This window comes from Misgurnus anguillicaudatus, chromosome 24 (genome assembly GCF_027580225.2).
Source record: "Misgurnus anguillicaudatus chromosome 24, ASM2758022v2, whole genome shotgun sequence".
NCBI lineage: Eukaryota > Metazoa > Chordata > Actinopteri > Cypriniformes > Cobitidae > Misgurnus > Misgurnus anguillicaudatus.
Window position 1 is genome coordinate 46,984,405 of NC_073360.2, and position 211,922 is coordinate 47,196,326.

At 38.6% G+C, this 211,922-nt stretch overlaps 1 protein-coding gene and 3 long non-coding RNA genes across 5 annotated transcripts; 2 read left to right on the forward strand and 2 right to left on the reverse strand.

The window, feature by feature from the left end:
- The first annotated feature begins 312 nt into the window (after positions 1 to 312).
- Positions 313 to 211,583, forward strand: LOC129437206 (protein NLRC3-like). The gene is made up of 8 exons (XM_073863418.1): positions 313 to 374; positions 2,615 to 2,722; positions 22,330 to 22,443; positions 153,372 to 153,464; positions 153,657 to 155,435; positions 166,439 to 166,615; positions 178,712 to 178,885; positions 211,403 to 211,583. The coding sequence occupies exons 1-8, from the start codon at positions 313 to 315 to the stop codon at positions 211,581 to 211,583; spliced, it is 2,688 nt and encodes an 895-aa protein (XP_073719519.1).
- Positions 87,937 to 89,156, reverse strand: LOC141361381 (uncharacterized). The gene is made up of 3 exons (XR_012367436.1): positions 88,911 to 89,156; positions 88,777 to 88,831; positions 87,937 to 88,258 (listed from the first exon to the last, which is right to left on the reverse strand). It is a non-coding gene; the product is annotated as an uncharacterized lncRNA (long non-coding RNA).
- On the forward strand, positions 104,271 to 106,493 carry LOC129438787 (uncharacterized). The gene is made up of 4 exons (XR_012367430.1): positions 104,271 to 104,854; positions 105,092 to 105,142; positions 105,474 to 105,579; positions 105,716 to 106,493. It is a non-coding gene; the product is annotated as an uncharacterized lncRNA (long non-coding RNA).
- On the reverse strand, positions 107,918 to 110,500 carry LOC129438782 (uncharacterized). 2 transcript variants are annotated; one of them, XR_012367428.1, is made up of 6 exons: positions 110,097 to 110,500; positions 109,775 to 109,877; positions 109,169 to 109,370; positions 108,884 to 108,934; positions 108,449 to 108,554; positions 107,918 to 108,322 (listed from the first exon to the last, which is right to left on the reverse strand). It is a non-coding gene; the product is annotated as an uncharacterized lncRNA (long non-coding RNA). The 2 variants fall into 2 exon arrangements; XR_012367429.1 differs by having other exon boundaries at positions 110,086 to 110,500.
- Positions 211,584 to 211,922: the final 339 nt, after the last annotated feature.

Below are 211,922 nucleotides of genomic sequence, written 5' to 3' on the forward strand. Positions count from 1 at the left end.
TATCAGCTCAACTGAAGAAGTCTTTTCATGCAGCTTCCTCACACTATGATAAATACATGAATGTTAATGTAAAACACAAAAATAATGAAAAATCACTTACATTATAACAAACCCATATGACTTTACTGCTTTAGTGGAAGAAAAGAGGAGAAATTTAGATTTCAGTTTAATCATTGTTGATGTTGATGTGTTTTGTTTCATGAGTGAAAGTAAACACACAAATGTTAAAGCAATACATTAATGATTTCTCCTCGTTTATAAGTTAAATCTGTTAAATTAGTTGTAATAATGTTTGTATAATGTTACGCTGTAATGCTCGTTTACTACCAGCAGATGGAGAAAAACATCAAGCGATTGATCTTCTTGTCGGTGATGTACCATTTGGAATAAGAAAAAGGATCAGAAACAAATCAATATTTTTGAAAACTGGTTTGAAAAGAGAATTGTTTTGGTTAAAACAGCTGATCAAAGAAGATGGTGTTTTATACAATTATACGAATTTGCTCATATGCAAACTTTTTAGTCAATCCTATCTAATATTGTTTGGTTTTACAGGCAATTAAGGAACTTTTGAGGCTATTAGAAGGAAGTAATAATTATTCTTTACAATCAGTTGAAGAATTTGCTTCTTTATTATGTTGCAGGGCAAGGATTTCATACGTTTTGGATATAATAATCTAAAAGTCTTCAATCTAAACTTGCTGTTAATACTCGTTGGAATTCTTTAGCCTATTAAAAAATTTCTTGATTGGAGTAAAATTTGGATGACACCACATGCATCACAAATAAAGTGAAAGAAGTTACATATAACATTTTTCATTAGGTTTACTTAATTCACTTATGGTACAGCGTTTTAAAGTGAATATAGAAGATATTTGTGTCTTTTGTAAAATTTCCCCATATCATTTATTTTGGGGGTGTCAAACCTTTTTTTGGAAAGAGCGTATATTTACTCACAAAGAAAAGTTATGAAGCCTGTTAGCTTTGAAGAAATTGATATTATGCTAAAATGTTTTTCGTTTAATGATGATACTAATATTCTGTTTATGCTTGATTTGATTATAATTGCCCGTTATTATATTCATAAAGTCAAATGGAATGAAAATAAATGCCAATATTTGAAGAATTTAAAATAGAAATTAAAATATATTTAGAGACAATATCAAAAAGCTAAAACTTGAAATGAAAGACTATACGGTTGTTTAAAAAAATGTTTTCATGTAAATTGCCTTTCCTTTTTATTTGTATTTTTCTCTTCCTCCCTTGTTTTTTATTTTGTTTTCATATTACCCCTGAAATATAGCCTATGGTTATATGTACTCCTGTTTGTAAACTATATTGTGTTCTTGTTAATATTCAATAAAAAGTATTGTCGGTGACGTCATAGGTTTAAAGTGAAAGTAAAAAGTTTCGCGTTTAACTTTTCCATTCTCCATCTTATAGGGATGGGCTGATTGGATTCCTCACCACACCGATCATCTAACGGATTACCAGTTATTGTCTCTTGCGTAGTTGATGTTAAAGTTGGAGGATTTATGAGAATGTGAATTCAGTCAGATTGTAAGTTCAGTTGTCACGAGACGCTTTTCACTTATTCCTTTTCAGTTTCTAGATTTATTATTTATTTGACAATTTTCATAAATGTATAACACATCTTAATATTAGCGTTGTTTATTGAATGTTTTGCGCTGTTCGTGACTCTTAACTTAACTTGTGTTAATATTTTGTTAATGTGAGGTAATGTTGTGTAGTTGTGTTTAAGACGAGGTGGGCATCAAAATCTATTTCGCTACAAACTATATACTGCTGGCGCATGAAATGTAACAAAATAAAATACAAAATACTGAGGTGAAAAATGTATTTAAATAAAATACAGTAATTCGTATTTTGAAAATACAAAAATACTCTCACAATAATCTTAAGACTGTTTTTATTACTGAAAGGTCAATAACACAAATATGAGAAATGTGTAGGCTACATTCAAAATGGCGAAGTAGCTAAATAAAAAAGCATGGGAATTACCCTAAATCTCTACAGGGCCTGAAATAGCTTCTTACGTAAATGGCATGTTTATCTAAGTTCACATCAGTTGTGTGATAGGCTGCCAAAACGTGGCATCGTATCACTGTTACTCTTCTCGTGCCTTAAAGGCTTAAATAAACATAGAGAGACATTTCCTCACAAATGGCTTTAAGAGAAGCAGCGCCACTTCTTCTCTTGTGTTTACTTCTTGGGGGGAGCTCGGTCAACAGGGTGTCACGTGATTTTCATGCATCTAACATGGACATTGCCAACGTCAGACCGAAAGTATGGCAAAATCATTTACTATGGTGATAAGCATGATGATTTTTCTTAAATATTTAAGTTTTTGAAATACTCTAAATATACTCCCTCAAAATATGTCACAAACTACATTTTATTTTTTTCCACACCTGCAAAATCCACTAAAGTAATTAAATACATATTTAAAATACATTTAATTGAAATACTGTCCATGTCTGTTGATGATGCAGTTGTTTCTTCAACACTCAGGATTCATTTATCTGAATTATAATGTCTGTTTATTCACTTTGATTTTAAGTTTATTTTGTGTCTGAATGTTATTTTCATTCAGTATCAGTTGTGGAGATCAGATTGATCAGATTGATCAGATTCACCTCTGCAGCTCCATAATGGATCAAACACAAACATCAACACATGAAGATTTTTCTCCAGGATGCAGGTACTTTATAGAAACACTTTATTACACAACATTTATATTATAGAAAAATACTTAAGTGCTATTTTTAATTATGATCATCTTCAAAACATATTAGTAATGTAAATTAAAGTATTAAATATGTTGTGTGTTATAGTTCAGATCCTCCGAAGAGATCAGATTCAGAGTTCAGTTGTGTGTCTATGAAGAGTGATGCGTCTATGAATCCACCAATTCACTTTAAGAATGGATCAACATCTCCTGCTGTCAGGTATAAAACACTCTGAAACATGTGATTATGGCTTTTATATGATGATGTGTTTTGTTAAAGAGATGATAAATTATTCTTGTGATTGTGTTTAGTAAATGTTTTCTTCATTATTATACAGCACATGTTCACATAGAGAGACACATCTGTACAAACACTCAGTTACAGTCTTTATATTAAAATAGTGTAAATGAAAAAGTCATATGAAAGTTTTATTAACAAATGAGTTTTATAAATATGCATATTAGGCCTGTTTATCAGCAAGAATCTGTCGATACGGTATATATCCTGATGAATGGTTATGATAGGATAAGATCATCTGTGATACTGTAAGCGGGGTGATATTTCTTATTTTGGGAATAGAATAGGATATAACTTTAGGAAAACTGTCATCAAGAACATACCGCCATATGCAAACCTTAGCAAACAATATTTAAAGGTCATGGTTTTTTTTTGTGTTTTTAAAAGCTATTATTGTGTTTTTGGTGTGCAATATAACATTTGTTCATGTTTTACGTGTGATAAAATGTGGTATAAAATGGTGTTTTTTACACAATTTACTGATCTCTATAGCGCTGTTTTCACTGTCCTAAAAACAGGCTGATGTCTTCCTTGTTCTATGAAGTCCCTCCTTCAGAAATACATCATGAGTTCTGATTGTGTAGCTTGTTTAGTGTGTTGAGAATGACTTATTCCTGTGGGCGGAGTTTAGTCAAAAACTGTTCTAGTGACGTCATTAAAGCAGGAAGTAGAGGATTGTAGTCCAAACCGGCCGAAAGAGGAATTCTGTTAAAGAAAATATATCACCTGTTAGTGAACTTTGAGCTTTATCATTTTACAGATATTATTTATACACTAAGAGCAACATTACACACTAACTAAAGTTTGAAAAACAGGATCAGAAAGAATGTGACCTTTAACTTGTTGTGTTAATTTGCTCCAGAGTGAGTTAACAACCAGCTCAAACCCGTATAATACTGAACAGTTTGACCAGGACCCGTGCAGAACCAAAAATGCCAGAAATGTTATTCCCAAACCCTAGCTGGATCAAATCGGCACATTTTCCACAACACATTGCTATCAAAGCAATAAAACAAGTTGTAAAAATAAAACATTGTCTTATCAGAGACACAGCTACTGATATGTTTGTCTTGAACAATCCATTAAAATCATGAAAATGACTTGACATCCATGCATATAAATGAAGTTTATGGCTTTATATGGACATTGGGATTTAACTTAATACATGTCAGGAGTGTGAAAACCAACAAAATTTAAAATAGAGGATGTCAAGAAAGCCTTGAGAGAATTTGGCAAAGAAAATTGATGGAATGGCTGAAAATGTGGGCAAGATAATGTGAAGAAATTAAACAATCTACTCGCACAGAAGGATGAGAAAATTGGAGAGTTGGAAAAAAGAGTTGATGACTTGGAGCAATATATAAGAAAAGAAGATGTGGTCATCAGTGGCTTAAAAACAACCCACCGTACCTACTCCAATGTCATCCAAGAGGAAAGCAGCGAAGTTGATCTAACAGAGGGAGAAATATACACGTTGGAGGAGCAGGTGATTAAGTTCTTTAACAGCAGGGACATCTCTATTCACAAGGACAGTATCGCTGCTTGCTATACCCTCCCCAAAAGAAACAGACAAATGGAAAGATCCATCATTTTGAGATTTGCAAATAGAAAACAGAAAATAGAACTTTTGAAACAAGGAAAAAAGCTAAAGGATATGCAGGTGTATGTGAATGAACATCTCACAAAAAGGAATGTTAACTAGCTAAATGTGGCGTTACAAAAAGGGGGGGGGGTTAGTTTTAAAGAGAACATACCCCCAAAACACTGACTACGCCACCCTGGGACTTACACCCATACACATAAGGACACCCAGGTACGTATACAATTAAGCCAGAGACAAAGTTCAATTTAAAAATAGACAACACTTTATTTCAGTTATAAAACGCAATTTAAAACACATTCATACTTAGGAAGGGGGCAAATTATAATGGCTGCTGAGGCTTACCGGTGGAGGAAAAAGGAGTCACAAGGGCTTAGGGAAATAAAAAAAATAAAAAATAAAAATCACCCAGGTGATATAATTGAAATACAATAAATCACAGAAAAGAAACTAATAAAGCAAAAAAAAAAAAAAACTATAAATGGAAATACACTTAAATTACTTTGTACTGGCACAGAAGAAAAAAAAAAATCCCAACAATAAAGACAAAACACTTCACTAACCAAATTATAACAGGAAGCAAACCCCTTCAGCTGTATACAAACAGTTAAAATATTAGCCCACATAAAACAGGGAGCTCGCCTATTCAAACGTATGGCCGCAAATGGACCACTGGCCGTAGAGGCTGGAAAGCAGTAAGGTTGGTGACACAATGTTCAAAATATGTTCATCGCTAAACAGCAGCAATCCAACTGGCATGTAGTACTCGAATAGAATAACTGAGGTGACAGCAAGACATGCACGTCACACCCAGTACTCCAAAGCGGTTGTTTTGCGATTAAATGGAGTAATTAGTATAATGTTCTCAGCATGCACGTACATGAGCAACAGTCCAGGGCAGGCGTGCAGATTGAATAAAGTGTCTAGTGAAATGTTCTCAGCACGCACGTGCACGAGCAGCAATCCAGGGGGAGCGTGCGACAGCCACGTAAGGTGGTTAGTAAAATGTTTCAAGGACGCATGTTTACGCAACCAGTCATCCGGGACAAACGTACAACCATCGAACAGCACAGCTAACACTAAGGTTGTTATAACAAAGTATACAGCAGCTAGTGAATGAATGCTCTGCAGCTGAAGTCAGTCTCTAGTTGAACCAGCCCGGTCTCTGTTATTTACAAAAAAAATTATTAACCCCAATTCAACCATAAATAAAGCTGGCACCAAGTGCCTACATACCGATCAGGCATCGTTTTGTATCACATAGGAGAAGCCAGCTCAAAGGGTACAAACAGTACAGGTAGCCTTCAGTAACATCCGCTTTTGAATGCGTTGAGCGACCGTGTAGAGGATTAGCCGGAGATCTATGAACGTTCAGTACATAGTAAACGATAACGATAGCTGGTAACAGCGAGATACACAGAGACAGCAGAGCCGCTAACCTACCTGTTGTGCAGCAGCAAAACGCACTTCCTTCACCAGTGAGCAAGACAGCAGTCCAAAGGACCACGACGTGTATTTATGGAGAGAGCCAGGGGCAGCGATTGGCCACAAAAATGTAAAGTAATTACAAGTTTAACTTGTACTGCCACATAAACATGCAAGGGCACTGAAGAAACATAGGAAAATCAATTCAACATGGACAAGGGATTGTAAAATTTGGATACGAACAAATGCTTCATCTGGTGAGGAGATGAAGGTCCTCCTAATCCCGGACCTCAAAGACTTGGAGAAATATGGCATTGTTTAGCCAACAAGAACATTCTCTTGAGACCCAGATCTATCTGATACAGGTTTGTTTCACAGATAAAGAGTCCAATTTGGTTGTGGTGAGCAGATCCACATTTACTTGGAACAACCTCATGATAAAGGGACTCACTAGATCACGTGACCTGTTGACAGAGATGGCCGCTTGAGTCTTGAGCTCCTCTCTTCGGCGTTTTAAATCATCCGGCTACGCTGTAATTTTGACACAAAACGGACGTCTTTGTTTACAGTATCTAACTTTTAACGGGCAATGGCTAAACGTCAACTCTTACCATCGTCCCCAGAGAAAAAACGGCTGAAAGACCCGGACGACGAGAAACTGCGCAACATGGTGGCTGACGAGCTAAAACTACAGCTCGGCGTTGTTCGAGAAATTTTTAGGGAGGAGATCCAACCGATGGTAGAAAGAATCGGCTCTCTCGAAAAAGAGATGAACGCGATTAGCAACAATTTTGATAACATCCAATCCGCGGTAAGAAAAGTGAAACAAGACTCGATCGAAGTCAAACAGTCCGTGGTTACGCTACAAGACAAGATGGCGAGGCTGGAGGATAAGAGCAGACAGAGTAACCTGCGTCTTGTCGGCCTTAAAGAGGGGGAAGAAGGAGACGATCCTGTGGGTTATCTACAAGCTCAGCTGCCAAGATGGATTCCGGCTCTTCAAAACAGCAGGATGGAAATAGAAAGAGCACATCGAATCTACACCGGCGATAGCAAAAGAAAGGGCCCGCGAACACTGATTTTCAAATTGCTACGATTCCAAGACAGAAACGCCATCCTTAAAGGAGCTCGCGCCGCAGGCCAAATTTCTCATAAAGGCAACCTGCTTTACTTCTACCCGGATTATAGTAATCAAACCGTTCTTGGAACGTCAATGGTTTAAATGGTGCAATCAAAAGGACAAAGTGCTTAGATTATTTAAGATCTAAAAAGGTGTCAGTTGCATTGATACAGGAATCTCATTTAAAAGCAGGTGACGTTAACAGATTTCAAAACAGGCATTATAAATTAATTTCCTCTTCCTCCTCCATTAATAAAACAAAGGGGGTGATGATACTTATAGCCCGTCATCTCCCTTTCTCACTAGACGCGGAGAAGGCCTTCGATAGAATCGAATGGGGATTCTTATGGGCGGTCCTTGAACACCTAGAAGTCGGTCAGGAATTCATTAATATGGTCAAAACCCTTTATAATAACTGCTCAGCCAGTGTGCTAACTGGCTCCATAATTTCCCACCCCTTTACTTTGGGTCGTGGTTCCCGTCAAGGTTGTCCTCTATCGCCCATTCTTTTTACACTTTCAGTAGAGCCGCTAGCACAAGCAGTGCGCCAGTCCTCGATTATTCGTCCCATTATTTGTGTAAATATCTCACACAAAATTTCTCTCTACGCGGATGACATTCTGCTCTATGTATCTGATATATCATCCTCAGTTCCTGAATGTTTAAACCTTTTTAAAATATTTGGTGCTCTATCCGGTTACAAAATTAATTGGAATAAATCCGCTTTAATGCCACTCAATGATGCAGCAAAACGAGAATGTCTCAATCTACCATCTCAGATTCCCATAGTCCAACAATTTACATATCTGGGCATCACCATCTCATCCCCAATTTCCCAAATTTCTAAGAATAATTATCAAACTCTGCTGAGCAAGATTAAAGAAGATCTAATCAGATGGTCCCCCTTATGTTTGGCTCTTCATGGAAGAATATCCACCATCAAAATGAACGTACTTCCAAGGGTTAATTTTTTATTCTCCACAATACCAATTGCACCACCTGCATGCTTTCTTAAAGAACTTAAAACGGCCATTAGTAAATTTATATGGAATAAGAAAAGACCCAGAATTAGACTTAAAACAATGCAACGTAAAAAACCTGACGGAGGTTTATCCTTTCCTGATTTTAAACTATATAAGATGGCTTTTCAGATGAGACCAATTAAAATATGGGTTAACCCTGATTCCTTAGTTACATGGCGCAGTATAGAAGCAAACATTGTCCATCCGATTCGCTTACAAGATCCACCATTTTCTGCCATAACTAAAGATTTTAAGAAAAAGCTTGGACCTATCATTGAATATTCTTTAGAAACTTTTAAAAACATTGAAAAAATCAAGGGAGGTCCCTTCTTATATACAAAATCTACACCTATATGGCACAATGTCAATATACAGACTGGACATTTGTATTCAAAGCCTGGTCTGATTCCGGTATTTATACTTTAAATGACATTTATAACAACAAAGGCCTTGAGTTGTTCCAAGATTTAAGCATAGAGTTTTCTATACCTGGATTTTCTTTTTTTTATATTTAAGATTGAGATCAGCCCTTAAAGCATATGGTGTCCCCTGGTCCTCAGAGTTACGGATACACCCCTTATGGGATTGGCTAGACCTTAAGATCCCTACCAGTGGCTTAGTATCCAAAGTCTACGACTCAATTCTTTGTTCTCAATATTCATCTATCTTACCCACATATTCTTGGGAACGTGAAGACATAGCCAAACCCGACTGGGACAATGTATGGGGAAATTGTTTCACTGCCTCTAAGAATTTGGCACACCAGATGATCCACTACAAATCTATTAATAAGGCCTATCTTACCCCAAGTGTTCTGTACAAGATGAAGTTTAGAAATGATCCCTATTGTCATTGTAAGAAAGGTTGCATGAATGTTCACGGATGCGCATCCCTGGCGCATAGTGACGCGCTCCAACGCAGCCTAAGCGCTTATTAGAGAAGGGAATAGCGCTCAGTTATGTGCGGCTCTGATCGAGACGGAGAGATAAGTGCGTGACAGGGATTGTGTTGCGACGAGATTTCCTGCTGTTTGCATAGTTTCTGTGCTTTATTGTGTGCGTCAGTGCCGAATAGTAAGTTTTCTTATTTGTCTTTAAATTAGTAGCAAAGATTATCGCGTCTTTTATGTTATATTGTCAGTTATCATTCATATGTAAATGAAGCTGTTAGAGAGCGCGAATCTTCTCATTAATCGTCATGGTATCCAGTTGATATTTGTGTTAGTTTACCTTGTACATATTTATTCAGTATTATTTCTTTATATTTGAGATTGTATAGTTTTAATACTTATTCGGTTATTTAACAATTCTACTTTACTGTATATTCAATGTTATCTGATACATGTGCATTATTGCTAGTCACGTTTTAGAACATGTGACGCCATTTCACGGTGTCTTGTATACTTTTGCAGATTTAAACTTAATTACAGCTGTTAATGCTGGTTATTCAAACAAATGTATAATAATGTTCTTTTATAATGCTTTTATTCTTGTTTATTATTTGTTGTTGCACAACCACACAAACACAGATATAAGTGCATATTAATCGAAGGTCCATGCCTACTGCAACTGTGAATTAAACACCCATAATCTAATTATTCATCTGGTTCTTGTGTTCTGGCCGACACCCGGGAGGGATTATCACATAACAATAGGCCCAGCAATACATTAAAATACAGTCCTTTTAAGTCTCTTCAATATTGTGGTACTTCGAGCCGGATGGGTGGTATTCTCTCTCAAAAAGATGGAAGATAGAGCTTCAACCAGACCTAAGCGGCGGACTTACCCACCACGGCATTATGAGGCATACGAGATGGGGTACGTGCTGCCACAAAGACAATCTTCTGAATCAAGGATCAGTAGGCATGGGCTGGAAGATGATTTATATTCTCATAAGGAGGCAGCTGCTGAGATAACTCGCTTTCCCGGTCATCAGCCGTTAATAGATGTTAGTTATGAAGAGGAGGACACGTATGCTGAAACGAAACAGAGTAAATACAGACCTGTTCCTAAGAGTCAGCTATATGATCAGTGCCCAGAAGTGATACCTACCGAGAGAAGTAGAGATTTCACTCCACAAATATGGTCTACAACAGAGCGACGTTTACCTCCAGCCATACATACAGACCTTATGGGAAGCAAAGAAGATGATTTGAGTGCTGCCTTAACAGAGCTCAGAGAGGCTAGATCGGAGTTGAAGTTACTCACTGAGACATTGCGCAGGCTTAAGCAGACCACTCCACCAGATACAACACGCTATACGTCCAGTGCATATGACTCGCGTGCGCCTGTTCAATTTTCTATATCTCCTTTAGATTATGGATGTGTTCCTCCTCCAAGTGCAGAATTCATCAGCGGTGAAGAAGCTGGTGAAGAAGATGAGGTAGACTGGCCCGACCCTCCTCCATGGCCAGATCAAGAGGGTTCAGAGACACGGCCACAGCCCACAGAACCCGTTGTTACTATCTTAGAGAGGATGATGAGTGAACTGGAAGTCTTAAAGCAAGCTGCCACCTGCCAGAAAAGACCGACCACAGCCCTACCAGACAGCCATCCTGTTAGAGACTCCTATGCAGGCAGGGTGCTTCTGGGTCATTCGAGTCAACAACGAAGTCTTTATCATCAGACTCCTCTCAGACCTTGTTCAGTGCATAACTCGGAGCAGTATGAGAGTTTCCTCCAAGGTGTGCATGCAACCACATCACAGCCATATCTACCGAGGGCCCATCCTAGAACCTCAACTGATATTCGACATCAGATTGCTTCACCATCTGAATCAACATACAGAGGTCCAATGCCGACGATCCCATATTTCAGTAGGAGAGACCCCACGAGTTTGCTAGATTAAAGATATCATTGTGCAACTTACTACCCTCAAATGGAACAGAGCTGTTTAAATACCAAATACTAGTGGATCACCTGAAACTGGAAGAGGCAAGGCTAATAGCAGATTCATACCTGAACTCTCCCACACCTTACAGTGACACAATGGCAGCTCTGAATCAGAAGTTTGGCCAGCCCCATCAGATGGTATTGAACAAAATAGCCAGTGTTATGGATTCACCTGACATACGACGGGGTGATCAAGCTGCCTTTGAGAAGTTCGCCCTGCAGATTCAGGCTCTAGTGGGCATGCTTAAATCCCTCGGCCCCACAGGAGAAATAGAGCTACAGTGTGGGTCTCACGTGGCACGTTTACTGAGCAAGTTACCGACAGAGATGAGAGCCGAGTTTAGACGCAGCAAGCTCCATCTTCCAGGAACCACCTACACGCTTAGTGATCTGTCCGACTGGTTGCAATATGAGTCATGGTGCCAGGAATACGATGGTTCATCACAAGGTAGGATCACCAAGGAGAAACAGGGGACTAGGAATGAGCCTCGCCAGAAGAGGTGGACTGCTACTGTGTTACATGGATCCCGAGAGGCTATGGTTACTGAAGTATCCCCAGCTCGTGTGAATCCCACCTCAAAGAATACCGTTAAGACATACTGTCCCTTCTGTACTAACTCGGACCACTTCTTAAGCCAATGCACAGAGGTTGTAAAACTGAACAGAGACCAGTTATCAGAGTGGATCCGTACCAATAGAAGATGCTGGCGATGTGCTAGAGCTCACCTTTCTTCACAGTGCAACCTGCGGAAGCCCTGCAGCATTTGTCAAGGGAAACACTTGTCAGTTCTGCACGAAGTGAACTACAGGACACCTAAGGCGGAGGTCAAGTCAACTAAGGAAGAAAGTTGTCTGGTGAATACACCCTCTGAAGTGCTGTATGTGGACAGACCAGTAGATGGCAGCCGTGTGCTATTAAAGGTTATCAAAGTCCTGCTCCGCCATGGTAAGCGCACTCTGGACACATATGCCATCTTAGACGATGGATCAGAACGGACAATGCTCTTACCCGCCGCGGCACGCTACTTGGGCCTCCAAGGGGAGCCAGAAGACCTTGCTCTGCGGACTATAAGACAGGACATTCAAGTTCTTAATGGATCCATGGTATCATTTCGCATTTCCTCAGCTGATAAGCCCCAACACAGCTTCCTTATTACTGGTGCCTTTACAGCAGAACGGCTTGGGCTTGCACTTCACTCATACCCCATTGACAAGCTACAGAGAAAGTACAAGCACCTCGTAGGTCTCCCAATACAAGGATTCGAGCAGGCACAGCCCTTACTCCTCATTGGAGCGGACCATCCTCACTTAATTACTCCCATTAAGCCAGTAAGGTTGGGACCACCAGGGGGACCGGCAGCCCTTAAGACACGATTAGGATGGACATTACAGGGCCCCACTAGATTGGTTGAGCAGTCCATTCACGCACAACAGTGTTTATTGACCTTTACCATTCCCCAAGTATCTGAGCTCTTCAGAAATGTAGAGAAACTGTGGCAAGTAGATGTCCTTCCCTTAAGAAATGAGAAAGAGGTCACAAGGTCTCGTCAAGACCAGGAGGCTCTTCATATACTGGAAACAAAGACCACCCGAGTTGAAGTGGATGGAGTCTTACGATACGCCACCCCCCTGCTTAGGCGCAAAGACATACCACGTTTCGAAGCTCCAAAGGAAATGGTAATGCCCAGTCTCCGAAACACTGAACGGTCCCTCTCTAAAGACCCTGAGCGAGCCAAGGCGTACAACGCTGAGATCCAGAAATTGGTACAGGCAGGAACGGTGAAGAAATTGAGTCCTCAGGTGGTGACACAGCCGGGTGAATCGTGGTATATACCCCACCACATGGTGACTCACAACAATAAGAACCGGATTGTGTTCAATTGTTCTTATCGGTACCGAGGTCTGAACCTGAATGAGTGGCTGTTACCTGGACCCACTTTGGGACCCTCACTACTAGGAGTGCTGTTACGGTTCAGAGAACACGCTGTGGCCATAAGTGGTGACGTGAAAGCCATGTTTCACCAGGTCCGTCTGCTCTCTGAGGATCGTTCTCTTCTGAGATTTGTCTGGCGAGACATGGAAGTAGACCGAACTCCATCAGTCTTTGAGTGGCAGGTCCTGCCATTCGGTACTACATGTAGTCCGTGCTGTGCTACCTATGCCATGCAGCACCATGTTATCAGTCACAGCCAGCCAGAAGACAATGTGAGGTTTTCCATCGAGAGATGCTTTTACGTTGATAATTGTCTGCAAAGCCTCTCCTCACCTGACCAAGCTAAAACACTGGTAGATAAGTTAAGGAAGACTCTAGCCTCTGGTGGGTTTGAACTACGTCAGTGGGCCAGCAATAGGCCAGAGGTCATCAACCATCTGCCCGAAGAAGCCCGATCAGAAAATTTGGAACTCTGGCTCTCTCACAATCGAGAAGATAATGCTGAATCCGCCCTGGGCCTTAGCTGGCACTGTTCAACGGACACCATGAGGTACAAACATCGTCCAGTGAAGTATGATACTCCTACCATGAGGAACATCTACAAGGTATTGGCCAGCCAATACGACCCCCTCGGCTTTATCCTGCCCTACACTACCCGTGCCAAAATACTGGTAAGACAGCTGTGGGACAAGCATCGAGATTGGGACGATCCTCTACTTCCTCGTGATCTCTTACAAGCCTGGAGAGACTGGGAGGCAGAGTTACAAGTTCTGCCAAGAATCACTTTCCCCCGAGCATACTTACCTCCTGCCATGGATGAGAAAAGCTGTACTCGTGATATGCATGTGTTCTGCGATGCTTCGGAGCAAGCATATGGAGCTGTCGTTTACCTAAGGACAACAGACAGTCAAGGTCAGCCTTACCTCTCCTTTGTTGCAGCTCGGTCCAGAATTGCACCTAAACGACTGCTCTCAATACCCAGATTAGAGCTCTGTGCTGCCCACACAGGAGCTCAACTTACCAGATTGCTTAAACAGGAGTTAACTCTGCCAATCAGCAAGACTATTCTATGGACAGACTCAACCACTGTCCTGTCCTGGTTACATTCTGAGTCATGTCGTTTTAAGGTGTTCGTTGGCACACGGGTGGCTGAGATTCAGGAGCTCACTGATCGTAACAATCCTGCTGATGACCTTACCAGAGGTAAGAAGTTAAAGGAGCTGGTCATGGACCACCCTTTCTTCTGCAAAGCCCCGACAACTGGCCAACCTTACCATCACAAGCAGCAGACGAGTGTCATTCGGAACTTAGAAAGTCTGTATTCTGCGGAGTCACGACAATCATACCGGATAATGACCCACATATCCCGGATGCACTGCAGTACACTACCTGGAGGGAGCTAGTAGAGGCAACTGTGCAGATGCTTAATGGGGCGGCAAGTCAGAGCAAGACACCTAACGCTGACGACTACCGTAATGCTGAGATTCTCATTCTGAAAGGGGCACAACAAAATAGCTTTCCAGAGGAGCTTAAACTCCTACAGAATGAGAAACCAGTTCAACGAAGCAGTCGTTTACTCAAATTGTCTCCAGAACTGGACAAGATGACGGGACTCATTGGGGTAGGTGGTAGATTACGCCAGGCTGAAGATTTAGACCTGTCCACTGTGCATCCCGTCATATTGGATCAGCGTCATCCCACCACTAAGCTACTGATTAAAGATTATGATTCTCAACTCTGCCACCCCGGGCCTGAGAGAGTGTTTGCGGAGATCCGCCGTAAATTTTGGATCTTACGAGGTAGAGAAGCAATTCGCCGATACCAACATACCTGCTCAGATTGTTGGCGATGGAAAGCAAGCCCTCAGGTCCCTAAGATGGCAGACCTACCTAGAGCACGCCTGCGCCTCTATAATCCAGCATTCTATTCAACCGGGATGGACTGTTTCGGGCACTTTCAAGTAAAAGTGGGCAGGCGTACAGAAAAAAGGTGGGGAATCATTTTCAAATGTCTCACGACCAGATGCGTGCATCTGGAGATCCTCACTAACCTGGATACTGATTCCTTCTTAATGGCCTTGAGAAGGTTCATTGCCAGACGAGGAACACCAGCCCAGTTGTTTTCCGACCAAGGAACAAATTTCCGTGGAGGAGAAAGGGAGATACGAGAAGCCTTTGCAGCCTTGTCACCAGACCTCCAACTTCAACTGGCCAAGCAGAAAATTGAGTTTCACTTCAACCCACCTAGTGCACCCCACTTTGGCGGGGTTTGGGAAAGGGAAATCCGTTCAGTGAAGACTGCTCTGTACAGGATTGTAGGTACTCAAGCGGTTACAGAAGAAGTGCTACATACTGTTCTTCTGGAAGTTGAGGGTATGTTGAATTCCAAGCCACTGGGATATGTATCCTCAGACCCTAGTGATCTTGATCCAGTGACACCCAATGTTCTTTTGATGGGGCGGCGGGATGGATCCCTTCCCCAGGTGGTTTACCCTAAATCCGAACTCCTGAGCAGACGCCGCTGGAGGCATTCCCAGATTTTAGCAGACCAGTTCTGGTCTAGTTTCATTAAGAACTATCTCCCGAGCATGCAGTCCCGCCAGAAATGGCATGCCACCCCTGAAGATATTTGCCCAGGATCAGTGGTACTGATGATGGATTCTCAATTGCCCAGAGCATGCTGGCCTATTGGTCAGGTCACCAAAGTTTACCCCAGTGCTGATGGATATGTAAGAACAGTGGAAGTAATGATCAACAAGAAACTCTATATTAGACCTGTAGCCAAGCTAATTGTTCTCAAAGAGATTCCAGATGAAGCAGAGAACTAAGCTCCTTACTTGTCCCCAGTACTGGACTAAGCTTTAGTCAGGAGCAAATGTGTTATACACATTTGGGGGCGGCTGTAAGAAAGGTTGCATGAATGTTCACGGATGCGCATCCCTGGCGCATAGTGACGCGCTCCAACGCAGCCTAAGCGCTTATTAGAGAAGGGAATAGCGCTCAGTTATGTGCGGCTCTGATCGAGACGGAGAGATAAGTGCGTGACAGGGGTTGTGTTGCGAAGAGATTTCCTGCTGTTTGCATAGTTTCTGTGCTTTATTGTGTGCGTCAGTGCCGAATAGTAAGTTTTCTTATTTGTCTTTAAATTAGTAGCAAAGATTATCGCGTCTTTTATGTTATATTGTCAGTTATCATTCATATGTAAATGAAGCTGTTAGAGAGCGCGAATCTTCTCATTAATCGTAATGGTATCCAGTTTATATTTGTGTTAGTTTACCTTGTACATATTTATTCAGTATTATTTCCTTATATTTGAGATTGTATAGTTTTAATACTTATTCGGTTATTTAACAATTCTAAATAGATACTGTTATTTACTGTATATTCAATGTTATCTGATACATGTGCATTATTGCTAGTCACGTTTTAGAACATGTGACGCCATTTCACGGTGTCTTGTATACTTTTGCAGATTTAAACTTAATTACAGCTGTTAATGCTGGTTATTCAAACAAATGTATAATAATGTTCTTTTATAATGCTTTTATTCTTGTTTATTATTTGTTGTTGCACAACCACACAAACACAGATATAAGTGCATATTAATCGAAGGTCCATGCCTACTGCAACTGTGAATTAAACACCCATAATCTAATTATTCATCTGGTTCTTGTGTTCTGGCCGACACCCGGGAGGGATTATCACATAACAATAGGCCCATCAATACATTAAAATACAGTCCTTTTAAGTCTCTTCAATAGTCATATTTGTAATAACTCCATTATAGGTTCATATATACACATGTTTTGGGAATGTCCTAGTATACTTTCCCTATGGACCTATGTATCCTCCACTCTCTCGGACCTTTGGTATATGGACATACCCAAGGACCCACTACTTCTCCTGTTATTAGACGACTCTACTCTTAAGTTAAATACTAATCAAAAAAGGATACTCTTGGCGGCCAGTACGGCTGCCAAAAAGACTATTCTGAAACTATGGTTTGAACCATCCATCTCTCCAAACTTCATCTGGCTATCTTTCTTCAGAGACATTGTTCTATTAGAATGCACCACGGCCAAACTCAATGGTGCAAAGGATCGGACTATCGAAAGCTGGGAAGAAATGGCAGAAATCCTATTGGACAAATTGAAACGCTGATATCATTTTTAATGACTGTGAGGGCATTGATCTTAATTTCCTACTCTATATTGTTTTATACGATTTTCATCTTTGTACTACTTAACCCGTACTTTTGTCTATTTCTGGACGTTACATGTACACACTATGTGTGGCAGTAATCATGGCATCTGTTGTATATAGTTTGGATACATTTCCTTAAAAAAATAAAAAAATATTAATCCCAAAATAAAGGGACTCACTTTGAATTAGAAGGTTATCACTTACATTTTGTGAATAGAGTGAACAAGAGGGATGGGGGAGTTGCAATGTTTGTGGATAGTAGGTTAAAGTATATGATATATGACGACTGTTATTGATGACATCTGTGAGTGTATAACGATTGAAATTGATATGGGTAAAATGAAGAATGTTACTGTTAGCTGTGTTTATAGAGCACCCAACTCTGGCATTGAAAGTTTTAAAGAAGTGTTTGTGGCCATGGTTTTGAATGCCAAGCAGAAGGTTGTTTATTTTTGTGGGGATTATAATATAGATTTCTTTAATCACCCGCAAGAGAAGAGTTTATAGATGCAATATATAGTACAGGCCTATATCCATGTATAACCAAACCGATCAGAATTACCACCCACTCGGCAACAGTAATAGATAATATTTTAACAAATAAAATTAGTAGTAATTTAGAAAGTGGATTGTTAATAAATGATATTACTGACCATCTGCCAATATTTGTTATTCCATGAATGTAAACACAATAATTTAGATACCAGCAAAATAAATATAACAGAGGAGATTAAGAACAGATCACTCCCTGAATCAATTAAAAAATGACTTGCTAGCTCAAGACTGGAAGCATGTTTATGAAGAAGGGGACGTTGACTTAGCCTATAACTCATTTCTAAATACCGTTTTGACTTTGTATTATAAAAATTATCCAATCCAGCAATCAGAGATAACATCTAAACATCCACATAAACCCTGGGTTACAAGGGGTCTGATGAATTCCTGCAAAAAAAGAATACTTTATATAAAGACTTTGTTAAGTACAAAACTGAAGAGAAAGAAATTAAATATAAAACATATAAAAACAAATTAACAGTTATCTTAAGAAAATGTCAAAAAGATTATTATAGTAGATTGCTGGAAACCAATAAAAATAATATAAAGGGTACGTGGAACATTTTAAATCCTATTATCAGAAGGAAAAAAACAAGTATTGGATTTCCAAATGAAATTATTGATAAGGGTAACACAACTAAAAACATGGATGAGGTCGTGGCTGGCTTCAATGAATTCTTTGTAAACGTAGGCCCTAATCTGGCTAACGAGATAATCCCACCGCAAGAGGGTGATGTCTCACAATTTGTTGAAGAAAGAAATCCAACAACTATTTTTTTGAGAGACACTGATAAAACTGAAGTACTTGATATTGTCAATAACTTTAAAAATAAAACATCAAGAGACAGTAATGATATTGATATGTTTTTAATTAAACAATTAATTGTAGCAATAGTAGATCCCATAGTATACATTTGAAGAGTTTCGTTGCAAAACGAGATAACCACCGTTTTTTTAATTGTTCAGAAATCTTATTTTTTGATTGTGCATTCCAATTAATTTCAATGCAACTGCAGTTGGTTTGTTTTGTTTTAAACCTTCATAACTTAAAAAATACAGCTAAGTAGCACCATAAAACAAAATAATAACATGATAACATAATAATAAACATGTTTTGACAAAAATGTAAAAAAATGGATTTATCTCGTTTTGCAACGAAACTCTTCATTTCCAATCTCTCTCTGAAATTGGGTTTTTTCCCACAAAGATGAAAATAGCTAAAGTCGTTCCTATTTTTAAAGCTGGTGAACAGAATCTTTATACTAACTATAGGCCAATTTCATTGCTTCCCCAATTTTCTAAAATTCTGGAGAAGATATTTTCCACCAGATTGGACAGTTTTATTGATAAATATGAGATCTTTACTGATAGTCAATATGGTTTTAGATCAAATCGTTCTACATCTCTGGCTCTAATTGACCTGGTGGAAGAATTAACAACTAGTATTGATGACAAGAAGTTTGCTGTAGGTGTATTCATTGACCTTAAAAAGGCCTTTGATACAATAGATCATCACATATTGTTTAAAAAATTGGAAATGTATGGAATTAGGGGAATAGGACTAAATTGGATAAAAAGCCATTTAGAACATAGACAACAATTTGTGCAGATGGGAGAAGTAAAGTCAAAGCTCCAAAATACATTATATGGTGTACCACAAGGTTCAATCCTAGGACCAAAAATATTTATATTATACATAAATGATATTGTCAAAACTTCTGATTTGTTGAAATTTTTGGGAAACGAAGAATTCCTGAAGATTTAACAATTGAAGTACTGTGTGATAATACCAGATTAGAAAGAGTTTTTGAAAATTCCTTTCTGGGAGTAATAATCGACCATAAGCTCAGCTGAAAACCACAACTGGAAGTAGCTAACATTATTAAGTCTATGAAACCTTCAAAGGCCAAAGACGCGTATGGCCTTGATACACATTTTTTAAAAATACATAAGGATGTGCTGGTTTGCCCTATAACACATCTGATTAATTTATCAATTAAAATGGGAGTTGTTCCATCAGGATGGAAGGTAGCTTTGGTCTCACCAATTTTTAAATCAGGAGATAAAACAAACATTTTAAACTATCGCCCCATCAGTATCCTCCCTGTTGTATCTAAGGTTGCAGAAAAGTGGATTGCCAAGCTGTTGAATAAACATCTCAGCCATGGCCATTCTCTTCTGCATCCAATGCAATTTGGGTTTCGCCAATATCACTCTACCGAGACAGCAAACTGTGTTCTTATTGAAACAGTAAAATCCTTGCTTGATAAAACCACCTGTGTTGGTGCAGTCTTTTTGGATCTAAAGAAGGCGTTCGATACAGTAGATCATCGAGCCCTTCTGTCTAAACTGACTCACTTTAATTTCGATGAAAATGCGCTAGTTTGGTTTCAATCTTATTTGTCCAATAGAAAACAATCTGTGACCGTTAGTGGCATTAAGTCATCTTACCTTGAATGTTCGGCAGGGGTCCCACAAGGCTCTATTTTGGGACCAGTATTGTTCTCTGTCTATATAAATGATTTGCCAAATGTCTGTCAAAAAGTCCATTTTCAAATGTATGCTGATGATGCGGTTATTTTTACACCTGCTAAAAGCACACACGAAGCATCATCTACCCTTACATCAGAACTGGAGAATATACAGCATTGGCTGTCTAAATCTTGCCTATTATTGAACAAAAAGAAAACTGTAGTTATGATTTTCAGTAAAAATCCCATAAAACTGGAGCGGTCCAATGTGTTCCTGGGGGGAATGGAACTTGACATTGTGGAGGAGTTCAAGTACCTCGGTGTCACACTGGACCAAACACTCTCATGTAAAAAACACATTAAACTTACAGCGAACAGAATCAAATTCAATTTACAAAACTTTAAACAAATTAGACCATCGATGACTGTTTCTTCTGGTAAAATGTTTTTACATTCAATGATATTTTCACATATAGATTACTGCATTACAACCTGGTCACTCACTGGAAATACAAATTTAAAACCCATAGAAATGTTATTTAAACAATCTATAAAAATATTTGATCAAAAACCTCTATCATTTCATCAGTGTAATATTCTCGAAAAATACAATATGCTTAATTTTGAAAATGTTATTCATTTTAAAAATAGTTGTTTAATTTTTAAAGTTTTTCATGGACTTGCTCCACCATCACTCTCTACATACATTAAACCAAGGTCTGACCGAGGTTATTGTACCAGAGCTGTACTCAGAGGAGATATAGAAATCCCCCATAGAAAAACTACCTTTGGACAAACTGTACTGTCTATCAGAGGAGGTCAATTTTGGAACAGTATCCCAACAAACATTAGAGAATGTCCAACCTATTGTACTTTTAAAAACCATCTTAAACAATTTCTTAAAAGTTCCCAGCTCTGTCATCATTTTAACTAGTCTTTTTGAAGTAATATAATCTGTCTGAATGTGTGTTAATGTGATTCTTGTTTGATTGTATATTGTTATATTCTTACGTGATGCACTATTTTGTATGTTGTTGTTTTCCTGCCTCGGGACTACAGGTGCAAATTAGCATTTAAGCTATAACCTGGCTCATTTACAGTCTTTACAGTAATGTCAGACTGTTCATTAATGTGCATTGTCCCGACTAAATAAACAAATAAATAAATAAATAAAAAATTATATTGCGCCCTTTTTCTTCCTTATTTGTACTATTGTACGGAGGTGTGGGGCAATACCTATAAAACCACCCTAAAGACGATATGCACTATGCAGAAAAAGTTAATGAGAATAGTTTCTAAGAGCTTAATCCACTCATTATTCCAGATTATAACATCTACTGTATGTGCTGTCACTGTGACGGGTGACTTTTATCTTGACTCAGTTTATGTTAAATGGACTGTTTGACTGTAATGATTGCTCGTTCAGTGCAATGGGCTTGACATTAGCATTGTTTATTTGCTAACATCTCTGTGCTGTCTAAGCAAACATTTTTATATACGGTTCATTCATAAAAAATGGGATAAGGAAAGTGTAGAGTGTGATTGTGACATTCAAAACAAGAGACTGTTGTCATAGAAACTGAAGGAGCGCATGAGTCTGGACATCAGTTAATGCTGACTGATTCTGATCACGGCTGGGTGTTCTCAGATCGACACACAGCGTTAATCAGACCCAGAACCTGAAGTAATTAAACTAGGACTGACCTGGACCCAACTGATTATTTTAAACAGGTCCTGTACGGGTCCCGGGTCCTCCGTCAAGATCTTTACTTCTGGTCACTCTTGAAGTTTAGAGATAAGAAGACTGCTATGTATTGGTGGGGATGTAAACTGAAAATGAAACAACTGCCATAAATCTGATATGATAAAAATAAAAGAAAAAAATCTGTACTGCATTTTTGAGAATCTATACAGTATCAGCAAACTAAATATATATAATATACACGTGTATCGATATTTTCTTACACACCTAATGCATACTACAGATAAAAAAAATTCATTTAGCCTTAGTTGTTTTTTACAGCAGTTCAGAGGATTCACTGTAATCTGTTTATGTGTTATAGTTCAGATCATCAGAAGAGATCAGATCCAGAGTTCAGTTGTGTGTCTATGAAGAGTGATGCGTCTATGCCTCATCCATTGAACTTTAAGAATGAATCAACATCTCCTGCTGTCAGGTATAAAACACTCTGAAACATGATTATAGCTTTTATATGATGATGTGTTTTGTTAAAGAGATGATAAATTATTCTTGTGATTGTGTTTAGTTAATGTTATCTTCATTATTATACAGCACATGTTCACATAGAGACACATCTGTACAAACACTCAGTTACAGTCTTTATATTAAAATAGTCATATGAAAGTTTTATTAGTAGGTTACATTCACAGTAGGGATGGGCATTTTACAGTAATATAATATTTGAATATTTAAATGAAGTTTTTGAAGTTTTATGTTTTTTTTATTTCACGATTTCATAGAAGGCTTATAATTCGGAAAAATCCACAACAAGATAAGCTTATATTCTGTATATATTTGTTGAAAACATTGTTTTCATTTTTTTTAAATTGCCTGCAGAAAAATGTCATTAAAACCCCACGCAGAGCGAAGGCTGAGTGAAATCCTTGGTGTTTCAAGTCAGTCGTTAGTATGAATTCAGTTCTGTTTGATCTTACAGAAATCATATCAGACCTGCCAACCTTTACGCATTTTGCGTAACAGTTACGCATTTCGACACCAAACTACGCTGTTACGATTTGTCACTTCAAAATATGCGAAAAGCCATTGATGGCTTTGAGTTCAACTGTCAGTGCATTCGCGCACTAGGCAACTTGTCTATTGCCGTAAACGCATTAGGCAGCAACCTGTTGGGAAAAGAAAACATCGACCAATCATAGCACTAGTTTTCACTCTCAAACTCTTCAAAGCTTAGCGGAGAGCAGGGAGCCGTCAAAACGAATAACGAAAATAACGAATGTTTTACATCTCGGTCCATCTTTATACTGTCACTTGTTTTACAAGGGAGGATGGTTCTAAACACCGTTTTAAAGCAACACTATGTAGTTTTTTACTTTAAATAAAATTATTTCAGTGATAGAACAACTCTTAACTGGACAAATTGTACTGTTGCTGCAACCTGAGCTGCCTCCTAGCTGCTACAAGCACACTCTGAAAGTGGCGGTGGAGGGTAGAGCACACAGCCCCGCCCCTCCCCCTGCCTGCAGAAGAGTGTCTGATACCAGGCACTGTTGCGCTTTTCAACCACATGGGGGAGCTGTAAGTCATTTTTACATGGAAACTACATAGTGTTGCTTTAAATGTAAATGGGCAGGGTATGGGAATTGTGAATTGCATCCATTTTAATAAGCCTGCCAACCAGGGCGTCTAGACCCCTTTTACTGCTGCACGTGCCCCAGTGTAAATCTGTTGTACCCAGCATCCTATGTTGTGCTTCAAGTTGAAGTATATTCATTTACATTGCTAATCGCGGCAAAAAAACTGAGCTATATGAAAATTAATTCACGCTTGTAAACACGTTGCAGTCACACATTAACGGAAAAGACAAACTGGCGCGAGCACACAGAAATTGATGTCCGCGAGTGGAGCGTCTGTGTTTACTTTTTGTAGCACTCAGCCGCCGCTCACTCAGAAGAGCACGCGAGAAAACATGACAAAACAAAAGTAAGTTTCTAAATAATATCAATCTTATTCTTACTCGATTGTTTCTGGCTCCTGTCGATGTACATCTGATTTTTTTGTGCAGAGCAGAAAGTATAAATGATGAGGGAGGTAAAACGAACTATATGCTCAGCCAGTCAAAACCAAGTATAGAGGTTTGCATTATTGCTGAAAAAAATCAACACATGTTTGTGTACTCTTCTGTATTGTCAGATATGAAATTACTGTTTAGCACTAGATCTACTTTAACACTACATAAACAGTTGGCATCACTGGTGCTCATCAGTATACCAGCACCAGCAAGACCAGCATATGTTGTGTTTTGGTGACCACCAGCTAAACCAGCACCATACCAGCATGGGAATTATGCTGTTTTATGCAGTTTTTTCAGCAGGTTTAAACACTATGCAGATAATATACACAGAACAATCATGCACATATGATTTATTGTAGTAGCAGCTAAGTAATGTTATTGTAAATTTGTGTAAAAGACTCATTATCATCAGTACTGTAGAATGCAAATCTGCTAACATGCCATTTATGCATTAAAACATATTAATAGTGTTCATGTTAGGTATGTTATATAAAAAGTAGTGGGAGGCCTGCTGTGCCCCAGTAGAGCTTCATGTCAATGGGCCTGCTGGAAAATAAAGCAAGGATATAGCATGCTATTTGTTGATTCTTATTATTTATAATGTCCCACCATGTATTTAAGACACATGCCATAGGCCAATACAATTTTCAATTATGTTTAAGTTTTGTTTAAGAGGCATATTTTTTGGGATTGCCTTTTCATTAAAAGAGTTCTTCATAGCTTACTTGTATGTTGAAAAACTAGATATGGTGGCGAGTGGGAACTTAGTAATTAGTTGTGATAAGTGATCATGTGAACTCAATCACTACTGATCAGCAAATGTGTCTGACCTCGCGCCGTGCGGTTGCTACTCAAAAATTTTCCAAGGTTGGCAGGTCTGTGATATTATATCAATTATTATACTTCAACCCCAAGCGAAGTTCAAAGTTTGAGGACTTGACATAAAGTACACTATCATCATTTAAACAGACTCCAAACTCATTTTATCAGAGGGGTGCTGGGCTCAATGTTGTAGGGCTGCGGTGGTGGATTTTTGACAACATCCCAATAATAAACAGCCCAAACAAACAACACTCACTTACAGACTACCATGCAAATGAATGAGGACATAGTTATGTGTGAACACTAAGAGCTTATGATTACGTAAAAGTTTAAAACATCTAAAATAGTTAACTGCTGCACAGTTACTGATAGAATAGACCAATGCCATGCCATGGTTTCAGGAAAGATTTGGTTGTGTTATATTTACCTTCTGTGCGGTCGAAAGAGCTGTCCGGTGGTGGCCCGTCTGCCACGTGTCAGCTTTTCGGCCGCTTTTCTTGTACTGTAATGAGGAAAGAGTCAGGTTCAGTTCAACAGCCTTGAACACGAAGTGCTGTGAAAATGCTGATCTCCGGGAAGCACAGAGACGATTCTAGCATTCTGGAACACGCAGACGCAATACGGTGGTCAGTGCAGAAAGTCCTTAACAAATCTGGAACACGCAGATAAAGGCCTCTTGAAGTGTAGGTTTGCTCTCCTGAGCTTCACCTTGTTGCAGACGTAGGTTATTGCCTTTCTGGACGTGAAGCTCAAAACATAGTGTGATCTGCTCAGTCTCTGGACGCACGGGCCAGAGACTCAGAACTTGTGGTCGATTTGATTCAGTCTCTGTTGTCGAACTCAGAGCTGTAAAATCTCAAAGAGACATTCACAAACTTGGTTGGTTTTTCGATGATCTGTTATTGTCTCTCTCAGCAGGAGACAAGAAGTTGGGTGCTCTGTTACAACTCAGGGCTTGAAGTTTTGGGAATACTCTGTTAATGTCTCTCTTTTCAGCGGTGAGACTCAGCTTTGAGGTGTTTGTTGTGTCCTGTTTCAGTCTCTTGCACACAGCTGGGAGACTCAAGGAATGTCTGGAAAAAAGGAACTTTTATAACTTTAGATAAGGAGGAGTTTGCATTTTGGCGCTTTCCTGATGCAGAACCGTGATTGGCCGTTGAAGTCCACAGAAGGTGGTCCACCTCTCTTCACTGTGAGGAACTCATGTGCATTCAGGGCTTGACATTAACTTTTTTGCTCACCAGCCAAAGTGGCTAGTTGTTTTTCAAAGTTAATAGCCACTGGCCACAATTTTGTTGCTGGTAAAATAAATTTTATATGATTAAACTTGACTTTGGCATTCTAAAATGACTTTAATTCGAGCAAATTAACTTGGTTTAGCTAAATTAGATGCAGATTGAATTTCAAATGCAGTCTGACCACCCAAATTAAGACAACACTTATTAGCTGGTATATAGCAGGTATATCAGTATAGAACATATCATATATTTAGGTGCATGAAAAACATGCTAGTAAGTCATAAATAGATTAACTTTGAATGAATATATTAAAAGTGGAGCAGGGGTGTAGAAGATTAACTAAAAAGATAAACACAAAACCCATCGACAACAAACGGCCTCGGAGCGTTGCGCTCGGTGCAGGGAGTGCTCATGGGAGTTGTAGTTTCCCAGTGTCGCATTGTGCATTGTTTATCATTTCGCAAAACTTTTATGAAAACTACAATAAAAAAAATTATATTCAACCTGCCAAAGTGGCTAGTGGGATTGGCTGTCTTACCCGCCACAGCCGAAATCTACCCGCATTCGGTCGGCCATAAAAGATGTTAGTCAGTTGTCTTATCTGATCGACTGGACACTTTATGTTAACCCACCAAAATCCGATCCAAATGTAGCACTTAGGGAGGGGTCTGGAATGCTTTGTTGTATGCTGCTCACTATGGTAAACATAATTGTACACATTTTGCTTCTAAAACCGCACAGAAAACGTGACTGCAGCGTCTTTCAAAGCACCTTCCATAGATTTCCATAGATTTAGAAATGCATCTCCATGCATTATTCTTCTTTTAGTGATCTCTTTACAATGAGTCAAGTGACTGTTTTCTGCCTTTCCAGATTAAAATTCATTTTTCTAATAAATATTTTTTGCTTCATGCATTTATTTTTAGTTGTAAATGCGACTTGTAAAATTAAATAAACGCACTCAACTGAGTAATTTTATATAGCTACACATTATGGTATGAAAATCAAACAATCATCTAAAGCAGGGGTTTTCAAACTGGGAGGCGGGGCCCCCGGGGGGGGGGGGGGGGGGGGGGGGGATGGGGTGTGCGAGATGGTGCCAGAGGGGCCCCAGTTTTATGACATTTTATAAAAAACATTAATTTATCATGAATTCTGTGTAATTAAACATAAAAAAATAAGGCTACTAACCAAAAGCACTACTTTTTTGTAGGGGTGACCTCGACTAAGGATTTACATATTCGAATCAGAATTGTCGAATCTTTCCATAGTCGACCGATAGTCGAATCATCTATGTGTGTGCATGGGTTGGGGTCAGACCAGGTACAAATTGGTAACTTTTATTTTCTTTCACAAGCAGCACACATAAACAACTTTCTGATAAAGTGACCAAAACTGTATTTGAAGAGATGAACGAAGACAAAACTGACGATGCATTTATATATTTTTGAGGTAAAATGTAAGGCAACATTTGTTTAATTATTCATAACATTTTAAAGCAACGATCTACAGAACATCACACAAAAAAACATTTTGTTAACTAAACCTAAAAATATACCGCAAAGGTAATCCTGCCTTGGAAACCCCGGCTACAATTCAGTGTTTTTATTTAATTTGGAGATTTAGCGCGTCAAAGCAGTCATGACAAAAAAAACGACAAATGAGAAATGACAAATAATTTGTAATTGCTGCTGCAAATTATAAAAACTAAGCTTTATATACAATTCATTCAACGTTAATTTATAACAAGAAAAACACTGAAATGAATGATTATAGACACTACGCGTATTATTTAACACAGAAATACCTGCTTGCTTGCTTTGACTTTAATCATCTCTGTATTCACTTTAAATACAAAAAAGACCTGATGATATTATTTATTTCAGGAATCTCTTTGCTATCATTTTAAAGTGAACACCGACCATAATATTAAATCACAAGAAAGACGTGTCAGGCATAAATATAGGTTCGGTGCAGATATTTTCCGTTTCATCACCAAAATTTAAAGAAACGGCTTACCTGTTTTGTAGTTTATTTTTTGACAAGATAACCATATGCTTTAAATACATTTTAAAAACCTATACCCATCGAAAAACATCCGTTTTTTAGTTTGATGAACTCCTAAATATGAGACGCAGATCACCTAGCGCGTTCGCCTAAATTGCATGCGCATTGCACAAGCATGGCCAACACGCAATAGCGCAACATTGATCAACGAAAAGCAATCCAAAATGTACAGACTTAAATTAGATCAGAATTTACGTTTATAATAAATAATTTTTTTAAATAAAATAAGGTCAGAAGTAACAAAGTGCAGAACAAATGTGCAAAATGCCTCAAGTGCACGAAAACAAAACACAAGCCAAATAGATAAATCAGATAACCTAGAGTGATTTATAAATAAAATAAAATAAAGAAATTATTAAAAGAACGAAAGTATAGCCAGAATTGCCAGCTTTTTCTTTTAAATGTAGAAACAAAAAGGCAATGGTTTATCAACATAGGAACCTCTTTTTGGACGTGTAGCCGTGTCATAGGGATGGTTGGATTTATTAACGCATTTTAAAAATATTTATCGAAAGCTGCTACTTCACATATTATTTGCAGGATTATAATAATATGCTGTATATTAATATATTGGGAGAAAGCTGTTATATGTGAAATCAGATTTGTGCACAGTGCACCCATATACGGACAAAATTAAAGGATCCTCATTTCATAACACATCTGCGACGATTCGACTGTGAGATTGGTAGTCGAATCAGGCTTCTCCTATCGATGCATCGAATCTTCGACTATTCGGGGTCAACCCTACTTTTTTGTATAATTTAATATGTGTTTTAGTAAAATGCTGAGTTTAGAACAGTTTTTTGTCACAAATTTTCTTTGGGGTGCCGCGAAGGAATGCACCATACACAAGGGGGGCCGCACGCTTAAAAAGTTTTCGAACCACTGATCTAAAGGAAGGGGCCCCAAAATTTTGTCTCGCATACCCCCTTGAAACTGTTCATTGCGCCCCTACTTTTACTCCACAGACGCTTCTGTGAAGCAAACAAAACAAGTACCTCTCTTCCACGGGACCATTCACCACACAAACGTCCATATCCTGATCTGATGCAAATATTTCGTACAGAAGGCAAACAGCGAGAGTACTGGTACTACTAGTCCGTCCAAGCTTGTGCCAGTCCGGGCTCCTCTACGCAGCAGAGGCAGAGGCTGCGGGCCCCTCCCAGGCTTCTTGCCGCAGCTCTTCGCTGTATTGTATTGTATTGAAGTCTGGCTCGCTCACCATCATCTGTTAGCTTAGTTTAGCATAAAGATGGGGCTGATCATTTCTTTCCGTCTGTGTTCGCATATTTTCGTAAGTCCCACCCACTGATCTGTAATCCCACCCATAGCTCCCACCTTGGAAAAATGAGGAATGAATGTTTGTAGTCTTACACCCTCGACAAAGATACAGCAGTTCCTTCATTCACTGACGCAAAATTACGATTTTTACATTATTGAAAGAAGGAAGTGCAACACTGAAATCTGTATTTCTCCTGTCTCAGGGGAAACTGAGGGAATGATGCACGACCATAAAAACATGACTGGGGTTCTAATGATACAAAGCTTAATGCAAATCGGTGAAGTGTCCCTTTTAATTATAATTTTTTTCACAATTTCATAGAAGGCTTATAATTAGGAAATATCCACAACAAGATAAGCTTATAATTTGAATATATGTGTTTTTAATAATGTTAAAACCCTACATGGAGCGAATGCTGAGTCAAATCCTTGGTGTTTCAAGTCGGTTGTTAGTAGGAATTCAGTTCTGTTTGATCTTACAGAAACCCCAAGCAAAGTTCAAAGTTTAAGAACTTGACATAAAGTACACTATCATCATTTAAATGGACTCCAAACACAAAATAAGAGCCTGGGGTGAATGAAAAACATAACAGACTGCATAGTCAGCATATGAATATCTTCTTTATTTAGTTTGACATGTTTTTGTGAAGAAAGACAGCCATATTTAGGCGACATGCTCCGGTGAAAGTTTACTTATTCTACAATAATGTGAGCTGCAGGGAAAACTTTGCTTTGTGAGAACAGACATTTCTAACAAGAATATATAAAATTAACATTATTTTACAAATAACCAGGGCTGGGTTCCCCGAAACCACCTTAGCTTTACATCGTTCTTAAGTTGTAACTTAAGCTGTACCTTATCGTTAATACGTGTTTCCCAAAACGTTCTTAGTTACATATTCCTTCTGCTAGGGGCCGTCACTTAGACTGCTATGTACACAAGCTTTTATCTATTTAATTTAATATCTGTAAAAAAACAATAGCCTACACTCCATGTACAATAAGGCACATTTATTTTTATTTAAAGAATAAACATTCACATAATTAGACATCTTTACACTGATGGTTGTTAGCTTTTTAATTATATTTTCCAAAAGAACATCAGCTGCGCAAACTATGAAATGCTACAGGCTAAAGAGACCGGCACTTCCGGGTAACCCCTAGCAACGGCAATCGGGGCGAAATACACACCAGGTGTGTGCGATGACGCAGCGAAAGCTCATTGGACTAAACGAGCCAGCTAGAAGGTTAAAAGCAGCATCAGGAAACCAGGAAGCTGTGGGTTGTGTTTGATGATGGACGTGTAAATATGCAGCGAGGCGGCGTGTGGACAAAGAAGCGGCATTGTGGATGAAGACGGTCGGGACAGACTGAACACAAAGTAAAGATAAGTGGATTATTAAGAAGAGCGGCGTTTCGCCTGAGGATTTCCCTAACGAGGTACTGATCGTATGACATTAACCAGCCTTGCCTGAAGTTGGTGTTTGGTGAATGCTGCCAGTACGTCATACATTGCTAACCCAGAAGCAAAGAGCTGTGAGGAGAGAGACCAAGAACAAAGTCGTGAGTACCCATATTGTTGTTGCAAAGTGAACTATTGAAGTGAAAACTAAGGAAACTAGGAAGCGGCTGGCAGAACAAGACCAGGGGGCAGACGAATTACATCCCACTCACCGTGACGGGCTCGAACGGCATTCTCCCGATGCTTTTCCTTACTACAGCTCCAGGTGAAGTACTGTGTGAGTAGGCTTGCGAAGCGGTGGTACCATCGTGGATCCCCCTATTATCCCCCCTGGTCTGTGTGTATTTTGCCGCTAAGGAAGAACCGTGAGTACGGTAAATAAAGTGTTACACTGGTATTGCATTGAGTGATAAACAATCTAGATGAAAAACCCAAAGTCATACTTACCTAACCCGTGCCGTTGTGTGTTGGAGGAGCGATTGCTGTTCATTGTGAAGCAGGTACATCTTGGACTCTCCTTGGACAAGGCGGAGAGCGAGTATACACCCAGCCGCCCATTCTGGTCCTTGGGCCAGGTGGTGTATCGTTTCCTTCTTTACTCCTCCACGCTGTGAAAGAAGGCCAGTTGGAGAACCGAAAGTAAAGTTAAAGAGTTACGTTTACCTGTTACGTCTGAAAGTCCCACGTAGTGTGCCTGCCTGTTGGAGAACTGAAAGTAAAGTTAAAGAGTTACACTTACCTGTTGCGTCCGAAAGTCCCACGTAGTGTGCTTGCCTGTTGGAGAACTGAAAGTAAAGTTAAAGAGTTACACCTACCTGTTGCGTCCGAAAGTCCCACGTAGTGTGCTTGCCTGTTGGAGAACTGAAAGTAAAGTTAAAGAGTTACACTAACCTGTTGCGTCCGAAACTCCCACGTGTGTGCTTGCCTGTTGGAGAACTGAAAGTAAAGTTAAGAGTTACGTTTATCTGTTACGTCCGAAAGTCCCACGTAGTGTGCCTGCCTGTTGAAGAACTGAAAGTAAAGTTAAGAGTTACGTTTATCTGTTACATCTAGGGTGACCAGATGAGATTGGCTGAAATTCGGGACGGGGGTCTGACGTGATGGGGGGGTATTCATTTAATAATAGTTTAATTTATTTATTTTATTTAATAATAAAAGATAATGAATTTCAAACAGAACCAATCATATTATTTTAAGTACCTATGCATAAATAAATTGATATAGTATGTATAGAACTAGTTTATACTTCATAGTTTTCTTTGTTTTACTTAATAATAAAAGATAATGAATTTTAAACTGAAGTTACTGAACCAATCATTTTTTATTAATATAAGTACATACATTTATATAATACGTATAGAAGTATTTTTTTAACACAGTGAGTGCCTCGCCACCAACCTGACTCCTTCACGCGACTGACTGTCACTGCCAGCACTTTCAACTGTCCTCGCGGTTGCTGCAACTTTCGATCTACTCTATAAAACAAAAAGGCGACAAAAAAGTCCTATTGTCTTTATGATTAAGAGGGGATGGACACACCAAAACTTTTAAACGCGGCTGAAAAAGCCTTGAGAACGCCGAATGCCAGCTGTTTTTCAGCTGAGCGCTTTGGTAGCTGTGATACTTCAGCTGTGAGCCGGTTGGTTGCTGTGGTAATGTTCCGCCCCTCCTCCACTGTAATTGGACGGCCCTGTGAGAACTGACATTGACGAGCGGACTCGGAGCGTTTCACTCAAAGTTTATTATTTTGAACCCCTCTAGCTGCTTGCTTATTTGAAAAACGCTGAGTTTCCATTGGAATCAATTGAAAACATGCACCGGCCGCAGGCATAAAAGCTTTGGTGTGTCCAGCCCCAGCTTCAGGTTAATTTTCGGGACAATTAGAGCAGGATTCGGGATTCGGGACAGCAGCTTAGATTTCAGGACTGTCCCGAATTTTTCGGGACTTCTGGTCACCCTAGTTACGTCCGAAAGTCCCACGTAGTGTGCCCGCCTGTTGGAGAACTGAAAGTAAAGTTGAAGAGTTACGTTTACCTGTTACGTCCGAAAGTCTCCCGTAGTGTGCCCGCCTGTTGGAGAACTGAAAGTCAAGTTAAAGAGTTACGTTTACCTGTTACGTCCGAAAGCCCCACGTAGTGTGTTCGCCAGTTGGAGGTCTGAAAGAGAAATCGAGAGTCATACTTACCTGTTACGACTGAGAGTCCCCCCTCCCCCTCACTGCACCTGTAAACCACCCTTGCAGTATACCTGCGTCACCTGGAGAGAGAACCAGGCCCCAAAAATTCTCTAACTGTTTGTGATCACTGGAGGCAGCGAAGGGGAGTACCTTTGAGGAACAAGAGAAAGGATTTACCTCTCACGGCGAGGCGCGGCCTTGGCCCCGTTCCATAGTTCACCACCAGGCTTCGCCAAGGAAGGAGAAACGGAGGAAGTCACGACCCGTACACACTAGAAGAAACCATATGTACTGGTCCCTCCCCCTACAGCGATACACAACGGAGATTATTTTAATTCCCTTTCCCCATCCCCATTCTGCTTTTAAATAATTTAAATAAAGTTGTTCAAATTTTACTGATTTGGTTCGTGTCTGGTCATTGGTGGTGCTTTTGGGGACCTCCTCGAGGTGAAACGTCCGGAGGGGCATTAGAGGCCCGCTCCGGTAGGTGACACCTACCTTTATTGGTTCTCTTTTTATCACCTCTCAAATATGGGTATGTTTCTTTAAAAACACCAGATTTTGAGAAAAAAGCAGAGATATTTGCGTTTTTTTTGAAGGACTTTTGATAGATATCAGATGCAGAGCGATCTTTAAAACATACACAGAGTTCTTTCTCTTTCATGTGAGGCGCTACTTCCGGGTGTGTAAGTTGCGGAAGTGCCACCTGGTGGATAATAGCGGTATTGCGGAAAGCCGGAGTTATCTCGTCAATGGCGGCGAAAGAGTTAAATAGTAATATAAAGAAAAAACACATTAATTTCATTTTGTTTCAGTATTTTGTTTAATGTCTTGTCATATTAATTCCAATACCTATTATAATAGTCCTACCCGATTATTTCAAAATCATAAAATCTTGTTGCTTTCCCTAATTATGATTATTAATGTTAATTCGACTTTATGAAGTGTTTTATTGTTTTATAACTTTGAGGCAACTGAATGCCATATTCTTCATAAACATTTAAAAGAAACTGCTCCACTTGATTACTGCTTGTATAGTCTCTAGTAAGGTCAAAAAAAATTTCACATTAAACTAATCAAATATAAAATCTAAAGCATTATATATATATATATATATATATATATATATATATTACACTCCCTGACAAAAGTCTTGTCACTTATCTATTTTGGCCAACACCGATCTTTGCCACATACTGGAAGGGATCAGAGGCACAGCCATGAAAAAGTTGGAAAGAATGGGCGATCTTATCTATGCCTACGGGGTGGAACGATTTGGATTGGTTGAAGACAAACAAGCTACTCGTACAATCCCCACCAAGGCCAGACGGCAGACAGAGATAGATTGTCTAATCAAGGAGAGGAGGCAGTTGAAGAAGCAATGGAGAAAGGCCATAGAGGAGGAGAAGGATGGTATAAACGTGTTGCAGAAAGAGATTCAGGGCAGGCTTGCGACACTGAGGAGAACTGAAAACCTCCTGAGGAAGCGCAGAAGGAAGGAGTAAACAAGATCACGCTTCTAGAAAGATCCCTTCAAATTTGTGAAGAGTCTCTTTACAAAGGAGAAGAGCAGAAGTCTCTCAGTGTCAAAGGCCGACCTGGAAGAACATCTGAAAAACTCCTGCACAGATGACAGACACCAGGAAGAAGTTACACTCCCACATGACATGCCACCAGTCAACGCACCAGAGCATGAGCTGGATATCAGTCCACCCAGGTGGAGTGAGGTAGAACAAACCATGCATAGAGCAAGGGCAGCATCGGCTCCAGGTCCCAATGGAGTTCCATACAGGCTCTACAAAAACACTCCAGCTGTCCTGCGATTCCTCTGGAAACTGATGAGAGTTGTGTGGCAAAAGAAGGAACCAACATCCTGGCGGAGAGCTAGAGGGATCCTGATTCCCAAGGAAAATTACTTGGACACGGGCAGTTCCGACAGATCAGCCTTTTAAATGTGTAGGGAAAAATCTTCTTCAGCATGGTCGCTCACAGGCTGGCAGGATACCTGCAAAGAAAAACACGTCAATCCAGAAAGCAGGCATCTCAGGCTTCTCAGGTTGTGTAGAACACGCTAGTGTCATCTGGCATCAGATCCAGGTCGCCAAAAAGGAGGGAACAGATCTTCACGTGGTGTTCCTGGATCTTGCAAATGCCTTTGGCTCAGTCCCTCATAACCTCCAGTGGACAGCCTTTGATTACTTTAGAGTCCCAGCAGCTCTCACAACCCTTGTCAAGGCCTATTTCAAGGACGTCCAACTCTGTGTGACAACAGCAGAGTACACCACAGCTTGGCAACACCTGGAAGTGGGAATCATGGCCAGCTGCGCCATATCCCCACTGGCCTTTACCCTGGCAATGGAGGTCATCATCCAGGCCTCTAGATGGACGGTTGGCGGACAGCGAATAATTCAATTCAATTTTATTTATATATAGCGCTTTTGTTAATTGTTGCAAAGCAGCTTTACATGAGTAGATATAAAGGAGAACACAGAAAATCAATAGATAATATAAGCAGTAGAACATAGCGGCTAAGGTTAAACCGTACAAGCAAGCGTATTAATAATGTTACATATACAGTAAAGTGCTAAGCTAAGCCAAAGTTGGCTGACTCTCCCTGGGACTAAAACCCACCCTAGGAAAAAACCTGGTGGGAAAAACTCCTCGAAGAACAAAACCCTTGGGAGAAATTAATATATGTATATATATATACATATAGATACTAGGGGTGTGTCGAGACACTTAATCCACGAGACGAGACACGATATTGGGTTCACGAGAACAAGACGAGACGATATTTTTACACTTTTTAAGAAACCCTCAATGATAAAATAAATGAATAAGAAACTGAAATCATGTTATTTTTAAATGTTTTAACTAATCAAGGACTGCCCTAACAATTATTTTACTAACTGATAATGAAGTAATTTGTTATTTTTGGGTAATAAAAATAGACCCAAGTGAGCAGTAGCCTTTAAAATTACATAATAACGAAGATGCAATAATAATTGGTTCAAATAAAGTATTAAAACCAAGTTACATTAAACAACATTACATTTACAAACACATTACATTTGTGGTCTATAAATAAAAAGCATTATGTATATATTATAACAAATGCCTGCAGGGGGAGATAGTTGACTCGTCTCGCGGACGCTATCTTCACTTTCACTTTAGACGGAGAGAAACGCTTATTTTTTAGCCAAACAATGTTTAAATCCATTTGAAAATTTAATATACGTCCATTTCTTTACAATAGAAATGAACATGCAGACATTAAATCATGTAAACTCTGTGATGGTTTAATCTGCGGAGACTTCACATCTGACACTGATCATCAGACAAACACAATACGTCTCAGACTTCATACGAGCTCCCAAACGAACATTATTGGAAACCCAAACAAAAAAGCAAATGCAGTAAAAGACAGAATATAATGCATGCACTGTAAGAGGCAATTACACCAACCATGCTTTAAACGCTTGGAAACGCAAGGCGCAACACACTGCCTTTTTTAAAAAAGAGCAGTGCGAGTCAACGCAGCTTTTAATATTGCTAGGCAACCACCTAGTCAGATCTTGTCAATCAAATATTGAAGCGTGAGCGCTCTTTTGCTGTTAACTGTCATATTAGCAGAAACTGTAAAAAGATGACGCTTGCTCTGACCTTGTTTGAGGGTGAGAGGTGCACAAACACGCAGGAGAGAGTGAGCGAGTGGAGTCCGGTTCTTCAAAGCAACTGTAAACTTCCCTCATTCGAGTGGACAATGGAAAGACGCAAATGACGTCGGGCTTCTCTGCTCTCAGCATTCCTTCAAAGGCGCGTGCTGCGGCCGCCGGCAAAAACCGCAAGGCGCTCAGCGCGCATAAACAGTGCGCAAACGCTCCATGCCCATAGAATATCATTTAAAAAAGGCGCCTGCAACTGCCATAAACGCTTTTGGTGTAACTGGCCCCTAAAAGGGTCAAACAGAAATCTGCATCCTCCGGAGGTCGCATATGCAGGCTGCATACATCATTAAGGTTTATTTCAGATCATTAACTGAGCATTACATTCGCAAGTCGTGAGCATATTACAACAATTTGCGATTAACTCAATTATTAGTAAACTTTATAATTGTTAGTAGTCTCTAATAAGACAGTCTTTATGAAGTAAATGCAGTTTAAAAATGCAACCTCCGAAGGATGCAGTCTTTTATTTGAGAAACGGCCAAAATTTCACCTACACAAGAAATCTCGCGAGACACACTTAATCTCGCGATACATATTTAATCTCGTGAGATCTCGTCGCACGAGATCTCGTCACACCCCTAATAGAGACGGTAGGGATAGGAAGCGGGTAAGCGGATTAAACTGGTTCAGCCGGTGGTCGTTGGTCGCGCATTGGCTAGGCATCACGTTGAAGGACAGCCAGTAGATCAGTGGTGCGATGACCTTCACAGCAACAGGAACTGGGTCTGTTTGTCTCATTGTCCTCGGGGTCGAGGACAAGACAGGGAGACAAAAACACAGTTCTATTAGCGTAGGGGCCGTTCGCATGTAATGCAAGTGTCATACATTATAGTTGTTTAAGTCAGCTCAGTTCCAGAGAGGCTAACTATTGCGGCAATAGTGTATTACCCATATGAGGTATGTGAGTGCTTTGTTCTAGACAAAATAACTACTGCTGGAAGAGTACATTTACTGGACATAGTTTATGTGAATGCTTTGTTAAAGAAGAATGTCTTAAGTTTAGATTTAAATTGATCGACTGTCTGATACTCGAAGATTATTTGGTAAATCATTCCAGAGCTTAGGGGCCAAGTAGGAAAAGGATCTACCACCTTTAGACACTTTTGATATTCTAGGGATAATTAAGTGACCCGAATTTTGTGATCGCAGTTTACGTGGTGGATTGTATTCTGATAGTAGTTCTTTAATATACGAGGGCGCTAGGCTATTTAAGGCTTTGTTGGTGGTTAGTAATATTTTAAATTGTATGCGATATTTAACTGGTAGCCAGTGTAAAGAAGCCAGAATCGGACTGATGTGGTCATACTTTTTAGATCGAGTAAGCACTCTTGCGGCGGCGTTTTGAACCAGCTGTAGCTTGTTTACCTGATTTGCATGGCATCCCCCGAGTAGCGAGTTACAATAGTCTATTCTAAAGGTCATAAAAGCATGGATAAGCTTTTTCTGCATCTGTTGCAGACAGCATATGGCGTATTTTTGAGATATTTCTAAGATGGAAGAATGCTGTGCGGCAGACGTTGGAGATATGACTATCCTAGATAGATTGCTGTCGAACATTACACCTAAATTCTTAACCGTGGAAGATGGCACCACCGTGCAGCCATCTATGGACAACTTGTAATCTGACATACTATGTTTGTAGCGATTTGGTTCAATAATAAGTATCTCACTCTTATTGGAGTTTAGCATAAGAAAGTTATGTGCCATCCAGTCCCTAATATCATTAACTCATTCATCGCCAGCCTTTTAGAAAAAAAGTTGCCCACCTGCATTTTTGTGATTTTAACAAAAGTTTCACAAAATTCCTTGCAGGAAAAATTATTTTCTATAAATATATAAACATACAAATTATATCAAATTAAAGAACACACCCTCTGCTTTCAAACAAGCAATAAACAAACAAACAAACAAACAAAATGGGGAAAAAACGTTTCATTATATATTAACTTTTTCCACTTAATATAACCACTGAAATATGGATATTTCTCTTCAAAAATACAACATTTTGAGCAAAAAGCTTAAAAAATGGGTTTTTGTAAAGAAATTTATGTTAGAGATCAGACTCAGAATGACTATCAAACATAAAGAGAGTTAAAATAAAACGTTATATTATTTTTAACTTCCGTTTTTGATAAATTCATTTTGGCGGTATTACACTTTCACTTTGAAATTCGTCCAGAAAGGCATACTTATTAGTTAAATATGAACTCATAAATGACGAGATAACTCGTCAATGGCGGTGAATGAGTTAATGTAGTCTGTTAGCTTAGCAATCTGGTGGGTTTCGCTAGGATGTGACGAGATGTAAAGCTGGGTATCATCCGCATAGCAGTGAAAACTTATGTTATGTTTCCTGATAATGTCTCCTAGAGGTAACATATATAACGAGAATAGGATAGGGCCTAAAACTGATCCCTGTGGTATGCCGTATTTAACCAGGGAGTGATATGACTCTTCCTCATTTACATAAACAAAGTCATAGCGATTGGTAAGATACGATCTAAACCAGGCTAACGCCTGACCACTGATGCCAACATAGTTTTCTAGTCTACTGAGTAAGATTCTGTGATCTATTGTGTCAAAGGCTGCACTAAGGTCTAGTAATATAAGGATTGAGATTTCACCACGATCGGATGTTAATAGGAGGTCATTTGTAACTCTAAGCAGCGCTGTCTCTGTGCTATGGTGGGGCCTGAATCCTGATTGGAACTTTTCATATGTATTATTATTCGCTATGAATGTGCGTAGCTGGCTTGCCACTACTTTTTCTAATATTTTAGAAAGAAAAGGTAGATTTGAGATTTCCCTGGTCAAGGTTTGGTTTTTTAATGAGCGCTCTAATAACTGCTAGTTTGAAAGCTGTTGGAACGTATCCTAATTCTAGAGATGAGTTAAAGATATTTAGTACCGTGTCTGACACTACATGAAATACCTCTTTTAGTAATTTTGTGGGAATGGGGTCTAGTATACAGGACGATGACTTGGATGACATTACTAATTTAGAGAGCTCTTCTATTGTAGTAGGTTTAAATGACTCAAGGTGTTCGTATGGTAATCTAGTGGTAAATGTACTATTGGGTATATTGGTGGCTGCTTGCGTAGTTTCTATGTTTTCCCTAATAAACATAATTTTGTTAGTAAAGAAGTTCATGAGGTCATTACTATTGTGTTGTAGTTTACTATTGGTTTCTGTTTGTTCTTTGTTTCTAGTCAGTTTCGCAACTGTGCTAAATAGGAAACGAGGGTTGTTATGATTTTCTTTAATAAGCGTACTGAGATAGGTAGATCTGGCGGTTTTAATAGCTTTAATAGCCTGTCTGTACTCTCTTTCCATGCTGAACGTCATACCTCTAACTTTGTGCTTCTGTAGTTTCTTTCCATTTTTCTGGCTACTTTTTTAAGGGTTGCAGTATGATGATCATACCATGGAGCTGCCGTTTTTTCTTTGATTCTCTTTTTTTTGCGAATGGGAGCAACGGCATCCAATGTGCTAGTGCAAACGTTGTTCAGGTTTTCTATTATAATATCCAGATCTTCACCGTTATCTGCTACATGTTTCATTTGAGACAGGTCTGGAAGAGTGCTAATAAAGCTATCTTTAGTGGTGGAAATAATTGTTCTGGCTAATCTGTAGCATGTTGTAGACTGAGCGGTCCTATCTAGAAGTACAGTGGGGCAAAAAAGTATTCAGTCAGCCACCAATTGTTCAAGCCCTCACACCCAAAAAGATGAGAGAGGCCTGCAATTCCCGTCAAAGGCACACGTCAACTATGAGAGACAAAATGAGAAAAAAAAATCCAGAAAATCACACCGTCTGACTTTCCAAGAATTCACCTGCAAATTATGGTGAAAAATAAGTATTTGGTCAATAACAAAAGTTTATGTCAATACTTTGTTATATACCCTTTGTTGGCAATGACAGAGATCAAACGTTTTCTGTAAGTCTCCACAAGGTTTTTACATATTGTTGCTGGTAGTTTGGCCCATTCCTCCATGCAGATCTCCTCTAGAGCAGTGATGTTTTGGGGCTGTCGCTGGGCAACACGGAATTTCAACTCCCTCCAAAGATTTTCTATGGGGTTGAGATCTGGAGACTGGCTAGGCCACTCCAGGACCTTGAAATTATTCTTACGAAACCACTCCTTCTTTGCCCGGGCGGTATGTTTGGGATCACTGCCATACTGAAAGATCCAGCCACATTTCATCTTCAATGCCCTTGCTGACGAAAGGAGGTTTTGAGTCAAAATCTCACGATACATGGCCCCATTCATTCTTTCCTTAACTCGGATCAGTTGTCCTGGTCCCTTTGCAAAAAAACAGACCCAAAGCATGAGGTTTCCACCCCCATGCTTCACAGTAGGTATGGTGTTCTTTGAATGCAACTCAGCATCTTTCTCCTCCAAACACAAGAAGTTGAGTTTCTACCTAAAAGTTATGTTTTGGTTTCATCTGACCATATGACATTCTCCCACTCTTCTTCTGGATCATCCAAATGCTCTCTAGCAAACTTCAGACGGGTCCGGAGATGTACTGGCTTAAGCAGGTGGACACATCTGGCACTGCAGGAATTGAGTCCCTGGCTGCATAGTGTGTTACTGATGGTAGCCTTTGTTACTTTGGTCCCAGCTCTCTGCAGGTCATTCACTAGGTTCCCCCATGTGGTTCTGGGATTTTTGCTCACCATTCTGGTGATAATTTTTACCCTACGGGATGAGATCTTGCGTGGAGCCCCAGATCGAGGGACATTATCAGTGTTCTTGTATGTCTTTCATTTTCTAATAATTGCTCTCACAGTTGATTTCTTCACACCAAGCTGCTTACCTATTGCAGATTCAGTCTTCCCAGCCTGGTGCAGGTCTACAATTTTGTTTCTGGTGTCCTTTGACAGCTCTTTGGTCTTGGCCATAGTTGAGTTTGCATTCTGACTGTTTTAGGTTGTGGACAGGTGTCTTTTATACTGCTAACAAGTTCAAACAGGTGCCATTAATACAGGTAACAAGTGGAGGACAGCAGATCCTCTTAAAGAAGAAGTTACAAGTCTGTGAGAGAAAGAAATCTTGCTTTTTTGTTGTTGACCAAATACTTATTTTCCACCATGGATTGCAAATGGATTCTTGGGGGGTCTGACAATGTGATTTTCTGGATTTTTTTTCCTCATTTTGTCTCTCATAGTTGAGGTGTGCCTGTGATGAAGATTGCAGGCCTCTCTCATCTTTTTGAGTGGGAGAACTTGCACAGTTGGTGGTTGACTGGATACTTTTTTGCCCCACTGTATTGTGTATGACACAAGGTAATGGTCTGAAATGGCATCGCTCTGGGGTGATATTTCGATGTCATTATTATTGAGTCCGAGTGACAGAATTAAGTCTAATGTGTGCTTACGAGTATGCGTTGGCCCTGACACGTTTTGTTTAATACCGAGAGAATTAAGAACATCCATAAACGCACGTCCTAATGCATCTTTTGGGTTATCCACATGAATATTAAAATCACCAACAATAAGAGCTTTATCTACAGTGACTGTGAGTTCAGATAGGAAGTCTGCTATTTCTTTAAGAAAATCTATGTGGTGGCCTGGAGGCCTATATATGGTAGCTAAAATGAACGAAAGCTGTTTGTTGTTACGATCAGTTATTTCCATATTTAACAGTATTATTTCAAACGAATAAAATTTTAGTTCGGATTTATGGTTTACTTTGAATATTTTGTTGTATATTGTAGCTACACCACCCCCTCGCCCTTTTAGACGAGGAACGTGTTTATAGTAATAGTCTTGTGGGGTGGATTCGTTTAAACTGATGTAATCATCTGCTTTAAGCCAGGTCTCTGTTAAACAGAGTGCATCTAAGTTTTGGTCAGTAATTATTTCATTGATAATAGGTTCTTTATTGGTGAGCGATCTAATGTTAAGAAGGCCGAATTTTAACATTTGAGTTTCATCTGTTAATGTATTGTGTTCTAATTTTATATTAATTTTTGTATTAAAATCTCTCCACTAGCTGTAATTGTTTACATTGAAATGTATAAATATGCTGCTATAACTGGCTATAACCTGCAGATATCCTCAACACCCACAGTGCCATTTCAAATGTGCGTGCACTTTAGATTCAAGTAGATTTGATTGGCTGTCATTGGTTTATCGTTCATCGGTTAGAAAAAAATCGCTCCGCAAGTGATCACAACGATACTTTTACTTGTATCGTTATAGTTGTGGTGTGAACTGCACTATTCTCTTTATAATCAAAGGATTTTTAAAACTATATTTTTTATAGTTATAGTTATAATGGGAACCGCCCTTTAAGTGATTCTTCATTTTCATTCTTGCCATCCAGACGAATTATAACAGAACCCGACTGTAAGGGAAGGAAGATTGATCAATTTGGGAATAAACTACAAGACTTCAATAAAAACATGAGTCCTCATTTCAGGTAAATAATAGGATTTTAATTTATTTTTAGAGACTAAAAAAGGTTGACCACATGATACTTAAAAAAAACATTTTCCATTCATATTTATATGTCCCGTGTTTTGTGATGCAAAAACAACATTTTGCTCTGTACCTTTTAACTCAAACTTGTGTTCTTATCTAATATATTACTTTTAATTTACAGTCATGACTCTGAACTTACTGAAGTCCTGAAGACATTCAGATCAAATCTGAAGAAGAAGTTTGAGTGTTTGTATGAGGTAACATCAAATAAGAGAAACCCAACACTACTGAATGAGATCTACACAGAGCTCTACATCACAGAGAGTGAAAGTGGAGAGATCAGTAATGAACATGAGGTGAGACAGATTGAGACACAATCCAGAAGAACAACAACAAAGGAGACACCAATCAAATGTAATGACATCTTTAAACCTTTACCTGAACAAGACAAACACATCAGAAGTGTGCTGACAAAGGGAGTCGCTGGCATTGGAAAAACAGTCTCTGTACAGAAGTTCATTCTGGACTGGGCTGAAGAGAAAGAGAATCAGGACGTCCACCTCATATTTCCACTTCCTTTCAGAGAGATCAATTTGATGAAGAACAAAACACTCAGTCTTTTAGATCTTCTTCATCTTTTCTTCCCACAAACAAAAGAAATGGAAATCTTCAGTGATGAATATAAAGTGTTGTTCATCTTTGATGGTTTGGATGAGTGTCGTCTGTCTCTGGATTTTCACAGCAGTGTGAGGTTGTGTGATGTAAATGAATCAACCTCAGTGGACGTGATGCTGACAAACCTCATCAAGGGGAATCTGTTTCCCTCTGCTCTCATCTGGATCACCTCCAGACCAGCAGCAGCTGATCTCATCCCCTCTGAGTGTGTTGATCGAGTCACAGAGGTACGAGGCTTCACTGATCCACAGAAGGAGGAATACTTCAGGAAGAGAATCAGTGATGAGAGTCTGTCTGATCAAATCATCTCACACCTGAAGTCATCCAGGAGTCTCTACATCATGTGTCACATCCCAGTCTTCTGCTGGATTTCAGTCACTGTTCTAGAGAGAATGTTGAGTAAAGCAAAGAAAAGAAGAGAGATCCCCAAGACTCTCACTCAAATGTACACACACTTCCTGATCATTCAGACAAACATCAAACATCAGAAGGACTATGAGAAGAAAGATGAAGACATGATCTTCAAACTGGGTAAACTGGCTTTTGAGCAGCTTGTGAAAGGCAATCTGATCTTCTATGATGAAGACCTGAGAGAGTGTGGCATTGATGTAGCAGAAGCATCAGTGTACTCAGGATTGTGTACTCAGATCTTCAGAGAGGAGTTTGGTTTGTATCAGGGGAAAGTTTACTGCTTTGTTCATCTCAGCATCCAGGAACATCTAGCAGCTCTTTATGCTCACATCTCCTTCACAAACAACAACAGATATGTGTTTGATCAAAGTACTAAACCAGGTCATTTTTCAGAATTTCCGCACAAATTGAAATGGTTATCATCAGAACAGGATTCGTTATCTGAGTTACATCATCGAGCTGTAGATGAATCTTTAAAGAGTAAGAATGGACATCTGGATCTTTTCCTGCGTTTTCTTCTGGGTCTTTCACTGGAGTCCAATCAGATTCTCTTACAGGATCTACTGACACAGATGAGAAGATGCTCCTACAAGAAAGAGAAAACTGTTGAGTACATTAAACAGAAGATGAATGAGAATCTGTCTACAGAGAAATCCATCAATCTGATTCACTGTCTGAATGAACTGGGTGATGATTCACTGCTGCAGGAGATTCAACGTTATGTGAGATCTTCATCAGTAGGAAAGACCAAACTCTCCTCTTCACAGTGGGCAGCTTTAGTTTTTGTGTTGTTGATGTCTGAGCAGCATTTGGATGAACTTAATGTAAAATCATTTATTGGAGATAAAAATACAGCAGATGAAGTTCTTGTGAGACTGCAGCTTGTGATTAAAGAAACCAAAAAACTGAAGTAAGTAAACTAACAACAATCACATGACTGTTTACATATTAAAGCAACACTATGTAGTTTTTCATGTAAGATTAGCTTACGGCTCCCCCATGAGGTTGAAAAGCGAAACAGTGCAATTGTGTTGCTTTAAAGGAATAGTCTACCCTTTTGCCATATTAAACTATGTTATTACCTCAACTTAGACGAATTAATACATATTTATCTTTTTTCGATGCGTGCACTGTGCAGCGCGTGGTGGCTGTGTTGGCATTTAGCCTAGACCCATTCATTCCTATGGTACCAAACAGGGAAGCCACCAAACACTTCCGTGTTTTCCCTATTTAAAGACTGTTACATGTTGAGTTATACCAGTAAGTATGGTGCCACAAAATAAAACTTTTTTTTGGTACCATAGGAATGAATGGGGCTGGGCTGGGTGGTAGCACATTCGCGGCGCGATGTGCAGTGCACGCATTGAGGAAAGATGGGTATGTGTTCATTCGTCTGGGTTGAGGTAATAACATAGTTTAATATGGCAAAAGTGTAGACTATTCTTTTAATACAATTAATTTAATTATTTTATGATTTTATTTTGAACTCTTACTTTGGAAGAATCTTTTCTAACAAAAGTCATTTTCTTAAAGGACAAGTTCGGTACTTTACACTTAAAGCCCTGCTCTCAGACCGTTCACGATGAAATAGAACGGCCCTGACCGAAACTTCGACACCTGCGGGTGCCCCGAGAATCCCTGGGTGCCCGTGCCTCAGCTCCCACCTCCACAATGGGCCCAATGGTGCACTGGAACAATCCCTTCCAAAATGCATTAAACTTTCGTCTACAAAGACGTGACACCCATCGAGTGGCCAGGGGTATTCAATGACATGCTCACACAAAAACCGCGTTAAAAGACGCCTTCCAACAGCTGTTTTAGCATTCGTTGTTAACTTGTGGACCTATTTTTCCAAACGCCCCACACCCGTACATTCTTCCGCTTAGAGCTTAAATAATAGTCACTCCAGCCCAGTTGGTGGCGCTAACCCGCCATTGCCAATTGCAAGAATAGAAACAAAGTTCCCGGCGCGGAGTAATACCGTACCTCACAGTACAACTAATACAAGTCAATGGAGTTGGCAAAAACTACGATAAAACCTGTTGGAATGTGTATTTTGCAGCGATTTTTGTGTGAGCATACCAGTGAACACCCCTGACCACTTGGTGAGTTTCACGTCTTTGTAAACGAAAGTTTAATGCATTTTAGGAAGGATTGTTCCAGTGCACCATTAAACCCATTGTAAAGGTAGGAGCTGAAACACAAGCACCCAAAAATTCTCTGGGCAGCCGCATATGTCGAAATTTCAGTCAAAACCGCTCTATTTCATCATAAACAATCTGAAAACAGGACTTTAAGTGTAAAATACCGAACTTGTCCTTTAATGTTCAGCAGTCAATCTCAAAAAAGTTCCCAACATTCTGCCAATATAAAAAGTGTCCAGTTTTCTTGACATTATAAGAACGTTTCTGTGTTGTCTGAGCGTTAGATGAATGTTACATTCTACCATTTTCAAACGTTATGACAATTTCATGTTTTAATTTTCACACAATGTTTAAAACAACAACTTATCTACCAACTGCTACAGAATTACACTAACTTTACATTATCATAACAAATGTGTTTTACATACACAAAGTTAACACAACCAGGGAAGAACTAGTAAACAAAAAGTCAAGGGTCAAGAGTCCAACTAAAACAAACACTAATCACAATAATGGTGACTTTAAATGAAACAAATCATCAACATCTAAACCTAATAAGTGAATTGTGTTTTCTACAGCAATATTTTTACAGAACATTCAGAAATAATGTTTTATGGGGTGGTTTCCCAAATATGGATTAGCTTAAACCAGGACTAGGCCTTAGTTTAATTATGAAATATAAATTGTTTTAACAAACACACCTTACTAAAAACATTACTTGTGTGCATTTTAAGGCAAAACAAATGGCATTGATGTATTTTAAAATATGTCAGTGCAAGTTGTTTTCAGTTTGGACAGCTATTATATTTACTTTAGTCTAGGACTAGTCTAATCCCTGTCTGGGAAACCACCCCTATAAAATTTAAAATAATAAAATGCAATGTTTCTCTATCATATGGCTGGACGATATGGCCAAAAAATTTATTACGATATACTTCTTCATTTCGGCCGGTACGGTATAAATCCAATGACGGTATGCATATTAAAAAGCCTCGGGAAAAACTGCCAAGAATGCTTACGCCTTTCATCTACACTACATCACCGTTTTCGACCCTCATAAACGGATTCGTTCGCAAACGCTGAAGACCCTGTTTTAGTTTGAGAACTCAGACGTTGCTCTGAGTGTAAATGAACGTAGACGGAGTCTTATGTAAACGAACAGCTGATGTTAACGTGACAGCGCATCATTTTCAAAGTAAATAATATTATATTCATGTAAATGTTGGTTTGCAACGGAGGTTTTGCCAAAAATAGTAAACATCTACCAACCAGCTATTGTAAACGCTATATCGGATTGTTTTAACATGTATCCTTATAGATAATGTTTTATATTAATGTTTGAGTATTGTTGGGTTTGAGTATTGTTGTAATGTGTTTATGTTTTGTTTAAATTTAGTTAGCTTACGAAAGATAGACTGTAATTTTAAACGCCAAATAGGCGTTGTAAAGGCCAATATGAAGGGAGAATTGTAATGGGTCAGACATTATTTTCCAGTTTAATGTAAGTTTTGTTTGCTACTTTAAAATGAATTTCGTTTCAGATAATTTGTCTCTTAATTTTAATCGATGTTTTGTTGATAAGTTTTGTGAATATAAATTAATAAAAACAATAAACTCAACTTCATTAATATTTAATGCTCGTTTAGCCGCTTGCGCTTTTAGCTATTTCTGTGTTGCTAGCGGAGGACGTGCAAGGACCTCGCACACTTTTCAAAATGAATGCAATAAGCATTTCTGGTAGACTAAAGCAATACTTCACCTCTTACTATGTTTGATTAAAGTTTGCATTTGCTGAAATTTATTTTTGCTTCAAGTTCGCTACTGTTTAGTACTGTTCACTTGAATGCTTTCTTTTTAAATCATAAAGACCTTTCTGTTTAGTTATAAAATCAAAATTAACCTATTAATCATCATAATATGTTGTAGGGGGGAGCTAGAACAGTATAAGACTTTCCCAAACACATTTTGCATGGGTTCAAAAATAGTGTCTGTTATACAAGGCCGCCTTAATGCACGGGCTTACCTGGGCTGAAGCCCAGGGGCCTCCCAAGTTCAAGGGCCTCCCAAGTTTGCGTTCATGACGAGCTGAAAATGTCATATTGTTTTGTAACTTGTCGGGTTTTCTGTCAATCACTCTAATTGCACGTTACATGGCTGCTGATTGGTCCGTTGTCAGACGTAACATATTTTTTTATTCCGCGTAATGTAATTAAGTGCGCGTTGTCAACTTGATATTTCTGCACGTTAGACTGAGTGTGACAGAGAAATGGGAAATAATCCACCAACAAATGAAAGAGTAATTTTTGAAATTTCTTAATAAGCACTAGTGAGGTGCAGGTCTCTCTCTCTTTCGTGCGCGCGCTCGCTCGTTCGCTCGCTCTCTGTGCTCGTTCAGCTGAGTCTCTGGCATGCAGAAGTCTCTCCCACCGTGCACAAGAAACTGTGCCGCTAAATTAAGAAAGGAGTTCCCGCACATAATGCTGTTAGTTGTTATAAAGTTTAAGTTTACTCGCGTTTATATCAGTGACGCGTGCGCAGATGGAGCGAAGAAGTTTGACGCGACGTCAGCTCATAGTACACACATCTGTTGGTAGAAAGACGAGAAAGAGACGCAACGGTAAAGGTGCATGTAACTGTCACTGTTATTTATAATTTTTTGTGCTTTTGTTTGTAATTTATGTTGATATATATTTGGTAAGCCGGAAGAGACTTTTATTTTGAAACCTCCGCTAGGCTGCTAAAATGCGAGTGAAACAGAGAACAAGCCAGAAGCATGCAAGCATGGCATGCATTGCTGATGAGTTTAAGGTCACGCTTTAAGTGATTTAAAGTGAACAGTTAAAGAAATGTTGAAGATAAGAAGGCATCAAGATAATTTCCTTTCATAGCATGCAGCCAACGAGGTAATTATTCTGTCTGTATTTTATTGTCTATCTGTGTTATTTCACTGTTGTGTATGTTAAGTTAACATGGGATTATGTGTTTTATTAGTTTTCACGGTTTGACTTGGAGAAGATTTCATTAAAACCAGTAAAAGGAAACCACTTGTGTCTGCCTGTGCTTGAGAGGGAATTATAGTGAAAACTCGGACTGTTCATCGACGTGAGTGGATGATGTAGCAAACTGAAGGACTAGCGAGCTAAGCTTAACCACTTGGAAAACTTGTGTCTGCCTGTGCTTGAGAGGGAATTATAGTGCAAGTCTAAGAAAGTAAAGAGCGACAAAACCATCTCAAATGATCATCCCCTGATAGCACCATTATAATCTCATTATCTAAAGATCTTATATACAGGTATGTTCCCTGTCTGTCTTGTGCATATTCATACTTGGTCGTTTTAAATGCTTATGTATGCATAAATACTAAATACAATGCATACTATATCTTCAGTAGCCTACAAAACAAATAACTGATTAAAAAACAAGATTCTGTCTATAAAGGCTTATCTTTTGTTATCATTAATGCATTTTCACTTTAAAACTAACTTTAAGTTATTATATTTTTAAAACTGTGGTGAGCATTTAGTTATGAGTGGCAATTTTCTGCAAATTTGTATATTCCAAAAACTATATAAACATAAAGCTTATAAACATATAAACTTTCACACATTTTGGTTTTATTATCACCACATGTTGCTGTGTGTGGTTGTTAAATAAAGTGTCTTGTGTTTATGCTCAAGTGGGCTCAGTGATATTAATAACAATATTATGGTGTTTTCTGGCTCAAAGAGGGAAAACTCACTGTTGTATGTCTCGAAAGAAACTAATGCATTTTGTGATGTAGATTACCTAGATATTACACTTAAAAAAGAGACTATAAATCGAGGGGAAGGGGGGCCTACAAAACCTCTTAGCCCCAGGGCCTCACATTAGGTTAAGGCGGCCCTGCTGTTATAGTTGCCAGCAAAGGACCCAGGTATGACTTTCTGTCAATATCGCACACCCCTAGGCTGCATAAACTAAGCTATTATTAGAGTAATAAGTTATTTTACACTTTTATGCGCATGCCCAGTTACATGATTGGGCATGTTTCATGCATTTATGGTGGTGTATAGTGTGGATGAAGATTCTTTTTAAAATGCCAGTATAAACGAGGATCGTTTTCATTTTAAAATGCCGTTTTAAAACGCAAATGCTCTAATATAAACAGGGCCATACAGGAGCTTGAGTGATCTTGAAGCATGCAGAAGAGCTGAAGGTTTGAAAATGGGGTCCTCAGGAATGCAGTTGACCATGTAGTTGTCTGATTTTATTGCTTTTTTTAAAAATATCTGACGGTGGTGACGAATATGTGGGACACATTTTGAGCAATGACAAAATAATAGTAAATATTGTTATAAACTCACTGTTTGTAGTTTTAATACATATTACAATGTACCCTTTCATGTGGTAAATATTTTATTTAATTCAATTATTACTTTTGGCTTTTTTAATCAAGTTAAAATGATTATCTCTAAACCGAGGACAGCTGATTTTATAGGCAATGGGCCAGCATATAATCATTAAATTAATAAAAATAAACCTATAAAAGAACCTTACATATGTGCAAAGACCCCCTGATTATAACATTGATTCTTTTTCTTCATGAAAATAATATTAATTTCCAACAGAATTAGCACTTTTCTTAGTGGGACATGTTTTTGCCAAAGTTTCAAGAATCATTGATTTGATACTAGACATTTAATTATATTATACATATTACGCATAACCAGATGACACAGTAGCATACATACTTGTATCTTTTCTCCTCATCTTTATTCTTTTCTAACCTTGGCACCTTATGGCTTAAGCCTATTTTTTCTCACCAGTAATTTAGTTTGTTTATTACATCTTCTGTTCTCCCTCTATATATGATGTCGTCATTGGAAGCTGTGACTTGATGCAAACTAACCCCAAACCTCCTTCTCGTACTTTTGAGTGACTGACAGCTCTTCTCTGAGCAAACACTCCAAAGTCCCGAATAGATTAATTGATCGCATGGTGGTGACAATGATATGATTTGGTGCGAGGTACAGATGAGCGAATTGAAATCCGCAATCTATTTGCTTGTCGTCCCGGAGATTGCGGCTCATGGTTGCTTAAAGGACAAGTTTGGTATTTTACACTTAAAGCCCTGTTTCAGATTGTTTATGATGAAATAGAGCGGTTTTGACTGACATTTCGGCACATGATACTGGCCCAAGGATTTTCGGGTGTTTCTTGTATCACCTCCCACCTTTACAATGGGTGTATAGGTGCACAGGAACAATCCTTCCTAAAATGCATTAAACTTTCGTTTACAAAGATGTGAAACTCACCGAGTGGTCAGGGGTGTTCACTGATATGCTCACACAAAAATCGCTGCAAAAGATGCTTTCCAACAGCTGTTTTATCGTAGTTATTGTCCAACTCCATTGACTTGTATTAGTTGTGCTGTGAGGTACGGTATTACTCCACTGACGGGAACTTTGTTTCTATTCTTGCTATTGGCAAAGGTGGATTATCGCCACCAACTGGGCTGGAGTGTCTATTATTCAAGCTCTAAGCGGAAGAATGTACGGGTGTGGAGCGTTTGGAAAAATAGGTCCACAAGTTTACAACGAATGCTAAAACACCTGTTGGAAAGCATCTTTTGCAGCGATTTTTGTGTGAGCATATCAGTGAACACCCCTGACCACTCGCTGAGTTTCACGTCTTTGTAAACGAAAGTTTAATGCATTTTAGGAAGGATTGTTCCAGTGCACCTATACAGTCATTGTAGAGGTGGGGGGTAATACAATAAACACCCGAAAGTTTTCGGGCCAGCATCATATGTCAAAATTTCTGTCAAAACCGTTCTATTTCATCATAAACAATCTGAAAACAGGCCTTTAAGTGTAAAATACTGATCTTGTCCTTTAACTACAAGACACCACACGTTTAATAGGGAAGTAGCCCCTTGACCTGTGTTTAACATGCGTTTTTATATGAGACATGTGAACGGCCACAGGACGCCGTAATGTATCGAAATATCGGAAATGTGTTTAGAAACCATATCTCTGTTATCGAAAAATATTATACTGCAAGATATATTGATATTGAATTATTGTCCAGTCCTACTCTATCATTTACATAACAAGCAAATACATCTATGAAACAGTTGTTGTTTTAAATATTTTGTGAACATTAAAACATGACATTGACAACGTTTGAAAATGGTAGAATCTAACATTCATCTAATGTTCAGACAGCACAGAAACATTCTTAGAACATTAAGAAAACTGAACACTTTATGTTGGCAGAACGTTTTTGGGAACTTTCAGGGAATGTCCTTAGAACTTTTCTCTGTTAGCTGAGAGTCAGAACACAAACACTTGAGGAAATAAGATCAAGTATTCAGTGTGAGCCATGAACTCAATACAGATTTATGAAGAAATGTTCATGTGGTTTAGGACATCTAACACTAATAGTCAGCTGTGTGATGGATTTATTTGACATTTAAACACACAGTGTCTCAGTTACTGAGGGATTGAAAGAGGAACATTACATGAAGAGATGGAGGTTAGAGACTTGTGTTTTTAGTTTTGGATAATTCACATAAAGTCTCTGTTCTCTACAGGTTGTGGAGGTGTGATATCACAGATGAAGGTTGTGTTGCTCTGACTTCAGCTCTGAGATCAAACCCATCACACCTGACACATCTGGATCTGTCTCATAATAAACTCACAGATTCAGGAGTGAAGCTGATCTCTGATGTACTGAAGAATCCTGACTGTAAACTGAAGATACTGTGGTAAGATTGTGATCTGATGTTCAGACAGAAATTACATATAGACAGTGTTGTGTGTAACGCGTTACAAAGTAACGTATTACAGTAACGTAACTACTTTTTTGGGTAAAAAGTAGTGTAACGCGTTACTACTGAAAATTTGATAACGTAACGTAGTTCATTTTCCAATTCAGCGCAACGTTACTTTTGGTTAGATTTAACAGCGACACTGCCATCTGCGCACTTGCGCAATAGTCACAAGGTCCACAAACATGACAGAGGCTCGTATCAGTCTGCAAAGAAATCATGGCAAGCAAGAAGCAGCTGACGCTAACTTTTGAGGGATGGAGGCATCTTAATTTTAATCAATGTTTTATCAACCAATGGCCTGATTTTAATAAAGAAATAAATTAAAGAAAACGATTCAGTTTCATATTTATGTTTAAATGAAATAATTTTTTTAAACATAAATATAAAACTAAATCGTTTTCTTTTATTTATTTCTTATTTATTAAATTCAAGCAATTGGTTGATAAAACATTGATTGAAATTAAAGATAAAATTAATACAAAACGAAATTCACTTTAGAGAAAGGTTTCTACGAAAACAAACTTAATAAAGTGGTCAAAATCATGTCTACCCACTCCGTTTGTCTCCGAAAATATTGCGCAACATTATGATCCTATGCATGATCCTCACCCCTCATACAATGAACATAGATGAAATACATTTTGTATTTATTTTATGTTGATTTTATGAAAAGTGAAAAGCATGCATAAGACCATAATTCTGCGCAATATATCCGGTGACAAACGGAGTGGGTAAACATGATTTTGACCACTTTATTAAGTTTGTTTTTGTAGAAACCTTTCTCTAAAGTAATTTTGGTTTTGTATTAATTGTATCTTAATTTAAATCAATGTTTTATTAACCGATTGCTTGAATTTAATAAATAAGAAATAAATAAAAGAAAACGATTTAGTTTTATATTTATGTTTAAAAAAAATTTTTCATTTAAACATAAATATGAAACTGAATCGTTTTTTTTATTTTATTTCTTATTTATTAAAATCAGGCAATGAGACAAAGCAGCGCCAATGAGAAGGACTTTTTTCTTTTGATGAGGAGGAGGAGGATGATGCAATGGCCTTTAGTGCAGACTCGGAGGTACTAACTTGAGTACATGAAATCGGGCTTAGAGTTAGAAGTTCTCAACCGTTTCCCCCAAGTGAAAGCTGTGTTCATGAAATACAACACTGCCACACTAGGGCTGCACGATCACAGGAAAAATGATGATCACGATTGTTTTGCTCAAACTTTTGATCATGATTAAAAATACGATCATTCTTTTAGTGAAGAACTTCTATTTACTTCAGCATTTTTATTACACTTTACAGCCATGTATATAATATTATATACATTTTATAGGCCTATATTATAAAATATTTTATTGTTTTGTAATATCCACAGTTCCCATTCTCTTAGATCTTTTTAAAACATTTAAAATAATTCCTCAAAATTCCGCATAGATTTTGCAAAAGAAATCCGCAGAAATAACAAAAATAACTCCTTACACAGATTCCTTACAGCTGTACGACTATTGCAGCAATTAAAACAGTTCAGTTTTAACTGTCAAAATTATAAAATATCTTTTATTTATTTTAGAGCCTTTTTTGTTTGTTAAATTAAGGTTTTTGATAATGAACAAGCGGTTAGCGGCCGACAGCTAACGTCATGTGACGACTTGTTTGATCAAATGAGCCTCTCAAATCAACAATTCACTTGCCTACAATAACGTATATATAATATATATTTTTTCAGCATATAACAATGCTAGTTTAAATGTTTATTATCAACACATTATTTTTTAAAAAGCGGAGGGGGGCTGCTTTGTTGCTCGCAGACGGCGGGGTGCAGAAAAATAATGAATCAAAACAAAACGAAATAAACATGAAACGAAATAAACATGCAGGTTGCCTTACCTTACACATTCGCTATGCATCAATTAAAATTCAAGGCTTTACACCGCATTTTTTACATGACTACCGAAAGAAATCTTTTATAGATTATGCACAGTATTTAAGATTTTTATTCAGTTCTCCATATTCCCCGATGCGTTGAGGTCCTGCTGCTGGCGGAGACGCTAAACACCGTTGCAACAGGTGCATTGTAAATGTACGTGGTGGACTCGTGCGATAGGTTAAACGTCTTTCTTTTACAATTTATCAATGTCTCAACGTTCCTTTTAATTAAATTATTATATATATATAAAGGTGGAGAAGCCTAAAAATCCAGAGGCCTGGCCGCATATCAACTGTGATGTTAAAATTGGTCCGAAACCCGACCCAATGGGCGTAAAAAGGTTGAAATGCAGGGCTCTAATATATATTTCTTTTCAGACTTTCAGATAAATCTATTTTGAGACATATGCCTCATTTTGAGGTTACCTTGTTGTTCCTAAGGAACTTATTGATACTTTTTTATAATAAAGAGCACAAAAGAAATACCTGTTATGTCCCCCATAGTATAACTTTATTTAGGCCTACACATTTAGAAACAGATATTGGGTTCTGCCCAAAGTCAGGCAACATAAAAGTAACGTAAAAGTAACGAGTAACGTAAAAAGTTACTTTCCAAAGGCGGTAACTAAGTAAAGTAATGGATTACTTTTTTTAAAAGTAACGAGCAAACACTACTTTTTTAAGTAACTTCCCCAACACTGCATATAGATTTTAGTGAGACTATATAGCGATCATAACATCTGTAATGGATTTATAGACACTAGTCAACATTGAAAGTGGATCATAAAGGTTAATCTTAGGGTGTTTTCAGACCTGTAGATTGATTGATTTGTTTTGAAACTGGGGGTTAAATGGCTACAATGTTGGTTCAGTTCTCATACACAAGACAATATTTCCAAATGAAGCAGACTTTGTTAATACAAGTCATGTGTGTGTAAACTTTCCTTTAATTGCTCAGACTGCATCTGTTTATTTTCTGTGATTCTGCTTAAATTGTCTGTCAGGATTAGAGCCCGAAGCCATTTGTTTTGAGAATAATGGCTGGCTGATGAAGTTATTGGCTGGCTAGCCGGCTCAGCCAAAACCTAAATGACTGCAGCCGCCAAACTTTTCATAGCTGCAAATGACTGAAGCTGCCACTACATGTCTACAGATGTATATGTTATACTGATTAACTAGATCTCAATCTTTCCAGGTAATGAGAAAATGAGACTGAGAAAAACTGTAATATAAACACACACTGTTATCAGTATTATTTTGGACAAAGTTTTGCACATTTCACTTCAATGTACACTGAATCATGCGTTGTGTATATCAGTGCTAAAAATCTCTCCGTTCCAGAATATTTGGTTCATAACATCAATCTTTGATTCAGGTTTGTGCAAGTGTGCCCTGAAGATTTAACAAAAGTCTGGGTAGGTCTAAGTTAAAAAAAAGTAAGTAGGAATTAGGAAAGTATGTGAGAAGTGAGATCAAAATTACCTTGCTTGCTTCTTTCCGCCATTTAGATCAGTGTGAGAAAAAACTGCATCGCTTCTTCTGTAGCAATTTTAATTGGTCGTCATCACTGTGAGTCTCTGGCCGTTTCTCAATCCAAAGACTGCAGCTTCCGGAGGTCGCATTTTTACGCTGCATATGTACTGTCATGACTCCTGGGTGATTTGCGGTGTGTGTGCGTTTGTTTATTACCTGTTGGTGACGGTTCCTCACGTGTGCACTTGCCCCTCCCGCTCGTTTCTGTAATCATCCGCCAGCTGTGTCTTGTTTCCTATTTCTATTTATTGTCATTTGATCTGTCTCCCGTTATGCGCTCATTGTCATGGTTTTTCATAGTCACGCGTCCAGCCAAGTCTGTTTTGTAGTTCCTGTCGCTCTTGCTCTTGTCTCAGGTCCAGTCGCCGACATTCGGATGCCTGCATCTGCCCGGGATTCAGCCGGTGTGTGACTGTGTTGTTGTCGTCAACTGAACTCTGTCCTGTTCTCCGGTACAGCTGGGTTGCCTCGCCTTTGGGCAGTTCACCAGCCTTTCTGGTTCTCTGAGACTTTCGTACAGCTTTGTGTGGATTACCTTTTGCTTTGGATTTCCTGTCGTTGGTGAGGATTACATCGCTGGACGCCGCGTGTGGTCTCTTTCTTCTCCAGTTGACTGAGGATTTATGGTGTTCGTCTTCCCTGTCTTTCTCCTCTCTCTTCTAAATAAATATTCCCATTATTTCGCATGAGACTCGACTCTGAGTTTTTCCTGACACATACGTCATCAAGACTGTCTTATTTCAAAATAGTTGATCGTAAATTGTTGTAATATGCGTATGGCTTGCGAATGTAATGCTCAGTTAACTTAAATGAGCCAGACTTGATGACGTATGCGGCCTGCATGTGCGACCTCCGCAGACTGCAACCTTTGGATTGAGAAACGGTTTCTGTGTATCATAGCAACAAGTGAGCACAAGACTGTGCTGGTATGAAACCAGTCGGAAAATAGATCTCGTGTATTGGTTTATATATTTTGTGTGTGTATGTCTCTATGTGATAGAATTATTATTTGATGCAAATAATTCAAGCCGGCTCAGCCAAACTTTATCAGCTCAATTTGGCTTAGGAAATTATTGGCTGGCGGCAGCTGAACTTCTAAATGGTGGAAATGGCGGCGCCTGGCGGCGGCTTCAGAGTCTAGTCAGGTTGGACAAAGAGCAGCTTTACGGGATTATTGTGTGGCTTTTTTTGTAAGTGTGGTTATATTACTTCATTTGTTTAAGTAGGAATCAAAACTTGGGTGGGACAACATTCTTACCATGAACCTATGCGGAGAAAAGCAATTAAAAGCAGTTTTTAATAGGAACAGGTGCACTTTGGTGTTAAATGGCGTTGACGTGCTCACCAGAATTCATCTACAAAAAGCTATCAGGTATGTTCATGGTAAATTAAGCAATCAATGGGTACCAAAGACGTCACTTCCGCCATGCCCACCGCCATATTTGTGTCCATCTTGGCAGTGAACACATATCTAATGCACTAAATGGTCACATTTATTAGTTTAATTGAGGACTACAGAAACAAAATACTGATTTTACAATCTGGAGTTAGATGTCGGCTGTCAGTCAGTCACTACAGTTGTTCGCAATTGCAGCAGAGCGCAAAATCAACAAAATGTGATTCTGCATTATTGTTCATATTCTGTATTAAATATTTCCAGAAATTAAAAATGTCCCATAAAAATAACTAAAATATAATATCTGTCATTATAAATAGAGTAGACAACTTGGTGAATATTTTTGGCTTTAATTTACTAACGTGAATAAACAATCCCTCTCATAGCACGCTGTATCCTGTTACCATAACAGTCCTGCACCCCACAGTTAACAGTGAATCACATCTTCTGAGTACACATAAAACCATTATCTCTACTAGATTTCTGAAGTTTAATGGTAAGATATAGTGCATTATTTTCATTACGATACACACATGAAAGTCCTCGTGAAGCCTGCTTGGCACACCTGCTTTGTCATATGCAAGGATCTGGTGAAGCAATATCAAAATGTATTACAATGTATTGTTTTGTAGTCCTTAAAATAAGCAGTGGTGTATTAAGACCTTGTGGTGCCCCCGACCCACCTCACAAATGATCATGCAAGAATCCACTTAATAATTTATAAGATTTTGTAAGAATTAGCAATTATTACATTTCACAAGAAAACTATCAATATAAACATGTCACTTTTGTAAAATTGAACACAAAAAACAACTCTTTAATCTAACATATAACAACATCTGTAGTTAATGTGCAACTACTCAGTGGTGTAATGCTACATTGCTTGTACTGAACAACACAAACAAAACAATTGCAGTAATATTATGCACAAATTCTCAAACTATTTACAATTGCACTTTTCTGGATTTTGACCAAGCAAACTGGAATATGATGTCTTCAAAATCTATGTCCCTAACCAGTTCAGATTCAATGGCAAGCAGGGAAAGTGCAGAAACACGTTTCGGTGTCATTGTTGTACTAAGTTCATTTTTCACTCTCTTTAGAGTAGATAAAGACCTCTCTCCTTCACAGTTAGATAATGACAAAGTTAAATACAGTATAAGTGCAACAAAAATATTAGGAAATGTTGTCTTTAGTCCATTCTGATCAATAATTTGCAGCAGCTCTGCAGGTGAGGTCTTGTCTTTGATAAAATGTTTGAACTGAATCAGTTCATCAGTCAAAGTTTTATTTAGGTCCACTGGATAAGTGATGACAGTTTATCAGCCCTTATGCACAATTCACTTTCTGTACAGTCCTTGAAAAAGAAAACACCAAAAATATCATAGACCTCTTTGTAAGCATCAATACGTTTGGCCAGGCATGATTTTAGTCTGTCCAAAATTACATAATATACCTCGACCTTAAATCTCTGACTTGCATCAGTAAATAATACTTCATCTTCATCAGATGAGTCATACACAAACTGCTTTCTCTTTCGTTTGTGGTTAACGTCATATTAATAAGTCTGAGTAACACACCGAAAAGCATGAGCAGATTCATCTACCTCAACAAACTGCTCTCGTAGTGCCAACATAAAAGTGTAATGACTGCAATAGTTCAACAGCAGTGGATAAGTCCATGTTGCCTTTTTGCAGATGAACGCTTGTTGCCTTAAATCTGCTTAGCACCCGGTTCCACAGTGTAGTCATTATCATCGTTTCCAGATTATTTATCTTACCAATGTCAACTGATCAACATGGGAGAGGTCTGGTCTTTGCCTCAATATTTGTTTTGCTCTGTTTATTTAAGCAAGCATGTTACGTCGGTGATCCGCACTCATGGTCAGATATCCTCTCAAGATGTTTCCAGTCACAGAAGCCTGTAATAAATGTATGATTTTGTGAGGAGAAAAGTTTGCATGAATAGCAATAAACCAATCCAGTTGACGGGGAGTACAGTAGCTATTCCTTATGAACAATTAAGTTGTTTTGGAGACGAGACTGTAATAATTCATTTGTAAGAGAACGTGTTCTTCCCCCATTCCACAATCTCGTACAGATGTTGAATATTTGGCAGCCTGATTCTGATAGACTGCATCTCTATGTTGTAAACTCTTCCCTCACTTTTTCTGTGATGAACCCCCACAAGACCAGATCACCAGGAACAGCAAACCGTCGATTGTCCGTTTCATCATCCACCTCAGCGTTGGTGTAGGAGCTTAAGTCTAGCTGTTGGTCGATTATTTCTGGATGCTTCGTCTCATCAGGTGCACTTCTGTTTATTTGATCAGTGGTGTCTCTGTCACTAATTGATTGATCAACAGAGCATAAATTTGCATCATCTTTAGTGCTGCTAACAGACTACTCGGCACCAGCGTGAAAAAAAATGCATATTTGTTGGATTTTGTGTAAAGTGGCTAAATGGACTTTTTTTTGGCTATGCCACTTAGCTGCTGCCGATCATTTTCCAAAAAGCTGTTGTGCACGTCACGCTTACTTAGTAGATGCACAAATTACATCTTAAAGAGCAAGTACTTTTGTAATTTTATAAAATATTTTTTTTATTGCTGGTTTCAGTTGGTGCCCCTAGAAATGCTAGCGGTTACACACTCCAATGTTTTGTAACGCAATATGCCAAGGAAGGATTTTTAGGCAGTCGAGAATCGAGTTGATTGTGATAAAACAGAAATGCAACAAAGGCTGAACTAGTCCATTAATATATATTAAAGTTTCTCACCTTGCAACAGCTTTAAGAAATCAATCTGTCGTAATCTGTTATAGTTGTTGTAGTTTGTTAGAGAGATGGCAACGTTTATCTACAGTTGTCCTTCATTTCATTTTAGAGTCCTGTTGATTAATAAACAGTCTGAAGAATCATTTACGTTAAGAATATAGCTGTTTTCTTGAGTTCACGTTAATGATCTGTTGTTATTTTTGCTTTAGTGTAGCTGCTGGTGTGTGAAACCTGTTCTTTACCTTATAAATAATGCTAATAATTATAATACAAGCTTTGGTCAACCATTTGGCCCGACCTCATATTCTTTCATAGGTCCCAAAATTGCTAGCGGCACCCCTGCCGCCAACAGCACAACATATCCCGGCCTGTAATCTTGTTGTGAACCTCCTGGGAGTGTTTTATTGATCTTCATCTGGTAGTTGTGGCTGCTGTGACCATAGACTAAAGCAGTCTGCCCCTGCCGTGTTCACATATGCCTAAACAAACTGAACCAAAGAGAAAAAGCAGCAGGTTCTGAAACATAGACTCGGGTCTGAAAACACCCTAAGATGTCCTCAGACAAGTATTGTTCAAAATCCAAAGACAACATTTATAAAAAGTTTAGGTCCACTTTAAATGTTGAAAAGTTTATTTTAATTTTATCTCAGTAATGTATTTGATAACTGAAGCTGATTTTATTCAACATTCATCACAACACTTTAACTCTTACTGAAAGTCACAAACATAAAACATTAAAATTGAATTATGTTGAAACAAAAAGTAAAAAACAAAAATCATCCAGAAATAAAATCGTAAGTGAAAATTTAGTGATGTCTGATGAGAGAAATCTGATTTCATTACTGTATAAAAAATAAATCACACAGTTAATATAAACATAAACTGATGAAGTTAATTTCCTTGTAAATCTCACTGATGTGTTTCAATAAAACACAAGCACACATAAATAAAACTAAAATGAAAATGTCCATAAACACTAAATGATGACAGGAAGAGAAACAAATTCAACTCACTGTAGATTTGATCTGTGTGTGAACAAACTGTGTGTCTCTGTTCTCTACAGGTTGAGATGGTGTAATATCACAGATGAAGGTTGTGTTGCTCTGACTTCAGCTCTGAGATCAAACCCATCACACCTGAGAGATCTGGATCTGTCTAATAATAAACTCACAGATTCAGGAGTGAAGCTGATCTCTGATGTACTGAAGAATCCTGACTGTAAACTGAAGATACTGAAGTAAGATCATCTCTCTGATAGTCACACATGTGCTGAGGTTTAGTTAAACATAAACTGTATGAAAAATAAACACACTAAACTGTAAAGGATCTGGGCCGGGTTCCCCGATAACGTTCACTCTTAGCGCGCTAAGAAGACTCAAAAAGATATATCTTACCAAAGTTGTTTATGTTCCTAAGTGTGTTCCCCGAAGTGTCTCTTAGGAAGCTTCTTAACACGCTGCCTCTAAGTTCGGCGTAACAATGTCGCTGTCCCAAGTGAAGGTGCTGAATTATTTGCGATCGATCACTCAGGGATCGATTTTCCACTTCACGCAAAGGTGCATTACAATGTTTAGAAAGACAACACGTTATATACAAATGGAACATTACTCAAACTATTCCAGTAACATTTATTTTAACATGGTTTAAGTTATCCGTAAAATAGACTATTAATTAAGTTATCAAATTGTCAGTAATATAGACTAAGCGGGTATCCCTCGCTAATCATCCACCCTCATTATCCCGTTGTGCCACTTGTGCCGCTTCTTGACATGGGTTTAACGACTTTAAAAAATTATGATATACACTTTTATACTAATGGTAAGGTACTTAACAATCAGAATTGATTGGCAAGCAGCTGCAGTTACTTCTGTTTAACTCTTTCACCACCAGCATTTTTAAAAAAAAGTTGCCAGCCAGCGGCAGCGTTTTTCATGATTTTCACCAAAGTTTAATGCCTTCCAGAAAATGTTCTTCTTCAGATATATAAACATACAATATACCAAATGAAAGAACAGACCCTCTGCTTTCAAAAAAAAAAAAAAAACGTTTCATCCTACCTTGAGTAGTTCTTTTGTAATCAGCTTTTGAATATGGGTAGGTTTCTGCAAAAACACCACATTTTGAGCAAAAAGCAGAGATAATTCCATTTTTGTGACGGACTTTTCATAGAGATCCCATTCAGAGCGATCTTTAAAACTTACACGGACATGCAGCCGCTTGCCATAGGGCAATACTTCCGGGTTTAAAAAGTTGCGGAATCTCTTCATGGGCGGGGAAGCGTTTTCTCTTAGTTGACGAGATATCTCGTCAATGGCGGGGAAAGAGTTAATGCGTTATTGCTTACCATTAATGTTTTCAATAAAAAGCAACCTAGTTAGATAGAGAATATGGTCTGAGAAGATCCAGCAGCTCCATAATGAGTTTTCTTGGGAGGCAATTTTTTTTTAAATTTAGCCATGTCAGGCAAAATGTCAAAAGGTTTAAGGGTTGCCGAATAAAACAAATTGTTTCGAAGTTACCGGTGTTGTGTGGAAGTCTGTTCCCTATGTTTCCCTTTAGTGTAGTGTTTTTATAGCGTTTTTATCACATTATACGTTTATTCTTTATATACATTGAAAGTTTTAATGGCTACTGAGATGTATATGTGTGCATTTATGTAATTTATCTTGACTGTTTTTGATTGTAAGTCAATTATTTTTACAGTATGAATCATATTATATGTATAATATATATTTATTATGTATGGAAACATAACAGTTTTAAAACAAACAATAGAGAAAAAAGAGCTACAGTCTTGTTCAAAATAATAGCAGTACAATGTGACTAACCAGAATAATCAAGGTTTTTAGTATATTTTTTATTGCTACGTGGCAAACAAGTTACCAGTAGGTTCAGTAGATTCTCAGAAAACAAACAAGACCCAGCATTCATGATATGCACGCTCTTAAGGCTGTGCAATTGGGCAATTAGTTGAAAGGGGTGTGTTCAAAAAATAGCAGTGTCTACCTTTGACTGTACAAACTCAAAACTATTTTGTACAAACATTTTTTTTTTCCTGGGATTTAGCAATCCTGTGAATCACTAAACTAATATTTAGTTGTATGACCACAGTTTTTTAAAACTGCTTGACATCTGTGTGGCATGGAGTCAACCAACTTGTGGCACCTCTCAGTTGTTATTCCACTCCATGATTCTTTAACAACATTCCACAATTCATTCACATTTCTTGGTTTTGCTTCAGAAACAGCATTTTTGATATCACCCCACAAGTTCTCAATTGGATTAAGGTCTGGAGATTGGGCTGGCCACTCCATAACATTAATTTTGTTGGTTTGGAACCAAGACTTTGCCCGTTTACTAGTGTGTTTTGGGTCATTGTCTTGTTGAAACAACCATTTCAAGGGCATATCCTCTTCAGCATAGGGCAACATGACCTCTTCAAGTATTTTAACATATGCAAACTGATCCATGATCCCTGGTATGCGATAAATAGGCCCAACACCATAGTAGGAGAAACATGCCCATATCATGATGCTTGCACCTCCATGCTTCACTGTCTTCACTGTGTACTGTGGCTTGAATTCAGAGTTTGGGGGTCGTCTCACAAACTGCCTGTGGCCCTTGGACCCAAAAAGAACAATTTTACTCTCAGCAGTCCACAAAATGTTCCTCCATTTCTCTTTAGGCCAGTTGATGTGTTCTTTGGCAAATTGTAACCTCTTCTGCACATGCCTTTTTTTTAACAGAGGGACTTTGCGGGGGATTCTTGAAAATAGATTAGCTTCACACAGACGTCTTCTAACTGTCACAGTACTTACAGGTAACTCCAGACTGTCTTTCATCATCCTGGAGGTGATCATTGGCTGAGCCTTTGCCATTCTGGTTATTCTTCTATCCATTTTGATGGTTGTCTTCCGTTTTCTTCCACGTCTCTCTGGTTTTGCTCTCCATTTTAAGGCATTGGAGATCATTTTAGCTGAACAGCCTATCATTTTTTGCACCTCTTTATAGGTTTTCCCCTCTCCAATCAACTTTTTAATCAAAGTACGCTGTTCTTCTGAACAATGTCTTGAACGACCCATTTTCCTCAGCTTTTAAATGCATGTTCAACAAGTGTTGGCTTCATCCTTAAATAGGGGCCACCTGATTCACACCTGTTTCTTCACAAAATTGATGACCTCAGTGATTGAATGCCACACTGCTGTTTTTTTGAGCGCACCCCTTTCGGCTAATTCAACTACTTGCCCAATTGCACAGCCTTAAGAGCGTGCATATCATGAATGCTGGGTCTCATTTGTTTTCTGAGAATCTACTGAACCTACTGGTAACTTGTTTGCCACGTAGCAATAAAAAAATATACTAAAAACCTTGATTATTCTGGTTAGTCACATTGTACTGCTATTATTTTGAACAAGACTGTATATGTTAAAAGGCATAAAACTGTCAAATATTAAATATTTAATAAATTGTGTAATAGAATACATGATATTATTGCTTTTTAGTATAACCAATTGAAATCTTTAATCTTTCTAAATAAATTATAAATGTAACATGATGAAAACGCTATAAACATAGAGGGAACAGACTTCAATGAGGAACAAACACCGGCGCCGTTTTTGATTCATTAGTTCTGATACCCAATAAAGTCAACTGCATAAATAGTCCTGTATCCATTGCAAACATATTTTATTATAAGTCTTAAAATGTCCATAACATAAAATCATTGTCAGCATACCATAGTTTGACTTGTACTGCGCTGTGCTGATTTCTAAAGACTGCTGCACAGTGGCGGCGATAGCGTTTTGCGCTCAAACAACGCTAAGAGAGAGCTTATGAATGGTCCAGACCAACCTTACTAAAGTGTGACTTACAGAAGATATACTTAGCGGACGAACGTTTTGGGAATCATGCCATAGAGTTAAGAGAGAGGTTAAGAAATAGGTTAAGAACTACTTAGCGATAAGAACGTTTTGGGGAACTGGGCCCTGATCAGTAAGCAGATACATCAGCAGTCTCATGAATAATTATGATGTTGTGTTGTTAGATTTCCCCTACACACCTGACTGACTTAAGTTACATAACCGTGTAGACAACACACACAAGACATTTATCCTCACCGGGTGTCCACAGAAGACAAACACCAAAGAGTCACACAACATTTTGTCCATTATATGAAAAAAATGAAAAACTATGGAAAAAAAATGTATTCTTTGATGCATCATGATGTGGACGAGTCCTAATCAATTCACAAATGTCTAGAATTGATTCTTAAAAGTTATTTTACAAAATAATAACGTGACGTTATCAGAACCAGAAGGCGTAACTCAACTGCGGGAGGGGTGCTGCACACGGACAGCTTGAGAGAGCGCACCGCACGAGCACCCACAGCGGAGCTTACACGAGCAGTAGAGAAAGAAAAAACAGATACATCTAGCCCTATTTGACTAATTCTAAACTGCAAGAAAATAAAATACATGTTGGGATGATCTTCATCTGCCTTTTCTCTGTTCAGTGAGCGTCAGGAAGAAACAGCGCCTTTCATTTACAGACTCATCTGATGTGCTAATAGCGTTTCCAAAAACCTGCTGTTAAATATTTAGATATAGATAAGAACATGAATATACTTCTGTAAAAATATGCACATCATTTGTTATTCAGACGGAGGCGCTGGGTGCGCTGCATCAGATAAATACAGTAATACTGCCAAAATCACTGTGTATAATGATGATTATTAGATGATATGTCAGTTACAATTACATATCGATATGCCGGTTAACATATTAATTATATATGTCGAATCTGAATCCATTCATGAGGGTCCAAACGATTCCCACCCCTAAAGAACACAAATACTTGAGGAAATAAGATCATATGTTCAACCTGACAGACTCCAATCAATTTAGAAAAAAGAAGAAAAAGGAATGCTTCTCTGGGTCAAAAAAATATAAATAATGTATAAACAATCCAGGGTGCTCTTCAAAAATGGGCCTATAATATAATAACATTAAGAGAAAAGAAAAATGAGGCACTCCTGACAAATGTACAAAAAGCCCTCAATCAAACAATGGCCACATGCCTACGCGTTTCAACTACACAGTTTCATCAGGTTTTCATCAGACTCCAATCAATGTCTTTGAATATGATTTAATCACGAATGAATCCTCCTCATCAGAAAGAATACAAGAGTTTATATAGGATAGATACAGGACAAAGCAGAGCTGGCCCTAGACCCTTGGGGGCCCTAAGCAAAATTTGGTCGGGGGCCTCTTTGACCGTTTTAAGTAAGGCCTAAAGAAAAGCAATGACTACCTTATGACTATACTGCACATATTATATCTACTGTGTTATTTTTTTATGTGTCTATTAAATTATGTTTTAATTATTCTATGTATATTGTATGTTAATGATATTTTTTACATTGCTGGTCCTGAGTACGTATTTCGTTCTTATGTGGCAACATGTAGCCGACAGAATGACAATAAAAGACCTTGGGTGGTCCCGGACAGGGAATATCTTAAGACAGGAATCGGCCTTAATTTAATTAGAAAACATAACTAATTTTAACAAAAATGCCTTACTAAAAAAAAATTGTGTGGATTTTGAGGCAAAACAAAGGGCACTGGTGTATTTTAAGATAATGTCAGTGCAAGCTTTTTTCAGTTTGGACAGCACTTAGCCTACTATTTTTTTTTAGTCTAGGACTAGTTTAATTCCTGTCAGGGAAACTGCCCCCTTGAGTTCTTGATTTGAGTTACATGTTTGATGTCTAACAGGAAAAATGTGATACCACTGAACTGAATGGCAGTGCAACGAACACACACTGATGGACTTGCTGAATAAAAAGACTGATAAAGTGATTTTCACTTACCATCAAAGAAACATTTTTAATTGACACCAGAGTTTAAGAGGCACAAACAACAGCCTATATATAATTTAAGTGAAATAACAATAAGTTAATAGGCTTGGTTGAGATGAGCTAAATCTGACACTAACATAGGTTTGTGGATAATAACAATTAACTTTGCATTCATAACATTAATTTAAACAAAGCTGGCTACTGTATGTCATATGCATTGCTATAGTTTAAATATTAAACACTAAACAGTGACATTATACACTTTTGCAAAGGCTAGCTGGTGGTTTAACAACGGTGCGCTGGCTGGACATCTACCACGCATATGCACATGAGTTTGTTTACTCCTACACATAAAACTGTAAAGAACACAGGAAAACAGATTCCAAAGCAGAGGTGTGTTTATTAAATATCACAACAAGTCTCTTAGTCACCAAAGTCACTTTAGGGAATCCAGGGCTGGGAAACAGAGCACGTAGATAATCTCTGGCTATTTAGGCACAGAGTGAAGACAGGGGAACCCCGATACGGTGCGGGACACGTAGGTCACTCCCGTGTGCGCCGCATCACAGGAGTACAGGAAGAGGGGAATTTAATTCTCTGTGGAATTACTCGACGAAACGAACCACGGCACAACCCAAAAGGGACAGCCCGTCAATCTGCAACAGTCCAGAGCTGTAATATAGTGGCGAAATGCATCAGAAGCACCTCTATTACATTCAATTACAGACTCACAAAGACTGAGGGGAACAAGAGAGTTATATACTACTGCCAATTGGGGATCAAACAAGCTTCAGGTGATGATGACGTCAGTGAGGAAATCACAGCAATCGAAAATACCTGTGAAAGACGCGCACATGGATCAGTGAGACATACATGACAACACAGGGAAACAGGAACACAACAAACTGGTAAGACTGAAATCATGACATTACTCCCCCCCACGGCCGCCACCTGGCGGGCCATCGGGAGGCTCACCTCGTCGCCGACGGAACTCCCTTATCAAGCCAGGATCCAGGATGTCCCGGGCCGGTACCCAAGACCTCTCCTCCGGACCGTAACCCTCCCAGGCACATCTAAAATGGACTTAACAGTATACGCCGAGATACCATCAATAAGACGAGGGGTGGGAGGGGCGGGAACAGACGGGACATGATTAAGGGGAGAGAAAAATACCGATTTAAGCTTTGACACATGGAAAACCGGATGGACCCAACCGAGAGAGGGTGGCAATCTGAGCTTGAATGTCACCGGATTAATGACCTTAACAATAGTAAATGGCCCAAGGAAACGGGGTGCCAGCTTACGAGAGGGCTCCCGGAGAGGCAGATCCTTGGATGACAGCCATACTTTCTGCCCACAAATAAATCGAGAAGCTGGTCGACGGTGACGGTCAGCCGCGGCTTTGGTTCGTCTGGAGGCTTTGAGAAGGAGATTTCTAGCCCTTCTCCAGGTGCGCTTGCAACGTTGGACGAAGGCTAATGCAGACGGAACCGCTGCATCGGGCTCTTGGGATGGAAATAGTGGAGGCTGGAACCCCATGGACGCCTCAAACGGGAACATATCAAGGGAAGTCGTCGGAAGGGAGTTGTGCGCATACTCTACCCAGGGTAACTGTTGGCACCAGGAACTTGGGTACTGAGATGTCAGACAGCGGAGCGCTCTACCTAGATCCTGATTAGCCCGTTCACATTGCCCATTGGTCTGAGGGTGATAGCCTGAAGACAAGCTGGCAGTGCAACCGATCTGTCTACCGATGAGATAAACTGGGGACCCCTATCAGAAACCACGTCAGTAGGCAGACCATGTAAGCGCAAGACGTGTTTGATCATAGCATTAGCAGTTTCCTTGGCAAAAGGGAGTTTGGGCAACAGAATGAAATGAACCGCTTTGGAAAAACGGTAGAGTTGGGGTACTCGAACATGGACTCGGACTCGGGTCCGGACTCGAGTCCAACTTTGAATGAACTCGGACTTGTCACGCACTCGGGTGAATTTGTACTCGGACTTGACACGAACTTGGACATTATGGACTCGGAAAATATCCTGAGTACAGTCGAGTCCGCGTCATGTGTAACAACAAAACCAGCATAAACTTGAGATGAGAAATTAATTAATGTCTCAGTGTCTCCTACACACTGCAAACTTTCAGGAGTGACAACCGCATTTAAATGCGGGAGTGAATCCCCTAAATGTTCGTTTCATGTCTGTACGGAACAAGACTCACTCCTGAAAATGTGATGATTGACACAGAAATAACCATAGCAACGTTCTGCCGTCTCGCATGCTTATCACTCACAGCTTTGACCAAAATAATCTAACAGCATTGTGTTTTGCAATAAACCTCCGTCTTGCCGTTGTGTTTGTATGTTTTTTTTTGAGGCTGCTTCACAGCGCGCAGTCTTGCAGTGTTGCCAGGTCCTCGGCTTTTTGTATGTACCGTTTTGGCGCTTAACCGTTTATGGCTTTTGGCTCATGGAGCGATCAAGTTTTTGGTGTAAATAAAGTGTGAAGGTGCCATCCCAATATTTTGATCTAGAAGTAAAGCATTTAGATTTATTTCGGTTTATTATTGGATTTTTCTTGTTCGCTGTTTTTTTTAGTGCAAGATCAGGCAACACTAGTCAGCAAACCTCGTGCCTCTGTCATTTTCTGAACCGCATATACAGAAGACTTTTTCCCCTTCTAGGAGTTTATTTTTTCAGAAGAGAGACCTGTCCTGTTAATGATGCACGTTTAAACACTTGATTAACTACTAGATACAGTCCTGTTATTTTAGTGCAACACACTGGCAGGCAGCAGCCAGTCGCATCATATGTGCAGATAAACACACACATCACACACATCAACGTCTGACTAGCACGTCCTTAAAGTCAGCAATAATTTGTTTTGCTTACGAAAATCATAGAGAATTTATTTGCAAGACATCTGGTAAAAAGAAGATACCTCTCCCTTTCTTTTCTTTGAAATCATTTTTGATAGGAAACTAGTTGACATAAAATAAAAATGTTCAATGGCAATGACAAGATGCAATAGAGGTATTTTTATTACATTTTTATATTGCCATTGGTTTAATGGGTTGAAAGTAACAATTTACAATACAAATTTTGTATCTTTTTTATATTTAATTACTTTCTGGACTCGGGCGGACTCGACTTGGACTCGACCTTTAAGAACTCGGACTTAAGTCCGACTCGGACCCTTTTGGACTCGGACTTGGACTTGATGTTTAATGACTTGGTCTTGACTCGTACTCGACAAAGGTGGACTCGGACCCAACTCTAAAAAACGGTCTACTACTGTTAACACTACAGTGTTACCTTCAGAACTGGGTAAGTTGGTAACAAAATCAATGGCAATATCAGACCAGGGACGAGATGGAACAGGAAGAGGCATAAGTATGGCGTTTAATCAGACCCAAAAGTCGCGCGCACAAAAACCACGAGCGAGCGCGAGACACAAGCGCGCAGAACACCACTCCCGCGCGGACAAGCGTCCCCGCGAGCGCGCAGAACACTATCCGCGCGTTGGAAAAGCGTCCCCGCGAGAGCGCACCTCCGCTCAGCGCGCACAAATGCAGTCACGCGAGCAAAGGCTTGGATGAGCGCTCGCTCGACTCTCTCTATGCTCACAGCTGCACCACACGCGCTCGCTCGATCAAGATGACTTTTGGGACTTTGGGGGCGGGACATTGACTGATGTCTCCGCTTCTGTGATTGGTTGTTTGATTTGATTAGTGACACGCATGGTCTCTTGTTTCACTATCCGTATCCAGTCAATCTAGGCAGAGAAAACATGTTTTAATATGACCATTATGTCGGAGTACGTAATTTATGTTAGAACATTAGTCTTGTTTAAACCATGCAATAAGCTCCCCTTACAAAAATGAACCATGGTTTTACTACAGTTAAACCCAAAAAAACATGATTACTGTAGTAAAACCATGGTAACCACAAAATAACCATGGTTTTGATAACCATGGTTTTTAAAAACCATAATTAAACCATGGTAAGTGTAGTAAAACCATGGGGTTGCTGATAGTAATCAACACACCAAAAAAACATGGTTACTACACTTTTACCACAATAAAACCATGGTTAATGTTATTAAGGGTCCAAACATAACAAAACAATAATACTTATTTTAAGGTATTCATTTTGTTTGTTGTTTAATATGTAGATAATTTAACAACCATATTATGGCAAATGAAACTCATTGGGAAACTCAAATACAACAACAATGTAAAATTAAATGCTATTTTGACCCTGAAAAGATACAGAATAAACTATATTAAAAAAACTAGTATCTATTTTTTTAGTTTTTTTATATATACATATACACATACACATTTATACACACCAACACAGCAGTCCATAATTTCTTTATAGTGAGTTGGTGTTTGTATGTATCATTTCTGGTAATCTTTGTTTACACAATATACTTTACACTATACTATTTTGTTTACACCATATACTTTTTCACTATACTATAACACAATTCGCGCGCGGAAAAGCGTCCTTGCGAGAGCGCACCTCCGCTCAGCGCGCACAAATGCAGTCACGCGAGCAAAGGCTTGGATGAGCGCTCGCTCGACTCTCTCTATTATGATGCTCTCTCCGCTCAGCGCGCACAAATGCAGTCACGCGAGCAATGTTCTCCGAATTCCTGGATGACAAACTAACTTGGATTCATGACACCACCGGATAACCTCAGAGCGTAACACGTCCGGAACCCATAACCGTCCCGCTGGGCAGTCGACTGGCACTTCACCCTCTCGACCAGCCTGCTCCACTCTCTGTTTGATTCCCCAACGCAGTGAACCCACCACCCACCCCTCCGGGAGGATGGTTTCGTCTCTGGTGGGTTGAGGACCCTCGAACACACGGGATAGAGCATCGGGTTTTATATTTTTGGAACCAGGCCGGTACGAGAGGGTAAAGTTAAATCGGTCAAAGAAGAGCGCCCAGCGGGCCTGGCGAGATGTTAATCTCCTGGCTGAACGGATATACTCTAAATTCTTATGATCCGTCCAGACCAGGAAAGGCTCTGAGGTCCCCTCCAACCAGTGACGCCATTCCTCCAAAGTCAACTTGACCGCCAGCAGTTCCCGATTACCTATGTCGTAATTTCGTTCCGCTGGGTTAAGCTTATGTGAGAAATAGGCGCATGGATGCACCTTGCCATCCTTAGAAGACCTCTGAGATAAGACAGCGCCGACCCCGACATCAGAAGCATCAACCTCAACAATAAATTGGGCAGCCGGATCTGGAATAGAGAGAACAGGAGCAGAGATAAACCGGAGCTTTAAATTATCAAAGGCTTCCTGAGCTGCTTTATTCCAAGCAAACCTCGTCTTAGTTGAGGTGAGCGCCGTAAGCGGCTGAGCAACCTGACTATAGTTACGGATAAATCGCCGATAAAAATTGGCGAAACCCAGAAACCTTAATAGCTCCTTATGGGATGCGGGGACGGGCCATTCAGCGACTGCCTTGACCTTGGCGGGATTAGGACATATCTCACCAGCTGCTATGACAAAACCCAGGAACGAAACTGACTTCTGGTGGAACTCGCACTTCTCTGCCTTCACATACAGCTGGTTTTCTAACAGACGTCTAAGAACTCTGCGAACGTGTTGAGTGTGTTCCTGCATAGAGGGAGAAAAGATGAGAATATCATCCAAATACACAAAGACAAACTTATTAATCATGTCTCCCAACACGTCAGTGATCAGAGCCTGGAAGATGGACGGAGCGTTGCAAAGCCCGAAAGGCAGAACGCAGTACTCAAAGTGTCCAATAGGGGTGTTAAACGCCGTCTTCCATTCATCCCCCTCTCTTATGCGTACCAGATGATAAGCATTGCGCAAATCAAGTTTGGTAAATACCTGGGCTCCCTGTAGAAGCTCAAAAGCAGATGACATTAAAGGAAGAGGGTACTGATTCTTAACAGTAACGTCACTTAATCCTCTGTAATCAATACAGGGATGCAGAGAGCCGTCCTTCTTCTTAACAAAGAAAAACCCCACCCCTGCGGGTGAGGTGGAGGGTTGGATGAGACCAGCACGAAGGGCATCATTGATATATTTGTCCATAGCCTCCCTCTCTGGACCAGATAATGAATAAAGTCTACCTTTGGGCGGCATCGTGCCTGGGAGGAGATCGATAGCACAATCATATGACCGGTGAGGAGGCAGGGAAGTGGCCCCGGCTTTAATGAAGACCTGGCTGATGTCGGCATATTCCGCCGGGACTCCGGTCAAATCGGCCGCTGGCACCTGCGGAGGAGAAGACACAACAGCAGAAACAGCGGGACCCAAACAAGACATATGACAAGACTGAGACCAAGACAAAATGACACCTCTCTGCCAATCCACGTGAGGATTATGCTGTACAAACCACCCATGCCCCAAAATGATGGGAGTTAAAGCTGCACGAAGTAGGTACAGCACAATCTTCTCACGGTGATTACCAGAGATACTAAGACTTACAGAAGTGGTGCAGTGAGAAATCTGTGCCATCTGCTGGCCACGCAGAGAGATGACATCCAGTGGAACCTTGAGTGGAACAATGGAGAGACCCCAGGATCGGGGTACTTCTTGATCGATGAAACTACCCTCTGCTCCTGTGTCCAGCAGAGCAACCGTGGAAATATCCCGCCCGGCGAAGGATATCGTGACTGGCATGGTAGTAGAGGAAGGAGGGGAGACTTTAAGTGAAGAAGCGCCCATCATTGCTCCCGACTTCAATGATGGGTGGGGCCTTTTAACGGACAGTCCTTGGCTATGTGACCTGGCTTGCCACAGTACAGACACAAAGCATTCCGAAGTTGCTGTTCCTTCTCTTGAACTGATAACCGAAACTTTCCAATCTCCATCGGCACTGTTTCAGATGAGGGGGAATTAGACGAGAGCATAGACAGACCTGAAGACAGGACTGCTCTGGGTTGTCGCAGTGTTCGACGCTGTGCACGCAGCGCTCGACGAGCTTCAATGCGGAAAGCTAAATCAATAATAGCTTCCAGTGACTCTGGCAGTTCGTGCGTGGAAATCTCATCCTGAATCTCATCGATCAGACCATCAACAAAACGCGCCCGAAGCGCTACCTGATTCCACTGGCAAGTGGCAGTGAGAGTCTTAAACTGGATCGCATAGTCCGTTACGGATAGTCGAGACTGGGTAAAACGAGTCAGACGGGCAGCAGCAGCGTCACCACGAGCCGATCGATCAAATAATCTCTCCATCTCATCCTTAAATTCCGTGAAAGAGTGACAACAAGGATCATGAGAGTCCCAAACAGCGGTGGCCCAGTCCCGGGGTTTGCCGACTAGACGAGTGATGACATATGCCACTTTAGTACGTTCAGCAACATACCGGCGGGGTTGCAAAGCAAAGATGAGGGAGCACTGAGACAGAAAGGCCCGGCATGCGGCTGGATCTCCATTGTAAGGAGGCAGAACAGTGACGTGAGGTTCTCTCTCGGGTGGCGATGCTAAATGTTCCCATTGCATACGGTCCAAACGAGCAGTGAGATCAGCGACTTGAGCAGTAAGGTCGTCAACCACCCGATTGGTGGTAGTCAACTGGGCAGTGTGTTGACCCAACCAGGAGCCTTGCTGTGCTAATGCTGATCTTACGGAATCGGCCTCCGCGGAATCCATGTTGGCGAGTCCCTTCTGTAAAGAACACAGGAAAACAGATTCCAAAGCAGAGGTGTGTTTATTAAATATCACAACAAGTCTCTCAGTCACCAAAGTCACTTTAGGGCATCCAGGGCTGGGAAACAAGAGCACGTAGATAATCTCTGGCTATTTAGGCACAGAGTGAAGACAGGGGAACCCCGATACGGGGCAGGACACGTAAGCCACTCCCGTGAGCGTCGCGTCATGGGAGTACAGGGAAAGGGGAATTAATTCTCCGTGGAATTACTCGAATGAACGAACCACGGCACAACCCTAAAGGGACAGCTCGTCAATCTGCAACAGTCCAGAGCTGTAATATAGAGGAGAGACAAAGTTAGTGATGGTAAACAATCTCAGCGCTAAAAGCGCAACTAACTGTTCAGTTCGCTGGATATGATCAGTGACAGAGCTCTGGTGACGGTGGTAACAGTCCAGTGACAGAGAGAGACAAATCAGCTGTGTGTAGCAGAAGAGCTGTTAACTGAGACTCGAAGTAATCCAATCTCTCCACAACGAAAACGATCTAGTTCATGCGGTGACAGTTTGTAGAACTGAAGACTGAGAGACGGCTGGAAGTCTGCAAGAACGAGACAGCAAATAACACAGACTAATACTTGAATTAAACTGGGAACATAACACAACATGACAGGACAAGACGGCGAAATGCATCAGAAGCACCTCTAGTACATTCAATGACGGACTCACAAAGACTGAGGGGAACAAGAGAATTATATACTACTGCCGATTGGGGATCAAACAAGCTTCAGGTGATGATGACGTCAGTGAGGAAGCAACCGAAAACACATGTGAAAGACGCGCACATGGATCAGTGAGACATACATGACAACACAGGGAAACAGGAACACAACAAACCGGTAAGACCGAAATCATGACAAAAACACTTTAAATTCAGACGTTTAACAATATAATTACACTAATGACATAAATATGTAGAAATGACAATGGCATACGTGAAATATAAGCGTAACAGAATTAATTTACCACGTTAAACCGTTTAAATATTAATTATTAAGCTTAATAAACCAATTCACGTTATGATGGCAAATATAAGAAAGAGAAGTCAAACAGAACACAGGTTTGGTCATTACCGAAGTCAAATAAGATCCACTTACTTCTCATTTACGCACAAACACACATAACATTAAAGAAATTGTCCTTAAAGCAACAGCAAAAGTTTGCGTCTGTATCAGTGATCCGGCTCAGCTCAACTTGCGTTCTGTGGGCGGGATGCTCGCCTGCACATAGATCGCGGGCACTGATTGGCTGCTGCGCTGGATGCTGTGTGTCAATCAATCTCGGCAAGAAAGAGATATTTTTAGCGAACTTTCATAATAACTATAATAACAAGTAACAGCCTTTTTAACATTGCCATAATAATAAATAATTAATATTTATATTTATTTTATGTTACTTTTGATGAATGATTTTTTCAACCACTAGCTAAGTGACTTTCGGGGGCCCTCTGCTGGCCACGAGGCCCTTTGCAATTGCAAGTGTCGTTAAGTGGCTGGGCCGGCTCTGTGACAAAGTCACACCATTTATCTCTAATATGATTTATTCTTCATATCTGCAATTCAGAAACTCCTCTCTGTTACCATGCAGACAAAAGCAATTTAACTTTTTTGATGACCTCAGCTTTAACAAGTCATTGGGTTTAAATTGAAATCATTTAACCACACGTACTTCCTCTATTTCAACACATTTTGTTGTCAAAAGCATACAGTACAAATGTTCAAACCTGTAAGGAAAAGACATGTTAGTTATAATTAGTTATGATTCATTTCAATTTCCTTCACAACGTGCAACAAAACTCCTCTGTTAAAATGTCATAAAATGTAGTTTGGTGTTTCTTTGATGAAATCTTTACTGATATTATTGTCTATGAAGAGTTTTTCTCCTCGTTGTGTTGTTTTTATAAAGATGATTAACAACATCGATCCATCATTGACACTGACACACACATTAATAATGTTTTTATAGATTGAGTGAAATTGATCTTTAAACACTGTAACATCTTTAAATGTAAGATCAGAGTTATGTTATCTCCAGCTGATATTCCTCCTGTAATAGAGGAAGATTTTTACATCAAATACCTGATGAGAATTACAAGTGTGAGTCATGAACTCAATACAGATTTATGAAGAAATGTTCATGTGGTTTAGGACATCTAACACTAATAGTCAGCTGTGTGATGGATTTATTTGACATTTAAACACACAGTGTCTCAGTTACTGAGGGATTGAAAGAGGAACATTACATGAAGAGATGGAGGTTAGAGATTTGTGGACAAACTTTGTAGTTTAGCATAATTCACATAAAGTCTCTGTTCTCTACAGGTTGAGGAGTTGTAATATCACAGATGAAGGTTGTGTTGCTCTGACTTCAGCTCTGAGATCAAACCCATCACACATGAGAGAACTGTGTCTGTATCAGAATAATCTTACAGATTCAGGAGTGAAGATGATCTCTGATCTAAAATATGATCCACATTATAAACTACATACAGTACTGTGAGTAGAGCTCATTTAAATAAATGTTTAAGTAAACTCATGCAGTGTAATTTAAATCCTAGATGATAAATATTAGAAATAAATGTAAATTGATCTGCTGCTGTTATATGCTGTGTATCATTTAAACCCAACAAACAGAAAATATGAAGTGTACATGAACAACACTTGATGCTTTGTCACTCCAGGATTTAATACTGTGATCTTACTCTTCTTACACATTATTTATGATGTTTGTTAATGGGGTTTGTTTGATAGGCCGACACCTCTATAGTTATGGACACTTGACTAGATGTTCATCTTAAACTCTTTTCATAACAACTTGGTTTTTATTTCATGTTTTAAGCATTATTTATCAAATCATCAGAATACAGACAGAAATAACAACACAAACACAATATATACACAACAGATAAACACAAAGTACAGATGATAAATGATACAGATGAAGATTAGAAAAAAGAAGAGAAAGTCAACTCTTAAAATCTGATGGACACTTCACACAACTCTCTGTCGAGCTTTGACATTGATGCTGTTTCTCTTTATTTACACGACTGTCAACCTCCAGGACTTTTAAAATAAAGCATCACCTTCATTTTCTTACTGTTTGTGTGTGAACGGATGAAACCCTCGTTCCCTGAAGGAGGGAACGGAGACATCACGTCGTGACCGAAGAATTGGGAACTCGCTTAGAGAGACCAATCTGCTTCGAATACTACTAAAACGCCAATGAACTTGGCATTGAGATATTTGCATAATGCTGGCGCCGCGCCGCCAGGTGCTATATAAGCAGCAAGTGCAAATATGGAAAATTTGCTTCTTTTCGCTGAGAAAGCCGGGAGAATATGACCGGCCGACAGCAGGGAGCAGCACCTGTGGCGACGGGACGTGACGTCTCCGTTCCCTCCTTCAGAGAACGAGGGTTACATCCGTAACTGAGACGTTCCCTTTCAGTCGGTCACTATGACGTCACGTCGTGACTGACGAATTGGGAATCCCTACCAAAACGCCACTAGGGGCTGACCTCTTCCAGTGTCTGCAAAAACCCCCTCCAAATCCCCTTAAGGAAATGGAGAAATAGAAAAAAGGCAGAAAGGCCGGGCACTAGATGTTCCTTTAACCCCACAGAAGTGCCAGCGACTGGGAAGCACCCTAACAGAGCGGGATAGGAACACTGCGGAAGCCACCGCTCCTCTTAAGGGCTAATGGTGGACTAAAGTAAAACAGTAATAAAGGACAGCCGTGGCTGTGTAAGCAAAGCAGTGATCTGCTAAGGGAAACGTGGGCTAAACCCCACGGAAAATACTCACAAAGGAACCCGATGGGACACAATGTGGAGCCCGAGCCAAACACATAGGTCCGCAAGGATACAGCTAGTGAAAGGCTGACAGCCAATGCTCCGCAACAAAGGCTGCCAAGGCAGCGGAGGAAGAGCAATTCAAACCATTACGCATTTTTGCTCTGATGGCCTTCTATACGGAAACTCAATTTGGAGCACCAGTCGGAGGCTGCAAGCCGACTTGCGAGTCTGCTCTCCGTGCTCTCCCTGTTGAGGAAAAAACACAAGAGGATACAGGCTCGATATGAACACTGTAAAATCTAATGAACGTATTAGGTATCGCCCAACCAGCAGCTCTGCAGATGTCTGTTAGCGAGGAACCACGAGCGATAGCCCAAAATGAGGCAACACTCCGTGTGGAGTGCGCTCTCAAATTAAAGGGGCAGGAAATACCCTGTAGATTATAAGCCAGGGCGATAGTAACAACTATCCAATGAGACATCCTCTGCTTAGTGACAGCTTCTCTCTCTGCTGACCACCGTAACAAACAAAGAGCTGGTCTGAGGTCCTGAGGCTTTGCGTGCGAGCCACGTAGAGTCGCAGTGCGCGTACGGGGCACAACAAAGCCATGGTTGGGTCTGCCTTCTCCGGGGGCAGCGCTTGCAAGCTCACCACCTGATCTCTGAAGGGAGTGGTGGGAACTTTGGGCACGTAGCCTGGTCTGGGTCTCAGTGAGACAGCAGGACCAAACTAAAGGCATGAATCGTCAACAGAGAATGCATGTAAATCCCTTACCCGCCTCACGGAGGCCAATGCTAGCAGGGTCAGAGTTTTCATTGATAAAAAACTTCAGACTCGCAGACTGCAAAGGCTCAAATGGGAGACCTGAAGGCTTCAGCACCATGGACAGGTCTCAGGAGGAAAGAGGGAGGGCGCGAGGGGTTTAGCCTGCGAACGCCTCTTAAATGTAATAACCAAATCATGCTGGCCACTGATCTGCCGTTGATAAGTGAGTGATGAGCAGAAATAGCGGCGATATCAACTTTAATGGCGGAGGGACAGCCTACCATCTAACCTATATAAAGATATAAAAGCACAATGTTAATGGGCATTCTTTGGGGTCCTTGCGTTGCGAAGAGCACCAAGTGACGAAAAAGGTTTCATTAAGCGCGTAAGCCCGTCTTGTAGACGGTACTCGAACCGTGTCGATGGTGTTAGATACCGCTTGCGATAAATCACCTAAACCTTGCGCGCGCTCAACGACCATACATGGAGATCCCACAGGTCGGGGCGCGAGTGCCAAATGTGCCCCTTCCTTGAGAAAGAAAGTCCTTCCTCAGGGGAATCCGCCAGGGAGGGCTGTCGCGAGGAGCATTAACTATGAAAACCAATTCCTAGTCGTCCAGTACGGACGATTAATAAAAGGCTCTCCTCGTCCTGCCTGACTTTGCACAGTGTCTGTGCAATTAAGCTCACTGGAAGAAATGCGTATTTGCGCATCCCCCGCGGCCAGCTGTGTGCCAACGCATCCACGCCGAGGCTACCCTCGGTTAGTGAATAAAACAGGCGACAGTGGGTATCGTCCACCGACGCAAACAGATCTATCTACGCACGACCGAACTTCTTCCAAATTAGCTGGACCGTCTGGGGGTGGAGTCGCCATTCGCCGGGGCGCGCAGCTCAGGAAAGCGCGTCTGCCGCTGTATTGAGCGAACCCGGGATGTAGATGGCACGAAAGGACCTCAGATGTTTCTGACTCCAAAGGAGGAGATGACGAGCGAGATGTGACAGGTGACGAGAGCGCAAAACCGCCTTAACGGTAAATAACGCAACAGTCGCAATGTTGTCGGTGTCGGCTAATACATCCTTCCCTCGCATCTCCATAGCAGAGCGTACAAGTCCCAGATATACAGCGTTGGGGTGCTATGCACACCCCTGAGACTGCAAGCCCGTCATACGTGACTGATCATCCCGTGCTGAGGGCATCGCATGCTACAGAATGCCAGGAAACCCCTCAGGGGCATATCTTGCTATCAGAAATGCTGGGTCTACTACGGGTAAAATTGAAATGACACGCAGGTGTAATGTTTACACGGTGTATGCCGGTGCGCCACGCTCTCCTCAAGACTCGATCGTAAAGCCAACGCTGAAGCGGTCTCATATGACGCAGCTCGAGCAGTGTCACAGACACAGCTGCTGCCATATGTCCAGGAGCTTCTGAAATTGTTTCAGAGGACCGCATACTTCCCTCGAATTAAACCGAGGGCTGGTTGCACGCTCTTGTAAAACACGCCAATTAGTCGATCGAGTCTATTTCCATACTGAGAAAAAGGATCCTCTGCACGGGGCAAAGTTGCTCTTTCCCAGTCGACCTGATGACTAAAATGAGCGAGATGCTGAAGCATTAACTCTGTGTTCGCGCACGTCTGCCAAGAACTGGCTATTATAAGTCGACGTAAATAAAAGCAGAATGCGAACAACGCTCTCTCTCTGAGATTTTAATGCCGTGACTAGCACTTTCATGGAGACACGGGGAGAGAGAGACAGCGCGAATGGTGTACTTAGTATTAATATGCCCACCCCACGACGCAGAGCGAAAAAACGGTCTAAGGCGAGGGGAGATGGACACATAAAGTACATGTCTACAGGTCTAAGGCTGCAACCGATCTGAATATTGAAATACGAGCCTCTGCGTTATCATCCGTTATCATACCCGCCGCGTATTTTGGGTACTATGAGATAAGGACTGGAAAAACCCTATCATCATATCGGTAAGAGGGACCGGTTCGATACATCCTTCGTCAGCAGGATATCAATTTTTGCACGCAGTACATGTGCATCGGACGCTTTCACTATAGTGAAACGAAAGCCCGAGAATTTTGGGGTTGTGCCGGTAATTGTATTTCGTAACCGAGGCGGATCGTGCGTAAAACCCAACGAAACGGGCTGGAAACTAAAGCCACGCACCCAGGCACCGTACGAGGAGAATAAACGACACTACCGAAGTACCCGCGGTGGGGCAGCGAAGCGAGACAGGTGGGACTGCCAGTGCGTCTGCTGTGACAGCATAAACATCTACAGTATGTGTGTGTGTGTGACACTGACCTGAACCCGCTGAGGGTGATGGTTGTCTGGTCTCCTCTGCGGAGAGCGCAGACTCTGATGAGGGTGCTGGTGGTCCGGTCTCCTCAGCGAAGAGCTCTGACTCCTCAGGACACCCGCTGGCGATAGAGGAGAGGTAGGGTGAGCTGGTGTGTGCCCGCTCACGGCTCTCTCGATCCTCCGGAGACCTGGAGAGGGAAGAGGAATGCACATGTGTGGTTAAGTGGGTACCGACTGAACAGCCGGTGGAACACATGCAAACCAAGGATTTTCCACCCGACCCTCTACCGGGGGAAGGAGCGAATCACCGTCTCCTAAAGAGTGATCCTCTGCCAATCCGGGTCGCCCGTCACTGGCCATCTAAACTCCCGATCTTCACGGGAAGCGGCTAAGCGGGCGGGGCGAGCTGCTGATGACTGGTTCCCCTGAGCTGCCAAGATGGGGTCCGAGGAGGGGAACGGAGGTGGCCGCCGCAGGACGCCGACGGCAAGAGGCAGACTGAGGAGCCGGCGTTGGTGGACCAAGGGCAGCTCTCTTCCACCGGGGCACGACCTAGGAGATCGCCTCAGTCTGCGCAGCGGAGCTGTACTACTCCCCAAGCTCGCCGAAGAGGCCGGTCTGTGAGACAGGAGCATTCAGGAAGTTGTTCTCGTCTGCGTCCATCATGTCAGCCAGACATGGCCAAAGGTGGCGATCTTGAACCCTGTGGTGAACATCGCACGACTGAAGGTCGCGGCCTCCGTCGTAAATCTCTAAAGCCTTCGCCTGCAGCAACGTTATTGAATGCAGGGCTGAAGCCGCCTCTCCGTATGCCTGATGGGCAGCGCCCGTAACCGGACGACTGTCTACAAACAGGGGAGGGAAGGGTTGGGTGGTCCCTCCAGGAACGCAGTTGCATTGCAACCCCCCCGCTCTACTGAAGGGGTCCCCGCCCTTAGCGGCTCCGTTGGTGAGGGAGGTGAGGGGTGAAAGCTGAACGGCCCAAACGGACGCAATTCACGTCAGCTCTTCGTGCCGCCGGGAAAGAAAGGCACAGGAGATGAGGACAGAGAGGCCCGAACAGCTCTGAAGTCCCAATCATGTGGTTCGGGCGGAGAGGGGTTAACCTCTCCAACTCTACCGTTTCCGCCGCTCGAGCGGGCACGACTCCGCCTCGGAGGGAAAAATGGACACCCCTCTGATGCTGCAGAAGTGACAGGACCAGAAGGAGGTCCAATGGATTCGGCAGAAATCGTAGAACATGACTCTGCAGTCTCCACCGGAGCCTCAATCGGCGAGGATGAGAAGGCCGGTAGGTGGAGGACGCATCCTCCGTCCTACTCAGCGTAGTGATGCGAAGAGCGTCCTGCGAGCGCTTGACAGACACACCATGGTGGCGTCAGCACTGCAAAGGCGCGGACAGCGTTCCCGTAGAAACGACAGTCGTCTCTGCAATCCAAGAGGGTTATGCTCTCACAGAGAGAACAAAAACTCTCCACAAACGCAGTCTCTGAGTGCTTGATGCCTAAGCACGAAGACAGCGCTCCTGACCGTCACTGGAGCCATTATACTTCTCGCATCTAAGATCGCATGGACGAAAACAATCCTGAAAAGGACGCTGATCTCCGAATATACGAGAGAGTGGCTGTCTTTAAAAAGACACAGAGCTCTCATGTATCACTCTTTTAGGGAAATCACTCTTTAGGTGCTCAGCTGATGATTGCGCACAGGGAAAGGCAACGCACACACTAAACTCAAAACAAAAAATATGCAGAGCAGTGGAATACTGCGAGCATCCGCTGTGTTAGTACTGCTTGTCAATCAACTTCAGCAACCGTTCCCAGAAGAGCAGAGAGTAGCTTCTCAGTAGCAGATAATGCCGGCTTTCGAAGCGAAAAAGCTAATTTTACATATTTGCACCTGCTGCTTATATAGCACCTGGCGGGGCGGTGCCAGCATTATGCAAATATCTCAATGCCAAGTTCATTGGCGTTTTAGTAGTACTCGAAGCAGATTGGTCTCTCTAAGCGAGTTCCCAATTCGTCGGTCACGACGTGGCGTTGTAGTGACCGACTGAAAGGGAACTCATAAAACTGTCAGTGTCATTATATTATACTACATACATATCAATACATTAATCTCTTACATTGACATCAAATATTCAGAGGAAATAGATGAAATGTGTTTTTGTATTGTTGTAGCTCATGTGTATGTGATAAACAGATTGATGTTTATTATGTTGAAGATTTCATTTCTATCTCTGACTGACAGCACTAATAGTTTGTTTTTCTATCTCTTCATCTGACACTGATGATGATCTCATATCTGATTGACTTTCTCTTTCATTTTTAGGATTTACAGACGATGATTAAAGATGTAAAGATGTCTGTCTGATCTTCAGTATGATCTGATGGTGAATAAGAAGACACAATAGTGACATCACTTCCTCTTAACCGTATGAGTTGATTATTCAGTACAGGATCTGATCTGTGACTTTATTCAAATCTGACTTTGAAGTGTTGGAGGTAAATCCTCATCCTAACTCAGCTTCTGTCTACACATTTCCTATAAGAGCGATTTATCAGTCAGTGTAAGAGGAGCAAGAAATCTCATAGGATCATAAACTGAAGTAAATACTGACAAGATTCCTCTTCTTCTACACTGTTGGGGTTTTTAACTTCATCTTAAACTGAAATGTGTTCAAGTTCAGCACAACATTGAAGACTCACAGCTCATTTATCTCTAAATCCAAATATTGGACGTCTTTGTTTTTGTGTTCTTCAGGATCGGACTGCAGGACTTTTTCATGATTATGTCATCAATAACAAAAAAGTTGAAACACTCAATGAAATGTAAATAAAATCACAATGCAATCATTTTTAAATCTTAAAACAAATCAAATGTTTCATCTGAGGAAATGAAACTTTATATTTGATGTCATAAAGACGTGTGAATAAAGTTGTGACAGGGTCATGTTTATCTCCTCTTCTTTTAACAACAGTCTGTATACATCTGGGAACTGAGGAGAGCCGTTGATGAACTTTTAGGAGAGGAATGTTGTCCCATTCATGTCTGATACTGGATTCTAGCTGTTCTGAGTTTTCTTTGTTGTATTTTTCACTTCAAATGTTTGTCAGATGGTTTTCAGATCTGGACTGTGTTCAGGACTCTTCTACTATAAACTCATGCTGTTGTAATAGATGCAGTATGAAGTTTATCAATGTCTTACTGAAATAGACAAAGACAGATGAAAGCAGATGTTGCTCTTTCAGTATTGATGAGGTCTTTCCAGATGTGAAAGCTGCTCATTTAGACACTAATCCTCCTCCATACCAACAGAGATGAAGACTTTTGATGTGAGCACTGATACAAATACAGATGATCTCTCCTCTTTAGTTTCCAAACTTTGATTTGTCTGATCACAGAACAGTTTTGTCTCAGTCCATTTGAAATCAGACAGAAGAGGATTTCTGGATCTTGTTTCCATTGGGCTTCTTCTTTGCATGATAAAGCTTTAAGCAGCATTTGTGGATGATAAAGTGAATTGTGTTAAAGGAATACTTCACCAATTTAGCATTCAGCTTTGTATCAGTAAAAACGTGGCAGTATTTCTGAATGACCGTGTTTCCCTACCTCATGTCCCTGTGAGAGGAGAGATATCTGTATTCTGGTTGTGCAAAAAAGTCCTCCGATGACGCAAAATGACGATTTTTGTGTCATCGGAGGAGATTTTGGCCAGAGGCAAAGACTACAGCCAGTATTAGGAGCTACTTCCGCATGTTTTTTTCCCCGCCCATAGGGGTTGGACTGCGAGTCCATTCGGAAAAGCCCGAATCAAAACGAGAGTCAGCCATCTTTAATCTTCGCTAAGCTAAGCTAGCCTGGATCATCCTTTGTTGCTCAGGATGACCTGTTGCTCGAATCTGATGGTCGTGGTTACCTGTACGAGCCGCAATACAACGAGGAGCAGAACGGATGATCGAGGAACAAGAGGCTGGCACCGCGGCTGCTGTAGCCGAGGTGGGGCCGGTCTGGTGGTTTTACGTGCTCTCGCTGTGCGCCTCGCTGTTGCTTGAATCTGATGGTCGTGGTACCTGTACGAGCCGCAATACAACGAGGAACAGTTACGGATGATTGAGGAACAAGAGGCTGCCACCGCGGCTGCTGTAGCCGAGGTGGTGCCGGTGTTGTGTCGAAGTCTGTTCCCCCTATGTTCCCCCTATTTTTCCCTTCAGTGTAGTGTTTTAATGGCGTTTTTATCACGTTATAGGTTTTATTATTTATATATTTAAAGTTTTAATGGCTACTGAGATGTATATGTGTGCATTTCTGTAATGTATCTGTATTGTTCTTAATGGTAAGTCAATTATTTTTACAGTATGAATCATATTATATGTATAATATTTATTTAATTATGTATGCAAACATTACATTTTTAAAACAACCAGTAAAGGGAAAAAAAGAAAAAGACAGGCTATATTTTAAAAGAAATACCCTAATAGAAAACTGTCAAATGTATGAAATATTTAATTAATTGTATTATAAAATACATGATATTATGCCTTTTTAGTATAACCAATTCAAATCTTTAATCTTTCTAAATGTAACGTGATGAAAACGCTATAAAAGCACTACACTAAAGGGAAACATAGGGGGAACTGAGTTCGACACAACACCGGTCTGGTGGTGTGAGCGCTCTCGCTGTGCGCCTATGGACACCGAAAGAGAATCATATTGCTGTCGCGAATTTCAGCGATGGCATTTTCTTCTTGAACCCCACAAGGAGAAACGGAGGCATGAGTATAAAGTGAGAATTTTGTTTTTCATGTCCGTCAGCTGAGCTATGGTTGTTATATTTACACCTATGTTGGCCTATTGTATGTGAAAATAGCTTGCATTGCTAACGTCATGCTTGCTGTTTTTAGACAATCGACTTACATCCTATCGTCATTTCTTGGAATGAGTTTTGCAAGGCGAAAGACTGGGGAAAGGACATAGACTTGTTTTACCTGCCTGTGTTTGTTGTCCAGGACATCAGACGTAGATATCCAGCTCCTCACGGACATTATAGCAACTATAAATAAACGGATGAAGCTCTGGATGAGCTATAAGTGTGAATTGTTTATGTTTTTTAATAAAAAGTTAAAACTCACATTGATTGTGGTTCGTGTTATAGTCCTTATTGCTGCTACATTAGAGTGACTGCAATTTGAGGAAAGCATTCTTGCCTTTTTTTTAAAGTTTAAGTCTAAATTGTGTAACAAACATAATATTTGGCTTTATTTTTAACCCAAATGACTTTGTAAAGTAAGTAATGACAGCTAAATCACAGTAACAGTAATCATTGCGCCTCTACAAGTCTATAATGTATAAATTTGGTGTACAAAAGACAGAGTTAGATGAAGATATTTATTTTCTATTATTCACAAAGGAAAAATATTGTGTCACCAGTGAAAAGAAACCATTAAAATAAACAATGACATAATTTACATCTAAAATGTCCTGCACAAAATAAAAACAAAGCAAAAATATATACTAAAACATTGTGTATATACACACAGTGTATAATAATATAAATATAAAGAGTGATGGCAGAATCTGATTAAACACAGCAATAGGACACAGGGAAGAGGTGATTATTATTATTATTAGAAAGTGTCAGTCTCAGAAGCGACTTTTGAAAGAAGTCGTGGCAGCCTCCTTTGATGGTTTAGGCACTGGTGCAATGTTGGGTGGCAGCGCAGGCTGTGGCAGGGCAAGTGAGGACGTTGGCACTTTGAACACAATGTTTGGATTGAGTCTTGTCAATGGCCTTCTGGATGAGTTTGTCTACAAACTGTGTGGTGTGTGGTATGAAGCTTTTCTTCAAGACCCACTGCATGGATTTCTTGCAGAACATTTGGTTGAACCGTGCTTCTCCTGTAAAGGGTAGGAAGTTAGATTAGATTCAACGTTACTGTCATTATGCGGAGTACAAGTACAAAAAAAAAAGTGTAATTTGTTTCAACCAGAACTGCAAAAAAAAATATATAGTGCAGTATAGACAGTAGTAAACTGTTTGTTTACAGAAGGTGGTTAGAGTAATATAAACAAAATATAAATGTGTGCAGTTTATTAGCTGTTACCTTGTAAGAGCAGAATAAATATGGATTTGTAATATGAAGCATGTATGAACAACATGTACAGATATGTGCGATTTAGTAGCAGTAACCTAATAGTAGTATAAATAATATTGATGTAGTGTATAAACAGAATATATTATAAGAAAAACACAATAAATATTCATATTCAGCAAGAACCATATAGATAAGATATGTACAGCTATGGGCAGTGTGGTACCATTGTAGTGCAGGAACTAACATTATAAGAGTAGTAATAAAAGTCTAGAAAAATCTTTTTTCCTAAAAAAAGAAACAAATCAGAATCAAATGTCTTACCTCGACGTCCCCCTTACTGGTTGCACAGGAAAACCACATTTGATTTATGACAGACCTATGAAAGATATTACAATTAGTAACTTTGAACCTTGCAAACCAATGTAAAGTCTCCCACATTACAAACCAACACTGACCTGGTCCATGCAAGGAGGATTTCATTGTTCTTTTTTCCCTTCTTCTGCATCTTCTTCTGGGAACCTGTGAGTAAATGCAGAACAATACTTTTGCATTACTTTCACCAAAATAACAGCAGAAGTTTGACTTTGCATGTAGTTTTTGAATTTATCAACACCACCTTATCAATAAAGTCTGAATAAGAATATGGTACGTGTAGCAAGCATAAATATTATTTAATTAATAATGTACATCTCGCAAATGTATCTGCAGTTATCTCAAATAACTTTACCACGCAAGCCTGTTGCTGTAAAGTAAAACTCTAGAAGTAGCTCGGTAGCTAACAGTTGTTTTATGTTGATAACAGCCAACTTATATGTCATTGTCTATCTAGCGTTACTTTGCTAACTTTACTGCTTACAACTGTATCACTATGTAAAGGCTACTGTGTGATCAGAAACAAGTATTAGCAAAAGTCTTACCTCTAACGTAGACGAATGCGTTTGATGCCAGATGGCTCCGGCTGTTCGTCGTGTCTGTGAAGGTACATATAGACGGAATCGCAGTGTCCTTTAGCGTGTTTCGCTTCATTCCGAGTACATTGGGTTCGATATCTTCCAGCTTGAAATGGAGACCGCAAACCCTCAGGTATTTCAATTTTACCGCATCGTTGTCTTCTCTGAACTTTGCGTGGTTGATAGCCCGCAGCCATTGTTTACACCGCGGCAAATTATGAAAACTTACTGCTTGTCCTTTCCCGGTTTTGGTTGAACATCCCGTTACAACGCAACGTATCATCATTTCAATGTGGAAAAGGTAGTATTTATAATAATATATCAACTAAATCGTTGCAGACGTGTCTGTAAAAGTTGTATTTAGCCGAGTTGAATCTCCCTCCCTCCCTCCTGCCGTCTCGAACCTGTAGGCGTGACTAGGGAGTGGCCTCGTAGAGCAGCGAAGCAGTGCATTCTGGGACTTGATGTTTTACATCCACATGAGCAAAAAAACACATTTTCTGACTTTTCTCGGCCTAGAAGGCACCAATTTCTAAAATAACTCCACAGTTCTACTACATAGGTGACACAATTTAATAATATATTCAAATTTCAATTGGATGAAGAATTCCTTTAAACAATGAGATGACTTAATTATATGAATTATATCACTACCAACAGGCCTAATATTCAATCGGATGAGAGCAACTTTATCAATAAAATATTTTAAAAAACTGTCACACAGGTCCCTAGACGGGGTCGGGAAAATATTACAAGACGGCCTCAGTACCTTATCTATGGTTGAAAATAATACCTTTGGATTGTGTGCATTATGTGCTATAATTCGTGCAAAATATGAAGATCTAGCGGCTTTAACAGCGTTTTGATAATTAGATAGAGACTCTCTAAGAATATCATAAGATACTTGCAATTTATCTTTCAGCCACTTACGCTCTGCATGCCGACAAATCCGCCTCAGATTCCGCGTCACATCATTTAACCACGGTTCTTTTTTAACTTTTTTACTTCTCTTATTAAAAGGTGCAACATTATCCAAGATCTCTGAACAAACACGATTAAAAGAATTGACCAATTCATCAGGCCCCACAATGGGCAAAGATGTAGGCTCAATTTGAAAGGCCAAATCAGAAAAAGCAGTAGAGAATGCACTGGGTGTAGAAGTAGTAATAACCCTGGACATAATTGATGAAGATGGATTACATGATCCATTTGTTGCAGAAGTAAGATATTTCGCCCAACAAACAAAGAAAGCGGAAGTCAGACGTAGAGTAATGGAGAAGAAGAAGTGTTAGACACTCAAGACTGACATCTAGTGTTAGAACTAGGTAGTACGCTTTAAACTGACAAAGATTCGCTTCTATACAGTAATTACATCGGCGGCCGCTGCGTTGCTAAGACGACGGATGTAATTTGCTCGTGTTCAGCCGGTGCCTCTTTTGGGCTTAACGTTACCGGGACACGCAATAAACAAGAGTCCAACGTGCTTTATCATACGTTGTGACTATAAATACTTGATCAAGTTTTCATCTCCTTTAACAGTTAAAATTGAAAAGTCTTACCCTCGGTGCTTACAATTTTAAAAATCCACGTACGTGAATAAAATGGAAAAATACAATAGACAGCTTCTCTAATTGTAAATCATTTCCTGGAGATTTAACAAAAAGGCCTTATCAGATGGGAGTACTCACTCGACCACCGCTTCGCTCTAAATAAAGGAATTCTACTCTTTATTAGGCGGAATCAGACGGTAATGCAGCGTATCAAAGGGTTTTTAATACGGTTACCTTAAAGACTGCAGTTAACTATACATAACAGGGGCGCGAGTCTGTTACGTCCTGAAAATGATACAGGAAAATACATTTTCATTCATACAAATAAAGAACGAAATCAGTTAAAGCTGATAGTTCTTTTTCATTCACACAATGCAAAAACACATTTGATTTGTAACTGGTTTGCTCAGAAAATAATGTTTAAATCTGCCCGCGCGTTCTCCACCATTATATGTAGCGAATTTGCGGGAGGAGGGAAATAACGTTATTTGAAACACTATGAACCTCCGACCGAAACACTACGGGGATTCCCAAGGGAATCTTAGATTTTAGCTCAAAAGGGAATATTATGTATAATTAACTGTAATTAATTATACAAGTTTATCAGGTTTTACCTGGCGTAGCAGAATTAATAATAACAATTAATTAATATGTTCGTCCACCGAAGACATATATCCATAATCGTATATTAACGTCTAAGAAATGTTAATTTCATGGCCTTTAAAATTAACCTTCTCACTGATATACAGTGCTACTCGCAGCGTGTAGCTGGATCAAAAGGCAGAAATAGTGACTTTAATTTCATGAGCATTGAACACAGAAACAATTCAATTGTGAAAATGCAAACCGGTTTATTAACTATAAAATGAAGTACATATAACGACTAACTAAACATACACACATACAATAACATAAAACATAGATGAGAAAGAAAAGATTGAAAAAGCTAGAGAGAGAGAGTAAAAGATTGGCAAAGCACTATTGCTTAACATCTGCACAAACCATCGGATAATCTCTAAGGATCGCCTTAATTTTCATAAGGGGTAAAGCTTTGAACATCAGCGAGTAAAACAAGTTTATACTTGCATTTGGCTCTTTATGTTGCGTTGCGAAGTTTCTGCTGCACGCGGTGCGAGCAAGTAGAGAGAGAGAGAGAGTCCAGATGTGTTCGTAAGATGTAGTCCGTTAAGTTGTTTCGTAGGGCAGATTGGTCCGCGTGGTTTTCCGAACTCTAGCGCAAAGCCAGGAAAGACTGTCCCGAAGAGTAGGACAGGGCTCAGAGAAAGATGATAAATCCAAGGGACTCTGGTCGAGTCTCAGCGAGTTTTCAAACTGCTCCGATGGGTTACCTGAGTAACTGAGCGAACTGAGCGATTGAGCGAATTGAGCGATTCAGCGATAGACAGATTGAGCGAACTGAGCTATTGAGCTAATGATCAAATGAGCAACGAGCAATGATGGCTTGGGCGATAGGCCGTTTTGACCTTTCACATGCCCAGCCCATTTTGGGTGTATGGCCAATGTGTGAAGTGTTCGATCGCGCGGGGAAACAAGCCTTTGTTCTTTCAGACATCTCATTTGCGTAATTGCATAATGATAAAAGTTTGTTTCCATAACTCTTCAAATCGATATTAAATGACATTGATGCGGCTTATGGTAATATGATAAATAGAAATGATTGGGAAATAAAGAGTAGATTAATTTGATACTAGACAAGACATGGGTTTAAGATCACGTTGAATAATAATTTCATACCTAAGATATGAACCATGCTACAGTGAACAAAATCAAACTAAAGTGTTAACACACAGTTACATCACACATACATGATCATGCAGTAAAGGGATATAACATATATATATACATTTAAACAGCTCATTGTGATTTTTAAATGTGGTTTCATCACAGACATATAGTCTGTGCCCCCAGCTGTGTCTCTGGCGATCGTCGAACGAACGGCTCTCAGGTTTCTCTGGTGGGATTCCTTTGAAGACTGCATTTGTTTTAATTGTCGCCCACTTTACAGCCTTGATAGGTGGTAGATATCTGGGTGATTGTGTTATCAGGACACAGGGTTATCTAAAGTCACAATTTTAGGGCTGTTTACGATCCAGACGCCAAATGGCCTCAATCTGACTTCGAGCCATTTGCTACAGTATATTTGAAGCACTATCATTGGGTTCAATTTCACTGGGAGCACGTCCACATTCCTCATGTGGCATATCCAACCATTCATTTACCACACCATTAAACTGTTCAGCCCATAACATCTTGGCTTTGAACCATGTTTCGTGCTTATCCTTCTCATCATCAGGCAATAAAGCAATTATAGACTCATGTGCTTCTCTTGCTTCCTCACATTGTAATATAAACCTTTCAAGCATCTTCTTGACCACATCTTCAAATTCCTTATTTCCAAAACACTCTTGAATTGACTTTTTTAACTTAGAGGCTGTGTTAAACTTTGATTTTCTTAATTTCTGCAAAGTATCGAGTTTTGCCATTAACCCTTTTTCAGTAAGTTTAACATCTCTCTTTCGAACAACATTTTCAGCCTCTGCTTTCTGTGTTTGAGACTCAAGCTCAATTTTATCTGCCATTTTGAAATATTTAAATACTCACACAGCATATTTTAAACCCATAAGCATTACCTTACAACACTTTGTAAACATGGGTAAGCTAAACAAGCATTTAAAGAAAATACAAACAAATAAGTACTCTTTTTTTTTAAAACCCCTTTTACCACCAATGCGCATTGGATTTGTGTTTGTTCGTTTCGTGTGTACACAGTTTATGGCCATTCAAGTTCAAGAGAAAGCGCTTTCATTCCTCAGTACCAGGCTGAAGACTCTCGAGTGTTCGTGTACGCTGTGCCCTTTTACAGCTTCATAGTCCTTTGAAATCCGCGAACAAAGAGAGCAATAATCCACAGAAGATCCGATAAAACGAAACAGTCCCGAATGAACATCATCCGACTCCAGATCAGCTGCTGACTTTTACTGTCCCAGCCAACATTGCAAGGTGGGGCCCATGTGGGCCCCATATGGGCTTCCTATGTGGGCCCTATATGGGTTTGTCCATGGGTTCCACTATGGCCCCACGTGGGTTGCCCACATGAATTTGATATAGAAACTGAGTGGGGCTTATGTGGGGCCCAGCGGGGCAACACACATGGGGCCCATGTGGGCCCTATATGGGCCCCATATGGGCTTCCAATGTGGGCTGTACATGGGTTTGTCCATGGGTTCCACTGTGGCCCCACCTGGGTTGCCCACATGAATTTGATATAGAAACTGAGTGGGGCCTATGTGGGGCCCACGTGGGCAACACACATAGGGCCCATATTGCACCCACATATCAGGGCCCAGAATGGATTTTTAATGGGTACTGGACTGGTCCCTTATTATGAAATAATTATACTTTTAATGCTTAATTGTAATTTACTTAAATAATATATTTGTTTTAAATTGAAAACCGATAAAAGCAAATCATTTCAGTTCGGTAAATATCAGATTTCAGCATAAATATTCAACAGTTCATTCATCTGTAACATCACAAAACATGAAGTAGGTGCAATATGAGAAATCAAATTAAAAAACTGTAAAGGTTCAATATATCAAAATACTTTATTGTCAATTTATAACAATACAATGCTAAAATAATCATGAACATTTCAAAACTGCTAAGGCAGGTAATGACTAACAATTTAACATAACACTTAAAATAAGCATTGAAAGAAGTCAAACTCTTAAAATACTTCGAACTCAAAAAAAAAAAAAAACATTGCTCACTCTTCTGGAGATGGTCTTCTGATCATCAATTAATCTTTGCTCAAACGTTTTATGAAGAACTTCCAAAGCATCCACAGCAAAACTCATTAAATGTCCTTGCACGTTTGCTTTGATTCATCCCTGTGCAGTCTGTAAACTTGTACCGTAGTATTACATTTTCTAAAAACACAACTCAGGATAAATTACAAGTGTAACAGTTGTGAGAGACTCCTGCTGCTCCGATAGAAACCGTATCCTTGCGCCTGAGCGGAAATTCTTGTAGTTTAAATGTTTATCATCTTTATAGTTGTAATTTTAAAAGTCTGCCTATTTTAGCAAAGATTATTTAAAATATGATATTATATTATGTGAAAAAAATCACAATTAAAAACATTTGAAGGAGGACTACTTTGTCAAGCGTAATGTGTCGTAGCAGTGAGCAGATCGTAATGAGGTCTCCTTATATGAAACACCTGACTCCACTAATTAGACTCCTTTCAGAATGTTTGAAACATTTCTTTAATTAACAGACTTATCAAACTGATTAACTTTCTGACATTTCTTATTTTCACTCATGCTCAGCTGTGCAAATTAAAATTAATAATTGGCAGGTAAACATTACAAATATCACAAATAAATGTTAACAATAATGCATTTTTATTTAAAATGTTTTATACTGATCATATCCTATCTGTGATATTATTTGCTCTTTGTATAAAAGTGACTATAAACCAAAAGTAATAATTTTAAGAGTTTAAATGTATATAAAATGTATTTTAAGCATAATTTTTTTTGCCCACATAGGTGCCATGAGGGCCCCACGTTATTATCCCACATGGGCAAACCTATATGGGGCCCACGTAGGGAAACCCACATGGGACCCACATAGTCAACCCACAAGGGACCCATATATATTGCCCATGTTAAGCCCATGGCCACATGAAACCCATGTTGCCCATATGGGACCCATGTGGGGCCCACATATCAATGTTAATTAAATGTAAAAAATAATGCATTTTTATTTAAAATGTTTTATAAGGATCAAATCATATCTGTTATATTATTTGCTATTTGTTTAAAAGTGACAATCAACCAAAAGTTATTATTTTAAGATTGTAAATGTATAAAGATGTATTTCAAGCATAAAAATGTTTTGCCCACATAGGTGCCATGAGGGGCCCACATTATTATCCCACATGGGCAAACCCATATGGGGCCCACATAGGAAACCCACATGGGACCAGAGATGTATAGTAACGAAGTAGAACTACTTCACTACTGTACTTAAGTACTAAAAGACAGTATCTGTACTCTACTGAAGTATTATTTTTTTCTCATACTTCCACTTTTACTTCAGTACATATTTTCAACGAGTTTAATACTTTTACTCCGATAAATTTTTTATGTGCTGCATAGTTACTCGTTACACTCAAATGTTATGAATCATTCCAAACCCACATTATCACTGCCGGAGCGGTGATACACATTAGAAACACACACAGATCGTGGTCTAAACCAATCGGAGAAAGTGAAGGGCGGACCCCTCCTTCCCTCTCACTCACAAATATGAGCCGGGGTTGTGGACAAATGTTAAGCGAAGAGAGAACCAAAGTGCGCGAGAGAGACAGAGAGAGAGAGAATGCGCGAGAGAGGGCGAGTGTGCGCGAAAGAAGGAAACCTAAATACATTGAAACATCTTTTACCTTTACCTATTACCATTATATCGACTAATATTTCATTGATTCTGAATTCTCTAACTCCATATCAGTTAAATTAATCTAAATTATCTGAACATTCATGTCCTTGTACTCCTGCTACAGCCAAAGGAATTGTGAGTGTCCTTTAGCTTAAACATTTGAAATAATATAAACAATATTATATTCAAACTTTTGACTGTTTTCTTTAATAACATTACACAATACTTGTACTTTTACTTTCAGTACTTGAGTAGTATATTTTTAAAAAAACTACTTGCAATACTTAAGTACAAAACATGTTTAATACTTAAGTACTTCCACTTAAGTGCTGTGCCTAAAGAGCACTTCAACTTCTACTCAAGTCACTTTTTTGATAGAGCACTTGTACTTTTACTCAAGTCTGGGTCCCTAGTACTTTATACATCTCTGCATGGGACCCACATATATTGCCCATGTGAAGCCCATGCCCACATGTAACCCATGCTGCCCAGATGGGACCCACGTGGGGCCCACATGTCAATGTTGGCTGGGGTAGTCTCCCAAACGATCGGATTCAAATGCCAAAGTTAATAAAACTGATATTCAGGCTCCTTTGGTCAAACTTTTTTTGACTAAACATGTAACGACGGGGAAGGAGTTATGGATCCTGAATTGACGCGTGCATTAGCCTTGCTAAAAACAAAGAAATGTATTGTCCATATCTTAGGATGAAGTTGAATATGCCAGTCCATTTATTATCATGGCACATAAATAAAATAAAGACAAATAAAATACTTTACAAAACTTCAACCTTCATAACAAATAAACAAAATACGAACGTAACATTAGCACAACCGATTCACACGGTCAAAAAAGTTTGTTTGACCGTCAATTCCTTGCCACCTGTGGCTCATTAACACAAACTTAAATACATCACAAAGGCTAATGGCGCCATCTAGTGTCAAATAAAGAAACTCAATATATAATGGCTCCAACAACCACCCTGCAACGTTATGGGAACGTTATTTTATGGTTCCAAAAAAATAACCAAAAAATAACGTTCTGTATAAGTTATTTTTAGGTTATTTAAAAATAACCACCCTACAACGTTATGGGAACGTTATTTTATGGTTGCAAAAAATAAAACCTAAAAATAACGTTCCCAGAACGTTATTTTTTGGTTCCCAAAAAAATAACCAAAATATAACCAAAAACTAACGTTAGGGGAACGTTCTGTGTTTGCTGGGATATGCCTTGTTCATATGTACAATTGTTTACATTATGCTTTGTATGTGCGTTTTGTAAGAACACTTTTTCATGGCTAAACAATATCGGTTTTGCTACATTTATAATGCTAAACACCAGGCCAGCTGACAGTCTTGCCTGGGCCCGGGACAAGATAATCTTAGAGCCCCCCCCCCCCCCCCCCCTTACTTTTTACTGGTAACAAGACATTTGGCTTTATCAGATTCAGGACCCACGAATATTGCATATTATACATTGTATAAAACATTTATATAGTAGTTAAATGTAGTACTGACACTGTATACTGACACAAAATATCATATATTGAATTATGAACAGACTATTGGAAAATCAGTAAAACAACTTCAGCTAATATTATGCCGTGTTTGGACTAAAAATTGATTAAATATTACTCCTCTCTTTAGAAATTTGAAGTAAACATATAAAATCAATCAATATTTCTCCAAACATGCACGCCTTTGAACCAAAAGCCCCGAGGGATATTATTTTGTAAAGAGCTTTCATGATGAGCATTAGATTTTTCTCAATGAATGCTACTCAGGGTAGATCCCTGCATTTCAGCCCAAGTCCGAGGAGACCCGACCTTTTTACACCCCTCGGGTCGTGTTTCGGGACAATTTTAACGTCACAGTTGATACGCGGGCGGACCTCGGGCTTATTAGGCTTCTCCTTCTTTTTATATTTTTCAATTTAATTAAAAGAACCTTTTGACAGACAATAATTGCAAAACAAACGTAGTAAGACTTTTATAGCACGAGTCCGCTATAAGCGCAGCCAGCAGCCACACATTTACAATGCAGCTGTTGCATATAACAGCAGGACCTTCAGCGCACAGGGAAAAATTATTAATGTTGGACTAGATTAAATCCTTGGATACTGCGCATAATCTATGCAAACAGCATCCAAGACATAATCTATATATGCATAGCGAAGTTGTAAGATAAGGCAGGTTGCATGTTTATTCTGTTTCATGTTTATTTGGTTTCGTTTTGTAGCTATAGCCCTTTTTATTTTTTTATTTCTGCAACCGTTGCAGCTGCGAGCAGCAGAGCAACCTGCCTCGGCTTTTTAAAATTAGTGTGTGTTGATAATAAACGTTTAAACTAACATTGTGATATGCTGAAAATATATATTTTATATAGTTGTTATTATAGACAAGTGAAGTGTTGATTTGAGAGTTCAATTCATCAAACATGTCGTCAACTTGCTGTCGGCTGCTAACCGCTTGTTGGTTATCATAAAAAAACTTTAACAAACAAAAATACTCTAAAATGTAAATAAAAAAAGAAATATAACTATTTTGCCATTTAAAACAAATCTGAACTGCTTTAATTGCTGCAAGAGTAGTACAGCTGTATAAGGAATCTATAAGGAGTTATTTTTTGCTATTTCTGCGGATTTCTTTTGCAAAATCTATGCGGAATTTTGCAGAATAATTAAAAATGTTTTAAAACGATCTGAGAAAATGTGCGCTGTGAATATTACAAAACAATAAAATATTTTATAATTACATTTTATTAAAGGATTACCCTGAATTAAACTGGACCAACATGAACCAACAGATAAAGAACAATGTGCTATCACGACCATAGAGTTTTATATAAAATACATATATTACTTTCTACAGTGTAACAGTAAAAAGAAAAGGCTTCTCATAATGAATGTAGCCTATATCAAGATAATTTAATCTGTTTAACAACACAATGTATATTTATCTTGTAAACGGATTTGAAATAATAAATAATTGTTGCGTCACTTAGCAATAGAGACGATCGAGCTCTCATTATCTTCTCCGCGGTAACTTTTATTTTAAATTCAAGTTTTACATATTATATATTAAATAGTTTTTTCTTTCTCTCATAAAAACCTCACAGCAAACAGCACAGACTTCTAAACACACGCGATGCAGTGACTATATCTGCGGTCACAGATTCCTAATGGGGAGAATTAGGAATTCTATTTTCCTCTATAAGGCCTATATTTTCTCCTTTTCTTTTTTTCTGAGCACCGGACTTGTGCTGAGTCTGACCGGACCTTTTGAGCGTACTGAACTTCAAATTAAATGAATCAAATATTTTCTTTATTTCTTTAACAATTATTCCATAGGTTCTATTTCTGGGCCCCCCTCTGGGCCCACCCCCACCCTGGGCCCGGGACAACAGACCCGTTTGTCCCCCCCTGTCGGCGGGCGTGCTAAACACTACAGCACGAATCAAGCACATATTTCTCCTCGTTGTTTTTGTTGTATCTTGTCCATAGTTAATGTTTTGTTTTGTGGTGTATTTTGCTGCATTTATTGCATGCACATGCACTGCAATAAAACTCAAATCCTACTGAAAACAATAGCGACCATTACGCAATCTGTAATGGTTTTAAAAGTTTTAATAGTTAATGGTTTGTAATGGTTTTGTAATGAAAACCCTTATAATTTCTGAATCAGGGTATCTTCCGTCCATTCCATATCCGTTTTAAAAGCAAAAACGGAAAACGAAATAAACAAATCGTATTTACATTTATCGTTTCCTTTAATAAAATGAAAAATATTGAAAGCTGCTTTAAAAAGAATGAATTGATACATTTTTCTATATTTAGTTTTTCAGTCTTACTTCTTAAAACTAAATTGTAAAAAAATGAAATAAAGAAAATATTAAAATGCTTTATTTCCAATTTTCAACCAAGGAGCTACCTTTTCTCCCCAGCATTTACAAACGTTACCGCTGGGGGGAGCAAATACACGAAAGTTGCACCTTTAGCAGGGCACGCAGATGTAATCATTAAAATTTTTAATGATCATATGAATTATAATTGTTTGCACGCCTTTTAATGGGCGTACAAAAATGCTCTGCAATGAATGTTTGTAGGTTTTGCAGAGAACACAGCATGAAAAGTCACTGCCACATAAATTATGACATCCAATGTGCCAGTGGCTTGGAATTCATGATCAGTATAAAAGATAACCCACCTCATCACCCCCCAAGATCCAGCCATGGACACAATCATCATCAGTAATAACAATTTATAAAAAATATAATTCCCAGTTGGTCCCAAATTGCTCATGTTAAAGCATTGCTTGGTGGAGCATTGCAAATGTCATGAGTCATGAACCCAGGGAACACAAATATTGATAAAATGCCTTATAATGCACTTTGAGGCGTCTACCAAATGCATAATTGTAAAAGTTTATTAGTCATAGGATTATTAATCATGTTAATGATTAAATCTGCGTGCCATGCTAATAGTCATTGGAAGTCTTCGCTTCCCTCGTCTCAATAAAGGGCCATTCACATTATAACTATAAAAATATTGTTTAAAAAATATTTTATATTAAAGAGAATAGCAGAGTTCACACCACAACTATAACGACAAAGTTACAATGAACGATGGGATCACTTTCTGAGCGATTTTCCTCCAACTGATTAAACGATAAACCATTGACAGCCAATTATATCTATTTGAACTTCAAGTGCACGCGCATTTGAATGACAGATGCCACTATGAAGAAGCTAAGGTCCATTACATAAAATTACATCAGGTATCCAGCACTGATGCAGTTACTGTGAAATTGACTACCTAATGCTTTTTACTTTACTACATTGACTACGCCAAATAGTAAGATATTAGATTAAACAAACTACTATTTACTGTTACGTAAAACGCAGCGTGTGGAGGGCCTCTGCTGGTTACTCGATGTGTAAACGCAACAAGAACAATAGCTATACACATTCAATGACATGTAAACAATTGAAAAAGTTTTTATTACACTAAATATGCAATATGCCTTTGAAGGTTAGTGATTTGCATTCATTTGTCGTTATCGTCCGGTGGTGGACGCTAATATATTCATTGTTAAAATTAACGTCTGTTACAATGTGAATATAATTAACGTTATAGTCAACACAGTCTCAAGGCAAGTCGTGTTATAGTAACGAATTTTTTTATAAATTTATTCGTGAGAACGGCCCTCAAGAATTTTCTTAGTAAAACTGAGAAGCTAACTAGAAAAATGTATCAATTCTTATTTTTCTTTTTTCTTTTTATAAATGGAAACGATAAATGAAAATTCGATTTGTTTTTTTCGTTTTTCGTTTTTGATTGTAAAACGGATATGGAATGGACGGAAGATACCCTGATTTTTCTGTAATGGTTTCTATTGTTTTTTTTCGGCAGGGATATGGCTAACTGCATCTATAAATAAAAAAAAAAAATTAATGTTCTCTGGTGTTATTTTGTTTCCTTTTTGAGTTGGACTTTATAGTGCCTTAACGAAAAGAGTATTGCAATCATTCAAAGGACATGATGCATGATTACTCTATTACAGCAGGATTCCTGTAAATAAAAATGGCCTAAAAATTTTTTAAAGGTTATTTACCTAATTGCAAGACCAACATTGTTCAGACCAGCTTAAATATGTTTATGAGTGTTTTCCTGTGTTACTAAAAGGCAAAAATGGAAGAGAGACCAAAATGGGATCTCTGGATAATCCGTAATTCGTTTGTAATTATAAAACGAAAATACCGGTTTTCTGTTTTTTGTTTCAAAACGAAAAACCAAATAACTGTTTGGTGTCAGAATCAAAAAACGAAAAACCAATTAAAAACGTCCCGTTTTTCGTTTTTTGGCGATCATTTTATCGTTATTCCTTTTTGAATAAAAAATGAAGAATGTCTTTGAACTTCAGTCGATTCGTTTTTCGTTTATTGCAAGTGGTGCCCGCTGCAGAGCTAAATGGGCGGAGCTGGAGCTCTAGCGAGGCGTGGCACCCTCGCTGGATCTAGTGGGCGTGGCAGCATCAAGTGCGCAGGCGCAGATAGAGTTCGTTTAAACTTCCTGTACAGCCTGTATCAAGTACTCCGGAGTATTGCACGGTAAGAAAACGGTCATTTAAAGATAAACTGAGTTTTAATATGTATATAAAATCTTAATCTTACAATTATCGCTGTCTCGACGTGATTTTCGGGAGTACACTCGATAGCTAATGTGCTAACATTCTCCAGTCCACCACAAGTGGTACGTAGTGTTTTTATTGTAGTTTTTATTTTTTGTATTTAAATATTTGTTTAACCTGCACAGGTGCACCAGACAATACTTTAGCGAGGACAGGATCTTCTGCTGTCTATATCACTGTTCCTACTGTAAATAAACATTTACACGAGCTCTGGGGCCCGTTTCAGAAAGGTGGTTAAGTGCAAACTCTGAGTTTGTTAACCCTGAAATAAGGGAAACTCTGAGTTTCCGTTTCAAAAAGGGAGGTAGGTTAAACCTGAGACAGCGGGGTAAGTCAAGCCTGTTTCAGAAGGAGAGGTAACTTATACTCAGAGTCTGTTTCCGGAGTAACATACTCTCTGAACCTAACCTGGTCGGGAGCAGGTTTTATCCTGTAAACTCTGAGTTTCTTGTGGTCTCCTCCCCATTTTTAAAGGAGTAGCGGTGTTTAATCTTGTTAGTTGCTTTAGTACATTCATTCATTGTGCACATTTTTATCATGTACACTGTAAAATATTTTTTACCTGTCTTTAAGTTATAATTAAATTGCCAGTGCAAACCATTTTAACTTACGACTTTATATTTTTATATATTACACTAAACTTTCAACAACAAAAAAAATTAAAACCGTAAATTGAAATGACTTGTAAAGCTAATATGATATACTTAGGTGCATAGATCGTCTTAGTGACTAAAATGTCATGTACTTTTATAGAGAATCTTGTAGATGATGATGTTGCATTCATTTGTAGGAAGTTAAATTTATGTCCCGAGAGGATTTTGAGACCCCGAGTGTTTTTTGTCATATCCGCTTACATTTATGTGAGCGAAATTATTATTTTTTGCAGTCAATTTAGATATATAAATATCATTATATGACTATCGCTGGTCTAGTGGGTAGTGCTGTGTGTAATAGTTCGGCCATACGTACCATCGGCGATCGGAGTTCGAATCCCAGCTGGGCGAATTTTTGTTTTATTCATGACAAACATTTGTAAAGTTCGTAGCCTTATATGACAAAGTATTATGCTTAATTTTATTTTAGCTGAGCTGCTGTCATCTTTTTGTCCATGGGATTGCATGTGCATGTAAATGAATATAATAACGTACAGTCCTCAGTTTATTTAGTCCTGATATTTTAAGTGTGATGAAAAATTAAATGTACGCATTTACTAGAGTAGCAATTTACAAAAACAACTCTTTTCTTTAAAATATATGCTCGTAGTTGCTGTACACTTGAGTAACACTTTCAGTTTTAGTAGTAAAAATGATTAAGACCTCTTTGTCACGTGCTGTTGTCATGGTAAATCGTAATATCTGAGCTCCATTGATGATGGCTTTTCATTTCGGCTGTGCACGCGCTTAACTCAGAGTCAACCTACTCAGAGTCGATTGAACTTACTCAGATCAGCTTTTCTGTAACCGAAAACTCAGAATTTACTATCTCAGAGTAAATCAACTCAGAGTTCACTTGTAAACTCAGAGTTGGTTGAACCTCCTTATTGAAACGGGCCCCTGAAATCATACAGTTCAACAAAAAGGTGTGTGTGTGTGTGTGTGTGTGTCTGTGTGTGTGTGTGTGTGTGTGTGTGTGTGTGTGTGTGTGTGTGTGTGTGTGTCTGTGTGTGTCTGTGAATTAAATATTTTAATTATACTGTGTGTGATAAACATCATGTTTGTTGAACCTTTCTGTTTGTACATGTCATAGTGATTTCTTCCTTGCATTTAAAACTAAAAACATATTGTTCATTTAATATTTTCTTGTGTTGTGAAACCTTTGGGATGTCTGAATTTAAACTACTTTATTTCAGTTGTTATAATAGTTTTTCTACGTAACATTACTTATGACAAGTTAAAAACATATATAAATACAAGTATATAAATACTCTTTATGTTGTGCTCTTGAGCAAGGTGATTCATCACAAAAGCTGTTTATATGCAATGCACTGTACAAAACATGTAAACAAGACAATGATGCTAATTTATTCTTTCTATGTTTTAGATTTAATCATCATCAAGCATGGTCTCAAGTGCAGACGATCCCACACTTTCACTGCTGTTACTGTACATCAACATTTTAAAATGTGTAAAAATCCAGTCTCTGGACAACCTACCATTGGCTGCAGCACCACCTTCATCCCCAGCATCAGCATCCCCGTCTTTATTTCCCCTCGACATTGGAACATGTCTGTACTGATTTTGAGGTACAGCTTTTTAACTTCTTGCTTGTAAACTTTTTTAAATATCTTTAGTGGAGTATTAAGAAAGAACAAAGTACACAGTTGTCACAAATAACCCACTGAGGGTCAGTTAAGTAAACCAAGTACACGTTTTTAACAAAACTTTAAACAAACAGAAAAATGTAACTTCCACAACCACTAGATGTGACAGCTATATACTGTATTAATTGTATATCTAATTGTGTTGTCTATAATTAACAGGGTGCCCCTCAACAGCTAGGAGGAATTGATTGTGGGGTATTTATGTTGATGGTAAGTGGTCTTTTATTTGCTGTACACCTGTCTCTGTGTACTAATCAAAGCATTTGTTAATATTGTTTTGTTTTTTGTATGCACTCTATGTTATGACTGTGAGTAAACATAAAAAAAGAACGATTAAGATTGTCGATTGCTATCTTTTGCCAGTCTGACACACCAATAATGATGAAGTGGTGGTGCTCAGTTAATTTAGACATTTCCTCTGACAAAGTATGATATTGATAACTATACTTATGATAAAACCTCCATTCTGTGCATTTCCAGAATATATATAAATAAAGCAATGCATGCCTAAAAACATTCTAATGTTTGTCTCTTCTTACAGTCAAGTCCCACAACTACTCACCCAGAAAGTAACATATGCAGATAACATGAAATTCACTCCACCTGAGTCAGATGTCATGGAGATCATCCAGACACCAGAAGTAGATGTATGTAGCGGGAATGTTTATGTACTGATTTACTTGTTTAACTTGTTAATGTGTGTATTAACCTTTCCTGTTTCATGAATTTGTTTATGAGCAGTACATCATTTTTAATTATATTATTATTGGATTTCTTATATAGCACACAGGACTCAGCGGTGATGAGAAACATTCAGCTGACCTGTGAGTGGGTAAAGGAGACCACTTGCTGGGAAGATGAGCTGCAAAAGATCTAAAGGATGATGTCCTGTTGGCTATAACAATGTTGGACTTACTTATAAACACCATGTTTTATGAGGGTGAAAGGAATGAAGAAAAAATGTCGATTCCCTTCCCTTTTATAGTTTAGAGAAGAGCAGGAAATATATGAGACAAAAGAGTTATTCGTGGGTTTTGTTTACACAAAAAACCCTGTCTTGTGAATCTACTAGTGCGGAATCTGCGGATAGACTAATGTAAATATTGTTTTTTTTATTGGTTTTGTAAAATACCATTAAACTTGTGTGTGAACTGTAAAGTGATTTGTTCTTGAAATAAATGTATAATATTTATTATTGTATCTTATTATACCATTACAGTCTTGTGTTCTTGAAATATTCATGATATTATTTTATATCTTCTTATTATAACATTTTATATAGATTTCTTTTATGTTAGATGCATATTTTGCTAAATTTGGGTTAATAGAAACCAATAAATACACTTGTAGGACAGTGGAGTACAACACTTGTAGGACACCTGAGTTTGTGACTATTAAATTACATTTATCTTCTATAAAAATGTAGTTGAAGTGAATGCTTCACTAATGTCAAAGCACGTTGTATATCCTCTACTGTGGTAATTCACATGGTTGGTTTTAGACTACTTGTCTGCTTATTCATTAAAAATAGCATAATGCATAGTCTATAGGTTGAATCTATCAAAAGTTACAGACAATATTCCATTTAAATTTGCAATATAATTTTTTACACCATATGCTTTCACATTTACATACAATAATGGCAGATTATGTAACCTAGTCTTATTTATTATTATATAAATGTATTTATTGAATTAATCAGATGATTTGGTAATACAACAAGGTTGTATTAAACATTAGTAAATGCATTAATGGCCTTGTTGTCACTTTCAAATATTTACATCATGGTTTATGGTAAGCCACAGGAACTAGTATAAATGTATAAAAGTATAATAGGGCCTTAACATTATAACATTTACAGTAGGTTTTAGTCTTCACTCATCCACTATGCTTGTAAATCATTTAAGGGCATATATGCAAGTGAAAGAGTTGCAGTGCAGAGCCCTGCTTCACTGTACTGTTGTACATTTGTATTTAAAGACATAATTTGACATCATCCAATTCCACAAAAATTCAATTCAAAACTGTGGCTTACCATAAACCCTGATGTAAATATCTGAAAGTGACAACAAGGCCCTTTTATGGAGGAAGGAGTGGTGTGCTGCTTTGCCAGTGAAAGCTTACTATCTGTGCACCCCTCTTTATTTGTGTCCACCGCAACGTGTGGGTTGTGAACTAATCTAAATGATCGATAACACTTTCCAACAAAATGTATTTGTTTAGATTAGTTAATATGCATTAGCTAACATGAACTATCAAATAACAATACTTCTACAGCATTTATGAATCTTAGTTCATGTTAATTTCAGCATTTACTAATACATTTATAAAATCAAGCTTTGTAACTGTTAACGTTAATGCATGAACTAAATAACTGTATTGACATTAACTAACATTAACAAGAATACTTGCTGAAAAGCTATATTGTTAATTATTTTTCATGTTAATGCATTTACTAATGTTCAATACGACCTTGTTGTATCACGAAATCATCTGACTAATTCAATAAATAAATACACACAATATCAATAAATAAGACTAGGTTACCTAATCTACCCTTATTGTATGTAAATGTGAAAGCATATGCTGTAAAAATGATATAGCAAATTTAAATGAAATATTGACTGTAACTTTGGATAGATTCAACCTTTATGTGATAGGCTATGCATTATGCTATTTTCAATGAATAAGCAGACAAGTAATACCAACCATGTGACTTCCCATAGTAGAGGATATATAATGTGCTTTGAGATTAGTGAGGCATTAGCTTCAACTACATTTTTGTAGAAGATAAATGTAATTGAATAGTCACATACTCAGGTGTCCTACAAGTGTTGTACTCCACTGTCCTACAAGTGGATTTATTGGTTTCTATTAACCCAAATGTAGCAAAATGTGCATCTAACATAAAAGAAATCTAGATAAAATGTTATAAGAAGAAGATATAAAATAATATCATGAATATTTCAAGAACACGATACTATAAAAAAATATTATAAATTTATTTCAAGAACACATCACTTCACAGTTCACACAAACATTTAATGGTATTTTACAAAACCAATTAAAAAATATCAATATTTACATTAGTCTATCCCCACTAGTAGATTAACAAGACAGGGTTTTGTTGTGTAAACAAAACCCACGAATAACTCTTTTGTCTCATATATATCCTGCTCTTCTCTAAAATATAAAAGGGAAGGGAGTCGACATTTTTTCTTCATTCCTTTCACCCTCATAAAACATGGTGTTTATAAGTAAGTCCAACATTGTTATAGCCAACAGGGCATCATCCTTTAGATCTTTTGCAGCTCATCTTCCCAGCAAGTGGTCTCCTTTAGCCACTCACAGGTCAGCTGAACGTTTCTCATCACCGCTGAGTCCTGTGTGCTATATAAGAATTCCAATAATAATATAATTAAAAATGATGTACTGCTCATAAACAAATTCATTGTGTAATACACACATTAACAAGTTAAACAAGTCAATCAGTACATAAACATTCCCTCTACATACATCTACTTCTGGTGTCTGGATGATCTCCATGACATCTGACTCAGGTGGAGTGAATTTCATGTTATCTGCATATGTTACTTTCTGGGTGAGTAGTTGTGGGACTTGACTGTAAGAAGAGACAAACATTAGAATGTTTTTAGGCATGCATTGCTTTATTTATATATATTGTCTGCATACTGGAAATGCACAGAATGGAGGTTTTATCATAAGTATAGTTATTAATATCATACTTTGTCAGAGGAAATGTCTAAATTAACTGAGCACCACCACTTCATCATTATTGGTGTGTCAGACTGGCAATCGACAATCTTAATCGTTCATTTTTTTGTGATCTCACAGTCATAACATAGAGTGCATACAAAAAACAAAACAATATTAACAAATGCTTTGATTAGTACACAGAGACAGGTGTACAGCAAATAAAAGACCACTTACCATCAACATAAATACCCCACAATCAATTCCTCCTAGCTGTTGAGGGGCACCCTGTTAATTATAGACAATACAATTAGATATACAATTAATACAGTATGTAGCTGTCACATCTAGTGATTGGTGTTAAGTCTTTATGTTTGTTTATAGTTCTGTTAAAGTGCACTTGGTTTACTTAACTGACCCTCAGTGGGTTATTTTTGACAACTGTGTACTTTGTTCTTTCTTAATACTCCACTCAAGATATCTAAACAAGTTTACAAGCAGCAAGAAGTTAAAAAGCTGTACCTCAAAATCAGTACAGACATGTTCCAATGTCGAGGGGAAATAAAGACGGGGATGCTGATGCTGGGGATGAAGGTGGTGCTGCAGCCATGGGGAGGTTGTCCAGAGGCTGGATTTTTACACATTTTAAAATGTTGATGTACAGTAACAGCAGTGAAAGTGTGGGATCGTCTGCACTTGAGACCATGCTTGATGATGATTAAATCTAAAACATAAAAAGAATAAATTAGCATAGTTGTCTTGTTTACATGTTTTGTACAGTCAGTGCATTGCATATGAACAGCTTTTGTGATGAATCACCTTGCTCAAAAGCACAACATAAAGAGTATTTATATACATGTTTTTAACTTGTCATAAGTAATGTAATGCAGAAAAACTATAAAAACAACAACTGAAGTAAAGTAGTTTAAATTCAGACATCCCAAAGGTTTCACAACACAAGAAAATATTAAATGAACAATATGTTTTCAGTTTTAAATGCAAGGAAGAAATTACTATGACATGCACAAACAGAAAGGTTCAACAAACATGATGTTTATCACACACAGTATAATTAAAATATTTAATTCACACACACACACACACACACACACACACACACACACACACCTTTTTGTTGAACTGCATGATTTCAGAGCTCGTGTATTTACAGTAGGAACAGTGATATAGACAGCAGAAGATCCTGGTCTCGCTAAAGTATTGTCTGGTGCACCTGTGCAGGTTAAACAAATATTTACATAAAAAAATAAAAACTACAATAAAACACTACGTAGTACGTACCACTTGTGGTGGACGGGAGAATGTTAGCACATTAGCTATCGAGTGTTTAACGCGAAACTCAACATACTCCCGAAAGACAGCGATAATTGTAAGATTAAGATTTTATATACATATTAAAGTTCAGTTTATCTTTAAATTACCGTTTTCTTACCGTGCAATACTCCGGAGTAATTGATACAGGCTGTACAGCAAGTTTAAACAAACTCTATCTGCGCCTGCGCACTTGATGCTGCCACGCCCACTAGATCCAGCGAGGGTGCCCCGCCTCGCTAGAGCTCCAGCTCCGCCCATTTTGCTCTGCAGCGGGCACAACTTCCAAGAAACGAAAAACGAATTGACTGAAGTTCAAAGACTCTCTTCATTCTTTGTTCAAAAAGGAATAACGATCAAACTGATCGCCAAAAACGAAAAACCGGCCGTTTTTACTTGGTTTTTCGGTTTTTGATTCTGACACAAATAACGGTTATTTGGTTTTTCTTTTTGAAACAAAAAACAGAAAAGCGGTATTTTCGTTTTATAATTACAAACGAATTACGGATTATCCAGAGATCCCCTGACCGTCAAGTGGTTGTTCTCATTATTTGACCCAATCAGCACATCATATTCCCCTGGATCCAGCAGCAGTACAGATGCAAATTGTAACAAGAGTTATTTCACTAATTCATTGCTAACATAAAATATCCATTTAAAGAATTCAGCAATTCTTAAAGCCTTTTCATTAAAATGGCACTGCCCTTCCAGAGGTTCAATGGCTGAAAGGATTTTTCAGTAAGTAATGTCAGACTTACCAGATAATGCATTGATAAGTTTTAGTCACCCTTCTATCTAAACAGAAGATTGATTTACTCATAGAAAGCAATTGATAAAAAAAACAAGTGCAATGTTTAGATGTATAAATATGAATGGGTTGCATCACCTAAATTACCTCACTTTTAACACTTTCCCCAAGTATAAGGCATTTAACATCCCATGTAAATACTTTGTGTAGGTCAATTTACATGCAAATTATGCCACATTTTTATCTGGCCCATATTACACTACATACAGATTGCACCATTTGTCTAGAGAGGACGCTCGATGGTGACAGCTCGGACAGGAGCAGTGGTTGCATCACCCAGTTTTGGCCTATATGTACAAAAGATGGATAGTACATCTGTGTTACTTTAATCATTTATGTTTATTTTGTAACATCTTGTGTATGTGCATAAACAAAGAACATATGACATATGGAATGTAATTCTTAATGTATTTGTCTAATAATTACAATGAGAAAAGTTGAGTCTTCATGTGTGTTGTGTGTGTTTTCAAGTGACTACAGCTTTTTTATGGCCTAGATTCAAATTCAAAATTACCTTTTTGTCTTGGTCCAAATTAGCCTCTTAGCACACAGGGAAACAACCACATTTTGCATTAGGCAAGGCTTGTATTTAGGTAAATAGCTTTTGTAACGTATGCTCTAAATGAAGTGAGTGAGAAGTGAATCCATGTGCAAAAGGTGTTTATTGTAAAATCCCAATAAAGGGCCAGCAACCAAATCCAAAACAGGGTAAATCCAGTAATCATAATCCAAATAACAGGCGAGAAGTCAAGGCAGGCAGAGTCACAATCATAAATCCAAACAAACAGGCGAAAGATCAAGGCAGGCGGCAAACAGGCAATAAATCCAATAAAACAGGCGTGGGTCAAAAACAGGCAGATACAGGTTAGCAGAAACAGATAAACAGGAAACAGATCACAAATACAGGTAACAGGCTGGGCATACGGATGTAATATACAGCAGGGAACAGGTGTACAGGAAGTGACTTAAATACAGAAACAAACAGGAAGTGTGAAGCGTGACATGGCATGATGAGTTTCAAAATAAAAGTCCAAACAGAGCAGAGAATCAAAATACAAGTACAAATAACAAAAATACACAAAATACAAGAAAATACAAGACAAAACCTTACAGAATCCCCCCTCTAAAGGGCGACTCCCGGAGCCCAACATACAACTAATAAAGTCCAAATAGAGGGTGGGCGGGCGGGCCAGGACCTCTTGGCAATGGCAGAACAGTTCATAAGAGGTCCTGGGTCATGAGGCCAGGATGGTCCAGGGTCGTGGGACCAGCATGGTCCCGGATCATGAGGCAGATGTGGGCCCGGGTCATGGGGCAGGTGTGGGCCCGGGTCATGGGGCAGGTGTGGGCCCGGGTCATGGGGCAGGCTAGGACCTGGGTCATGGGGCAGGCTAGGACCTGGGTCATGGGGCAGGCTAGGACCTGGGTCATGGGGCAGGCTAGGACCTGGGTCATGGGGCAGACATGGGGCTATATCATAGGGCAGGAATAGACCTTGAACACAAGGAAAGGAAGGGTCCGAGCACACTTCAGCCTCCGCCTTGGTGTCCTCTGCCTCCTTCCTGTGTCCGGGTACTACCCCCCCCCCAAAAAAAAACTTGGGAAAGCTTCCACAGTCCAAGGTGGCGATGTCCCAGATGGTGAATCAGATGAGTTCTTTGAGCCAGGTGAATCAGACGAGCCAAGTGAGCCAGACGAATCAGATGAATCAGGTGAGTCGGCCAGGACAGACTGTTACGTCCTGGGACTTAAAGTTAAGAGAGGTGATGTCTTTGTAAAATTGCCTTGTTCTATATGTGTTTTTCTCCCCTCCCTTGTTTTCTCATTATCCCTGGCAGTGTCGCGTGATTGGAAGCACCTGCAGCTAATGAGTGAGAACGGGATAAAGCACGAGAGAAGACCGTGTGCGGGAGCTTCGGTAGAGCGCGTTGCGGAGCTCACGTTCGGTCGTTCTACCCTCCAGCTCCTGTCTCCTCTTTGAGGGTCTATTGTGACTCATGTGTGGGCTAGCAACTGTCGGTTATTAGCTTTAAGAGTTGGATCTCTTTATAGAGTCTCTAAGATCGGCTCCTGTTGAAATCAGAGTTTTGTAAATATTTTTTCTATTTGTTTCTTATTCTTGTTAATGTGTCATTTCATTCAATTATTGTTTCCTCTGATATTAATTACTTTACGAGCTGTAGGTCTGGGATGGCTGTTTTAGTTTGTACTACTTTTTCTCATGGTTTTGCTTAGTTAGGGAGTAAGGGAAGAAGAGTGTTATTCTTTTGTATTTTTATTTATTTTTTGTAGGTAAGTTAATAATCTAAAATTAAGTTAGATTCATGTTATGTTTGTTATTTTGGCCTTTATCCCTTTCCGAAGAGATGCTCCTCACAGAGTAAATAAAACTCTTTAACGTATTCCTGTGTTTTGTGATGAGATGGGACAGGAGCGGGAGGGGGAAAACTAATATTTAGCTTCTTAATATTTTGTCTTCGGACCTTTCCCACCCTAGACGGGATGGGTTCGTGACACAGACGAATCAGGTAGGACAGACGAATCAGGTGAATCGGGCAGATCAGGTGAATCGGGCAGATCAGGTGAATCGGGCAGATCAGGTGACTCGGGCAGATCAGCTGAGTCGGGCAGATCAGTTGAGTCGGGCAGATCAGATGAGTCGGGCAGATCAGATGAGTCATAGGAGTCGATTGAATCAGAGCAGTCGGATGAATCAGATGAATCGAATGAGCCGGATGAATCGAATGAGTCGGATGAATCGGATGAGTCGGATGAATCAGGCAGGTCAGATGAGTCCAGGGGTTCGGGTACAGGGCCTTGAGATACACAGGGGACAAACGAGCAGCAGGCAGACCAAACGCACCACAATGCAACGGCAAATTCATAAAGTACATAGTCCATGAGACATACCTCAGCGGTAGTTACAGGCATGGCGGCCATCATAACGGCAGGTGCAGGGTGAATATTAGCTCTCCTAAGTGCAGGTGTGGTGGTGATGATGGCCCTCTGAATAACAGGTGCTGGGATGACGGTGGTTTCCATATAAACAGGTGCAGGTGCAGACACAGACAGGATGGCGGCCATTTTATGAACAGGCATGGTATTTTCAGTTTTGGGCAGAACAGGCAGATCATGGCGTGGTGTGTTATGTGCGCTCACCGGAGGTGTATCCCCAACACCCACAGTGAACGGTGAACTACATAACAACAGTGCAAAGTCAATGTACTCCTCAAGTGACCATAAATCCATGTCCCGTGGCATCCACAAACGTAAGTGTTCATCAAGGGCATTGTAAAACAGATTTTTGAGCGTGGTATCGTCAATCCAAAAAGTCCTGAACATAATCCTCAATGCGGCGGTGGTTCTGACGAAGTGCAAGCAGGGTGTAGACAGGTTTCATATTGCTGGTGGGAGATTACTGACCTTTGCTGGATTCCGGTGTAGGCTGTATATTCTGTAACGTATGCTCTAAATGAAGTGAGTGAGAAGTGAATCCATGTGCAAAAGGTGTTTATTGTAAAATCCCAATAAAGGGCCAGCAACCAAATCCAAAACAGGGTAAATCCAGTAATCGTAATCCAAAGACAAGCGAGAGGTCAAGGCAGGCAGAGTCACAATCATAAATCCAAACAAACGCAGGCAGGCGGCAAACAGGCAATAAATCCAATAAAACAGGCGTGGGTCAAAAACAGGCAGATAGAGAGTAGCAGAAACAGATAAACAGGTAACAGATCACAAATACAGGTAACAGGCTGGGCATACGGATGTAATATACAGCGGGGAACAGGTGTACAGGAAGTGACTTATATACAGAAACAAACAGGAAGTGTGAAGCGTGACATGGCATGATGAGTTTCAAAATAAAAGTCCAAACAGAGCAGAGAATCAAAATACAAGTACAAATAACAAAAATACACAAAATACAAGAAAATACAAGACAAAACCTTACAGCTTTTCAAATATGTTAGACCATTTTTATTTACAGAAATCCTGTAAATAGAGTAATGTTCACATACATGTGTATAATTTATAGGAAAATATATGCTTTAACCAGTGAGCACATTGTGCTATGTGTAGTTTATGTTATGTTTGATTGTGGTTGTTTATGGATGTTTGTTTGTTGTGTGAGCCTTTTATATCTTATGGATGTTTGTTTATTGTGTGTTTCGACTTCGAGTCTGTCAATAAAGATAACTAACTTTATCGTGATATGTGATTAATCTGGCCTTCGTGAGTGAGTTTCTTGTCTTTACTTTAACAGTAAGAAAATATGTTTTTGCAAATCTGAATAAACAAGAAATGTCATTTTCAATTATTACAAGGCTTTTTCGTTAAGGCTCTATAAATTCCAACTGGGGTTAAAAACTGGCAAGAGGCAAAACCACACCAGGAAACATTATATAAAAATGTAATAAATAAATATAAAAATAATAAAAATCTTTATTTGAACATGCAGTTAGCTACATATATGATTTATTGCAGTGCATGCAAATAATGCAGCAAAATACACTACAAAACATGAGATGAACTATCGCAACAACAAAAAACAATGAGGAGAAATACGTGCTTGTTCCGTGCTTTAGTTTGCTGTTTAGCATTATAAACGTAGGCTAAATAGCAAAATGATATTGTATAGCCATGAAAAAGTGTTCTTACAAAACGCACATGCAAAGCATTTTAGCCTATTATGTGAAGAATGTAAACAAGTGTGCATCTAACAAGGCATATGATCATTTGGCTTTATTACCTTATAGAAATAATATATCAAAAAAGAGCTGGAAAACACACAAGAATTTGCAATCCAATCGCTGGTTCCAAAGCGGAGCGAACCTATGAATATGCATGTATGCCCCGCCCATTGGGACAGTTTTTCACGGGGACAGAATTTCACACAACACCTGTTGTCCGGAATGCACAGCTTCAAGTCAGCCACCGATCGGTCTGCGCAGCGCGGCATGAAGTCGAACACACCTATAGTCTCGTGTGTAGTTGATGTTAAAGCTGGAGGATTTTGAGGACGTGAATCCAGACAGATTGTAAGTTCAGGTGTCACGAGACACTTTTCACTTCATGTTTCTCTAAAGGACCGATTTATTGTTTGATATTTATTTAATAGTTTCTTAAAAAAAACTTAATAGAGTTATTTATTAAATGTTTTGCGCTGTCTGTGCCTCTTAACGATATTTATGTTAACATTCATTTTGTTAAAAAATGCATATGCAGCTGAACCCAAACCACATTTTGGGAAGTCTGATCACATTGCTATTTTTCTTAAAGGGCCATTTCACCGATAGGAACATTAATCTTTATGGAAAGTGAGTCATATTTGTAGTCAAAATGTAACATAAATGTAGAATTTTGTGCCTATTTGACAGAGAAAAGACAAAATGTGACTTTAGAGCACATTTGTATGAAAAACTACAACTGCCACTATGCACCACAATGCACAGCTCTGCAAGCCACTCCCATTACTCGGAACACGGCTCAGACATGCTATTATGTACATAAATGCCACGTTAGTAAAACAAAGAAAATAGCCACCACCACTGTGTCTGACTGACACCAATCATGATTTACTTTTAAACGTGATGTTACATTGTGGTACACACAATAACACTCTGGCCTGGTGTGTAGCAAAGTCTTATTCAAACAGTAACGTGCGGTTTCAGATCCGCAGTACAAATGTCTTTCCAAGTACTTAAAAAAAGGGTATTCATTTTAAATGTTTATTTAGTTTTACCAATTTTCTTTTTGTCTCTTGTTTACTGTAATTACATTTGTGTTATTATTGGCCTCACTGCTCTCACAATATAGACATATGAAACACCGCTCAGATATGCTATTGTGTACATAAATGCCACGTTAGTATAACAAAGAAAATAGAAGCACTCACTTTAGTCAGACGTCCGTTTATCCCTGCATCCTCCACACAAACGCGTCCCCTGCATAATATCTCCACAGACGCGCTGCCTCAGCTCTTGGAGCTTGTGCTCGTAAACCGAAACACGTCTTTGAAATAAGCACGCGACCAGAAACATTCACAAAACAAACGTTCATATCCTTATCTGATCCAGAAATGTTAAACCGAAAGCAAACGGCGCGAGTCCGTCCAAGCTTATCCGCAGCGCGTCTGCTCGTAAACCGAAACATGTCCGTGAAATAAACGTTCCAAACGCGCGCAAACTTCCTCTCTTGCATAGAAACCTTCACCAAACAAACGTCCATATCCTTATCTGATGCAGAAATGTTATAAAGAAGCCACACAGCGAGAGAACAGGCAAGCTTCTCTACGCAGCATAGGCCGATGGTTGCTGCTTCTTCACCGGGCTCCTCTACCCAGCCGACGCCCAGGCTCCGGCCTACTCCTCGGGCTTCTGTTCCTACATCTGCCTCAGCTCTTTGCAGTATTGTGGCTCATAAAGGTGCAATGAACAGCGGATTAGAGTATCACGCTTGTAAAATCACCCTCTTCCATGTAATATTGATTAACTTCCACTGTTATTGTAACATGAATTCTGGCTCGCTCCACAACTTCTGTTTAGCTTAGCTTAGCATAAAGATGGCGGCTGGTCGTTTTTTTCGGTCTGTGTTCGTATATTTTCGTAAGTCCCACCCACTTATCTGTAATTGGTCTGAAGCGTGAGTGGGTCCCACCCATAGCCCCCACCTTGGAAAAATGAGGAATGAGTGTCTGTAGTCTTTCACACTCAATAGAGATACAGGATTTCCTTCTTTCAATGACGCAAAATGACGATTTTTACATCATTGAAAGAAGGAAGTGCCTCACTGAAATCAGTATTTCTCCCCTCTCAGGGGAAACTGAGGGAATGGTGCACGACCATTCAAAAACATGACTGGGGTTCTAACGGTACAAAGCTTAATGCAAATGGGTGAAGTTTCCCTTTAAGCCTATGGGTGATTCTCACGAAACCATTGAAACACCACGGCACTAATGATTTTAGCTTTAAAATGTCTAATATAGTAACATTAAAAAGCATCAGAATTAACACAATACTGTGTTCTACCTTGCACAATGTGTGATTTCAACATAAGAATTTATAATTGGAAATGTTATCTCATTTTCTGCTGCAATTCTCATTACCGCAATGTGTCCGGTTGTGTTTGAACATGCGTTATGTTGTAATTTAATCAAATTAACACAAAAATATTAAGAAAAATAAATAAATGGATGTTTTGCTAGACTACTTTAGATGACAGAAAAAATATTTAATGAATATTCATGTATAATAATAATGAAGAAAAATTAGGAAAATTATGTGCGTCCATGCCTGATGTTCTCATCCTCCGCAACACTTTTTGAGAACAGTTTAAGCACACATACAGAATTTTAATAAAGTTTGATTTTGAGTGACCAAGCACATGGACCAGTTACTTCAAGATGGCTACCAGGTAAGATCCTTTTTTGGTCATTTTTTTACAGTTAATTTGAAATATTGTCTTGTCAGAATGCTTACACAACATTTTGATTATCATTACCGCAACAGATGCTTATTAAATGTTAATTTAATTAATAGAAGCATAATACTTTGATTTTAAATGCATGTGCAGAATCTCCAAATTATGTTCTTTCAGGTTTGTCATGTCATTTTGAAAATATGTCAGTGTTGATGTTTTCTGACTGTTGCGGTAATGAGATTTTTTAGGACTAATTTTGTTAATTATGTTACAAAAAGTGTTAAATGATAAGTAAAAGATTTTAAATTAATGTTCCCATTTACTCCAGACTTTGTTTTTAAATGTCTGGTGGGAAAAAAAGTAAATTTAAGCAATTTTTACATTTTCATGCTTGACATTTTTAAAACCAAGTTTTTGTGAGAATCACCCATATACATAAATAGGTTAAAGGCTACTCATGTCACCACTCGCACTGTTCAGGTTTGGACTGACAGTGCTATGGCCAGCCTTCAGGGGTGTCTGGAGGCCACGGATATGAACATCTTTAAGTAGGGTGACCATACGTGCCATTCTTCCCGGACGCATCCCGTCCAGGAATTTGTGTTCGTCTTCCGGAAGTCGTATTTATTGACCGCATACGTCATAGAGGATTATTATTATTATTACAGAAAAGCAACCGTTACATTTTAAGGTAAGAATGAAACTACGATTGTATATCTTATGTTTTTAACTGAATGGCGTATGCGGTCAACAAATACGACTTCCGGAAGATGCACCGAAATCCTGGATGGGATGCGTCCGGGAAGAATGGCACGTATAGTCACCCTATCTTTAAGGAGGCCACAGACAATATTCATGAGTATACAGAGACTGTCAGTGACTATATTAGCTGGTGTACCTCCTTATGTGTTCCTGTACAGACTGTCCACATTTTTCCAAACCAAAAGTCCTGGTTTAATGCTGACATACGGAAAAAGATCAAGGAAAGACGGTTTGCTTTCAAGTCAGGAAACAGAGTGGAGTATAAAAGGGCCAAATACAATCTGCGAAAGTCCATCAAAGCAGCGAAAAGGGCACGCTCCCTAAAAATTGAAAGTCTTCATCTACAGAACAACACCCACACTATGTGGAAGGAAATTCAATCCACTACAAATGATAGTAGGACCACAAACATCACCAAGGTTAGAGACCCCACCTTGCCGGACCGCCTTAACAACTTTTACTGCAGATTTGACAGGATGAATTCGGACACACCCTCTAGACTTCCACATAGCACTAAGGGCGTTGCCCTACAGGTGACACACACACAGGTGCTAAAGGCGCTTAAGCAGGTTAACCCCCGTAAAGCTGTGGGACCTGACGGAGTGTCACCCAGAGTATTAAAGTCCTGTGCTGATGCAGATATCTTCAACCAGTCCCTGTCACAAGCGGTAGTTCCACGTCTTTTTAAGTCCTCTTTTGTGATACCAGTTCCTAAGAAACCTGACACTGCAACCCTGAATGACTTTAGGCCTGTGGCTTTAACACCAGTTGCCATGAAGTGCCTGGAAAAACTGGTTTTAACACACATAAATTCGCACATCCCGAACACCGCAGATCCATTTCAGTTTGCCTATCGCCCAAACAGATCTGTGGACGATGCCGTAGCCTTTGTTTTACACCACACACTTCAACATCTAGACTACAACAAAACATATGTCAGGATGGTCTTTCTAGACTATAGCTCCGCTTTTAACACCATCCATCCTGCAAAACTCATTGTAAAGCTAACAGATCTCGGTCAGCCGGTCACTACCTTTAATTGGATTTTGGACTTTCTTTTAAACAGGCCGCAGGTGGTAAAGATGGGAGGGATAATATCAGGAAACCTTACAGTCAGCACAGGTACCCCCCCAAGGCTGTTGCCTCAGCCCAAAGCTCTATACATTATATACACATGACTGCGTTTCCACTCAGGACAATTCACATATTATCAAATATGCAGATGACACGACCATCTTGGGCCTTATTAAGGGGGGAGATGAAACAGAATATAGGGAACTGGTCAATGACATCATGGCCTATGGAGAGGAAAATGACCTGTTCCTCAATGTAGACAAGACCAGAGAGCTTGTCATAGACTTTAGGAGGAAAAGCCCTCTTCTGCAGCCACTTACCATTAAAGGTACTGTGGTGGAGAGGACAGACAGCAACAAGTTCCTGGGCCTGCATTTGACATCGAAGCTGAGCTGGAATACAAACACTGCTACCACAGTGAAGAAGGCTCAGAAACACCCGTATTTTATCAGGCTTTTGAAGAAAGCTGGGCTTGGGATGTGCCCTCTTGTTAAAGGGTGTGTTGCAGGTTAACCACCATTGTCGATTAATGGGTACATAAATCACTCAAGATATGTGTATAATTTTTAAAATGTCTCAAAAATGGTCTTAAAAAACACTTTTTTTACGTTTTTGGTATTAACGGGTTTTTTTATGCAATTCTGCGATGACGTCACGTTGGGGAGAAGTGAAGAAAGCCTCAGCCAGAGCCATAGAGATAGATGAGACATTTATTGCCGTTTAATACTTACGTATATAATTTGGAAATCATATATACATCGTAGGAAATATATAATGTGTTATACTGCAAAGTTACCATGCTAATTATTATTTATGATATATGTGGAGATAAATAAAACTTCGCAAATCTGCTGATTTGATCCATCCATGTCCTGACCACCAGGCTAGAGATTTTTAAACATCCTTAATCCACACTTACTAGTCTATCAAATAATATCTTAAATATATTGTTTTGTGAAATAAAAGGATGCTTTGTTATATTGTTTATGCGATTATAACGAATCACACGATCATTTTATACCCAGAAGCAGCAGTCAGCAGCACACTCGGATCCGACCGCATACATATATACTGCATTTAAACAGGCGTTCAGCGGCTTTTTACATCACGACAGGCTATGCCATTTGAGGAGGAACCGCTCATTGATCACCGTATTTTTCTAAATCCTGTACATGTTTGGACCTGCCGAACAGGTTGAGCACTTTTAAATACTTTGTTGAGCAGAGAGGCTGCACAGTTTGACCAGCGGGCTGTGGGAACCGCCCGCACATCAGGCCGCCAGACGGTGTTGCTAATATAACTCGAAATGTATAACTATTATCAGATCGGCCCACCGGGAAAGTCCCGACTCTCCCGATTGCCATTCCGCTACTGGCTGTAAGAAAGTGAGTGCGTTTGGGTCGCTGGTCCCCGCGAACAGATGTGACGTGCTTCACTCACCTTCCAGGATTTGACATGCTGCCTAAATCCGTTTGTGCTGAAGATCGCATAAAGTTACACCCATTTCAGGCAGGATCATGGACCCCCTCAAGCTAGCATGCACGAGTATGTTAATTGTTTGTTTACTTTCTACACGAAGATATGCTAACGTTATATCTGGCTGTCTGCCTATCTCTCTATACTAGCCTATCCATCTGTCTGTCTATCTATCTGTCTATCCGTCTGTCTATCTATCTATCTATCTATTCAAATCCAGACTCAAAACACATCTGTTTAGCTATGCATTTACTGAATGAGCACTATGCTGCGTCCGAACTGATTGCACTATATTATATATGCACTATTTTAATTATTTTCTATTTCTCTTGTTTTTATTCTTATTTTTAACTGTTTTATACTTTTATTCCTGTTTTATTCTTTTTCACACATTTAAACAGTTTTTATTAAAATCACATTTATTTTCTTTTAATTGATATTTCAAATTCATGTATCTTTGATTTTTGTTTTCTCATTTCTATGTAAAGCACTTTGAATGACCTTTGTGTATGAAATGTGCTATACAAATAAACTTTGCCTTGCCTTGCCTTGCCTATCTATCTATCTATCTATCTATGTAATTATATATAATCTGCGCTATCAGAACTGTACTTTACTCGTCTTTCTATAGTCATTCTCAATGCTCTCAAGGCGGCTTTGGTAAATTCTCTCCCCAGCGTGACGTCATACAGTGCGTTGTGGGGAAAAGGAGAATCATTGCAAACCGCTGTACTTTTTCATACTTTTTCGGGTTTTGTGATATCCAACAACATAAAATACAATGGATAACAGTTTAAATGTTTATTATTAACAAGCAAATTGCACAAATTCGTTGAAAAATTTAACCTGCAAAACGCCCTTTAATGTCTATAGAGGACTCATAGAAAGTGTCCTGATGGTATCACAGTGTGGTTTGGTAATGCAACACAGGCAGAGAAGAAATCTCTCCAAAGGGTGATAAAAACTGCAGAGAGACTCATTGGGACAAATCTTGTGCCCCTGACCAATATCTACACAGAGCGCTGTAAGAAGAAAGCCCAGTCCATACTTTGTGATACTCATCATCCAGCTCACTCACTATTGAGGCCCAGACACAAACCCTACAGTCTGAGACATACAAGAGTGGACAGTATCATCACACTTAAATCACGCTTTTATAATAGCCTTTATTCAACACTGGTGAGACAAATGGCCAACTCAAGCAAATAGGGTATACATGGTTAGCAGGCACTGGTGTATTTTGTTTATCTAATGGTGATGCAGTACAATTCCTATGTATGTGTACAATTCTTTGTGCTCTGCAAACGGCAAAAAAAACTTTGAACTTGAACTTGATGTGAGGTCATTTGGGTGTTCACGGTTTGGTCAGTTACCCGGATGCGCGGCCATGTTGGAGATACTCGGATGTAAACAACATCATAGATTGCATGGTTAAAATAGTATTTAAGAAGTTGTCCTACTAATTTATGATGTCTAAACCACAGAAAGTTGCTAAATCATACAGAGAAGGACTTGGTAAGAAGGAAAGGGCGCAATATAAACTACATTTATTAGGTGGTAAAGATCCGTGCGAGCTGGCTTTTTGGTCATGGACTGAGAATGTTGACAACATTTGTGTTTGTTCTTCCTATTTCTTAATATCTAACTTCTTAATAACTAACTTTGTAGTGTAATAGTATGCACTCTTATTGATATTACGTTGCTGTTTGTAAAACACTTTTACAAATTTTTTGTGAAATGTTACTTCTATTATTTATTTGTAAAGTGACCCTATATTCGCGATGTCCGGATAAGAAATAACATTTGTGGGTTGGGAAAAACAAGCGCCTTCTTTCCTCTGAGTTTTTTGCACTATTCTACTTGATTTAGCTGCTTTTTTCAAAGATGCCTTTCAATGCAAGCAAGTGTTACTTGGTGATTACCAGTCTTTTGAATATTTGTGTATTGCTCTAAAAGGTACACCACGCATTCTGTTTACAATTATTTATAGACCTCCTAAATACACCTCAGCATTTGTTGATGAATTCACAGAACTTTTATCAACAATTTCCTCTGAATTTGATTATTTTGTTATTGCTGGAGATTTTAATATTCATATAGACAATTCAGAAAACAATACTGCGATTGAACTGTTAAATGTTTTAAACACCTTTGATCTGACCCAGCACGTTCAAGGTCCTACACACAATCGGGGACACACTCTTGATCTGCTCATTAGCAAGGGTCTATACATTTCATCCACTGTAATCAAGGATGAAGCGCTATCTGACCATTTCTGTGTTTACTTTGATTTATTGATCTGTCCTGCCACTGATGCTAGATCTGTCTATGTTAAAAAAAGGTTCATAAATGAGAACACCAGTGAGGTATTTATGAATGCTATATCAATGTTGCCAAACATATCGGCAGATTCAGTTGATGTTCTCCTTGAAAACTTTAACATAAAAGTTAAAGATGCCATTGATGGTATAGCTCCAGTAAAGGTCAGGGTGATCACTGGCAGACGTAAAGCACCCTGGAGAAACACAACAGCAGTACAGCACATGAAAAGAACATGCAGAAAAGCTGAACGTATGTGGCGGAAAACAAAACTTGAAGTACATTATAGCATCTATAAGGACAGTCTTCGTGCTTTCAATGTAGAACTAGGCACAGCTAGACAGACCTTCTTTTCAAACATTATAAACAAAAACATAAACAACACTCGCACTCTTTTTGCTACTGTAGAGAGACTGACAAACCTCCCCAAATCAAGTTCCTAGTGAAATGCTCTCTGACAACAAATGCAATGAGTTTGCAACATTTTTCTCTGAGAAGATCAGTAATATCAGAATGATGATCAATACAGCCTCATATTGTACTGTGGTCAGTCAGATATCATTGCAACAACCTCAGAAATTAGCCATTCTCTCAGAATTTGACATAATTGATATAAAAACCTTGGAAGAAACAGTATAACATCTTAAAGCATCAACTAGCAGCCTTGACACGTGTTGGACTTTAAGGCGTCCATCTGCATGTTCATAATTGGAGGAAAGACACAAATATCTAAATTGAATATTTATTGATCAGATATGAAAAAGTTTACAGCGCCGGGTTGTCTCAAGTCTTAACAGCAAGATTCGACCAACAACAACCAGCTCAGGACAAAAACATGGGTATTTATCGTCGTTCTTTCTTCAACATTCTCCTCCCCCAGATGGCTGTTTTCCTTATCAGATTCCATCACCACATACCTGTGGGGGGTTGCATAGCAAACAGACAGAAAGACATACACAGACCATTCTGTTCCCTGGGGCATTATGTCCTTATTTGGACATCTTTGTAACTTTGTAAAACATAATTATTCAACAACACAACAATACTCCATTGTTCATAAATTGGTTAAATGCATTCATTAGTTAAACATACTAATTTTCACTTTCTCTAAATGTAACATAGTTATAAAGCAAGCAACTTGTTTATTGAAACCATCTGTTCTGGGTGTTTTCCCTCCAGGGCTTTTTACAGCCCCCCTGGCTCCCACACACACATCAGCCACTTTGTGCCCTCGAGCATTTCATCCCTACATGTCAATGTCTTATTACAGGGCAATCTTCTACATTAGTCATGGGCACAAAGGCATAATCATTTATATATTTTAACACATTAATATTCATAGCAACATGTAATTTTATAAATCCAAACACCTCTACATGTAACAATCTGGAAATGAATGATTGCCAGTGAACTAATATCAAAAGCATGCACTTCTTTGTCTGTGTGTTTTCTCCTTAAAGCTTTGCTCTTATCTCGGCCATCACCAGCTGGAAATTCCTTCACTCAAGCTACCTCCCCCCAATAACCCTCCACACATAGACAGCTCTCTTGTACTCAGCACAGAAATCATTGTTTTAAAAATACACATGAATTAAGATTATAAACAGCACGACTTAATAAAATAAAATAAAATCCCACAATTCCCTCTCTTGACCTCTGAAAGAGGTCACACATTTTCTTATTCCTCCTCATCCAGGTTCTGTAAGCCTAATAGGGGCATGCTATATGGGGGTGGATTGTTCTCTTTTTTTCTATTGCAGATACTATTAATCTGTTGCACAGGGATCTAAGACAAGGAATGCAACAACATCCACCGGTCACCAGGATGACCACGAATACACCAATGGACACTACTATAGAGGTTACTATTGCCCTCCACAGTCTATCATACTGCATAAATCAAAGGTGTATGACGTACTTGAATTTTTTGTGTAATTCAATTCAATTCCCCCATATCCCTGTACACACTAATCTTGTGATGTAGTTTTGGACCTTTTGTCAATTTTCAGATTACCTTCATTGTTTATGCTAAATATTATGGTGATTATAATTGCAGTTATAACTCCTAGGGCCCACAGAACCTTCCAATTCCCACACAGCTTCATCTCTATGGAAAAATACACTTATGCCTAAATAAAAAACTCTTAAACTTAATACTTGATAAAAGGTAGGAGTCTAGTGAAAGAAGTAAAACGATAATACTTAATACAAAATTAAAAGGAAGTAACACGATAATGATAATAAAACTAAAACTTAGATAACATTCACAATGAATAAACTGTAATTGTGATGTTCAGGTCCCTGAACACTTCTGTCAGGATTCCCAGCACTCTGTGGAAATCCAATTTATCCAAGCCACACCCCAGCCGGGGAGTGGATACACTTGTTATGTTTTCTTTCTCACACCACTCTCTCATACATCTGAGGCTGTGGGTAAAATTCTCATATGTTGGTAAATCAGTACAATTTTGTTTTGTTATAAAAATGAAAAATCAATCTGCCGTCGTCCTCATGAGTAACTACACATTCACCTGTGTGTTTGTTTTGTCTTACAACCTTTTGTGTACCGTACTTCGCTTTGAATTGTACGGCTATACCTGCTCCATAGGCACAATCTGCACACTGTGCACAATTTTACAGAGTGTTTATTGACTTTGTTGTTGGTGTTGTGTGAGTGTTACCACTGATGTTTCACTTCCTGTTTGTTCTCTCTGTATTCCAGCTGATTTACTTTCACTTTCAACACTCTCCCTCTCTTGGACCTGAGTCCTCAGGTCCACACCGATTTCTGTGAGAGACCTGCTGGGAGAATCACATGTAACACAAGAAGAGATGGAACCAGGTGTCGCCTTTGACCTGTAGCTGGACACAATGTTAGGTTTTTTCTTTTACTCTGGGTAGCCTGGACCGTCTCGGTTCGGCCCAGCACCGTCTGAACACCTTCACTTTTATTCAATCATCATTTGTAACAGCTTGGTCTTTGTCCCGGTGTCGTGTAGCCTGGCAGGAAAAATGTTTAATCATAGCAGTTAGTTTGTAAAAATAAACATTATTAGTTAGTGGCAGGATTGGATCCTACACCAAGGCGTTCCGTGGGCCTGGAAACTGTCGATCTGTAAGCAATTCAAAAGATGAGAAACCAGAAATCCTGTTAACAGAAGAGCGAATAGACATTAATGCAATTGGCAATGCGTCAAGCCATGTTATTTTTGTCTGTGCACAGATTTTGTCAAGTCAAGTTTTAATGTCAAAGTCAGGTTCATTATTTCAGCTTTGCTCTGTTATGGGGTGATAAGCAGCCCCGAAACTATATGTCAATTCCAGTTCATGTTTGTCAATTTTGTCAGATCTAACTTTGTCTTGGGAAACCATGGTTGGAGATATAAGTGGTTTATTAGGCAGTTGACAACAACCCAGGGCCGGCGCCACGAGGGGGCGTAAGGGGGCGTCGCCCCCTCATCGGCACTCTCTCGCCCCCTCAGATCACCATTAATGTTGAATGGGATTTTAATGATAATATTTTATTGAAAAATCACATTTGCCTTGTGTATTGTCTTCCTAAAGTGAATTTTACGGTCTAATTATTTAACAAAACAAAAATATCAAGTGTGCATGTATTCTACCGTGACATTAATAAACACACGCCCACTCCATGGCTTGTTACACTTCAAGCGGCGCCACTAGAACTGTGAGGCGATGACGTCAAAGCGCCGCGAGAGCGAGACGAAATTACACTTTGCATGATTTCTCGAATCGTTCTCGCGGTACTTTGACGTCATCCGGCTGTCGGTTCTTGCGGCGCCGCATGGAGTTGAACAAGCCTATTGTGTTGACGGCTTGACGCACGTCGACAATGAGCCCGCGTTCTCAGTCTCACCTGTAAATCAAGATGTCGAAGTGCGAAAGTATATCAAAAGTTACAGAAAGGAGTGGGAGACCTGCCCTGTAGCAATGGATATATATGTAAAATAGCGCTGCAAATACTGAAAACCGGACTCCGGATTACCACACATCATTTAATGCCGTGGCGTGGATTATTATCGGAGCATTTCAGGTGCACAGAACCAAATGTTCGGCTGTCATGTCAATTCTGGCACCATGAACTTCAGCCAGACTGTACATAGTTTCGAAAAGTTCAGATGTTTATGTTCTTCAGCATCCTTGCAAGTTAAAGTACAACCTATTATTGTTCTGCATTTAACGTTAAAGGTAAGCATACGATCTCCCTCTCACACACCCCTGTTTATCAGAAGTAAAATACGTGTATTATTATTAATATTAATAGATAAAAAACAGACATTGAATTTATTATTAACGAATAGGTATTTGAATTAGCCTATCCTAAAGCATAGCTAAATGTGTAAACGAGTTATTGTCATTTTGCTATTGTGGTTCTCTATCTGCTGGTGTTTAATCTCTAGCTTATGGTGCATTACTTGTGGCAGTTAAAATAACTACGTTAAATGATCAAATTGAACCAAAATTTTGATAAAATGTTGCGTTTGGACCATTTTTGCGCTAGAAACCATTTGCAAACACTGTCCCCCACCATTACGTAAAAATTATTTGCACTACGGACAACGTCTGGGTCTGAACTTCAAATGAGCAGTGTTGTGCTGTTAAGTAACGTTATGTATGCTTTTTTGTTGTTGTATATAGTAAAAGTGTTCAGATCATGTACGTTGCTCACTATAGCTGTAGTTTTTGTGGTTGTATTACAGAGATGTTTGTTTATAACACGTTTAAGCTTAAGGGACGTACCAAAGCTATATGTATTTTCTAGCTTGGGGAATTAAATGCATTTTGTGTGATCGCCCCCTCTGGTATTTAAGACGCCCCCTCATCAGCGCTCAGCTGGCGCCGGCACTGCAACAACCACTTCATTAGGTACCTTCACAGCCTGTATTATGTGTCAGGCTTCGCTAGCATGTGTTATAGGCCGGCCTTTCCTGGTTTCAAACCCACCTTTCTGCCATATGGCAGTTCCATATATACTGCACCAATCACATATGCAGAGTCACTATAAATAATCACCCTCTCTTCACCAGTGTAGTGCAAGGCTTTGATAACAGCTATCATTTCAGCTATCTGTGCTGACTGCTTACCCTCCAATTTACCACTCACTCTAGTCACAAAATCACCCTCAACCTGGTCAACCACAGCAAACCCTGCCTTTAGCGTACCATCTGATGCTCTAAAACAAAGCCATCCATAAATAACGTGATTACCGGTGGGGGAGTTGTCAGTGGTACCGCGAACAAACCATCTCTCAATTTGTTTGCTTTTTCAGTCAATGGTATGCAATCATGTGGCTCACCCTCAGTGATTAGATCAGTCATGTTTACACCCTCATGGACATAATTTCAGGTTTGGCTGGCCAGGATGTTTGGTAAACTTTATCTAGGACACCGTTTTATATATTGGTACATACCTTGTTATCTATTGTTTGTTGTTTATAAGGCCCAAAAAATTAAAAAATAAATAAATAACAACATAAGTCTCTGGTCCTGGGTCAGACATAAGGCTCTATCTCTCCATAGTTTAATTAGCCATTCATTTGTGCCCCGTCCGTCCGGGGGCACATTACAACATTGACAGGTCATTATAATTTCTAGGTCCCTATCTATTAATAACTATGTGTGGGAGGAATACAGACGTGCGAACTAGACTGGTTTGCTCCCTTCTATGGTTGTGGTTTGTTGATAGTCACTTTTCAATTTTACCATAAACCCATTATCCCCACCGTTTTTTAAACTTTTTTTTTTTTTTTTTACGGTGGACTATTTAGGCCCATTATCCACTAGGGCTCTTAGTGGTCCATGAGAGGCCCAGCCATTCCTTTCATGGTGGGTTCCTGTGTGCCCCCTTATTCATCCGCATCACTCCCTTTGGCCCCATGTTGGGTGCATAGGCGCCATTAAATCTGGTTGTGATGGGTTGTGCGATCTCTGTGGCCCCCTGCCATAGCCACCTGCTCCACGCCCGGCACCACCTCCTCGGGGACCCCATCCCCCCGCAGGTGGTCCGTTAAGTGGGCTCGCACCTGAATTTTGGGGCTGTGACCAATACATGGGACACTGTCGTCCCCAATGACCCTCCTGTCCACACACATAACATGTATTCCTGCCAAAACCTCCCCGTTTTGGTCTACTACTCCTTCTTGGCCTTCCCCTTCTCTGTTCGTTATATCCCTCCCACGGGTTTCCTGTATAGGGTGGGCCTTTATATGGATCTATGGGCTGATTGGGATATTGGACGTTGTCCGGGACACTAGTTGTCATAGCTACTGGTGTTGGTTGAGCCTGCTGGGGCATTTGTTTCTTTTTTGTGTTTGCCTGTTCCAGCTGCAGTTTCAAAAGCTCATTCTTAATCTTATCTACCTCTACAAGTTCTGTTTGTGTGATTTGTTTATGGCCCTGTCTGTGTAATACACAAGATCTCTTTCCCATGTTGTTATCATTTATATTTCTCTGTAATCTTAATATAGTTGTGATTATCTCTCCCTGTGTCATAATTGTTTGTTCTAATCTTTCCATTTTTCTTTTCAGGGCCTTTATATCATCAAATTCAACATCTAGTTCACCGCTGTTTACTGTTAACACCGGCTGTTGCTTTGAGATCGAAACAGACTTTTCCTCATAAGGAGGAGGTGTGTGCAGTGAGGGGTATAGTGACTTCACTTGAGGAGGAGCCATGGGTGGGGCTGAGGGTACTGGCTCAGTGTTTCCTTGTCCTTTTACTTGCTCACAGCACAACTGTCAACTTTTTCTTTGATTTAATAGCCTGCATGGCAGCAGCAACCAGAGCTAATCTCGTCCAAATTGTCAACTCTGTTTCTAAGTCTTTTACAATTGGTCCCTTTCCAAACTACTTGCCTTTTTTCCATTGCACATACACTGTTAGGCAACCATACTCATCACATTTTTTTATTTAGCCATTTTCACACAATTTACAAGCATTCAAAATTTCAAAAAGCACAAAACGTCACTCTTATCTAACAAAAGGATATATACACCAGTAGTTTTCAGGAGTTTCACCCACGCGACTACTGACCCGTCTTTTTAACAAAAATTGAAAGCGATTAACAATATGTACACCAGTAGTTTTCAGGACTTGCACCCGCGCGACTACTGACCCGTCTTTTTAGCAAAAATTGAAAGCGATTAACAATATGTACACCAGTAGTTTTCAGGACTTGCACCCGCGCGACTACTGACCCGAGTATTAGCAAAACTTAAAACAATTAAAAAATATCCGGACACACCAATTCACTATTTACGGAACTTTCATCTGAGGGACTTTAACCCACTTTGGAACTTTATAATGTCTAATACATTAATGGACTCCAACCACAATTTACCTTTATGGGGATTTCACCCAAGGGACCATTCAACCCTATTGGTACTTTATAATGTCTAATACATTAATGGACTCCAACCACAATTTACCTTTATGGGGATTTCACCCAAGGGACCATTCAACCCTATTGGTACTTTATAATGTCTAATACATTAATGGACTCCAACCACAATTTACCTTTACGGGACTAAAACCCGAGGGACCATTCAACCCATCTCTCTCTTTCTATTAACCTTATTTTTTTTTTTAAAGTTTTTCAATCTGATCTTTTATTCAATTATTTATTACTTTCAGTTTGGATCTCCTTATCAACACAATTAATTTGGTATATGTCCAATAGCAGAATTTGATAAAACAGGCTTCTGCTTACCTTTGTTTTAGAAGACCGGTCTTTTTGTGTTGAAATGGAGCCCTCCCTTACTCAATCCTAAGCAATTCGAAACTTCTCTTAATCTTCTTTTCCCTCCAACAACGTCGGGGATCACCAATTGTTGGACTTTAAGGCGTCCATCTGCATGTTCATAATTGGAGGAAAGACACAAATATCTAAATTGAATATTTATTGATCAGATATGAAAACGTTTACAGCGCCGGGTTGTCTCAAGTCTTAACAGCAAGATTCGACCAACAACAACCAGCTCAGGACAAAAACATGGGTATTTATCGTCGTTCTTTCTTCAACATTCTCCTCCCCCAGATGGCTGTTTTCCTTATCAGATTCCATCACCACATACCTGTGGGGGGTTGCATAGCAAACAGACAGAAAGACATACACAGACCATTCTGTTCCCTGGGGCATTATGTCCTTATTTGGACATCTTTGTAACTTTGTAAAACATAATTATTCAACAACACAACAATACTCCATTGTTCATAAATTGGTTAAATGCATTCATTAGTTAAACATACTAATTTTCACTTTCTCTAAATGTAACATAGTTATAAAGCAAGCAACTTGTTTATTGAAACCATCTGTTCTGTGTGTTTTCCCTTCAGGGCTTTTTCTATAGCCCCCCTGGCTCCCACACACACATCAGCCACTTTGTGCCCTCGAGCATTTCATCCCTACATGTCAATGTCTTATTACAGGGCAATCTTCTACATTAGTCATGGGCACAAAGGCATAATCATTTATATATTTTAACACATTAATATTCAGAGCAACATGTAATTTTATAAATCCAAACACCTCTACATGTAACAATCTGGAAATGAATGATTGCCAGTGAACTAATATCAAAAGCATGCACTTCTTTGTCTGTGTGTTTTCTCCTTAAAGCTTTGCTCTTATCTCAGCCATCACCAGCTGGAAATTCCTTCACTCAAGCTACCTCCCCCCAATAACCCTCCACACACAGACAGCTCTCTTGTACTCAGCACAGAAATCATTGTTTTAAAAATACACATGAATTAAGATTATAAACAGCACGACTTAATAAAATAAAATAAAATCCCACACACGCTCCCCACATCTTTTCTCAAAAAGGTACTTAACTGCTTAGAAACTGACCTCTTAAAAATAGCAAATACCTCTCTGATCACAGGCACCTTTCCAGAGTCATTAAAAACAGCAGTTGTTAAGCCTCTCCTAAAAAAGAGTAACCTAGACAAAACCATACTTAGCAACTACAGACCAATCTCAAATCTTCCGTTTATAAGCAAGATCGTTGAAAAGGTTGTTTTTAATCAGCTGAACAAATTCTTAAACTTAAATGGCCATCTGGACAACTTTCAATCTGGTTTCCGTCAGCATCACAGCACAGAGACAGTGCTCATAAAGATAATAAATGATATTCGCTTAAACTCTGATTCAGGTAAAATATCAGTGCTGGTGCTACTAGATCTTAGTGCTGCCTTTGACACAGTAGATCACACGATACTCTTACATAGACTGGAAAACTGGGTAGGGCTCTCTGGGATGGTACTCAAATGATTTAAAACATACCTACAAGGAAGAGGTTACTATGTGAACATAGGTTACCATAAATCTGAGTGGACATCCATGACATGTGGAGTCCCACAGGGTTCAATTCTTGCACCGCTTCTGTTTAATTTGTATATGCTCCCACTTGGTCAAATAATGAAAAAGAACCAAATTGCTTACCACAGCTATGCAGATGACACCCAGATATACTTAGCCCTGTCACCCAATGACTACAGCCCCATTGACTCTCTATGTAAATGCATTGATGAAATTAACTGTTGGATGCATCAAAACTTCCTCCAGTTAAACAAAGACAAAACTGAAGTCATTGTATTTGGAAATAAAGATGAAACTCTCAAAGTTAACACATACCTTGACTCTAGGGGTCTAAAGACACAAAATAAAGTCAGAAATCTTGGTGTAATTTTAGAGTCTGACCTTAATTTCAGTAGTCACGTGAAAGCGATAAGCAAATCAGCTTACTACCATCTCAAAAATATTGCCAGAATTAGCTGTTTTGTCTCAAGACAGGACTTAGAGAAACTTGTTCATGCTTTTATCACAAGCAGGGTGGATTACTGCAATGGACTCCTTACTGGGATCCCCAAAAAGACCATTAGACAGCTGCAGCTCATACAAAACACTGCTGCTAGAATTCTGACCAGAACAAAAAAATCTGAGCACATTACTCCAATCCTCAGGTCCTTACACTGGCTTCCTGTTACATTTAGAATAGATTTTAAAGTATTGTTACTCGTTTATAAATCACTTCATGGCTTAGGACCCAAATACATGACAGATATGCTAACTGTATATAAACCTAACAGATTACTCAGATCATTAGGATCAGGTCAGTTAGAAATACCAAGGGTTCACTCAAAACAAGGTGCGTCAGCATTTAGTTATTATGCCACCTCTAGCTGGAATCAGCTTCCAGAAGAGATCAGATGTGCTTCAACAGTAAACACTTTTAAATCTAGATTAAAAACACATCTGTTTAACTCTGCATTTACTGAATGAGCACTGTGCTGCTTCACACTGACTGCACCTTTAACTCAGGTCACTTTTACTCCTGTTTTATTTTTTTTAACATTTTAAAGTGTTTTTATTAAAATCACATTTATTTTCTTTAATTGTTATTCTAAATTCTCATGTATCTTTGTTTTTATTGTGATTTTATTGTGTATCTATTATTTTTACATTTTCTTTTTTCTCTTTTATATATTGTTTTCTCATTTCTATGTAAAGCACTTTGAATGACCTCTGTGTATGAAATGTGCTATACAAATAAACCTGCCTTGCCTTGCCTTGCCTTGCCTAAAAGGCAGACTTTTTCCTAAGAATGCAATAAAATGAAACAAAATCTGTTTTTGATCCAGCGAGTACCCAGGCTGCGTTCACACGGTACCATACTACGGTTGTCAAACCCATATTTAAATCCTTAAGACAGTTCCGTTCACACGCAGTTCGGTTATTTACAGGTTTGACAACCGCATTCTATAACCGACCTCACACCCCTAACTTTTCAGGTTTCACCACTGTATTTACAGAGAAGCTGTGCCGTGTAAACGGAATCGCACTGGACAACCAGGGGCCCGTTCTTCGTACGTCGCTTAATACATCCGAGATCAAATGAGACATCTGAGATATTTAGATCTCACTAATTATGATCTCGCTTATTGGGTTCTTTGAACACCACTGCTGTTGATGATTAGTATGGCAGGATTGAATTATCTGAGATTACTGCGCGTTCGTGCACTGCAAGAAAAGGCAATACATATCGATAGTAGAAACACTGATCAGCCACGCTGTGATTGGCCAGTTGTTACAATGGCCAAGAACACGCCCATTTTTAACCCCTGCAGGCTGAGAGCTACTGATGAAAGGTTGTGAACTTTTTATGACACTGAATTTAGAATCCCAGTTAAAGCTACTTTTGTACATAAAATCACCATAAATAATGTAAAATATTCTGTAAAAATATCATCTTGATATCTTTATATGCTTGATTTAAACTTTGATGCTCCTAAAGTACTTTAAGTCTCTTTTAAAAACAGTTAAATGCTATTTTATCTGTTTGAAACAGCAACATAAAAAGCAGAATAAAAACAGGTGGTAGTCGTGCATCTTCATGTGATGTGCTGGCAGGAGTGATGTCTCTAAACTGATTGATTGTACAGATCATCTCTGGAGCAGTCGCTCTTTCTTAAACCCACAGCCAATGCAACAATTTAATTCCTGATAAATAAAATTTTAATTGTAGTTTATTATGAGATAGTGTTTTCTTCTCTTTTGTGCAGTTGTAGATAATACACCAACACTTTTAGCAGTTTCCAAGAATGTGGTAAATAAAGTATGATGTGCAGTAAGGGAATGGTAATGTTATTCTACATCAAAAGATTATAAAATGCAATCGTTTCTGATAGCAATGCACATGACAAAGAAATCCTCTCAGATGGTAGTCCTTTAGAGAAACTATATGCAATTGGTTAAATAAGTTTACTTCAATTGTATTATTCTTAACTGATTTCTGACTATATTAGCAGTATTCCACGTTAACTGAAAGTCCTGCATCTGCTGAGTCTGCACAGAAAAGTGTAGTAAAGAAGATAAAGATATGTGAAAATATGTGCAAAAAACTCATTTTGTTATTTTGGTCATTTTTGTCGCAGAACAGGTACAGGGTAACATATTTGTAGACAACGTTTTAAAGATAGAACAGATAGAAATTACTAAACGAAAACCCTTTCATGCATGACTTTGTAAGCTACTTGACAATCTAAAGAAAAAACTAAAATAGGAGATTCAATTTCACATTGAGTAATAGTCTTTATTGTACATAACATCTATTAGTGCTGGGTATGATTAATTGCTGTTTTTATTAAGGAAAATTCAAACAAATTTAAAATTAATGTGATCAGCATGTTTGTCTTGTCATTTATTTAAGAACAATAATCAAACACCTGTTACACAAAAACAAGTCGCACAAGTACAGAAAAAATATATTTGTTATATTATATATTTTTTAAATAACATCGCTAAAAGATTTAATTAATCTAACCTTTTTTTATTACGGGTTGAATTTGAAAAGCTCTTTATATTAATCATGCATCTTACGCAGATTGTGTTCGTATAATGGAGAATACGTGACTGCGTCAGACTTTCCGTATCACATCCGCTTATAAAAGGTACAAACTAATCTTGTTTACATGAAATAAGCCTGCTCCCGAGCAGGTTTGAGCTTACGGACCTGTTGCTATGACAGCAAGTTTAGAATGAGCTTCGAAGAACCAAATAATCCAAGATCATGCCAAATCATCAACAATCAAATCCAGCTAACTGAGTTAGCGACGTACGAAGAACGGGCCCCAGTTGTCTGTCATGTCATTCGTTGCTCTTGTGTTAAGATAACGTTACAGTGCATGAAAATGACTGCAAACTACACAGCAGAATTGCTCCATAAAGTTAATGTGATATTATATTACCTTTATAGACGCCACAGAACATATAACATTACGCATAAAATTGCGTGCAGCCCAGTAAGTGAAATATATAAAGTTTAAACTTTAAAAGTGGACGATAAATATAATGTTAAGTGTATAATAAAAGGGATATAAAAATTAGCTGTTTATTTACTCACCTTTCATCTTCAGTGAAGCAATAAAGAAGATATTTTGCAAAAAAAAAAAACATCTGTGATTCATATAATGCGAGGCAAAAGATGCGTCACTTTGAGAGGTCAAAAAGCAGATATATCCAATACAAAAGTAATCTCCATGACTCCTGGTGACATTTTTTGCTGCTTGTAAAGCAAATCTGTCGGTTTTTGCAAGATATTGAACGTTATTTACAACATTATTAGCGTCCATACAGAACTGTGGTAACATATAACGTGCACTTTTTACACTCTCGCTCTTCAGGTGGCGCTAAGAGGCTGGTTTTGGTAAACCCAGGGGGGCAGGGTTTCATATTTTACTGAAGCAGCCCTGGGCACCGCCATTAAAGCTAGCGGACCCCCACCTGCTCTTAGCATTCCATTGACTCCCATTCATTTTGGCGTCACTTTGACAGTGAATAACTTTACATCTGAGGCATTTAATGACTCAATTTGTGCATCAATTATTTCTAAAGAAACACGAAAATGTATAAAATGCTCCATTATCTTGTATCTTATGTTATGGCCCAGTAGAAGCAGTTTTAGTAAATCTATGCTAACGATTGCTTCATAACCACGCGACTCTCTGTCGCACAGTAGAGAAATTACCGTATGGACAGGAGGAGAAGCGCATGTAGAATATGGCGTACTGGCGTTAAACTTTAAAATAAATAAATACTATGCAAAATGACAAAGTAATTAACCAGAATACTAAATTTACTTAATACAAAATGTACTCCTGTTCACGTTTGCCGTTTCTGCAAGATTCGGTGAGTGATTCAGATTTCTCTTGGCACAGCTATTGGAAGACTTACAATTGTCAGACAGGTTGCTCACGTCACCAAGCTCAGTTTGAGTCTGCGCAGTACGCTCAAAAACGGATCGATTTGCTTCATAAGTCATTATGATTACTTTTGTATTGGATATATCTGCTTTGGTAAAACGTGCAGTTGCGGAAACTGATTTTATGTTCATTCATTTTGGAAATTAAAACTTTAATAATGAATCACCCTTGTTTATTTTGCTCTGCACAATTGTAAGCGTTACACCAGCCAGCTGTTTTTGTTAAATACATAAATAAAGTTTTGCCCATTGCATAAATAATACTTTTTTAAATATTTTCATCTGTCACTATGGTTACAGGCGCCACGTGTAACTAGCATACGGGTTTGACAGCTAGACAGCATGCGGAGCAAAACACGCAGTCCATCTTCACATCAAAGTACAGCCACCTCCACTCGTGACTGAAAAGAACCTGAAAATATTTCAACTCCAAAACGTTTAGCTGGAAAATGGTGATTATGTGTCTGACAGCACTGTGTTAATGTTCCTAACCCTTCTGATTTTGTTGTGGTGATATTTGGATTAACAGAGAGCTCAGGTTCAGCTGTTGTGTTAGTCCTGCTGCTAACTTTAATATCCCACTCATTTTTTGGGGTCCGTTCTTCGTACATCGCTTAATTCATCCGAGATCAAATGAGACATCTGAGATGTTTAGATCTCGCTAATTATGATCTCGCTTATTTGGTTCTTTAAACACCACTGCTGTTGATGATTAGTATGGCAGGATTGAATTATCTGAGATCACTGCGCGTTCGTGCACTGCAAGAAAAGTCAAAACATATCGATAGTAGAAACACTGATCAGCCACGCTGTGATTGGCCAGTTGGTACAATGGCCAGGAACACGCCCATTTTTAACCCCTGCAGTCTGAGAGCTATTGATGAAAGGTCGTGAACTTTTTATGACGCTAAATTTGTAAACCCAGTTAAAGCTACTTTTTTACATAAAATCACCATAAATAATGTCAAATTTTCTGTGTAATATATAATCTTGATATCTTTACTATGCTTGTCAAAGATTAAAATTAATGATAGTAATTAAAATTTGATGCTCCTTATTAAAGTACTTTAAGTTTCTTTTAAAAACTGTTTGTCTGTTTGTAACAGCAACTTAAAAAGCAGAATAAAAACAGGTGGTGGTCCTCCATCTTCATGTGATGTGCTGGCAGGAGTGATGTCTCTAAACTGATTGATTGTGCAGATCATCTCTGGAGCAGTTGCTCTTTCTTAAACCCACAGCCAATGCAACAATTTAATTTCTGATAAATAAAATTTGAATTGTAGTTTATTATAAGATAGTGTTTTCCTCTCTTTTGTGCAGTTGTAGATAATACACCAACACTTTCAGCAGTTCTCAAGAATGTGTTAAATGAAGTATGATGTGCAGTAAGTGAATGTAAATGTTATTCTACATCAAAAGATTATAAAGTGCAACTGTTTCTGAGCAATGCACATGACAGTAAAGAAATCCTCTCAGATGACAGTCCTTTAGAGAAACTATATGCAAGTGGTTAAATAAGTTTACTTCAATTGCATTATTCTTAACTGATTTCTGACTATATTAGCAGTATTCCACGTTAACTGAAAGTCCTGCATCTGCTGAGTCTGCACAGAAAAGTGTAATAAAGAAGATAAAGATATGTGAAAATATGTGCACAAAACTTGTTTGGTTATTTTGGTCATTTTTGTCACAGAACAGGGACAGGGTAACATATTTGTAGACAACGTTTTAAAGATAGAACAGATAGAAATTACTAAACGAAAACCCTTTCATGCATGACATTGTAAGCTACTTGACAATCTAAAGACAAAACTAAAATAGGAGATTAGTTTATTCAAATAAAAATTATTTCACACTGAGTAATAGTCTTTATTGTACATAACATCTATTAGTGCTGGGTATGATTGATTGCTGCTTTATTAAGGAAAATTAAAACAAATTTAAAATGAATTAGGGCTCGGAAAAAAATCGATTTGATTTTAAAATCGAGTTGGTAGGTCAAATCGATTCATATTTTCAAAAAATTGAGTTTTTTAGATTTTTTTCTCCCCCTCTGCAGTATAGCGCAGTACATACATTTTGCATTCGCCAAATCTTCCTTCAGGGTTTCCGTAGGACACTCCCTGCGGGGCAGCCCTCTGCCCCTCCCCTCTCCCGAGGGCAGCACATGCATACTCAAACAACATGGCAAAAACAGCCGGCAAAAGAGAGCTGCTCCTTCCAAAAAATGCTCTTCAACTTTGGTCGTGTGGAGTTGGTTTGGATATGCGTGAATTTCATGTTGATGTAATTTCATTAAATATAATAAGTATATATTTTTTAAATATGTGTACAGTTTGCAATTATTTTGTTAAAAAATCGAATCGTAAATCGAGTTTTTTATAAAAAAAATCACAGATTTTTTTTAGGGGGACAAATCGCCCAGCCCTAAAATGAATGTGATCAGCATGTTTGTCTTCTCATTCGTTTAAGAATAATAATCAAACACCTGTTACACAAAAAGAAGTTGCACAAGTTCAGATAAAGAATATTGTTATATTACATATTTTAAAATAACATCGCTAAAAGATTTAATTAATCTATCCTTTTTTTATTACATGTTGAATTTGAAAAGCTCTTTTAATCTTGCCTCTTACGCAGATTGCGCTTGTATACGTGACTGCGTCAGACTTTCCGTATCACATCCGCTTAAAGCGGTACAAACTAATCTTGTTTACATGAAATAAGCCTGCTCCCGAGCAGGTTTGAGCTTACGGACCTGTTGCTATGACAGCAAGTCTAGGATGAGCTTTGAAGAACCAAATAATCCAAGATCATGCCAAATCGTCAACAATCAAATCCAGCTAACTGAGTTAGCGACGTACGAAGAACGGACCCCTGATCTCAATAATGAACTCTATTTGTTTTCATATCTGTCATCTTATGTCAGAATTCTTAATTGTAATCAATAAATTCAATCAGAATACAAAGACACTGTGTATGGCTATTATTATTAATACAATGAATTCAGCCTATCAATAAAAGTTTGCAGTTTGCTCTCGCTGTGCTTTGGTGTTGTGCTCCTATTGGTCTGTGGGTCACTGCGTGAGCTCGAGTGTATTCATCTTGGAACACAATGCTAATGCGCTAATGTGACCCTACCGGAGAATCTATCGGAGATTTATTGGGTGAAGCCGATAACAAAATGGCCAAATACCGTCCGATAAATCGGCCATGGCAATATACAGGTCGACCACTAGACATGATACCTTATTGCTGACTGTGCAAAGTTGTGAGCTTAATTTTAACAACCCAGGTCCGGGTTGGCTTGCTGGACTGGGGGGCAGTCAGGATTTTTTTTGGGGGGCAGCCATTTCTCGACAAAAATGATTCATACACTAAAACAATGGATGTTTCAATCCAATTTTATTTTGCATCTGTCTTATAATATGTCCTTTTGCATGTTCAAATTTTAAATGTAACTTAGATGCACTGCAAATGCGTGTAGACTTATAATGATTTATAATGCTATAATGATTGATTACACTTAATATGTAGTTTTACACATTAAGTCACAGTTAATTAAATCAGTCAAGCAGGTGATATTAATGCAAAGCTGAACATATAGCTATATTTTATTAATGTGTACACTGAATTTAATCTATTATTTCACTTATAGATAAAAAACCATCCCTATACCGACCCCTACCCAACCAAAGATGCCTTTAGTCTAAATAAACACTTGTTAGGCACTTTATTTCCACTTCTCAAACATTTTCTTCATTTAAAAGTAAATGCCTTTTTAATGTGATATGTGATAAGATATATTTTCAATAATTCTTGACCCTATCATGCTGCTGCAGAAGCCATGCTCAAATATCACAGCAAAGCGCAATACTTTAAATAATCTATATAAAAACATCATGAAAGCAATTTGACATTCATGACAAATTCGTCAAAGGTTATCCTGTTACAGAACCAGACAAAAGCACAAGCCTTAAAATACTGTAAGTGTGACTTGGGAAGAGACCAAAAATAAATCACACGGCTTTGTTCACTACACCGAAAATAAGATATTATAATACAACGCAACATTATCAAATACAAAATTTTTTCTGTAGATTTTTGTGTGTCAAGTTTTTCCTTAAACGCGAGATGAATGAGTTGATGAATGATGATGAAAAAAACCATCAAAATTTGATTTTAAAACTAAACGCGATGCTCAGCAATACTGTATATTTACTGTATAACCATCTTATATCATGTATATCTGCTATATATTATGCCACAACCAAACTGCATATTGCAGAGGTGTAAGAGTAGCTGAAAGCCATACTTGAGTAATAGTACAGATACCTTATTGTAAAAATTACTCCACTACAAGTTACAAGTCACCAATTTAAATGCGACTTGAGTAAAAGTATTAAAGTAACCCAATTTAAATGTACTCAAGTATTTTTACTCGTACTGAATGTTGGCTCAAAGATGCACTAGTCCTCAACACAAAGAGTTATTGTAGGTCAGTGAAAACCAAGAAAGTTTATTTATGAGGTTTTACTTCCTAATATAGAAAAGAAATCAAACACCTAAAATGTTTTGACCTGGCAGAACAAACACAGATTAAACATAGTCATAGTCTGGTAACACTTTACAATAAGGTTCATTAGTTAACATTCGTTAACTACATTAGTTAACATGAACTAATTATAAACTGCACTTATACAGCATTTATTAATCTTTGTTAATGTTAATTTCAACAATTATTAATACTTTATTAAAATCGTGTTAACGTTAGTTAATGCACTGTGAACTAACGTGAACGAACAACTAAAAGCTTTATTTCTATTAACTAACATTAACAAAGATTAATAAATACTGTAACAAATGTATTGCTCATGGTTTGTTCATGTTAGTTAATGCATTCACTAATGTTAACTAATGAACCTTATTGTAAAGTGTTACTGATAGTCTTTTGACTAAAATTTTATTTAGTTTTAGTCATATTTTTTTCATCTGAATTGATTTAGTTTTAGTCTAATTTTATTCAACTAAATGCCATGAGATTTTAGTCGACGAAATTTACATTAAATTTAATTAAACCCATTTAATTTTAGTCTAGTGTCATTGTGTACTTGAATGCGCCATGCTGAAAAATATATAGCCTAACCTTGTGATGACATTAGTTAATGTATTAACTAACTTGAACAAACAATGAGCAATACATTTGTTACAATATTCATCTTTGTTAAGGTTAGTTAATAAAAATGTAAGCTTTAATTGTTTGTTCATGTTAGTTCAGAGTGCATTAACTAATGTTAACAAAATTTTAATAAAGAATTAGTAATTGTTGAAATTAACATTAACAAAGATTAATAAATGCTGTATGTTGAGTAATTATCTGTCCACCCTGCCTGCCATAGAGCGCAAAGATACATTAACATATTTATTTTGGTCAATATAAAAACATGTCTCTTTCATTCTCCCAGCGTCAAATTTGTGTAACAACGCTCCCTATTGGCCAGAGGTGTCTTACCCGGACATTTACTCGTACCTCATCGAGTCAACAGGGAAGCAAGTGAATGATTTTACTTAGTATTTGAAAGTTACTTCGTATTTATTTATAATGTCTTTATATTTAGAGTAATGAGTGCACTTTTCCGTCCAGCCATAAAACTAACTGGCTTAGCGATATTTCCAGCAATCACTGGATGGCGTTGTTACACAAATTTGACGCTGTGAGAGTGTGGGGGACATGTTTTTGTATTGACCAGGTGGAATGTGTTGGTGTGTCTTTCGGGCTCTGTGGCGGGCGGGGTGGACAGATAGATGCTCGACGTGTTTAATCTAAGTGATTTCATAAGTTATTTACGCCTGCCGGCTGTGTAAAAACGTTGCTTTGTTCAGCTATTTTGAATGGAAGTCAATGGAAGGTCTGTTTTTTTATCCCCCAAAAAGGGGCGGTGACGAAATTTACAGTCAAGTTCCCGGATGTGCCAGTAGTCCGTATATGCATTTGATTCGCTCTCGCAGTACTTTGATTTCATAACATTCCTCTGCGCAGCGCCACATGAAGTCCCTCAGTTGTGTGTGAGCGTCTAACCTCGCGACCACAGATTCTATCCATCATCACCCTTTGACACTTTCGTCTCGTTTTTATTCGTTCACGAATAAACAATGTAGTGGGTAACGGTAAGTGTCATTTCAAATGTAGTGGATTAAAGAGTACAAATACCCAATCAAAAATGTAATTGAGTAGAGAGTAAAAGTTGCTTATATTTTTGATACTCAGTACAAGTACAAAGTAGCCCAAAAAATACTTAAGTACAGTAACGAAGTACATTTACTCGAGTACTTTACACCTCTGCCATTACTACGACATACACTTGCAAACCTCCCCTAACAGTAATTACTAACTAAGCTGTAACAAACAAGACAGCAAGAAACTTATGCAAACCTGAATAAATATTTTAAACTTACCTCTAAAACCCCGCTGGCGCTGTCGTTGTCCTTTCGCGCCCAAACGTAAAGTACGTTATTCTGCTCTGCGCTTCTAAACTGAGTGGCGATTGGCAACTGAAGGGTCATTACCGCCACCTACTGGACTGGGTGTAGCGCATTTAATAGTCAGTGGGGGAATTTTTTATTATATACTGTGTTCTTTGGGCTATTAAATATTAATTGAGCAATAAATGAAAATTAAAGTTAATTTAAATTTCACACGATTTTTTTCTATAACACTTTACATAATTATATGCAAATTTGCTAGACAAACACTATAAGAGATATAAAAGCAACAAAAATAATGTTAGGTTATTTATTTGAAAACTTTACCAATTCCTGCAAAAATAAAATGAAATAATAAAATAAAAAAATTAAATAAAAATTATAATGTCATTGATTTGTGATTATTAATAATATCAGTTTTGACTTATGATTGTTATTTGTTAATATACACTTAGTTGGCAGTTTTCTGATGATGGTAAACTAAGGCATTTCTATCTAAGGCATTTAAGTCATTTTTGGTAAACGTATTTAAAATAGCTGTTGATTCCCCAAAATGATCATACATTTGAAATCTTCTTGAACACTCACATATTTAGAGATGATCTGACCAGATCATTTTTACTTGCTGTATAAAAGCAAAAAACTTGTCTGATGGTGGTCCTGGGGGAAAAGGTATTTAGGTCACAAAATAAACAGGACTTTATAGGATTGTAAATATGTTCACTAAATTACACAAAAATTCACCCAATTTGATTTGTGTTAAAGTGTGCAGATTAGGCTGACCAAAAATCAACATTGAGTCAATGTTTGGCTTTTCAACATTGAAAAATAAATGTATTATAAACATTGATTCAATGTTTGGATTTTCAACATTGAGAAAGCAATACATTAGCAACATTGATTCAATATTATTTAGCATTGAAATTTCAAACTTGACCATAATGATCATTCTGATGGAATTTCAACATTTAATCAATGTCACCTTGCTATCTGGGCTGCCTCTGCAATATATCTGTCGACCACTAGACTTGATACATTAATTGCTTTTTTTCTAAACAAGACATTTGTCTTGTTTAGCTCTGCATTAACAAAATAAATTAGGCTATATAACAGGAAGCTAACAAATCTCTCATGATGTGGTGATGTGGCGGAGTAGCAAATCTAAATAACACGTGAGCCGGTGGACAAAAACAGACAACCTGGCGTACTCTAAATACTTTAATTAGTCTGTGATCTTTATTGCCAAAACAATCAGAAATACATACAAATAAATTTTCAGGTGTATTTTAGATTAAAGTCTGTAAAAGACAGTACAGGTGAAGTGAAAAAGCCCTGTGGTAGCACATTAACTCTTTCCCCGCCAGCGGTTTTTAAAAAGTTGTCAGTCAGCTCCATTTTTTATGATTTAATGCCTTCTAGAAAATGTTCTTCTTTAAATATATAAACTGTAAAAACGGCTATTTCTATCACACTAATATCACATTTACTCTCTAGCGTTTTTTCCGCTTTGCAATGAGACACACATATACACACTCATCTATAGAAATCAGTTGAGTGGTAACAATAAAAGGGTTGTTCCCAGAAATTGACAGTCTTTGTCTAGTCTCTAATCGGACATCCTTTGGTGGGCCAGTGTCTAGAACCTTCAATTGATTTATGTGGTGAAAACTGCCATATATACATTTCTTCATAAACATACACTATATCAAATGAAAGATCAGACCCTCTGCTTTAAAAAAAAACCTATTGCATCCTAACTTTATTTGTTCTCTTTTTATCACCTATCAAATATGGGTGGGTCTCGTCAAAAATACAAAATTTTGTGCAAAAAGCTGAGATAATTGTGTTTTTGTAAAAGACTTCTGATAGGTCAGATTCAGAGCGATGATCAGAACACGCGCTGTGTCTGAACTGTTTGGGGAAAGGGGTTGCTTCCTGGTTGCGTAAGTTGGGTAGGAGCGCAATATGGTGGATAATTAATTATTAATTAATTAATTCCTTACATTTATATAACGCTTTTCTCAGTACTCAAAGCACTTTACATACAGTTGAAACCAGATAATTACATACTGTACACTTCAGAAAAAAACACAAAATCTTTTATTTCTTTACTGTCATACATTAAATCAGAGTAAACTTTTTCTTTTTTAGATAAATAAATATTAAAAAACTGTTTCACTTGGGCCAAACGTTTTGGGTATCCTTCCACAAGCTTTCTACAATAGTTTGCTGGAATTTTGGCCCAGTCCTCTTGACAGAACTGGTGTAACTGGGTCAGGTTTGTAGGCCTTCTTGCTCGCACTCGCCTTTTCAGTGCCGCCCACAAATTTTCTATGGGATTGAGATCCGGCCTTTATGATGGCTACTCCAATACCTTGACTTTCTTGTCCATAAGCCACTTTGTACCTAATTTGGAGGTATGCTTGGGGTCATTGTCCATTTGGAAGACCCATTGCTTTAACTTCACCCACAAGCTTTAACTTCCTGGCTGATGTCTTCAGATGTTGCTTCAATATATCCACATAATTTTCTTTTCTCATGATGTATTTTGTGAAGTGCCGCAGTTTCTTCTGCAGCAAAGCAGCCCCACAACATTATACTACCACCCCCATATTTTACAGTTGGGATGTTGTTCTGAGGCTTTAAAGCTTCGCCATTTTTTCTCCAAATATACCGTTTATCATTATGGCCAAACAGTTACATTTTTGTTTCGTCAGATATATGTTGTAAACACAGCCCTTCTCTTCACCGACCGGTTCAGATCCGCGTCCGCTAAGGCGGTGTGCACTTATCATTGCTATCGGGAGGGACTCGGGAGCCCGCATGTCGGTTTCTCCCGCCCCGATCGGTAGCCCGTGTTTTACTGTTTGACTGTGTCAGACGATGTTCGTGAGTCCTGCGGTTCAAGGCCCGCCTCGACCGGTCTATTAAATGAGAAGTTTATCGAGGTTGTTTCTCGTAACTGCTAGTTTTAATATGTATGAACCAGAATATTGTATATATATATATATATATATATATATATATATATATATATATATATATATATTTAAGCAATATCGCTCGAGTAGGAGTGTGATATGTAAGCAATAAGGTACGGAGTGCCTGCAACCCCTTCAGCTGTTACTTATTCACGATACAGCACTTGCCTCGAGTACCTTATTGCTTTTATAAAATGGTTACCACACAATATTAAAGTAAAAAAATATATTAGTGCAACTTTCATGAAGTTAAATCAATAAAAGCATTCCTTCGGCTAGAAAAAATAGTCCCTGACTGCGAACAACAACATGAAAGCTCAAATAAAAACAACAAACTGTTCTCAGACTTTGTCTCATTATATGTTTATGTGTTGCTAAGGGTGTTGCTAAGGGCGCAGTGATATTAAATAGAACCGTTGGGTGAAGCGGTCATAGCAGTGTTTTATTGTGAATAAAGCACACCTATTGACCAATCAGAATCAAGGATTGGAATCAAGGATTGGAACTAACCGTTTTATAAAGCTCTATATCATCACGGCTGTGATTAGGCCAGAGGCACGAGGCCGTAGGAGTAATTTTAAAAGCCTCTTTGTTTGAGAACTACTTCTTCCGCCACGGATTTGAGGGTGGCCAGAAGGACAGGTAACACTTTCGGCTGCTTAGAATCTCATTTTAACTCAATGGACGGATTCGCCATTTTTAAATATTACAATTTCTTGGTCACAAAGTGTAGTTTTAAGATTAGTTCCATCGAGAATATATATGTATTATATTTAAATCTACAGTCGATTAGTAAAGATAGCGCCTGTTTGAACGTTTGCTTAGTGAGATTCGGTACGTATGAGAACCAGAGCATGAGCGGACGTCAGTGTTCACTCGCCCTGCTGACCACCGCCCTCTCTGGGCTACATCTCTGACAGGGATTCCCTGGCTCTCATGTTGGCCTGATTAGATCAAATCAGCAGTATTTGGTGTCATGATGAAAAATTGCTTGTTTTTTTATTCACATTTAGTGTCTTTTGTGTTGTTATTGTTTTGGCGCGAGGTAAAAGTTAATAAAACTATACTTCTATAATGTTACTATTGGTTTACCATTTCATCTTAACGCGATACGAGCACTCGGTTATTATTAGACTTCGTTCTTGTCAGTACTATATAAAACTGTTTTTTATAAGTGTCAGATAGATGTTTTTGCATGCTGCTTATAAATATACCAGTGGCGATATCTCATAACATGTTTTAATAGTCACGTCGCGATGAAATAAATGATCAATGTCCACATTTAAAAGCTGCGGTGCTTACCTGCAGTTCCACAGTGTTTTCGCGTTCTGATAAGAGATATAGCTCCAGAAAAAAGCATTGAGACTGAACACCAAGAAAAGTATGTAAGTCCTAAAACAGGTGATCACATTTTGGGGATAATATGGAACTCTACGATGATGCAGGCACAGATGTCATCTGCTCGTGTCATGTCCATTTTTCACATAAGTGAATGAGTTGAAGCTAGGTCAATCGCACACCAACTGATGGTTTTAAAATCAGGGTTTTTCCTCGAGGGGCAACCCTTTTTGCATGTTCAGGGTTAGGCGCACATGTCTTCGTACTCTAGAATAGGGCAAAAATGTCCAATCAGCTAAACGCCAGGAAAATTGTGCTTCTCCAGTACAGAGGACCTCTTTTCTGGGTGTAGTATGGATCTCAATGACTGCAGGCACGGTTGTCTCCTGCTCGTATAGAATCCATCCTTTAACCATGGGGTTCCCTGAGGGGCAACCCGTTTTGCATAATCAAGGTCACACACGAATGCTTTGTGCCTTAGTATTATGGCAGAAACTATGGTTCCTTTCTCAAAAAAGGCCAGTGTTGGCTTTTTCAGATGTTCAGGGTTGCGCGCATATGTCTTCGTGCCCTAAGAATATGCACTCAAAAATATTGTTTGTTCATTCAACATAATTGAATTAAGGAAAACTTTTCCACGAAATTAGTTTTAGCTTGTACAACAAGAATACAATAAGTTAATTCAAACAAATAATATTTTGTTGCACCAACTTAATAAATATATTTTCATTGGTCATAAAAATATCTTGTTCAATAAACTTAATTCAGTTAAGGATGAACTTGTTTTGTCTTTGTTGGACAGACCAGAATTAATTGCGTGGAAACGCAATTAATTCTGGTCTGTCCAACAAAGACAAAACAAGTTCATTCAAGCAAAAAAGTCTAGTTAAACCAATTATCAGTTTCTATATAAAACTAATTAGCATAAGCACACGTTAGCATGCTAATGACACATTATTTGAACATGTGAGAAGAGATTGATCTTCAAACAGGCATTAACACAGTTAATGAAATACGTACGTCACATCCACAACCTAACCACAAGCACCACTCTTCTGCACAATGGTAACCAAACAATTTGTAAAAATATAATACAAACTCTTCTAAATCAATAAGATAAACCAACATTAAACACTACAAAGTCTTTCTCTTTACCTAAAAATGCATAAAATAACACTTAATTAAAAAAATTACTCTCCAAAGGCAGTTGCATGCAAAGCATGCTGGGAAATACAGATTCAGGGCCCAGTAAGCAATAGCAACAAAAATCATTAATGTGGTCCCAATATAAAATTATTAGGCTCAAGTATTTTTTTTAAATTTAAGCAGATTGAACATTATAAAAATAGGTTGAGACAAAAAAAAAATTGTGTTGTATTAACTTGTTTCATTTAAGTTAATTAAGGTGCAAAAATTTTTTTTTTGAGTGTGGAAAAAAATTAGGGTATTTGTTTATAGGCCCCAAGTTAGGTGCGGTCTGTCGCCGCATAACATTAATGACAGACGCATCCCTTTCTAGCTGTGATCAGTTATGGAAAGCCAAAAGGGACAAAAAATGTCCCATAAACTAAACGCCAAGAAAAGTATGTTTCTCCAGCACAGAGGACCTCTTTTCTGGGCGTGGTATGGATTTCAACAACTGCAGGCACGGTTGTCTCCTGCTCGTAAAGAATCCATCCTTTAACCATGGGGTTCCCTGAGGGGCAACCTGTTTCTCATGATCAAGGTCACACGCAGATGCCTTGTGCCTTAGTATTATGGAAGAAACCATTGTTCCTTTCCCATGAAGGCCAATATTGGGGGCTTAGGGTCATCACATCAGGCTTACGATGGATGCATCCCTCTAAGGCCGGGAAGTGGCTATGGAAGACCATCAGGTCAAAATCTATGTAAGTCCACATGGAGCAGACATTCTGCTGAGGCAGGCATGAGCTTGGGGAATGAAGACTCCACCCACATGTGGGGGAGCAAATTTGGCTCAGGTTCAGCCAAGCGAAAGCTGACCTGTTTGCAATTCAGGAGAATTCACATTGTACTCTTTGGTTTTCTTGCTTTCACCCAGTCCCACTCGGACTGGTTGCCATGACACAGGAAGGGTCTGAGGGCCTCCGGTGTGTTTTTCCCCAATTGCTCAGCTCCCGGGAGTTCTGGAGAGGGTCCGGCAGCACAGGCACAGCTGTTGCTCGTAGCCCCGTGTTGGGTGACCCGAGTGTGGTTTTCGAACCTGGTCTCCCTCCTAAACGGCTCCCCATTTCAGGGGCCGATCTGGAGGGATCGGTAGTCTCAGGTAAGGGGCACTGTGTTTTACCCCTGCCTAGAGTTTTTTGGTCTGGCCTCTGAGGAGGACAGACTCATAGAAACGGGTCTCTCAACTGAGGTTGTGCAGACTATTTTATTTCCAGAGCTCCCTCCACCAGGAAATTATACGCATTTGAAGAAAGACTTTAATTACGTGGTGCCAAGAGCACTTATATGAACCAGTTAACTGCCCCTTGGTACAGTTCTGGAGTTTTTATAGGAGCAGTTTGCAGCAGGGCTGCCTCCTTTGACCATTAAGGCTTATGTGGCAGTTATATCTGTCTTTCATACCTTAGTGGTCGGTCCCTCATTAAGTAGAGACCATCTATTCATGCGTTTCCTGTGTGGCACTCGGAGGCTGAGGCCTGCGAGTCATTTTAGGATCCCTGCGTGGGATCTGTCTGTGGTCCTGGAGGACTTATCAGGGGCACCATTTGAGCCATTGATACCATTTCAGAAGTTTCTTACTCTGGAAACTATATTTCTCCTAGCTATTACCTCCCTTAAGAGGGTAGGAGATTTAGAGGCTCTCTCAGTTTCGCCAACCTGTCTCGAGTTCGCTCCAGGCATGGTAAAGGTTTTTCTATACCCTAGGTCGGGCTACGTTCTGAAGGTTTTGAGCAACATACCACGCCCCATAGTCCTGCAGGCGTTCTGCCCTCCACCATTTAAGGACGCGAGCCAAAGAAAGCTTAATTTACTCTGTCCAGTACGAGCACTGGACATGTATGTGCTCAGAACAGAGGAGTTCAGGAAAGCAGAGCAGTTATTTTTGTGCTTTGGTTCGGCCCGGAAAGGTTTCCCGGCCACAAAGCAAACTTTGAGTAAATGGATAGTCGAGGCTATATGAATATCTCTTTTGCTTATGAAGCCTCTGGACGGCCCTCTCCTTTAACCCTCATAGCGCATTCAATTAGAGGTATGGCAGCATCTAAAGCCCTGTGGGCAGGTGCCTCTGTCCAGGATGTCTGTGATGCGGCAGGCTGGTCCTCACCGCTCACTTTTGTACAGTTTTATGAGTTGGATCTCACTCCTACTCCTGGATCTTTGGTGCTTACGTCTTAGTTGTGCTTTTTACACACAGACAGGCACTCGTAGTCTGGCGGATTGGGTATAGCGTTCCCAAAGCGTCTCTATGGCGACGCAGCGAGAGTTCCCTCGAAAGGGAACGTCTCTGGTTACATATGTAACCCTTGTTCCCTGAGAAGGGAACGAGACGCTGCGTCTCCTTTGCCATACTTCCTGTGAGCCGTCTTCGGAAATATTTATGCTTTTATGCTTTCCGGCTCCTGCGTCACCCCGCCGGTGACGTCACGCCCCACCATTGGTTGGATTTGATATACACATTCAGACGCACTCACACCTGAAGGCGTTCCCAAAGCGTCTCTATGGCGACGCAGCGTCTCGTTCCCTTCTCAGGGAACAAGGGTTACATACGTAACCCGAGACGTTTTTCATTCTCTGTCCCCTTTAAGATTTTTTTCCCCATGTGCAGTTGCAAACTGTAGTCTGGCTTTTTTATGGTGGTTTTGAAGTAATGGCTTCCTTCTCCCAGAGTAACCTTTCAGCTCATGACGGTACAGGACTCGTTTTACTGTGGATAATTACAGTGTCTTACCAGTTTTAGCCAGCATCCTCACAAGAACTTTTACTGTTGTTCTGGGGTTGATTTGCACATTTCACAACAAAATCTCTGGGACTCAGAATCCATTTCCTTCTTGACTGGTATGATGGTTGTACATTCCCATGTTTTTTATACTTGCGTATTATTGTCTGAACAGATGAACGTGGGACCTTCAGGCATCTGGAAATTGCACCTAAGGATGACCCACACTAGTGGAGGTCCACAATTCTTTTCCTGATGTCTTGGTGAATTTCTCTTGATTTTCCCATGATGTCAAAGAAAGAGGCTCTGTGTTTCAGGTACGCCTTTATATGCATCAACAGGTGTGCCACCAATTAACTCAAATGGAATCAATTAACCTATCAGAAGCATCTTAAAGTTAAAAATGGAATCAGCTGGAGGTTTATTTTTTGTTTTTTTAAGTCACAATAAACTTAGTGTATGTATACTTTTGACTTTGATGAATGTGATAAGAAAAATAAATAAAAATTCTCCCTCGCTCAATTCTGACATTTAACAAATGCAAAAAAATATGTTCATATTTATTGATCTAAAACAGAAAAAGTTTACTTTGATTTAATGTATGACAGTAAAGAAATAAAAGTTTTTGTGTTTTTTTTCTGAAGTGTATGTAGATATCTGGTTTCAACTGTATGAACAGGGGAATCTCCTCAACCACCACCAATGTGCAGCATCCACCTGGATGATGCGACGGCAGCCATATTGCGCCAGAACGCCCACCACACACCATAGTGGTAATAGTGGTATTGCGGATTGCCAGAAAAACTCGTCATTGACAGAGAAGCAATTTCTCTTAATTGACGAGTTAACTTGTCAATGGCAGCTAAAGAGTTAAAAACAAACATTCAAATAGCATTTCTTCTATTCAAATTATTATTGCAGATTGAATATTCAACCATTCATGCACATCCCTAATTCACAGCAGTGTAAAAACTGTAAAGGTAATAAAGTCACGTGAACATTCCACTAATATTAAAGTGTAAAGAAATTCTTGATTCTCATTCTTGCCATTCAGACGAATAACAGAACCTGACTGTAAGAGGAGGAAGATTGAACAATCTGATAATCAACTACAAGACTTCAATGAAAACATGAATCATCATTTCAGGTGAATTATAGGATTTTATTTATTTAAGTAGTAAATGTTAGAAAATGTTGACATTTTCTATTTGGCCTAAATGTAACATTTTTACAAACCATTAAGAGTCCTGTGTCTTATGATACAAACATTTTGCTCTATACATTTTTACTCATACATGTATTTGTGTAATAATCTGATATATTAATTTTTAATTTACAGTCATGACTCTGATTTTGCTGAAGTCCTGAACACATTCAGATCAAATCTGAGGAAGAAGTTTGAGTGTTTGTATGAGGTAACATCAAATAAGAGAAACCCAACACTACTGAATGAGATCTACACAGAGCTCTACATCACAGAGAGTGAAAGTGGAGAGATCAGTAATGAACATGAGGTGAGACAGATTGAGACACAATCCAGAAGAACAACAACAGAGGAGACACCAATCAAATGTAATGACATCTTTAAACCTTTACCTGAACAAGACAAACACATCAGAAGTGTGCTGACAAAGGGAGTCGCTGGCATTGGAAAAACAGTCTCTGTACAGAAGTTCATTCTGGACTGGGCTGAAGAGAAAGAGAATCAGGACGTCCACCTCATATTTCCACTTCCTTTCAGGAAGATCAATTTGATGAAGAACAAAACACTCAGTCTTTTAGATCTTCTTCATCTTTTCTTCCCACAAACAAAAGAAATGAAAATCTTCAGTGATGAATATAAAGTGTTGTTCATCTTTGATGGTTTGGATGAGTGTCGTCTGTCTCTGGATTTTCACAGCAGTGTGAGGTTGTGTGATGTAAGTGAATCAACCTCAGTGGACGTGATGCTGACAAACCTCATCAAGGGGAATCTGTTTCCCTCTGCTCTCATCTGGATCACCTCCAGACCAGCAGCAGCTGATCTCATCCCCTCTGAGTGTGTTGATCGAGTCACAGAGGTACGAGGATTCACTGATCCACAGAAGGAGGAATACTTCAGGAAGAGAATCAGTGATGAGAGTCTGTCTGATCAAATCATCTCACACCTGAAGTCATCCAGGAGTCTCTACATCATGTGTCACATCCCAGTCTTCTGCTGGATTTCAGTCACTGTTCTAGAGAGAATGTTGAGTAAAGCAAAGAGAAGAGAGATCCCCAAGACTCTCACTCAAATGTACACACACTTCCTGATCATTCAGACAAACATCAAACATCAGAAGGACTATGAGAAGAAAGATGAAGACATGATCTTCAAACTGGGTAAACTGGCTTTTGAGCAGCTTGTGAAAGGCAATCTGATCTTCTATGATGAAGACCTGAGAGAGTGTGACATTGATGTAGCAGAAGCATCAGTGTACTCAGGATTGTGTACTCAGATCTTCAGAGAGGAGTTTGGTTTGTATCAGGGGAAAGTTTACTGCTTTGTTCATCTCAGCATCCAGGAACATCTAGCAGCTCTTTATGCTCACATCTCCTTCACAAACAACAACAGAAATGTGTTTAGTAAAACAAAGGAACAAACTCAAAGAAAGAAGATTTCAGTGTCTGATCTGTATGAGAGAGCTGTAGATGAGGCTCTAAAGAGTAAAAACGGACGTTTAGATCTTTTTCTTCGTTTTCTTCTGGGTTTGTCAGTGGATTTGAATCAGAATCTCTTACGAGGTTTGATGACACAGACAGATCAAAGCTCTCACAGCAATGAGAAAACAGTTGAGTATATCAAGAAGAAGATCAGCAGCACTCGATCTCCAGAGAAATCCATCAATCTGTTTCACTGTCTGAATGAACTGGGTGATGATTCACTGCTGCAGGAGATTCAACATTATGTGAAATCTAAAACATTAAGTGAAGTCAAACTCTCTTCATCTCAGTGGTCAGCTGTAGTTTTTGTGTTGTTGACATCAGAACAGAAGATGGATGAGTTTAATATGTGGAATTTTGTTAGAGGAAACAAAGCTGAAAGACTGAAAGTTTTTAAGAAGATGCTGCCTGTGATTTGTGAATCCAGATCAGTTCAGTAAGTGTAAACTTTAACTTTATTAATGAAGAAAAACCTCAAAAATCTTCAGTACTGCAGATGTCATTCAGAGTTTAGTGTTCAGTGTTTGATGTGTTATCTGTATGTATTTATTTATTCACACACTAAGGGGCTAATCACACAGGGTCCGAAATTAACTTTTTGGCTCACCTGCCACGGGGACTGGTAGATGAAAAAAATCCACCAGCCAAGCATATTTTTTACCAGCCAGAATAATAAACAGCCTTTTTTTGTCACATGTACATTGATTTCATTTGCTGTATTCATTGCAAGGCTCCCAAAAAAATCCCTGGTAGACCTTCGGGCAGGAACTCTTCAGTTTTTGGTAGCCCGAAATGAATGCAAGTAGCCCGAATAAAAAATACATTATTTTTAATGTAGAGTATTAAGACAAAATATCTATCAAAACACAAATAACACATATCAATTTTCAGTACATATCAATCATCAGTACAATTTTTTCTTCTAACTAAAGTGAAATATCTATACATCAGATTCTGAATCTGAAATATTAACTGAAGTCACAGATAAGAAAATGCCACTTGACTTTGTGAGCATAGCACAGGCTTATTCAATTAGTTTTACCACATGCCAAATTTTGCCAATACAAAGCCAATAGGGCCTCTAACCACAATGTTTAATCTGCTATTCTTGTTGTTGTTTTGATGCTGTTGTTTTTTTAACAAACAAAAAGACTGGATTTCCATGTAAACCAACTCTTCCTGCTCCTCCCCACATCAGATATACTCACCATTTAAAAGTGGTTTAGTGGGTCACAAAACTCACAGTTTGGATCATCCAGTTACAGATTGGATAATTTTTTCGATCAGAAAAACAGGGGTTACTGTCACTTTAAGAGCGATTGTGCATAGAGTCACTCTCTTCACTGCCCGTACAATCTGTACTTTAAAGCTTGCTGCGAGAGATTTAATTTTCTTACGTGAGGATAGTAATGACTGACAGGACGAAGTTGGAGGATTTGCCCAACAAATCCATGAGAAATCATGACGGATTGCTTCCTGTACTGCGTCTTTTCGCGCGATCGCGAAAGTGAAAGTAAAACTCGACCGCGCGCTCAAACGTTATTTACCCAATGCCTGAATTTCATACACCATTATTACACATCCAAATCTGTGAAAGAATGCATAAGCATTTAAATATATTTTTCCTCCCTATAAAGTAAAGATAGCCCGACGGGCAGGGCGGGGATGCATTTTGATAGCTAATATGCAGCAGATAGCTGCAGACCGCAAGTTACCTGCAGTACTAGCTAGAAACAGACCGTCTCTAGTGCGAGACTTGGAGTGTAAAGACGTTCTGTGGCTAGCTCACCTCGTCCCCAGATTAGTTACTGGCAAACACATTATATTGCATTAATATTTTGGTATGAAAATCACCCGCCAGTGTGGCGGGTAGCCTTTTGAATTTAGTCGCCAAATGGAAAATCTACCCGCATTTGGCGCTTGGCGGGTGTTAATTTCGGACCCTGTAATCACACCAAAAACATTTTTAAAAAGACCAGTGTGATGCAGCTTTTTATATTGCTAAGCAACCAACAAGTCAGCTGTCTTGTCAATCAAATATTGAAGCGTGAGCGCTCTTTTGCTGTTAACTGTCATATTAGCAGAAGCTTTAAAAAGAGGGCGCTTGCTCTGACCTTGTTTGAGGGTGAGAGGTGCACAAACACGCAGGAGAGAGTAAACGAGTGGAGTCCGGTTCTTCAACACAACTGTAAACTTCCCTCACCACAACGTAAGGCCGGCCTCTCCCCTCATTTGATTGGACAATGGAAAGACGCGAATGACATCGGGCGCTTCTCCGCTCTCAGCGCTCCTTCAAAAGTGCGTGCTGCAGCCGGCGGCAAAAACCGCAAGGAGTTCGGCAAGCATAAACAGCGCACAAACGTTCCCTGTCCATAGAATATCATTCAAAAAAGGCGCCTGCAACTGCCATAAACGCTTTTGGTGTGATTGGCCCCAAAGACTTCTTCAAGCATTGAAACAAAGTCACTAGATGAACAAAATTATACAAGATACAATAATTACAAGAATGAAATAAATCAGAGTTAGAGATAATCTAGGGTTTGTTCATCCCAGGTTTATTTTGTTCAGGTTGTGTTTGACCACTTAATTTGAAATACTGTTGAACAAATCATAGACTTGAATCTGTATTAAAATCCTTTAGCTGTGATTAATTTTGTGTAACTAAACAGCATCAATGTTATTTTTTAGGGCTGTGACGGTTGTAATGATCACAGCACCACGACGGTGGTGGAGTGCGACCAGCCGTGGGAAGTGCATCCTGTGGTGGTGTGCACGTCACATATTATGAAAAATATAAATATAATATAAACTACAATCTCGCCCAGTGAGATGTCTTCAGGTTCATGTTAAAGGTCACGTTCTTTCTGATCCCATTTTTAAACCCTAGTTGGTGTGTAATGCTGCAATAATAGCATAAATAATAGCTGTAAAATGATAAAGCTCAAAGTTTCAGGCGATATATATTATTTAACAGAATTCCTCTTTCAAAGCCTACAGCGAACGGCCGGTTTGGACTGCAGTCCTCTACTTCCTGCTTTAATGATGTCACTAGAACAGTTTTTGACTAAACTCCGCCCACAGGAATACGTCAGTCACCAGCTAAGCTAACGGCAAGCTAAGCTGCTATCGAATCACAACACACTAACCAAACTACACAATCAGAACTCGATACGTATTTCTGAAGGAGGAACTTCACAGACCAAAGAAGACATCAGCCCGTTTAGGACAGTGAAACAGTGCTATACATATAAATCAATTGTGTGAAAAATACCGCGTTTTTTTACACGTGAAACATGAACACATGTTATATTGCATACTGTAAACACAATTAAAGCTTCAAAAACACAGAAAGAACGGGACCTTTTACGCAAACAGCCAGCAGATGCGGAGTTAATCCGAGGGAAGGCAACTGATATCAGTGATGACCCGCTGGCTTGGGGTGGAACAATAAGGCAAGATATTGGCTGTTTCTCAATCCGAAGACTGTAGCCTCCGCAGGTTGCATTTGTAAGCTGCATACGTCATTTCATTACATTAGCAGTTATAAAGTTGACTATTATTCTTTGTTAATCATATATTTTTGTAATATGCTTATGACTAGCAAATGTATCTCAGTTAACTGAAGTGAACCAGGTTTGATGACGTGTGCGGCCTGCATGTGTGGCCTCCGGAGGCTGCAGCCTTTGGATTGAGAAACCGTTGTTCATTCTCTCTCTGTCACTCAAATTTGTGAAAAAAGTATCAATCTGCACTACAAATACACCATCACAATGCGTTTTTAGCGCTGCTAGAAAAATTATAACCCCAAAAACGTTTCTCACTTGTGGTTTCACGGATGGAAGTGCTACAATTAACACGCAGAAAGGCGCAATCCTGTGGGTACTCCGGCTGAGCACCCACAGAAATGGCCAAGCACATATGCACAAATACTTCACATTTACTTCACGTCGCATCTAAAACCACGCGGAAACGTGACCGCGTCGCTTTACTCCTCTTCAAAGTGGGTGGGCACTTCAGAGCTTCTTTCGTTGCTAAGAAACCTAAGCATTGCTTGACGCTGTGACCCACCAGCGGAGAAAGAATTTGGTGCCTATAACACGTTGTTTGTTAAGAACTGTATATCTGATCCTTGTTTACATTTTTTATATTTCTATATATATGTATATTATATATAAGACCTATATGCATCAATGTGAATGTGTGCATGCCGCCAGTTCTGATGCCACACTGACAGCATCTGTCTCTGATCATTTAGACACATTGTCAGAGGTGGAAAGAGTAATAAAATATTCTACTTAAGTAAAAGTAAAGTTACTTTAATAATATTTTACTTAAGTAAGAGTAAAGTTACTGGTCTAAAAGACTACTCAAGAAAAAGTAAAAAGTAAGTCATTTTAACTTTAACTCAGATTAAAAGTTAATTTTTTACTGCGGGGGGAGGTGGAGGATTCTAGTATAGTTCCAAAAGGACAATCTCAAACTAGTTCTTTACAATTAAAGTGCAAAAACAAAAAGTTAGTAAAACAAAAAGCTTTTATAAACTAAGAAACATTTATGGAATTATTTAATGATTTTTACAGGGCCCGGTTCCCCAAAACGTTCTTATCGCTATGTAGTTCTTAACCTATTCCTTAACCTCTCTCTTAACTCTATGGCACGATTCCCAAAACGTTCGTGTGCTAAGTATATCTTCTGTAAGTCACACTTTCGTAAGGTTGGTCTGGACCATTCGGAAGCTCTCTCTTAGCGTTGTTTGAGGGCAAAACACTATCGCGGCAGTCTTTAGAAATCAGCGCAGCGCAGTACAAGTCAATCTATGGTATGCTGACGATGATTTTATGTTATGCACATTTTAAGACTTAAAAATAAAATATGTTTGCAATGGATACAGGACTATTTATGCAGTTGACTTTATTTGGTATCAGAACTAATGAATCAAAGACGGCGCTGGTGTTTATTCCCCATTGAAGTTTGTTCCCTCTATGTTTATAGCGTTTACATTTATAATTTATTTAGAAAGATTAATGATTTGAATTGGTTATACTAAAAAGCAATACTATCATGTATTCTATTATACAATTTATTAAATATTTCATATTTGACAGTTTTATGTCTTTTAACATATGGGGCCCTATTTTAACGATCTGAAACGCAAGTGCGAAGCGCAAAGCGCGAGTGACTTTGTGGGCGGATCTTGGGCGCTGTTGCTATTTTCACGGCGGGAGAAATAACACTTGCACCAGACGCAAATTAATAAGGGGTTGGTCTGAAGTAGGTTCATTATTCATAGGTGTGGTTTGGACGTAACCTCAAATAAACCAATCAGAACGCTATCCAACATTCCCTTTAAATGCAAGAGCGCAAGTTCCATGGCGGGTTGCTATTATTATGACGGATTTGACAGGCGCACGCCAGGAGCGGTTCACAGCCAAGAGACCCACGTTCTTGTAAGAGCAGTCAAAGACAGAGAAGTTGTTTTGTATGGGGATAGGAGAAACCCGCCCAAATCAGCGTCGGTTAAACAGGCGTGAGAGGAAATATAGCCACAATTGTCTCATCAGCTGGCTTCCCCATCATTGCGCCAAGCGCTACAATGATGTCAGGAGACGGGGGAATCCCAAGCTTGCCAGCATAAATCAGGCACGCCGCGTAACGGGAGGTGGATCTGCCTCTACACATGACCTGACGCCAACAGAGGACATCGCTGCGTCCACCCTCACCGCTGAAAGGGTTTGGGGGCTTTGAAATCGGAAACGCAAGCAAGATCCAACCCCAAAGTACACTTACAAACCAAGTTCACATACATTGAGGTTTCTTATGAAAACATTTTAATTATTTTTACATAAAATAAACGTTATACAGCCACACAACAAACTTATGAGAATTTTTTTAACGCAGCCACACAATACATAAAAACTATCACCACAATACTCCCCACAATGATTTCCCTTATCTCATGTGTTAATATTTTTTATTGTAACAATTTATGATTTGCAAAAATAACTGTTGCATCTGTGTAGATAAGCAAAGTGTGTGCGCGTTGCACGCTATACATTATGGTCAAGCATGCGCCCTTAAAATAGCATAATGAACCACGCGCAACGCGCCACTGACTTTAGACTAGTTTTTTTTTGGTTAGTAGGGCAATTGTTTTTTGAAACTGCAAAATAGCATAAGAGATGGTTTGCGCCGGAACACGCCTCCTTTTTGCGCTGAACCGCCCAGGGAGCGCAAGTTCATTCCCTAGTTTGCCGACGTGCGTCTGTGGAGGGAAAAACCTGCTGTGCGCCGGTGCAAAATACGAAATGATACATGCGTCACTGACAAAGTCAATTGCGCTGGGTGCAAGATAGGGCCCATAGCCTGTCTTTTTCCTTTTTTCTCTCTCTACTGTTTGTTTTAAAACTGTTATGTTTCCATACATAATAAATATATATTATACATATAATATGATTCATACTGTAAAAATAATTGACTTACAATCAAAAACAGTCAAGATACATTACATAAATGCACACACACACATCTCAGTAGCCATTAAAACTTTAAATGTATATAAAGAATAAACGTATAATGTGATAAAAACGCGATAAAAACACTACACTAAAGGGAAACATAGGGGAACAGATTTCCACACAACACCGGTAACCCCGTAACCGTTTAGTACATGCCAATTTTTTTTATTCGGCAACACTTAAAACCTTTTGACAATTTGCCTGACGTGGCTAAATTACAAAAATTGCCTCCCAAGACAACCCATTATGGAGCTGCTGGATCTTCTCAGACCATATTCCCTATCTGACTTTCTCTGTTTATTGTAGATAGGTTGGTTTGGATTGATGATTTTTATTGGATGATTAGTGAGGGATAGCCGGTTCGTCTACCCGTATTACTGACAATTTGATAATTTAATTAATAGTCTATATTTTACAGATAACTAAACTATGTTAAAATAAATGTTACTGGAATAATTTGAGTAATGTTCCATTTGTATAGAACGTGTTGTCTTTCTTAAAGCTGTAATGCACCTTTGCGTGACGTGGAAATCGATCCCTGAGAGATCGATCACAAATAATTCAGCACCTTCACTTGGGACAGCGACATTGTTACGTCGAAATTAGGGGCTGTTTACACTTGGTATTAAGATGTGTTTTCATCGATCGGATCACAAGTGGACGAGAGAGACACATTACGTTTACACCTGGTATTTAAATCCGTCTCTTTTGTCCACTTTCGACCGCTTCTGTGCTGAATACTATGAGGGGGTGGTCTGTGAGACGGTGGGCGAGTCTCTCTGCTGTCATTCAAACCCGAGCGGGAGTAATTATGAGTTTATATGGACGCAAACTAATATTATGTCAGAGTGCACTGCTTGTTTAGCAAGTAAACATGCTGCACAGTGTTTTGTACATGAGTATGTAAGAGCTTTCTTTGATGAAATAAGATCGCGCAACTTTTACACGCTGTCAAAACGAAACTACGGAGACCAGCCGCTTAGTTTTATCAATGAAAGGCTAAAAATAGCGCTGTTCACCGAATGTTCACGCCAGAAGTCAAAAAAGACGTAAAACTTGTGTTTAATATCTCAGATTAGATAAATGGGTGGAGAGAAGGCGGTCGCATGTGGCTGTTCGAACGCATTCAACCACATGTGCGTTCCGCAACTCCAAAGCGATCCGATCGGAAGTGGTTTCGACCACCTCTGGATGTGGTTGAAAGTGGTCGAAAGTAGACGAGCTCAAAACGTTTTGAACACCGTTTACACCTGGCATTAACGTCGTCCACTTGTGATCCGATCGACGAAAACACATGTTAATGCCAAGTGTAAACAGCCTCTTAGAGGCAACGTGTTAAGAAGCTTCAGAGACACTTCGGGGAACACACTTAGGAACACAAACAACTTTGGTAAGATATATCTTTTTGAGTCTTCTTAGCGCGCTAAGAGTGAATGTTATCGGGGAACCGAGCCCAGGTGAGTTATGCATTTTTGAAGCAAAAATAATATGAGGTCAGCAGCTAGTAAATACAATCACTATAGTAAGGTTGTTATTGATGTATTGCTGGTAACAAACATTCTTTTTAATAAAGTTTAAATGAGCATATAATGAGATGAGTGCCATGGCTATACTTTTATCCTTTACATGTTTATTGTATTCTAGCATCCCTGACCTGTGTACCTGATGTCTTTCAATCTCTCTCTCTCTCTCTCTCTCTGCAATGTCAAATGACCTGCGCATTCTCTAGGACATCTTAAGTTGTGTTTGACTTGACGCAAAGCTGCTAGACCTCGGAAGATAATGCGCATGTATTAAAAACGCGTCGTGCAAATGAGCGGTAAAAATCTGGTCCGCAATTCCGTTCTCAAGAGCATGAATCCTACCTGAATTACACAATCGCTTCGCGTCAATGGCCAGGGGTTTCTTTCATAAGAATTGAATTGAGGGTCTCCATTAGCATGCGCTTGTCTCGTCCGTCTCCATGGATCTTTTTGCGCGTTCCCCCGCCCATTAATCAATCATCCGTTGCGCGTCTATTACATTTTATTATTTTTTATTTTACTCGGTAACGGATATGATTTAAAATGAAACGAAGTACAATTCTTTAAACAAAACATACTTAAGTAAAAGTAAAAGTACATATTTTAAAAACTACTCAAAAAAGTAAAAGTACACAAAAAAACTACTCAATTACAGTAGCGTGAGTAAATGTAATTCGTTACTATTATTATCCGTTTATATGTGTGTATATACATATATATCTCCCAAGGGTTTTCCCCTCCTGGGACTTTTTTTACTTCCCCGGCTAAAAAGTCTGGGGTTTTTTCAACCCGGGAAGGCAGCCTTCTTGGGCTTAACTTAGCTTCTTCTTCTAGACGTTACATTAGTAATACGCTCGCTTATAATGTCGAGTCATAGCTGCAGCAAATTTGACTGCTTATGCTATTGTGTATTATGTTGTGCTATCTGTCTTTTTTTCTGTGCTTTTACTGCTTCTATTAATGTAAAGCTGCTTTGAAACAATTAAGTATTGTGAAAAGCGCTATATAAATAAAATTGAATTGAATTGAATTGAATTGAACTTTCCACCTCTGCACATTGTAGATAATTTGTTTATAAAGTAAAAGTAATTTAGATTATTAATGTATTTAAAGTAATGGAGCAACAGAAATAAATTTCATTTAACTTATTGTAAAAATTAAACTTGGATCAAATAAAATGTAACCGTTTTGTGCAACAGCATCTGAACAATCTGATCCAATAATAAAATAGATTATAGAATATCTTCATGTTAGAGGTCTACATGATCAGTAGGGCTGTGCCGGTTTCAGAATTGGAGATGACGGTTATGACGTGTGTCAAATGTGACGGTACGTCACATAACCGTCTGGGGGGGGGTTGCTTATTTAAATGCTCGAGGATTGACGCGAAATTGTCATTTTACCATAAAATCATGAATGTGATGTCAAGTGTGTGAGAAATTTAACAGAAAGCAATTAAATATAAAAAAACACACTGTTGCCAGAAGACTGCGCTGTCACTCTCTGCCCAGCATAAATGAATCCTTTATCTATCATTATCTTAATAATCTTCAGAGAAACAGATTTGTGCCATGGGCTTTTAATGTCTATAATTGTGTCTATATCTGTCATTACACAGACCAGAACAGCACGAAAACAATGTGGATTAAAAAGCGCCTTGAAGAGGTTTTGATCATAAATGCATGTAAAATAAAGTAATGTGAACTTGAGATTGTTATACTGTTATATCAAGGATATAACTAACGCAGCCGGTGTAAAAGCACAATGGCCACGCGCGGCAAACGCTCTCCGCATACGCGCTGCTCAGTGTTCATGCTTGCGATGTGAAACCAGCTTTTGAATAAACTAAACACTGATTAGCTACTTGCTCTAAGTTTGTTTACAATTAACAGCAAGACAACTAGCAGTGAATGTGCTTTCAGGAGAGTTAGTAGATTAACATGGGAGGATTTGAACTTGAAAAGCGGGTCGGAGCCTTTCCGCGGCTAAAACATATTATGGTCGTTCATGTTTATTTGATTCTATAAATTAAATAGAAGGAAGAGATGATTTGAAAGGTGAGACTTTGTTTAATATGTTTAATCTCAAAAGTAACCAAAAAGTGCCCTGGTCTCTCCTGTATGTCAGCGAGTTGTCAGTGTCTGCTCCGCTCTGTATTTTTCATTGCGTGACGTGATAACATGGTGGGGCGTGTAACACAGACTGTTGACAGTTGTTTTTAATTAGTATTTAAACATTCTTTATGATATATTTTTTTATATTTTAATAACACGGTTTTGTCGGTTATAGAGTTCGAATGACGGTGTTCAACACTAACCGTCGGTCTCACGGTTATATAAGAACCATCACACCCCTAATGATCAGCCGGGTCCGGGTCGGGTCTCAATCTATTACTTCGGGTCCTGGGTCTGTTTAACATTGTGGGTAATACCCGATGTCAATCGGACTTGGAGAACACACACTCACATTTAAATAAAATATTTCAAAAACAGCAACAAAAACTTAGTTGAACTGTCGCATACATTTTTTTCTATGACGCTAAAATTGTGTTAAAAAGTTTATATTTGGTTGCTCCAACCAGGCAGCTAACGCGCATGCGCTCTTTTAATGTTTCTCTGGCTACCAGTCAGGAGCTTCTCCAGTGAGACGCAATGACTTTATCCTTTGACAGTTGGCTCTTTTATTTAGAAGGCAGGACCTATTCCGCCGTACCGCGCATTTTGCATTGACTTCTCTAATTTTTATAATATTATAAATTGACCGTCTTGCTGTTATATCTAAAGTTTCCGCGACTCTGCTCAAAGAGCACAGAGATGATAGCTAAGAAGTAAAGCTAACAAAACCAGCCGGCACTGAACGAGCAATCGTTATTATAATCCAAATGGGCAAACATTATTAAGCAAGTTGACCCGATACACAACACATGTAAAACTGCGTTATTCATCACCATGACTGTAAAGTGGACTTTTAAAGCTGGAAAAGGCATTAAACATTTCAATCATCAAGAGAGAAATAACATGGATGGAACTTTCCTGGAAATAAGGATTGTGCATCACACATTCAGGTACAAGGAGGGAGAAGACAAACTTCTATGGGTAAGACAAAAAGTTTATTTTCGCTACTATTGACTTATTAATAACATTTAGCTAAAGAATATTTGGCGGTCTGGTCTGTGTCTTCCCGGACGGGTTAGAGCCCAGATTTTAAATAATAGACGGGTCCGCGTCAGATCCGGGTACGGGTCGGTTCCGGGTCCAGCTTTCAAAACAACAGACGGGTCCAGGTCGGTTCAGTGTAGCACATTAACGGGTCTGATCGGGTTCGGGTAGGAATTTTTGGACCCGTGTAGACCTCTACTTCATGTTGTTTCAAACATGTTCGTTTCCTTTTTTTCTCTACAGGTTGATGAATTGTGATATTACAGATGAAGGTTATGTGGCTCTGACTTCAGCTCTGAGATCAAACCCATCACACCTGAGAGATCTTCAACTGTATAATAATTATAATCTAGGAGATTCAGGAGTGAAGCTGATCTCTGATGTACTGAAGAATCCTGACTGTAAACTGGAGATACTGAAGTAAGATTGTGATCTGATGCTCAGACAGAAATCACATATAGATTATAGTGAGACTAAATAGAGATCATAACATCTGTAATCAGGGCCGCCTTAACCTAATGTGAGGCCCTGGGGCTGAGAGGTTTTGTAGGCCCCCCTTACCCTCGATTTATAGTCTCTTTTTTTAAGTGTAATATCTAGGTAATCTACACCACAAAATGCATTAGTTTCTTTCAAGACATACAACAGTGAGTTTTCCCTCTTTGACCCAGAAAACACCATAATATTGTTATTAATATCACTGAGCCCTCTTGAGCATAAACACAAGACACTTTATTTAACGAAGCACACACCGCAGCTTATGGTGATAATAAAACCAAAATGTGTAAAATTATAAATGTTTATATAGTTTTTGGAATATACAAATTTGCAGAAAATTCATTGCCACTCACTAACCAAATGCTCAGCACAGATTTAAAAATATAAGTTAAAGTTAGTTTTAAAGTGAAAATGCATTAATGATAACAAAAGATAAGTCTTTATAGACAAAATCCTGTTTTTTAAACAGTTATTTATTTTGTAGGATATTGAAGATATAGTATGCATTGTATATAGTATTTATCAGAGGTGGGACAAATTCATTGTTATGCAAGTCACAAGTAAGTCTCAAGTCTTTGCTTTCGAGTCCCGAGTCAAAGACGAGGCAAGTCCCGAGTCGAGTCACAAGTCAAAGGCAACAAGTCTCAAGTCGAGTCCAAAGTCCTACCATATTACTTTCGAGTCATTTCAAGTCCTCTTACCACAGAAATAAAATGCGTGCTGTGGACAGGTGGAGGGAGGCCCCTATAATGCATTGCATTTGCAAAAGATCAAATTGGCCAAAAGTCTGTCAGTCATTTGTGCGCGATAGGGACGCAGAATGATGCCACCATGGCTGAAAACTCGCTCCACTGGAGAACTAGAAGCAGGCACTGCCAAGACTCGGATGGCTAATTAAAAGAGTGAAGGAATAGTGCCCAGAGCAAAAGGGCATTCTGTCCTTCTGCCATGTCAATGTAATGACTTAGCTGCAGTGGTGTAGTCTAGATTTTTGTTTCCCCTTTCACCCTTATGCTCACTCGTCCCAGCCCGACACCCCATATGCACCACTACACTCACAGATGCATACAGTATAGATATTCATGTAACTGAGAGCATTCTGAAAGTTTACTCATAAACGCATAAACTGAATGTGTATGAACATGTCAGTTTATTATAAGAGAAAAAAAGACTTTAATAGCCAATGGCATTTACAGCTGGGGAAACTGGAGTGATTTTTAGACTAGTTTAGTGTTAATTAACATCTAACTCAGAGCCAAAAGCTACTCAACTGTTCATTTAAATTAAATAAACTGTTTACAATCTTCAAACCATGGCTAAAACATGCATTGAAGGAGAAAAAATCCACTCTTTCAATAGCTATATCTGACAACGATTGATAATATTACCATGTGTAATTTAATGGTGTAAATGTTTTTATTTAATACACATTTAAGATGACCATGAATTAACTCTAATTTGCATAGTCTTTGATATAAAAAGCTTATTTGCATATAATACAAGCATTGTCTAAAAATGAAAATAGGCTTTTACTTAATTATTGTTACAAGATTATCATATTGCCTAATATTAGACACCCAAATCAAACAGAAGTTTAAGATCGTATACATCTTGAACGTAAATATATAAATGAACACAGAGAAGGAAAGTTTAACACTGTGTGAAGCACAAGCAAACATGCTGAAGGCAGCTAAAAACCATCAGGACATAACACGGGCTTATTTTATTGCATTTGGAGCCTTACCTCCAGATAAAGTAATAAACTGGACTGATGATTTAAATGTTGTTTACTCACATGTGCGTTGTTAACTCTCCGGGTTTTATGTTGCAGCACTCGTTCACTTCATATGGAGTGTTTGTTTACAGTGTCGTGTGAGCAGCTACACTGCAGGTTCGACTTCATTTGGCGCTAAGCAGACCTCTTGGTGATGTCAAAGTACCGCGAGAGCGATTCAAAGCAGAGTTCTCCATGTGATAACTGGAATTGCTCTCGCGCTACTTTGCTGTCACTCGCCTGTGGGGCCACATCGGTCTGCTCCCCAGTCACTTTCGCGCCACTATAGTAATTTCATATGCCGATCGGATCGCGCAGTCGGCAGGAAGTCAAACACACCAAATATATAGCCTAATATGTATATTCATTTCAACCCGCTAAAGTAGCAAGTGTAGCATGCTGGTCACCATCCTGTTACACATCCTTGCGCTATTTTTAGTGGGTATACGAAATTCCTTGACAATTCCTAGTGGGTATAAGGCGTGTACCTGCGTATCACGTAGACTACACACCACTGCTGAGCTGTACTGCTGGTACGGTCCCAACATCCAAACCAACGTGGGACTACAGTGATTGGCTGTCGTGCAGGCAGCGCGCGTGCTCTGTGCATGCAGGTTGTGCACATTTTTTTTTCACAGATGCAGATACACTGAGAGCGGCGCGCCCGTGTGAAAAAAATTTCCCCAGCTTTTAGTGTGAACTTGAAGTAGCAAGTCTTCTCGAGTCATAAGGTGCAAGTCCAAGTGAAGTCACGAGTCATTGATGTTCAAGTCCAAGTCGAGTTGCAAGTCTTTGTACATTTTGTCGAGTCGAGTCTGAAGTCATCAAATTCATGACTCGAGTCAGACTCGAGTCCAAGTCACATGACTCGAGTCCACACCTCTGGTATTTATGCATACATAAGCATGTAAAACGAACAAGCATGAATATGCACAAAACAGACAGGGAACATACCTGTATATAAGATCTTTAGATAAGGAGATTATAAATATGAATGGTGCAATCATGGGATGATCATTTTAGATGGTCTTGTCGCTCTTTACTTTCTAGACTTGCACCTTTACCGTTGCGTCTCTTTGTCGTTTTTCTAATCTAAACCAACAGATGTGTGTACTGTGAGCTAACGTCGCGTCAAACTACATCGCTCCAGCTGCGCACGCGTCACTGATATAAACACGAGTCAAATTAAACTTTATAACAACTAACAACATTATGTGCTCTTTTCTTTATTTGGCGGCACAGTTTCGTTGCGCACGTTTGGAGAGACTTCTGCATGCCAGAGACTATCCGATGCATGAGCACAGAGCGAGCACGCGCGCGAAAGAGAGAGGGAGCGAGCATGTGCGTGAAAGAGAGAGAGAGCGTGCACGCGGGCGAGAGAGAGAGAGAGAGAGAGAGACCTGCACCTCACTAGTCCTTATTATGAAATTTCAGAAATTACTCTTTCATTTGTTGGTGGATTGTTTCCCGTTTCTCTGTCACACTCAGTCTAACATGCAGGAATGCCAAGTTGACAACGCGCATTTAATTACATTATGCGGAATAGAAAAATCTGACTGTTACGTCTGACATTTTATCTCACGGTAAGTTACCACGGACCAATCAGCAGACATAACGTGAAATTAGATTGATTGACATAAAACCTGACAAGTTACAAGACAAAATTACATTTTCAGCTCATCATGAACGCGAACATGGGAGGCCCTTGAACTTCGGAGGCCCCTGGGCTTCAGCCCAGGTAAGCCCGTGCATTAAGGCGGCCTTGTATGTAATGGATTTATAGGATTTTAATCTCAGTAAAGGATTTTATAACTGAAGTTGAGTTTATTCATCTCAGCACTTAATGTTACTGAAAGTTAAAAACATAAAAGATTAAAATTTAATTATGATGAGAAAAAGTCAAATGTTATGTAAATCAGACCATTAATATAAACAAAAACTGATAAAGTGCATTTTCTTGTAAATCTCACTGATGTGTTTCAGGAAAACACAAACACACATAAATGAAACTAAAATGTAAATGTTCATAAACACTAAATGATGACAGGAAGAGAAACAAATTCAACTCACTGTAGATTTGATCTGTGTGTAAACAAACTGTGTGTCTCTGTTCTCTACAGGTTGATCAGTTGTAATATCACAGATGAAGGTTGTGTTGCTCTGACTTCAGCTCTGAGATCAAACCCATCACACCTGACACATCTGGATCTGTCTTATAATAATCTAAGAGATTCAGGAGTGAAGCTGATCTCTGATGTACTGAAGAATCCTGACTGTAAACTGGAGATACTGGGGTAAGATTGTGATCTCATGCTCAGACAGAAATCACATATAGATTACAGTGAGACTATATAGAGATCATAACATCTGTAATGGATTTATAGGAATTTAATCTCAGTAAAGGATTTTATAACTGAAGTTGAGTTTATTCATTTTAGCACTTAATGTTACTGAAAGTTACAAACATAAAAGATTAAAATTTAATTATAATGAGAAAAAGTAAAATGTTTTGTAAATCAGACTGTTAATATAAACATAAACTGATAAAGTGCATTTACTTGTAAATCTCACTGTGTTTCAGTAAAACACAAACACACATAAATTATACTAAAATGAAAATGTCCATGAACACTAAATGATGACAGGAAGAGAAACAAATTCAACTCACTGTAGATTTGATCTGTGTGTGAACAAACTGTGTGTCTCTGTTCTCTACAGGTTGTGTAGGTGTGATATCACAGATGAAGGTTGTGTTGCTCTGACTTCAGCTCTGAGATCAAACCCATCACACCTGAGAGAACTGAATCTGTCTCAGAATAATCTAAGAGATTCAGGAGTGAAGCTGATCTCTGATGTACTGAAGAATCCTGACTGTAAACTACAGAAAGTGGAGTAAGATCATCTCTAATAATGACTTGATTAATAATTTAACATGATAATGAGAGTCTAATGTATTTCGACATAAACCCCACTGTGAAACAATTTCATCCCAAACTATCCGGTACAGGATCTTGGTACAACACTCATAAGGTTGAATATTATTATAGTTGTGTGATAAACAACCTGAAAAGTCAACAAAAATACATGAATACAAAAACGATTAAAAGTCTATTAAAATGTAAATCCAGTGAATCAGCAGCAGACATATCAGTTGATCTGAGTGATCTTACTAGAGTTTATTTAGTAACTACAGTATATTTCACAGATATTTAGAGTCTGAACCATGAAGACATTTAAAACTAATACACCATTATCTTTAAATCAATATTGACTGATAGATTATAGTGAGAACATATAGAGATCATAACATCTATAATGATTTATTGTTTTGTAATTACTTGTTTGTCCAGCAGAGCGCCCTCCATTGGTTGCTAATGGCGACCAGGTCACTGTGTAGTGACACCAGTCAACCCCCCTTCACTTCAGTCAGTGATCTCTCAGTTCAGGCGGCAGTCATGCGGTTTCTTCACAACATTTTTACACCTGGTATTAAGATATGCTTTGGTTGATTGGATTATAAGTGGACGAGTGAGACACATTCCCGTTTACACTTGCTGTTAATAATCTGTCTCTTTTGTCATGAGACGGAGAAATGACGCATTTAAACTGACGCGCAGTCGTGCACTAATATTACAGTATGTAAGATTACAGCTGCTTGTGTTATTACTGAACATGTTCATTTCAGATTAATTGATTACATAAACTCGCGCAAAAGCGAGAGAGGCGGAAAGCGGACGCTTTAGTTTTATAAAAGTCTAAAGTCCGCGCCGAACACTGTTGGTTTGCGTTATAAAAACTTTGTGCAGTATATTACATATTAGATCAGTATGAACGGTTTCTGTGTTGGTTGGGGTTAGGGTTAGGTAAGGGGAATAGAATGTACATTTTGTATGGTATAAAATGCATTACGTTTACTGTTTAGTGCACTGATATCAGACTCATTTTGGATAGCCTAATAAAGTTTATTGTTAAATTGTTAAACAGATGGACTATATTACACATCTTTGTCACGTCAATATAAGTGTTTTAATAACCACATTTGTGAGTGATCACTGCAAAAAAAAAAATTATTTATATACAGTATATTCTATTAATGTATATAGTGTATTTTATGTACAGTATTGTAGTATATTATACTGTGATATATGTGTACTGTACTATAATATACACACAAAGAACATTGGCCGTTATATCGTTATTGGTATTTTTTTACTCCCTAATATCTGTATCGGCATCGGACAAAAAAAACTGGATATTGGTCAGGCTCTAGTAATCGCCCATCGTTCACAGCCCAGCACCTGCACAACTGTGTGTGTGTAGTGCTGACAAACATACACCTGAATTCACTGCTCTTGCTAAATCTAAAAATATAATTTGTATTATTAGAAGGTAACCTACATGATGACTGTTGTAGTTTAAATAGGGCTTCTGAAATAATTAACTTTGACGAAAAACAGAATTAAACAATTTTATGTTCCATATTATAAACTTTTTTGTTATGTGTACTTAAGTGAGAGTCAGAAAGAGAAACATAATTCAAAATGTTATGTAAATTAGACTGTTATAGTATATACAATAACTGATTTTCCTTTAAATCTCACTTATGTGTTTCAGTAAAACACAAACACGCGTAAATGAAACTAAAATGAAAATGTCCATAAACACAAAATTATGACAGGAAGAGAAACAAATTCAACTCACTGTAGATTTGATCTGTGTGTCTCTGTTCTCTACAGGTTGAGTTTGTGTGATATAACAGATGAAGGTTGTGTTGCTCTGACTTCAGCTTTGAGATCAAACCCATCACATCTGACACATCTAAATCTGTCTCTAAATTATAATGTAAGAGATTCAGGAGTGAAGCTGATCTCTGATGTACTGAAGAATCCTGACTGTAAACTGGAGAAACTGGAGTAAGATTGTGATCTGATGCTCAGATAGAAATCACATATAGATTATAAGGAGACTATATAGAGATCATAACATCTTTAATTTCTTCCTGCTTCGCTACTGTTCGGACGCTTTTACTTGTGCTCTGTGCTTTGCGCTTTTGCTTTTTTGCTTTTATCTTTTGATTCAACTACCAGCAGTTCAGCACAGTGCTCAAACTAAACAATTGGGCATTCACACTAAAACTACAAATTCCTGGAACCATATTGATATTTGGATTATTCAACAACTTGGGTTTTTTGTCATAGCGGTCTACCAGTCTGCTATTGCCGGCAGCTGACAATCCTAAAACAGGACAACACAGCTGCCCACGCTCAAACAGAAGAAAAGAAGAAAAAATGCCTTCTGTTGGATCTCAATCCACCTGCTGCTCAAACTGCCACAGACTTTTACAAAAGATTGCAGTTCTCGAAACAAAGTTACTTGTGGCGCTGCCGACCCTGCCAGAAAATACAACGGAGCTTCATCGTGGTCCTTCTCAACATAAAGCTGGTGAGTCCTGTGAACCTAATGTTTTTAAACGGGTCATAGTGAGCTCAGAGAAACCTTAAGTAATTGAGGACACAAACCCATGGCATAAACAGGGTGCGAGACCAAAAAAGTGCTCAAGACATTAGACCGTCACAAGTGTCACAAATTGCTACATTAGCATCATCTACCCCAGATATGGGTACAACTCGAGTAGCCAATATTGGTATTCTACCACCCCCTGTACGGCTTGAAAATAGATTTGAAGTTTGGGTGAAGAATCCCCAAATGTTAATGGACAGAGATCACATCAGCCAGTAACTTACAGAGCTAACAGACGCTCAATATCATACAGGCAGCGGCGCTCCGCTCAGACAGCAGCCGAGCCAAGCACGCTGATAGTGGGTGACAATATTATCAGAAACTTTGAAAGCAAGGCTACCCGTACATACTGTTTTCCTCAGGCAACATATTCTGATGTTAACAAGGAACTTTGCAACATTCTGATGAAACATAAGTCTGTCAGTCAGATTGTCACACATGTGGGAAAGAATGATATTCAGAAAGAGCAGTCTGAGCTCCTTAAGGGGGATTTCAATGAACTTTTTGAAACACTTGCAAGACTGAAAGTTCAATCTTTCATCAGTGGACCCCTCCCAGCCCGAGGAACAAATATGTTTTCTCGGCTACTAAGTTTAAATTCATGGCTGCAAAAAAACTGCACCATGAGAGGACTGAATTACATTGACAATTTCAATATCTTCTGGAGTCAAAGGCAACTTTTTAACACAGATGGTATCCACCCAAACAAACTAGGTGCTAGGTTGCTTAAAGACAATATATTTTTCTCCATGCCTGATCTATCAACTGAGTGTGCCAGTCCACTACTGAACAGCGGAAATGACTACAGGATTTTACACCAGCACCTGGATGGACATTCAGATGACAAGGATAAAACTCTGCAGTCACAACAACTACTGTTCACAGACACAGCTCAGGCCCTGCCCACAGACCTTGCTACAGCTGGATTGTGAATCAACACCCAAGGACGTTTGTGTTGATAACGACGAGAGAAGGAATGATAACACTCCCTCCCAGCTTCAGGAACACCAGAATCACAGCTGATGTTACCACACTCTCTCTCCCTCTCTCCAACATCACCACTTCTCTGATTTTCAGAGAAAATGGAGAAACTGGTATTTGCTGGAACAAAGCTCTCCCACTCTATTGCTCTATTGAGTCCCCAAATATCAACCAAGAAACGGCGGGCTCCTCAACCACCAAAGCCTTCAGGCCCAGCCCGTCCTCCCCCTCCATCTGAGAGAGCACTCCGACCTCTGCCTCAACGTCAGGGATCACACCAGCCCTTATCTGCAAACAGCACTGGTAACTTATATGTGTTGGGTTCCCTCTACGTCAGAAGTAACAATCATAAATATTTTAAGAACAAGCGGGTGCCCGATGTCCCTTTAGCTTTCCCTATCTCTGTCCTGACATGTGATAGTAAGACGAAGGCCTTCTCCAGCCGCACAACAATTCTATCTAATCTACTGCCTATTATACGTCATTCTGAGATTTATACAGTGCCAAAACCAGTTACTGTTAAGTTAGCACTTCTGAACATACGTTCACTAAAGAACAAATCCTTTTTAGTTAATGATCTTATCACCACTAACAACCTGGACTTTATGTTTCTAAATGAAACCTGGTTAGATGGCAGCTGCAGTGCTACAGTCCTCAATGAATCAGCCTCACCCAACTTTACTTTTATAAGTGTCTGTAGAGGTGTTAGAAGAGGTGGAGGAATAGCTGCTTTATTCAAAGATGCCTTTCAATGCAAGCAAGTGTTACTTGGTGATTACCAGTCTTTTGAATATTTGTGTATTGCTCTAAAAGGTACACCACACATTCTGTTTACAAATATTTATAGACCTCCCAAATACACCTCAGCATTTGTTGATGAATTCACAGAACTTTTATCAACAATTTCCTCTGAATTTGATTAATTCTTTATTGCTGTAGATTTTAATATACATATATACAATGCAGAAAACAATGCTGCAATTGAACTGTTAAATGTTTTAAACACCTTTGATCTGACCCAGCACGTTCAAGGTCCTACACACAATCGGGGACACACTCTTGATCTGCTCATTAGCAAGGGTCTAAACATTTCATCTACTGTTATCAAGGATGAAGCGCTATCTGACCATTTCTGTGTTTACTTTGATTTATTGATCTGTCCTGCCACTGATGCTAGATCTGTCTATGTGAACAAAGGTTCATAAATGAAAACACCAGTGAGGTATTTATGAATGCTATATCAATGTTGCCAAACATATCGGCAGACTCTGTTGATGTTCTCCTTGAAAACGTAAACATAAAAGTTAAAGATGCCATTGATGGTATAGCTCCAGTAAAGGTCAGGGTGATCACTGGCAGACGCAAAGCACCCCGGAGAAACACAACAGCAGTACAGCACATGAAAAGAACATGCAGAAAAGCTGAACGTATGTGGCGGAAAACAAAACTTGAAGTACATTATAGCATCTTTACTTTATAGCAACTTCCTCCAGTTAAACAAAGACAAAACTGAAGTAATTGTATTTGGAAATAAAGATGAAACGCTCAAGGTTAACACATACCTTGACTCTAGGGGTCTAAAGACACAAAATAAAGTCAGAAATCTTGGTGTTATTTTAGAGTCTGACCTTAATTTCAGTAGTCACGTGAAAGCGATAAGCAAATCAGCTTACTACCATCTCAGAAATATTGCCAGAATTAGAGTTTTTGTCTCAAGACATGACTTAGAGAAACTTGTTCATGCTTTCATCACCAGTAGGGTGGATTACTGCAATGGACTTCTTACGGGGATCCCCAAAAAGACAATTAGACAGCTGCAGCTAATACAAAACACTGCTGCCAGAATTCTGACCAGAACCAACAAATCTGAGCACATAACTCCAATCCTCAGGTCCTTACACATTTAGAATAGATTTTAAAGTATTGTTACTCGTTTATAAATCACTTCATGGCTTAGGACCCAAATACATGACAGATATGCTAACTGAATATAAACCTAACAGATTACTCAGATCATTAGGATCCGGTCAGTTAGAAATATCAAGGGTTCACTCAAAACAAGGTGCGTCAGCATTTAGTTATTATGCCACCTCTAGCTGGAATCAGCTTCCAGAAGAGATCAGATGTGCTTCAACAGTAAACACTTTTAAATCTAGATTAAAAACACATCTGTCTAACTCTGCATTTACTGAATGAGCACTGTGCTTCCTCACACTGACTGCACTTTGAAGGGATGGTTCACTTTGGAATGGGGCTTCTGTCGTCGTTTGCTCATCCTCGTGTTGTTCTGGGCCTGTGTGGGTTTCTTTTTTCTGGTGGGCCCGGGGGAAGAAATTTTGGGAGGTGGTGGTGGGCGGGCAGTGGTGGGTGACCGTGGACTTCCATGGTAGGAATAAAAAAATATGATTGAACTTATTACCATCATTTAACAAAATATTTTCTTAGTCATTTATCCAAATACTTACAAAATATTTTTTCCTACTATGGAGGTCTGTGGTCACTTGCTGCTGTGTGTTTGCCATCATTTCTCGGGGTGTCTTCTTTTGTGTTCATCGGAGGAGAGAGATTCGTTCAGGTTTGGAGCGACGTGGGGATGGTTGGATGGTGACAGAGTTTTCATTTTGAAGTGAACTATCTTTAACTCAAGTCACTTTTACTCCTGTTTTATTCATTTTAACATTTTAAACTGTTTTTATTAAAATCACATTTATTTTCTTAACTTGTTATTTTAAATTCTCATGTATCTTTGTTTTTATTGTGATTTTATCGTGTATCTCTTATTTTTACATTTTCTTTTTTTATATATTGTTTTCTCATTTCTGTGTAAAGCACTTTGAATGGCCTCTGTGTATGAAATGTGCTATACAAATAAACTTGCCTTGCCTTGCCTTGCCTAATAGATTTATAGGATTTTAATTCAATCTCTTTATTTGATAACTTAAGTTTCACTTAACATTCATCACAACACTTTAACTCTTACTGAAAGTGACAGATTTAATGTAAGAGAAAATTTTATAGTGTGTGATTGGAGGAATTAACAGTTAATTTACTTTAAAATCTCACAAAATACACATAAATGAAACTAAAATAAAAATGTTCATAAACACTAAATGATGACAGGAAGAGAAACAAATTCAACTCACTGTAGATTTAATCTGTGTGTGAACAACCTGTGTGTCTCTGTTCTCTACAGGTTGAGGAGTTGTAATATCACAGATGAAGGTTGTGTTGCTCTGACTTTAGCTCTAAGATCAAACCCATCACACCTGAAAGAACTGAATCTGTCTGATAATAAACTAAGAGATTCAGGAGCTAAGCTTATCTCTGATGTACTGAAAAATCCTCAATGTAAACTGGAGATACTGAAGTAAGATTGTGATTTGATGCTCAGACAGAAATCACATATAGATTTAATCAGTCTATATAGAGATCATAACATCTGTAAAGGATTTATAGGATTTTAATTCAATCTCTTTATTTGATAACTTAAGTTTCACTTAACATTCATCACAACACTTTAACTCTTACTGAAATTCACAGTAAGAGAAATGTAAGAGAAAATGTTTTAATGTGTGATTGGAGGAATCAACAGTTAATTTACTTTAAAATCTCACAAAATACACATAAATGAAACTAAAATGAAAAAGTCCATAAACACTAAATGATGACAGAAGAGAAACAAATTCAACTCACTGTAGATTTGATCTGTGTGTGAACAAACTGTGTGTCTCTGTTCTCTACAGGTTGAGTTCTTGTGATATCACAGATGAAGGTTGTGTTGCTCTGACTTCAGCTCTGAGATCAAACCCATCACACCTGAGAGATCTGGATCTGTGTGAGACTAAACTAAGAGATTCAGGAGTGAAGCTGATCTCTGATGTACTGAAGAATCCTGACTGTAAACTGAAGATACTGAAGTAAGATCATCTCTCTGATAGTCACACATGTACTGAGGTTTAGTTTAACATAAAATGTATAAAAAAGAAAAACACAATAAAATGTAAAGGATATATAAAGTAAATGAAAGATCTGATCAGTAAGCAGATACATCAGCAGTCTCATGAATAATTATGAGACATCGATACATCATCAAAGTACTGCAGTGTAAAAACTGAGATAAAGCTTAAAATTAAAATAAAATGTATTCTCCTCCAATTAAAATGAATGATGTTGTGTTGGTAGATTTCCCCTACACACCTGACTGACTTAATTTAATTCAATTCAATTTTATTTATATAGCGCTTTTCACAAGTGTTAATTGTTGCAAAGCAGCTTTACATGAGAAGATGTAAAGGAGAACACAGAAAATCAATAGATAATATAAGAAGTAGAGATAGCCGCTAAGGTTAAACCATACAAGCGAGCATATTAATAATGTAACGTATACAGTAAAGTGCTAAGTTAAGCCAAAGTTGGCTGACTCTCCCTGGGACGAAAAAAACCCCTAGGAAAAAACCCAATGGGAAAAACTCCTAGAAGGACAAAAACCCTTGGGAGGAATTCATATATATTTTTATATATATATAGATACGGTAGGGATAGGGGGCGGGTAAGCGGATTAAACTGGTTTAGCCGTTGGTCGGGCATCGGCTGGTCATCACGTTGAAGGACAGCCAGTAGATCAGTGGTGCGATGACCTTCACAGCAACAGGAACTGGGTCTGTTTGTCTCATTGTCATCGGGGTCAAGGACGAGACAGGGAGACAAAAACAGAGTTCTATTAGCGTAGGGGCCATTCGCATGTAATGCAAGTGTCATACATTATAGTGGTTTAGGTCAGCTCGGTTCCAGACAGGCTAACTATTGCGGCAATAGTATATTACCCATATGAGGTATGTGAGTACTTTGTTCTAGACAAATTAACTACTGCGGGAAAAGTACATTTACTGGACATATTTTATGTGAATGCTTTGTTAAAGAAGAATGTCTCGAGTTTAGATTTTTTAATTGATCGACTGTGTCTGATACTCGAACATTATTTGGTAAATCATTTCAGAGCTTAGGGGCCAAGTAGGAAAAGGATCTACCACCTTTAGACACTTTTGATATTCTAGGGATAATTAAGTGACCAGAATTTTGTGAGCGCAGTTTACGTGATGGATTGTATTCTGATAGTAGTTCTTTAATATACGAGGGCGCTAGGCCATTTAAGGCTTTGTAGGTGATTAGTAATATTTTAAATTGTATGCTATATTTAACTGGTAGCCAGTGTAAAGATGCCAGAATTGGACTGATGTGGTCATACTTTTTAGATCGAGTAAGCACTCTTGCAGCTGCGTTTTGAACCAGCTGTAGCTTGTTTACCTGATTTGCATGGCATCCCCCGAGTAACGAGTTACAATAGTCTATTCTAGAGGTCATAAAAGCATGGATAAGCTTTTCTGCATCTGATGCAGACAGCATATGGCGTATTTTTGGGCCATCTATGACATATTATGTTTGTAGCGATTCGGTTCAATAATAAGTATCTCTGTCTTATTGGAGTTTAGCATAAGAAAGTTATGTGGCATCCAGTCACTAATATCACTAATTCAGTCTGTTAGCTTAGAAAACGTGTGTGTTTTGCTGGGATGTGAGGAGATGTAAAGCTGGGTATCATCCGTATAGCAGTGAAAACTTATGTTATGTTTCCTGATAATGTCTCCTAGGGGTAACATATATAACGAGAACAGGATAGGACCTGAAACCGATCCCTGCGGTACACAGTATTTAACCAGGGAGTGATATGACTCTTCCTCGTTTACATAAACAAAGTGATAGCGATTGGTTAGATACGACCTAAACCAGGCTAGCGCCTGACCACTGATACCAACATAGTTTTCTAGTCTATTGAGTAAGATTGTGTGATCTATTGTGTCAAAGGCTGCACTAAGGTCTAGTAATATAAGGATTGAGATTTCACCACGATCTGGTGTTAATAGGAGGTCATTTGTAACTCTAAGCAGCGCTGTCTCTGTGCTATGGTGGGGCCTGAATCCTGATTGGAACTTTTTATATGTATTATTATTTTCTACGAATGTGCGTAGCTAGCTTGCCACTACTTTTTCTAATATTTTAGAAAGAAAAGGTAGATTTGAGATTGGTCTAAAGTTATTAAGATCTCCCTGGTCAAGGTTTGGTTTTTTAATGAGCAGTCTAATAACTGCTAGTTTGAAAGCTGTTGGAACGTAGTAGTGCAGGTTACAATGACAAGCGAGAGACAAACAAAGAGTCTTACCGTTTTCATTCTGAGCGATGGGGTCTCCGTTCGCCCGAACGCGGTCCGTGAAGCTGCATCGAGATGGGTGCTCGCTCGTTGTGTGCCTCGGTCGTCTCCGGGTGTCTGGAGCCAGGGTGATGTGTGGCAAGCTGTACCGTCTGGTGCGAATGCTGGGCAACAACTCCTCCACAGCTTCCCGCTCTGGTGAGGAAAGGTCTGAAAAACATACATCGGATGAGTCCGCCATTAGATCGAAAAGGAAGGCAGATTTACAGTAAACAGACAGTGAGCAAGTGCTAACTTCAGCCGGCACGTTTGTTGATGCTAGCGGGCTATATGCTAACACTAGGTGTTTACTAGTGATATATCGTTTTACTTATTAATACTGTTCAATAATCGTCACGGTAAAGTATTCCTAAGATAAACTAGTACATTATATTATATAGATAGGAACGAGATAGTAAGAAAATAGGATTTAGATGATGAACTCGACGGAGCTCCAATGCACGGAGCAGCGTTCCCCCGCTTGTTGATGCTAGCGGGCTATATGCTAATACTGGGTGTTTACCAGTGATAAATCGTTTCAGTTATTGATACTGTTGAATAATCGTCACGGTAAAGTATTCCTAAGATGAACTAGTAAGTTATATTATATAGATGGGAACAAGATAGTAAGAAAATAGGATTTAGATGATGAACTCGACGGAGCTCCAATAACAGTGTTGCCACTCTCTTGCGTCTCCCTCTTGCGTCTCTCTCTTTTTGCGATCTCTGTCATCAGACGATATATCTTAACCCTCAAATGGTTCTTTGGGTCTTTATTACCCAAAACGACGTTTCATTAGTTTAAAACGTTCCCTTCATCTCAGAGATATAAAATGTTGTGAATATCTTTACATACACACAAGGTCGCCTTAATGCACGGGCTTACCTGGGCTGAAGCCCAGGGGCCTCCGAAATTCAGGGGCCTCCCATATGATGAGCTGAAAATGTCATTTTGTTTTGTAACTTGTCAGGTTTTCTGTCAATCACTCTAATTGCACGTTACATGTCTGCTGATTGGTCCGTGGTAACTTACCGCGTAATGTAATTAAGTGGGCGTTGTCAACTTGCATTCCTGTATGTTAGACTGTGTGTGACAGAGAAACGGGAAATAATCCACCAACAAATGAAAGAGTAATTTCTGAATTCCAGTGAGGTTCAGGTCTCTCTCCCTCTCTCTCGCTTGCGTGCTCGCTCTCTCTGTGCTCGTGCGCAGAGTCTCTGGCAGAAGTCTTTCCAACCGTGCGTAAGAAACTGTTCCGCCAAATAAAGAAAGGAGTTCCCGCACATAATGCTGTTAGTTGTTATAAAGTTTAAGTTTACTCACGTTTATATCAGTGACGCGTGCGCAGCTGGAGCGATGTAGTTTGACGCGACGTTAGCTCACAGTACACACATCTGTTGGTTTAGATTAGAAAGAGGAGAAAGAGACGCAACAGTAAAGGTGTAAGTCTAAGTAAAGTGCGACAAGACCATCTCAAATGATCATCCCCTGATAGCACCATTCATATTTATAATCTCCTTATCTAAAGATCATATATACAGGTAGGTTCCCTGTCTGTCTTGTGCATATTCATGCTTGTTTGTTTTACATGCTTATGTATGCATAAATACTAAATACAATGCATACTATATCTTCAATATCCTACAAAATAAATGACTGATTAAAAAATAAGATTTTGTCTATAAAGACTTATCTTTTGTTATCATGAATGCATTTTCACTTTTAAAATAAACTTTAACGTCTTATATTTTTAAAACTGTGCTGAGCATTTGGTTAGTGAGTGCCAATGAATTTTCTGCAAATTTGTATATTCCAAAAACAATATAAATCTTATAAACATATATACTTTCACACATTGTGGTTTTATTATCACCACAAGTTGCTGTGTGTGGTTGTTAAATAAAGTGTCTTGAGTTTATGCTTAAGTGGGCTCAATGATGTGTTAATAATGATATTATGGTGTTTTCTGGGTCAAAGAGGGAAAACTCACTGTTGTATGTCTCGAAAGAAACTAATGCATTTTGTGATTTAGATTACCTAGATATTTCACTTAAAGGTGCAGTGTGTAATTTTTAGAAGGATTTCTTGACAGAAATGCAAAATAACATATAAAACTATATTATCAGGGGTGTATAAAGACCTTTCATAATGACCAGTTATGTTTTTATTATCTTAGAATGAGACGTTTTTATCTACATACTGTCAGGACTTTGCCACGAGAGTTTGGTTTTATTTATATTTTATTGTGATGGCAGAGTTCTGACAGTCTCTTGTTTCATGTGGAGGCCATGCCTTGTTTAGTGTGGCATGTGGCTCTGGTGTCTCGTTTTTAGTCCCCGCCCCCTTGTTCTCCTTGTTAATTATTCATTATCAGTTTATCCCATTCACCTGTGTTGTCCTCGTTATCTTGTTTAGGTTTCCCTATTTAATCTCCTCTTTGCTCTTGTCTAGTGCTAGATCGTTTAGTTGAATCATGTCTTGTCTTGTAGTCAATCGTGTTTATTCGGTTATAGTTTTCATCAGAATGTTTCTTGTCTAAGTCAGTGCTGTTATTTCATGTTTCAATGTTGTGTTGCCCCTCGTGGGCTTTTTGGTTTTCATGTTTATTTATAATAAATGTCCTGTGTTCACTCCCCGATATCGCCTGCGCATGGGTTCTCTTGCTCCATGTCTCCAATCCTCACACATACATGAGGGTCCCCTTACATGGAAGTCGCCATTTTGTGCCGCTATGTTTCTACAGAAGCCCAAACTTTTTTACTAAGTTGTCTCCGATGATGACACATGGTTGTCCGGTGGCGGCTACCGTTAGCCTGATGTTGTCATACTCAATTCTAGTCAGAATTTGAGTCTGATACCGCTCCATTGGTACTGAGTTGTAGTTCAGTAATGGCAGCGGAGAAAGATGTGAGAAAAGCTATTCGGTCCGCTGTTGCAAAACTGCCGAATATACAGAAGTTAAAGCCGGAGCAAGAACCAGGTTTGCTAAGTTTTGTTGGACTGATCATTTGTACTTCTTGTTTCCAGCCGGTTTCGGCGCATGATATACGTTACGACCAAACGTTAGCGATTGGTTATGGCAGATTCAGAGTGACTCTGGGCAGATCCAATAGTTTTAAACTTCAACAGAGGACCATCCTTAACAGAAGTAACGCTTTGCAATGGAGCGTGCCCAGACTCTCTGTACAAATGAAATGAATGTACGAGAGTCTGGTTGGACCAGGCTATTTGTTGCCAGTTCATTATATGCAATTAAATGATAGGCTGTTACTGTTTATACACAGTGATATGTTTCAAACAATGCATCTTAAAATTGAGGCATTAAAATTGACAACTGGTCCCTGGAATTTTTTTATGAATATACTGGTCCCTGGAACAAAAAAGGTTGGGAACCCCTGTGTTAGACAACAGAGAAGCTGGCATCCAGATCTGAATAAGTTCTGCAGCAGCATCAATTTATAGGGAGGATCTCAAGGCCAAATTCCAGGAATCATGTTCAAGGCCTCATGACACACCTTTGAACCTTACGTTTACTGGGAAATTCCCCTAACATCTTATATATATGATAAAGTCTCTTTGTTCTTCTTCTTCTGCGCTTTCTCCGACGAAGACAGGTCTTTAAATCATGCTTTAAACTGTAATGTATCTCTTATGCTTTGTTCTGTATATATATATATATATATATATATATATATATATATATATATATATATATATATATATATATATATATATATATATATATATATATATATATATATATATATATATACACACACTCTACTCTTAATAAACTAGACAAAACCATATATGTGTCATTTTGTTAAACATGCAATTTAAGAGCTTTCATGCATATATTCCCAACTCAGTGATTATAATACATTTACATTAAAGCAACACTTGGCGTATAAAATAACACAAGGGGCCCTATTTTAATGATCTGAAACGCAAGTGCGAAGCACAATGCGCAAGTGACTTTGTGGGCGGATCTTGGGCGCTGTTGCTATTTTCCCAGCGGGAGAAATAACTCTTGCGCCAGGCGCAAATCAATAAGGGGTTGGTCTGTAGTAGGTCCATTATTCATAGGTGTGGTTTGGGCGTAACGTTAAATAAACCAATCAGAACTTTATCCAACATTCCCTTTAAATGCAAGGGCGCAAGTTCCATGGCGGGTTGCTATTATTATGACGGATTTACCAGGCGCACGCCAGGAGCGGTTCACAGCCGAGGAGACCGACGTTCTTGTAAGAGCAGTCAAAGATAGAGAAGTTGTTTTGTATGGGGATGGGAGAAACCCGCCCAAATCAGCGTCGTTTAAACAGGCGTGAGAGGAAATATAGCCACAATTGTCTTATCAGCTGGCTTCCCCATCGTTGCGCCAAGCACTACAATGATGTCAGGAGACGGGGGAATCCCAAGCTTGCCAGCATAAATCGGGCACGCCGTGTAACGGGAGGTGGATCTGCCTCTACACAGGACCTGACGCCAGCAGAGGACATCGCTGCGTCCACCCTCACCATCACCACAATGCTCACCCCTATGATTCCTCTTATCTCATGTGTTAATATTTTTTATTGTAACAATTTATGATTTGCAAAAATAACTCTTGCATCTGTGTAGATTAGATAAGCATTGCGCGTTGTGCACGCTATACATTATGGTCAAGCATGCGCCCTTAAAATAGCATAATGAACCACGCGCAACGCGCCACTGACTTTAGACTAGTTTTTTTTTGGTCAGTGGCGCAACTGTTTTTTGAAACTGCAAAATAGCATCAGGGATGGTTTGCGCCGCAACACGCCTCCTTTTTTGCGCAGAACCGCCCAGGGAGCGCAAGTTCATTCCCTAGTTTGTCGACGTGCGTCTGTGGAGGGAAAAACCTGCTGTGCACCGGTGCAAAATACGAAATGATACATGTGTCACTGACAAAGTCAATTGCGCTGGGTGCACTAGCGTAGCCAGGATTCACAATGGCCCTCATTTATCAAAAGTGCGTACACCAAATTTCCAGCGTACACCTTGCGTACACCCAAAACCACGGTGAATTTGAGATTTATCAATATGGACGTTGGCGTAAGGCACACTCAAATCCTACGCCAGCTCAGGAGGTGGTGTACGCACATTTTGAGTTAGTGCAGAAATGCGCAAACACTTCCTAACACCACAAAACGCACTGACAAACTAAAATATATGATATATTATGTCCCACTGTAAAAAAAACATAGTAATTATAAACTTCAGTGTTTATTTTTATGCAACAATGTTCAATGTTTAATTTGTGATACTTTACCAAAGCATTTGATTTGTATGCATATGTATTCCTTCAGTCGAGAGCCTGTGCGCTTTACCTGATGTTTCAGAGCGAGCATGTGAACGGAGCTTAGTGGGAGCGGAGCGATAATATTACCATAAAAGCGCCTTTCCGAAAATTCCGCTCCCTCAGCACCGCTCGTTAAACCCAGAACGCCTTTTGATAATTTGCTAGTTCGAGAATCTGTAAAAACGTCTAGCAATAAGTTATGGAATTCAAGCCTAATACATAAATGTAAAGTAAAAATCAAAGTTAAGATTGAGCAGGAAGAAAACATTGAAAGGGACTGCGGAGAGACTGTAAAAGTTTAGTAATCCTGGAATCTGAAGCGGCACATTGCAAGAAAGCACAAGGATGTGCTACGAAAACATGGTAATGCAATAAAAGGTAAGCTAGTTACATACCATTCGATGATAAATAAATACATATGAGGTAAGGTAAAATGCTTGTGTTGAATGGAGCCGTAAATCCGATCATGATGACATGCGGACAAAATTATGGCCACAAATTATTTTTTATGCTACATTATGTACACTATTTTTTCTTGTTTAGTCTAAAGTATGGCCATAAATTTAGAATTTGTTCCCAATATTCAACAGTTTGCTCCTTGGAATTAATTATTATAATATTTCGTAATTACTATTACAATTATTATTACTTCAAATTATGAATTAGCTTAGTAAAACATATGGATGTCGTGGGAACAAATTGTTAATTTGAATTATATCCGGAGCTCCGTATCAATCTAAGATACAGCTAACAAACAACTGTATGTAAATACAGAATAACACACTACAAAAGTTACTACATCATTTTAAAATATTATTTAAAAAAAATTAACTGAACCATTAAGCAGACATATAATTTAGATGTAGGCAACAGTAAATAATAATAATAATAAATAATTATTCTTCTAAATATCAATTAAGCGTCATTAATAATAAAAATAATAATACAAATATTACAAAATGTCATGCAATTATTAATGTCTTTAATCCCACTCTTTAAACTCCCAAATAAAAAAAATTGTTTCTTTCCACTTCCCCGGTTTTGTCTTCTTTGTCGTCTTCCATGTGTCAATGTCGTAAAATGAGGGCGTGGGGGAGGTGGAGAGTTGAATTTATATGGACGTGTTATTCTAATGACGATCGTTTTCAGCCGCGGCATTTATGAAGGGCAGATATTGCGTACACCTGAATATCAACGGTACGCACAGTTTCATAAATCAGGCGGTGAGAGGAGTGTAAGCACAATCTTACGCCAACATATACGCCCGTTTCTACGCAAGAATGATAAATGAGGGCCAATGTGGGTGGGCCCAGAGAAAATCAGGTGGGCCTTAACCCAAAATGCATCTGTTATCAAAATATACAAACATACAACTACACCAGCTTCAATATATCACCGTTTATTAAGAACAAAAGCCTGTATGGACCCTATTTTAACAATCTAAGCGCAATGTGCAATAAACCAATAAGAGTCTCATCTCCTTTAAAAGCTAGTTGGTGGCGCCATCCCGATTCCATATTTTGGCAGAATTTGTAAACTAAAAAACTAAGCGGAGGAAGAAGACCACCTCTTTAAGATTGATATTAAAAAATTGAGTTGTTTGTATTTGTAATGAATTTGTTAGTTTTTGGTATTAAAACCTTTAAAAGTCGTTTTCTTTCAGTCATGGAAGTAAAAATAGCAGGCTTTTCATTGCTGTAAATGTATTGATAGCCCAGATGATCAGTCTTATCTCAAAGAATAATTTACAAATATGCAAGAAAAGCTTTGTACTTTAAAAATACTTTAAGTAGAAGCCTAATTTGTTGGTATTTGAAGAGTTTCGTTGCAAAAAGAGATAATTCCGCTTTTTTTCAGAAATCTCGTTTTTTGGTTGTGCATTCCAATTAATATCAATTCAACTGCAGTTGGTTTGTTTTGATTTAAACCTTCATAACTTAAAAAATACAGCTAAGTAGCACTATAAAACAAAATAATAACCTGATAACATAATAATAATTTGACAAAAATGTTAAAAACGTAGTTATATTGTTTTGCAACGAAATTCTTCATTTAAACTTTTTAAAGTCGTTTTCTTTCAGTCATGGAAGTAAGGCTTTTAATTGTTTTAAATGTATGGAGAGCATGATCGGTGTAATCCCAAAGAATAATTTACAAATATGCAAGAAAAGGTTTGTACTTTAAAAATAGTTTATTTGTAACGAACAGGAGATCAATAATTTACAAAGTGCCGTTTCAGCACTAGAACAGCGCCGGGTGTTTTGAAATTTAAGCATAACATAAAAATGGTTATCATCTCATCATATTCACAGGTACAAAGTCATCATATATAATAAATATGTGGGGTAGCATTACATTTTTTAAAAATAAATGCAATATTTGCATTTGTTTAAAGCAAAACATTTAATTACTTACCAGGCTACAGGTGAAGCAGCTTTATACGCCTTCTAACGTCTCATACGTTAAGTCAAGACACTCAATAATAATGTTTTTAAACATTTTAACATTTTAATCCTTTGATTTTTTCATATTTTAAACGTTTGTGTGCTGCTGCGCATCCATGCGATAAGCAAATGTGCGTTGTCGTCCCGTAGGCGCATATTACTAACGTGCTCATTAAATAACAAAAGCAATATTGCTCCATTGACTTAAGAGCAGGGTTTAGTTGGTCAGTGACGTAGTCTATTTTATTTGCTTCAAAATAGCAACTCACCAACAATGCGCCTGAACACAACATGTTTTCAGACCAGAAGGCTCATGGGTGCAAAAGTGGGCGCAAACGTTATCGGCAAAGACTTTTCTTTTTTTAGCTGCTGAATCAACACCTCATGTTCAGAATCCTCAACGGTAATGTTAAAGGGTGCACCATCAAGCTGTAATAAAGTCTTCTCACCGAAGTTCTTCGTGACCTTCATTCTAAGACAATGAAGCAGCGCAGCTCTCATTATTTCTATACGTGTCAGCAGGCGCGGAGCTATGGGCGGGCCTGGGCGGGCCTGGGCCCGCCCAGATTGACAGCTGGCCCGCCCAATCAGAAATGTAAAAAATACTACTCTGTATAGTTAGACATGTATACTACTTTATGTGGTGTAATTTATCTATTGCATGTTATGTTAAAAACAGTAAAATTATAAGTAAGCCTGATAACTATTTAAAAACTATTAAAGCAGTTGAATGTTGCGTTATAATGAAATATTCCCGAGCAGCTTTCAGCCATGATCACTTTGAGAACTTTTTTTGCAAGCAAGTAGAAAACGTATTTTGAATAACAACACGTTATAAATATGTGCTGCGCACTTTCCTCTCAATAACATAAACACACAACAAATATGACAGCGGGGTAAAAAATAGAAAGAAAACATCTGATCATAGTGATGTTGTTTGATATAGCGATATAGCAGCACTATAAGTCACGCCACGTTTATTGCTAAACTTTATACAATATAGCCTATTGCTTTTAAGCAACAAATAGCCTATCATAACAACCTATAAGCCTACTGTGTAATTGAGACATTAATTTAAGAAATGCATTAAAGCAGAAAGACGTAGGCTGCGGAAATATAGTGGGTTCACTTCAATCCACACCACAGACGTTCTTGGTTTGCTTCTTATTTATTAAATCGAGGCAATTGTTTGATCAAACATTGATTAATATTAAGATACAATTTATACAAAACGAAATTCACGTTAAAGAAAGTCTTTCTACAAAACAAACCTCGCAAAATCGCTTGCCCGACGTCCATTACGGGCTATGGCGAATTCCTGTCGGGCTAAAAAAAATTATGCGCCTTGGCCGTCGGGCGGAGGAAAAAATATTGTAATGTGTTTGCATTCTCTCAGATTTAGTTAGGTAATTATGTTGTATGTAATTCGGCGTCATCTTGTTAGCCATTACTATCCTCACTAACAAGTGAAACTGTCAGGAAATGAAGTGAAAGCATTAAATCCATTATTCCTTTCGTTCACGTCTGATATGCGCGCTCCTCGGCTCCGCTCTTCACGAGTAGGCTTGCTCTTGTGCTCATCAAAAAGTATATTAAATGTTTATTTTAGTGATAGACCGATATATCGGCCGGCCGATATATCGGGCCGATATTTGCGAGTTTTATGTGTATCGGCATCGGCCGATACATGGCTTCCGTGTTCGCCGATTTTTTACGGCATTATTTACAGACAGAGTGCTGGAAGCCGCAAGCAATTGCAGGTCATGTGACTAAAAACAACCAACCTTTCCATGACAACATCGAAAGCTCCGCCTAACTGAACAAAGCAGGTTTTATTTCTCATCGCTATGGGGCAGTTTCCTGACAGGGATTAGACTAGTCCTAGACTAAAATAAATGTCTGTCCAAACTAATAACATCTCTTTTTAACAACATGCCATTTTTTACATAATTTTTATAATGTAAATTGAGTGAGCAAAAGCAGTATCGGCTTCAAATATCGGCTCAAGAAAATCGGCAGCCTGTATCGGTCATCGGCTAAGGCTGATGAAACAAAAATTGGTATCGGCATCGGCACTGAAAAATCCATATCGGTCGATCCCTAGTTTATTTATTTGTCATTTCGTTTAACCCCAGAGTCTAACATTATTCTAGCAATTCCCTTTTTCTTTCTTTATTTAGTAAGTTAACTTAAATATGTGAGAACGAAAATATATTTTTAGTGATTTGCATGAAGAGAATATGATGTTAGAAGCTTCATTTTAAGCATTTAGTAGCCGTATCTATTTAAACACTTTAATAGGTTATTTAAAAAAGTATAAGGTTTTTTTGGGTTCATTTATATTTCCTGTCACTGTGTGCAGGTTCTTTTTTGTAGGCTATGAGAGCCCAATATTTTTTTTACCAAAAAGGCTTAATAAATGTCACGTTGCATTACAATTTAAAGTATCAATAATGTCAAAAATGTGACGTGCAGTTCGGGTGTGTGTGTATGCTGTTTAAATTAGTGTTCTGAAGTTTTGACGAATTTTATAGACTTGTTATAGTTTCTTATTCAAAAGTGACACCCATAGATTCAGGCCCACCCGGACTTAATCCATGCCCACCCAAAAGTCACGTTCTGCATCCGCCACTGCGTGTCAGCCTTAAACCGGGTGTTCATTTCTATGATCTGGGGTGTAGGAGGGGCTAGGAGGCTGTTCGAAATGCGCTACTTATTGCACTACTATTTACAAAATTAACTTATTCCTTATTATAATACCAAACAAGAGTTTAATTTTTTTTATTTTATAGGTCAAGTATAGTGATAATTGCAACATAATTTACTCATTAGGATAACTAATAGGCTTTACTGGATAGGCAGGTGGGTGGGCCCTGCTGACAGGTGGGTGGGCCAAGGCTAAAATTAGGTGTATTATTTGGCTTATAAAGCTTGGATAATTTGCATCTTACACAACAGTCTATAGACAACACACAAGACATTTATCCTCACCGGGTGTCCAAAGAAGACAAACACTTAAGAGCAAGCCCGTAGGCAGGGGGGGTTCGGGTGGTTCGATCGAACCCCCCCTCACTGCCAAAAGGTCCAGAATTTAAGTCGTTTTTTTCACTTGATTATTGTCATCATTGTTTTAATCAATGCTTGTGACAAATATTCTGGGTTCCTGTTTCAAATTTATATGATACATTATTGAAGCTGGACGCATGATTTCTGTCATTTTCTGTTGCTCGTTTTATTTGACAACGCTCAGCGCTCGTTTGACTTCTGGCTGCGCTGCGCAGACTGATCGGAATGTGACGTCTTAGCACCGCGAGACCGATTCAATAGTAAATAACTCACTATGCTTTTAAATAGATCTCGCGGTAGTGTGGTGTCACAAGTAAGATAAGTAAGATAAAGTCCAAATTATTCCGAGATGACCAATAAAATCAGACTGAGGTGCAACACAGGGGTCAGAGGCGCAGTTAGTGGAAGTGCAAGAAAGATGTAAGTAATCAAACGCTGACTAATATACAGTAGTAATGATGTGAGATATGAAACGCAGTGATTGTCAAGGTGACAAGACAAGAAACATTAGAGCACATGGGTGTCCAAATTTAATGCGCTGCTTTAACTCCCTCCAGTAATTCACTTCCCATTATTCAGCGTGTTTATTAACAAAATTCAACGCCACTCTTTAATTCTTTAAGATATCTTTTTTACTGTATGATTAGATTCACTGTGTTGTACTGAACTGCTGCGAAGCTTGAACTTGAAAACGCGACGCATCACGTGCGCCCACCGGTAATGCGCGTGCACAGAGTTTAGAGCCAATATTCATCTTTTGGCTTAAACATTTTATTGCATTCGGTCTTAAAGCCCAATAAACAGTACCTGTTGAAGTCATTAAAGTTAATTAAACAACAAAAGAAGAGAAAGTCACTCACTGGTCCTGACTGTAAGTGTTGAGCTGCTATTAAAAGTAAGTTTAAGGTTTATCGTGGAATTTTGATTTTCTGAACAACTTTTAATGTGGGGTAATGTGAAGTAATCGTAGATTCATTTATGCTTTTTTTAATAATTACAGTTTTCTTTCATGGGATATGGAAAGTAGCCTCTGCCAACCCATTTATACAATTCTAGTTCTCTGCATTACTGATGTTGTATTTAAGCATATTAAGTGTATAATAAGTGTGTGCATATTTTGAATTAATTTAATAAACTAATTATTGATGGCCTTTAGTTAATTCACTAAAATGATCCTATATTCAGTAAGCCTATGTTTACTTTACTGACAGCCCATTGTGCCCAGGATGGTAAAATAATTATTACAATGCATTCCTATAATGACCAACACAAATCTTCTGCATACTGACATGGTTTGAAATCTATAGTTATTTGATTCTTTGGTTTTCTGATGTTTTTTGAAATTCATATATGTAGAGCAGAGAAAAAAAAAATTCCTGGGGTGCATGTCCTACAAAAATACATATATGGACCTCTGTATTTATTAAATCTTGCGTATGGCCCTGCTCATAATTAAATACAAAAGGAGGAGAAAAACTGCAAAAAGGTCCACTTTTTGAAAAAAAGAACCCCCCCTTTCAATAGGCTGGCTACGGACCTGTAAGAGTCACACAACATCTTGTCCATTATGAACACAAACACTTGAGGAAATAAGATCATTAATTCAATCAAAACCTTATTGTAAAGTCTTACATTATTCAATACATACAACTTTTACTTTCTCTATTTCAACACATGTTGTTGTCAAAAGCATACAGTACAAATATTCAAACCTGTAAGGAAAAGACACGTTAGTTATAATTAGGTATGATTCATTTCAATTTCCTTCACAACGTGCAACAAAACTCCTCTGTTAAAATGTCAGAAAATGTAGTTTGGTGTTTCTTTGATGAAATCTTTGCTGATATTATTGTGTATGAAGAGTTTTTCTCCTCGTCGTGTTGTTTTTATAAAGATGATTAAAAACATTGATCCATAATTGACACTGACACACACATTAATAATGTTTTTATAGATTAAGTGAAATTGATCTTTAAACACTTTAACATCTTTAAATGTAAGATCAGAGTTATGTTATCTCCAGCTGATATTCCTCCTGTGATAGAGGAAGATTTTTACATCAAATACCTGATGAGAATTACAAGTGTGAGTCATGAACTCAATACAGATTTATGAAGAAATGTTCATGTGGTTTAGGACATCTAACACTAATAGTCAGCTGTGTGATGGATTTATTTGACATTTAAACACACAGTGTCTCAGTTACTGAAGAAATGGAGGTTAGAGATTTGTGGACAAACTTTGTAGTTTAGAATCATTCACATAAAGTCTCTGTTCTCTACAGGTTGAGTAAGTGTGACATCACAGGTGAAGGTTGTGTTGCTCTGAATCCAGCTCTGAGATCAAACCCATCACACCTGACACATCTGGATCTGTCTAATAATAAACTCACAGATTCAGGAACGAGGCTGATCTCTGATGTACTGAAGAATCCTGATTGTAAACTGGAGATACTGAAGTAAGATCATCTCTCTGATAGTCACACATGTACTGAGGTTTAGTTAAACATAAACTGTGAGAAAACTGAGCTGAAATCTTACAATTAAAATGTTATTCTCTTCTAATTAAAATTAATGATGTTGTGTTGTTAGATTTCCCCTACAAACCTGACTGACTTAAGTTACATAACCGGTGCGTCTATTCATAAATATCAGTCATGTGGCCTTTAACATGATTCCAGTTGCCTGCCACCATCTTGAGTACCTACCGAGTACCAGTAGGCTACTGACAAGCATTGGATAGCTTGCTATGATTTACGAATTTCTTATCTTTTATTGACAACATTTCGCACCTTGACTGTCATGAAAAGAAACGCTACTTTAAAAACAATATCTTGGTTAGGGTGTGATGCCTACTCAATCACTGATGCGTTCTTCCAGCCGCTGTCTGCTGCTACCGAACTACCACTATTTTTACAACACTAAGAAGGCTCGACAAAACATGAAACTAGTATCACCTGGATCTCTACACATGAACGCGAACATTGAGAACATTGTTTGTGTACACAGAGTTTACTAAAAAGAAAGGTTTTGAACAACTGACTTTGGCTGTTATGGTGTCCGCTCGCTATCTTTGCCAGACATAAAGAATTGATTTCTGAATGCTAATGAATGAATCTCATATGAGGCTCTTTTTTCAACTAGAAGGTCAATATTGTTTTTCACTTGTGAACAAATAATGAATTATCCGTGCATTTATATGGAACTCTGCTTTAGGAGCTATCCATCTTTACTCTCCTCCCTCCTTACGTCACATTCGGAGATCGATACATCTTGACTGGGAAGATGGCGGCAGGGGGACACCAAAACAATCAAAGTCAGTTGTTCAAAACCTTTTTTGTAAACTCTGTGTACACAAACAATGCTCAAAGTATCACCTGTGTCTCTACACGTGAACTCAAGCATTGAGATCAAAGTATCATGTTGTGTCGAGCCTTCTTAGTGCTGTAAAAATAGCGATTTTGATGCTCACAACATATTGAAGGCATAGCTTCTAGTTCTTTTGCGACCACTTCAGGTAATCAAAATGGCGGAAGACAAGTTTAAGATGTGAGTGACGTCAGCTGATATTCATGAATAAACAACACAAGACATTTATCCTCACCGGGTGTCCACAGAATACAAACTCAAGAGTCACACAACATCTTGTCCATTATGAACACAAACACTTGAGGAAATAAGATCATGTGTTTAACCTGACAGACTCCTATCAATGGCTCTCATTCACTAAGCATGAAATGTTTGTACAGTAGGGCTGCACTATTCATGCTAAAATGTGAATCATGATTTTTCTCCATGAGAATTGAGATCCCGATTCTCTCATCGATTCTCATATTTTCAACAAAAAAATCATTTATTGCTCAAGTTACAAAAATGTGCTACACCGCACTTTTAGTTATAATAAAGTGTCTTCAAAGTCTCTTTTCCTTATTTTAGGAGATGAGTAACTTAAAATTTGTTAGCTGTTAAACATAAACAATAGAATGTTAACACTAATAAATAAAAGTAATTGTACAAAAAACAGGTGCTATTTATTTTTATCAAACTGTTCAACCTTAAAACTTTAAAAACACAAAACCTTTAAAGAACTAAATGATGATACCGATGCCGTTTCTCAATCTGAAGGCTGCAGCCTTCCGGAGGTCACATTTCTAAGCTGCATACATCATTAAGACAGTCTTATTTCAGAATATTAACAATATAAAGTTGATTATTATTCTTAGTTAATCATAAATTGTTGTAATACGTTTATGACTTGTGAACGTAATGCTCAGTTAAGTTAAACCAGGCTCGATGACGTATGCAGCCTGCATATGCGACCTACGGAGGCTGCAGCCTTCCAATTGAAAAACGGCCAGAGGTAACTTATTTCCTTGCCTTTTTTCGAAACTAAAATTGTTACATCGTCACTCTTTCCGTCGCCACCAGGTTTTTTCGCAATGGCGCACGTTTTTCCTCTCATTTGTTTGAAAATTGCTGCTCCAAATCCATCAAGTAAATCGATGTGTTTAGGTTTGCCGATTTGTTCCACGTCACACGAGTGAAAGCCAAACGCAGCAAATGAGGAGAAGAGAGGAGAGAAACGATGGGGTCTGATTGGTGAATAAACAGGGTTTGGTTTTACACTGCGTGAGTGTAAGCAAGTTTAACTGACATAACATCTGGATTATTGTAATGTAAATACGTGAACGCAGTATCTGAATATACAGAGAAATACTGTACATGCAAGAGAATCACTGTCATTTACAAAGAGGATCACGTGTATGTATGAATTGAGATCGTGATTCTTCTTTCGATTAATCGTGCAGCCCTCGTGTACAGACGTTTTAATACACAAATCACAATTCAACAAAACCTTCATACTAAAATTTCTTCTAAATGTATGCAATAATCATGAACAAGACAAAAATAACCCTATATATCTGTGTTATATATTTTATACATATTTTCCTTGTTCATGATTATTGCGTACGTGTGGTCTAAGTTGTTCTTACAATTTTGCATACATTTAGAATAAATTTTTGTATTAATGTTTTTGTTGAATCATGATTTGTTTATGAAAACGTCTGTACACACATTACACACATACATATGTACATATGCATACTTAGTGAATGAGACCCAATGTATTTGAATCAGTGTCGTTTTTGGCAGATCTTTAAGTTTTAGGGCACTATTTTAACGATCTAAGCGCATTGTCTAAAGCGCACAGCGCAACGTCTAAATGGGCGTGCCCGAATCCACTTTTGCTTATTTAACAACGTGAAAAATGGTTTGTGCCCCGAGCGCATGGTCGAAAAGGGTTGGTCCTATATTTTTAACTCATTCACCGCCATTGACGAGTTATCTCGTCATTTATGAGTTCATATTTAACTAATAAATATGCCTGACAAATTTCAAAGTGAAAGTGTAATAACGCTTTTATCCAAACCGAATTTACCAAAAACGGAAGTTAAAAAGATTTAATGATTTATTTTAACTGCCTTTATGTTTGATAGTCATTCTGAATCTGATCTCTAACATAAATTCCTTTACAAAAACGCAATTTTTTAAGCTTTTTGCTCAAAATGTATTTTTGAAGAGAAATATCCATATTTCAGTGGTTAAATTAAGTAGAAAAAGTAAATATATAATGAAACGTTTTTTCCCCATTTTGTTTGTTTGTTTATTGTTTGTTTGAAAGCAGACGGTGTGTTCTTTAATTTGATATAATTTGTATGTTTATATATTTATAGAAAATAATTTTTCCTGCAAGGAATTTTGTGAAAATTTTGTTAAAATCACAAAAATGCAGGTGGGCAACTTTTCTCAAAAAGGCTGGCGGTGAATGAGTTAATGAGTAATGGGAGTATTTTGGGCGTAACGTGCAATAAACCAATGAGAGTCTCAGGTCTCATCCCCTTTAAAAGTCAGTTTCGCTGGCGCTATGTCTAATCCCTACTTAGATGACAGACTTTGTAAACTGAAAAACTAAGCGGAGGAAGAAGATCCCCAGTTTAATATTAATGTTAAATAATTTTGTTGTTTTTCACTTGTATTGAAATTATTTTTTTATTAAAACCTTTATATACCGTTTTCTTTTAGTCATGAAAGTAAAAAAGCAGGCTTTTAATTGCTTTAAATGTATGGCTATCCAATATCATCAAAAAATAATTTACAAGTATGTAAGATAAGGTTTGTACTCTAAAAATACTTTATTTGTAACAAACAGGAGACAAAGAATTTATAAACGGCTCTCCGCACGTTTCAGCACTTGGGCAGCGTCATGAGTTTTTTTTAAGCATTACTTAAAAATGTTTCTTATCTCACCATATCCACAGGTACAGAGTCATCATTTACAATAAATCCGTGAGGTAGCATTTAAAAAACACATTTAAAAACAGATGCATTTGTTTAAAGCAAAGCATTTATTAACTTACTAGGCTGCAGGTGAAGCAGCTCTTTGTGCCTTCTAATGTCTCATAATTAGTCCTCATTTATGTCCAAGAGACTTAATAATAATCTTTTACATTCAATCCTTTAATCTTTCATATTTAAAAGCATTTTTGTGCTGCTACGCTTCCACGTGTGTGATAAGCAAACCCACGTTGTCGTCCAATTTATAGGCGCATATTACTAATGGGCTCTTTAAATAACAAAAAATCATATTGCGCCATTGACTTTAGACTTTAGAGCAGGTTTTTGACGGGTGTAAGATAGAGCCCTTAGTCTTAGTCTTATGGACGAAAATGCTTTTTAGTTTTAGTCACATTTTAGTCACTTACAAACTTGATAGTTTTAGTCAAGTTTTAGTCAACGAAAACACAAAAAGGTTTTAGTCAAGTTTTAGTCGACGAAAACACAAAAAGGTTTTAGTCAAGTTTTAGTCGATGAAAACGCAAAAAGGTTTTAGTCTATTTATTAAGTTTAAGTCAATTTTTGTAAAAAAGTGGTCTTTAACAAATTAATTTAGGTTAAAAAGTATTATAAATGGGCTTCATTGTCGCATTGGGCAGAAACCTTTTATCCCCATACTTTCAATTATATATTTCCCATGAATTAATGCTCTTCTAAAATTTTAGCACATTGGCTATTTTCACCAGTAATCACAGTAATAAAGTAATGGTTTGAGTTTAAACAACAAAACACTTGGAGCTACAACAACTGGTAACAGTGGAAATCCAGGAATAAAAACACTTACTTTGGCAATTGTGGCTTTATTTGACAAAATGCTAAAGTGCAATGAACAATGTGCCCAAAATATAAGCTTTTGAGGAACACATACTTATGCTCTACAACTAGTGCTTTAACTTGTCTGTCAGTGCAACAACTTGATGCATATTATTTGTAAACACAAACATCATACAACCCTGTCTATCTCTAACTTGTGCAAACTGCAAAGTTGCAATTTTGAAACAAAATAATAAAATAAATAAACAATACTGAGGTGCATTGAGCATAGGTTGTTAGGAATGCATACTTGAATTTAAAGTAGGAAACAACATAACACTTAAAGTGTTGAACATAAAAATGAATAAGACAATCCCTAAATACTGTAAACACTGTATTTGGTCTTAAAAGAAAGCAAACTAACTTACTATATAAATAAAAACAACGTTGGTTTAACACAATGAATTAGAGGAGGGCCCTACCTCTAGTGCAGTCTCACAGCAAGCCCAAACAGAATAGGTCTATCACAGTTACATATCTGTAAAACATTTAAAGGAGTAGTCCACTTTAACACTCTGGGGTCGACTGTGGTGCGGGCGCCGGAAACTCTTTATTTTTCAATCACTCCGCAAAGAGACTTAGATAACTCTAGAAAAGTCTCTGCAGCCATTCAGTGCTGTGTTGAGTTTTAATCTGAGTGCTGGAAACATGACATCTACTTGTTTACTCGTAACTGTAAAATTTTCTCCAGACGCGAGTGTGTGTGCTTCATCAAACAGTGTGACACGATCGACATCCAAACACACACACAATGCCTCATATTTGAAGCGCTTTGTGGTATCATTATAAAAGATGCGATTGCACACATCACATACTTGTTTACTCACGCCTAAAGTTATCTCCAGACAGACACAAGTGTGTGTGCTTCGTCAGTGTGACGGGATTGATGTCCAAACTCACACACAAACACATGATGCCTCATATTTGACGCGCTTTGTGGTATTCTTATAAAAGATGCGAGTGTGTGTGCTTCGTCAGTGTGACGGGATTGATGTCCAAACTCACACACAAACACATGATGCCTCATATTTGACGCGCTTGGTGGTATTCTTATAAAAGATGCAAGTGTGTGTGCTTCGTCTGTGTGACGCAATGTCCAAACCGGGTGTGCCTCATAAGCCTTGAAAAGGGAAGCCTCTGGCTCTTTGATCGCCCCCTGGTGGCTGGCTGCAGTACAAGTCATAACCCCGCCCTCTCCATTCAAATGAATAGGACTTTGCTCTAAATAAAAAAAAAATATTTACACTTCCAATAAAAGTTTTCGAAAGATGGTTTTGGTCCTTTCAAGTAGTTGTTATCACACTGATATATGTTCAAGTGTTCATTTTTGTGATAAGTTTCATTTTAGCTTGTAATTTGATGCTATAGAAACGGGGCGTGTCGTTATGATTGGAGTGGTTGAATTGGCCGCGCGAGCGTTTGGGCGGAAGTTTAATACCGCGGCTCCGCCTCTGGCTTCACGGACGATTCCTTCTGCGCATGCCTCGGCTCCAAACTGACGTTTTTACGTAACATGGCGGCGACCGTGGTCGGACATTTTTGGCTTCAATTCATTACAATGGTGGGAGGCGACGTCGCGTCGTCCATCTTTTTTTACAGTCTATGGTCCAAACGCACACACAAACACACGATGCCTCATATTTGACGCGCTTGGTGGTATTCTTATAAAAGATGCGATTGCTAACATCACATCTATTTGTTTACTCTCGCCTGCAATAAAAGTTATCTCCAGAAGCTAATGTTTTCTTTGTGATACCGTCAGATGCGATCCATGGCCAAACGCACACACAACCCTGCTGAAAAAAAACCCCAGCATACCAGCAAGACCAGCATATGTTGTGTTTTGGTGCTGGTTTGCTAGTGAACACCAGCTAAACCAGCATCAAACCAGTATCAGCACCAGCATTAGCACCAGCTAAAACAGCACCAAACCAGCATTAGCACCAGCTAAACCAGCATTAGCACCAGCATCCCATGCTGGTCATACCAGCATATGTTGTGTTTTGGTGTGGTATGCTGGTGACCACCAGCTAAACCAGCATAGACCAGCATAATTCCCATGCTGGTCCATGCTGGTTTGATGCTGTTTTTTTCACGCATCTAAACACATCTAAAACCTTGTTTATTCGCGTATGTCTCTGCACAGTAAGTTTATTTAACACAGGATCACGCATGGGAAGGAATTTCTTTTGTGTTGCTTTCCAGGTCCGTAGCCAGCCTATTAAAAGGGGGGGGGGGTCTTTTTTTCAAAAAGTGGACGTTTTTTGCCGTTTTTCTCCTCCATTTTGTATTTAATTATGAGCAGGGCCGTACGCAGGATTTTATAAATACCGAGGTCCATGTATTTTTCCAGGGCCTGCACCCTAGGAAAAAAATCTTATTTCTCTGCTCTACATATATGAATTTCAAAAAACATCAGATAACCAAAGAATCAAATAACTATAGATTTCAAATGTCAGTATGCAGAAGATTTGTGTTGGTCATTAGGAATGCATTGTAATAATTATTTTAACATCCTGGGCACACTGGGCTATGTCAGTAGAGTAAACATAGGCTTACTGAATATAGAATAATTTTAGTGAATTAACTAAAGGCTATCAATAATTAGTTTATTAAATTAATTCAAAATATGAACACACTTATTATACACTTAAAGGCGGAGTCCACGGTGTTTGAAAAACGCTTTGGAAAAGAAGACGGGCCGACTACCAAAACACACTTATAGCCAATCAAATCAAATCAAATGCCGGGTTGCGTATGTGTGGGGCGGGTCTATCAACAAAAGGTCCAGATTCTATTGGGGTAGGGGCGTGTTTGTTTAGGTGATTTCAAATATCAACATTGGCTTTCAAACATCATGGACTCCGCCTTTAATATGCTTAAATACAACATCAGTAATGCAGTGGTGGAACTAGAATTTTATAAATGGGTTGGTCGAGGCTACTTTATCCCATGAAAGGGTCCATATCCCATGAAAGAAAACTGTAATTTAAAAAAAAAAAGCATAAATGATATGATTACTTATTACCCCGCATTAGATAAATATTCTTCTTGCCCTGCATGCATTATACCAGTGGCGAACCGTGGGTACTTCAGCTGGGCCTTCAAAATATGCAATGAAGTGCAAATGCCTCTCCATCCATAATACTAGGCTATTCGTATTTTCGTTAAATCATACAGTGAACGTGTAAAAATTCTGAGCACGCAAAGTTAAATTACAGAATGGGCATTGTCTGCCTTTAAATGCAGTTTTAAAGTTTAAAATTACTTTAATCTAACTGATAAACACAAATACAGATTCTGCTGCTCTGTAATGACAGGGGCTCTGTAAATTTGCATTTAACAAGCTTAAATTATGTTCTTTAATTTATATTTTATTTTTGGAAATATATATTTAGCTGTCGGATACCTTGTTAATCTTTTTCATAAAGGGAAATATAGCACCCTGCGTTCTCAGTGCACTTCCTTGTGGCTTATAACTGTTGTTATAATAATAATAATAATAATAATAAACCAAAATGTATCTCGGCCCTGCCCATCGGGTATAGCGAGGTAAAAAATATTTTTTGCTAGAGATTTAGTTAGGAAATTATATTGTATGTAATTCGGCGTTGTCTGTCAGTCATTACTATCCTCACGTAACAAGTGAAACTGTCAGGAAGTAAAAGTATAATTAAACCCATTATTTTTCTCGTGTTCGCGTCATATGCACAGGCTCCTCTGCACGCGCTTCTCCCAGCTGTGCTCTTCACGAGTACGCGCTTAAGTAATTTCGTTTTTACCTCAGCCCTATCAAGCTAGCCACAACGTCAATCACGTTTTCCGCCATTTACCTCAACCACTCTCACCGCAGAGATTCGGGCCATTAGACTGTATTAATATTAACGGTCTATGATCTTCGTCTTTGGTGTTTTACGGCAGCTCGCATCCAGTTTGTTGCATGATTAGGACTTCATGAAGGCTTACAATGTTTTGTTTTTTGCCCGCCCACTTGAAATCAAAACGTGATTGGTCGATTTGCCTGTCACTCTCCACACCAAAACACATAGCTTGGCCTTCCCTGGGATTCATGAAGTCCTAACCAATGAATGAGCCAGCTAACCGGGCCTTAATAGAGACGGACGATTCTGATTGGATTAGATGTTTTCATGACATGAACCTGACAGTAAGCTTAACGTTAGAACATAGATGAGATAAAATATATTACATATATTGTATTGCATTGAATTAAATAGAAAATAAAAAATGTAAAAACATATTTTTATTGAATATTATTTATTTGTATTATTATAATAAAAAATCTTTTTATACATTTTTTTAGGCCTTCTCTGAAGGCGTAGAAGGCCCTGAAGGTTCCCCACTGCATTATACTAACTGTGTAAGATGTAAACATAATGCAAGCCTTAATTTTAAACTTCTCACATCTGATTTACTGTCTGTTAATGAAGCAAAAAGCTTCTTGTTAACTGCAGTAACTTTAGTAAAAGTTGTTCAGAAAATCAAAATTCCATGATAAACCTTAAACTTACTTTTAATAGCAGAGCTCAACACTATAGGAAGAAGTTACAGTCAGGACCAGTGAGTGATTTTCTCTTCTCTTGTTATTTAATTAACTTTAATGACATCAACAGGTACTGTTTATTGGGCTTTAAGACCAAATGCAAAAAAAATGTTTAAGCCAAAAGATGATCGTTCGCTCATTTACAGTTTTTCATGATTGCTAAGACACATTTCTTGCTGCTCTACTTTTCTCTAAACTGTGAACACAAAACCCAATTTTCAAGCTACATTCAGAAAACCTCAGACTCTTCTTGCAAAACCAAACTTTCACCTCAAAACAGTTCAATCTGTGCTCAAAACTGAACTATCTTGTCAAATCGTGCCCCGGGTCAATCAAAATTAAAAACACTATGGAACAGTCACTAAACACTACGTAGAAAAATAGAAAACACAATGCTCAGTACATGAAAGGGATAGTTCACCCAAAAATGAAAATTCTGTCATCATTTGCTCACCTTCATTTTGTTACAAACCCACATACATTTCTTTGTTCTGATGAACACAAAGGAAAATATATTGAGAAATGTTTATAACCAAACCATTCGTGGACCCAGTTCACTTCCATATCAGAAAAAAGTATACTATGTAAGTAAATGGGGTCCATGAATGGTTTCCTTACAAACATTTCTCAAAATATCTTCCTTTGTGTTCATCAGAACAAAGACAGAATTTTCATTTTTGGGTGAACTATCCCTTGAAGTTTGAGAAATACAGTAAATGTTTATTGTTTACTGTAGGCTATATGCATGTTGCAAAACAAAAACAAACTGTGCATTTAGCACTTGTACAAAAAGACAAAACAGAAATCTTATGCAGAACATGGTCTGATTTCATTAGATATTACTGTTCTTTGTCTTCGCTGACCACCTCGACCTCCTCTCACACAAACTCTTCCACACAGATATCTATCCATTGTAGGGCTTCATAAACCAGTGCTCTCTGAACTGGCTTACTGTATATGTTCCCTCATATCATTAGCCACAAGTGTGATCAATTTTGAGTTGTTGTGTTCAAGTAGTGACACTTGTGCTTTAATTGTGTTATACTTTTGTCACCTGTGTTCACCATTTTGCAGCATGGGTGCATCACAATGAAAATGTGTTGGCAAGTCGTGTCTAAACAGGTGAAAAGTGCTTATGGTTTTGCCAAAAGAGTGACTGATTCAATCACTGGGTTTAGGCAACTGAACATTTAGTTCAGACAATAGGGTTTAGTGTTTTAGCAATTGAGAAAAACTGTAAACTCCGTGCACTTGCGCTACCGGTAGATGAAGCGTTGTACCGCACACGTGATGCGTCGCGTTTTCCGTTTTCAAGTTCAACAATGAATCTAATCATACAGTATAAAAGATATCTTAAAGAATTAAAGAGTGGCGTTGAATGTTGTTAATCAACACGCTGAATAACGGGAAGTGAATTACTGGAGGGAGTTAAAGCAGCGCATTAAATTTGGACACTCATGTGGCTCAGCTACAGTAATGTTTCTTGTCTTGTCACCTTGACAATCACTGCGTTTCATATTTCTCGTCATTAAACGGCTGTATAATAGTCAGCGAACTTACATCTTTCTTGCACTTCCACTAACTGCGCATCTAACCCCTGTGTGTGTTGCACCTCTGTCTGCCTGGCTTGATTTGATTGGTCATCTCGGAATAATTTTGAATTTATCTGGGGTGCAGCTCAGACCAGTTGGCCTGTGACATCACACTACCGCGAGACTCGCGGTGCTGATACGTCACATGCCGATCGGTCTGTGCAGTGCAGCCAGAAGTCAAACGAGCGCTGCGTTGAGTCAAATAAAACGAGTGTCAGAAAATGACCGAAATCCGGACCTCGTGGACCTCAATGGTGGGTACGGTCATGCGTCCAGCTTCAATAATGTATCATATTAATTTGAAACAGGAACCCAGAATATTTGTCACAAGCATTGATTAAAATGACGACAATAATCACGCGAAAAATGACTTAAATTCTGGACCTTTTGGCAGTGAGGGGGGGTTCGTTCGAACCACCCGAACCACCCCTGTCTACGGGCTTGCTTTCACAAACAAACACGTAACAATAATGGCGTCTTCACATTCCTGCCTAAAGGCTCATTATGCAGCTCATTATGCAAGTGTATTGTTCTTCAGCTGTCAATCACAGATTATTCAACAGCTTCCAGCCTCCTTGCATATTGCCTTCCTAAGCAAAAAGTGACTTTGAAATTGTAAATCAATATATTGTTTTATGTGAATGAGTAAGCAGAATGATTTTCACATCATTTTAAAGAAAAAACTCTAGACTACTATATCCTGTTTTGAAAAGTCTTGGGAAAACATGTTTAGTATGGGTTTTATGGACTTATATCAGTCACTTAAAAAAATGTTTCTTTTTCAAAAACCACGCATAAACATTTTTCTCTCAAAAATACAAGTATGTACATACATGTTGATTGTATAATATAGTAGCCCAGTTTGTGCTGAATGCAGTGTCATAAGACTTTTGCCATTATTATGTTTTTAAGAAACTGAAAAAAGCACAAATGTCAGTGCAAGTCAAAACTTCTCCAGGGCTCTAAAAACCCTTAGACCCCAGAGGGTTAAATATGGGGTCCATAGACTTTTTATAGTAGGAAAAAAATAATATGGTAAATCAATGGGCCCTATCTTTAAAGTGGACTACTCCTTTAATGCTTGTTAAATTAGCCTACTGATCTCGATTCAGTTTCAGGAAAGCACTTCTTTCTAAAATGACTCGTGCTCTATTACGACAGCCACGACTGAGGTCACCTGTAATGCTAAAGACTCTCCCAGCAAATGCTTGAGATGCTCTCATGGCCAGAAGGTCTAAGGCAATAGGTTTTAAGCTCAGATAAACAGAATCACAGCCTATTGTCACAGCCTATAAACCAAGAGACTGCCCTAGAATTTTTGGCTGCATTTTAATTGCTCCTTTAAATTCTTGATTTTTTTCCTTCACACGCGGCTTTGAGTAGGTAGACTTTGAAGGCCGGCTTTGTTTGGACAAGAATTTGAATTTGGGCCGCTTGTTATGTGGCTGCTCTTCTTTGGATTCTTCTTCTCCCTCCTCTGGCTCCTCATCTTAAGCCTCCTCCTCCCGTACAACTCGTGGCACCAACTGAGCAATATAATTTTCTGACGCACTCAGAAGTGCCTCTATTTGCTGGTCATCATTTTTAAGGAGTGCTTCAGGTGCAACTGTCGGGTCAAGGAAGCATGCAGCACTAGCGAGAGGTGAAAACTTGAAGAAGGGAAGCGAGGGCCTTAAAGCTACATCCCTGGTTATGGGGGAACTCAGACAGGTGACCCTGCAGGTCCAGAAGGGCAGGCACCACAAGGGATAATGACTGTGTGTCACTTTGGAGCAACTGGGTATGCTTAGCAAAGGGGATGAGTAAATCTCTGAGAGCAGATGGCTTATGTCTTTGAGTATACTTACTTTGCATATTTGCAGGCATTTATAACACATCTTATTTGTGCATTAATGTATGTTATGTTAAATAAGTTGATTTATTAAAAGCAATGTATGTAGCTTGTCCAAGAATAGAGACGAACTCAGAGTCACGCTGATCCATCAAATCCGGTCTCAATAACGACGTAGCTTTGCATGAATAAAACAGCCATGAATTAATGCTTGGTGGAATTAAAAACGCTAAATTAAATTTGTTTTTCTGTTATTTATGCTTATCATTAGCCTCGTATGCATAGATAAACAGCGCTGTCAACAGCCATTTTCATAAGTTATAACAACAAAATATTAATTATTCTGACATCAAATAACATTACCAGTTAAGAAATCCAATGATATATAAGCCGTTTTGTTTGTTACTTTCCTGAATGTATTATTTCAGTCAGGGGTATTATTTGTAAAATCTCTTTGCTAACTACTTGTTGGATGGCTGAAGGCTACAGGTTGCTGGTCAAGACAATGATATTATATCTCAAAAAAGGCACTTAATCCACCTGTTTTACTCTATAAACTATGTACAACATGCAGCCAACTCCGCTATGCTGTTCTCTCTCCCGCTCCGTCAAAACCGCAGCGCGAACTTTGGATCAGTCCATTTCTGACGAAATGATAGGGGTGTTTGGAATGGTCCATGTATTGGGAATATAGTTTCTACATTATTCATTAAATTAATATTATTCTTCACTCTTTCAGACCCCTCTATTTATTACTTTGTATGCAAAGAGGGAGTGATTGTGATGATGATTATTATTATAAGGGTTTGTTCAGTTCAGTAGTGTTGTAGTAATTATTATGTCAAAAACCGAAGTATAACAGTAAATAAAAATCGGTTCAGCATATCGGTTATCGGGCACATAAGCAACCAAATTGTTGTTATCGGTATCGGTAAAAAAAAAAGAGTATCGGTCGATCTCTAGTATGTATGTATGTATGTATGTATGTATTTATATATGTATATGTATATGACAAAAAGGTCTTTACTATCAAACATGTAAGACAAATTACTAAAAGCAAACTATGATTATGGCAACAAAGAACATATAATTCCAGCTGTTACAAAACTGATTGTGACTTTTTTTGTTGCGTTGTCTCCACAGTTTTGTCACATCTTTTGTATTTGCCTCCACATTTCAGACTGTCACTGAAATCAATGAGAGATTCATGAGCATTGCTGATACTTTTTTTTTTAGCTAAAAACAGACAGATTTCACGCAAAATAGGCAGAAATGACACACATTGGCCCTCATTTATCAAAAGTGCGTACACCAAATTTCCAGCTTACACCTGGCGTACACCCAAAACCACGGTGACTTTGAGATGTATGAATATGGACGTTGGCGTACGACACGCTCAAATCCTACGCCAGCTCAGGAGGTGGTGTACGCATGTTTTGAGTTAGTGCAGAAATGCGCAAACACTTCCTAACACCACAAAACGTACTGACAAACTAAAATATATGATATATTATGACCCACTGTAAAAAACATAGTAATTATAAACTTCAGTGTTTATTTTTATGCAACAATGTTCAATGTTTAATTTGTGAGACTTTACCAAAGCATTTGATTTGTATGCATATGTATTCCTTCAGTTGAGAGCCTGCATGTGCGCTTTACCTGATGTTTCAGAGCGAGCATGTGAACGGTGCGGTAATATTACCATGAAAGCGCCTTTCTGAAAATTCCGCTCCCTCAGCACCGCTCGTTGAACCCAGAACGCCCTTTGATAATTTGCTAGTTCGAGAATCTGTAAAAACGTCTAGCAATAAGTTATGGAATTCAAGCCTTATACATAAATGTAAGGTAAAAATCAAAGTTAAGATTGAGCAGGAAGAAACAATTGAAAGGGACTGCGGAGAGACTGTAAAGAGTTAGCAAATATTCTTCCTGGAATCTGAAGCGGCACACTGCAAGAAAGCACAAGGATGTGCTACGAAAACATGGTAATGCAATAAAAGGTAAGCTATTTACGTACCATTCGATGATAAATAAATACAGATGAGGTAAGGTAAAATGCTTGTGTTGAATGGAGCCGTAAATCCGATCATGATGACATGCAGACAAAATTATGGCCACGAATTATTTTTATGCTACATTATGGACACTTCTTTTTCTTATTTAGTCTAAAGTATGGCCATAAATATAAAATTCATTCCCAATATTCAACAGTTTGTTCCTTGGGATTAATTATTATAATATTTCGTCATTACTATTACAATTATTATTACTTCAAATTATGAATTATGTGGATGTCGTGGAAACAAATTGTTAATTTGAATTATATTCGGAGCTCCGTATGAAACTGGATCTTAGCTAACAAACAACTGTATGTAAATACAGAAAAACACACTATAAAAGTTACTACATCATTTAAAATATTATTTTAAAAAAACTTAACCGAACCATTAAGCAGACATATAATTTAGATGTAGGCAACAGTAAATAATAGTAATAATAATAAATAATTATTATTCTAAATATCAATTAAGCGTCATTTATAATAAAAATAATAATACAAATATTACAAAATGTCATGCAATTATTAATGTGTCTTTAATCCCGCTCTTTAAACTCCCAAAAAAAATAATTTTGTTTCTTTCCACTTCCCCGGTTTGTCTTCTTTGCCGTCTTCCATGTGTCAATGTCGTAAAATGAGGGCGTGGGGGAGGTGGAGACTTGAATTTATATGGGTGTGTTATTCTAATGACGATCGTTTTCAGCCGCGGCATTTATGAAGGGCAGATATTGCGTACACCTGAATATCAACGGTACGCACAGTTTCATAAATCAGGCGGTGAGAGGAGTGTAAGCATAATCTTACGGCAACATATACGCCCGTTTCTACGCAAGAATGATAAATGAGGGCCACTGTGAACGTCAGACTTTTAATTATTTTCGTCTTGTCAACGATAACTCGAAAGCGTTTCGTCATGTTTAAGTCACCTAAGAGACATTATTAGCTAGTCATCGTCGCGTTAACATCATAAAAAAGGTGCGTCAACGAAATCATTTTGTTATCGTCATCGTTGATGAAAACAACACTGATTTGAATATGATTTAGTCACGGCCGAATCCTCCTCATCAGAAAGAATACAAGAGTTTATAAAGGATAGATACATGACAAAGTCACATTATTTATCTCTAATATGATTTATTCTTCATATCTGCAATTCAGCAACTCCTCTTTGTTACCATACAGACAAAAACAAATTTAACTTTCTTGATTATTCCTCCTGTAATTGTCACGGTCTTGTCAGACATCTGTGCTGGATGTAGGTCTGAGTGCATCTGACAGGACCGTGACAGTATTATGTTCTGTGTGGGGGCATGTGGATTCACATTGTGTGTGTGGCTTCTACATGTTCCCAGTGTCTTGTTGCTGTCGTGATCTTGTCAGACCTTGGGGTAAATTCAGGTCTTATTTCAGAGGGCAAGATTATGGCAGCATTGTGTTCTGTGTGGGAACACGTGTTTTCAAATTATGTATTTGTGTCACGTGTTCCCAGTGTCTTGTCACTTTTACCCTACTCCCTTATGTACTCGTGTCTTACGTAATTAATTATGTTCACCTGTTCCCCATTGATGTGGTGTCTTTATAATGCCTTCTCGTTCTCTGTTGTGTGCGCGATCGTTGTTGTATATTCCATGTTCCTGTGCTTCATGTTTAGACCTGTTCCTGTTGTTCCTGTTTTAGTTTGTGTTTTATCACAGTGTTTAGTTGTCCTCCATTTTACCCCCACGTGGGTGTTTTTGTTCAGTTGAAATAAATTCAGAGTTTATTTTTGTATATCTAGTCTGCGTTTGGGTTCTTATTTAGTTTTCCTTTTTCGGTGTATACACACCGTGACAGTAATAGAGGAAGATTTTTACATCAAATACCTGATGAGAATTACAAGTGTGAGTCATGAACTCAATACAGATGTATGAAGAAATGTTCATGTGGTTTAGGACATCTAACACTAATAGTCAGCTGTGTGATGGATTTATTTGACATTTAAACACACAGTGTCTCAGTTACTGAGGGATTGAAAGAGGAACATTACATGAAGAGATGGAGCTTAGAGATTTGTATAAAAACTTTGTAGTTTTGTATAATTCACATAAACTCTGTGTTCTCTACAGGTTGAGTGAGTGTAATATCACAGATGAAGGTTGTGTTGCTCTGACTTCAGCTCTGAGATCAAACCCATCACACCTGAGAGATCTGGATCTGTCTGATAATAATAATCTAAGAGATTCAGGAGTGAAGCTGATCTCTGATGTACTGAAGAATCCTGACTGTAAACTGGAGATACTTGAGTAAGATCATCTCTTTGATAGTCACACATGTACTGAGGTTTAGTTAAACATAAACTGTATGAAAAAAAAACACAATCAAATTTAAAGGATATATAAAGTCGATGAGAGATCTGATCAGTAAGCAGATACATCAGCAGTCTCATGTATAATTATGAGACATCGATACATCATCAAAGTACTGCAGTGTTTTACCACAACACAACATGTGAAGATAAAAACAAAGCTAAAATCTTAAAATTAAAAAAATATTCTCCTCCAATTAAAACGAATGATGTTGTGGTGGTAGATTTCCCCTACACACCTGACTGACTTAAGTTACATAACCGATGCGTCTATTCATAAA

What these genes read in the sequence shown, in the direction of transcription:
- LOC129437206 (XM_073863418.1), top strand. Translation starts at nt 313, where the DNA reads ATGCTCGTTTACTACCAGCAGATGGAGAAAAACATCAAGCGATTGATC. An exon ending in AACATGAATCATCATTTCAG is followed by an intron (nt 153,465 to 153,656) that starts GTGAATTATAGG and finishes TTTAATTTACAG; the next exon opens with TCATGACTCTGATTTTGCTG. An exon ending in TGTAAACTGAAGATACTGAA is followed by an intron (nt 178,886 to 211,402) that starts GTAAGATCATCT and finishes TGTTCTCTACAG; the next exon opens with GTTGAGTGAGTGTAATATCA.